Source organism: Mobula hypostoma, chromosome 8, assembly GCF_963921235.1.
Source record: "Mobula hypostoma chromosome 8, sMobHyp1.1, whole genome shotgun sequence".
Classification (NCBI taxonomy): domain Eukaryota; kingdom Metazoa; phylum Chordata; class Chondrichthyes; order Myliobatiformes; family Myliobatidae; genus Mobula; species Mobula hypostoma.
The window spans coordinates 23,945,922-24,234,279 of record NC_086104.1 but is presented as its reverse complement, the minus strand read 5'-3'; positions in this window follow the sequence as shown (position 1 = coordinate 24,234,279).

Sequence of the window (288,358 nt, the reverse complement as noted above, 5' to 3'; positions counted from 1 at the left end):
GTGGCTAGGCGTAGGTCAAATACCATCTATAAATTTGCTGGTGATACAACCATTGTTGGTAGAATCTCAGACAGTAACAAGGGGGTGTACAGGAGCAAGATATGCCAACTAGTGGAGTGGTGTAGCAGCAATAACCTGGCACTCAACGTCAGTAGGGTGAGCAGTTTCAAGTTCCTGGGTGTTAAGATCTCTGAGGACCTAACCTGGTCCCAACATATCAATACAGTTATAAAGAAGGCAAGACAGTGGCTATACTTCATTAGGAGTTTGAAGAGATGTAGTATGTCAACAAATACACTAAAAAACATCTATAGATGTACTGTGAAGAGGATTCTGACAGGTTGCATCACTGACTGGTATGGGGGTGGTGTGGGGGGCTACTGCACAGGACCGAAAGAAGCTGCAAAGGGTTATAAATTTAGTCGGCGCCACCTTGGGTACTAGCTTACAAAGCACCCAGGATATCTTCAAGGGGTGGGGGTCCATTACTGAGGCATACACACAGCGATTCGGGAACAGCTTCTTCCCCTCAGCCATCCAATTCCTGAATGGACATTGAACTCTTGGACAGTACTTCACTTTTTACAAACGTAAAAAAAAATATATTATTTCTCTTTTTTTGCGTGATCTTTAATCTATTCAATATACATATACAGTAATTGATTGATTGATTGATTTTGTTTCTTCTATATTATGTATTGCATTGAACTGCTGCTAAGTTAACAAATTTCATGACATATGCCGGTGATAATAAACCTGATTCTGATTCTGATTCTGAATCTGTTCCAGTCCAAACAAGCTCACTGCCAAATTCCAAGACCTAGGAGCCAATACTTCCCTTTGCAACTGGATCCTCAACTTCCTGGTCAACAGATCTCAATCAGTAATAATAGACAGCAACACCTCTGCCACAGATTATTTTTAACATTGGTGTTCAACAAGGTTGCATCCACAACCTCCTCCTTTACTCCCTGTATATTTATCACTACATGGCCAGATTCTGCACTAACTCCACCTACAAGTTTGGAGATGACAGCACCAAAGGGGGACACATCTCAAATAACAATGAGACAGAGAGCTTGCAGACATGGTGTCATGACAACAACCTTTCCCTCAATATCAGCAAAACAAACAACCGGTAACTGACTTCTGGAAGGGCATACAGTGCACATGCTCCTGTCTACATTCCAGTCAAGATGGCACCAGCAAACGATTCCTTGGGCGACATCTATCAATTATTTCAGTTTTTGTGCACCTTATTCTTTACATCTTAATTGCATTTCGGAAACTGTTGGAGCCTGCGACTTACAGTTTGGAGTTCGATGGCATGACCTAGCATTCTGCTGTCCCCAAGAAAATTCCAGGAGAGGACTGCAACCATGAGCTGTCTTGAGTAGAAGACGAGAGACAGGGTGCAGGGCTATGGTCAGCTCCATTTCTCACTGATCAAAGTGTTGAGCAAGATTGAATCATCAAAGTGAATGCAGAGAAGGTCAGTTCAGTGATGTTCTCCATGGAGGCTGTGGGTCGGAGGTCAGTCTCTACAGGAGGTCTGCGTTCGAGCGATCATTCTCCTCGATGCTGATGGATAATGTTTTCGAACCTCTGAGATTTATGTGATTATTGGTGTGGACTGTAGTTTATATTGGTCTCTTTCAGTGTTCTGTGTTTTATTTCTTGTTGCCGATTGGCGGGTTGGGGTTTGATAACCTTGTTGGCGATCTGTTCATTTTTGTGTGAGGGAGGGGTTGGGGATTTGGGGTCTAATGTTCTTGTTGGTGTTTTTCCATGTGGCGTATCTTTTAACCTTTTGTGTGCAAGAGAGGGGTTAGGGGCTTGACATTATTGTTGATATTTTTTTTTCCCTTGAGGACAATATTGTAGTTTTTTGTGAGGGAGCCATAGTTTTTCTGTTTTTACATTTTTTGGTGTTATTCTTCATACATACTATAATAAAATTAACCTTTGAATCTTTACATCAACTATTCTAAGGTTGAGAAGATTGAGAAGTTCAAGTTCTAACAATCAAGAATAGCCATAAGACCATAAGTCAAGTCAAGTCGTCACTTTTTATTGTCATTTCGACCATAACTGCTAGTACAGTACACTAAAAACGAGTCAACATTTTTCAGGACTATGGTGCTACATGAAACAATACAAAACTACACAGAACTACGTAAAACAACACAAAAACTACACTAGACTACAGACCAACCCAGGACTGCATAAAGTACACAGAACAGTGCAGGCGTTACAATAAATAATAAACAAGACAATAGGCACGGCAGAGGTCAGTAGGTTGGTAGTCCGATGGCTTAGGGAAAAAACTGTTACATAAATAAACAGCTGAATGCCGGCGTCCAGGATCACGTCCATTTCTGTACCGCCAAGTATTTCGGTGGAGTCGGAAGTAATCCAATTTAATGTCCATTGGAGAGCAGAATGGACGGGAGAGCCGGCCGGCTAGGGCTTGCTTATTTCCTGGCACGGACTCCTGCCCACTCGCCTCGCTTTCACTTCCCGCACACCATTTACAACGTCTCCACCTCTGGCCACTGGCATCAGGCGACTCCGAGGACTGCGGGCCCGATTCTCTCAGCAAGCCGAGGTCACCCAATTTAACCAGCAGATCTTCATGAAGGTTTGTTTTTGGGTGATCTCTGTATTGTAGCAGTATCTGGTGATGGTAGATAGTTGCTCTGTTATCCATTGCCCTAAACCCTAATTGTGCCTTAAAATTAAATTTAAAAACTAAATTAAAATAGCACCAGATCTGAAAGGCCATAGGAGCAGATTTAGGCCACCTGATCCATCGCGTCTGCTCCGCCATTCAATCATAGCTGATCCTTTTTTTTTAATCTCCTCCTCAACCCTAGTTCCTGGCCTTCTCCCCGTAACCTTTGATGCCATGTCCAATCAAGAAGCTATCAATCTCTGCCTCAAATACACCCAACAGCCTAGCCTCCACAGCTGCATGCGGTTACAAATTCCACAAATTATAAACACTTTGGCTAAAGAAATTTCTCCACACCTCTGTTTTGAAAGGGCGCCCCTCTACCCTGAGGCTGTCCTAGACTCTCCCACCATGGGAAATATCCTTTCCACATCTACTCTGCCTAGGCCTTTCAACATTTGAAAGGTTTCAATGAGATCTCCCCTCATCCTTCTGAATTCCAGCGAGTATAGATCCAGAGCCGTCAAACGTTCCTTGTATGATAACCCTTTCATTCCTGGAATCATCCCTGTGAACCTCCTCTGGACCCTCTCCAATGCCAGCTCATCTTTTCTTAGTTGAGGGACTCAAAACTGTTCACAACCCTCAAGGTGAGACCTCACCAGTGCCTCATAAAGCCTCAGCATCACATCCTTGTTCTTGTAATCTCGACCTCTTGAAATGAAATCTAACATAGCTTTTGCCTTACTCACCACAGACTTAACCTGCAAGTTAATCTTCAAGGTGTTCTTCACATGGATTCCCAAGTCCCTCTGCATCTCAGATTCCTGGATTTTCTCCCCGTTTAAAAAATAGTCCGCATATTTATTTCTACATCCACAGTGCATGACCATGCATTTTCCAACACTGTATTTCATTTGCCACTTTCTTGCCCATTCTCCCAATCTGTCTAAGTCCTTCTGCATCTTACCTGTTTCCTAAACACTACTTGCCTCTCCACCAATCTTTGTGTTATCTGTAAACTTGACAACAAAGCCATCTATTCCACCATCTAAATCACTTATATACAGCATAAAAAGAAGTGGTTCCAACACTGACCCCTGCGGAACACCACTAGTAACTGGCAGCCAACCAGAAAAGGATCCTTTTATGCCCACTCGCTACCTCCTACCAATCAGCCAATGCTCTAACCATGTTAGTAACTTTCCTGTAATACCATGGGCTCTTAATTTGGTAAGCAGCCTCATATGTGGCACCTTGCCAAAGACCTTCTGAAAGTCCAAATATATAACATCTACAGCATCCCCTTTATCTATTCTACTTGTAATCACCTCAAAGAATTCCAGCAGGTTCGTCAGGCAGGATTTTCCCTTTTGGAAGCCATGCTGATTTTGTACTATCTTGTCCTGTGTCACCAAGTACTCCATCTCCTCATCCTTAGCAATTGACTCCAACATCTTCCCAACCACTGAGGTCAGGCTAACTGGTCTATAATTTCCTTTCTGCTGCTTTTCTCCTTTCTTAAAGAGTGGAGCAACATTTGCAGCTTTCGTTCTCTGGCACCATGCCAGAGTCCAATGATTTTTGAAAGATCATTTCTAATGCTACCACAATCTCGAATGCTACCTCTTTTAGAACCTTAGGGTGCAGTTCCTTTGGTCCATGTGACTTATGTACTTTTAGGTCTTTCAGCTTTTTGAGCACCTTCTCTCTTGTAATAGTAACTGCACCCACTTCTCTCCCTTCACACACTACAATACTAGCCACACTGCTTTTGTCTTCTACAGTGAACACTGATGCAAAATACTAATTTAGTTCATCAGCCATCTCCTTGTCCCCGTTATTATTTCTCCTGCCTCATTTTCTAGCAGTCCTATATCTACTCTCATTTCTTTTATTTTTAACATATTTGAAAAAACTTTTACTATCCACTTTGATATTATTTTGCTTTCTTTCATACTTCATCTTTTCCCTTCTACTGATTTTTTTTTGTTGCTCTCTGTAGGGTTTTAAAAACTTCCCAATTCTCTACCTTCCCACTTATTTCTGCTTTGTTGTATGCCCTTTCTTTTGCTTTTTCAATAGCTTTGAGTTCCTTTGTCAGCCATGGTTGTACTATTTTACCAATTGAGTATTTCTCCTTTTTTGGAATACATTTGTCCTGCACCTTCCTCATTTTTCCCTGAAACGTACGCCATTGCTGTCATCCCTGTCAGCAGCTCCTTCCAATTTTCTTTGAACAACTCCCCTCTCATACCACTGTAATTTCCCTTACTCCACTGAAATACTGCTACATCAGACTTTACTTTCTCCCTATCAAATTTCAAGTTGAATTCAATCATATTGTGATCACTGGTTCCTAAGGGTTCTTTTACCTTAAGCTCCCTAATCGCCTCCGGTTCATTACATAACACTCAATCCAGTGTAGCTGATCCCCCTGTAGGCTCAATGACAATCTGCTCTAAAAGGCCATCTCTTAGGCATTCAACAAACTCACTCTCCTGAGATCCATTACCAACCTGATTTTCCCAATCAATCTGCATTTTAAAATCTCCCATGACTACCATAACATTGCCCTTTTGACTCACCTTTTCTATTTCCTGTTGTAAGCTGTGATCCACCTCCCAGCCACTGTTGGGGGGCCTGTATATCACTGCCATCAACGTCCTTTTACCCTTGCAGTTTCTTAACTCAACCCACAAGGATACATCTTCCAATCCTATGTCACACCTTTGTACTGATTTGATGCCATTCTTTACCAGCAGAGCCACACCACCCCTCTGCCCACCTTTCTAACTCTCCAATATAACATGTAACCTTCAACATTCATCTCCCAACTGCAACCATCCTTCAGCCACAATTCAGTGATGGCCACAACATCATACTTGGTAATGTGTAATATTGCAACAAGATCATCCATCTTATTTCTTATACTATGCACATTTAGATACAACACCTTGAATAGCGCATCTGCTATCCTATCTGATTCTGCATCCCTAATGATCTGATACTCAGCCTGTTGGCTGCAACGAAGTCCCATCAGCTGCCTGCCCTTCTTGACAATCTGACTGCACGCAAATTTTACTTGTTTACCATTCGTCCTATCCTGAGTCTCTTCACTCGGGTTCCCACCCTCCTGCCAAGTTAGTTTAAACCCTCCCCAGCTCTGGCAAACCTGCCCGCAAAAATATTGGACCCCCTCAGGTTCAGGTGCAACCCGTCAGTTTTGAACAGGTCATACCTCCCCCAGAAGAGATACCATTTATCCAAGAACCTGAAGTCCTGCCCCCTGCACCAGCTTCTCAGCCACACATTTGTCTGCCACATCATTCTATTCCTACCCTCACTGGTGCCTGGCACAGGCAGCAATCCAGAAATTACTACCCAGGAGGTCCTGTTTCTCAGCTTTCTACCTAGCTCTCTAAATTCTCTTTTCAGGACCTCATTGCTTTGCCTTCATATGTCATTGTTACCAATATGTACCATCCCTCTCCAAAATGTTGTGGACGTGATCTGAGACATTCCTGACCCTGGCACCTGGGATGCAACATACCATCCGGGTGACCTGTTCATGCCCTCAGTAATTCCTGTCTGTTTCCCTTACTATCGAGTCCCTTATCACTACCCATTCTCGTCCAAGCACAGATGTCATGACCAGGAAAGCTCATCAACACTAGAACTCTCTCAGAAGGCTGAAGAAATTTTGCATGTTCCCTTCAACACTTACCTATTTTTATTGTTGCACCATAGAACGCATTCAATCAAGATGTATCACAGCTTGATATGATAACTCCTCTGACTGTGACTCAAGAAACTGCAGAGAGTTTTCGACACATTTCAGCACATCAGGAAAAAAAACCTCCCCTCCATGGACTCTGTATTTTTTATACTACAGTAAAACAGCCAGCATAATCAAAGATGCCACCTTACTCTCTTCTATCCCCTACAATCATGCAGAAGGTACAAAAATGTGAAAGCACATATCTCAAGACTCTAGGACAGTTTCTATCCTACTATTTTAAGACTATTCAATAGTTCTCTAGTACAATAAGATAGATTATTCACCAAACAATCTACTTCCTTACAACTTCTGGTCTACCTGCACTCCACTTTTTCTAAAGCTGTTCCACTTACATACAGGAAACTTAGGTGCTATGCCACCATGTTCAGGAACAGTTATTACCTTTCAACAAACGGGCTCCAGGATGGATTATTTCAGTCACCTCAATGCTGAACTGATTCCATAACTTATCGACCAGTGGATCCAAAACTTCTTTGGGTTACCAACCCAATGGCTCCCAGACCACATCCCCAGTGCCTCTTCTCCCTTTCTAGCCATGACATAAAAACTATCAAGAACTTTGATTTACAATGCACAGTGAAAGAAAACAGGAACAGCTAGTTGAATACAGTGACAAGTAATTGCCAAAATTATTCAAATCTATTTAAAGCAACAAATAAAATTATTTTTAAATTTAATTGCAGTAAAAACAATTCCCATCAACAATTTTAGAGTGTAATTTAGTAGTCCAACTATTGACTACTTCATTGCTTTATCACATTTCAGTGAGATAGATGTCTTTGGTGCAGTGTTCTCAATGTCACTCAGGAGACTCAGATTCCCATTTTCAGTAATTTGCAGTGTGGTTCATTATTTTGAAAGAAGTTGGATGGCTGCGCTAAAACTGTGCTCCACTACGTATGTTACTGTGAAGGCAATAAAGAACACCTTCGCTTTTTTTCCCACAGTGCAGGACGGATTTCATAATTTTTTTCTGCAACCAAAAGTTTTGTTAAGATTTTTTGAAACTTGGCTTGAACTCAAAGTCATTTTGTAGTGAGATCAGTTACTGTTTCCTCCGTCCTTCCTGTTAATTCCTCATTATATGTATTCAGGAATGAATTTATTACCCATTCTGGAATCTGGATCAAGACAAGATCTGAAGTTCTCTCTGACATGTCTTTATGCAGCTCAGCCAGGTGGGCACAGTATACTTGAAGATCATCATCTGGTATTCCTAAGGTGTATAAGATGATGAGAGGCATTGATCGTAGGGATAGTCAGAGGCTTTTTCCCCAGGGCTGAAATGGCTAACATGAGAAGGCACAATTTTAAAGTGCTTGGAAGTAGGTACAGAGTAGATGTCAGGGGTAAGTTTATTACGCAGAGAGTAATGAGTGCGTGGGGTGGGCTGCCGACAACGGTGATGGAGGCAGATACGATAGGGTCTTTTAAGAGACTCCTGGATAGGGACATGGAGCTTTGAAAAATGGAGGGCTATGGGTAATCTTAGGTAATTTCTAAAGTGAGTACATGTTCAGCACAGCATTGTGTGCCGAAGGGCCTGTATTGTGCTGTAGGTTTTCAATGTTTTTGTCTATTCCAACTCAGGGAGGTTCATTAATTGGAAAAAGTTGCAACAGCCAGTGTTGCACTTAAACAGAGTGAACTTAGTCAGAAATGTGGAGATGCAGATTTGACTTTGGTAAGATTCTGTTAAGGATCCGGCCTGAACACTGGGTTGAAGGGCCTCTGCTGGTAGCTCTGGATCACGACAGTCTTTAATTTCTGTTTTCTTTCACCTGGCCATGTGGGTTCTGGCCCAGCCCCTTTCCTTTTTTGAACTTCCTCCAATTACCTGCTTGTCTCCTCATTTGTACCCACCTGTTTCTAATTTTCACTCATTACCCTGTCCATTTAAACCCCGCCTTGACTAGCATTCTCTGCCAGTTTGTCCCAGTTCTGACTTGTGTCACTCTAGCATGTCATTGCGACTTCTACCAACCGATTTTGCCTGATTCAGTGTTTTTGATTTTGCCCGTTCTTGGACCTGATTTTTGCCTGTGCACTCTGGATTGTCTGCCCTCGCCTGACTGCCTTTCCTGGTAAGACCTCTGCCTGCCATTCTGGATTCGTGCCTGCCTTCAGTTTTTGAAAGAGTGTTGCCTTTGTGCTCCCTAATAAATCCTGGTGAAAAAGTATTCATTGGTCTGCACTTGAGTCCCACTGAAACCCGACAGATTCATATCATTTGCTTCCAATTAAAGATTAATTTCATTAAACTTTGTGAATAATTCTGACAAATAAGCAATGCCATGCCTAATATTCTTAATTTTATTATTGAACGAAGCATTGAAATTCTTCGAAAATATGATCACATTTTGAAAAAGTGCTTTAAAAGCGCTTCAGGCAGTTTCCTTTTGAGAGCCATTTGACTTCTGTGTGGAACAGCGAACATTCAAAATATTCATCAGTCTCAATACAAAGTTCTTGAAAGAGACAAGAATTGAAGCATGGGACGATTTTATTTAGAACTGTGATAACAGTATTTAATGACTTGTGCAGCTGACCATTTAGGTTTATTTGCAACAAGTTGTTGTCGGTGAATGACAGTGAATGGTAAATATGCTAGGAATAGCTTTTTCTCAAGGAAATAATAATCCCACAGTGATATTTTGTCATTGATGTTGCCCTATCTACTCCACAAGCAAGAATGTTGGTGAGTGGAATATCATTCTCGTTGGAAAAATTGCTGAACAACCTGAAATATTGACTCTCACTTCATATCTGTTTCTAGTTCCCTCGCAAATAATAGTTCTTCAATCATGCTTTCATCTTTTCTGAAGCAAACATAGCGAGAAGGAAAGATTCATTACCTGGCAAAGGTAATTTTATTATCCTAAGTATGAGGGGTGACTGATATCATTTCCGCCTCCACCATCGCCGCCGGCAGCCCATTCCACGCACACACCACTCTCTGCATAAGAAATTTACTCCTGACATCTCCTCTGTACCTACTTCCAAGCACCTTAAACAAATGACCTCTTGTGCTAGCCATTTCAGCCCTGGGGAAAAGCCTCTGACTATCCACACAATCAATGCCTCTCATTATCTTGTACACCTCTATCAGGTCACCTCTCATCCTCCATCGCTCCAAGGAGAAAAGGCCACATTCACTCAATCTATTCTCACAAGGCCCTTGTAAATCTCCTCTGCACCCTTTCTATGGTTTCCACATCCTTGCTGTAGTGAGGCAACCAGAATTGAGCACAGTACTCCAAGTGGAGTCTGACCATGGTCCTATATAGCTGCAACGTTACCTCTCGGCTCTTAAACTCAATCCCACAATTGATGAAGGCCAATGCACCATATGCCTACTTAACCACAGAGTCAACCTGCGTAGCAGCTTTGAGTCTCCTATGGACTCGGACCCAAAGATTGCTCTGATCCTCCACACTGCCATGAGTCTTACCATTAATGCTATATACCTGGACATTTGATCTGCCTTATGAGAAATTTGTATGAAGATCAAGAAGCAACAGTTAGAACTGAACACGGAACAGACTGGTTCAAGATTGAGAAAGGAGTATGACAAGGCTGCACACTGTCACCTACTTATTTAATCTCTATGCTGAACACAACATGAGGAATGCTGGTTTAGAAGATTCAAATGTTGGAATCAAAATTGCTGGATGAAATATGAACAAGCTCAGATATGCAGATTATACTACTCTAATGGCTGAAAGTGAGGGGGATCTGAGGGAGCATCTAATCAAAGAAGAAATTGCAAAAGCTGGCTTGTTGCTCAATGTTAAGAAAAACAAGATTATGCCGACCAGCCCTTTTAACTCCGTGGCAATAAATGGAAAGGAAGTGGAAGCCATGATGGATTTTTTCTTCCTCAGTTCAAAGATTTCTGCAGATGGTAACTGCAGCCAAGAAACTAAACAGCACTTACTTATGGGGTGGGCCGCAATGACAAATTTAGATAAAATACTGAAGATCAGAGACATAACATTGTCTACAAAGATCCGTACAATCAAGTCTATGGTATTTCCAGTTGTGATGTATGGCTGTGAGAGCTGGACTATTAGTAAGGCTGAATACAAAAGAATCGACACCTTTGAACGTGGATGCTGGAGGAAGGTGTTAAGAGCTTGTTGAACAGCAAGAAGATCCAACAAGTCAATACTTGAAGAAATACAGCCAGACTGCTCACTAGGAGGCTTGATTATAAGACAAAAGCTCAAATATTTTGGCCATATCATGAGAAGACAAGATTATTTGGAGAAGACTCTCATGTTAGGTAAAACAGAAGGTAAAAGAAGGAGAGGACGACAGAGGCTACAATGGAAAGATAATATTGCTCAGACAATATGTATGACCTTGGGGGATCTTTGAGAGGCAGTTTCCAACAGGAAGGCTTGGTGTGTAGGAGTACATGGCATCACAAAGAGTAGACTTGACTTAGTGACTGAACAACGAAAGTTTCTTTTTCTTTATTTTTCATTCCTTGTGTCTTAGGGCACAGTTTCAGCAATGGAAATGGCTCCAGGGGCTGTGTTGTGTCCTTTGTGTGACAGGTAGGAATTCTGGGAGACCAGCCTCTCAGATAACCACTCTGCCCAGGTGCATCATGCTGCAGCACCTTAGAGAACTTGTTAAGGAACTGGACCTGCAGTTCGATGACCCTTGGCTCTTAAGGGACACCAAGGAAGACATAGACAGGAGATACAGGGAGGTAGTCACCCCGAGGATGCAGGAGGCAGGTAACTGGGTGACTGTCAGGAGAAGAAAGGGAGATAGATAGCCAGTACAGAGTTTCCCTTTGGCCATTACTCTCAATCATGAGTACACCATTTTGCATACTGTTGAGGGAGAACAACCTAACAGGGGGAACTGCAACGACCATATCTCTGGCACTGAGTCTGGCACAGTGGCTCAGAAAAGAGAGGTGAAGAGGATGGCAGAAGTGACAGGAGATTCCATAGTTAAAGAGAAAAAGTCAAGCTTCTGTGGATGCGTTAAAGACGCCACGATGGCATGTTGCCTCCGGGTGCCAGGATCAGGGATGTCCTGGATCTGGTCCACAGCACTCATCAAGAAGTGCAGCAGCCAGAAGTCTTTGTACATACTGGCACCAACGAGATAGGTAGGAAAGGTAAGGCAGTCCTGAAGGGAAATTCTGGAGAGCTCGGTAGAAGGCTGAGAATCAATTCCTCCAAAGTAGTAACCTCGGGATTGCTGCCTGTGGCATGCAGCAGTGAGGGTAAGAATAGGGGCATTTGGCAGCTGATTGTGTGGCTGAGGAACTGGTGCAGTGGGCAGGGGTTCAGAATTCTGCATCAGTGGATCTCTTCCAGGGAAGGTACAACCTGTACAAAAAGGATACGATGCACCTGAACCCGAGTGGGACAAATATCCCTGTGGGAAAATTTACTAGAGCTATTTGACAGGGGTTAAACTAATTTGGCAGAGGATAGGAATTGGATCATAGGGTTGAGGATGGAGTAGTTGGTGTTGGTATCAGTAGTATTTGAGTAATCTTGTGTACATATTGGTTGATTAAGCGTTCTTGCTTGCTTAAAATATTCATTACGAGTTATCTATAAATACATGAATTGCATTTGTCATCGCACTACCATGTGATACGGGGGCATCTCGTCTGATGTAAACCCAAAGGTGGACTGACATTTCAGACTCGCATGTCTTCCTTTGAATTAGTTTAATGTTCTGAAGTTATAAAATAAAACAAGGCTACCTGCACTGTACTTTCTCTATAGTTGTTCAACGTATGTACAGGTTGTTTAGATATCACACACCACCATGTTCAGGAACAGTTATCACCTTTCAACCATCAGGCTCCTGAACCAGAGTGGATAACGTCACTCATCTCAATGCTGAACTGATTCCACAGCGTACCAGAAGTGCACAATAAGAATCCCAGCACCGACCCATGTGACACACCATTTGCCACAGGACTCCAGTGTGAGAAACAATTTTCAGCCATCACTCTGTTTGCTACAATGACTTGATTATGAATCCAATCAGAACTCTCTCCCTGGACCCCATGATTATACTTGCCAAGACAACCCCGCCATGCAGGACCTTGCTTAAATCCAAATTGAATTATCCACCTCAATACTTCGCCAAAGACCATAAGCCAGAGGAGCAGAATTGGGCCATTCAGCCCATGGTGCCTGTTCTACTCTTCCATCATGGTTGATTTATAATTTCTCTCAACTTCATTCTCCTGCCTTCTCCCTGTAACCTTTGACACCCAAAAATCAAGAGATCATCAACCTCTGCATTAAACATACCCAATGACTTGGCATCTACGACTACCTGTGGCAACAAATTCGACAGATTCACCACCCACTGGCTGAAGAATTCATCATCTTTGTTCAAAGGAAAATCCTTTTACCCTAAGTGACTCCACCATTCTAGGAAGCATCCTCTCCATGTCTACTCTATCCGGACCTTTCAATATTCAATAGGTTTCGGTGAGATTCCCCGCCCCCCCCCCACCCCGCCACTTTTAATTTTTTTAAACTCCAGTGACTCCAGGTTCATACATTAACCCTTTTCATTCCTGAGATAATTCAGTTTTTCAAACGCTCAAGAGGTGGAGTATGTTTTATACTCTACCCCTCTCTCACTAAACCTGGAACACCCAGCAATCAAGTGTCATCCATTTTACCTGATGCAGGAATTTTCAGTCATCATTTTGACAGCGGTGTACGTTCCACCTCAGGCCTTATCAAACAGGCTCTGGTTGAACTCAACGTTGTAATCAACCGGCATGAAGCAGTGCACCTTGATGCCTTCCCCATCATTTTGGGGGATTTTAACCAGACCATCTATCCTGGACCCAACATATCAATGCAGTTACCAAGAAGGCATGACAGCAGCTGTATTTCATGAGGAGTTTGAGGAGATTTGGTATGTCACCAAAAACGCTCACAGATTTCTAAAAATGTGACATGGAGAGCACTGAACTGGCTGTATCACAATCTAGTATTGGGAGCGATGGAGGGGGGCACTGCACAAGATTGAAAGAAGCTCTAGAAAGTTGTGAACTCAGTCAACTCCATCATGGACACCAGCCTCCACGGCATCCAGGACATCTTCAAGGAGCGATGCCTCTTCAAGAAGCAAAATTGCTTACAATTCTCCAAGCCTCAGTGTTACATCCTTCCACTTATATTATAATTTGCTCAAAATGAATGCTAACCTGGCATTTTCCATTCCTTCACTGACTTAACCTGCAAGTTAATCTTGAGGGAATATTGCATGAGGACTCCCAAGTCGCTTTGCAGTTCTAATTTCTGAATTTTCTCCTTGTTGAGAAAATCATTTTCATCTTTATTCCTTCTACCAAAGTGCATGACAATACACACCCCAACATGATATTTCATCTGCCACTTCTTTGACTATTCTCCTAATCAATCTGTGTTCTTCTGCAGACTCCCTGCTTCCAGCCTCTTCAACACCAGGTGTATAAGATGATCAGAGGCATTGATCGTGTGGGTAGTCAGAGGCTTTTTCCCAGGGCTGAAATGGCTGCCATAAGAGGGCACAGGTTTAAGGTGCTGGGGAGTAGGTACAGAGGAGATGTCAGGGGTAAGTTTTTTTACACAGAGTGTGGTGAGTGCGTGGAATGGGCTGACGGCAGGGGTGGTGGAGGCGGATATGTTAGGGTCTTTTAAGAGACTTTTGGATAGGTACCTGGAGCTTAGAAAAATAGAGGGCTATGGGAAAAGGGACATGTTCGGCACAACTTTGTGGGCTGAAGAGCCTGTATTGTACTGTAGGTTTTCTCTGTTTCTATGTGCCCCAGCACCTGCCTTCATATTTTCTGAAAACTTGGCCACAAAGCCATTAGTCTCCTGTATCCAAATCAGTGCCATATATCATTGAAAGAATCAGTCCCAACATCGACTCCCTCTGGCACAAATCCCATCTGACCTCGAAAACAGCCGACAGTTGTGTCTCTGAAGCCATCCCTCCTGCACCAGCTCCTTAACCATATATTCAACAGCACAATTTTTATTTCTTGGTGAAAGTAATTGTCGTGGTCCCTCCATCTGCCCTGTCTCCTGCTGGGACTGGTGGGCAAGCTGTGGAGGGATTGTAGGGGAGGTGTTCAGGATACAAGGGGCAGAGACAGCTCTCATTATTAATCAAGGAAAGTTTCAGGCCTCTCCCCTTCATGCCCTCCCTCCCCATGACCTCACAAAGGGGATTGTGATCGCACAGAGCTGCTGGCTCTGGCAACAGCTGGAGAGGAGATGTATGGGACAGATGTTCTGGAGTGAGCCCGATGAGTGAGGAGCATCACTGAGGTGCTCTCCATCCACCCCTGATGGCAAGACAACTTCAGACATTACTTCTTCCACAGGATATCATCTTATCACTGCAAAGACCAACCACAGCCTGCCAGACAACAGAGTAAAGGTGAGAGCAAGAGACAGGTAGTTGCAGATGGAGCAAATTCTGCCAGGAGGTCAGTGGCTAGTCTTCTGCTGCAGTGATCTGTTCTGTCAGCCCAGCTCTTCGGGATTTTCATAAATGACTGCGATGAGGAACTCTGGTCAAAAGTATTTGTTCTGTTCTGGATGCCTCAGTAGAGGAAGGATGTGAAAGCTTTAGAGAGACCGTACAGGAGATTTAACAGGACGTTTTTCAGATTACAAAATACATCTTATGAGGACATGTTAAGCAAGCATGAGCTTTTCTTTTTTCAGTGGTGAAAGATGAAAGGAAACTTTATAACACTTGTGATAAGATAAGAGATAGTGTTCATAGCCAGCAACTTTTCCCTGGGTTGCAATGCAGGGGACATTGTTTAATGGGAATGTCAGAGGTAGGTGTTTACACAGAGAGCAAAGTCTCTGAAACGCACCATCGGGAATGATGGTAGTGGATGATACAATAGGGCCATAAACTCTTCAATAGGCACAAGGATGTAAGAAAAATGGAGGGTTATCGATTGTGTAGGAGGGATGGTTCAGATTGATCATGGACGTTTATAGTTGTCTACAAGGCATTGTGGCTCGAAGTGCCCGTACTGAGCTGTACTGTTCTAGGTTCTAATTCTCCCTCGGATGATATTTCATTCAACTTGCACTAAATCATTTTATTAATTGTGTTTATTGTGGTAAATATATTAAGTATAACTTTCTGTTTGTGTAATCTATGTTTTATTGTGATCGTCATGTATTGTACTGCTGCTGCAAAAAGCTCATTTTTCTGAAATATATACGCTGGTTATGTCTGCCCATGACTGTAAACCTTAATTTGAACTTGGTGTTGCAGAGATAGCAAACATATTGCAAACAATTTTCCAGGTTTCCTGTTTCAATGTTGCTGTAATGGTGAAACAGTGACCCGCTGGAAAAATTTCAGAGGGTGTTCAAGAACTGTTGGGTCCGGAGTCACATATTAGCCAAACCAAGTGGGGAGCAGGGGATCTTCTCGCCTGACAGACAAATGAACATGATCTGTTTTGACCCACTTGTTGGCTGATCACTGTTACCATGGTGACTGGTGGTTTTGCAAAATCCGGAGTGAGAACTGACCTTACATTTCTGGGGTGGTGATGTCACAAGGCATCACAATGGAAACCATGACAGTGGTGAAAAGAGGGTCAGGTGCCAGCTGGTGAAAGCCAGTGGACAAGGAAGGAGCAAGTCTAGTTCAGGCTCAGCAAAGAATCGTGAAGCAGTCAAGTCTCCTGTGAGTAAGGCAGAGGGGACAGTGGCCAGGAGCTGGAGATCACCCTCAGGGTGCCAAATTCATTAGGGTCACCAAGCAGTCAGAGGGTTAACAGAATTCATTTCTTCAAACCTCGGTAGAAGTGAAGCTGCGAGCAGTTGCTTAAGTGGCCTGGGATAGTGAGGGATTGATTGTGAAGGAAAAACAGCGAATGAAAGAATGACTAAGACAGGAAAACAACAAGGCCATGAGTGGGAAGAGGAAGTGAGAAAATGGGAGAGTAATTACAAAAATAGCTTTGTGGAAACATGTGAGTGAGTAGAGAGAAGGGATAAGACAGTAGACAGAGGACAGCTCAGTAGAGTGAGTGACCCAGAAACAAGAAGGGAATGAGAGCCAAGCCCAAGTAAGGGGAGGGATTGAATGAAATCTATACTTCATTGGGAGTTTGAAGAGATTTGGCATGTCAACAAATACACTCAAAAACTTCTATATTTGTACTGTGGAGAGCATTCTTGTCAGGTTTCATCACTGTCTGGGATGGGGGTGGGGTGGGTGGTGGGGGTTGTTACTGCACAGGACCGGAAGAAGCTGCAGAGGATTGTAAATGTAGTTGGCTCCATCTTTGGTACTAACCTACTAAGTATCCAGCCGTCTTCAGGGAGCGGTGTATCAGAAAGGCAGCGTCCGTTATTAAGGACCTCCAGCACCCAGGGCATGCCCTTTCCTCACTGTTACCATCAGCTAGGAGGTACAGAAGCTTCTTCCCCTCTGCCATCCGATTCCTAAATGGACTTTGAACCCATAAACAATACCTCACTTATTAATATGTATTATTCTTGGGGTTTTTTGCAAGATTGTTAATCTATTTAATACATGTATACTGCAATTTATTTATTTATTTGTTTGTTTATTTACTTATATTCCTCTTCTTACGTATTGCATTGAACTACTGCTGCTAAGTTAATAAATTTCACGACACATGCGGTGATAATAATCCTGATTCTGATTCCGAAATCGTGGCCCTGCATGTGCCTAGAGGACAGCTGAGGGGAGGACAAATGTTCAGACTTCTCGGGAAGAGACCAGGTCTGACCAGAAGGCAGATGTAGAAGTCCAGAGAAGCGGAGTATCACAGGATACCGTCAATAGTATAGCAGCAAATATGTACGGTGGAGGGAAAAAAGTAATGTTAAACTTAATGGCTCTTTACCTGAATGTATAAACCATTACAATCGTACAGGTAAGTTACTGGCACATGGTCAGAGTAAATGGGCCCATAAACATAATAGGTGAGGGTGTAAGGAAAACAACTAAATATCCTAGAGTGATCTGTTAGAAAAGTGAAGTGACAGCAGTGGAGGGGAATGAGGCTGGAATACAAAGGGTTTCAGGAGGTCAGAAAGTAGAATCACTTAGTAAAGGGCTGTCAGGACCATGGTTTCCCAACTTTTTTATTCCATGTACTCCTACCATTAATTGAAGCATCCGTGGTCCCCAGGTTGGGAATTCAAGACCACCCCATCACATACTCCCAGGGTTAAACACAAAGTGAATTCTCTCTATTCCTGTCCAACAGTAGAAAGCATCAGAAGAAGACACATTGGTTCAAGGGCCCAACCACCGGTCTTTCAACCACCTGAGAACGTCGCTATGCCTTTACAAGAGTTGTCTTTCGGTGAGTTCTCCACCAACACAAATCCCGTCAGAAGACAGGAGAAAACCATCCAGCCTCTCGATCTGAGCAACTCCTCTCCTCCCTGTGACTCAGACTACATTCTCTATTCATCCGAGGGTTTCTCCAAATATAATCCCATCCCCTTCACTCATCTAAAGAATTAGTTCCTCTCCATTCGGAACCACTCACTCCGCTTAGCCTGGTGAGCCTGCCTTTACTGCACGATTCCCTGAGCTCTGCATTGATACTTTCCAATACCAGGCAGTTCCTGTCACAGGAAAAGTCAACAAAGAGCTTCTGGTCAACAGCTTATTATGTTAGAAAATGCAGGTATTGGATCTTCTAGTCTGCAGCGTAATACAGAGAGATTTTGGGCTTGATACCTTGTGAGTCCCAAGAGCCCAATAGATGTTAATTTTCCAATGATTCACCACAATCTAAGGCTGGAAATTTCACCCTCTCTCCTTCAACTAGTGGGTATTGAAGCATTAAAACAGCCTGCCTTTACTGTATGATCGTCTATTTGTATGTCATTTCCTTCACTTATTTTATTTATTTTCATGTCTCTGTATCGCTGGGCACATTCATTCCAGGTGTACAGTGTATATTTCCCGCCGCTGTATCTCTGGATCAGATTCACTCCAAGTGTACAGTGTACATTTCCCGCCGCTGTATCTCTGGATCAGATTCACTCCAAGTGTACCGTGTACATTTCCCGCCTCTGTATCTCTGGATCAGATTCACTCTAAGTGTACCATGTACATTTCCTGTCTCTGTATCTCTGGGTCAGATTCACTCCAGGTGTACCGTGTACATTTCCCATCTCTGTATCTTTGCGTCAGGGGGCACAGGAGGAGAAGGTGGAAGCGTCTGTGCAGAAATGCCATGGCACAGATTTTCCATTCCCAAACACTCACCTCTTTCCCTCCATCTTCCAGGAATCCACCAGCGACTCACCACCACCACCAGCCAGACTCTGTACTGTGAGGAATCCTGCGGCGTGTTTGGATGTGGATCTGCAGATCACTGAAGTAACACCGACATGGGGCAGCCATGTTCCAGACCGCTCGGACCAAAGCCCAGAGATTAGCAGGAGCTGGAGTCACACGATGACATTGGAACTTTGCAATTTTCTTCAGTTTTTTTAAACACACACGGGAATGTGTCTGGAATGTGCTACCAAGGATTGGCAGTAGAGACTGATACGATGGAGGTGTGTAAAAGTCTCCCTGTCCCCTTCCCATTCTCACTGCACACCAGAGACTCAGTTCAATTCTCCTACCCCATTTGCCCCTTTCCTCAACCGTCTTCCTCAAACCTCCTCACACCGACAACCTCCCCATCTACCCACTCCTACCGGAAACAGGCTTCCTGACCCCGAAACATCGAGTGTCCCTCTGCCCCCACAGATGCCGCTCAGACCACAGAGTTCCCTCCACTGGGGACACGAGAGATGCTGATGCTGGAATCTAGAGCAACACGCTGATTCTGTAACCCTTCTCCGACAGGGAGGGATATAGGGGCTGGCGTAGTTTATAGAGATAAAGAGTGATGTCAAGTCGGATTTCTTTTTCTTCTTTGAACATGTGCAGCTTTCCCACTTGAAAGGGATTGAATGCGTCTACCCGAAGGTTTTTTAACTGGATTCCACTCAATGACCAAACAACTTTTTCTATTTCCTCCTTTTATTTTTCACAAGTGCGGCAGTTTGATAGTTCCATTAGTTCCATCAACTATTAGCCATTAACCTTTCGTCACCAGTCATAAGCCATTAGACATTAGTCATTAGGCAAGTTATCAGGTGAAAAAACTGGCTACCTCTCCGGACTTTGAAGACGGATTCCGACCTGCTCCCTAACAGACCGTTATGTTTTCAAACCGGGCGACCCTTCCCGAAGCTTCCGGAGCTCTTCTCAAACCTCGCGCCCTTTCCCAGAAGCGCCTGCGCGCGATGATCCCCGTGAGGCGAAGCTGGCGCTGACCCAAAGCACAGGGACAGCAGTGCGCTTCGCCATCAAACAGTCTCTCAAGTCTTTTAAAGTTCAGCATCTTACCGCAGATTCCAACGCTGCTCCCGGACCACCGCTGTGATGCTGCCGGGTCCTCCCGATGATGCGGGCAGAAGCAGCACTCAGGCAGCGGGTTCCATCCGGTCTATCAGTGGATTCTTGCTATTACTTTTAAATTTTATGTTCTTTTGCCGCAAGGTCCCAATACTTTTAGAAACTCTGGTTTGACTTGACACCTCCCACTCAATATTCCCATAGAAATACTGGGGAGATCGCCAGTTTCAAAGGCAAACTTGGTGGTCCCAGTTCGGTGTTCTTACGATATGCCTGTATTGTTGATTTTCCATCTGTTCCTCAACAGGTAGTAAGACAACCAGCCGCCTGACGTCCCTGTGAAGGATGGTGACTTGGATCCTGCCTTTTTTCCCCATCAGAGATTGGATGCCTTGTTGTTACTCTCAGAGCTTTTGTCACAGGAACACTGTAGCTTGAGAAGATCCTGACGTCCCTCACGATGCATTTGCTGTCTGGATTAGTACTGACAACTCTGCCAAGCTTGAAGTGCTGTTTAGAATCTCTCCGATCCTATTTCCAAAGTATGTTTGATAGCCATAGCTTTCTCACTGTACTGCACCAAGAACTGTTTGGCTATCAACGAAATGGTACCACCTCCCAAATTGCCAAGTTGAATGTACTCCTCAAAGAGCTTAATTGCATCCTCCCTGAGGCCATCTGAGAGTGCTATGTCCCACGTGTCTTTGGACACCTTTCGCCGTTTGCCTCTTGGAACACCGTTCGTACCATTATAGCTTCCTTCTGCTCAGCAGGAGTTACCAGGCCAGCTGGGTCAAACAGCCCTGATACTTGGCTGAGCAGTTCTCTTCGTGTCAGGGGGTTTGGCGTCTGGTCTCTGATTTGCTCTTGTAGAAGGTCTTGGCCAAGTCTCATTTTTTTCTTTCTCTTCAAGAAATCGATTGCAATCATGACACAGAGCTTGTCTTCTACTATGTAGCCCAGGCCAAGTGCCTTGTTGTTATCATCACGCATTTGATTTGGCAAGACCACGGTTTCTGCCTTGGATTTCTCCAGCTTGTCATTGCACTCTTTCCTCCCACTTTGCCCAGAAAAGACCCAAGGCTTGAGCTCGAAACCTCCGGCCTTCAGGATCTGCTCCGCATTTGCTGTGATGGATTTCAGCTGGTCAAGGTTGTTGTGGGATGTGAAAATGTCATCAACGTAGCTGTCGTGTTGGAGCACCTGCCGCTCCTCTTTGAAGTGTGTGAAAGGAGGGAGGTTAGCAGTTTCGCGCATTGCTAGCTGTGCAATGGACCCTGTTGTTTATCTCCGATGTTCACTCTTGTGATTGCAGCTCTTTGTCCTCAGAGTCTCGCCAGAGGAATCGATGCAGGTGCACTTCTCGGTCTTCCAACCAAACCGAATTGTACATCTTTTTTATGTCACCCAGAGCAGTGTATACCCCACCCCTGAATCTGAGTAGGACAGTGCAAATCTGGTTGAGGACATCTGGACCTTTCATTAGCAGGTCATTCAAGCTCACGCCTCTGAACTTCTGGCAGCTGTTCCACACGAGTCTCACTGGGGTCATGACAGAGTGCGGATTCGGAGCAATAAGGTGCCTCACGTACCAGACTGGCCCATTCCAGCTGATGACCATGTCTTTGGACAATTTCATTGCAGCCCTTCGATGGACCACGTCATGTACTTGAGCAGTGTAGGCAGCTTTCTACTCGGGTTCTTTGGCTAGTTGCTTTTCCGTTCTGAAAAATGTAGCCTCGACTGTTCTTTTATTGTTTGGCAAGAAAGCTGGATCTTCTAACCAAGGATATCTGGCATGCCAATGTGGTTCCTTGCTGTAGTGGTCACGGGTGACATAGGTAAGGCCTCTTCTTACAACTTCAAGTTCCCTCTCCTCAGCAAGAGTTATTCCTTTGCCGCCCGACTGGCAGTTTCCGCAGCAGCAACCCCTGTATTTTGGCTCGTATGCTGCGCCAATACTATCCCACTTCCACCACTTTTGGAAGTCCCGGTTGGTGCTTGAGGTACCTGACACCTGGAGTTTGAGCCATCCTGTTTGTTTGGTGGAAGTTGCTCTGGAACTCTGCTGGTGAGCTCCTTGTACTTTACAGCAGCCGCTCTCATTGACCTTGCAAAATGTGTCTTGGACTTGTGGGCCGACACAGACAGCTCCTCAAAGAGATCAGGATGTGCTCCTCCGACTGTCTTCCCCAGTGGTCCGTCCCACAGCATGAGGCCTCCAACAGCTCTGGTTCTCTGAGGCGCTAGCTGACCTTCTCTATGGCTTATGAGTAAATTTATTTCTCTGGGTCTCACAAGTTCATCGAGCAGTACGTCTGGGAAGAATTTCTGTAGATGCTTCGGTGTCACTTATTTGTGAACATTTGCAATACTGTCTAGTCCATAACAAACCAATTGGTGTGATTTGAGAGTGCCCTTGGGAGTGTTTACTCTGATTTTTAGAAGGTACCGCTTTGTCTCCACCTGAAACTTCATCCCTCCAACTCCATGGACGACGAGAGTGATTTCCTCACTTCTGAGGTTCAATCTGCTTGCAGCCTTGTGGGTTATATAATTGGTGTCTGAAGCCAAGTCAATTAATGTCCAGCATTAGCTGTGACCTCAAGAAGTATCATAATCACTGGCAGCTCTTGCAATCCACTTTCCACCAGAAGGCCCGGTTTATCTTTCTGAAGGCTCTGGATGCAGTGCTTGAAATACATCGCAACATTGTTTGGCCAATTCTGGTGAAAGTTTGCTGAAGAACTCCTCTTGATCCTCTGTATATTTCTTCCTGCTCTTATCTTCCTCTGGACCAAATCTGCTCTTTTTCTGACCTGCGCTGCTTTTCTTTATTTCAGCATTGGAGTACAGATAGTAATGATGCTCAGAAGTATGCTCATCCTTGCAGTCTTGGTTTTTACACAGACAGGCAGTTTGCAGTATGAACTGTCATCATGAACCTCGAGACACCTCTTACATGCCCCCAACTTACTTACTGCAGCTTTTTTCTCTGGTAGCTTTAGCGCTCGAAACTGTTTGCAAAAGTAGAGCTTCCTTTTGTGCTTTCCATCACCGCAGACTACACACCCTGCATGGTCGTCGCCTGACTTGGTAGACTTGGTTCTGGCATGTCTTGGCTCAGCCCTGGTTTCTCTTCTACTTGGCTCTTCATCCCTCAGTTGCTCGAGCCGCTCATATATGCTCTCTTGCCCTTTGAGGAATTCTAAGAGACTGTCAACCGATTATCTGCTGTCACAGCATTTCTCCTGTCAGCGACATAGACCAGCCATTCCTTTTTGAGAGTTTCTGGAAGTTTACTTTCAATTGATTTTGTCACCAGTGAATTTTTGATAGCACCCATGTCTCCAAGGTCACTCAAGTCTTGATGTGCCTTCTCCACAGCTTGAATTAATTCCACTATTTCTCGTGACTGATGACTTCTGACAGCTGGCATTTTCTGTAACTCTTCCACTATTTCAATAGCAATGCATGTTTGATTTCTGTAGTGGTTTTCTAGAATACGGAAGACGTTATCTGCAGTGTTATAAGTAGTGAGGCGAAGGTCTCTTCTGATTTTGTCATCAAGACTGTCCAGTCGTTGAACCTTTTTCACCTCTCTTGAACCGGTCGGCTCTCCCTGCCTCTGGAATGCTTCCCAGTCCTTTCTCCACCTGTGAAAATCACGTTTGCTGCCAGTAAACTTGGGAAGGGCCGTCAGTTTCAATCTGATAGCTGGCGTGGGAAAATTGGAGGAAAAGCCCAACGCCGTTGGCTTAGTCTTTCAGCATCCTCCTTTCTCCTTGCCTGTATGAAGTGGGCCTTCTTGGAAACCAACTTGGGGATGTGGAGTTCAAGCCCCTTTAGATGACTCTGAAGGTCCTTCTGATCCCCTGGCGGGATCCATCGATTCCACCGACCATGAACCTCCTTCGCTGTCTTTACCAGTCCTTGAAGGTGGTTAAGCATGAACTCATATGCCTCCTGGTTGCCATCAGGTTGTACAGCAGTGACATTTTTACATTCATCCTCTGCTGCTTGTAGTGCTGTGAACAATTCAACATTTCCAAAGTTGGTCCAAAGAGTCTCGTGGATTAGGCTTCTGACCTCCTTTAGTTTCAACTCACACTCATTTGCTGTCTTTGCCAGGTCGGCTTTTTGCTGTTCAGTTAACACAGCTACTTCCTCTGCGTTCAGCTCTGCCTCCAGTTCTACAATGAGTCCGGCCTCCACAAGTACATAGGGATTGGATAATTATGTCTGCGGGCAGGAACAAGCACGAACAAATTGGGATATAAACACCTACAATGGTTGGTATATAGGCTTGTATGCAACATTTTGGACCAGTGGAAATGGTCCAGAAGGGTTGTATGGAAACTATTATTACCATTTTTCTTAACAACTAATTTCATTACTTAGCCTAATAGGTTTGATTTACCACAGTACATAATTATCTATTTAAATGTTTATTTTCCTTTTATATCATCTCAATGTGTACTTAAGAATGTATAAATAATTGTAGTTTTATACATATAAAAAAATGGAAAAGGTTATATGTGTGAAAAAAGTACATGATAATTGTGAATTCCTTATCCAAATAAAAATAAAATTAAAAAAAAAGAATCTGGCCTCCACACCATCATTGGCTTCCATGACTTTCTCGGCTCCTATTGTGAGTTTATTGAAACTGACTCTGAGCTCCTCCTCAGACATGTCTTCATAGGTCCTGATAATACTGTTGACCAGACAAGAAAATAATCTCTTTGCTGTCATTCGCTTTACCTTGAGTTGCTCAGCTGATTTCCCAATAGCTTGATCAGCCATTGTTTGGTTTCCTCTGCAGGCTGTTCACAGGTGAGAAGGCAAGTACAACTTTTTAATGATGCTTTGATGTTGTTTTATCTGAACTTGATTTTCTTCCTTGTTTGTGATTCCAGGTTATTACTCCTGGTGTTCCAGCTCAAAGCTCCCAGGTTTCTGTTTCCTGGTCCTCCAGTTTCCTGGTCAACTAGTTTTTTCACTGTCAAGTCAGATTTCTTTTTCTTCGTTGAATATGTGCAGCTTCTCCATTTGAAAGAGATTGAATGCGTCTACCCGAAGATTTCTTAACCGGATTCCACTCAATGACCAAACAACTTTCCCTTTTCCCTCCTTTTATTTTTCGCAAGTGCCGCAGTTTGATAGTTCCATTAGTTCCATCAACTATTAGCCATTAGCCTTTAGTTATTAATCATCAGACATTAGTCATTAGTTATTAGGTGAAAAAACTGACTTTGTAGACGGATTCGACCTGCTCCCTCATAGGCCATTATGTTTTCAAACTGGGCGACCCTTCCCAAATGTTCCGGACCTCTTCTTAAACCTTGCGCCATTTCCCAGGAGTGTCTGCGCGTGATGATCCCCATGATGTGAAGCTAGTGCTAACCCAAAACGCACTGACAGCAGTGCTCTTTTCCATAAAACAGTCTCTCAAGTTATTTAAAGTTCAGTATGTTTGCTGGAGAGGCTCCGGTGGATTTAAACTAGATACAAGGGGGCAGGGGAACCAGAGTGTAGGAACAGATGTAGGGGAGAAGGAAGAAAAAGATAATAGTAAAGTTGTTTGCACCGTTAGTGATAAACAGAGAGTAAGAGGTGGAAAATTTCTTAAATGCATTTATTTTAATGCTAGGAGCATTATAAAAAAGGTGGATGAGCTTAAAGCATGGATTGATAACTGGACGTATGATGTGGTAGCTATTAGTGAAACAAGGTTACAGGAAGGGTGTGATTGGCAACTAAATATTCCTGGATTTAATGGCTTCAGGTGTGATAGAATCAGAGGGACAAGAGGGGGAGGTGTTGTATTGCTTGTCAGAGAAAATATTACAGTGGTGTTCTGACAGGATAGATTAGAGGGCTCGTCTAGGGAGGCTATTTGGGTGGAACTGAGGAATGGGAAACGTGTAACACTTATCGGGGTGTATTATAGACCACCAAATGGGGAGCGAAAATTGGAGGAGCAAATTTGTAAGGAGATAGCAGATATTTGTAGTAAGCACAAGGTTGTGATTGTGGGAGATTTTAATTTTCCACACAAAGACTGGGAAGCCCATACTGTAAAAGGGCTGGATTATTTGGAGTTTGTAAAATGTGTACAGGATAGCTTTTTGCAGCAATACATAGAGGTACCAACTAGAGACGAGGCAGTGTTGGATCTCCTGTTAAGGAATGAGATAGGGTCAGGTGACGGAGGTTTGTCTTGGGGAGCACTTTGGGTCCAGTGATCACAATGCTATTAGTTTCAATATAATTATGGAGAAGGAAATGTCTGGACCCAGGGTTGAGATTTTTGATTGGAGAAAGGCTAACTTTAAGGAGATGTGAAAGGATTTAGTGGATTGGAACAATTTGTTTTATGGGAAGAATGTAATAGAGAAATGGAGGTCATTAAAAGCTGAAATTTTGAGGGTACAGGATCTTTATGTTCCTGTTAGGTTGAAAGGAAAGGTTAAAAGTTTGAGAGAGCCATGCAATTAGCAATCGCCTCTGATCTGGGCCGACAATTACATGCCGGGCGGCACCTAATTAATTAGCATGTTTATTTTGGCTTTTTTCTTAAAGATGTGCTGTGTGCCTCCCGGCTACCAGTGTATCACTGCATGCTTCGCGGCAATGTATCGGTCGGCGGCCTGGAGGGTGGGAGCCACTGCACCACCCCAACCCCCGACGACTCAGCCTAACACACCATCATCAGTGTGCTCGGAGCTGTCTTCCTGATTCCCATGATACTACACTGTACATACATTATTTCTACTTTATATCAGCTGTGTATTTTTACGTGTTATTTGGTATGATTTGGCAGCTTCATAGCTTAAAGGTTACTGGAGAGAGTGTTTTTGCCAACAGCGCTTGCGTGAGATTTTCTGCTGAGAGTGCTTGCGCCGTGTTTTTGCCGACGGCGCTTGCGTGAGATTTTCGCTACGGACAACAGTGCAGCCAATGATTGTGGAAAAGTATTTCTACTTTATATAGGCTGTGTATTTATCATATCATTCCTGCTTTTACTATTTTAGGTTTTATGTGTTATTTGGCATGATTTGGTAGGTTATTTTTGTGTCTGGGAACACTTACAAAATTTTCCCATATAAATAAATGGTAATTACTTCTTCGCTTCATGACATTCCGGCTTACAAACCATTTCATAGGAACGCTCCACCTTCGGATGGCGGGGGAAGCCTGTATGCAGATGATACTAAGATAGGTGGAGTTGTGGATAATGAAGTAGGTTTTCAAAGCTTGCAGAGAGATTTAGGCCAGTTAGAAGGGTGGGCTGAAAGATGGCAGATGGAGTTTAATGCTGATAAATGAGAGGTGCTACATTTTGGTAGGACTAATCAAAATAGGACATACATAGTAAATGGTAGGGCATTGAAGAATGCAGTAGAACAGAGGGATTTAGGAATAATGGTGCATAGCTCCCTGAAGGTGGAATCTCATGTGGATAGGGTGGTGAAGAAAACTTTTAGTACGCTGACCTTTATAAATCAGAGCATTGAGTATAGGAGTTGGGATGTAATGTTGAAATTGTACAAGGCATTGGTGAGGCCAAATTTGGATTATTGTGTACAGTTTTGGTCACCGAATTACAGGAAAGATGTCAAGAAAATAGAGAGAGTACAAAGAAGATTTACTAGAATGTTACCTGGGTTTCATCACCTAAGTTACAGAGAAAGGTTGAACAAGTTGGGTCTTTATTCTTTGGAACGTAGAAGGCTGAGGGGGGACTTGACAGAGATATTTAAAATTATGAGGGGGATAGATAGACTTGACATGGATAGGCTTTTTCCATTGAGAGTGGGGGAGATTCAAACAAGAGGACATGAGTTGAGAGTTGGAGGGCAAAAGTTTAGGGGTAACATGAGGGGAAACTTCTTTACTCAGAGAGTGATATGGATTGTGTAGGAGGGATGGTTTAGATTGATCGTGGACATTTATAGTTGTCCACAAGGCATTGTGGCTCGAAGTGCCCGTACTGAGCTGTACTGTTCTAGGTTCTAATTCTCCCTCAGATGATATTTCCCTCAACTTGCACTGTCATTTTGTTAATTGTGTTTATTGCGGCAAATATATTAAGTATAACATGTTAATTTCTGTTTGCGTAATCTATGTTTTATTGTGATCGTCATGTATTGTACCGCTGCTGCAAAGAGCTCATTTTTCTGAAATATATACCCTGGTTATGTCTGCCCATGACTGTAAACCTTAATTTGAACTTGGTGCTGCAGAGATAGCAAACGTATTGCAAACAATTTTCCAGGTTTCCTGTTTCAATGTTGCTGTAATGGTGAAATATTGGCCAAACCAAGTGGGGAGCAGGGGATCTTCTCGCCTGACAGACAAATGTACATGATCTGTTTTGACCTTCTTGTTCCCTGGTCACTGTTACCATGGTGACTGGTGGTTTTGCAAAATCCGGAACGGGAACTGATCTTACATTTCTGGGGTGGTGATGTCACGAGGCATCACAATGGAAACCATGACAGTGGTGAAAAGAGGGTCAGGTGCCAGCTGGTGAAAGCCAGTGGACAAGGAAGGAGCAAGTCTAGTTCAGGCTCAGCAAAGAATCATGAAGCAGTCAAGTCTCCTGTGAGTGAAGCAGAGGGGACAGTGGCCAGGAGCTGGAGATCACCCTCAGCATGCCAAATTCATTGGGGAGACCAAGCAGTCAGAGGGTTAACAGAATTCATTTCTTCAAACCTCGGTAGAAGTGAAGCAGCGAGCAGTTGTATAAGTGGCCTGGGATAGTGAGGAATTGATTGTGAAGGAAAAACAGCGAATGAAAGAGTGACCAAGACAAGAAAACAACAAGGCCATGAGTGGGAAGAGGAAGAGAGAAAATGGGAGAGTAATTACAAAATTAGCTTTGTGGAAATATGTGAGTGAGTGGAGAGAAAGGAGAGAAGGGATAAGAGCATAGAGAGAGGACAGCTCAGTAGAGTGAGTGACCCAGAAACAAGAAGGGAATGAATGCCAAGCCCAAGTGAGGGGAGGAATTGAATGAAATGATGTGAAGAGCATTTACTGTCCCTGGGCCTGTACTCCCTGGAGTTTAGAAGAATGAGGAGAAATTTCATTGAAACGTATTGAATACTGTAATTCTGAGGTAGAGTGGATGTGGAGAGGATTTTTTAATTGTCCGAGAGTCTAAGACCAGAGAACACACCTCAAAATAGAAGGATGACTCTTTAGAACAGAGATGAGGAGGAACTGCTTCAGCCATTGGGTAACGCATCTGTGGAATTCATTGCCATAGATCGCTGTGAAGACCAAGTCATTCAGTATGTTTAAAGCTGATGTTGAGAGGCTCTCGAATAGCAAGGATTTTAACATGGGAGCTGTTGGTGGTTACAGAGACAGATTGAGGTCTAAGGACTGAAGGGGTGAATAGCTTATAGAGGCAGGAAGAAATGCAGGAGCTGGAAGGAGTCTACAGAGACAGGTTAGGGTGAGGGGGCTACAGAGAGTTAAGGTCAGACAGGGATGCTGAGGCTGGAGCTGTTTACAGAGTCTGAAATGGGTGAAGTGGTTGGAGTGTTTTACAGAGATAGATTGGTGCTTTCGGACGAGAGGGTATAACAGAGCAGGTGAGGGGTGCAAGAGCTGCAGGGCAGAGCGGGTTACAGAGCCAGCGAGAAGTGCAAAGGCTGCAGGGGTTTGGAGGGGGTTTACAGAGACAGGAAGGGGTGCAGGGGCTGGAGGGGTTTACAGAGACAGGAAGGGGTGCAGGGCTGGAGAAGTTTACAGAGACAGGAAGGTTTGCAGGGGCTGGTGGGGTTTACGGAGACTGGAAAGGGTGCAGAGGTTTACAGTGACTGGAAGGGGTGCAGAGGTTTACAGAGACTGCAAGGGTTGCAGAGGTTTACAGAGACTGCAAGGGGTGCAAGGTTTAGGGTTTCACAGAGAGGCTCACAGAGACAGGTGTGTTGGGTCCAGTGGGAGGTTATAGAAACAGGTACATAGGTAGGTCAGGGTTAGATAGGGTTGTGGAGGATAGAGAAGCACTTGGGGCCAAAGGTAGTTAGGGAAGGAGAGGATGTGACTCTGTAACCCCCTCCAGCCCCTACACCCCTCCCTGTCAGAGAAAGGTTACAGAATCTGTGTGTTGTTCCAGATCTCAGTGTCAGCTTCTCTCATGTCCCTAGTGGAGGGAATTCTGTGGTCTGAGTGACATCTGTGGGGACAGAGGGACACCCGACGTTTCAGGGTCAGGAACCTCATGTTGGGATGGAGAGGGTAGACGGTGAAGGTTGTCGGTGTGGGGAGGTGAGGGGGAAGCAGCTGAGGAAAGGGGCTGGTGGAGCAAAAGGAGGGTCGGACTGATTCTCTGGTGTACAGTGAGAATGGGAAGGGGGCAGGGAGAGGGGAATCTGGCATGTGAAAGGGGGTAGGAGGGAGAGAGGGACATCCGTCCATTCTCGGCACATTCACATGCCAATCTGAGAGAATTTTACACACCTCCATCGTAGAGTGATCTAAGTTTCTCTTTCCAATGCTACTTTATTCATTATATTTCTATACATTACTTATTTTAACATACATTAATTTTATGATATGCACTGTACTGTTGATGCAAAATTAAAACATTTTAAGGCACGTGAATGATGATAAACCTGATTCTGATATCGGTCTCTATTGTGGGCTGAGGTGGGAAGGGGGCAGGGAGAGAGGAATCATGGTTGAGAAAAGGGGATGGGGGAGGAGAGGGAGTGGGAGGCACCAGAGAGATATTCTGTATTGATCAGTAAACCAATCGTTTGGAACCAAAAGACCTTGCCTGGTGGTTCAGAGCTGGGCGCATCTGCAACATTGCCACTCTCCCATGCCCTCCTTCCCTGTCACCTGTCCGACATCCCTCCCACGGCACTCCACCCTCACCATTCCCAACATCCTCTGCTCCCGCCAGATTTACAAACTCACTCTCAGCTCCACATTGGCAAATATTTAAAATTCGTCATCAGTGAATAAACTCCCGTAAACCAGACATGAGACCCCTGGGTAAGAATGGTGACTGTGCCCTTGATCTAACAGCTCTGCAGAAAGGGGTGAAACTCCCCAGTGCTCTGGGAAGAGAAGCTCCACACAATGACTTCACAATCAAAGTTTGACCTGCTTGCCTAGTTTTGTTTGAACGTAGAACATAGAATAGTACAGTACATTAGAGGCCCTTCGGCCCACAATGTTGTGCCGACCCTCAAACCCTGCCTTCCATATAACCCCCCCACCTTAAATTCCTCCATATACCTGTCTAGTAGTCTCTTAAACTTCACTAGTGTATCTGCCTCCACCACTGACTCAGGCAGTGCATTCCATGCACCAACCACTCTCTGAGTAAAAAACCTTCATCTAATATCCCCCTTGAACTTCCCATCCCTTACCTTAAAGCCATGTCCTCTTGTATTGAGCAGTGGTGCCCTGGGGAAGAGGCGCTGGCTATCCACTCTATCTATTCCTCTTTCATGTATCCTCTCATCCTCCTTCTCTCCAAAGAGTAAAGCCCTAGCTCCCATAATCTCTGATCGTAATGCATACTCTCTAAACCAGGCAGCATCCTGGTAAATCTCCTCTGTACCCTTTCCAATGCTTCCACATCCTTCTTATAGTGAGGCGACCAGAACTGGACACAGTACTCCAAATGTGGCCTAACCAGAGTTTTATAGAGCTGCATCATTACATCGCGACTCTTAAACTCTATCCTTCGACTTATGAAAGCTAACACCCCATAAGCTTTCTCAACTACCCTATCTACCTGTGAGGCAACTTTCAGGGATCTGTGGACATGTACCCCCAGATCCCTCTGCTCCACCACACTACCAAGTATCCTGCCATTTACTTTGTACTCTGCCTTAGAGTTTGTCCTTCCAAAGTGTACCACCTCACACTTCTCTGGGTTGAACTCCATCTGTTACTTCTCAGCCCATTTCTGCAGCCTATCAGTGTCTCTCTGCAATCATTGACAATCCTCTACACTATCTACAAAACCACCAACCTTTGTGTCATCTGCAAACTTGCTACCTCCCCCCTTCTACCCCGACATCCAGGTCATTAATAAAAATCCCGAAAAGTAGAGGTCCCAGAACAGATCCTTGTGGGACACCACTAATCACAATCCTCCAATCTGAATGTACTCCCTCCACCACAACCCTCTGCCTTCTGCGGGCAAGCCAATTCTGAATCCACCTGGCCAAACTTCCCTGGATCCCATGCCTTCTGACTTTCTGAATAAGCCTACCATGTGGAACCTTGTCAAATGCCTTACTAAAATCCATATAGATCACATCCACTGCACTACCCTCATCTATATGCCTGGTCACCTCCTCAAAGAACTCTATCAGGCTTATTAGACATGATCTGCTCTTCACAAAGCCGTGCTGACTGTCCCTGATCAGACCATGATTCTCTAAATGCCCAGAGATCCTATCTCTAAGAATCTTTTCCAGCAGCTTTCCCACCACAGATGTAAGGCTCACTGGTCTATAATTACCCGGACTATCCCTACTACTTTTTTTGAACAAGGGGACAACATTCGCCTCCCTCCAATCCTCTGGTACCATTCCCGTGGACAACGAGGACATAAAGATCCTAGCCAGAGGCTCAGCAATCTCTTCCCTCGCCTCATGGAGCAGCCTGGGGAATATTCCATCAGGCCCCGGGGACTTAACAGTCCTAATGTATTTTAACAACTCCAACACCTCCTCTCCCTTAATATCAACATGCTCCAGAACATCAACCTCACTCATATTGTCCTCACCATCATCAAGTTCCCTCTCATTGGTGAATACTGAACAGAAGTATTCATTGAGGACCTCGCTTACTTCCACAGCCTCCAGGCACATCTTCCCACCTTTATCTCTAATCGGTCCTACCTTCACTCCTGTCATCCTGTTGTTTTTCACATAATTGAAGAATGCCTTGGGGTTTTCCTTTACCCTACTCGCCAAGGCCTTCTCATGCCCCCTTCTTGCTCTTCTCAGCCCCTTCTTAAGCTCCTTTCTTGCTTCCCTATTTTCCTCAATAGACCCATCTGATTCTTGCTTCCTTAACCTTATGTATGCTGCCTTCTTCCACCTGACTAGATTTTCTACCTCACTTGTCACCCATGGGTGACTGTAATCTATTGTTGTCAAGCTCCGCATCTCTACCTTTTCCCCCGCTGCATCAACACTCGTCTCAGTTCCTCAGCTTCAACTCACTTTTCCTGTTCCTCCCCGATTCAAATCTGCCACTATCATCCCTACACCGAAGAACTCTACACCTTCACACTGATGCCAGTCATGAAGTGATTTGTATGGCTGATGAAGGCACATACAAAAATTCCATTCCTTGCCACACTGGGCACTCACCATTATGCTTACTGACAGAAGCACCCTACAACAGATGTCACAGCATCGATCATGAACCTGGCCCTAAACTGTATAAAACAAGGACACATGTCAGAATGCTGTTTCTGGATTTCAGTTCAGCATTCAACACTATTGTCCCACAGATCTTGGTGAACAAACTCCACCTCCTCGGTCTGAAGACACCACTGTGCAACTGGGTGTTGCACTTCCTAACGAACAGACCTCAGATAGTGAGGATGCACAACACTTCCTCCCTCTCCATCATCCTCAACATGGGTGTCCCCCAGGGATGTGTGTTGAATCCATTGCTGTGTACACATTGCTCTGCTCACACACGACTGCACGGCCAAACACCCGAGTGATGTCATTGTCAAGTTCACTGAAAACACAACAGTGATGGGGGTCCTGACCATCAATGATGAGAAAAGATGGAGGAGCTCAACGCTTGGTGCCAGACAAATAACCACTTTCTCAATGCCAACAAGACAAATGAGATGTTTATCAAATTTAGGAGAGCTCACATCACTCACACCCCTCTTTACATCAGTAGCACAGCAATGAAAACTGTGAACAGTTTCAAACTCCAGGGACTGGACATCTCACACAAACTTTCCTGGTCTCAGAACATATTGTACACTGTCAGAAAAGCTCACAAACACTTCTACTCTCTCTGGAGTCTGAAGAGAGCTGGACTGTGAACATCTACGCTCATGTCCTTCTACAGATTCACAGCAGAGAGCATCCTAACATGCTACATCTCTGCAGAGTACAGAAACTTCTCTGTGGAGGACAACGAGTAGTTGATACTGCCCAACACGTCAGCAGTACCAGTCTACCCACCATAAAGGACATTGACACAGAAAGCTGTGTATTTGATATTGCAGTAATATTTGAGTAATCTTATAAATATATTTATTGATGAAGCATTCTTTGTTGTTTACGAAACTCTATGATTAGATGTAAAAATACATTAATTGTATGCATCATGACACCACCACATGATATGTGCACACCTCGATTAAAGTACAAAGCTAAGTCCACATATGTACCTCCGGTCTCCTTGTTTTTATTTTGATTAATTTAATGTTTTGGAGTTACAAAACAGAACAGAAAGTTGTGTAAAAGGGCCAGCAGCATCATAAAGGATCACACCACCCTACTCATGGTATGCATGTCCCACTCCCATCAGGGAGGAGGCCATGTAGCATCCATGCCAGGACTACCAGACTCAAAAACAGTTACTTTTCCCCAAGCAGTCAGTCTGATCAACACCCTTGCCCTGTAACCCAGCCCTCCAAAGCCCCAACGCCAGTACTTTATCAATTCCTGTCAGAGTTACTTTATGTACAGACAGCCCATGCCGATAACACTTTATGGACATACAATCACTATATCTATATAAGCTATCTTACGTATTTATATTTATTATGTTTTTCTTGTTTTGTTCTTTATCTTATTGGGCTTATTTTGGGCTACGTTGGATCCAGAGTAGCAATTATTAATTCTTTCCCTTTTGTGTATTGGAAATGATATTAAACCTCTGGAGCACTTTACACTGGCCACAGAGTTTTTGCAATTGTTGTGAAACAGTGCAGTTCCGACAACAGTCCTGTGGCATCTCACTGATGTCATCTTTCTGCTATGGAATCCAAACCTTGGACTCTGTCCTACCAAATACCCAGGAATTCAACTGCAGCTCTATCTTCCCCAGTCTGCACTGACTTTGATTAAAAGGTTGCAGAGTACAGGTAACATATCAGTTACTGTGTTATGGCATGGTGGTGTCATAGTTCGCACAATGCTTTACCAGTACCACTGAGCTCGGTTCAAATCCCGCTGTTGCCTGTAAGGAATTAGTACGCCCCTCCGTGACCACATGGGTTTCATCTGGGTGCTCCAGTACCACCAATCCCACCACACACTACAAATATGTACTGGTTGGGAGGTTAAACATATAAATAAATTTTAACCAAGAGCACTGCAGAATGATCTTTCTGCTCCCAACTTTCTTTGTTCAACAGCTTCCCAAAGATATCATCCCTGCACAAGATTACTGCCTTCCAATAACTAAGCAGTCTTGGCATTCTGTGGATATGTCTTCTGAACCTCAGGTTGTTTAAGTCAAATCAACAGTCTTCATTGTATTTTTTGATTAAAGAGAGATTATTCCTGCCTTCCCTTGTGAATCACCTCATTCTGCACCTAACAACTCCGAACCAAGCTAGTTGGACAGCGCTCAAGGGGGCAATCCAAGTTCCAACTCTCCCTCACAATTTCTCTACACCCTGGAGGATATTCTCCCTCACAAATGAAATTCCAAGCTTTGTGGTCAAGTTTGTGGTTGATACAAAGAAAGGTGGAGGGGCAGGTAGTGGTGAGGAAGCAGAAGGACTCGGACAGAATCGGAGAATGGGCAAAGAAGTGGCAAATGGTATACCATGTAGAGAAGTGTATGGCCATACAATTTGCTAAAAGGAAAGAAGGCAAAGAGTATTTTCTGTATCAGGAACAAATTCAAAAATCATAAGACGCAAAGGGATCCCCAAAAGTTTAATGCAGGTTGAATTGGTGGTAAGGAAGGCAATGTTAGCATTCATTTCAAGAGCTCCGGAATTTAAAAGCAAGAATGTGATGCTGAGGCTTCATAAAGCATTGGTTATACCACACTGCAAGGTTCAATAGTCTAAGTAAATTTATTAGCAAAGAACATAGTGCATATGTCAGCATATCCTATCCTGAGATTCATTTTCTTGCAGACATTTACAGTAAAAACAAAGAAACACAATGAGATCAATGAAACACTGCACATAACAAAGATGGACAAATAACCAATGTGCAAAAGACAACAAATTGGGCAAATACAAAAACAGAAAAAAAAACCTAAATAATCATAAATATTTTTATTGAGCTGTTTTGTCCACTTTATCTTAGAAGGGATGTGTTGATACTGCAGAGTGTGCAGAGGAGCTTCTCAAGAGAGACAGTTAATGTACGATGATCTCTTGATGGTTTGGGGCCTCTAATTGCTGTGGTTTAGAGGAATGGGGGCTGATCACATTGAAGCCTATTGAATTTTGCAAGTGCAAAAAAAAGGCCTCATTCTGAAAATCTTGTGGTTCCTTTTAAACATTTCCCCCTCACACTAATCTTTACTCCCTTGTTTTAGTCCCCGCTACACTGGGGAAAAGACTGACCATTCTCCTTGTCCATGCCTCTCAGCATTTTAATTATTTCCATGCTGCCAGTGCTCATTCTCCTACATTCTGAGGAATAATCATCTGGCCTGCCCAACCACTCCCTTTAACTCAGGCCTTCTCATCCCAGCAATATCCTCAAATCTTTTCTGCACTCCCCCTAGCTGAACGAGGTCTTTCCTTTTCAGAGTAACCAAAACTGTACGTGTTACTCCAAGTATAACCTCATCAGAAAATTATAAACTGCAGCATAATGTCCCAATTCCAATACTCAATGCCCTGAGTAATGAACACCAGAGCGCTAAACAACTTTATCATCCCGTCTAACCGTGATGTTACTTTTAACAAACTATGTACTTGTAACTCTATGTATCCCTGTTCCATTAATTCTCCTTCTGTCCCACCATTCACAGTATAAGTTCTGCCCTAATTAGACCTTCCAAAATTCATCACCTCACATTTATATGTATTGGAATCCATTTGCTAGTCCTTGGGCCACTCCCCTTAATTATCAAACCCCTTCACTCTCAACCCTGTAATCTACATTAAACTTCTTCACTCCTGACCGCTTATCTTAAGTTCAGACATCTGCAAATTATTGATCAAACATTGTGCCGTCATATCCAGAAAGTTTCTATGAATAATAAGTAACAAGGGTCCCAACACCGATACATGCTGAACTCCACGTGTCGCAGTGTACCCTTGAACATTTCCAAATTCAGTAAGTTTCAGTGAGAACACCCCTCATTCTTCTAAACTCCAGTGAGTGCAGGCATAAAGGCACTGGATGCCCTAATGCCAGCACATGCTTTCTTAGATATGGAGCCAAAACTGCTCACAGTACTCCAAATAAGTTCTGACTAATGTCTTATAAAACCTCAGCATTACATCTGCAATGCCCTGGTTCATATTTTTTTTCTATTATGCTGCATGTATTTCATTTAGCAGTTCTGTAAGAGCAGTCTGTTCTGCTGTCAGCCTGTTTGAGTTATTGTTGAAGGTCAGGGATGATGTGGATTGTGTGCCATCCAATTAGGGGGATGTTTTCTTGGTGAAGGACACTCCAGTTGGTCTGGAAAGCTTTATTTGGTTCAGCAGATGAAGAGAGAAGATGCTGGGGAAAACTGGTTGTCGGATACGAGATGGATTGCTAGTGACGTTCGGTAGGTGGTGTGTGCTTTCACACTGACGGAAGGCCTAGCTCATGAGTGACAGAGAAGTTCAAGATGAGCTCCAACTTGTGTACATTGGACTGTTCAATTAAAATGGGCCCTTTTCTTTTTGTTTTTCTTTAATAAGCATTTAGTTAAGTTAAGATTCAAAACTGAAATTCCTTTAATCATATGCAGTGCACTGTCTGTTATTTTGTGGCACTAATTTGCAACAGGGTGGCATATTACACAGCAGCCACACAAACCAAAGTTTGGGGCAGGACAGCCTTCTCAGTCTCACGAGTTTGGCGCGTCTGGAGAGTGTTTTTCCGAGACTTACGCAGCCAAGGAAACACTGGGGTTTCACATCCTTTCATATTCTAGTCCTCTCAAAACGAATACAAACATTGCATTTGCTTTTCTAACCAGCATCGGACTGAATTGCGCCGAATGAGTGAATGGGAGGAAGAATCAAAGTTTGAAGGTTAAAACAGCAGCACTTCACAGCAGTGTTCTGAGTTTTAACTGCACCCAATCAGTGAACAGATTTCATTAGCAATGGCGAATAAAAATAAGGCAGGGGCAAGCGGAGCGGCCATTGGTGGAGTCGGCATTCTGTGAGTAGGCCGTGTTAGAGCGGGGAGGATTTGGCTCATTGGGCTTGGGCAAGTTAAGCATCTGGTAAGTTTCTTCTACCAGTTGATGTCCTGCCTCATTCCGTACGTCAAGGCCAAAGTTGCCCATTACTCCCGGTGTTCTGTGAATGCCAAATTTTGAAATCACAGAAAACCTGGAGTAATGGGCAACTTTCGCCTTGGAGTACGGAATGAAGCAGGACATCGACTGGTAGAATTTTGCCACATTAACTCTCTGGTTATCACAAATACCCTCTTCCAACAGCCAAAGAGGCAGCTCTATACGTGGACATCACCAGATGGTCAACACCAAAACCAGATTGACTATATACTCTGCAATCAGAGATGGAAGAGCTCTACACAGTCAGCTAAAACAAGACCAGGAGCAGATTCTGGCTCAGACCATGAGCTGCTTGTTGCAATATTCAGAATGAAACTGAAGAGCATCAGCAAAGCCAACGTACCTGCAAAGTTTAAAGTTAATAGCATCCCTCAAGAATATGCCCTGGAGGTGAAGAACAGATTCAGTGGATTAAACCTGGGAGAGAGAAAGTCAGAAGAACTATGGATAGAAGTAAGGAGCATTGTACAAAAATATCGCCAACAAAAGGAAGACCAGGAAAGCAAAATGGGTTTCTGTGGAGGCTCTACATGTGGCTGAACAATGAAGAGAAGTGAAGGCCAATAGAGATTGGAACAAATACCTCCAACTGAACGCAAAATTCAAGAAGATAGCAAGGAAACATAAGGAAATGTATTTAAAGGAGTGATGCAAAGAAGCTGAGGAAGCCAACAGAATCGAATTGAATTGGCTTTATTACTTACATCCTTCATTTACATGAGTAAAAATCTTTACGTTCCAACTCCGTCTAAGTGTGCAATGTGCAATTTAGAGTAATAAATAATATGTACAAGAGGATAGTCAATATAACATAGAAATACAGTTGCAACAGCATGAATTAGGCAGTCTGATAGCCTGGTGGAAGAAGCTCTCCTGGAGGTTGATGCTCCTGGCTTTTGTGCTGTGGTACCGCTTCCCGGATGGTAGCTGAGGGAACAGTTTGTGGTTGGGGTGACTCGGGTCCCCAATGATTCTTTGTCCCTTTTTATGTACATGTCTTTGTAAATGTCTTGAATAGTGGGAAGTTCACATCTACAGATGCACTGGGCTGTCCGCACCTCTCTCTGTAGAGTCCTTCCCATACCAGGCAGTGATGCAGCCAGTCAGGATGCTCTCAAAATTGAAAAAACAAGAGATCTATTCAAAAAGATTAGTGAAGTTAAAGGAATGTGTCATGCAAAAATTAGTATAGTAGAAGACAAAGAAGGGACTGACCTTACAAAAGCAGAAGACATCAAAAAGAGATGGCAGGAATACACAGAAGAATTATTCATGAAAGATCCCAACAGTTGAGACACCTGCAATGACTCCCACATTGATCTAGAATTGACATTCTGGATAGCAAATGGGCGATAGAAAACATTGCTAATAATAAGGCTGCAGGATGTGAAAGGATTCCAGCTGAATTGTTTAAAACTGTAAGAGGCGATGCTGTAAAAGTGTTGCAAGCAATTTGCCAGCAGATCCGGGAACCCCAACGATGGCCTTCAGACTGGAAAAGATCAGTTAATATCCCAATTCCAAAGAAGGAAAATGTAAAGGAATGTTCAAATTACCAAACAATTTCACTAATTTCACATGCTAGCAAGGTAATGCTGAAGATCATGCAAGCAAGATTCCAGCAATATACGGAACGAGAATTGCTGGATGTACAAGCTGGTTTTAGAAGCGGCAGAGACACCAGAGAGCAAATTGCTAACCTACGCTGGATAATGGAGAAATCAAGGGAATTCCAGAAAAGTACTTGTCTATGTTTGACTACTCTAAAGCCTTCAACAGTCTGAACCATAATAAACTATGGCAAGTCCTTAAAGAAATAGGGATACATAGAAAAAAAGCATATAAACATAGAAAACCGACAGTACAATACAGGCCCTTCGACCCACAAAGTTGTGTCGAACATGTCCCTACCTTTCAACTACCTAGGCTTTACCCATAGCCCTCTATTTTTCTAAGCTCCATGTAGCCATCCAGGAGTCTCTTAAAAGACCTTATCATTTCTCCCTCCAGCATCGCCGCTGGCAGCCCATTCCATGCACACACCACTCTGCGTAAAAAGATTTACTCCTCACATCTCCTCCTTTTCTACTTCCAAGCACCTAAAGACTATGCCCTTTCCTGTTAGCCATTTCAGCCCTGGGAAAAAGCCTCTGACTATCCACACAATCAATGCCTCTCATCATCTTATACATCTCTATCAGGTCACCTCTCAGCCTCCATCTCTCCAAGGAAAAAAGGCCACGTTCACTCAACCCATTCTCATAAGGCATGCTCCCCAATCCAGGCAACATCCTTGTAAATCTCCTCAGCACCCTTTCTATGGTTTCTACATCCTTCCTGTAGTGAGGCGACCAGAATTGAGCACAATACTCCAAGTGGGCTCTGACCACAGTCCTATATAGCTGCAACATTACCTCTCGGCTCTTAAACTCAAACCCATGATTGATGAAGGCCAATGCACCGAATGCCTTCTTTACCACAGAGCCAACCTGCGCAGCAGCTTTGAGGGTCCTGTGGACTCGGACCCCAAGTTATCCCTGATCTTCCACACTGCCGAGAGTCTTACCATTAATGCTACATACGTGGACATTTGATCTGCCTTATGAGAAACTTGTATGAAGATCAAGAAGCTACAGTTAGAACTGAACATGGAGCAACCGACTGGTTCAAGATTGAGAAAGGAGTATGACAGGCTGCACACTGTCACTTACTTATTTAATCTCTATGCTGAACACACCATGAGCAATGCTGGTCTAGAGGACTCAAATGTTGGAATCAAAATTACTGGATGAAATATGAACAAGCTCAGATATGCAAATTATACTACTCCAATGGCTGAAAGTGAGGGGGATCTGAGGAAGCTTCTAATCAAAGAGAAAGAAGAAAGTACAATTGGCTTGTTGCTCAATATTAAGAAAAACAAGATTATGCCGACCTGCCCTTTTAACTCTGTGATAATAAATGGAAAGGAAGTAGAAACCATGACGGATTTTTTTCTTCCTCGGTTCAAAGATTTCTACAGATGGTAACTGCAGCCAAGAAATTAAACAGCACTTACTTCTGGAGCGGGCAGCAATGGCAAATTTAGATAAAATACTGAAGATCAGAGACACAACATTGTCTACAAAGATCCGTACAGTCAAGTCTATGGTATTTCCAGTTGTGATGTATGGCTGTGAGAGCTGGACTATTAGTAAGGCTGAATACAAAAGAATCGACACCTTTGAACGTGGATGCTGGAGGAAAGTGTTAAGAGCTTGTTGAACAGCAAGAAGATCCAACAAGTCAATACTTGAAGAAATACAGCCAGACTGCTCACTAGGAGGCTTGATTATAAGATAAAAGCTCAAATATTTTGGCCACCTCATGAGAAGACAGGATTACTTGGAGAAGACTCTCATGTTAGGTAAAACAGAAGGTAAAAGAAGGAGAGGATGACAGAGGCTACAATGGAAAGATAATATGGCTCAGACAATATGGATGACCTTGGTGGATCTTTGAGAGGCAGTTTCCAACAGGAAGGCTTGGTGTGTAGCAGTCCATGACATCACAAAGAGTAGACTTGACTTAGTGACTGAACAACAGAAGGTTCTTCTTCTTTATTTTTCATTCCTTCTGTCTTAGGGCACAGTTTCAGCAATGGAAATGGCTCCAGGGGCTGTGTTGTGTCCTTTGTGTGACAGGTAGGAATTCTGGGAGACCAGCCTCTCAGAAAACCACATCTGCCCAGGTGCATCATGCTGCAGCACCTTAGAGAACTTGTTAAGGAACTGGACCTGCAGTTCAATGACCCTTGGCTCTTAAGGGACACTGAGGAAGACTTAGACAGGAGATACAGGGAGGTAGTCACCCCGAGGATGCAGGAGGCAGGTAACTGGGTGACTGTCAGGAGAAGAAAGGGAAATAGATAGCCAGTACAGAGTTCCCCTTTGGCCATTACTCTCAATCATGAGTACACCATTTCGCATACTGTTGAGGGGGAACAACCTAACAGGGGGAACTGCAGCGACCAGATCTCTGGCACTGAGTCTGGCACAGTGCCTCAGAAAAGAGAGGTGAAGAGGATGGCAGAAGTGACAGGAGATTCCATAGTTAAAGAGAAAAAGTCAAGCTTCTGTGGATGCATTAAGTACGCCACGATGGCATGTTGCCTCCAGGTGCCAGGATCAGGGATGTCCTGGATCTGGTCCATAGCATTCTTCAGGAGGAGGTGAAGCAGCCAGAAGTCTTTGCACATACTGGCACCAACTAGATAGATAGGAAAGGTAAGGCAGTCCTGAAGAGAAATTTTGGAGAGCTCAGTAGAAGGCTTAGTATCAGTTCCTCCAAAGTAGTAACCTCGGGATTGCTGCCTGTGGCATGCAGCGGTGAGGGTAAGAATAGGAGCATTTGGCAGCTGATTGTGTGGCTGAGGAACTGGTGCAGGAGGCAGGGGTTCAGAATTCTGCATCAGTGGGATCTCTTCCGGGGAAGGTACAACCTGTACAAAAAGGATACGATGCACCTGAACCCGAGTGGGACAAATATCCCTGTGGAAAAATTTACTAGAGCTATTCGACAGGGTTTAAACTAATTTGGCAGAGGATAGGAATTGGATCATAGGGTTGAGGATGGAGCAGTTGGTGTTGGTATCAGTAGTATTTGAGTAAGGTTGTGTACATATTGGTTGATTAAGCATTCTTGTTTGCTTAAATAATTCATTACGAGTTGTCTACAAATACATGAATTGCATTTGTCATCGCGCTACCACGTGATACGGGTGCCTCTCGTCTGAAGCAAACCCAAAGGTGGACTGACATTTCAGACTCGCATGTCTTCCTTTGAATTAGTTTAATGTTTTGAAGTTATAAAATAAAACAAGGCTACCTGCACTGTACTTTCTCTATAGTTGTTCCACGTATGTACAGGTTGTTTAGATATCACACACCACCATGTTCAGGAACAGTTATTACCTTTCAACCATCAGGCTCCTGAACCAGAGTGGATAACGTCACTCATCTCAATGCTGAACTGATTCCACAGCGTACCAGAAGTGCACAATAAGAATCCCGGCACCGACCCATGTGACACACCATTTGCCACAGGACTCCAATGTGAGAAACAATTTTCAGCCATCACTCTGTTTGTTACAATGACCTGATTATGAATCCAATCAGAACTCTCTCTCTGGACCCCATGATTAAACTTGCCAACAAGCCCACCATGCAGGACCTTGCAGAAATCCGAATCGAATTATTCACCTCAATACTTCGCCAGAGACCATAAGCCAAAGAAGCAGAATCAGGCCATTTAGCCCATGGTGCCTGTTCTATTCTTCCATCATGGTTGATTTATAATTTCTCTCAACCTCATTCTCCTGCCTTCTCCCTGTAACCTTTGACACCCAAAAATCAAGAGACCATCAACCAATGCATTTAATATACCCAATGACTTGGCATCTACAATCACCTGTGGCAACAAATTCGACAGATTCACCACCCACTGGCTGAAGAATTCATCACCTTTGTTCAAAGGAAAATCCTTTTATCCTAAGTGACTCCACCATTCTAGGAAGCATCCTCTCCATGTCTACTCTATCCGGACCTTTCAATATTCAATAGGTTTCAGTGAGATTCCCCCACGCCACTTTTATTTTTTTAAACTCCAGTGACTCCAGGTTCATACATTAACCCTTTTCATTCCTGAGATAATTCAGTTTTTCAAACACTCAAGAGGTGGAGTATGTTTCCTACTCTACCCCTCTCTCACTAAACCTGGAATACCCAGCAATCAAGTGTCATCCATTTTATCTGATGCAGGAATTTTCAGTCATCATTTTGACAGTGGTGTACGTTCCACCTCAGGCCTTATCAAACAGGCTCTGGTTGAACTCAACGTTGTAATCAACAGGCATGAAGCAGTGCACCTTGATGCTTCCCCATCATTTTGGGGGATTTTAACCAGACCATCTATCCTGGACCCAACATATCAATGCAGTTACCAAGAAGGCATGACAGCAGCTGTATTTCATGAGGAGTTTGAGGAGATTTGGTATGTCACCAAAAACATTCATAGATTTCTAAAAATGTGACATGGAGAGCACTGAACTGGCTGCATTACAATGTGGTATTGGGAGCGATGGAGGGGGGCACTGCACAAGATTGAAAGAAGCTCTAGACAGTTGTGAACTCAGTCAACTCCATCATGGACACCAGCCTCCACGGCATCCAGGACATCTTCAAGGAGCGATGCCTCTTCATGAAGCAAAATTGCTTACAATTCTCCAAGCCTCAGTGTTACATCCTTCCACTTATATTATAATTTGCTCAAAATGAATGCTAACCTGGCATTTTCCATTCCTTCACTGACTTAACCTGCAAGTTAATCTTGAGGGAATATTGCATGAGGACTCCCAAGTCCCTCGGCAGTTCTGATTTCTGAATTTTCTCCTTGTTGAGAAAATCATTTTCATCTTTATTCCTTCTACCAAAGTGCACGACAATATACACCCCGACACAATATTCCATCTGCCACTCCTTTGATTATTCTGCTAATCTATCTGTGTTCTTCTGCAGACTCCCTGCTTCCTGCCTCTTCAACACTAGGTGTATAAAATGATGAGAGGCATTGATCGTGTGGGTAGTCAGAGGCTTTTTCCCAGGGCTGAAATGGCTGCCATAAGAGGGCACAGGTTTAAGGTGCTGGGGAGTAGGTACAGAGGAGATGTCAGGGGTAGGTTTTTTTACACAGAGTGTGGTGAGTGCGTGGAATGGGCTGACGGCAGGGGTGGTGGAGGCGGATATGTTAGGGTCTTTTAAGAGACTTTTGGATAGGTACCTGGAGCTTAGAAAAATAGAGGGCTATGGGAAAAGGGACATGTTCGGCACAACTTTGTGGGCTGAAGAGCCTGTATTGTACTGTAGGTTTTCTCTGTTTCTATGTGCCCCAGCACCTGCCTTCATATTTTCTGAAAATTTGGCCACAAAGCCATTAGTCTCCTGTATCCAAATCAGTGCCATATATCATTGAAATTGTCAGTCCCAACACCGACCCCCTCTGGCACAAGTCCCATCTGACCTCGAAAAAAGCTGCCAGTTGTGTCTCTGAAGCCATCCCTCCTGCACCAGCTCCTTAACCACATATTCAACGGCACAATTTTTATTTCTTGGTGAAAGCAATTGTCGTGGTCCCTCCATCTGCCCTGTCTCCTGCTGGGACTGGTGGGCAAGCTGTAGAGGGATTGTAGGGGAGGTGTTCAGGATACAAGGGGCAGAGACAGCTCTCATTATTAATCAAGGAAAGTTTCAGGCCTCTCCCCTTCATGCCCTCCCTCCCCACGGCCTCACAAAGGGGATTGTGATCGCACAGAGCTGCTGGCTCTGGCAACAGCTGGAGAGGAGATGTATGGGACAGATGTTCTGGAGTGAGCCCGATGAGTGAGGAGCATCACTGAGGTGCTCTCCATCCACCCCTGATGGCAAGACAACTTCAGACATTACTTCTTCCACAGGATATCATCTTATCACTGCAAAGACCAACCACAGCCTGCCAGACAACAGAGTAAAGGTGAGAGCAAGAGACAGGTAGTTGCAGATGGAGCAAATTCTGCCTGGAGGTCAGTGAGTAGTTTTCTGCTGCAGGGATCTGTTCCGGCAGCCCAGCTCTTCGGGATTTTCATAAATGACTGAGGTGAGGAAGTGGAAGGATGTGTTACTAAGTCTGCAGATGACAAACTCTGGAGGAGTGGATGGTGTAAAGGTTTGTTACAGGTTACAATTGGATAAAGACAGAATGCAGAGATGGATTGAAATGTGGCAAATGGGGTTTATTAAAGAAAAATGTTAAGTGATTCACTTTGGAAGATCAAACTTATAGGCAGGGTACAAGTTTACTGTCAAAATTGTCAGCAGTGTGGAGGAAGAGAAGGACTCTGGGGTCCAAGTCCACAGATCCCTCAGTTGACGCACAAGTTGCTAAATGTGGTTAAGAAGGCAAATGGTGTGCTGGCTGTCTTCAGTCACGTTCAAGTGTCATGGAGTAATGTTGCAACTTTATAAAACTCTGGTGAAAAGTATTTGTTCTGTTCTGGATGCCTCATTAGAGGAAGGATGTGAAAGCTTTAGAGAGTGCAGAGGAGAGTTATCAGGACGTTGTTCAGATTAGAAAATACATCTTATAAGGAAATGTTAAGCAAGCGTGACCTTTTCTTTTTTGAGCGGTGAAAGACGAGAGGAAACTTTATAACACTTGTAATACTATAAGAGATAGTGTTCATAGCCAGCAACTTTCCCCTGGGTTACAATGCAGGGGACATCGTTTAATGGGAATGTCAAAGGTAGGTGTTTACACAGAGAGCTAAGTCTCTGGACCGTACCATCGGGAATGGTGGTAGTGGATGATAAAATAGGGCCATAAACTCTTCAATAGGGGACAGAGGGTCCAGTGAGATGGAGGAACTGAGGGAAATACATGTTAGTAGGGAAGTGGTGTTAGGTAAATTGAGGGGATTAAAGGCAGATAAATCCCCAGGGCCAGATGGTCTGCATCCCAGAGTGCTTAAGGAAGTAGCCCAAGAAATAGTAGATGCATTAGTGATAATTTTTCAAAACTCTTTAGATTCTGGACTAGTTCCTGAGGATTGGAGGGTGGCTAATGTAACTCCCCTTTTTAAAAAAGGAGGGAGAGAGAAACCGGGGAATTATAGACCGGTTAGCCTGACATCGGTGGTGGGGAAAATGCTAGAGTCAGTTATCAAAGATGTGATAACAGCACATTCGGAAAGCGGTGAAATCATCAGACAAAGTCAGCATGGATTTGTGAAAGGAAAATCATGTTCGAAGAATCTCATAGAATTTTTTGAGGATGTAACTAGTAGAGTGGATAGGGGAGAACCAGTGGATGTGGTATATTTGGATTTTCAAAAGGCTTTTGACAAGGTCCCACACAGGAGATTAGGGTGCAAACTTAAAGCACACGGTATTGGGGGTAAGGTATTGGTGTGGGTGGAGAATTGGTTAGCAGACAGGAAGCAAAGAGTGGGAATAAACGGGACCTTTTCAGAATGGCAGGCGGTGACTAGTGGGGTACCGCAAGGCTCAGTGCTGGGACCCCAGTTGTTTACAATATATATTAATGACTTAGACGAGGGAATTAAATGCAGCATCTCCAAGTTTGCTGATGACACGAAGCTGGGTGGCAGTGTTAGCTGTGAGGAGGATGCTAAGAGGATGCAGGATGACTTGGATAGGTTAAGTGAGTGGGCAAATTCATGGCAGGTGCAATTTATTGTCGATAAATGTGAAGTTATCCACTTTGGTGGCAAGAACAGGAAAACAGATTATTATCTGAATGGTGGCCGATTAGGAAAAGGGGAGGTGCAACGAGACCTGGTGTCATTGTACACCAGTCATTGAAAGAGGGCATGCAGGTACAGCAGGCGGTGGAAAAGGCGAATGGTATGTTGGCATTCATAGCAAGACAATTCGAGTACAGGAGCAGGGAGCTTCTACTGCAGTTGTACAAGGCCTTGGTGAGACCACACCTGGAGTATTGTGTGCAGTTTTGGTCCCCTAATCTGAGGAAAGACACTCTTACCATAGAGGGAGTGCAAAGAAGGTTCACCAGATTGATTCCTGGGATGGCAGGACCTTCATATGATGAAAGACTGGATCAACTAGGCTTATACTCACTGGAATTTAGAAGACTGAGAGAGGATCTTATTGAAATGTATAAAATTCTAAAGGGATTGGACAGACTAGAGGCGGGAAGATTGTTCCTGATGTTGGGGAAGTCCAGAACGACGGGTCACAGTTTAAGGATAAAGGGGAAGCCTTTTAGGAACAAGATGAGGAAAAACTTCATCACACAGAGAGTGGTGAGTCTGTGGAATTCTCTGCCACAGGAAACAGTTGAGGCCAGTTCATTGGCTATATTTAAGAGGGAGTTAGATATGGCCTTTGTGGCTAAAGGGATCGGGGGTATGGAGGGAAGGCTGGTACAGGGTCCTGAGTTGGATGATCAGCCATGATCATACTGAATGGCGGTGCAGACTCGAAGGGCCGAATGGCCTACTCCTGCACCTATTTTCTATGTTTCTAATAAGCACAAGGATGTAAGAAAAATGGAGGGTTATGGATTGTGTAGGAGGGACGGTTTAGATTGATCATGGACGTTTATAGTTGTCCACAAGGCATTGTGGCTCGAAGTGCCCGTACTGAGCTGTACTGTTCTAGGTTCTAATTCTCTCTCAGATGATATTTCCCTCAACTTGCACTAAGTCATTTTGTTAATTGTGTTTATTGCGGCAAATATATTAAGTATAACTTATGTTAATTTCTGTTTGCATAATCTATGTTTTATTGTGATCGTCATGTATTGTACTGCTGCTGCAAAGAGCTCATTCTTCTGAAATATATACCCTGGTTATGTCTGCCCATGACTGTAAACCTTAATTTGAACTTGGTGCTGCAGAGATAGCAAACATATTGCAAACAATTTTCCAGGTTTCCTGTTTCAATATTGCTGTGATGGTGAAACAGAGTGACCCGCTGGAAAAATTTCAGAGGGTGTTCAAGAACTGTTGGGTCCGGAGTCACATATTGGCCAAACCAAGTGGGGAGCAGGGGATCTTCTCGCCTGAGAGACAAATGAATATGATCTGTTTTGACCCACTTGTTCCCTGGTCACTGTTACCATGGTGACTGGTGGTTTTGCAAAATCCGGAGTGAGAACTGACCTTACATTTCTGGGGTGGTGATGTCACAAGGCATCACAATGGAAACCATGACAGTGGTGAAAAGAGGGTCAGGTGCCAGCTGGTGAAAGCCAGTGGACAAGGAACGAGCAAGTCCAGTTCAGGCTCAACAAAGAATCGTGAAGCAGTCAAGTCTCCTGTGAGTGAAGCAGAGGGGACAGTGGCCAGGAGCTGGAGATCACCCTCAGGGTGCCAAATTCATTGGGGAGACCAAGCAGTCAGAGGGTTAACAGAATTCATTTCTTCAAACCTCGGTAGAAGTGAAGCAGCGAGCAGTTGTGTAAGTGGCCTGGGATAGTGAGGAATTGATTGTGAAGGAAAAACAGCGAATGAAAGAGTGACCAAGACAAGAAAACAACAAGGCCATGAGTGGGAAGAGGAAGTGAGAAAATGGGAGAGTAATTACAAAGTTAGCTTTGTGGAAACGTGAGTGAGTGGAGAGAAAGGAGAGAAGGGATAAGAGCATAGAGAGAGGACAGCTCAGTAGAGTGAGTGACCCAGAAACAAGAAGGGAATGAATGCCAAGCCCAAGTGAGGAGAGGAATTGAATGAAATGATGTGAAGAGCATTTACTGTCCCTGGGCCTGTACTCACTGGAGTTTAGAAGCATGAGGGGGAATTTCATTGAAACGTATTGAATACTGTAATTCTGAGGTAGAGTGGATGTGGAGAGGATTTTTTAATTGTCTGAGAGTCTAAGACCAGAGAACACACCTCAAAATGGAAGGATGACTCTTTAGAACAGAGATGAGGAGGAACTGCTTCAGCCATTGGGTAATGCATCTGTGGAATTCATTGCCATAGATTGCTGTGAAGACCAAGTCATTCAGTATGTTTAAAGCTGATGTTGAGAGGCTCGCGAATAGCAAGGATTTTAACATGGGAGCTGTTGGTGGTTACAGAGACAGATTGAGGTCTAAGGACTGAAGGGGTGAATAGCTTATAGAGGCAGGAAGAAATGCAGGAGCTGGAAGGAGTCTACAGAGACAGGTTAGGGTGAGGGGGCTACAGAGAGTTAAGGTCAGACAGAGATGCTGAGGCTGGAGCTGTTTACAGAGTCTGAAATGGGTGAAGTGGTTGGAGTGTTTTACAGAGATAGATTGGTGCTTTCGGACGAGAGGGTATAACAGAGCAGGTGAGGGGTGCAAGAGCTGCAGGGCAGAGGGGGTTACAGAGCCAGCGAGAAGTGCAAAGGCTGCAGGGGTTTGGAGGGGGTTTACAGAGACTGGAAGGGGTGCAGGGGCTGGAGGGGTTTACAGACACAGGAAGGGTGCAGGGGCTGGAGGGGTTTACAGATACAGGAAGGGGTGCAGGGGCTGGAGGGGTTTACAGAGACAGAAAGGGGTGCAGGGGCTGGAGGGGTTTACAGAGACAGGAAGGGGTGCAGGGGCTGGAGGGGTTTACAGAGACAGGAAGGGGTGCAGGGGCTGGAGGGGTTTTCGGAGACTGGAAAGGGTGCAGAGGTTTACAGAGACTGGAAGGGGTGCAAGGTTTAGGTTTTCACAGAGAGGCTCACAGAGACAGGTGTGTTGGGTCCAGTGGGAGGTTATAGAAACAGGTACATAGGTAGGTCAGGATTAGATAGGGTTGTGGAGGATAGAGAAGCACTTGGGGCCAAAGGTAGTTAGGGAAAGAGAGGATGTGACTCTGTAAACCCCTCCCTGTCTGAGAAATGTTACAGAATCTGTGTGTTGTTTGAGATCTCAGCGTCAGCATCTCTCGTGTCCCCAGTGGAGGGAACTCTGTGGTCTGAGTGACATCTGTAGGGGCAGAGGGACAACCCGACATTTCGGGTTCAGGAACCCCATGTTGGGATGGAGAGGGTAGACGGTGGAGGTTGTCGATGTGGGGAGGTGAGGGGGAAGCAGCTGAGGAAAGGGGCTGGTGGAGCAAAAGGAGGGTCGGACTGATTCTCTGGTGTACAGTGAGAATGGGAAGGGGGCAGGGAGAGGGGAATCTGGCATGTGAAAGGGGGTAGGAGGGAGAGAGAGACATCCCTCCATTCTCGGCACATTCACATGCCAATCTGAGAGAATTTTACACACCTCCATCGTAGAGTGATCTAAGTTTCTCTTTCCAATGCTGCTTTTTTCATTATATTTCTACACATTACTTATTTTAACATACATTAATTTTATGATATGCACTGTACTGTTGATGCAAAATTAAAACGTTTTAAGGCACATGTGAATGATGATAAACCTGATTCTGATATCGGTCTTTATTGTGGGCTGAGGTGGGAAGGGGGCAGGGAGAGGGGAATCATGGTTGAGAAAAGGGGATGTGGGGAGGAGAGGGAGTGGGAGGCACCAGAGAGATATTCTGTATTGATCAGTAAACCAATCGTTTGGAACCAAAAGACCTTGCCTGGTGGTTCAGGGCTGGGCGCATCTGCAACATTGCCACTCTCCCATGCCCTCCTTCCCTGTCACCTGTCCGACATCCCTCCCACGGCACTCCACCCTCACCATTCCCAACATCCTCTGCTCCCGCCAGATTTACAAACTCACTCTCAGCTCCACATTGGCAAATATTTAAAATTCGTCATCAGTGAATAAACTCCCGTAAACCAGACATGAGACCCCTGGGTAAGAATGGTGACTGTGCCCCTGATCTAACAACTCTGCAGAAAGGGATGAAACTCCCCAGTGCTCTGGGAAGAGAAGCTCCACACAATGACTCCACAATCAAAGTTTGACCTGCTTGCCTAGTTTTGTTTGAACGTAGAACATAGAATAGTACAGTACATTACAGGCCCTTCGGCCTACAATGTTGTGCCGACCCTCAAACCCTGCCTCCCATATAACCCCCCCACCTTAAATTCCTCCATATACCTGTCTAGTAGTCTATTAAACTTCACTTGTGTAATCTGCCTCCACCACTGACTCAGGCAGTGCATTCCACGCACCAACCACTCTCTGAGTAAAAAACCTTCCTCTAATATCCCCTTTGAACTTCCCATCTCTTACCTTAAAGCCATGTCCTCTTGTATTGAGCAGTGGTGCCCTGGGGAAGAGGCGCTGGCTATCCACTCTATCTATTCCTCTTATTATCTTGTACACCTCTTTCATGTCTCCTCTCATCCTCCTTCTCTCCAAAGAGTAAAGCCCTAGCTCCCTTAATCTCTGATCGTAATGCATACTCTCTAAACCAGGCAGGTACTCTGCCTTAGAGTTTGTCCTTCCAAAGTGTACCACCTCACACTTCTCCAGGTTGAACTCCATCTGTTACTTCTCAGCCCATTTCTGCAGCCTATCAGTGTCTCTCTGCAATCATCGACAATCCTCTACACTATCTACAAAACCACCAACCATTGTGTCATCTGCAAACTTGCTAACTCCCCCCTTCTACCCCGACATCCAGGTCATTAATAAAAATCACGAAAAGTAGAGGTCCCAGAACAGATCCTTGTGGGACACCACTAATCACAATCCTCCAATCTGAATGTACTCCCTCCACCACAACCCTCTGCCTTCTGCGGGCAAGCCAATTCTGAATCCACCTGGCCAAACTTCCCTGGATCCCATGCCTTCTGACTTTCTGAATAAGCCTACTGTGTGGAACCTTGTCAAATGCCTTACTAAAATCCATATAGATCACATCCACTGCACTACCCTCATCTATATGCCTGGTCACCTCCTCAAAGAACTCTATCAGGCTTATTAGACATGATCTGCCCTTCACAAAGCCATGCTGACTGTCTCTGATCAGACCATGATTCTCTAATTACCCAGAGATCCTATCTCTAAGAATCTTTTCCAGCAGCTTTCCCACCACAGATGTAAGGCTCACAGGTCTATAATTACCCGGACTATCCCTACTACCTTTTTTGAACAAGGGGACAACATTCGCCTCCCTCCAATCCTCCGGTACCATTCCCGTGGACAACGAGGACATAAAGATCCTAGCCAGAGGCTCAGCAATCTCTTCCCTCGCCTCATGGAGCAGCCTGGGGAATATTCCATCAGGCCCCGTGGACTTAACCATCCTAATGTATTTTAACAACTCCAACACCTCCTCTCCCTTAATATCAACATGCTCCAGAACATCAACCTCACTCATATTGTCCTCACCATCATCAAGTTCCCTCTCATTGGTGAATACTGAACAGAAGTATTCATTGAGGACCTCGCTTACTTCCACAGCCTCCAGGCACATCTTCCCAGCTTTATCTCTAATCGGTCCTACCTTCACTCCTGACATCCTGTTGTTTTTCACATAATTGAAGAATGCCTTGGGGTTTTCCTTTACCCTACTTGCCAAGGCCTTCTCATGCCCCCTTCTTGCTCTTCTCAGCCCCTTCTTAAGCTCCTTTCTTGCTTCCCTATATTCCTCAATAGACCCATCTGATCCTTGCTTCCTAAACCTTATGTATGCTGCCTTCTTCCACCTGACTAGATTTTCCACCTCACTTGTCACCCATGGGTGACTGTAATCTATTGTTGTCAAGCTCCACATCTCTACCTTTTCCCCCGCTGCATCAACACTCGTCTCAGTTCCTCAGCTTCAACTCACTTTTCCTGCTCCTCCCCGATTCAAATCAGCCACTATCATCCCTACACCGAAGAACTCTACACCTTCACACTGATGCCAGTCATGAAGTGATTTGTATGGCTGATGAAGGCACATTCAAAAATTCCACTCCTTGCCACACTGGACACTCACCATTATGCTTACTGACAGAACCACCCTACAACAGATGTCACAGCATCGATCATGAACCTGGCCCTGAACTGTATATAAAACAAGGACACATGTCAGAATGCTGTTTCTGGATTCCAGTTCAGCATTCAACACTATTGTCCCACAGAGCTTGGTGAACAAACTCCACCTCCTCGGTCTAAAGACACCATTATGCAACTGGGTGTTGCACCTCCTAACTAACAGACCTCAGATAGTGAGGATGCACAACACTTCCTCCCTCTCCATCATCCTCAACATGGGTGTCCCCCAGGGATGTGTGCTGATCCCATTGCTGTGTACACATTGCTCTGCTCACACACGACTGCACGGCCAAACACCCGAGTAATGACTTTGTCAAGTTCACTGATAATACAACAGTGAACAGTTTCAAACTCCTTTCATTGTCACAGAACACTGCACACTGTCACGAAAGCTCACAAACACCTCCACTCTCTCTGGAGTCTGAAGAGAGCTGGACTGTGAACATCTACACTCATGTACTTCTACAGATTCACAGCAGAGAGCATCCTAACATGCTACATCTCTGCAGAGTACAGAAACTTCTCTGTGGAGGACAACGAGTAGTTCATACTGCCCAACACGTCAGCAGTATCAGTCTACCCACCATAAAGGACAAAGCTACAGAAAGAGTTGTCTATTTTATATTACAGTAATATTGGAGTAATCTTGTAAATATATTGTTTAATGAAGCAGTCTTTGTTTATAAAAATTAATTATGATTACTTGTAAAAAAATACGTGAATTGCATGTCTCGTGACACCACCATGTGATATGTGCGCACCTCACATAAAGTAAAAAATCTAAGTCCACACATTTACCTCCCATCTCCTTGTTTTTATTTTGATTAATTTAATGTTTTGGAATTACAAAACAGAACAGAAAGTTGTGTAATAGGGCCAGCAGCATTATAAAGGATCACATCACCCTACTCATGGTATGCATGTCCCACTCCCATCAGGGAGGAGGCTATGTTGCATCCATGCCAGGACCACCAGACTCAAAAAGTTACTTTTCTCCAAGTAGTCAGTCTGATCAACACCTTCACCCACTAACCCAGCCCTCCACACCCCCAATGCCAGTACCTTATCTCATACTGACAGAGGTACCTTATGTACAGACAGCCCGTGCCTAGCATCACCTTACGGACATACACTCGCTATGTCTATATAAGTTATCTTATGTATTTATATTTACTGAGTTTTAATTTTTGTGTTCTCTGTCTTATTAGGTTTATTTTGTGCTGCAGTGGATCCAGAGTAACAACTATTAATTCTACTTTCCACTTGTGTACTGGAAATGGCATTCAACATCTACAGCATTTTATACTGGCCACAGAATTTGTGTGAAACAGTGCAGTCCTGACAATCGTCCTGTGGCCTTTCACTAAATATCACATTTCTGATTGAGATTCCAAACCTTGGACTGTTTGTCCTTTCAAATACACAAGAATTACACTGCATCTCAATCTTCCCCAATCTGCACTGTCTTCTATTGAAAGGCTGCTGTATGCAGTGAACAGTCAGGTTACTGCATTATTTTAACCAAGAGCAGAGCAAAGTGGTCCACCGGGTGGTCCCAGCATTTTTGCTCAAAGGCTTCCCAAAAATATCAATGCTATTCAATTTTACTGCCTTTGGAATAATTAAGCAGTCCTGGCATTCTGCGGATAGGTCTTCTAAACCTCAGGTTGTTTACTCAAATTGACTGTTTTCATTGCATTTTATGATTAAAGAGAGATTATTCCTGCCTTCCCTTGTGAATTTCCTTATTTTGCACTAAACAACTCAGAAAGAAGCCAATTGGACAGTGCTCAAGGGGACAATCCAATCAGTTCCAACTCTCCCTCACAATTGCTTTGTACTCTGGAACGTATTGTCCCTCACAAATGCCCATCAGTTCTCCTTTGGTTCTTTCTGCCATTAAACTAAACTCAGTTATGTTTTACCAACTCCGAGATTTCACTAGGATGTGGGAAGAGATGTGTGGTGGGGGACAGGTGGGGAAGAGACCTGTTCCACCATGATTTTCAAACCACCTGAAATTCTTGACCTTGATTTTCTCACTGCGGTACATCAGAATCAGATTCAGAATCAGGGGTAATCTTTCTCTGCCTTAAGAATCCCACAAAGATGAAGAAAGATGGACTTTATAGTTTGAAGAGAAGTTAACAGATGACTTCATGGAAAGATCTCAGGAGGAAAGGCTTGGGAACAGATCACTGCAAAATAACTCCAACGTCAACTGCAAAACAAATATGGGCCACATACATCACAGTTTGTTCTCTTCACTCACACAGAGTGATCAACATGTGAACAAGTGGAGTAGGATAAGGTGTTTAAAATCACTTGTGTGGTGTAACAAGTGAAGAGTCATGGAGTCACAGAGCAATGCATCAGAGAGACATGCCCTTTGACCTGACCAGTCCAGGCTAACTGCAGTGTTGACCCACCTGGTCCCAATTTCCTAATTTGGTCCATATTCCTCTAAGCAACACCTCTTCAAAGGTTCAAAGGTTGATTTATTATCAATGTATCCATATACAACTCTGAAATTTGTCTTCTCCAGGTAGCCACGAAACAAAGAAAGAGCATGAAAGTCGTTCGGAAAGGAACATCAAGCACCTCCTCCCCCGGCACAATAAACAACGGTATCCCATTCATCAACCCTCAAGCACCACCCCACCCCCGCTTTGCTGCACAAAAACATGGACCTCCAAAAAACAACCCATCCCCTGCACCAAAAAACAAACAGAGCATCGACCCCCAAAACACCCTCCCTTCACACAACGAAACGGAAAAGGAATGGGCACTAAGAACCACAAAATATAAAAGCCATAAGTCTGAAAAATTCCACAGTCCATAAGCCCAATAGTCCATTCCATAAATGCAGAACCCTGATACCATCCTCCCATATCACCAACATTCATCGAAAAAGAGGGATACCACATGAGGGAGAGGCCTACCCACCTGCCACAGTGAGCCATGTACCTGTTTGAGCACTTATTCACTGATACTCTTGTACCTGCCTCAATCACTTCCTCTGGTAGCTTGTTGCATATATCTACCACCATTTGCACGGATATGTGTTATCCCTCAAGTCCCATTTAGTTGGGACCACTTCTTTTCACAGATTATGCAAATGATTTGGTTGACAGAAATAATGGCTTTGTGTCAAGTTTGTGGTCAATAAAAAAGTTGGAGGGGCAGGTGCTGTTGAGGAAAGAAGGAGTCTGCAGAAGGTTTTAGACAGATTAAGAGAATAGACAAAGAAGTGGCAGATTCAATACAGTGTAAAGAAGTGTATGGTTATGCACATTGCAAAAAGGAATGAAGATTCAGTTGGTTCCAATTAATATCAGAGATTGTACACAGCATACAGCCTGAAGTCCTTTCTCTTTGTAGACATTCACAAATATCACCTCTCTGTCAAGGCATTAACTATTTTCTCAATCGGGAGCAAATTCAGAAATTATACAATGAAAAGTGACTTGGGAGGCCACGTGTATGATTCAATAAAGTGACTATTAGTGTTCCACAGGGCCTGATGTTGGATTTTCATATTGACCTGAATGATGGAATTGATGGTTTAGTGGCCAAGTTTGCAGATGAGACAAAGGAAAGTGGAAGGGAATGTAGTGTTGAGGAAGCAGGGAGTCTGAAGATAATCTTGGATAGATTAGGAGAATGGGCAAAGAATTGGAAATGGAATCTAGTGCAGGGAAGTGGATGGTCATGCATATTGGTAGAAGGAACAAAGGCCTAGACTATTTTCTAAAAAGGGAGAAAATTCAAAAATCAGAGGATCAAAGGGACTTGGGAGTCCTCGTGCAGGCTTACTTAAAAGTTAACTTGCAGGTTGAGTCATTCGGTTGAAAGGCATATGCAATGTTAGCATTCACTTTGAGAGGAATAGACTAAAAGCATGGATGTGATGCTAAAACTTTACAAGGCATTGGTCAGACTGCACTACAACATTCAAAGGTCAAAGTAAATTCATTATCAAAGTACATACTGTATATGTCAACATATACAACACTGAAATGCATTTTCTTGTGGGCATTCACAATAAGATCAATGAAAAATGGCACACAGCAAAGATGGGCAAACAACCAATGAAAGAAGACAACGAATTATGCAATTACAATACATAAAAAATGAATAATACTATTGGGAACAGGAGTTGTGAGCAGCTTTGGTCAACCTCTCTAAAAAAATATGTGCTAGCATTGGTGACGGTCCAGAGTAAGTTCGCAGGAATGAGTGAGTTAAGGTATGAAGAACTTTCAATGGCTCAGGCCTGTATTCACTGTAGTTTAGAAGAGTGCATGTTTGTGGGGGGGTGGGGTGGAATTTCATTAAAACCTATCGAATATTGAAAGGCCTCCATTGAGTGGACATTAAGAGCAAGTTTTCTGCAGTGGAACAATCTATGACTAGAGGGCAACATCAGAATAAAAGAAATAAATAATAGCAAGAGGATGGTGAATTTGTGGGATTCATTGCCAGAGACAGCTGTGGAGGCCAAGCCATTGGGTACATTTAAAGCAGAGGTTGATCGGTTCTTGATTGGTACCGGCTTTAAAGGTTAAGGGGAGAAGGCATAGGAATGGTGTTGAGAGGGATAATACATCAATAGCAGAGCAGACTCGATGGCTAAATGGCCTAATTCTGATATGTCTTGTGCTCCCTTTTAAATATTTTCCCCTCACCCTAAATCTATACTCCCTAGATTTTAGTCTTCCTAACACTGGAGAAAAGAATGACCATCCACATTTTTCATGCCTCAGCATTTTAAATATTTCTATAATGTCGCTCCTCATTCTCCGACAATCCGAGGAATTAACATTTAACCTGTCTATACGCTCCCTTTAACTCAGGCCTTCTAGGCCCAGCAATATTCTCACAAGTCTTTTCTGCCATCTCTCCAGTTTAACAAGGTCTTTCCTTTACAGAGTGACCAAAACATTACTCCAAGTGCAGCTCGCTAACGAATTATAAATTGCAACCTAATGTCCCAATTCCAATACTCCATTCCCTGAATGATGAAGGTCACCGTACTAAAAAACTTTATCACCACCCTGCCTACCTGCAAACCCGCTTCAAAGCATATCCACGCGCAGGAGGGCATTGTCAATCCACCGAACAATCGATTGGCAGCTATTCGTATGCTTACTGGCCATGCCATAGAGGACTGAATAACTGAGGCCCGTATTTCATGGAGTTCAGTAGAATGAAGTGACATATGAAGCCCCTGGGTAAGTTCAAACTCAAGCACTGAGATTATGGTACGATGCAATTAAATCATCCCCAATTCCTGATGTACTGGTAGAATTCCCATCAGGGTCTTCTACTCTTGCAGTTTCTTAACTATGCACACAAGAATTCTACACCTTCTGATCCTCTGTAACTTCGTTCTAAGGATTTGTTTTTATTTATTACCAACAAAGCCACCTCACCCGCTGATGCACTATCAATTACTCCAAAAGACTGGAAGTAGAGTAAATACTGAAAGGCTTTTATTGCAGTAAAATGGACTTACGTCCATGCTGAATATCTGGTCTGCACTGAGGGAGGAGCAGTGACACAATCGCCTTTATTCAGGGGTCTGTGGGAGGAGACACAGGAGCAGTCAGCAGAGGGGCGTGTCCAGGCATGTCCAGACAGGTAACCCAGTTACAACCTATATATATGGTCTACCACATTCACCCTCTCTTTTTAAAAAAAGAGAGTCCTGCGGGGTGAAGTGACTGACAGTATTTTAAAAAGTATATTTACAGGTCAAGTCTATCAGGCGGTCGAGTCCGTCGCTGTGATCTACGTAGCACCGGTGGTGATTGCACTGGTAACGGTCGTTGTGCTGGCTCCAGCCTGACTTGAGGTGTCAGCATGTTAGGCGTCGGTAATCCCTCGTGCATGTGCGACGCGCCCAGTATGGGAGCGTCGTGTGGTGGCTGTGTGGTGGCTGTGTAGGGCTTGGAGTTCGTGGTGTCTCGATATATATATATCGGTGGGTACAGGGTGTTACGTACCCCGTAACTGGGTTGCCAAACCAGCAGAAATGGACCACTTAGTTGGAGTCTGCATTACTGGAACTAAGAAAGTTTTATTAAAAAAATAAGTAACACAGTACTCGAATCAAAAGGATATAAATGCAACAGATTAGCAATGATAAAACACACATGTACACAGAACTAGGATAATAGGATCAATCAAGCTCTATTGCAGTCTAGGGGTAAAATGATCAGTCTCAAGTGACGCAGAGTTCAGTTCAGTTTAGTTCAGTTCGCAGTAAATACTGTTGTGCCATTGGGGAGAGAGAGAGAGAGCGGATGATGATATTCAAATCGGATTCAAACAGTCCTTTGATATTCCTCGCAGTTAGCTTTCGGGCGAGCCCTTTGTAATGTCTTCTGAGGTCACCGACTGTGACCCCTCCGTTCCAGATACGATCGTTCTTCCGCGGTGAACCCAGCACCCAGGCAAGGGCGGACACACACACCAGGTTCCCGCCGATCGTACCTTTCCACCCTGTGCATCTATGGTCGATCCCGCAACCAGACCTCCAAAACTTCCACCAACTTGTGGGTGGGGGGGGGCGCGCACAACGCACTCCAGGGTCTCATTATCTCGTGGTGTCGTGATGTGTCACTTGCCTTAGCGAACCTGTTCCTTTTATCCCCCTGCTGGGGTATCGCCTGTCCATCAAACTTCAAACAGTTCAGGTTCAAAGCAACCAATCCGACAAATACTCGGAACTGTGCCTCTTTTCATTAATCTCTGTCGTCGCTCTCTTATTAGCATATTGAATGTTTCCCCCATTTGTCTCTCTCTTATCTCTCTTATCGGCATCAATCTTCTGATAACTTAGTCTGCTGTCACACCCCTACCCTTCAAAGGATTTTTACCGGGGTAAAAATTATAGGCATGAATACATTATTAGATACACACACATGTTCATCAGCTATTTGGCTAATACAGAGACCTTTAAGTTGTCAACACCTTGACAGACAGTCAGCAATCACATTTTCCGTTCCTTTTATATGTGTTATTTTAATATCAAATTCCTGTAGCACCAGGCTCCAACTTAGCAATCTTTTGTTTTTATCTTTCATAGTGGCCAAAAACACTAATGGGTTGTGGTCAGTGTAAATTACCAGTGGTTTCCGTGCCAGGCAGATATAAATCTCAAAATGTTGCAATGCCAGTATGATGGCCAGTAACTCTTTCTCCACAGTGGAATAATTTCTCTGATGGATATTAAATTTCTTAGAAAAATAAGCAACGGGGTGCTCAACCCCCTCTTTGTCGGTCTGCAACAGCACCGCCCTGGCAGCTTCATCGCTAGCATCTGTTGCTAGGGAGAAGGGTTTTGAAAAATCAGACGCATTCAGCACAGGATGGTGACACAAAATCACCTTCAGACTCTCGAAGGCTTGTCGACAAAGGTCGTTCTACACACACTTCGCATTCTTTGGCAAGAGCTTAGTAAGAGGGAGGGAAATATCCGCAAAGTTTTTGCAAAACTTCCTATAGTACCCCACCATCCCCAAGAACCTTCTCAGGGCTCTCTTGTCTGTTGGGGTGGGGACTTCCGAGATAGTCCGCACCTTAGCCTGCATCGGAGCCAGCTGCCCCTGTCCTACCACAAATCCCAGATAAGTGACCTTCGCGTGGCCGAACTCACTTTTTGCGAGGTTCACTGTCAGGGTGGCTTCGGACAACCGTTTAAACAGCTCCTCTACCGCTGTAATGTGCTCCTCCCACGTGTCACTCCAGACCACTAAATCATCAATATACACTTCTGTGTTCCTTAGTCCCTTTATTACTGAATTAATCATCCTCTGGAAGGTCCCTGGGGCATTTTTCATGCCAAAAGGTAGAACATTATACTCGTATAAACCGGAGGGAGTGACAAATGCTGAGATTTCTCGAGCCTGCTCGGTTAAAGGAACACACCAGTACCCTTTCAGCAAATCGCTCTCTGTGATGTACTTAGCTCTCCCCACTTTATCGATGTAATCGTCTACCCTTGGGATGGGGTAAGCATCAGTTTTTGTGATGGCGTTCACTTTTCTGTAATCTGTACAGAATCGGATGCTCCCATCGACTTTTGGGACAACCACACAGGGGGACGCCCATTCCGACTTGGATGGCCTAATAATATCTGTGGCTAGCATGTGTTCAATCTCTTTCTCCACTAGCTTGCCTTTCTCCAAGTTCATCCTATAGGGGTGTTGTTTAATAGGCTGGTCTGAGGTGACCATAACATCATGCACCGTCCCTTTGCATCGCCTCGGGACATCGGGACATACATCTGCGTGCCGGTTAATTATCTTTATCAATGGCCTGCTTTGTTCGGGGGTTAGGTGAGAGACCTTATCAGCAAACTTAGCCAGAACAATAGAGTTCTCCAATCGGGTCGGCACCATATTCATCTTTTCGAGATGGGTTTTCCCCGTATCATTCGACACCCCAGCCTCATTAATTTCCGTGATAACACCAACCGGGTTTTCTTTCTGATCGTGGTAGGTTTTTAACATGTTAATGTGTACCAACTGTGTGGGTTTACGCCTGTCCGGCGTTTCGATAACATAATTCAAAGGGTCTATCTTTTTAACTACCTTGTACGGACCGTGGAATCTCGCCTGGAGGGGGTTGGTTACCACTGGGAACAGGACTAAGACCCGATCGCCCACTTGGAACACTTGTTCGCGGGCACGCCTATCATACCATTGTTTCATTTTAGTTTGGGAGTGTCGCAGATTTTCTTTGGCAAGGTCACAGATCCTTTCAAGCCTCTCATGAAATTTTAAAACATAATCAATCACGTTAACTTGGACTGCCGGACTGGACCATTGCTCTTTCAGTAAGATCAGGGGTCCTCTGGGCCGATGACCGAAGACAAGCTCGAATGGACTGAACCCCAATGACTCTTGAACCGTGTCCCTCACAGCAAATAACAAGAGGGGCAAAGCATCATCCCAGCTCCTAGCGTTCTCTTGACAGTAAATTTTAATCATGGTCTTTAATGTGGCGTGGAATCATTCCAACGCCCCTTGTGACTCAGGGTGGTATGCGGAGGCCAAAATCTGCTTTGCTCCCATCTCATCCAACATCCGTCGGAATGTGTGAGATGTGAAGACACTCCCCTGATCTGACTGGATTTCCCTGGGCAGCCCCACCGTAGTGAAAAATTTTACAAGTGCCTTTGCCGCTGCGGGGGCCTTGACGCTTGCCAGGGGCACCGCCTCCGGAAACCTGGTGGCAGCGCACATCATAGTCATCACATACTCTCGCCCACTTGCAGTTCTGGGCAGGGGACCGACAAAATCCACAATTATTCGGGAGAAACGTTCCCTGAAAGTGGGTATCGGTCGAAGGGGCGCTTTTGGCAGGACCTGATTTGGCTTTCCTACCACCTGACATAAATGACATTGCCTACAATATTCAACAATATCTTTCCTCATGTTCGGCCAGTAAAACTCTTTCATAATTCTGTCGACTGTTTTCCTCACCCCAAAATGTCCACCGAGGGGTACCTTGTGGGCCAGGTTAAAAATCTGGCCCCTATAAATTTTCGGCACTACCACCTGGTGTACAACTCCCCATTCCTCATTTGCGGGCACGGTACGGGGTCTCCATTTCCTCATTAGTACTCCCTCCTTCACATAATAGCCCACTAGCTCCCTTTTCAATTCTGCTTCAGAGAGAGCTGTCTCCGCCAAAACCATCAGCTCCTCGTCTCACTCCTGTGCCTGTATAAAGTCCTTCCTGGCTAATGCTAAGTCTGCCTCAACTCCCTCACTTCCTCCTGTTTCACTACGCTCCTTCTTTTCACTTTCTAACCCTCCCCCCCCCCCCCCCGTTACAAGGCTGGTAGAAACGTCTCAGCTAAATCTATATCAGCTTCGGCAGCCTTTCTGGACATACGCCGAGTCACTGCGCAAATGGGATGAACCTGTGAGTCCATGGGCGAGGCCTCAATCCTGGCAGGCTGGCTTGTCAATCTCACTGCTGGGTACACCCCTCCGCCGGCGAGGTCATTACCGAGTAAGACTTCCACGTCTTCCATCGGTAGTTCGGGCCTCACCCCAATCGTGACTGGTCCGGAGACCAAGTCGCTTTATAGGTGTATCTGGTGCAAAGGTACTGCTTCAGTCCCTTTCCCAATGCCTTTGATCACACTGACCTCCCCAGTCTGGGTCTCTGAACTAAAGTCTAAAACACTCCTTAAGATCAGTGACTGACAAGCTCCCGTGTCTCTCCAGATCCGCACTGGAACTGGGTTTAACCCCTCCTTCACCGACACCAATCCAGCCGAGATAAACCTCTCGCGCCCTTCCTGAACTTTATCAGACCTCTTCTCCCCTAACGGTTTATTTGCCGGCTCAATACAGCCAGTCGGAACCGCCGTTTTTCCTTTTCCCGTCTCCTTCTTTGGGGCAAAGCACCTGGACGCAAAGTGACCGGCTTTCCCACGATTATAGCATACGACCCCAGGGGACTTCCTATCAAACTGCTCCCGGTCTACCTTACCCTTCTCACTAGTCCCCGGCTTACTTACTGACTTTTCTGGTGGACTCTCCCCGCCGTCCTGACTACCCTTCTGGTAGCCTTTACTCAGGGCAAACTTCGTTTTATGTGTCAACGCGTACTCATCCACTAACTTAGCAGTTGCGGCTAAAGTGTCTGCCTCTTTCTCATCGAGGTAGGGTCTCATACCTTCAGGGACACAACCTTTAAACTGCTCAATCAGGATGAGCTGTAGCAGTCTGTCATAATCCCCACTGACCCCTTTCGAGGCGCACCATGCTCACAATATGTCTGCATCTCATGGGCAAACTCTAAATACGTGCGGCCCCACTACTTCCTTGCATTCCGGAACCTCTGCCGGTATGCCTCCGGGACTAACTCATAAATCCTGAGTATGGCCTCTTTCACCACCTCATACCTCTGGGCATCTTCTGCGGACAAAGCCGAGTAAGCTTGTTGGGCTTTTCCTTTAAGTACACTCTGAAGCAAAACAGCCCACTTATCCCTCGGCCAGTCCTGACTTGCAGCAACTTTTTCAAAATGGAGAGAGTACCGATCAACATCGGTCTCGTCAAATGGGAGAACCAGCTTAACCTCCTGGGTCGCCCTGAACCCAACCCTCCACCTTGGTTCGGCATGGGCCCCTGCGCTGCCATCATCTTTAACCTCTCCAGCTCAAATTCCCTTTCCCTCTGTTTCTCCAACCGCCTCTCTTCTTGCTCCAACTGCCTCTCTTGCTGTTCTAACTGTTTCTCTTCGTGTTCTAGCTGCCTTACCCGGAACTCGTGCTCGAGTCAATTTTTCAATCTGCACCTGTACTGCGTCTCCACCAGGTTTTTCAATAGATATCACCTCCAGCTCCACTTGGGGAAACACACCTTTTCATACATAATGCTCTACGATAGCTCTGTGTATCTCCTCTCTCCTCGTTGTTGACTTCCCCTTAGCAAAGTTCAACCGTTTGGCCACAGCTGCCAATTCTGCTTTCCTGGCATCCTCTAATGCCTCCAAGGTCGGCGCCTTTAGAAATTCCTCAATATCCATTTCTGCTGTTTGCCTTTTCTTTCTTTTGGGAATTTTAACCCAATCAATTTACCCCGTCCCAAATTTAGCGTTCAAAATCGTGGACGAGAACCCCACTTATGTTACGTACCCCGTAACTGGGTTGCCAAACCAGCAGAAATGGACCACTTAGTTGGAGTCTGGATTACTGGAACTAAGACAGTTTTATTAAAGAAATAAGTAAGACAGTACTCGAATCATAAGGATATAAATGCAACTGATTAGCAATGATAAAATACACGTATACAGAACTAGGATAATAGGATCAATCAAGCTCTATTGCAGTCTAGGGGTAAAATGATCAGTCTCAAGTGATGCAGAGTTCAGTTCAGTTTAGTTCAGTTCACAGTAATCACTGTTGTGCCATTGGGGAGAGAGAGAGAGAGAGCGAATGATGATATTCAAATCGGATTCAAACAGACCTTTGATATTCCTCGCAGTTAGCTTTCGGGCGAGCCCTTTGTAATGTCTTCTGAGGTCACCGACTGTGACCCCTCTGTTCCAGATACGATCGATCTTCTGCGGTGAACCTGGCACCCAGGTAAGGGCAGACACACACACCAGGTTCCCGCCAATCGTACCTTTCCACCCTGTGCGTCTATGGTCGGTCCCGCGACCAGACCTCCAAAACTTTCACCAACTTGTGGGGGGGGGGCACAACGCACTTCCAGGGTCTCATTATCTCGTGGTGTCGTGGTGTGTCGCTTGCCTTAGCGAACCTGTTCCTTTTATCCCCCTGCTGGGGTATCGCTTGTCCATCAAACTTCAAACAGTTCAGGTTCAAAGCAACTGATCTGACAATACTCGGAACTGTGTCTCTTTTCGTTAATCTCTCTCATCTCTCTCTTATTAGCATTTTGAATGTTTCCCCCATTTGTCTCTCTCTTATCTCTCTTATCGGCATCAATCTTCTGATAACTTGGTCTGTTGTCACAGCGGTTAATAGTCACCATGGAGTGTTCAGGATAGGGGCCCGGTGCTCCTGCGGGCGCCAGGTCGCGGATGGAGACCGTGTCTTCCCGCCCGTCAGGTAAAACCACATAGGCATACTGGGGGTTCGCATGAAGTAAGTGAACCCTCTCGACCATCGAGGAGTATTTATTGCTCCTCGCATGTTTCCGGAGTAGCACTGGCCCCGGGGACATTAGCCAAGTTGGTAGGGTGGTCCCGGTGGTCGACTTCCTGGGAAAAGAAAAGAGTCACTCATGAGGGGTGGCATTTGTGGATATGCATAACAGGGAGCGGATGGAGTGGAGTGCCTCGAGAAGGACCTCCTGCCAGCGAGAGACCGGCAGTCCCTTTGACCTGAGGGCTAAGAGTGTGGCCTTCCACACCATGGCATTCTCCTTCTCCACCTGTCCATTCCCCCGGGATTATAGCTTGTGGTCCTACTGGTTGCAATTCCCCTAGCCAGCAGGTATTGGTGCAGTTCGTCACTCATAAACGAGGAACCTCTGTCACTGTGGATATAGCATGGGTATCCGAACAGAGTGAAGAGCTTGCACAGTGCTTTTATGACTGACGTGGTAGTGGTATTGGGGCAGGGGATGGCGAAGGGGAACCACCAGTACTCGTCGATTCTGTTAAGAAAGTACACATTGTGGTCGGTGGAGGGAAGGGGGCCCTTAAAGTCGACACTCAGTCGCTCAAAGGGGTGGGTGGCCTTGATTAGTTGTGCCTTTTTGGGTCGGTAGAAGTGTGGTTTGCACTCTGTGCAGACTTGGCAGTCCCTGGTCATCGTCCTGATCTCCTCAAGGGAGTAAGGCATGTTCTGGGCTTTCACGAAGTGGAAAAGCCGGGTGACGCCCGGGAGGCAAAGATCTGCATGTAGGGCGTATAGCTGGTCAATCTGCGTGCTGGCGCACGTTCCCTGGGATAGGGCATCGGAGGGCTCATTGAGCTTCCCAGGCCTGTACATGATGTCATAGTTGTAGGTGGAGAGTTTAATCCTCCATCTCAGAATTTTATCATTTTTGATTTTGCCGGCGCGTTGCAGGGTCTGCGGCGTCCACGAGGCCGTTGGGAGATCGTGTGCCTGGGGAACCTCAGAGTTGTGCAGAGCGGCCTCCAGCATGTCAGCCAGTTCAATCGCCGAACGTAAGGTAAGATCGACGTGTTCCAGCAGCCGCTGGTGCACATACACTGACCTGGTCCCCGTGACGAAGGCATCTCTTACTAGAAGCTCCACATGCTGTTCGGCCATCAGCCCCCGGCAATTGCAGGCCCGCACGAGTGTCTGTAGGACCCCGACGAACTCAGCGCTCGACCCTCCGGGCCGCTGCTGCTGTGTCGCTAAGCAATGTCGCGCATAGACGGTGTTTACCGGCCACACCTTCTGAGGGCGCTTATCACGCCGTCGTAGCTCGGCTGGTCTCTAATCATTGAGTAGACCCGTGGACGGACCCTGGAGAGGAGAACTCTGCATTTCACAGCGGACTTGGTCACTTCAATCTCCTCAAGGTATGATTCGAAGCAGGCCAGCCAGAGTTCGAAAGCGTTTCCGGCTTCAGGAGTTTGAGGGTCGAGGTCCAACTTGTCGGGTCTCAGCACGTGTTCCATGCTTTAAAAATAGTGTTAATAAAATTGTTGCACTATCAATTACTCCAAAAGACTGGAAGTAGAGTAAATACTGAAAGGCTTTTATTAACAGTAAAAGGGACTTACGTCCATGCTGAGTATCTGTCCTGGACTGAGGGAGGAGCAGTGGCACAATCGCCTTTATTCAGGGGTCTGTGGGAGGAGCCACAGGAGCAGTCAGCAGAGGGGCATGTCCAGGCATGTCCAGACAGGTAGCCCAGTTACAACCTATAAATATGGTCTACTACATTCACCCCTGCTTTTTAAAAAAAATTTGGGAGTGCAGAGCTTGTATGTTCCAGTCAGGATTAAAGGCAAAGTGAATAGGAATAAGGAACCTTGGTTCTCAAGTGATATTGCAACTCTGATAAAGAAGAAGAGAGAGTTGTATGACATGTATAGGAAACAGGGAGTAAATAAGGTGCTTGAGGAGTATAAAATGCAAGAAAATACTTAAAAAGGAAATCAGGAGGGCTAAACGAAGACATGAGGTTGCCTTAGGGCAGTCAAAGTGAAGGATAATCCAAAGAGTTTTTACAGGTATATTAAGAGTAAAAGGATTGTAAGGGATAAAATTGGTCCTCTTGAAGATCAGAGTGGTCAGCTATGAGTGGAACCAAAAGAAATGGGGGAAATCTTAAACGGGTTTTTTGCATCTGTATTTACTAAGGAAACTGGCATGAAGTCTATGAAATTAAGGGAAACAAGTAGTGAGATCATGGAAACAGTACAGATTGAAAAGGAGAAGGTGCTTGCTATCCTGAGGCAAATTAAAGTGGATAAATCCCCAGGACCTGACAGGGTATTCCCTCGGACCTTGAAGGAGACTAGTGTTGAAATTGCAGGGGCGCTGACAGATATATTTAAAATGCCAGTGTCTACGGGTGAGGTGCCGGAGGATTAGAGAATGGCTCATGTTGTTCCGTTGTTTAAAAAAGGATTGAAAAGTAATCTGGGAAATTACAGGCCAGTAAGTTTGACATCGGTAGTGGGTAAGTTATTGGAGGGAGTACTAAGAGACAGAATCTACAAGCATTTCGATAGACAGGGACTTATTAGGGAGAGTCAACATGGCTTTGTGCATGGTAGGTCATGTTTGACCAATCTATTGGAGTTTTTTGAGGAGGTTACCAGGAAAGTGGATGAAGGGAAGGCAGTGGATGTTGTCTACATGGACTTCAGTAAGGCCTTTGACAAGGTCCCGCATGGGAGGTTAATTAGGAAAATTCAGTCGCTAGGTATACATGGAGAGGTGGTAAATTGGATTAGACATTGGCTGAATGGAAGAAGCCAAAGAGTGGTAGTAGAGGATAGCTTCTCAGAGTGGAGGCCTGTAACTAGTGGTGTGCCACAGGGATCAGTGCTGGGTCCATTGTTAATTGTCATCTACATCAATGATCTGGATGATAATGTGGTAAATTGAATCAGCAAATTTGCTGATGATACAAAGATTGGAGGTGTAGTGGACAGTGAGGAAGGTTTTCAGAGCCTGCAGAGGAATTTGGACCAGCTGGAAAAATGGGCTGAAAAATGGCAGATGGAGTTTCATACTGACAAGTGTGAGGTATTGCACGTTGGAAAGACAAACCAAGGTAGAACATACAGGGTAAATGGTAAGGCAGTGAGGAGTGCAGTAGAACAGAGGGATCTGGGAATACAGATACAAAATTCCCTAAAAGTGGCATCACAGGTAGATAGGGTCGTAAAGAGAGCTTTTGGTACATTGGCCTTTACTAATCAAAGTATTGAGTATAAGAGCTGGAATGTTATGATGAGGTTGTATAAGGCATTGGTGAGGCCGAATCTGGAGTATTGTGTTCAGTTTTGGTCACCAAATTACAGGAAGGATGTTAATAAGGTTGAAAGAGTGCAGAGAAGGTTTACAAGGATGTTGCCGGGACTTGAAAAACTCAGTTACAGAGAAAGGTTGAATAGGTTAGGACTTTATTCCCTGGAGTGTAGAAGAATGAGGGGAGATTTGATAGAGGTATATAAAATTATGATGGGTATAGATAGAGTGAATGCAAGCAGGCTTTTTCCACTGAGGCAAGGGGAGAAAAAAACCAGAGGACATGGGTTAAGGGTGAAGGGGGAAAAGTTTAAAGGGAACATTAGGGGGGGGTGTCTTCACACAGAGAGTGGTGGGAGTGTGGAATGAGCTGCCAGACGAGGTGGTAAATGCGGGTTCTTTTTTAACATTTAAGAATAAATTGGACAGATACATGGATGGGAGGTGTATGGAGGGATATGGTTCGTGTGCAGGTCAGTGGGACTCGGCAGAAAATGGTTCAGCACAGCCAAGAAGGGCCAAAAGGCCTGTTTCTGTGCTGTAGTTTTTCTACGGTTGCTATGGAACAGAGTTATCGCTGAGTGGATTCACATTAATGATTTGTTCTGGTGACTTATGCAAAAACATACTTAGAACCTCCCTTACTGCTGGCAGAATCAGTTTCTCCTTGAATTGTATGGGGTTTCCCAGCACCAGCAATGAGCAATGGAATGTTCTGTAAAGCATGCAAACCATCACAGCTTTGTTGTGAAGTGGTAGCATGTTTTGAAGTATTTTCCGTTTCTGAAAGTTTTCACAAAGTGATTGAAATAAGTCAAGTTCTTGTTTACTTTATCAGAGTGTACTCTTTTCACATGTTCAAGAGGCCTGGACTGTTTCATCACCTTCTTTGAAAAAGAACTTTTTCACACAACAGACACATTGGCTGTTGTTGGTTGCTTGGTGCTGGTACAAACCCATATTTCAGATACTCCACACAATACTGTCTATTCTTCATTTTCATTTGCTTCTGCCACTTTCATTATTGATTATGACCCTAGACTGCCATAGAGCTTGGTTGATTGTTATTACCCTAGTTCTGTGTACATATGTGTTTTATCATTGCTAACCTGTTGCATTTATATCCTTACGATTAGAGTACTGTGTTACTCCTACTGTGTTACTTATTTCTTTAATAAAACTTTATTAGCTTCCAGTAATCCAGACTCCAACTAGTGGTCCATTTCTGCTGGTTTGGCAACCCAGTAATGGGGTACGTAGCATCATGTGTATTAATATAAAGTGAAAACCTTGTTTATACAGATCAAATCATAGCACAGTGCACTGAGCTGGAATAAGGTAAAACAATAGTGTAAGTGCTACTGGAAGAGTGTAGTGCATTGAAATGATAAAGCACAAGATCATGGCAAGGTGGATTGCAAGGCCAAGAGTCCACCTTATCATACAAGAGGTTCATTCAAGAGTCTAATAACAGTGGGATAGCAGCTATCCTTGAGCATGGTGGTACATGCTTTTAGGCTTTTGTATAGAGTCATAGCAAAGTACAACACAAAAACAGGTCCATTGGCCCATCCGGTCCATGCAGAACCATTTAAACTGCCTACTCCCATCAACCTGACTGGGACCATAGCCCTCCATACTCCTACCATCTACGTACCTATCCAAACTTCTCTGAAATGTTGAAATCAAGGTCACATGCACCACTTGTGTGGCAGCTCATTCCACACTCTCATGACCCTCTGAGTGAAGTTTACCCTCATATTCTCCTTAAACTTCTCACCTTTGACCCTTAACCTATGACTTTTGGCTGTAGTTCCAAAGAACCCCAGAAAAAGCCTGCTCTATATACCCATCATAATTTTGTATACCTCCATCAAATCTCCCCTCAATCTTCTACATTCCAAAGAATAAAGTCCTAACCTATTTAATCTTTCTTTATATCTCAGGTCCTCTATATCTGGCAACATCCTTGCAGATTTTCTTTGTACTCTTTTAACCTTGTTTACATCTTCTGCCTGATGGAGAGGAGTGAAGAGAGAATGTCTGGAGTGGGTGAGATCTTTGATTATGCCTGCTGCCATGTTGTGCAGTGAGGTTCCAATAAGGGAGATGAAGACAACAGTTTTGCTGCATGTATAGTCTCATACACTATCTTTGCTGGGTCAAAATGGCTCCATATTTCCCAAAACAGTGGCTTATATTTGCTCCTCGACTTCTTTCCCAATGTGCTTTTTGAATCAGCTGCCATAATGCATTCCACCTGAATTTCTATTCCAGTATATTCAATAATTGATTGCTCAAATAAATGATAGGCCCTCAGCCTACATATGAGGAGTGATTGATAAGTTTGTGGCCAAAGGTAGAAGGAGTCAATTTCAGAAAACCTAGCACATTTATTTTTCAACATAGTCCACTCCTACATTTACACTCTTAGTCCGGCGGTCATGAAGCATATGGATCCCTTCTTTGTAGAAGTCGGCGTCTTGGACCTCCAGGAGTGGTCCACAGCAGGGGTGATTGATAAGTCCGTGGCCCAAGGTAGAAGGAGATGCGTTATTAACTTCAAACTTTCTGCATAATCACTCAAAGAGTTGAACGTTGAACTGCACATGCATGTAACGAGAGCTGTATAACTCATCTCTTTCTACCCTAGGTCACGAACTTATCAATCACCCCTGCTGTGGACCAGTTCTGGAGGTCCAAGTCACCGACTTCTACAAAGGAGGGATCCGTATGCTCCGCGACCGCTGGACTAAGTGCGTAAATGTAGGAGGGGACTATGTTGAAAAATAAATGTACTAGGTTTTCTAAAATTGACTCCTTCTACCTTAGGCCACAAACTTATCAATCACCCCTCGTATAATGACAATGAATATTTGCACCAATAGTATTTGTTAAAAATATCATTATTCTGCTGCTGCAAATACCACAAAGAATGGCTCATGAAAGTTGAGAATGCCTGATGGTTACCAATTTACTACACCTTAACTTCAGTCAGTGGCAGCATCCCACACAGAATAATGAGAGCTTTCCATAGTTTATGTCCAAAGGATCTGTGCACAATTCTATTAGCATTTTGCTTGTTTCAATTTCTCAGGTAATAATACAATATCAGGAAACACTCAGATTACCCATACAAGGCTGCTAAACGCAAGGAAGACAAGGACACATAATGTTACAGCTCTGATTTTGACTTAAGTCAAATTCTGAGACGTATTCAATAAGGTACTCTCTTCAGTAAATTAATTTTGGTTTGGTATCCACTATGTACTATTACTGATCAATGTAATATTATTGATCAAACCTATTCTGTTTCAGAATTTACATTTATTATGCAAGGAGACAGACTGGCAAATCATTTTTTAGTTTTGTGATCTCTGACTTGAATCATTTATTCAGCCACAGGGAACAAGCTGTTTTCCATTACAGATTTCTATCCTTCAGCTAACTCAAGCAAAGCACCAAACATAATGTATTTCCATAATATGTTACTGAGCTCATTTAAATTTCTCACTTTGTAATGTCTTGGCAGAACTCACAGACTTAATTCTGTAACTCACCATCACCAGAAATATGGCCTTGCACCGAACTAATACTATGAAAAAGTATTCATAAATTATAATTTAGTTTTGAGTCTGTTCAACTTCTACTATTATTAAAAATATTAATGGATGGTAACCCATAATATTAAATTTCTACTCAAGGCTTGAAATTGTGCATACAGCATAAGTTGCAGATAAATGAATGAAAGAAAGGCTTGCATTTATGTAGCATGCCTAATGTATCCACAACATTTTGTAGGCAATGAAGTCTTTCGGAAATATTGCCACTATTGTAACAGAGATATGTCAGGCAAGTCACACACAGCGAGCTCCCATAAATTAACGTTGCTTTAGAAATGTTGATTACAGAATAAATCCCCTGTGATCCACAGTAGTGCAGTTAGTAGAGTTGTTGCTTCACAGAGCTAGAGACCCAGTTTCAGTCTTGACCTTGGGTGCTGTCTATGTGGAATTTGTATCTCTCCTTGTGACTGCGTGGATTTCCTCCAGATGCTCCAATTTGCTACCAATTGCAGCTCGATAGGTTAATTGGCTACTGCAAATGATCCCAAAACAATTTCTTCCTTAAGTGATATAATATGAGGAGAGTGGAAAAGAGAATGTGGTTGATAGTCAGTATAGGCCAAAAAGCCTGTTTCCATGTTGCACCTCACTTTGACTGTAAGTACTCGATGAGACAGGGAAGAGACTTACAGGATCTTCTGCTCTGGATTGTGGACAATGCCTTGGTAACTTTTAATCCATCCTTTCCTGGGATGTGGATGTCACCGGCAATCCCAACATGGAATGTCCATCTGTAAAAGGCCCCAATTAAGAGGGCAATTAAGGGCTAATTGGTGGGTCAGGAGTCATATATAGATGAGATCAGAAAAAGTCAGCAGAGTATCTCCTGCTCTTCGGGTTTTTATTTTCCATTATCATCTGTTGTTTTCTGACTTCCATTTCGGGAAGATTTCCTTCCCTGAGGAGCTTCATACAACCAGACAGGTTCTTAAGATAATCCAGCAATTAAATACAAATGTTTTAAAAATCCAGTTTTACTTAGAATTTAATTCCCCAGTTGCCAAAGTACATCAGGTCTCTGAATCAATGGTCCATAACAGTGGTTAATTCGCCAGTCATTTAAGCACTTCTTTCAAAAGATCACTCGCCTAACTGCACTCTTTACTCTGCATTGTACTGCATCAAAATGTTTAGTCTAGACAATTGTTAAGTCAAGGGTTCCCAACCTGGGGTCCTCAGACTCCTTGGTTAATGGCAGGCATCCATAGCATAAAAAAGATTGGGAACCCCTGTGTTAAGGGCTCTTATACAGAATCTGTGAGATTATCACCTTGTGATTCAGTGGTAAAGAATCACAGGAAATTGACCCTTGTAAATTGTCATTTTTGATTTATAATTCTCTATGATATACAAAGAAGTAATTTCAACCCATCCAGTCAATAGTGGCTCACCCGGCAACCCTCTCCCTCACCGCTGACTGCTGATTTTCTATAACCTATTCTCCCGACATGCTCTTCAATCACCCTAAGAGTCTACCACACATCTATACACCAGGGACAATTTAGGGGCAATTGACCTCCTAACCCACACTTCAGTATGCGGGAGGAAAGCGGAGTATGTAGAAGAAACTCATGCGTGCTTTCAGGGACAGGGAGAGCGTGCAAACTGCACACAGACAGCACCAGAGTCAGAATTGAAACCAGGAGGCAGAAGTTGTGAGGCAACAGCACTACCAGCTGAAGTAATAAACATAGCTGAAATAACAAATTCAACACAAACCTGCTCACTCTCTGTGATAATTAACCCAAATTAAACTGAAAATATTAAGATAGTGTTGATCAATGGCATAAATTGAACTTAATATCCTCAGGGTTCAACAACAGAATCTTTTCCACTGCCATCAGGTTATTGAACAGACCCCAGGAAGTATAATTCTACCTCGGACTATATTTTCCTTAACATGGCCTAATATCCTTATGTCTTTATTTGCTTATTGTTATAGAATTTATGTTTCTCATATTTGTAATGTACTGTACTGCTGCTGCAAAAAGGAAATATTCATGGCAGTTATACCCTGGATATGCAGTAGTAGTAACAGTACTCACAACAATAGTAGTTGTAGTAATAATAGCAATAGTAGTAGTAATAATAGTACCAGTAATAATAGTGGTGTAAACATGAGGAAGTATTCAGATGCTGGAAACCCAAAGCAACACAGACAAAATGGCAGAGGGATTCGGCAGGTCAGGCAGCATCTATGGAAATGAACAAACATAAGACCATAAGACATAGGAGCAGAATTAGACTATTTGGCCCATCAAGTCTGCAAGGCCATTCAATCATGACTGATCTTTTTTTCCACTCCTCAGCCCCACTTCCTGACCTTTTCCCAAAACCTTTGATGCTGTGTCCAATCAAGAACGCATCAAGCTCTGCCTTAAATATACCAAACGACTTGACCTTCACAGCTGCCTGTGGCAACAAATTCCACAAATTCACCACCCTCTGGCTAAAGAAATTTCTCCGCTCCTCTGTTTTAAATGGACACCCATCTATCCTGAGGCTGTGCCCTCTTGTCCTAGAATCTCTCACCAAAGGAAACATCCTTTCCACATCTATTCTGTTTAGGCCTTTTAACATTTGAAAGGTTACAATGAGATCCCCCCTCATCCTTTTGAATTCCAGCAAGTACAGACCCAGAGCTAGCAAATCATCCTCATATGATAACCCTTTCATTCCTGGAATCATCCTTGTGAACCTCCTCTGGACCCTCTCCAATGCCAGCACATCTTTACTTAGATGAGGAGCCCAAAACTGTTCACAATGCTGAAGGTGAGGCCTCACCAGTGCCTTATAAAGCCTCAGCATCACATTCCTGCTTTTGTATTCTAGACCTCTTGAAATGAATGCTAACCTTGCATTTGCCTTCATCACCACAGACTTAACCTGCAATTTAACCTTTAGGGTGTTCTGCACAAGGATTCCCAAGACCTTTTCCATCTCAGATTTTTGGATTTTCTCCCCGTTTAGAAAATAGTCTGCACACTTATTTCTACTACCAAAGTGCATGACCATGCATTTTCCAGCATTGTATTTCATTTGACACTTTTGTGCCCATTCTCCTAATCTGTCTAAGGCCTTTTGCAGCCTACCTGTTTCCTTACCACTACCTGCCCCTCTACCAATCTTCGTATAATCCGCAAACTTAGCATCAAAGCCATCTATTCCATCATCTAAATCATTTATGTACAGCATAAAAAGAAGTGGTCCCAACACGGACCCCTGCAGAACACCACTAGTGACTGGCAGCCAACCAGAAAAGGATCCTTTTATTCCCACTCGCTGCCTCCTACCAATCAGCCAATGCTTGAACCATGCCAGTAATATTCCTGTAATAGCGTGGCCTCTTAACCTGGTAAGTTGCCTCATGTGTGGCACCTTGTCAAAGGCCTTCTGAAAGTCCATATATACAACATCCACTGCAATCTCTTTATCTGTCCTACTTGTAATCTCCTCAAAAAGTCCAACAGATTTGTCAGGTAAGATTTTCCCTTCAGGAAACCATGCTGACTTGGTCCTAACTTGTCCTGTGTCACTAAGATCTCCATAACCTCATCCTTAACAATTGACTCCAACATCTTCCCAAGCACTGAGGTCAGGCTAACTGGTCTATAATTTCCTTTCTGCTGCCTTCCTCCTTTCTGAGAGAGTAGAGTGAAATTTGCAATTGCCAGAGTCCAATGATTTTTAAAAGATCCTTACTAATGCCTCCACAGTCTCTACTGCTACCTCTTTCAGAATCCCAGGGTACAGTTCATCTGGTCCAGGTCACTGATGTACCCTTAGGTCTTTCAGTCTTCTGAGCACCTTCTCCTTTAACTGCACTCACTTCTCTTCCCTTACACTCTTCAATACCTGGCACACTTCTAGTGTCTTCCATAGGGAAGACCGATGCAAAATACTCATTTAGTTCATCTGCCATCTCCTTGTCCCTCATTATTATTTCTCTGGCCGCATTTTCTCACAATCCTATATCTGCTCTCATCTCTCTTTAATTTTTTTTTATTTTTTACATACTTAAAAAAGCTTTTACTATCCATTTTCAGTTCTTCGGGTAAAATAGGACTAATATTTTTCCTTCCAAAAGAACAACAATTAAGATAGAAAATTTACCTAATATGAAATTATCATATTTCATCCTTCATCCACTGTGACAGTACACTAACTAAACCAATTGTACAGGAAGAGTACAACCTTAATGGCAACCACGTGCAAGATAAAGGAAATCACATAGAAGTAATTGAGGCTTGGTAAAAACTCATTTTGAGTATTGAGTATGCTTTGCTGATGGTTATATTTCTGGACTTGCATCCAAAGGTTTTTTGATCTGCAGGGGGGATGACAGCTGATGAATTTATATAGAAGAAATTTGATGAATAAATAAATATGATCATCAGACTACTTGACTGTCTAAATGTGTGAGTCCCATTGCTACATGTTTTCCCATATCCTTTGCTTTCCATGTATCTGCCCAAATGTCCTCTAAATTGTTTCAACTGAACCCACCCTATCACTTCCCCTGGCAGCTCATTGCACTGCGTGGAAAAAGTTGGCCCTTTTAGAGTTTCCCCTCTCATATTAAACCATTGCCCTCTAGTTTTAAACTCCCCTCTGGGGGCAAAAAAAACTTGTTGTTTCCCTTATCTATATCCTTCATTTATTTCAGAGGCATTCCAGCAGATCTGTCCGTCTGCATCCTTAGGCCAACATCCTTATTGTCTACAACTCCACCAATCTTCAGTCATCTGCAAGCTTACTAATCAGACCAGATATCATCTCTTGCAAGTCATCTATACATTAGATTAGATTATGAGGACACTCAGTCCTCGTTGATTGTCATTTAGAAGTTCATGCATTAAAAATGATACAATGTTCCTCCAGAGTGAATATCACAGAAACACAAGACAAACTAAGATAAAACTGACAAAACCACATAATTATAACATATAGTTACAGCAGTGCAAAGCAATACCGTAATTTGATAAAGAGCAGACCATGGGCACAGTAAAAAAAAAGGTCTCAAAGTTCTGATAGCCTCATCATCTCACGCAGATGGTAGAATGGAGAAACTCTCCCTGCCATGAACCTCCAAGCGCCGCAAACTTGCCGATGCCGCACCATTGGAAGCAACCAACCGCAGCGGACTCTGAGTCCGTCCGAAAACTTCGGGCCTCCGACACAAAGCACTGAGCGCCATCCTCTGCCAAGTGCTTAGAACTCGCCCCGGCCACCAAGCAACAAGCAAAGCCGAGGACTCGGAGCCTTCCCCTCCGGAGATTCTGGATCACACAGTAGCAGCGGCAGCGAGGCAGGCATTTCAAAAGTTTCACCAGATGTTCCTCCATGCTCTCACGTCTGTCTCCATCAGATCAGAATTGTGCACGGCATCCTACTTGACAGATAACAGTTATCACCACCGGAGTGGTCACTGCGAGCTGCATCGCGCCACCATCTTCTCCATATGATAAAAAGCACTGATTTATGCAGTACCCCACAACTTACAGATTTCCCATCAGTAAAGCAACCCTCCACCATTACCCTCTGCACCTTGTCATCAAGCAAAGTCAATGTGTTTTAAAGAACAAGAAGTTGAATTTGACATATTTATTAAGTTCTTTGTGCATGCAAGTACATGTAAGGATCAAAAGTAATCAGTCTACGTGTAACAACACAGAATATGCTGGAGGAACTCAACAGGTCAGGCAGCACCTATGGAGAAGAATAATTGGTCTAGGATTTGGTCCATGGCCCTTCATCATGATGGGAGAGGAAGGTCGCAGAGGCCAGAATAAGGTGGTGAGGTGGGGGAGGGAAGGGGCAGTTGTACATGCTGACAGGTGATGGGTGAGACCAGGTGAGGGGAAATGTGGGTGGGTAGAGCCAGAGGAAACAAGGCCCTGAACAATTGCTTCACAATCTTCCCAGAAGGTTCAAGAATGCACCAGGTCAGGCCCTGGGAATTTATCCACCTTAATAAACTTTAAAGCCTCCAATATCTCCTCCTTGAAAATTCATTTATAGCCCAAGATAACACCACTTACAGTATTTCCTTAAATTACACTGTATTCCCAACACTAAAAGCAGAAGAGAAATATTAATTTAAAATCTCATGTATTTCCTGTGATTTCACACATGGACGGTCACATTTGTAGAGCCCTTTAAGGAGACCTATTCACTCCTGAGACATCCTTTAACTCTTAATATACCTACCAATCTCTTGGGATTTGGAGCATTTTGGAGATAGTGACCATAACTCCCTGATCGTTGGCATAGCCATGGACAAGTATGTTTGTAGACGATATAGGAAGTATGTAATTGGCAGAGGACTAATTACATTGGTATTAGATAGGAACAGATGTTCTCAAACAAATGCACAACAGAAATGTGCAGATTGTTTAGGGAGCACTTGCACGAGGTTCTGGAGAGCTTTGTCCCACAGACTGGAAAGGAATGGTTGAGAAAGATGAAATATTTAGTCAAGAGGAAGAAGGAAGCATTCTGGAGGTTCAGGAAGCAAAAATCACATGGGCTCAAGAGTTAATAGATTGGGCAGGAAGGAGCTTAAGATTGGACTTAGGAGGGCTTGAAGGGGACATGAGAAGGCCTTGGAGCGTGGATTAACAAAAACCCGAGGTGTTCAATGTGAAGAACAGGAGGATGACTAGAATGAGGGAAGGACCAATCATGGATAAAGGTGGAAACGTGCCTGGTGGCAGAGTAGGTAGGGGGAGCCCTTCATGACTATTTTGCTTCAGTGCTCACCAAGGGATATGGATTTTGATAAATGTAAGGTCAGTGTACAGCAGACTAATACACTCAAAAACTTATACAGATGTACGGTGGAGAGCATTCTGACAGGCTGCATCACTGTCTGGTATGGGGGGTGGGGGGGGGGCACAACTGCACAGTACCAAAAGAAGCTGCAGAGAGTTGTAAATATAGTCTGCTCTATCTTGGATACTAGCCTTAAAAGTACCCAGGGCATCCTCAAGGAGCGGTGTCTCAGAAAGGCAGCATCCATTATTAAGGACCTCCAGCACCCAGGGCATGCCCTTTTCTCACTGTTACCATTGGTTACAAGGTACAGAAGCCTGAAGGCACACACTCAGTGATTCAGAAACAGCTTCTTCTCCTCTGCCATCCGATTCCTAAATGGCCATTGAACCTTGAACACTACCTCACTCTTTCAATATATATTATTTCTGCTTTTTGCACGATTTTTAATCTATTCAATATACGCAAACTGCAATTGGTTTATTTATTTATTTATTTATTATTGATATTTTTCTTCTATATTATGTATTGCATTGAACTGCTGCCGTCAAGTTAACAAATTTCACGACAAATGCCGGTGATAATAAACCTGCTTCTGATTCTGAGCATGTCGAGATTAAGAAAGAGACAGAGTTGGAGTTTCTGAATAATATTAGGATATGTCCCAGAGCCGGACAAATATAACCCAGTCTACAACAGGAACTGAGGTGACAGATTGCCTCAGCATCGATGATGACCTTTCTCTCCTCCTTGGCCACAGGACTGGTACCAGAAGATAATGCTGACACGGTAGGAAAAGTAGCCGACATTTTCAAGGGTGATATCGTCAACTTTTATGGAGTTGAAAATGCAGAGCCCTTACCCTACCTTGGCAGCATTTGCTCCTCAAAAGCAGACATTGACTCAGAGATCAGCCACCGCCTGAGTAATGCTTGTGGAGCCTGTCCAAGATTAAGGAAAAGAGCCTTTGGAGATCGTGACCTACAAGTTCAAACAAAACTTTTGGTCTATTGAGCAGCTGTCCATCCTACATTAATGTATCATGGACTACTTACAAGTAGACATCTGAAAGTCTGGAACAATACCACCAAAACAACCTTACAAAAGATTTTGAGGATCATCTGGAAGGACAGTTACACTAACACCAGTGACTTGGAAGAAGCCTACATGAACACCATTTCCACTGTGATAAAGCAATGCCAGCTCCGATAGGTAGGTCATGTCATTCTTATGTGTAACTCACGTCTCCCCAAACAGATCCTTTACTTCCAGTTGAAGGAAGCTCAGCGAGCCCATGTTGGGCAAAGGAAGTGCTTCAAAGATAACATCAAAGACCAGCCTGAAGAAATTTAACGTTACATCTAAAAACTGAGAAGACATTGCACCTAACTGATACACTGAGAGGAAATCTGTTCAAGGGGGAGCTGTGCTACATGAGAACAACCACCGCTGTGCCGCAGAGAACACATGGCAGCTGCGAAAGGAGAGAATGAACAACCAATAGAACTAATCTCTGACTACAGCCACCATTTACTCATGTCCACCCTACACCAAAATTTGTGGATCCCAAATCGGCCTCAACAGTCACCTGACGACCCACCAATAGACAACCCTGGAAAAGAACATCTAATTAAAACTTAATTGATTGCACAACCAGAGGGTAGAATGTGACAAACATTATTCTGTTTTTCAAAAAAGCTAGTGGAAATAGTCCTGTGACTAATAGACCAGTCTAACTTCAGTGGTGGGCAAACAAATGCAGAGGATATATGAGCATTTAGAGAAGCATGGTGTTGTTAGGAACGAGTCAGCATGGATTTTTGAGAGGAAGGTCATGCCTCGCAAACCTGCTTGACTTTTATTTTGAGGAAATGACAAAACAAATTAATGAAGGTAGAGCAAAGAATATGGTGTATGTGGATTTCAGTAAAGTTTTTACAAGGTTCCCCATAGAAAGCTCATCCAGAGGTCATGATGGCATGAGCTCCATGGAAATTTGGCTGCAGGGATTCGGAACTGACCTTCCCAAAGAAAGCAGAGGGAGATAGTACATGGAGCATATTCTGTCTGGAAGTCAGTGATGAATAGTGTCCTGCAGGGATCTATTCTGAGACCCCTGACTTTTTAACTTGGATGAAGTGGAGGTAAAGTGTAGGTTATTAAATTTGCAGATGACATGAAGGTTGGTGTTGTTGCTGATAGTGTAGGAAGTTATCATAGTTTACAACAGGACATAGACAGGATGTAGACCTCGGTAGAGAAGTGGCAGATGGAGTTCAATTGAAAAAGTGTGAAGTGATACATTTTGATATTATTTTCAGCAAAGCAGAGGAACAGAGGGGTGTTGGGGTCCAAGTCGATATAGCCCTCAAAGTTGACGCACAAGTTGATAAGATGGTTAAGAAGTCACATGTCATATCAGTCTTCATTGGTCAGAGGATTGAGTTCAATAAGAGACAACTTTGATCGAGGTTGGAGGCGATATCAGATGCACAGCAACTCTGGCAGGGTCTGCAAGACATTACTTCCAACAAAGCGAAACCCAATAGTATGAATGGCAGTGATGTTTCACTACCAGATGAACTCAACGGCTTCTATGCACACTTTGAAAGGGAGAACACAACTACAGCTGTGAAGATCCCTCCTGCACCTGAGGACCCTGTGATCTCCGTCTCAGACGCCGAAGTTAGACTGCCTTTAAAGAGAGTGAAACCTCACAAGGCAGGAGGTCCAGATGGAGTACCTGGTAAGACTCTGAAAACCTGTGCTAGCCAACTAGCGGGAGTATTTAAGGACATTTTCAACCTCTCACTGCTACGGGCAGAAGTTCCCACTTGCTTCAAAAAGGCAACAATTATACCAGTGCCTAAGAAGAATAATGTGGGCTGCGTTAATGACTATCACCTGGTAGCACTCACATAGACAGGGATGAAATGCTTTGAGAGGTTGGTCATGACTAGACTGAACTCCTGCCTCAGCAAGGACCTGGACCCATTGCAATTTGCCTATTGCCACAATAGGTCAACGGCAGGCACAATTTCAATGGCTTTCCACACAGCTTTAGACCACCTAGACAACACAAACACCTACGTTAGACTGTTGTTCATTGACTATAGCTCAGCATTAATACTGTCATTCCCACAGTCCTGACTGAGAGTTGCAGAAACTGGGCCTCTGTACCTCCCTCTGCAATTGGATCCTCAACTTCCTAACCCAAAGACCACAGTCAATGCGGATTGGTGATAACATATCCTCCTCGCTGATGATCAACACTGGCACACCTCAAGGGTGTGTGCTTAGCCCACTGCTCTACTCTCTGTATGCACATATGACTGTGTGGCTAAGCATAGCTCAAATACTATCTACAAATTTGCTGATGATACAACCTTTGTTGGTAGAATCTCAGGTGGTGACGAGAGGGCGTACAGGACTGAGATATGCCAACTAGTGGAATGGTGCCACAGCAACAACCTGGCACTCAACCCAAGTAAGATGAAAGAGCTGACTGTGGACTTCAGGAAGGGTAAGACGAAGGAACACATACCAATCCTCATAGAGGGATCAGAAATGGAGAGAGTGAGCAGCTTCAAGTTCCTGCGTGTCAAGATCTCTGAGGATCTAACCTGGTCCCAACATATCGATGTTGTTATAAAGAAGGCAAGACAGCGGCTATACTTTATTAGGAGTTTGAAGTGATTTGGCATGTCAACAAATACACTCAAAAACTTCTATAGTTGTACTGTGGAGGGCATTCTGACAGGCTGCATCACTGTCTGGTATGGGGCGGGGGGAGTGGCTACTGCACAGGACTGAAAGAAGCTGCAGAAGGTTGTAAATCTTGTCAGCTCCATCTTGGGTAATAGCCTACAAAGTATCCAGGACATCGTTAAGGTTGCAGTGTCTCAGAAAGGCAGCATCCATTATTAAGGACCTCCAGCACCCAGGGCATGCCCTTTTCTCACTGTTACCATCAGGTAGGAGGTACAGAAGCCTGAAGGCACAGACTCAGTGATTCAGGAACAGCTTCTTCCCCTCTGCCATCCGATTCCTAAATGGACATTGAACCTTGAACACTAGCTCACTTTTTAAATATAGATTATTTTTGCTTTTTGCATGATTTTTAATCTATTCAATATACGTAATTGATTTACTTGTTTATCTATTATTATGTTTTATTTTACATATTATTATAATTTTTTTCTCTCTCAGCTAGATTATGTATTGCATTGAACTGCTGCTGCTAAGTTAACAAATTTCATGTCAAATGCCTGTGATAATAAACCTGATTCTGATTCTGAAGAGCTGTAATGTAATAATGCAGCTCTATAAGTTCTGTTAAGATCACAGATGAAGTATTGTGTTCATTATAGTCTGGTTGTCTCACTATAGGAAGCCTGTGGAAGCTTTGGAAAGGGTGAAGAGCGGATTTACCAGGATGCTGCCTGGGCTAGAGAACATGTCTTCTGAGGAAAGGTTGAGTGAGCTGGGGATTTTCTCTTTAGAGCAAGAACAGGAGGAGAAGCAATTTGATAAAGGTGCATATGATTATGAGAAGCATAGACAGAGTGGGCAGCCAGCACCTTATTCCTAGGACAGCAATGGTAAGTACTAAGGGTAAGTGTAGGAGCATTTATGGGAAACGTCAGAGGCAGGTTTTATTTTAATATAAATACAGTGTTTGGTATATGCCTGGTGGTAGAAACTGATAGAACAGAGACATTTAAGGGACTAGATTGCAGCAAAAATGGAGGGTTGTGTGCTATATAGAAGTGAAGGACTAGATTGATTGTGGAGTAGGTTTATAAAGGTCAGCCCATGCTGTACAGTACTGTTCTATGTTCTATAATTTTGCTTCGCCTTTCCTGCCAGATCCTTCTCATATCCTCTTTGCTGCCCCCCTAACTTCTCTATGGTGCTCCCCTACATTTCTTGTAGTCATCAAGATTTTCACTAATTCCCAGTTGCTTTCATCAACCATTGTTCCCTATACCTGATGGCCTAACCCTTCACCCTAACAGGTACACATAAGCCTTGAACTTCTGACAAAATGTAGGCCTTCCACTAAACAGACACTTCCTTCCCTGGAAACATTCTTATCTGATCAATCACTGCAAGATCTCACCCAATGGCTCCAAACTTTGCTGTCATAGTTCTGGACCTTAAACTATAAACCAGCGGTAGGCAACCTACGGCTGTAAGTTATTTTGACCGGCCTGTGAGTGATTTTTCCTTATTCTGAATGTTTCACGCGACCACACTGATGGACATACATGGCGTCTTGTTACACTGGCCCCAGGTTCCCTTTTGTTCCAAACCAAACACTGGTATATACGAATGACGGGAAGGCAGACTACCCTACTAATATGTATTAGATACTCTCCGAGAATGCGCAGGTTTTCAGATGGGATTGTTCAAATTTGTAAACAGAAACAGCGCCACTGTGTTTTAACAAGAAATCCACGCTAAATATCCAGATATTTACATGTGCTACAATACTTGTTGAATAACTTCTGTTTCAAAATAAAATCAAAGAAAAAAATTCCAATGGCAATGAATGCAAAACGCAGGAAGGTAGACGCTGAGTGCTGAAAAAGCAGTGAAAAGGAAGGAAATACATGTGCCAGCTACGAAGTCTCAAAACGTATTGCAGAAAAGATGAAGCCTTTTACAAATGGAGAGTTTGTCGAAGAATGTTTACTGGCAGTGGAGGGTATTGTTTGTCCTGAAAAGAAATCTTATTTGCATCTATCAACCTGTCAGCAAGAATGATCACACAGCGAGTTGAAGAAATGTCAGCAGATGTTAAAAGTTGTTTAAGGGATGCCTGCAACGAATTGCATTTTTTTTCAATTGCACGACGAGAGTACAGACTTGAGAGACACTGCTCAAATAGCAGTGTTTGTGCGAGGAGTGACCTCAACTTTTCAAATTTTTGAAGAGCTTATTCAATTAATTCCTATGAAGGACACGGTTACTGGAGCAGACATTTTTGAAGCTTTGCTGAAAATGATGTCAGAAATTAAACTTAATGTGTCGAAGCTAATTGGCATCACAACTGATGGGGCACCAGCAACGGTGGGACAGAAAAACTAAACTGAGTTCTTTGACTACTAATTGGCATCCTTGGTTAAGCATAAATGATTTTCTAGCATGTGTTATTCATTAATTTGAGGCAAAACATAATTAGATGTATTTAAATGGATAATTCCCATATTTCAAGTTTTCTATGGCATTTATCTGGCCCACCATCTGCTCATTAATACGCGATCCTGCCCACAGAGGCAAAAAGGTTGCTGACCCCTGCTATAAACCAACTGTATCCCTCTCCACAATTATTTTAAAACTGATAGAATTATTATCCCTGGACCTCAGGTGCTCTTGAAGTCTTTGAAAATGCACAAATCTCCACTGCATGTTTCAGGTTAAGGCCCATTTCCCTTGGCAAATGGGTTATGAGAATGTATACTATTATTTGGTGGATGGATTAGTGGAAAGTGGGAGAAAAATTATTTAACCACAGAGCAGCAAAACGGCCGAACGACTCCTTCAGGTTCCCGTCTTCACTCTCCAATACTGCTGAAAAGATACATCAACAAACCTGGCAGCAATTGGTTAAACTGCCAGCCCAACACTCTTGTACCTTACAATAGAACGTAAAACTCCGTTTTAAATCAAAACTGTGTCATAAGGCAAATGCGCAGCAGAGCAGAGTCTCTGGCTGACGTTCTAACTGGAAAACTAACTGAAAAACTAACTGGAAAACTAACTAACTCAGATTTTTCTTAAAAGAAACCATCATATTTAAAAATATATCTGGATGAGCATTTGAAAAATGATAAACTACTGGGATGTGAGAATAACTTAAAGATGTCACAGTTTGGCTAGTACAATTATAATAGGCCACCATTTTTTTCTGATTTCATGCTGTGAAACAACACTTTACAACAAAGTTTAGTGTGTGAAATAAAAACACTTGCACTGTTGCAATAGATCATAATTCTTTGTCAACTCATTCGAACAGCTCCAGGCAAAGCCAAGCACTGTTTTATTGTTTGAGTTTAGTATCATGATATTTCAAGGTTCAAGTCATTCTTATCTCCCTTCCTTAGTGAGATTAGTGCTTTATAATCAATTCACATTGTCGATTATATTGCCTTTAAGTCCTTTCCCATGACATTATACTGTGGAAACACAAGCCTTAACTCTAAAGATCTCTCTCATTTTATTTTCCCACCAATAATTGAGTGGGAGAGTCTGAGTGTGAGTAACTTTGCCCCAAAATACATAAAACCCAAACACAATTTATAAGCCTCAGGCACCAACATATTAAATAAATGTTTCAGGCCATTGTCTTTTAGCAGAATTGGAAATAGGGATTAAAGATATACTAATTAGTAGGCTAAAGGGTCATTGTAATTGTCCTTTGATTAGGCCAGTGCTACTTGGTGGGCTGCTCGGTGGCATGACTCGATGCGCTGAAATGGTCTGTTCTACATTTTATCTCTAAAGAAATAAATAACCAAAATACTGAAGGAAGATCTCGGCAATTCAGACAGCATCTATGGTGGGGAAAAATTGTCAATGCTTTGGGCCAAGACACTTCATCACAATGAAGGGACTCTGCTCAAAACAACTGCTTATGCCCTTCCATGGATGCTGCCTCAACTTGCTGAGTTCCTCCATTATTTTCTGTATGCGTTGATAAAATCCAAGGTATATACTTTTCTTCATATACTTAAATTTAAAGTGTTATTTTATTTTAAACCAGAATTTGCATTGCATTAATTGCCACCTACTGTTAAACTTGAGCCAGCTTTTACATTTCCTAAAATATACCTCTAAATTTTAAATCATTCTGCAAATATTAGAAACTCCAATCAAAATAAAAAACAAGCAAAGCAAAAATCAGTATAGTTTAGTTAATAGCCCTCAGTTCACATAAACTGCCTTAGATCTGGCAGGTTAAAAGCCAAAGAAAATGCTGGTCCATTTCTTCCAAACAGGGCTAGTTGGATTTTTTTGAAGTCATTCAGCTGCAACATTCTATATGGTAATTTATGGAAATAGGAGTCCTGTATCAAATTCCACAAAATGAACAGAAATTTTAATTCACACATGCACACAAAAATGTTTTTAATTCTAGTTTGGGAGAGATTGGAAAATAAATCCTGCAGGCTTACATTTCCCAAACAACACCCCATTCCGTAAGTTGATGCGAAAAGTAGTTTCTTATTTAAAATGAATACCCATGCAGAAATGGTCCTGTACATGATTGTGATCACTCACTTGAATCATTTATTCGGCTATAGGGAGCATTGCATTATTTTGTTCGCTGACCTGGAGTCCAGGGCAACATTCCAATTAGTCATGCATCTGCCCACAGCAGTTTGTTTGCACAATGCCAGTTTCAGACACCTAAAATCATCAAGAACTTTAACAGATAACCAAACAAGAATCCTCCGCATAAATTGCCAAGGAGATCCTTTCTTGCAGCTTGCCACAGATGCTGAGAGACAAGACAGGCTTCACAAACAGCTGCTGTTTGCACCGATTAGAGACGGAAAGCCCGCAGCTCAGTGGAAGGATCCTCCCGTTGTGCCTGAAACTTGCTGGTCTTTCATCAGAAGGAACACTGCCATCTAACACAGTTCAAACTCCATGACTATGTGCTACAAGACCCACAGAAGGGAAATGTGATCCACACCCTCCAAAACCCTGTTGCATGCATTTGTTCAAGAGGACTTATCCTTTATGATATTTTTAAAAATTGTTCCATGCACAATGACAAAAATGCAACATGCTGCCCAGGTTTGCATGAACAGGAGTTGTAGACATTATTCAATGGCATTTTGTTTTGATTAAATAAAGTTTTTAGTTTTCCAAAATTTCAAATCCAGAAATTGGGATGTTACAATTCCAACAACTGCAGATGCTTCCCAGTAGACAACACGTTCAATTCAGATTCTCAGTAGCATTTTATACTGAGAGTTGATATTCTCTGTTTGAAACAAACATTTAAACTACTAGAGTTAACATTATTCCTCAATGCAACACCTCCAAAGACAGTGAAAGAGAATTCCTCCTCCAGTGCCACAATGTTTTGAAATATTGCACTAAAAGCTTGAGAACTTCTTGTTTAAATTTGTGCTTTCATATAGACCAGCTGCAGTAACATCAAAAAGCAACGGTCCACTTACCTTCATTGATGCTGTTTGACCTATTGAATTCCTCCAGCTTTTGTGTGTGGCTGCAATCTCTTGTGCCTCCAATTGGAATGACTGCTCATTTTAGTAAGGAGTCACTGAAGGGCATAGAGGGCAAAATCGCGCCTTCAACACTGAACAAAATTCAGGGATTTCTGGTGAAAAAAATGGAATTTGTTAGGATCAGGATTGAGTGCCAAACCTATTGACATTGCTATCCACTGCTGCCCAAAGTATCTCTCTAAATATTCAATCTGGTCTGCATAACAAGGCCATGCACCATCCATCCCCTTTCCCAGTATTCAATCCCATTGATCTCAATAGGAGCTGAAAGTTAGTCAGAGTTATAATGAGCGAATTCTGCCAAGTGGCACTTTTAACAGGCAAACTGTTACCACGTGAAATACCAGATGTGTTCCTGCCTCTGCAGAATAATGTAGAAGAACCTTCACACTTTTCACTAAGAGGAAGAAGTAAAAAATGAAAAATCTTTAATATCAATCTTACATTCTTAATTGAATCTAACGTGGGTTTTATCAGTAAGCATTGCCACATCTGTACTATTCCTCTGGTGAAGATTGGTGCCTCACCTGGAAGGACTGTTTGGGGCGTTCCATAAGACATGAGCAGAATGAGGCCACTCGGCCCATCGAGTCTATTCTGCCATTCCATCACGGCTGGTTGATCATCTGCATTCTTCTGCCTTCTCACCATAACCTTTGATAGACTGACGAATCAACCTCCACTTTAAATATACTCAATAAATTGGCCTCCACAGCTATCGATAGCAAAGTAATCCATAGATTCACTACACACTGACTGAAGAAATTCCTCCTCATCTCTGTTCTAGATGGACCCCTCAATTCTAAGACAGTGCCACTGGTCCTAGATTCACCCACTACAGGAAACATTCTCTCCACATCCAGTCCATATAGGCCTTTCAGTATTCTCTAGCTTTCAATTAGATCTCCTCTCATTCTCCTGAACTCCAGCCAGTACCGGCCCAGAGCCATCAAACACTCCTCATACTGCTTATAAACCCTTTCATTCTTGGAATCATTCTTATAAACCTCTCCTGGACACTCTCCAATGCCAACATATCTTTTCTTAGATAGGGGCCCAAAACTGCTCACAATACTCCAAGAGCAATCCAACCAATGCCTTATAAAACCTCAGCATTACATCATTGCTTTTATGTTCTAGTATAAACCCCTCACTGGGGTTCTTATGCAAACTTGGCTCTTTAGCAAACTCTGTTAACAGCCACGTGTCTCAGCAGTGAGAAGGTCATCTTCCATAAGCAACACACGTCTAGGGTTAGTAAGATTTAGATTCAACCAACAGAAAAGTTGGAATGTTCCAGGAAGGAACATGATTTGTAGTTGACGCTGTCTAAAGACTGTCCCATACAAAGTTAATGTTTGCCTGAAAAATAACAGATCGTACACTGGGATATAATTTACCAATATTTCAAGTTTAACAAACAGCAGAAAAAAAGAAAAAGAAAAAGATCCATTACAGCTAAACCAGTCCAAATAAGCTTTGAATTTTTGCCCCGTTTAGAAAATAGTCTACACCTTTATTCATTCTACCAAGGTGCATGACCTTACACTTCACTGCCCTATATTCCATCTGCTATTTCTTTGCCCCTTCTCTCAGTCTGTCCAAGTCCTTTTGCAGATTACCAGCTTCCTCAACACGACCTACCTCTCCAAGGGTCCCAAAACTGCTCACAATACTCCAAGTGAGGCCTCATCAGTGCTTTATAAAGTTTCAACATTAGATCCTTGCTATTTTTATTCTAGCCCTCTTGAAATGAATGCTAGTATTGCACTTGCCTTCCTCATCACAGACTCAACCTGCAAATTAACATTTAGGGATTCCTGCACAAAGATTCCCAAGTCCCTTTGTATCTCAGTTCTGTTGTAATTTCTCTCCATTTAGAAAATACTCAACCCTTTCATTTTCCCTACCAAAGTGCATGACCATGCATGCACTTTCGGACACTATACTCCATCTGCCATTTCATTGCCCATCCTCCTAATCTGTCTAAGTCCTTCTGTAGCATCTCTACTTCCTCAAAACCACCAGCTCTTCTACCTTTCTTCATATTGTCTGCTGCGAACTTTTCAAAAATGAATTAATTCCATCATCCAAATTAATGATACGTAACGTAAAAGGAATCAGTCCCAAACGAATACCTGTGGAACACCACTGGTCATTGGTAGCCAACCAGAAAAGGTTTCCTTTATTCTCATTCTTTGCCTCCTGTCAATCAGCCACTGCTTTATCCATGCTAGAATCTTTCCTGTAATACCATGGGCTTGTTAAGCAGCATCATGTGTGGCACCTTGTCAAAGGCCTTCTGAAATTCCAAGTACACAGCATTAACCAATTCTCCTGTCTATTCTGCTTATTATTTCTTCAAAGAATTCCAACAGATTTGTCAGGCAATATTTTCCTTTGAGGAAACCATGCTTACTACCACCTATTTTATAATGTGCCTCCAAGTACCCTGAGACTTCATCCTTAATAATTGACTCCAACATCTTCCCAACCACTGAGGTCAGATTAACCAGCCTATAGTTTCCTTCCTTCTGATCTCTTCTTGAAGAGTGTAGTGACATTTGCAATTTTCCTGTCTACAAAGGACCATTCCAGAATTTAGAAATTCTTGAAAGATCATTACTAATGCCTCTACAATCTCTTCCACCACCTCTTTTTGAACTCTGGAGTGTACACCATCTGCTCCAGATGACTTATCTACCTTTTGACCTTTCAGTTTCCCAATGACCTTCTCTCTAGTAATGGTAACTTCACACACTTCAGGACCCCTGACACCTGGAACTTCCACCATACTACTAGCGTCTTCCAAGACTAATGCAAAATACTCATTCAGTTCGTCCGCCATTTCGTTGTCTCCCATTACTACCTCTCTAGCACAGTTTTCAGTGATTCGATATCCACTCTCACCTCTCTTTTACAGTTTATTCTAATTCCAATCCCCATTCCCATTCCAACAAGTTGGTCCAACGTCTCCTCTACTGCCATGATGAAGCTACTCTGAAGTTGAAGTAGCAACCCCTCTGTGTAGTTTCCAACATGATGGCATGAGCATGGATTTATCTGTTTTAATCCTCCCCTTTCCTTCTTCTTCCATTCCCCACTTGGGCTCCCTTTTTACCTCCCTCTTCTCAAAATAAAACCTTTGGTATCCTCTTTTATATTGTTGGCTAGCTTCCCTTCATATTAACTTTCAACTAATTTTTGCGAAATGATATTCCCTCCCTTGCCTTTATGCTGTGAAATCCCTTTTTACTGGGCATCTCTAGAAACACAGCTGGTTAGTCCCTTGCTAACAAGCCAATGGACTCAGTGGTGAGAAAACTAACCCTCTCAAACTTCATATGTCTAAGGTCGATCTGACTTGCATCCCACCAACCAGGGAGAGTCAGGACGTTTGGACCACCTGCACTCCAATCTGAGCAAATCCTGGGTAAATGCTGCCGAACTGCAATTACCTGCCAACATGAAATAACAGATCGTACACTGCATACAATTATAAAGAAAGTATTTACGAATTTCCACTTTGTTGAAAAGTTAGTAGGAAAAAAAAAATGCCCATTGCAGTTAACCCAGTCCAAATGTACACATAAGTTGGAGGTCATCTTGAAGTTGTCTTGAACTCGCGCACTGGAACCACGATCTGCATGAATGCACACACCACGTTCCGAATGTCACTCGAAATCCATCTCAACAAAAGACCTCTCCCACAGGAGTGTTGGTCCTTCCTCCTTGAAGCCGTTCATCTGTACAATGTATTTTGTGCAACATGGACGGCATCCTCAGCCATCTTCCCTCCTGTCTCCTCCCAGATCCCACCAAAAAGACTTCAACCCACTCCAGTGTCTGTCACAAAAAAACCTCTCCACCCAGCGTTCCCCAGAACCTTCTCCCAATTCCACCATCCGGATTGGATGACACGACATTCCTAAGCACGCACATCACAACACCCTATCTTTAGCTCAAATCCAAAATGTTTAAAGCAGAACAGACTGCTGAAGTGAAATACCTACAGCATAGTAGTAAAAATTTTAACCAGGGTGTTTCAACTGTCTTTCACTTCACTTGTTAGCTACTGTTGCCTCATCCTTCATTTAGAATACTTTTTTTTTTGGAGGGATCTATCTTCTGAACTGAACCCAGAAACTCCAGCCATTGTTTTTCTGCCATCATCCCTGTGAGTGTCTCTCTCCAATCAACTTTGGCCAGCTCCTCTCTCATGCCCCTGTAATTCCCTTTACTCCACTGTAATATTGATACATCTGACTTTAGTTTCTCCCTCTCAAACTGTAAGGCAAATTCTATCATCTTAAGATCACTGCTTCCTAAGGGTTCATTTACTTTAGGCTCCCTAATCAAATCCAATTCATTACACAACACCTAGACCAGAACAGCCTTTCCCTAGTGGGCTCAACGACAAGCTGTTCTGAAAAGCTATCTCTTCAGATTTAATATCACTGCCATGTGTCATGAAATTTGTCGAACTTCTATAGGATAGACTTCGATGGCACAAAACTATTCTGCCGCACCAATTACTTTTAAGACTGCTTAGTAAAGGAAGATATTGAAATAAAACTAGAGGAAAATAATTTTAACAAAGATGACAGTCTTGCTCTAATTAAGAACTGCAATTTGATTGTAAACAAAGCAGCAGGCTGGAAATCTGATTGGATGAGGATTAAGCAATCAGGAGAGATGGACTAAGGGGGTATAAATATCACCAGAGTACACGTGCCCAGGCATCATCCCTGATGAAGATGGCAGAGTTTGTCATTGAAACGTCGATTTTTATCGATATCTGTACTCAGCTGGAAGCACAAGATGAGTTTATTCATCATATAGGACAGGAAAGCACAAGATCCTTTTTTTCCAAAAAATATACGTGTCTATTAAACAGTTAATTTAAAATAATAAGTACAAAAAAAAGAAATAAAAAATAGCGAAGTAGTGCACATTTGAAAATCGGATGGCAGAGAGGAAGAAGCTGTTTCTGGATTCCTGAGTGAGTGCCTTCAGGGTTCTGCACCTCCCTCCTGGTGGTAACAATGAGAAGAGGCTGGTGGAAGCTCTTAACGATGGGCGCCATCTTCCAAAGGCACCACTCCTTGAAAATGTCTTTGATACTACCAATCTTTCAGGATTTTACAAATTCCCTCTCTTGCATTCCAGCACTAACCTCATTTTCCCAACCTACCTGCATATTGAAATCCCCCATGATTATCATAACTTTGACCTTATTACATGTCTTTTCTACTTCCTGTTGAAATTTATACCCTATATCCTGGCTACTGTTCAGAGGCTTGTATATAACTCCAGTCAGGGTCTTTTGAATCTTGCAGTTTCTTAACTCTGCCCAAGGATTGAACATCACATTGGTGAACCTGATGCATACTGGAAGATTGCTTTGTCCAGCACTTTCACTCCATCCACAAAAAGCTGGACTTCTCTTGGGCAAACTATTCTAATTTCACTCTCATTTCCCATATCGGCATATCTGTTATTAGCCTCCTCTACCGCCATGATGAGGTCATTCTGAGGTTGATGTAGCAATTCCTCATATATACCTCTCATTAGTTTCCAACCTGATGCATGAACACTGATTTCTCTAACTTCTTGTAATTTTTACCCTTCCCCCTTTCCTCTTCTTCCATTCCTCACTTGAACTCCCCTTTTACCTGCCTTTTCTCATCATCTGCCTATCACCACCCCCAATGCCCTTCCTCCTTCCCTTTCTCCCATAGTCCACTCTCCTCTTATATTAGAGCCCTTCTTCTCCAGCACTTTCCCTTTCCCACCTGTTACCTTCCTGCTTCTTACTTTGTCGTCCCTCCCCCGCCCACCTGGCTTCACCTATCACCTTTTATCTTGTACTTCTTCACCTTTCCTACCGTCTTATTTTGGCTTCTTCCCTCTTCCTTTCCAGTCTGGATGAAGAATCTTGGGCTGAAACAGCGACTGTTTATTCATTTCCATAGATGCTGCCTGACCTGCCGAATTCTTCCAGCATTTTGCATGTGTTGCTCTGGATTTCTAGCATCTGCAGAAACTCTTGTGTTTATGAACTTACTAATCAGCAGGTCTGTTGACTGAGAGAAAAGCAGAGCAACTGGATGAAACCCACGTGGTCACAGAGAGAAAATACAATCTCCTTGTGGAGGATGCCGGAATTAAACTCCAAACTCTGATACCCCAAGCTGTAATAGCATCACGCTAACCTCTAATCCACTGTGGCACCCTTCAGTTATTGTGTTGCATCTAACTAAAAGTTTGCTTTTGAAATGGGGGCAGAATAAGAGTGAGGGGGCAAAAGAGGATAGGATTCTGCACCTGAAGTGCAGATGGGCAAAGGTCCAGGGACACCTAAAACAGAAGGTATCTCTCTTCCACCTCCTAACTTGAAACAGACTAACATCTAATCAAGGATCTTTTCAATCATTTCAACTTTGTACGATCTCCCACCTATAGTTCCGGTGGATCAGCACCAGAACTCAGTGCCATCGGTGAGCACTGGTATTTTTCTGTTGCTACAGAACTAAGCTTTTCCTCAAGTTCTTTGGGAAGGTGCCACTTTTATGGCATTTGTTCATAGCTTACAAGTATTTTATTTATAGCAAGATACATCACTGTTTATTTTATCGTTATGCATGTGTTACATGGAAACAAATTGGAGTGTGTTTTAGCCTCTGAGCATTAACAGTCTACATTGAAACTTCGGCTCAGTAGGGTCCCCAGAATACACTAGCACTTTTACTGGCTACATGGACATTAAAACATGAATTATTTCTCTTTCTACTCTGCAAATAAGGCATATGACTAACATGGCGGCTTTTATATTACCTCTTCGGCTTATGGCCAATGAAATACAAATTTAAACTACTAAAATATGAGAAACACAGCAGGCAATTTGCATGTGGTAAGATCACAGGCACTGGTGTGAAAATGAACATTCTGTTGATTAGACAATCATTATCAGCTAGATTATTGGTGATATAATTTCAGAATATAATGTGGAAATCATGTCAAAGGACTTTCGGTTGCATCCACTCAACAGACCGGATGAAATGCACCCCAGGCTACCGAGGAAGGTGAGGGAGAAGATTGGTGAGCCTCTGCCAATGATCTTTGCATCATCAATGGGGACGGGAGAGGTTCCGGCAGATTGGAGGGTTGCAGATGTTTTTCCCTTATTCAAGAAAGGGAGTAGAGGGAGTAGCCCAGGAAACTACCGACCAGTGAGCCTTACTTCAGTGGGTGGTATGTTGATGGAAAAAATCCTGAGAGGCAGGATTTATGAACCTTTGGAGAGGCACAATATGATTGGGAATAGTCAGCATGGCTTTGTCAAAGGAAGGTCATGCCTTACAAGCTTGAATGAATTTTTTGAGAATGTGACTAAACACGTTGATGAAGGTAGAGAAGTAGATGTGGTGTATATGGATTTCAGCAAGGCATTTGATAAGGTACCCCATGCCAGGCTTATTGAGAAAGTAAGGAGGCAATTGGACTTGCTTTGTGGATCCAGAACTGACGCCCACAGAAAGCAAAAAGTGGTTGGAAACGGGATATATTCTGCATGGAGGTCAGTGACGAGTGGTGTGCCTCAGAGAACTGTTCTGGGATCCCTTACTCTTCGTAATTTTTATAAATGACCTAGATGAGGAAGTGGAGGGATGGGTTAGTAAGTTTGCTGATGAAACAAAGGTTGGGGTGTTGTGGATAGTGTAGAGGGCTGTCAGAGGTTACAGCGGGACGTTGATAGGATGCAAATCTGGGCTGAGAAGTGGCAGATGCAGTTCAACCCAGATAAGTGTAAGGTGGTTCATATTGGTAGGTCAATTATGATGGCAGAATATAGTACTAATGGTAAGACTCTTGGCAGTGTGGAGGATCAGAGGGATCTTGGAGTCCAAGTCCATAGGACACTCAAAGCAGCTGTGCAGGTTGACTCTGTGGTTTAGAAGGCATACGGTGTATTGGCCTTCATCAACTGTGGGATTGAGTTTAGGAGCCGAAAGGTAATGTTAGCTATACAGGACCTTGGTCAGACCCCACTTGGAGTACTGTACTCAGTTCTGGTCACCTCACTACAGGAAGGATGTGGAAACTATAGAAAGGGTGCAGAGGAGATTTACAAGGATGTTGCCTGGACTGGGGAGCATGCCTTATGAGAATAGGTTGAATGAACTTGGTCTTTTCTCGTTGGAGCGATGGGGGATGAAAGGTGACCTGATAGAGGTGTATAAGATGACGAGAGGCATTGATCATGTGGATAGTCAGAGGCTTTTTCCCAGGGCTGAAATGGCTATCATGAGAGGACAAAGTTTTAAGGTGCTTGGAAGTAGGTACAGAGGAGACGTCAGGGGTAAGTTTTTTTATGCAGAGAGTGGTGAGTGCGTGGAATGGGCTGCGAGCGATGGCGATGGAGACGGATACAATCAGGTCTTTTGACAGACTCCTGGATAGGTACATGGAGCTTAGAAAAATAGAGAGCTATGGGTAACCCTAGGTAATTTCTAAAGTAAGTACATGTTCAGCAGAGTATTGTGGGCTGAAGGCCTGTATTGTGCTGTAGTTTTTCTATGTTTCTATGCTTCTATCAAATGAAGGTGAAGATAGGCACCATTTTCCACCTAGCATAGAACATTCACATCAACAACCCACCTTGTCATTACTGGAACAACAATTCACATAGATTTTACAGGGGATTACTAAAGGGAAACTGTATTTGAAACATCTGCTCACTTTCTTTTTAAAAGTACAAAACTGGATTGTTGAAGGAGAACCAATACATTCACTATATTTGGACTTCCAGAAGACAATCAACAAGGTACCAAATAAAAGTCGATTGCATAGAATATGAACAGGGTTGTGGGCAACATATTGGGATAGATAGGGAAAGAGCTAAATGGCCTATGGGCGGAGCTAACGATGGTACCAGAGGACGACTCCTCCCAGCTCGTAAGCGGAACAGTTAAATTCTTCGTTTTCTAATGCCTTATTGTTCTTTTTCAGGGTGGCTTGGGGACCTGTCGGAGTCTATGATCCACAGCTACACTCAAACTGTGGTCATGTTCCCGTTCTTGAAGTTCACCGGTTGGCCATATTTTACATATCTCTATAAGTGGCCTGGAAGATGGTTGCCTTCTGGGTGTGGCCTAGTGTGGCCCTGCAGGGCCCGATTTCTCCCCTCTATGTGTATGTTTTTTATATATATATACACACACACAGATATATACATATAAATAAATGAGAAAGACACACATACAGTGTGAGAGAGAGACAGAGAGAAACAATGTTGGGATGAACAGTAGTTTTTTATGGACTGTGACTGTCGACCATGGTCTATCTTTGGGGCTTTTCTATTGCTTGTATGGTGAGTGGTGAGAGTGCTGATGCTTTCTGCTAGAATAAGTGGCAGAAAGGGGAGGAGAAGGTCAATGCTCTTTGTGCCTGGGAGGGGGAGCAGTGTGCTTTAGTGGGGTTTATTCTGTCATTCATTCTTTGGGGGTCTTCTTTTTTGAGGATGTCTGCAAAGAGTAAGAATTTCAGGTTGTATATTGTGTACATTCTCTTTTGCTAAATGGAACCATGGAACCATTGAACCAACATAAGTCAAGTAAAATGTTTCTGCCATGGGGACTAAAACTCAACAACTAGTCAGTTGCTACAAGGATCAGTGATGGAATCTCAACTATTCGGGATCAGCTACTCTGGATTGGGTGTTGTGCAATAAACCAGAATTATTCAGAGATCTTAAGGTAAAAGAACCCTCAGGGGCAAGTGATCATAATATGACTGAATTCATCCTGAAGTTTGAGAAGGAAAAGTTAAAGTCAGGTATACCAGTATTACAGTGGAGTAAAGGGAATTACAGAGGCGTGAGAGAGAAGTTGGCCAGAATTGATTGGAAAAGAACGCTAAGAGGGCAGGAATTTCCATATGCAGGTAGATAGGGAAAATTAGGTTGGTGCTTTATCCCAAGCAAGGGAATTGGTAGAATGCCTACGAGATGGCTTTTTAGAGTAGCTTGTGACTGAGCCCGTGTTGGAAACCACTGTTTTTTTTTAATAATACTTTTTAAAAGATTTGTACTTTCTCACAAACTCATGTATTTTCACACTCACAGCCAGAAAGTGGAATAGCAGCTATTCTAACTGTTTATCACCATTCTTGTTTTTCATTGCCTAAGTATGAGCATGTTACCCATGTGATGTAATTGTTTTAATTATGTAGACTATCGAATAATTTATCTCTGTCTAAGGAATTTCCCTTATCTTGTGCATGAGATGGTGATGACAGGCATTGATTGTATGGATAGACAGAGGCTTTTTCCCAGGGCTGAAATGGCATAGTTTTAAGGTGCTTGGAAGTAGGTACAAGGGGGATGTCAGGAGTAAGTTTTTCACACAGAGGGTGGTGGGTGCGTGAAATACACTGCCAGCAACGGTGGTAGAGGCAGATACAATAGGGTCTTTTAAGAGACTCCTAGATAGGCACACGGAGCTTAGAAAAATAGAGGGCTATGCAGTACAGAAATTCTAGGCAGCGTCTAGAGTAGGAACATGCTCAGCATAACATTGTGGGATGAAGGGCCTGTAATGTGCTGTAGATTTTCTATGTTCTATGTTCTATCTATAAAACTGCCAGATTTTCAGAAGCACTATCTTTATGCCTTTGTCTATCTACCTCTTAGCATCAATGCTCAGCTCTTTACTTAGTTTGCATAGCATCTGTATGTTTGCTTGTACTCTAAAATAAACTGAAATCTTGGAATTAAGACTTATTTGTCATTCCTGACTTCTGGAAGAACTCGAAGGAACAGAAAGTAAACAGAGATCCAACACCCATTAGGGGAAAGACAATTCTGGATTGGGTGTCATGTAATGGACCAAATTTGATTCGAGAGCTTCAGGTAAAGGAACCCTTAGAAGACGGTCAACATTATGTGATTGAGAGAGAGGAGGTAAAAAGTGTTTAGTTCTAAAGAGAGGGCGGAGTTTTACAGTGGAGTAAAAAGAAATACAGAGGTATGAGAGGAGCTGGCCAAGGTTGACTGGAAGGAGACACGAGCTGGGATGACAGCAGAACAGCAATGGCTGAAATTTCTGGAGGCGATATGGAAGGCACATGACAGAAATATCTAAAAGGTGAAGAAGTGTTCTAAAAGGAGAATGACACAACCGTGGCTGGCAAGGGAAGTTAGACACAGAAGTCAAAGCCAACATAAAAGAGGGCATGTAATTAGCAAAAGTTATTTTGAAGTTTGAGGATTGAGAAGATTTTAAAGATCAACAGAAGGCGACAAAAAAGTGAAAAGATGAACTATGGGGACCTTGGGGGTTAGCTTGAGTAGCAGCAGAACTCTCAATGGATACGATTAAATATTCTCCTTTCAGCCTGATACAGCTTAAAAAGCACAACAGCTTCCAAGGTCAGTACAGTCAACAAAGATGTCTTCATGCGTTTAAATTAACTATTGCTGCTTAAAACTGATGGAAACAACACTAATTGTGGATGGCTGCAACTACGTAGGATCCCACGCAGATCAGGGGTGCAAGTGCACTTAAGGAAACGGGGTTTTAAACTCCCGATACCAACCATCTTGCTGGCAAACGTGCGGTCTCTGGTGAATAAAATCGATGATCTCAGAGCCAGGGTGCTGAATCAGAGGGACATTAGGATCGCGTGTGTCCTTTGTTTCACGGAATCCTGCGATTCAGATTGATGGGTTTACTATACACTGTCAGGATAGATCTATAGAGTCTCTCAAAAGCAGAGGTGGAGGAGTATGCCTCATGATCAACTCTTCTTGGTGCACAAATATATCAGTGCTGTCCCAAATCTGCTCACCAGACCTGGAATATCTAGTCGCAAAGTTCTGTCCTTTTTACCTACCACGGGCGTTATCCAGGATTATTTTGGAAGCAGTTTACATTCCACTTCAGGACAATGTCAATCAGGCTTTAGACAACCTGAGCAATGGGATCAATATGCACGAAACAGTACATCCTAATGCCCTCATCATTATTTTAGGAGATATTAACCAGGCCAGTCTGAAAAAATCACTAAGCAATTACCATCAACAAATCACAGGCAGGTGGGAGGAGAAGATGGCGGCACGATGCAGCACGTGTAGCCTCTCCGGTGAAATTATATCATATCTATTAAATAGGGGCCATGCACAATTCTGACTTGATGGAGACAGCCGTGAGAAGCACAGAGGAACATTTGGAGAAACTTCTGAAATTCCCGGTTCGCTGTCGTTGCTACTGTGTGATCGAGAATCTCCCGAGGGAAGGCCCTAAATCCTCGGCTTTGCCTGCTGCTGGCGGCCGGGGCTGGAGTCGAAGCGCTCGGCAGAGATGGTGCTTGGTACTCGGTATCGGAGGGCTGGTCGGAAGCTCGAAATTTTCCAACAACTCAGAGTCGGACTGTGGTCGGGTATGGCAGGGAGAGTTTTCTTCCTTCTCCCGTCTGCGTGAGATGTGGGACTTCCGAGAGACTTTGAACTCTTTTTACCATGCCCATGGCCTGTTCTTTATCAAGTTACGGTATTGCTTGCACTGTTGTAACTATATGTTATAATTATGTGGTTTTTGTCAGTTTTTCAGTCTCGGTCTGTCTTGTGTTTCTGTGATATCACACCGGAGGAATATTGTATCATTTCTTAATGCATGCATTACTAAATGACAATAAAAGAGGACTGTGTGTCCTCATAATCTAATAATCTAGCTTGCAATACCAGAGAAAACAACGCACTGGACCATTGTTACACCACCATCAAGAATGCCATCCATGCTATTCTACGCCCTCACCACAGGAAGTCTAATCACCTGGCTGTACTTCTACTCCCTGAGTATAGGCAGAGACTGGAGGCTGCAGCACCAGCAGTGAGGACCAAGAAGGTTTGGACAAGGGAAGCACAGCAGTGCCTACATGACTACTTTGAATTGGTGGACTGGACTGTATTCAGGGATTCATCTTCAAACCCGGATGAGTATGCAGCAGTTGTTGCCGACTTCATTAAAACCTGTATCGATGAGTGTGTGCCTATAAAGACTTACTGTACATTCCCAAACCAAAAGCCGTGGATGAACCAGGAGGTACGTCGTCTGCTGAAGGCTGGATCTGTGGCATTCAAGTCTGGCAACTCAGGCCTGTACCAGAAAACCAGGTATGATTTGTGGAGGGCTATCTCAAGGGCGAAAAAACAATTTCAAATGTGGTTGGAGGCAACATTGGATGTATGATGTTGGCAGGGTCTGCAAGACATTACTTCCTACAAAGCAAAACCCAATAGCATGAATGGCAGCGATGCTTCACTACCAGATGAACTCAACGCTTTCTATACATGCTTTGAAAGGGAGAATATAACTACAGCTGTGAAGATGTTTGCTGCACCTGATAACGCTGTGATCTCTGTCTCAGAGGCCGATGTTAGGCTGTCTTTGAAGAGAGTGAACCCTCGCAAGGTGGAAGGTCCCGATGGAGTACCTGGTAAGGCTCTGAAAGTCTGTGCCAATTAACTAGTGGGAGTATTCAAGGACATTTTCAACCTCTCACTGCTATGGGTGGAAGCTCCCACTTGCTTCAAGAAGGCAACAATTATACCAGTGAGTAAGAAGAATAATGGGTGCTTCCTTAATAACTATTGCCCGGTAGCACTCACATCTACTGTGATGAAATGCTTTGAGAGGTTGGTCATGACTACACTGAACTCCTGCCTCAGCAAGGACCTGGACCCATTGCAATTTGCCTATCGCCACAATAGGTCAACGGCAGATGCAATCTCAAAGGCTCTCCAAAAGGCTTTCAACCACCTGGACAACACAAATACCTATATCAGGATGCTGCTCATTGACTATAGCTCAGCATTTAATACCATCATTCCCACAATCCTGACTAAGAAGTTGCAGAACCTGGGCCTTTGTACCTCCCTCTGAAATTGGATCATTGACTTCCTAACTGGAAGACCACAATCTGTGCAGATTGGTTGTAACATCTCCTCCTCATCAGTGTAATTGGTATGTCAACAAATACACTCAAGAACTTCTATAGATGTACCGTAGAGAGCACTCTGACAGGCTGCATCACTCTCTGGTATGGGGGGAGCTACTGCACAGGACCTAAGGAAGCTACAGAGAGTTGTAAATGTAGTCAGCTCCATCACGGGTACTAGCCTACAAAATACCTAGGACATCTTCAAGGAGCGGTGTCTCAGAAAGGCAGCGTCCATTTTTAATGACCTCCAGCACCCAAGGCATGTCCTTTTCTCACTGTTACAATCAGGTAGGAGGTACAGAAACCTGAAGGCACACACTCAGTGATTCAGGAACAGCTTCTCCCACTCTGCCATCCGAGTCCTAAATGGACATTGAACCCTTGGACACTACCTCACTTTTTTAATATATATTATTATGTTTTTTGCATGATTTTAATCTATTCAATATACGTATACTGTATTTTATTTATTTATTTATTTGTTTGTTTGTTTATCTTCTTTTTTTTATGTATTGCATTGAACTGCTGCTGCTAAGTTGACAAATTTCATGACACATGCTGATGATAACAAACCTGATTCTGAATTCTGATTCTGTGAAGGTAAGCTAGCCAATAATATCAAAGTGGATGGCAAAAGTTTTTAAATATTAAGAGAGAGGTGAGAGTGGATATTGGACTGTTGGTAAATAATGTTGGTGAGGTAGTAATGGGAGACAATGAAATTAGGTATGAACTTACTAAGTACTTTGTGTCAGTCTTCAGTGTGGAAGGCACTAGCAATATGCTAGAAATTCATGAGTGTCAGGGGGAAGAAGTAAGTAGAGTTGCTATAACTAAGAAGGTGGTTAGGAAGCTGAAAGGTCTGAAGATAGACAAGTTACCTGACCAGATGGACTAAACCCCAGTGTTCTGATAGAGGTAGCTGAAGAGTTTGTGGAAGCATCGTTAATGATCTTTCAAGAATTACAAGATGCTAGAATGATTTCTGAGGACTGGAAAATTGCAAATATCACTCCAGAGGTCAGTAAGCTTGACTTCTGTAGTTGGCAAGATGGAGTCCATTATTACGGATGAGGTTTGGCGGTAGTTGGAGACACGTGATAAAATATGTTAAAGTCAGCATGGTTTCCTTCAACGGACAGACAAAGGAGAATCAGTAGATGTTGTTTACTTGGATTTTCAGAAGGCCTTTGAACCATGGTATTACAGGTAATATATTAGCATGGATCAAAATTGGGTGACTGGCTGGAGGCAGAGTCAGAATAAAGGGGGCCTATCCTGGTTGGTTTCTGGTGACAAGTGGGGTCGGTATTGGAACTGTTTCTTTTCAGGTTATGTATGTCAACAATTTAGATGATGGAATTGATGGATTTGAGGCCAAGTTTGCAGATGATGTAAAGATGGCTACAGGGGAAATTAGTGTTGAGGAAGCAGAGAGTCTTCAGCGGACTTAGATTGGGAGAATGGCAAAGAAGAGGTAGATGAAATATAGCGTAGGGAATTGTTTGGTCACGCACTTTGGTAGAAGGAATAAAGGCACAGACTACTTTCTAAATAGAGATAAAATTTTAAAATGGGAGGTGCATATGGACTTTGTAGTCTTAGTGCAGGTTTTCCTAAACATTAACTTTCAGGTTGAGTCGGTGGTAAGGAAGACAAACACAATGTTAGCATTCATTTCAAGAGGACTAGAATTTCAGACCAATGATATGATGCTAAGGTAAGACAAGGCATTACTCAAACTGCATTTGGGAGTATTGTGAGCAGGTTTGGGCCTCTTAGCTAAGGCATTGTTGAGGGTCCAAAAGGTTCAAGAGAATTATTCCAGGAACGAAAGGGTTAACACACAAGGAACATTTGATAGCTCTGGGCCTGTACTCACTGGAGCTTATAGAATGAGGGAGCATCTCACTGAAGCCCATCGTTTATTGAAAGGCCTAGATAGAGTGGATATGGAAAGGATGTTTCCTTTGTGAGTGAGTCTACGACCAGATTGGAAGGTCATCCATTTCAAAAAGAGATGAGGAGGAATTTCTCTAGGAAGAGGTACAGTCAACGTTTCAGGCCAAGACGTCAACGGTACCTCTTCCTAGAGATGCTGCCTGGCCTGCTGCGTTCACCAGCAACTTTGATGTGTGTTGCTTGAATTTCCAGCATCTACAGCATTCCTCGTGTTTGCATGAGGAGGAATTTCTTTAGCCAGTGGGAGGTGGATCTGTGGATTCATCACTATAGATGGCCATGTAGGCCAAGTCATTGAGTATACTTAAAGCAGAGATTGATATGTTCTTGGTTAGTCAGAACATCAAAGGTCATGGGCGAGAAGGCAGGAGAATGATAACGAAAGGGTTAATAAATCAGCCATGATGCCAGAGCAGACTCAATGGGCTGACTGGCCAAGTTCTGCTCCGTGTCTCATGCTCCTGATGTCTATATTGGACTGATTGACCTCCAGAGTGCACCAACACAGACAAAGGACTGAGCAGCCTCCTTCGGTGTTGTATGGAGAAGTATGAAAATTTGACTTGATTACCAGGACAGGTCTTCTTTTCTATTGTGAAACCTAGCCCACGAAAAGAATATATATTTACTGGTAGTGTTAATTCCTCATCATTTATTCATAGCGTACACTCCTCTAAATCTCACAGCTGAAGGTTCTAAGCTCTGAATATGTCCTTTCACAGTAGGAGAAAATGAGAGAAGGAAATCAAGTGATAAATAGAAACAATTGTTTAATTTTCATTTCAATACAACTTCAATGGAATCAAAAACAAGAGAAAATCTGCAGGTGCTGGAAATCCAACCAACACATACAAAATGCTGGAGGAACTCAGCAGGTCAGGCAGCATCTATGGAAAAGAGAACAGTTGACATTTCGGGCCAAGATCCTTCAGCAGGACTGGAGAAAAACAGATGAGTGAAGTTAAAACAACACACATCAAAGTCGCTGGTGAACGCAGCAGGCCAGGCAGCATCTCTAGGAGGAGGTACAGTCGACGTTTCGGGCCAAGACCCTTCGTCAGGATTCCTCGTGTTTACGAGTGAAGTTAAAAGGTGGAGGGGAGGGGTGGGAGAAGCACAAGGAGATAGGTGAAACCAGGAGGAGAAGGGATGAAGTAAAGAGATGGGAAGTTGATTGGTGAAAGAGATAGAGGGCTGGAGAAGGGAGAGTCTGATAGAAGAGGTTAGAAGGCCATGGAAAAAAAGGGCGAGGAGCACCAGAGGGAAGTGGTGGGCAGACATGGAGATAAGGTGAGAGAGGGAAAAGGGGATGGGGAATAGTGAAGGGGGAAGGGGTCATATCTAGAAGTTCAAGAAATCGATGTTCATGCCATCAGGTTGGAAACTACCCGGGCGGAATACAAGGCGTTGTTACTCCAACCTGAGTGTGGCCTCATTGCGACAGTGGAGGAGGCCATGGATAGACATATCAGAATAAGAATGGGAAGTGGAATTAAAGTGGGCGGCCACTAGGAGATCCGACTTTTTCTGGCAGATGGAATGTAGGTGCTGGAAATCTTCCATCTGGGCAGCCTCCACACAGATGGCACCTGAGATCGGGGTGGACCCCAGTTCTTAATTCTGTGAGGGAGCATCTCTACTTGGAGTGATACCGTGCTGCCCATAACAAGAGTTTCAGAAATGAGGCACAAATAACGCCCCCCCTCCGTGTTCTGTTACACAGCCCCTTGCTTGTCAATCAAAATAAGGTATGGCACCCGTAGCATAAAGGACAACTGAGCATACCATGTGGTAAGTAAGGCTTTGTTTCCTTGAATTTTAATGGCAGTGCCTGTTAGAAAAGAGCTATTGATCTTTAATAAAGGTTATACTGTCCTGTTCTATCTCTGTCTTTGCCATTATATGTCCAACACCAAAAAAATCTCAAGACCCAACAAAACATTTCTCAAGAAATGCCTCAGCCAGCAACATTTTCATTGTTGTTATTTTTGAATTGATTTCTGATAGAAAAAAAACGTATTTTTAAAAATAACTACCTAGCAGTAATCAACAAGGGAGTTCTTCTGTCTTAGTGTTTTTAAAATGAAAAGAAAACACTCTGACAAGTTTCATTTCATGTTGGTCTGAACAATTTGTTGCAGTAGTTTGGACCATAAGCCAATTACTTTGGGTTCTAATTCAGTGCTGAAGGAATGATGCTCTTCATCCACCTCACTGGAGGACACGTGCAAATTTAATTCGGCCTGTGAACAGAGATTTCCTCTAATCAAACAAGAGAAAATCTGCAGATGCTGGCAATCTTCCATCTGGATTGTCTCCAACCAGATAGTATGAACGCCAATTTCTCAAACCTCCGGTAATGGCTCCCTCCCCCCCACCATTCCCCATCCCCTTTTCCCTCTCTCATCTTCTCTCCTTGCCTGCCCTCTCATGCTCCACCCCCTTTTATTTCTTCCATAGCCTTCTGTCCTCTCCTATTAGACTCCCCCTTCTCCAGCCCTGTATCTCTTTCACCAACCAATTCCCCAGTTCTTTACTTCACTCCTCCTCCTTCCAGTTTCACCCGTCACCTTGTATTTCTCCTCCCCTCCCCACCCTTAACTCTCCTCATCTGTTTTCTCCAGTCCTGCTGAAGGGTGTTGGCTCGAAATCGCGACTGTACTCTTTTCCATAGAATGCTGCCCAGCCTGCTGAGTTCCTCCAGTGTTTTGTGTGTGTTGCTTAAATAGAATCAAAATTGATTTAAATACTGTAATTTGAAAGCATTAATATACTGGTTAATTAGAACCTTCTTAATGAAAACCACTGACTCCACTCAAATGGACAGAGTTTATGCTGGTCCACCTGCCATAGCTCACATTGAGCTGCAGGACGGGATTCTGGTGCCACCGATGGATTTGGTGAGTCCAGTAGCAAAGCCGGTCAGGTACACTCCACCATCCGTGGTGCAGTGCACAGAAGAGGAAGTTGAATCCCTGGTAGATTTCAGAGGACAGAGTTGTGGCAATTCCCCACAGAAACATGCCCACTTTTTAAAAATTTATTTAGACATACAACATGGTAACGGGTACTTCTGATCCAACAGGCTCACACTGACCAATTATTTAAAAGTTCAAAGTAAAAATTATTATCAGAGAACATACATGTCACCACATACAACCCTGAGATTCTTTTACTGCGGGAATACTTTGCAAATCTATAGAATAGTAACTATAAACTGTAAACACCAGGGACTATCAACAAACTGTGTAAATGCAGATATAAATAATAATAAATTAAAAGCATGAAATAACAATATAACAGAGTCCTTAAATGAGTGAAGCTATCCAGTTTTGTTCAAGAGCCTGATGGTAGAGGGGCAGTAACTGTTCTTGAACTTGGTGGTGAGAGTCCTGAGGCACTTGGATCTTCTACAGGTGAGAAAAGAGCATGGCCTGGGTGGTGAGGATCTTTGTTGATGGATGCTGCTTTTCTATGTTTCATGTAAATGTACTCAATGGTTGGGAGGGTTTTACCCATGATATACTGGGCCGAATAATAATTATGTATTATTATTTTGCTTTTTTCTGTTCGTATTTGGACAATTTGTCTTTTGCACATTGGTTGTTTGCCTGTCTTTTTGTGTAGTTATTCATTGATTCTTGTTCTGTATCTTTGTATCTACTGTGAATGCCCATGAGAAAATAAATCTCAGGGTAGTATTTGCGAACATACAGTCTATGTACATTAATAAATTTACTTTGAACAATTAACCTACTAACCAATAAGTCCTTAAAATATGGGAGGAAACTGTAGCACCCAGAGAAAACCCACATGGTCATGGGGGAGAACGTAGAAACGCCAGTCAGCAGCAGAATTGACCCCTGGTCGGGGCGCAGTCATTGCATTACGCAAACCACTATGCCACCCAGAATATCAATTGGAATATGTTCCAACACCAATTTCCGGGGTCCAAAACTTTTCAGACTGACTATAGTTTGCATAGGCCTTGATTGGGAACTTCACCATGGTTCAGTAACATCATCTCAAGAAGGTTTTACAAAGCACAGCTTTCCAACCAACCACTTCTACAGCAGCTGCGTCCCCAACCTTAATAACCACATTATGTATTTATAAGGAACCTTTCAGGTATTAAAATGTCCCTATCACTTTACAGTAGCATTATTAAATTAAATTTCACGCCAAATCACAGGGAGAATTAGGCTGTAGTGAATATTATGTCTTTGGACGCCCCACCATGTGCAGAAAGAGAAATTAAAAGCAGAAAATTCTGGAAAATCAGGATACAAGGCATCCTGCAGTTAAACAAAAACACAATTTTAATGTTTCAGGCTCAAGCCTCTGTCAGAACATTCTCCACCTTCATAGCATTTGCTCTGGTGATGAGTCTTTCCACACGGGTGCCACTGAGATATCTTCCTTCTTCATGAACCCTGGCCTTTGCCCTTCCATAAATTACTCCTGATAAAGGGAATTAGACTTTACTGCACTTTTTCCATTCAATGAATGCTACTTATCCTGCTGAGTTCATGCAGTATTTCATGGATTTATTTCAGATTTCATGCTCCTATTTTTAAAAAAAATTTGCAATGAGGCTCCTGCTTGTTGTTGCAAAACACACAACATTCTACTTTCTTGCTGTGGCAGATCTAATAGTTGAATATCATTGGAAGTTTAAAATAACCATATGCACTATGTTGTTGTGATCTAATTACATATGGTCCTCCTTAGCCATGCAGATGGAACTGTATGTGGCTGTTAGTAATGTTAATGGCAAATACTGAGCTATGCTATTTGGATCTTCACTAAGTTTAACAATTTGTACAATACCCAAGCAAATATCAAATTCATGAAGAACCAATCAATGTATGAATGATGTCAAATAAAAGATAAGTTTGGAGCCCCTCTATCCCTTTAATCTGCAAGAGATCAATAAGGACTAACATAGGACAATAAGTCTGATCTCAATAGTGAGCGTTTCCTATAACTATGGAGAGAAATCAACAATCAGAGTTTTGGGCCTTAGACCCTGCATTAGGACCTTCCTGAGATTAAGACCTTCATGACCTTCATATTGGGGAGAGTTCAAACTAGAATTCCTGGGGGGTGGGAACCGAACTGAAGAGACAGAGGAAGGGGCGGTTGGCTCACAAATAGAGAAAGCTCATAGACAGTGTGAGAGGGAGTAAAGGCAGGCGATAGAGAAGGGATGTGCACAGACTGATGGTTTGAGAGATGTCTATTTTAATGCAAGGTGTATCATGAACAAAGCAGATGAGCTCAGAGACTGGATCAGTACCTGAAGCTATGATGTTGTGGCCATTACAGAGAGTTGGATGGCTCAGGGGCAGGAATGGCTACTTAGAGTGCCAGGCTTCAGATGCTTCAGGAAGCCCAACTGATGAGAGACATTGATCGTGTGGATAGTCAGAGGCTTTTTCCCAGGGCTGAAATGGTTGCCACAAGAGGACACAGATTAAAGGTGCCGGGGAGTAGGTACAGAGGAGATGTCAGGGGTAAGTTTTTTTTTTACTCAGAGAGTGGTGAGTGTGTGGAATGGGCTGCCAGCAACGGTGGTGGAGGCGGATACGATAGGGTCTTTTAAGAGATTTCTGGATAGGTACAAGGAGCTTAGAAAAATAGAGGACTATGGCCTAGTAATTTCTAAGGTAGGGACATGTTTGGCACAGCTTTGTGGGCCGAAGGGCCTGTATTGTGCTGTAGGTTTTCTATGTTTCTATTTCTATGACAGGGATGGAGGCAAAAGAGGCGGGGGCATGGCATTGCTGATCAGAGATAGTGTCACGACTGCAGAAAAGGAGGAAGTCATGGAGGGATTGTCCACTGGGTCTCTGTGTGTGGAAGTTAGAAACAGGAAGGGGTCAATAACTCTACTGGGTGTTATTTATTGAGCACCAATTAGTAACAGGGACATCGAGGAACAGATAGAGACAGACAGATTCTGGAACGGTGCAATAATAACAGGGTTGACATGATGGGAGATTATAATTTCCCCAATATTGATTGGAATCTCCCTAGTGCAAGGGGTATACATGGGGTGGAGTTTGTTAGGTGTGTTCAGGAATGTTTCCTGACACAGTATGTAGATAAGCCTACAAGAGGAGAGGCTGTACTTGATCTGGTATTGGGAAATGAACCTGGTCAGGTGTCAGGTCACTCAATGGGAGAGTATTTTAGAGATAGTGATCACAATTCTAGCTCCTTTACCATAGCATTGGCGAGGGATAGGAACAGACAAGTTAGGAAAACATTTAATTCGAGTAGGGGAATTATGAGGGTATCAAGCAGGAATGTGGAACCATAACTTGGGAACAGATGCTCTCAGGGAAATGTACGGCAGAAATGGGGCAAATGTTCAGGGGACATTTGTGTGGCATTCTGCATAGGTACGTTCTAATGAGACGGGAAGGATGGTAGGGTACAGAAACCATGGTGTACAAAGGCAGTTGAAAATCTAGTCAAGAAGAAAAGAAAAGCTTACAAAAGGTTCAAAATACTAGGTAATGATAGAGACCTAGAAAGAGCAAGAGAATAGAATGTGAGAGAATAGGACCAATCAACTGTGACAGTGGAAAAGTGTGTATTGAACCGGAGGAGATAGTAGAGGTACTTAATGAATACTTTGCTTCAGTATTCACTACGGAACAGGATCTTGGTGATTGTAGAGATGACTTGCAGCAGACTGAAAAGCTTGAGCATGTAGATATTAAGAGGATGTGCTGGAGCTTTCGGAAAGCATCAAGTTGGATAAGTTACAGGACCGGACGAAATGTACCCCAGGCTACTGTGGGAGGTGAAATAGGAGATTGTTGAGCCTCTGGCAATGATCTTTGCATCATCAATGGGGATGGGAGAGGTTCCGGAGGATTGGAGAGTTGCAGATGTAGTTCCCTTATTCAAGAAGGGAGTAGAGATAGCCCAGGAAATTATAGACCAGTGAGTCTTACTTCAGTGGTGGGTAAGTTCATGGAAAAGATCCTGAGAGGCAAGATTTATGAACATTTGGAGAGGTATAATATAATTAGGAATAGTCAGCATGGCTTTGTCAAAGGTAGGTCATGCCTGACTAGCCTGATTGAATTTTTTGAGCATGTGACTAAACATATTGATGAAGGTAGAGTGGTAGATGTATATGGATTTCAGCAAGGCATTCGATAAAGTACCCCATGCAAGGCTTATTGAGAAAGTAAGGAGGCATGAGGACCTTGCTTTGTGGATCCAGAATCGGCTTGCCACAGAAGGCAAAGAGTGTTTGTAGACAGGTCATATTCTGCATGGAGGTTGGTGACCAGTGGTGTGCCTCAAGGATCTGTTCTGGGATCCCTTCTCTTCATGATTTTTATAAATGATCTGGATGAGGAAGTAGAGGGATGGGTTAGTTAATTTGCTGATGACACAAAGGTTGGGGGTGTTGTGGATAGTGTGGAGAGCTGTCCGAGGTTACAGAAGGACATCAATAGGATGCAAAACTGGGCTGAGAGTTAGCAAATGAAGTTCAACCAAGACAAGTGTGAGGTGGTTCATTTTTGTAGGTCAAATATGATGTCAGAATATATTAATGCAAAGTCTCTTGGCAGTGTGGAGGATCAGAGGGATCTCGAGGCCTGTGTCCATAGGACACTAAAAGCAGCTATGCAGGTTGACTGTGTGGTTTAGAAGGCATACAGTGCAGTGGCCTTCATCAACCATGGGATTGAGTTCAAGAGCTGAGAGTTAATGGTACAGCTATATAGGACCCTGATCAGACCCCATTTGCAGTACTGTGCTCAGTTCTGGTCACCTCACCATAGGAAGGATGTGGAAACTATAGAAAGGGTGTAGAAGAGATTTACAAGGATGTTGCCTGGATTGGGGAGCATGCCTTATGAAAATAGGTTGAGTGAACTCAGCCTTTTCTTCTTTGAGTGACAGAGGATGAGAGGTGACCTGATAGAGGTTTATAAGATGATGAAAGGCATTGATTGTGTGGATAGTCAGAGGCTTTTTCTCAGGGCTGAAATGGTTAACACAAGAGGCCACAGTTTTCAGGTGCTTGAAAGTAGGTACAGAGGAAATGTCAGGGGTAAGATGTCAGATGTCGGTAGTGAAGAAGGCAAATGCAATGTTGGCATTCATTTCTAGAGGAATAGAGTATAGGAGCAGGGATGTGATGTTGAGGCTCTATAAGGCGCTGGTGAGACCTCACTTGGAGTACTGTGGGCAGTTTTGGTCTCCTTATTTAAGAAAGGATGTGCTGACGTTGGAGAGGGTACAGAGAAGATTCACTAGAATGATTTTGGGAATGAGAGGGTTAACATATGAGGAACGTTTGTCCGCTCTTGGACTGTATTCCTTGGAGTTTAGAAGAATGAGGGGAGACCTCATAGAAACATTTCGAATGTTGAAAGGCATGGACAGAGTGGATGTGACAAAGTTGTTTCCCATGATGGGGGAGTCTAGTACGAGAGGGCATGACTTAAGGATTGAAGGGCGACCACTCAGAACAGAGATGCGAAGAATTTTTTTTAGCCAGAGGGTGGTGAAACTATGGAATTTGTTGCCACGGGCAGCAGTGGAGGCCAAGTCATTGGGTGTATTTAAGGCAGAGATTGATAGGTATCTGAGTAGCCAGGGCATCAAAGGTGATGGAGAGAAGGCAGGGGAGTGGGACTAAATGGGAGAATGGATCAGCTCATGATAAAATGGCGCAGCAGACTCGATGGGCCGAATGACCGACTTCTGCTCCTTTGTCTTATGGTCTTATGGTAAGTTTTTTATGCAGAGAGTGGTGAGTGTGTGGAATGGGCTGCCAGCGACAGTAGTGGGAGTGGATACAATAGGGCCTTTTAAGAGACTCCTGGATAGGTTCATGGAGCTCAGAAAAATAGAGGGTTCAGAATTAGAATCAGAATCGGAATCAGGTTTATCATCACCGGCACGTGACGTGAAATTTGTTAACTTAACAGCAGCAGTTCAATACAATACATAATCTAGCAGTGAGAGAAAAAAATAATAAAATAAAACATAATAATAAATAATCCTCACTATAGGAAGGATATGGAAGCATTAGAAAGGGTACAGAGGAGATTTACCAGAATGCTGCCTGGTTTAGAGAGTATGCATTATGATCAAAGATTAAGGGAGCTAGGGCTTTACTCTTTGGAGAAGAGGAGGATGAGAGGAGACATGATAGAGGTGTACAAGATAATAAGAGGAATAGATAGAGTGGATAGCCAGCACCTCTTCCCCAGGGCACCACTGCTCAATACAAGAGGACATGGCTTTACGGTAAGGGGTGGGAAGTTCAAGGGGGATATTAGAGGAAGGTTTTTTTACTCAGAGAGTGGCTGGTGCGTGGAATGCACTGCCTGAGTCAGTGGTGGAGGCAGATACACTAGTGAAGTTTAAGAGACTACTAGACAGGTATATGGAGGAATTTAAGGTGGGGGCTTATATGGGAGGCAGGGTCTGAGGGTCAGCACAACATTATGGGCCGAAGGGCCTGTACTGTGATGTACTATTCTATAAACAAGTATTTCAATTACAAATATTGACTAGATTTCAAAAACATGCAAAAACAGAAATACTATATATTAAAAAAAAGTAAAGTAGTGTCCAAAGCTTCAATGTCCATTTAGGAATCGGATGGCAGAGGGGAAGCTGTTCCTGAATCACTAAGTGTGTACCTTCAGGCTTCTGTACCTCCTACATGATGGTAACAGTGAGGAAAGGGCATGCCCTGGGTGCTGGAGGTCCTTGATAATGGATGCTGCCTTTCTGAGACACTGCTCCCTAAAGATGTCCTGGCTACTTTGTAGGCCCATGCCCAAGATGGAGCTGACTAGATTTACAACCTTCTGCAGCTTCTTTCGAATCCTGTGCAGTAGCCCCTCCAAACCAGACAGTGATGCAGCCTGTCAGAATGCTCTCCATGGTACAACTACAGAAGTTTTTGAATGTCTTTGTTGACATGCCAAATCTCTTCAAACTCCTAATAAAGTATAGCCGCTGTCTTGCCTTCTTTATAACTACATCAAGATTCAAGATTCAAAAAACTTTGTCATTCTAACCATACATCAGTTCTGCAGGGCAGAATGAGACAGCATTTCTCAGGGGCAATGCAATCATAACATAACAAACGCAACACTAAATAATAAACATAACAATAAATAGTAAAACACAGCAGCCACATGTCAGTTAAATCAGTTATAAGTGTCCAGTGCAAGTTAAAAGTGTCCAAAGCAGAGTCAGGTAGAGCAGCTATTTAGCAGGCTGACTGCCTGTGGGAGGAAGCTGTTTAGTAGCCTTGTGGTTTTAGTTTTGATGCTCCTGTAACGTTTGCCTGATGGCAGAAGAACAAACAGTTCATGGAGAGGGTGAGAGGGGTCTTTAATGATGTACTGTGTTTTCTGGAAGCATCGACTCTGAAAGAGGTCTTGGACAGAAGGTAGGGAGACCCCAATAACCTTCTCTGCTCCCCTAACCACCCTCTGCAAGGCTTTTTTGTCGACAGCACTGCAGCTGGAGTACCAGGTTGTGATGCAAAAGGTCAGCACACTCTCAACCACACCACTGTAGAATGTAGTTAAGATGTTAGCAGGGAGTGATGCTTGTTTAAGCTTCCTCAGAAAGTGCAATCTCTGCTGGGCCTGTTTCACAATCCCAGTGGTGTTCCTGGACCAGGTGAGATTGTCCGAGATCTGCACTCCAAGGAACTTGATGTTTTTCACTCTCTCCACTGTGGAGCCGCTGATGCTGAGGGGTGTGTGCTCAGGCTGAGACCGTCTGAAATCGACGATCATCTCCTTGGTTTTGGTGACATTAAGCATCAAGTTGTTATCCCTGCACCAGCTCTCTAGGTGTTTGACCTCCTCCCTGTACATAGTTTCATCATTTTTGCTGATGAGCCCCACCACTGTGGTATCATCTGCAAATTTAATGATCAGGTTCTCCTTGAATCTGGCTACACAGTCATGTGTTAGCAGTGTAAACAGCAATGGGCTAAGCACACAGCCTTGTGGGGATCCAGTGCTCAGTGTGATGGAGTCAGAGATGTTCCTGCCAACACGGACTGACTGTGGTCTCTCCGTCAAGAAATCCAGAATCCAGCGACACATGGCAGTGCTAAGGCCAAGCAGCAACAGTTTCTCCACTAGTCTCTGTGGGATGATGGTATTGAACGCTGAACTGAAATCAATGTACAGGATTCTGGCATAACAATATGTTGGAACAAGGTTAAATCCTCAGAGAGCTTGACACCCAGGAACTTGAAGCTGCTCACTCTCTCCACTTCTGATCCCTCTGAGGATTGATATGTGTTCCTTCGTCTTACCCTTCCTGAAGTCCACAATTAGCTCTTTCATCTTACTGACATTGAGTGCCAGGTTTTTGCTGCGGCATCATTCCACTAATTGGCATATCTCACTCCTGTACGCCCTCTCGTCACCACCCGAGATTCTACCAACAATGGTTGTATTGTCAGCACATTTATAGATGGTATTTGAGCTACGCCTAGCCACACAGTCATGTGTATTATGGGTAACCCGAGGTAATTTCTAAAGTAAGTATGTTCGGCACAGCATTGTGGGCCGAAGGGCTTGTATTGTGCTGTAGGTTTTCTGTATTGGCCTGAAGCATCAACAGTTTATTCCTCTCCGTAGATCAGGGGTTCCCAACATTTTTCATGCCATGGATCCCTACCATTAACTGAGGGGTCCGTGGATCCCAGCTTGGGAATCCCTGGTAATCGATGCTGGTTGGCTGCTCAGTTCCTTCAACATTTTGTGTGGTGCTCTGGACTTCCAGCATCTGCTGAATCTCCACTAAAAATGCATATCATTGTTTTAGCATAAGACAAGGATGAGATTCTTTATTCCTTAGAGAATAGGTTTTCAAAACTCTCTTCCTGAACTGGCAGCGGAAACTAAATCTTTGAATGTTTATGGTTGATATTTATCTTCTTGGGCAGTCCCTTGGGATTGAAGACAATTGGCTTCTGCTCCAATTTTGTGGATATGGAGGCAAACGATCGGACCAACATGGGAACTGTGGAATTTTCCACAGTTGGTGCGTGGAGGCCAGGGGGCTGAATAGATGGATACTTTAAGGTGGTATGCTAACATGATGAATTATAAGTGAGGCTTTGGGTCTACCCTGGGTTGCTCCAGGGTTCAGATCTGAGAATTCATTCTTGGTTCAGTATGCTGTTGCTCACTTCAATTCTTTGCATGATTTGTATTTTTTCTTTTTTTTTGCACATGGAGTGTTGTTTTTTTTCCAGGTTTCTTGCTTTGTGGCTACCTGTGAGCAAGCAAATCTCAAGATTGTATATTTTATACCTTCTTTGATGATAAACATCATTGAATCCCGAATCCTCTTGTGGCCTACAAGATCCAGTATTGGCTCAGTTTTAATCCTGTTATAGCTGACACCCGTGATTTCAACAAAGACCCCGGCACTTCAATTACCCCTGTCCTCCTTTAAAACACTGAAATTTATTCCTTTGAAATGTCATCCTGTAATTCCCTTTCTTGGTAAAATATGTGCATTGGTAGAACACTTGTGATATACTTTTAGGTGCTTTTGCTAAATTAATGCCTGCTGTTTCACTTGAAAGGAGAAGAAACAATTTCCATTTTAAGAGCCAAAAAAGAGAGCAATGTTAAAACAGACTCATTGTTGGCTGTTCTTCGCTTTCATATGAAGCCAAACCAACCTAATCATTATAACTGTGACCATGCGATCCACATATACTGGGCACAAGATGAATTAAGCTAATAGCCTTCATGACAGCATTCCAAATAATCTAAAGTCAAAGCACCAAGTTCATAATTCTGAATTATATTGTGGCTGCTACTCCTGACCGTAAAAAAAATTCTGTTGTTCGCTCTTGCTAACAACAGAAGGTCCTCGAGTTCTAGCTAGGAGATAGTGCTTTCCCACAGTTCAGGTTAAAGGGAAAAAATACAATGGAAGCACAGAATTAATCAGTGGGAACAGAAATGCTTCAAATATACAACAGGTAGGCCACATCTATGGCAAGAGAGATAGTTAATGCTTCAGGTCGGAGACCCTTCAGCATATTGTCACAGAAGCTCTGCCACCACACAGCATTTCATGCACTTTACAATAGGTTTCCGACAGGAACCCAAACACAAAACATGATTGGAAATTGTAGGTGCTCACAGAGCAATTCAGGGAATTGTAGCATGGTCTTACTTCCACATGACACAGGTGGCATGTGTGTTGATGTCAATTGCTGTGCATATTTCTCCATTGGCCTTCAGAAGTCCAAGAAGCACTAACATGGTGGCAGGAAATATGCGTCTGGGTTGGACCAACAGTGAGGTGCCTAATGTGAGGTGTATTAGTTTTATGACTGAGTTCTTTCTTCACATGAAGTTAATTAGGCCTTCACTTACTTTCACCAGCTTTGTTTTTTTTTAAAAACAGAGATTGACTTAGTCCTGAATTATCTTACAAGAACATTGACAATGAGGCCTTTCAGCCATCATGTCTATTTCAGGCAAAAAGGTCAGCTAACCTAATTCCATGTTCCCTAACATCACAGTAGCCCTGTAGATTATACCTCCAACTACACATCCAGATGCTTTTTAAAACTCTTAAATAAAACAGAAAATTCTGGAAATATTCTGCAGGTCTAGCCACATCTGTGGAGAGAAACATCTAGTGTTTCAGATCAAAGGCCTTTTATTGGATTTTAAATGTGATAAAGACTTCTGCCTCTGTGATTAATTCCGTACCCTTCCACTCTTGGGTTAAAAAACGAGCCTTCCTCATTTCACCTTTCATCCTTCCACCAACTACTTTAAATCCATTCCCTCCATCTTTGACTCCTCTTCCTACTATCTCAAGTAATTTATAATATAAATAAACACTTCTTTATAGTCTTCACTCACTATCTCTTTGCCAAAGAAAACAACCTCAGCTTCTCCAAACTTCCCTCATAACTACAATCTCCAATCTTGTTAACCTCTTTGCAAATTCCCTCTGCCCACCCTATAGTGCAATTACCCCTTTTCTGTGATCTAGAGACCAGAACCACAGGCCAGACACTTGCTGTGGACAGGCAATCGTTGTGACCTGACAAGTTAGGTCAAAAGTGGTAAAATGTTTGATTTTGTGTTGTCTTGGACACTAAGGGAAAATACCTCATGTTCCCTTGTAACCATTTTGATTCCTACAAGCCTTTCCTCCACTATGATAGAGTCACCTTTTCATTAGGCACACATCCGCCCAATTTGCCGTTGCTAAAGCCTCTGAGAACCTTTGAAGTTTGTTCACTATGGACCCCTCCAGTATTAATCCTTGTCTTAGACTTTTCTCAATCTCTTCATACATGCCAGTGAGATTATATACTGAACAATCGACATGGCTGACGACGTTTCCCAAGGTTTCGAGAGTCCAAGTTAATGGTTGTGAAATGCAGCTCCCTCAGTCAAAGCCAAACAAATGACAGTTTCATTGAAACTGGGGTTAAAGATGATAACACAGCACGTTATTTGGAAATACAAGCAGATAATTATGCCTCTTGCTAGATTCAGCAACATTTAGAATACTGACCAACTCCAAGAACTTAAAGTATCTAGGTTATGAGCAAATAAATTATAAGGAGTATATTATGCTCATCTTCCCATTGAGAGAAATGTCAGAGCTAAAATGGGTTTGTGTTGGTATTTGAATACTTGTAAAATCATGATGGCTATAATTGAAGATGGTTGTGAGTTCTACACTTGATTTTATTTACGTTGTTACATTTATACTGAGAGCAAAAGGTGCAACTCTTTCCAAAACCTATATTTTTTTTTGTTACAGACATTTTCAAAACAAATATCTTGTCGCCTTCTAATATCAGCTAGGATAATTCCAGACTGTTGACGACAGACCAGTACTAATATTTGAATTGCACTTTTAAATTATTTTCCACTTTACTTATGCCAATTATCAACCAGAATATTTTCCACTTCTGATTACAACATCAGACATTGATCCAGTTCTCAGTAAGATTACAGGTTCCCTAAAGATGGCTTGCTCAGTTTATTTTGGTGCTACGAGTTTGGTGAGCTAGGATCAGTGAAAATGATCAGCATTTGAAATAGATCAGGCATATTCTATTTTGGGGGGGTCTAAGGTGCATTAGAGCATAGGACAGATTAGAACAGACACTTCAGGTTTACAGTTTAGGTTCATGAGTTAGACTTTCACCACCGCAGCGCAACACCATTTCAGTTCAGGGTATCAGAGTTGGGGGAGTTCAATTCTGGCACTGCCTGTAAGGAGTTTCTACATTGTTCCTATAACTGCATGGGTTTCCTTTGGGTGCTCACAGCACAAAGACGGGCCAGCTAGCAGGTTCATTGACCTTTGTAAATTGTTCTGTTCTTAGTCCAAGGTTAAGTAGGTAGGTTGCTGGGCAACACAGTTTTTTGGGGACCGAAGAGGCTGTTCTGTACTGTAGCTATATAAATAAAATAAATCTCCCACCACCGCGCCTCCCCCCCCACCACATCCTGGCCAGGATTTCCAGTTTTACAGTTCAGCTACTCACACTGACTGCTTTCTCTTTTGCCTTAATAGTCGCGCTATCTTTATCCCAGGGTTGAAATGTCCGATACCTCAGGGCGTACATTTCAGGTGATGTGCAGGACAAGGTTTTTTTAAAAATAAACAGAGTGGTAGGTGGCTGGAATGCTCTGCCGAGGATGGCAGTGGAGTCAAATACAGTAGAGGCATTTATGAGGCTGTAAGGTAGATGTATGAGTGTGCAGAGAATGAAGGAACAAGGATGTGCAGGTAAAAGGGACCAGTTTAGTTAGGATCTTAATTAATGGCTTAATTAGTTTGGCACAATGTCTTATCCAAATGTTTCTTAAACATTGAAATCAAGCTTGCATGCACCACTTGTGCTGGCAGCTCATTCCACACTCTCATGATCCTCTGAGTGAAGAAGATTTTCCTCATGTTCCCTTTAAACGTCTCACCCTTAACCCATAAACTCTGGTTGCAATCCCACCCAACCTCAGTGGAAAGACCTGCATTTACCCTGTCTATACCCCTCATAATTTTGTTTCTTACTATCCATCCTATCAACGCCCCTCAATTTTTATTGAAGTATCAGGTTTTCGTATTGTCATCTCTGCTCAAAAAAGCCACACCCTATGCAGTCTCTCCTCAGACAAATTTTCCAAAGTTTCCATCCCGGAAAACACCATGTTGAACCTGTTCTGCACCTTCTCCAATACAGCCACATCTTTCCTATAGTGTACTGGCCACAATATTACAGTTGTAACCTAACCAAGACCTTCTTAAAACTCTTTGGCCCATCTAGTGGCCACAAGCACTCCGTATGCCTTTTTCACCAAATAATGAGACCATAAGATCTAGGTGCAGATTTAAACCATTTTGTCCAAGTCCTTCTGCAGACTCTCATTCCTCCACACTACCTGCCCCTCCACCCATCTTTATATTATCCACAAACCCAATTCCATAATTCAATCATTTACACATAACATGAAAAGAAGAGGTCCTACCACCAATACTTGCGGAACAGCACTGGTCACCGGCAGCCAACCAGAAAAGGCCCCCTTTATTCCAACTCTTTGCCTCCCGCCAGTCAGCCAGTCTTCTATCCATGCCAGTGTCTTTCCTGTAACACCATGGCTCTTATCTAGTTGAGCGGCCTCATATGCAGCACCTTGTCAAAGGCCTTCTGAAAATCCAAGTAACAACGTCCACTGGCTCTCCTTTGCCCATCCTGCTTGTTATTTCCCCAAAGAATTCCAATGGGTTTGTCAGGCAAGACTTCCCCTGAACGAAACCAGTCTGACTGTGACCTATTTTATCATGTGCCTCTAAGCAGCCCAAAACCTCATCCTTAATAATGGACTAATATCTTCTCAGCCACTGAAGTCAGGCTAAATGGCTTTTAATTTTGTTTCTTCTGCCACCCTCCCTTTTTAAATAGTGGAATGATATTTATCTACCTGCGCTGGTTTCAGTGGGATTCTTTGGGCATGCATTATGAATGGGTAGGGGAATATTCAATGTTCATGTGCTACTGATATTTGTCCTCTTCCATTAAAAAGTGTATCAAAGTCCATTTCTCCACAGGAATTGAAAAAATGCCCCTGAAACTCACCCTGGATTCACTATCCCACTGCTTTAAAATGTCATTATCAAATAACATAAAATTACATTGGATCAGTCACAATCCAGAAATTGCCCAAAACCCAGCAGGGAATTTCAACACTTTTGTTCAAATTAGCTAGTCATATGAAACTTTTTAAAACTAGCTAGAATGTAAACTCTTTTCTTTATTGAAAAAGCCAAGTACTGGACATGGTAGAAATACTCAGCTCTCAGCAAAAACAGTGACAGGGTTTACATTTCAAATTGATGAGCTTTCATCAGAACCAGGAATGCAGAAAGACCAAATGACCTTGGATGTGCAGAAAGACAGTGGCGAAAGGAAAAAAAAACATATGGATGGTTGTGATAGGTTTGGAGCTAGGAGAAATAATGTAACAAAAAGAGGAAAGACTGCGGTAATACTGAACAAGTCTAACTAAAGAAACATGATTGCAGTATTATCAGAAATTATCAAAGAAAAGTTTTGGAATAATACTGATTATCTGGATATGATAATCCAGCTGGGTGGGATATATCCTAGGTTACTTTGCAAAGGAGGGAGATATTGCTGCGCTGTTGGTGATGTCATTACATCCTCACTGGTCACAGGAGTGGTACTAGAAATTGGTGGCTTGTAAATACTAGTCCTTTGTTCAAGAAAGGAAATAGAAATAACCGTGGGTCAACTATTGGAGATGATTCTTAGGGACAGGATTTATGAACATTTGGAGAAGCCTAGTCTGATAGGGGATAGTCAGCATCACTTTGTGATGAGAATGTAGTGACTCATGAGCCCGACTATTTTTGAGAAAATGACAAAACAAATTGATGAGGGTAGAGTGAAAGATCTTGTGTAAATGGATTTTAGTAAGATGTTTAACAAGATTCCCCAAGGCTCATCTAGAAATTCAAGAGGCATGGGATCCATAGAGACTTGGCTGCATGGATTCGGAATTGGCGTGTCCACAGAAAGTAGAGGGTGGTAGTATATGGAGCGTATTCTGCCTAGAGGTCCTTCACTTGGTCCATGAGTCGTGTTCCAGCACGCCAACTCTTTGTGCTTTTTATTAATGACTTGGATGAGGAAGTGGAAGGGTGGGCTTGGAAGATTTTAGGTGGCAAGTAGGTTATGGATAGTAGAAAAAGCTGTAATAAATTACAACAGGACATTGACAGGATACAGAGCTGACTTGAGCAGTGGCAGAGGGAGTTCAATTTGGAAAAGTGTAGAAAAAAAGTGGCCACTCTAACCTGTACTTAAAGTATTCCCTCTCATCTTAAACCTAAACCCTGTCGTCACTGATTCTGCAGTTCTGGGGTAAAGACCAGTGCATTCACTCGTTCGATGCCCCTCATGATTTTATACACCTCTCCAAAATCGCTCCACACTCTCCTCTGCTCCATGCCCTAGCCTGCCGAACCTCTCCCAATAACTCAGTCCCTCAAGTCCTAGCAACATCTTTTCTGCTTTCTTTCCAGTGTTAACATCTTTCGTTTTGCAGGATGACCAAAATTGAACACAATACTCTTAAGTGAGATCTCACCAGCATCCTGTACAATCGCATCATGACCTACCAATTTTTATACTCATTGCCCTGACTTATGAAGATCAGCATGCCAAAAGCCTTCTTCACGTGCCTGTCTACCTGTGATAGTATTTGAAGGGAACCATGTACATACTTGAACTCCAAGTTCCCTCTGTTGTAGAGCACTCCAATTGTTCAGCGAAAGTTTTGAGTTGATCTGACTTTACAAAATGAAACACTTCACACTTATCCGGAAGTTCTGTTGGTGAAGACAAAAGAATGATCCAGGGCATCCTGCTAGGATGCCCCACTAATAAAGCTGAACGGGGACGACAGCTGTATCTGATTTTGGCATCATGTGTCGCTGTCCGAAGTTACAGAGTGATGGGGCAAAATGCAAAACATTTCCATTTTTAGAGACAGGATTTAAGAGCACCAAGTATATAAAATAGAACAGAAACAGATGAAAACCCAATAAATATTATACAATCACATTTGCTGAATCTCTAACTTTCTTTCAAGTTTCATTGAGTATGATCTTCTGTTTCTGTGCAGTTTCGTGCAGATATATAACAAATGATTAATGTACATTTTAAAGCTTTGCCATTGTTCGCTGAAATATCACAACATCTCAGAAATTAAAAACAGTGCAACAAAACCAAGCTAGTAACATGCAAACAAAATATAACTGAGCCAAGCTCAAAATTAAAAAAGGTTTTTATAAACCAGCTTTTTGATGAATTTATTTCTAATAGTTGATGATAATTACTGATATAAAAGTCGCATATTTAATGCACATGAATGCAAAAGAACATTAGAGATTGTGCACATACAAGCACATGATGTTCTTCTAAAAATAGTAATACTCATACAAGTTAAAAGGTTTGAATACATTTTAAAACACACATGATGTGATATTATTTCATTACCTGCCTGGCTGCTAACAGCAAGTGCAAAGAGAAAGATAGATTTCAGTACTACTTTTGATCCTTTCCTTCCTCCCATATTCCAAAACCATACTGTTAGGGTCAGTAAATTGTGGGCATGCTGGGGTGGGGAGAAGCATTTCGACACTTCCAGATTTGAATTGACACAAACAATGCATTTCACAGTATATTTCGATGCACGTGTGACAAATAAAGCTAATCATCATCTTTTCCTTCTTGATGACATTCCATTGTCAATTCCACGTCCCTTTGTCTCTGCGGCTTCAAACATGGACTGAGTTCCAGCATTCAAAGACATCAGTCTTCCAGGGCATAGTGTGTTAATTGAGGTTAAAAACAGAAGATACTCTGAAGATGCTGTGAATCCAGAGTAACACACACACACACACACACACACACACACACACACACAAAATGCTGGAGGAACTCAGCAGTTCAGGCAACTTCCATGGAAAGGAATAAGGAGTTGACATTTTTGGGCAAGATGCTTCATCAGGACTGGAAAGGAATGGGTGGGGGTGGAAACCAGAATAAGAACGTGAGGGGAGGGGATGGAGTACAAGCTGAAAGGTGATAAGTGAAGCCAGGTGAAGGGGGCAGGTAGGTGAGTCAAGGAGGAAGGGATGATGAAGTGAGAAACTGGGAGGTGAAGGTGGAAAAGGTAAAGGGATGAGGAAGGAATATGACGGGAGAGGAGTGTGGACCATGGGAGTAAGGGGAGGAGATAGAGCCAGGGAGAGGTAATAGGCAGCCAAGAAGAGAAAAGGTAAGAGGGGAGCCAGAATGGGAGAATGGGGAATGCAAAAGGGGGGGGGGAGAAATTATTGGAAGTTGGAGAAATCGATGTTCATGCTCTCAGGTTGGAAGCTACTCAAATGGAATATGAGGCATTGCTCCTCCAACCTGAGAGTGGTTCATCATGGCAGTGAGCATTTGGGAAGCATCCAACCTGATAGAATGAACTGTTTGGATAGCCTCTAACCTAAATTTTAATTGAGTTTATTATGGTGGAAGCCACCACAAAACTTTCTTGGTGTTCCACCCCTCCCCCCCACCCCTGCATTCAGAGTGGGCAGCAGAGTGAGAGGTAGCAGAGGGCTAGGGCTTTGGCTCAATGGGCTGAGGCGGTAATGAGTCGAGGTAGGTTTACCTGTGTTAATTGCAGAAGGGAAGTAGCATGTGTGTGAGGTGGGTTTTCTGTGCTCGGTGTCAGATGTGGGAGGCCCTGGAGTCTCCCAGCCTCCAGGATGGCCATATCTGCACCTGGTGTGTCAAGCTGCAGCTCCAAAGGGACCGCGTTAGGGAACTGCAGATGCAATTCTATGACAATCGTCCGGTCAGGGACAGCGAGAAGGTGGCAGAAAGGAGTTATAGGCAGGTGGTCACACCGGGGCCACGAGAGACAGACAAGTGGGTCACAGTCAGGAGAGGGAAGGTGAAGAGTCAGGTACTAGAGAGTACCCCTGTGGCTGTACCCCTGGACAATAAGTACTCCTGTTTGGGTACTGTTGGGGGGTTGAGGGGGGAGACAGCCTACCTGGGGGAAACAACAGTGGTTGTGCCTCTGGCACAGAGTCTGGCCCTGTGACTCAGAAGGGGAAGGAAAGGAAGAGGAAGGCAGTAGTGATAGGGGACTCGATAGTTAGGGGATCAGACAGGCGATTCTGTGGACGCAGGAAAGAAACTCGGTTGGTAGTTTGCCTCCCAGGTGCCAGGGTCCGGGATGTTTCAGATCGCGTCCAAGATATCCTGCAGTGGAAGGGAGAACAGCCAGAGGTCGTGGTACATATTGGTACCAATGACATAGGTAGGAAAAGGGAAGAGGTCCTGAAAACAGACTATAGGGAGTTAGGAAGGAAGTTCAGAAGCAGGACCACAAAGGTAGTAATCTCGGGATTACTGCCTGTGCCATGCGACAGTGCATATAGGAATAGAGTGAGGTGGAGGATAAATATCTGGCTGAGGGATTTAAGCAGGGGGAAGAGTGAGGGATTTAAGCAGGGCGAAGAGACCAGATTTCTGGATCAGTGGGACCTCTTTTGGGGCAGGGGTGACCTGTACAAAAAGGATGGGTTGCACTTGAATCTCAGAGGGACCAATATCCTGGCGGAGAGGTTTGCTAAGGCTACTGGGGAGAGTTTAAACTAGAATTGTTGGGGGTTGGGAACCGAACTGAAGAGACTGGGGAAGAAGCGCTTGGCTCATAAATAGAGAAAGCTTGGAGACAGTGTGTGAGGGAGGATAGGCAGGTCATAGAGAAGGGAGGCACTCAAACCAATGGTTTGAGATGTGTCTATTTTAACACAAGGGGTATTGTGAACAAAGTGGATGAGCTTAGAGCATGGATCAGTACTTGGAGCTATGATGTGGTGGCCATTACAGAGACTTGGATGGCTCAGAGACAGGAATGGTTACTTCAAGTGCCGGGTTTTAGATGTTTCAGAAAGGACAGGGAGGGAGGTAAAAGAGGTGGGGGCATGGCACTGTTGATCAAAGATACTGTCACAGCTGCAGAAAAGGTGGACATCATGGAGGGATTGTCTACGGAGTCTCTGTGGATGGAGGTTAGGAAAAGGAAGGGGTCAATAACTTTACTGGGTGTTTTTTTATAGGTCGCCCAATAGTAACAGGAATATCAAGGAGCAGATGGGGAAACAGATCCTGGAAAGGTGTAATAATAACAGAGCTGCCGTGATGGGAGATTTTAATTTCCCAAATATCGATAGGCATCTCCCTAGAGCAAGGGGTTTAGATGGGGTGTAGTTTGTTAGGTGTGATCAGGAAGGTTCCTTAACACAATATGTAGATAAGCCTACAAGAGGAGAGACTGTACTTGATTTGGTATTGGGAAATGAACCTGGTCAGGTGTCAGATCTCTCAGTGGGAGAGCATTTTGGAGATAGTGATCATAATTCTATTTCCTTCAAAATAGCATTAGAGAGAGATAGGAACAGACAAGTTAGAAAATTGTTTAATTGGAGTAAGGGGAATTATGAGGCTATCAAGCAGGAAATTGGAAGCTTAAATTGGGAACAGGTGTTCTCAGGGAAAAGTATGGAAGAAATGTAGCAAATATTGTAAAATCATTAAAAAATAAATCAACCAGAGACATCTTAAAGGAAAACATCAAACCCAGTTTTCTTCCTTCTGTCTCTCTCAATGCTGCTAATTATTAGAGGTTCTTCAGTTACATTTCATGTTGGTGTTGGCCGCTTTTCTCACTCTCCTGAAATGGAGCTGCTCAGAAACGAGTCATCATTGCAAACCCAAAGTGCATCGAGGCATCTATTCATAAACTGGGGTCAGTTCATTTAATTACCCAGCATGAATGCTTCAGGGAGTTTGGTTTACATCAGGACCAATCTAGTGTGGGTATTGAAGACATGCTGGTAAACAGCCAAAATTTAAAGGGGTATGCATGCTTAGAAATACGATGCTGCATCTGGGATATATAATCACCAGAACAGGAGAAAGCCATTCAATACCATAAAAGAGGTTGCAAAATTTACTTAGATCAGGGCTGGTTGGTCCAGATCTCGACTCAACTCAGCAGAGGCAACTCCTTTGTCCTTTTTGTGAATCTGAACTCCCAGATATCTATCACTTCAATTTTTGCCTTCCTTACTACATTCTGGCTCTCTTATGCTCAGTATCTCTCTAATATTTTATTGAGGAATAATAGCTAATCTTTGATGCAAAAAAAATTGATTGTTAGAAATAATCAACATTTCTTCATAACTATTTTCAGATATTCTTCCAATGTCTTTGGTAATTTCCAGTTATTTGCATTTTCATTTCCTCTGGGCTTTGGCCAGTAGCCACCCTTTTACCATCTCACCTGCACCCCCACCGCACCCCAAACCCCTGCATGCACACCCTTCCACTGCCTCTCAAAGTTGGTTTTACTTTAACTTTTCAAACTCATGATGAAGTGATGTTTAACCTGAAGCATTATTTTTTTCCTCTCTCCACAGATGCAGCCTGGCTCGCAGAGCTTTTGAAGCTCTGTTTATACGTCAGGGAATCTTTCAAATTACTCAGTGTCCCAAAAAGCTCAACTCAAGTCAAGTCGAAGTCATTCAATCATATACATGTATACTGCCAAGCAGAACAACATATCTCCAGCCAAAGGTGCCCAGCACAGCACATATCTCATACACAAAACAAAGTGATAACACCACAAATAAATTTATGAATAATAAGGTGCACAAGTTAAAAAGTGAACAGTATAATGCTACTGGCACTGGGACCTGGTGGCATGTAGTTCAGCATTGTCACGGCCTGGGTGAGGAAGCTGTTGCTCGTCCTAATAGTTCTTGTCCTCATGCTATGGTGTGACCTCCTGATAGTAGTGTGTCCAAGAAATTGTTGGATGGATAGGATGGATCATTAACAATGCTAATAGTCCTGCATGCATAGCACGTCCGATAATTTTTTTTTAGATGGGTTGCAAAGAGATCTTGATGATCCCATCAGCAATCCTTGCAATCTTTGTAGGGTCTTGTGGTTAGATACTTTGCCATTCTCACACCAGACACTCCCAATGGTGTTCTTGTAAAAACTGGTTAGGATTTTCTCAGGAAGTGGAGACACTGCTGTACTTTCTTGGCTAAAGAGGTGGTGCTGAGGGACCAGGAAGAGTAGAGGTTATTATCCTAAAATCCTCTCACCTTCAGAAGGAGAGCATGTTCCAGGCTTCCACTGGCCTTAATTATGGGGAAAAAAAACATTCAAGTTTTCTCCAAACCATTTAAATGGATTAGGCTAATCTTCATTCCCTATTTTGGGTGAGGCATGTTTGACCCAACACCATATCCACCTGACCAATACAACAGTATTAGTTTGTGCAAGACATTCTTGATGCACAACAATTTTGATTGACTACCTCTCACATCAACAGATCCACACCATCTGGAGTCACCAGGTTTGCTTGTTATCATTGATAAGTATTAACACAATCTAATTATTTTAGTAAAGCTGGTTGAGGGTTTAAACCTCTGCAAAACACTGAGAAAATAGTGTCACGGAATGTTCAAGATCCACCTAAGAGAACAGAAGTCTAATTCAAATCACAGCACCTCCAGTGATGTGCACCACCCATATGAAATCAAGACAAACAGCCCTGAACATCCTCTCTAACACAGGGCTTGAACCTTCTAGCATCTGACCTATGAGACGTGCCACTATTGAGCTACAGCTGTTATCTGGGTGAAATGATGCTGACACCAGATGTTGTCAATTAGGCTAAGGATGGATAGAATTATTACAGCAATTAATACTAAACACTTTCTACAGTTAGCCTACTAATAATCACTTCATGCTAAAATTACAATGCATTTTACAAAATCTTTCATATGGTGCAAAGTTCAAAAAAGCTCCCTGCTGCTATGTGACTCTAATCCTAGTTTCACTTATAGAAACATAGAAAATAGGTGCAGGAGTAGGCCTTTCAGCCCTTCAAGCCTGCACCGCCATTCAGTATGATCATGGCTGATCATCCAACTCAGAAACCTATACCTGCCTTCTCTCCATACCCCCTGATCCCTTTAGCCACAAGGGCCTTATCTAGCTCCCTCTTAAATATAGACAATGAACTGGCCTCAACTGTTTCCTGTGGCAGAGAATTCCACAGATTCACCACTCTCTGTGTGAAGAAGTTTTTCCTCATCTCAGTCCTAAAAGGCTTCCCCTTTATCCTCAAATTGTGACCATCGTTCTGGACTTCCCCAACATCGGGAACAATCTTGCTGCATCTAGCCTGTCCAATCCCTTTAGAATTTTATACATTTCAATCGGATCCCCCCTCATTATACTAAATTCCAGAGAGTATAAGCCTAGTCAATCCAGTCTTCCATCATATGAAAGTCCTGCTATTCCAGGAATCAATCTGGTGAACCTTCTTTGTACCCCCTCTATGGCAAGAATGTCTTTCCTCAGATTAGGGGACCAAAACTGCACACAATACTGTAGGTGTGGCCTCACCAAGGCCTTGTACAACTGCAGTAGAACCTCCCTGCTCCTGTACTCGAATCCTCTTGCTAAGAATGCCAGCATACCATTTGCCTTTTTCACCACCTACTGTACCTGCATGCCAACTTTCAATGACTGGTGTACAATGACACCCAGGTCTCGTTGCACCTCCCCTTTTCCTAATCGGCCACCATTCAGATAATAATCTGTTTTCCTGTTCTTGCCCCCAAAGTGGATAACCTCACGTTTATTGACAATAAATTGCACCTGCCATGAATTTGCCCACTCACCTAACCTATCCAAGTCACCCTGCATCCTCTTAGCATTCTCCTCACAGCTAACACTGCCGCCCAGCTTCGTGTCATCCGCAAACTTGGAGATGCTGCATTTAATTCCCTCATCTAAATCATTAATATATATATTGTAAACATCTGGGGTCCCAGCACTGAGCCTTGCGGTACCCTACTAGTCACTGCCTGCCATTCTGAAAAGGCCCTGTTTATTCCCACTCTTTGCTTCCTGTCTGCCAACCAATTCTCTATCCACATCAATACCTTACCCTCAATACCCCGTGCTTTAAGTTTGCACACTAATTTCCTGTGTGGGACCTTGTCAAAAGCCTTTTGAAAATCCAAATATACCACATCCACTGGTTCTCCCCTATCCACTCTACTAGTTACATCCTCAAAAAATTCTATGAGATTCGTCAGACATGATTTTCCTTTCACAAATCCCCGCTGACTTTGTCCGATGATTTCACCGCCTTCCAAATGTGCTGTTATCACATCTTTGATAACTGACTCTAGCAGTTTCCCCACCACCGATGTCAGGCTTACGGGTCTATAATTCCCCAGTTTCTCTCTCTCTTTTTTTAAAAAGCGGGGTTACATTAGCCACCCTCCAATCCTCAGGAACTAATCCAGAATCTAAAGAGTTTTGAAAAATTATCACTAATGCATCCACTATTTCTTGAGCTACTTCCTTAAGCACTCTGGGATGCAGACCATCTGGCCCTGGGGATTTATCTGCTTTTAATCTCTTCAATTTACCTAACACCACTTCCCTACTAACATGCATTTCCCTCAGTTCCTCCATCTTACTAGACCCTCGGTCCCCTACTATTTCCAGAAGATTATTTATGTCCTCCTTAGTGAAGACAGAACCAAAGTAGTTATTCAATTGGCCAGCCATGTCCTTGTTCCCTATGATCAATTCACTTGTTTCTGGCTGTAAGGGACCTACATTTGTCTTAACCAATCTTTTTCTTTTCACATATCTATAAAAGCTTTTACAGCCAGTTTTTATGATCCCTGCCAGCTTTCTCTCATAATCTTTTTTCCCTTTCCTAATTAAGCCCTTTGTCCTCCTCTGCTGAGCTCTGAATTTCTCCCAGTCCTCAGGAGTGCCGCTGGCATTATTTATGTTAAACTGGCATTATTTATTTAAACCCCGTGATAGCCTACTACAAATGATAACCCCTTCCCAGCCAACTTGCTCACTTTGCTCTCTGATACCCCTTTTCATTCCACCTATTTCCTCCAACAGATGATGCCTGACCCCGAGTTCCTCCAGCATCTTGATCTTCTGTTTAAATACCCTTTCACGCTTAATCATTTAGTAAAACCAGCCTCTACCAAATTTTCCAGTCAGCAAAATTAATATACTTTGCAGATGGAACAGAACAAATGCTGTGTTAAACTAATGCCCAGTAGCAATGTAAAATATAACACTTTTACCATAATATTTGTTCAAACGTTCATGGTAAATCTATCAAAGTATGTATATGTTACCATATACTAATTCCGGAGATTCATGTTCTTACAGACATTTACAGGAATAAGTAAGTGGAATTTATGAAAAACTATACTGAACATAAACAAAGACAAACAACCAGTGTGCAACTGTACAAATAAAAAAATAACACTTAGGACATGAATTGTAAAGAGTCCTTGAAAATGAGTCTGTAGGTCATTGAATCAGTTCAGAATAACTGTGAACGCAGTTAACAGCGCTGGTTCAGGAGCCTAATGGTTCTAAGGAAATAAATGTTCCTGAACCTGGTGGTGTGGTACCCAAGACTTGTGTACTTCCTGCTTAATGGGAGTTGTGAGAAGAGGGTATAGCCTACATGATGGGAGGGGGAAGTGGTCTTCATTTGAAATGAAGTATCATTCAATATCATCACTGATCTGCTACATTAACTCCACCTTCTTACTCCCTTCCTCTATTCCAAAGAGCTAATTAAATGCAGGATATTATATTATCTTAAATTATTCAAATACTGAACATTTATGATGAAGGATAAGTATATCCTAACTTTTAAATATATTAAGGCAACTTCAGGCAATTGCTCTTTTATAATGTAAATATTCCAATAACTGTTTAATGGAAGCCATTTTACAAAGGTCACCTTATCACGTTCTCACACATCACTTCTATTTCAAACTGGAAATGCTGTTCACATATCAACCTAGGTATTTAATCTAGCAGGGCTAAAAGAGACCCTAAGGGCTTGGATACATCAAGAATGTGGCAAGTTGAGAAAGCAGTTGACAAGGTTCACTGTTCTGAGCTCTATCAATGGCGGGTTTGAATTCAAAAGCAGGGAAGTCATGCTGACTCTTTATAAAATGTTACTCCAGCCGAGACCTGGCCAACATATTCATTTCTGGTCACCTTACTATTGGAGGAATAAGGTGGTGTTGGAGAAGATCAAGGATGCTCCTGATATGTGAGATAATAATAGCTGATTACAGATGTGGATTCTTCTTTTAAGATGGAGATACAAATGTTAATGAAGGGTTTGGACACACAGGAGAGTGGGAGGTTGTTCCCATTGGTGGGAGGGTTAAGGATCTGAAGTCACAGAAATAAAAGGACAGGAAGTTAAGAGTGGCATGAGGATATCGTCCTTTGGATAATTCAGTCAATGGTTGAATTCTTAAATCAATTTCCTGAGTATGGGGTGGAAGCATCTTCTATTACACATTTCAAGAGGAAACTGGATAAATATCATGATGAGCAGAAAAAGTCAGATTGGGTGTGGAACTAGTGAGTACCTCTGGTAGAGAGCTGGTAAGATATAATGGCCCAAATGGTCTCCATCTGTGCTCAAACCTTCGTAGGATATTTTCACCTCAAATAGCCTCTGGCAACCAAGTGCAGCTCCTGGCTTTCACACATGGCTTAGCTACTAAGCCCAGTGGAACCGTTTCTACTGACAGGAGAAGGGACAAAGCTGGGTAACTGGCACCTTAAAACCAGTCACTTTGGGCAGATGGGGCTTGTCAGCCATGGTTGGCAGCTCATCTGGGAGAAGAAAACTCTGATCTCAAACCTCTGCTGTCTTGTGGCTATACCAACTCATGAGGAAGGCTTCCGGAGTAAAACCTACGGAAAAATCTGGAGCTGGAGTCCCTAAGGCTGACCCACACTGAAATTAATGCTGACTGGCAACTCGTGCAATGCTTTTGGTACCAAACGGCATCAGTCTCTGCCATTCCTTTGGGTTAATCAGACGCTTGGAGAGGGAGAGCTTGCTGCACGGGCAACAGCTTGCTCTCCATACCATACTGCCCAGACTTGCGTATCAAGACAGCTGGGATGCGATATCCGTGGTCAACTCTGACCGACAGAAGCCTCAGATCTGTTTTAAGATGACCACAATCATCCCAGAAAAAAAAAGGTGCCTTAATGGCTAACTGCCTCGTGACTCTGTGATCCACCATCATGAAGTGCATTGAGCGGCTGGTCAAGGCAAAAACCAAAGCTCACCTCAACTTACTGCAACTTGCCCAATGCCGAAAGAGGACTACAGCAAACACCAACTCCCTGAACATCTGGGCTGTAAGGTCACCTGGGTCAGACTAGGTTAGATAGTTTATTGACAAGCTCAGCCATAATTTCCAGCAAACTCACCACCAAACTCCATAAAGCTGTACATACAGTTTTTAATGTGAATATTAATAGTAGATACTAGCAACTCTGATTCTTTAACCATGTTGCTGATAATTGCATACATATTAACATATTATAAACATCACTGTTGGTCTGAGTAATGATTAAGTGCTCAATTAGAGAAATTAGCCTTGGAACTTCCTGGAGCACGACGAAGAGACGTATCACTCTCCAACATCAAATAGCTTTAAAAGCACTGAACGACATTCGCTATTTTCACCTTGAACAAAGGATTTTTTTTCTATTCTTTTGCAATGGAAACCTTCATGAGCCTGTGGATGAGATTTATTTTGTGTGTCCCCTGTCATGTAATTGGGAATGAACAAATGAAGTGCTAAGAGCTTGGACCAGAGCTGTTCTAAATGTACATCCCACCTGACAGGAAATGGATCTAAGAAGCACCTTTTTTTCTCTGGGATGATAGTGGTCATCTTCAAACAGATCTGAGGCCTCTGTCAGTCAGAGTTGACCAAGGATATTGCATCCTAGCAGTCTAGATACGCAAGTCTGGGCAGTACATTGCATGTTACAATGCCACAACTGTATGCCTCAGTTTTTGTTCCAATTGGCTACGACAATGCATCACCCTATTCCCATTCAATGTTGTGAAGTTATAATGCTAAATCCTGTTTTGTTTGGTTGCATTCACTGAACAACTCATATCAAAGTATTCCATTCAAACCAGAAGCCCACCTATCCTCCAACATAAAAAACCTCATACAGTTGGAAAACTGTATCCCTTTTTGGTCCATCACACCAAAATCCATTCCCCCATTTTGTGTATTTGTTATACAAATGGGCCCAAAGAGCTGAGTGCCCATTTCAAACTTAGACTGACAGCTCACTTGATCAAGCTTTATAAATATCGCAATAGCAAGTGCTAGATGCTTCACTTTGATTGACAGGGGAATGCATCAAGATTAAGAAAAGTAAGAATTAACATAAATGTTTGGTGGTTCTCAAAATGTTTAGGTATTTGCACTGTACCACTGCAGCAAAACAACTTTCACATCATACAAGAAGTGGCAATAAACAGGATACAGATTCACACAAACATCTTTTTAAACCATCTAATAAAGAGACTAAAGCATGCATAATTTATTCAAAATATTAACAATTATGCATATACACTTTTGGATATATCAATATCAAATTTGCAAAGGAAGTTAAATATTTGATTTGCAGTGCTGTATAATAAGAGAGGCTCAAGACTACCTTTCAGATTTCAGATTCCATAAAAGCAACAGATTCCAGTTTAAGATGGCCCTATTAAAGTTGGGAAACAGCTTACTGGTAGTTTAGAAGGCAAGAAATACAAATAGAAACATTATTCATAACACTTTTTTCTGAGGTAAATTGTGGTAAACTATCACCACAAACAATGAAGAGGCGAGCAAAGGTGACAAGGGTTTAGCTGTGCTGTTACGATGCAAAGTCGGTGCATAACATGTTCGAGACAGTGTCTGAGTCAGAGATGGAGTTGAAGTAAGCAATTTGGAGAGGAGATGAAGCGGAGGAGCTTCGGTACCCATCCACCTAAACCAGGAGAAAGGTCAGCATCAGAATTATTATCCCCGGCATGCGAAGTGAAGGTTAGATCAACCTAAGCACCGAACCAATTTGGAAAGGTCGCGATCGGCTTCGGGCTGGGCAGCCGGGTCAAGCCTAGGGCTGCCAACTGTCCTGTATTAGCCGGGGCCATCCCGTATATTGGGCTAAATTGGTTTGTCCCATATGGGACCGCCCTTGTCCTGTATTTCACCCGCTAAGGTAGACCGTTCCTATGAAACCGTTCGTAAGCTGAAATGAGGTAAAGCGAAGAAGCAATTACGATTAATTTATACGGGAAAAATTTTTGAGCGTTCCCAGACCCAAAAAATAACCTACTAAATCATACCAAATAACACATAAAACCTTAAATAATTCTAACATATAGTAAAAGCAGAAATGATGATGAATACACAGCCTATATAGAAATAATGTATGTACAGTGTAGTTTCACTTAACAGAATCGGGAAGATAAAGCCAAAACTGATTTGTAGGAAAAAAAACGGCACGTACACGCATGCACACGTCATGTATGTGCAGGTCACGCATGCACACACAGGTGCCCGCGCAAGGCTTCATGGTCATGGTAGTCTTTCTCTGGGTAAACACGTGTCCCATATTTGACTGCTACTTTTGTCCCTTATTTGGGAGTGAGAACGTTGGCAACCCTAGTCAAGGCCCAGAGCATAATGATCCGGCAGGGCCTGGATCCTCGTGTGCAATACAATCCAGTGTTTGGACAATTTAAATGCTGGCCAGGATAAACCGAAAAGGCAGACTGTCAGGGCTGGAAATCACTCATATTGGTTTTGTGTATTTTGTTTTATTTATTTTCATACTGCATACATATGAAAATAATTGGTGTAATCTGAAATTAAGCCAAGATTGTAACAGCATGAACTTTTTAAAAAATTTATTTTGTCATTTTTATTTTGATATGCTCCTTCTACATTAAAGCATCTAAAAAAGATAGAGGAATTAAAGACCCAAAAAAGTATTTGTTTTCCTGCATGTGTATTCTTAAATCTTTAAATGTACTTTAAATCTTTGAAGATTCTTGAACACCTCATGAGACTTTGTAACTCTTACCTAAAGTGAGCGCAGAGCAGTTGTTGAGGTGGTGCTGTTGACGATGCCTCAGACACTCACTGGCTACATTAAGAAAACAGACCTAAAATATTTTATCGTATACCTCATTAAAACCAAATTGACTAACAGTCCACAAAACAATAAACGGAACAGCTCACAGAATGACATTGATGGACTTTAGAATTAAACAGATCCTGAAGTGCACCAACAGGGGAGCACTGAGAACCCTGGCTTCCACTCAATGCAATTTCAGAGACAAGAAGCACCACAGTGAAATCATCATACAAAGCATTTAGTATCACCACCAGCAATGAATCAATGAAATAAAATTTTATTCTTTCTACAGTCTTCATAATATTGATTAATTAAAGAGGATACACTTCCTTCAGCAGAGTGACCTGAAACCACGGGGTATAAATTTAAAGGTAATGGAGAGGAGCAATAATATTTTTTTTCATTTTAAAGTATAGTAGGGTGTAGGCTTGAAGCCCCATGAATGAAGGATGTAACCCTCATTCTTCCATTTTTGTTAAAATGGAGAGTTTTTAAGCTGTGTGTTTGAAGTGGTGTGAACTGGTGTTGGAAGGTGTATTTAGGCTAAAGACCTTATTTTCAAACAGTGTAGACACAATGGGTGAAGTGGCCTCCTCATGTGTTGTAACTTCATGGATTAATGCAAGTGGAATGTGTGTTAATTTATTTAGTATTAAATGTACAATGCTGTGCAAAAGTCTTAGGTGCCCTAGTATTTTCATACAAATTTTGTTTTAGTTGTTTATTTTTTGTCTTCTGCATTAGTGTGGCAAGAGAAAAAAAACAAATTTTACATTTCCAGACATTCATTTCCCCCAAAAAATTAGTTTTTTTTCTTGTATTTTGTTAAAGTAACATATTAAGTAATAGATCACATTTCAAATAAAAACTTGATTACTTTCTAGATATATAGCCCTGTGCATGATTAAATAAAGAAAATAAACAGGATGTCAATGATCAATGACATAACGGGTTGAGTGAACAAAACTGAGGAACTGAAACGGGTGTGAAGGAATCAAACCTGGTGAAGGACAACAAAACTAAAAGGTGAGAGTGTGGTAGATGTGACAGTTTAATATTCATATCATCAATTCTTACACCATGGCAAAAGGGAGCACAGCAACAAGACACAAAGTGGTTATCCTGCATCAGGAAGGTCTCTTCCAAGCAGGATTTTTGCAGCAGATACAAGTTTCAAGTTGTGGTGTCCAAACTCTTCTGAAGAAGCACAAAGAAACAGGCAAGGCTGAGGTCCAGAAATGCAGTGGTCAGCCATGGAGACTGATTGTAGTAAACAAGAGAGACGTCAAACTAAATTCCCTTCTAAATCAGCTGATAGCCCAACACTGCTATCAGCTGAACTCTGAACCCAAGAACACCCCTCTACAGTCTGGAGATGTCTTGTCAAAAATGGTCTTCATGGAAGATGTGCTGCCAAAAGGCCATTCCTCGGCAAAGGTTTCCAATAGGTTTGAGGCTGCACTTCTGCAAATGGAATTGGTGATCTAATCAGAATTAATGGAATCCACAATGCTGAGAAGTGCGAGGAGATTCTTATCCACCATGCAATACCACCAGGGAGGCATCCGATTGGACCCAACTTCATTTTGCAATTGGACAATGTCTCCAAATACACAGCCAAGGTCATAATGAGCTAGTTTCAGTGAGAAGAAGAACAAGGAGTTCTGAAACAGATGGTATGGCCTCCAGAGAAGTCTGGTCTCAAATCTCAACATCAATGAGGCTGTCTGGGATTACCTGGAGAGACAGAAGCAAGTGAGCCAGCCAGCATCTGCTGAAGATCTGTGGCAGGCTCCACAAGATGCTTGGAACAACCTACCAGCCAGTTTTCTTTAAAAATCACATGAGTGTACAAAGAGAATGGTGCAGTTTTAAAGGCAAAGAGTAGTCACAACAAAATAGTGATTTTATTTACTTTTTTTAAAAACTGTTTACTGCTCTTTATAATAAATGGATTTGACAGCAAGGGTGCTGGGTGGGGAGAGAAAGTTTGAGGGTTCTGGGGACAAGGCAAGTGCAAGCAGGTTTATTCTTAATTGTATAATAAAATTAGATACTTCAGACAGGATGCAGGAGTGATATTGAGACCAATATTAATCCTTTACACAATACCAACATGAAGTGGGGCATCTATTGTATTGAACTTGGAGTGTACAATTCACTTTTCTTGCTACCTACATTACAACTGTGACCAAATTTCAGAAAGCAAGTTATTGCCTAAAAAGTACTGGGAGATGTCTTCTGAATAAAATCTGTCTTTTCAGATCAAATTGCCATTCATTCCCTGTACTTTTAACCATCATCTCAGCATCATCCATAGTTTAGTCCATCATTTCTAGGTTTCCTATAAAGAGCTTGGTCATAGAGACTTCTTTTAATATATAAACACAGGAATACACTTAAAGAACTTTTAAAACTATCATATGAAGTTTTATTGCCAGGAATTCATTGGCTGCTTCTCATCACATAACCCTTTCGCAGAGAGAAAAAAGAAAAGCAAACCACTGCCCTGGCACAAAAACTGGTTTAGATCTCCAATATAAACGAACGCAGAATGAATACTCAACAGTTGTTGAAATCGTTGATACCTGAAGCGGCCTCCCACAACATAATTAAGAAATATACTTGAACGAAGTAATGCAACTTAAAAGATCATAATCATAAGGTGAAGGGATACACCATGAGTACTTTGGAAAGTCTGATCAGCTGGCTGTAATTCCACTCCCTGAGTATAGGCAGAGACTGAAGACTGCAGCACCAGCCCTAAGGACCAAGGGAAGCACAGGAGCACCTACAGGACTGCTTTGAATCGGTGGACTGGACTGTATTCAGGGATTCATCTTCAAATCTGGAGCTGATACTGGCTTCATTAAAACCTGAGTGGATGAGTGTGTGCCTACAAAGACTTGCTGTACATTCCCAAACCAAAAGCAGTGGATGAACCAGCAGGTATGTCATCTGCTGAAGGCTAGATCTGTGGCATTCAAGTCTGGCGACCCAGGGCTGTAACAGAAAAACAGGTACAATTTGCTGAGGGCTATTTCATGGGCAAAGAGACAATATCCAATGGGGTTGGAGGCGACATCAGATGTGCGGCAATTCTGGCAGGTTTTGCAAGACATTACATCGTACAAAGCAAAACCCATTAGCATGAATGGCAGCGATGTTTCACTACCAGATGAACTCAAAACCTTCTATGCCCGCTTTGAAAGGGAGAATATAACTACAGCTATAAAGATCCCTGCTGCACCAAATGACCCTGAGATATCTGTCTCAGAGGCCAATGTTAGGCTGTCTTTAAAGAGAGTGAACCCTCACAAGGTGGAAGGTCCCGATGGAGTACCTGGTAAGGCTCCAAAACCCTGTGCCAACCAACTGGCAGGAGTATTCAGGGACATTTTCAACCTCTCACTGCTATGGGCAGAAGTTCCTACTTGCTTCAAAAAGGCAACAATTATACTAGTGCCTGAGAAGAATAATGTAAGCGGCCTTAATGACTATCGCCCAGTAGCACTCACATCTACAGTGATTAAATGCTTTGAGAGGTTGGTCATGACTTGAGTGAACTCCTGCCTCAGCAAGGATGTGGACCCATGCAATTTGCCTATCTCCTCAATAGGTCAACAGCAGACACAATCTCAATGGCGCATGACACGGCTTTAAACCACCTGGACATTACAAACATCTGTGTCAGGATGCTATTCCTCGACTATAGCTCAGCATTTAATACCATCATTCCCACAATCCTGATTGAGAAGTTACAGAACCTGGGCCTCTGTACCTCTCTCTGCAATAGGATCTTCAGCTTCCTAATGGGAAGACCACAGTCTGTGCGGAGTGGTGATAACATATCCTCCTCGCTGATGATCAACACCTGTGCCCCTCAGGGGTGTGTGCTTAGCCCACTGCTCTACTCTCTGTATACACATAACTGTGTGGCTAGGCATAGCTCAAATATCATCTACAAATTCGCTGATGATACAACCATTGGTGGTAGAATCTCAGATGGAGATGACAGGGAGTACAGGAGCGAGATATGCCAACTAGTGGAGTAGTGTCATAGAAACAACCTGGCACTCAACATCAGTAAGACGAAAGAGCTAATTGTGGACTTCAGGAAGGGTAAGATGAAGGAACACATACCAATCCTCATAGAGGGATAAGAAGTGGAGAGAGTGAGCAGTTTCAAGTTTCTGGATGTCAAGATCTCTGAGGACTGAACCTGGTCCCAACATATCAATGCAGTTATTAAGGCGGCAAGACAGCAGCTATATTTCATTAGGAGTTTGAAGAGATTTGGTATGTCAACAAATACACTCAAAAACTTCTATAGATGTACCGTGGAGAGCATTTTGACAGGCTGCATCACTGTCTGGTATGGGGGGGGGGGTGGTGGAGGGGGGTGCTACTGCACAGGACAGAAAGAAGCTGCAGAGGGTCGTAAATTTAGCTGGCTCCATATTGGGTACTAGCCTACAAAGTACCCAGGACATCTTCAAGGAGCGGTGTCTCAGAAAGGCAGCGTCCATTATTAAGGACCTCCAGCACCCAGGGCATGCCCTTTTCTCACTGTTACCATCAGGTAGGAGGTACAGAAGCCTGAAGGCACAGACTCAGCGACTCAGGCATAGCTTCTTCCCCTCTGCCATCCGATTCCTAAATGGACATTGAACCCGTGAACACTACCTCACTTTTTAAAAAGTATATATTATTTGTTTTTCATGAATTTTAATCTATTCAATACTGTACTTAATCTATTCAATACTGGAATTGATTTACTTTTTCTTCTTTTATACTATGTATTGCATTGAACTGCTGCTGTGAAGTTAACAAATCTCACAACACATGCCGGTGATAATAAACCTGATTCTGAAGATACTTGGGTAAAGTCCGTAAATGTTCAAACTTCAAGACCAGCACTCACTCATTCTTGAGTGCCCTTCAGTCACCGATTTCCCTACAATGCAGTTAATTATCCTTCTTCAACTTGCCCCATTATATCCTGATGGGTTTTGTGATGCATGTAGTTACATATATTTTCCATAATTGTTCACCAGTATTCAATGTTTGCAAGAAAAAGGGAGGGACAGGGCTGCATCACATCACTGCTCCAATGTCCCCAGCACACCCAGTCTTTCTTGCTGCCTTTTTGCAATTTGCTCAAACAACTTCAGGTGAGAGTTTGCTTCTACACTTCAAGTAGAAGTTTTGTCCCAAATAGATCAATTCCAAATCAAAGTTCAAAGTACAAAGTATGTATAATATATACAACCTTGAGATTCGTCTCCTTACAGGCAGCCACTAAACAACGAAACCCATTGAACCCACTAACAAAAAGCTAACCATTGTGCAGGAAAAAAAACAATCCTGCAAACAATAAAAATGAACACATAATATTCAGAACTGAAGTTCACGAGTGATTTACAGCCACAAATCAGTCAAATCCAGTCCAGGAGCCCATTAGTTGCAAGCCTCAGCCTCAGTTCAGAGCAACTAACCAAATCCAAGAAAACACAGAAAATAAAAGTTAAAATTATGATAAATATAGTAGAATCACTTGATGTTTGCGATTGTCTTGATAGGTTTATTTTACATAAGTGCACAGATCTCGACTCATTTCTGTTTCTGAACTTTCAGATGTTTTGTCAAAAATAATACACACACTAGAGTTGCACTCCCATTCAGTTACACTGCACATGCTTTATCATTGTGTTGCCTCCAGAATTCAGTTGCAGTTATTCGGAAGAATCATCTTAGGAGGCAAAGGGCAATGTGCTATTTGATACCTCCAAAGTAAGGTGCACGTCTCAGCAAATATTTTGTATCAGTTGAGAGGACAGGGAAAAAAAGTGCTTTGAAACTAGCCCTAATATATTTAAAAATTCAAATTCCTCTGTACCTTCAACCTTCTCCCAGCATCAACTGGTTGGTAGGATCAAATCGATCAGCCAGAGGCTGTTTGTCAAGCTCCACTCCAGGCACACAATCGCATGTCTTAGTTTGACTTTCCAGTGCTACCAAAAGTGTTCTCCATAGAATTAGCTTTATCCTGAAAAATCATCCTCCTTCAGAGAAAGGCACAGTAAAGTTCCTTTGCACTATGTTGAAAAAATGCAGAGTTAACTTCATGATATACAAGTCACCCAGTCCCGATGAACTGCACGCTAGGGTTCTAAAGGAGGTAGCATTAGAGACTACAGTAGCATTAGAAATGATCTCTCAAAAATCATCGGACTCTGGCATGATGCCAGAGGACTGGAAATTTGCAAATTTCTCTCCACTCTAAGAAAGGAGGAATGTAGCAGAAAGGAAACTATAGACCAGTTAGCCTGATCTCAGTGGTTGGGAAAATGTCAGAGTCAATTGTTAAGGTTGAGGTGATGGAGTACTTGGTAACACAGGACAAGATTGAACAAAGTCAGCATGGTCTCCAAAAGAGAAAATCCTGCCTGATGAACCTGTTGGCATTGAGGAGATTACAAGCAGGATAGATAAATGGGATGCAGTGGATGTTGTATATTTGAACTTTCAGAAGGCCTTTGACAAGTTGCCACACATGAGGATACTTACTATGTTAAGATTCCATGGTATTACAGGAAAGTTACTAACATAAATAGAGCATTGGTTGATTGGTAGGAGGCTGAGAGTGGGAATAAAACAACCTTTTCTGGTTGGCTGCCAGTCACTAGTGGTGTTCTGCAGGGGCTGGTGTTGGGACCCACTTCTTTTTCTGCTGTATATAAATGATATAGATGATGGAATAAATGGCTTTGTTGCCAAGTTCGCAGATAATACAAAGATTGATGGAGGGGCAGGTAGTGTTGAGGAAACAAGTAGGATGCAGAAGGACTTAGAGATTAAGGGAATGGGGAAGAAAGTGTCAAATGAAATACAGTGTTAGAAAATGCCTGGGCATTCACTTTGGTAGTAGAAATAAATGTGTGGACTATTTTCTAAACAGAGAAAGTCCAGAAATCTGAGATGCAGAGGGACTTGGGAGTCCTTGTGCAGAACAACCTCAAGGCTAACTTGCAGGTTGAGTCAGTGGTGAGGAAGGCAAATGCCATTTTAGCATTCATTTCAAGAGGTCTAGAATACAAGAGCAGGGATGTGATGCTGAGGCTTTATAAGGCACTTTTGAGGCCTCGCCCTGAGTATTGTGAATAGCTTTGGACTCATCTTGGAAAAGATGTTCTGGCATTGGAGAGGGTCCAGAGGAGGTTCACAAGGATGATTTCAGGAATGAAAGGTTTATCATACGAGGAACATTTGATGACTCTTTGTCTGTACTCGCTGGAATTCAGAAGGATGAGGGGCAATCTCATTGAAACCTTTCGAATGTTGAAAGGCCTAGACAGAGTTGATGTGGAAAGGATGTTTCTTATGTTGGGAGAGTTCAGGACAAAAGAGCACAGCCTCAGGAAAGAGGGGCACCCTTTCAAAACAGATGCAGAAAAATTTCTTTAGCCAACGAGTGGTGAATTTGTGGAATTTGTTGCCACATGCAGCTGTAGAGACCAGGTCGTTGGATGTATTTAAGGCAGAGATTGATAGGTTCTTGATTGGATATGGCATCAAAGGTTATGGGGAGAAGGCCAGCACTAGGTTTGAGGAGGGAAAAAAAAAGGATCCGCTATGATTGAATGGTAGAGCAGACTCAATGGACCCAATTCTGCCTATATTCATCCTATATTTTGCTCTATACCAGACCCTGCAATAAGTAGATGAGATTATTTACTGCCCCCAAGTGAATGAGAAACTTCAGTTATCTAGTGGTTTGCTTACTCTTGACATTGAAAGTGATTTAACAAGAATTTTAAACTTCAACAACATCGTTCATTAATTTGCTGTGGAAAAAAATTAACAAGAATCCAAAGCAAATTGTAGTGCATCTTTATGATTTTTGTTGCATGTTTTAGTATAAGGATTACTAACCAAAATAGATTTTTTTTTCCAGGGGAGCAGGAAAAACTGGATCAGAAGAGCTAGCACAAAAATAATGGGCACAATGGCCTTCTTCAAGGCTGAGTGATCCAAATATCACTTGATCCATTTTATTCATCAGCTACTCTCCTGCTTCCTCATCCCTGATCTCCCCCATCCACTTTCAGGATCTGAGGCTTCCTCAGATACGTATATTCACACACTTGTATCTGCCACTATCACACGTAACATGGGGCGTCACGCTAGTGTAGCGGTTAGCACAACACTATTACAGCTCAAGGAGTTCAGAGTTCAAACAAAGACCCTAAGCCTTATCGCATATAAATAGTCACGAGTACTCTCACTAAAGGGAGATTATACTGAAACTACCCAAACTTTAAAGACAAGTTCACTTTCCTGTTTATTCTGCATGGCGAGTTTAGCTGCCAATACTGACTATTCGAGTGGTGGGTCCCCTCTCCCTGGAGAGGAGAAGATACTTCCAGCAAACAAAGTAGTTTACAACACAGTTCAAGTACTGAGTTTGATACATGTTTAACTAACACACACACACACTTACTTTCTACCTCAAACATTATTCAAAACTACAAACCATTCCCTAAACATAGAATTCTCTAACATAAAGCATTTCTTGAACCTAAATTATGAAGGATTTCTTAAACATAAATGATTAAGCATTAAGGATGCTCATAACTTGAAGGGGATCTTACAAGTAGGACACTGGCATCCACTGCCTTTCTTGATGGTAAGTGGGAGGGTGAGTGGGGGAAATGGGAGAAAGGGGACCAAATTTCCTACCCCTGCTCTCATTCCTGTGAAAGCAAAGTGACTAAGGACATTCAGACATTATCAGATTGTTAAATTAAAGTATTTGAAGAATTTAACCTCAATGGGCTTCAGTGAAATGGAACTTAAGACAATGGAGCACAACACATGGTGCTTCAGTATTGTCTATTCAGCCCTACTGGTCAGAGATGAATTTGCACATGGACTTCTCACCATGGTACAAACACTGTTGCAATATGTAGCTTGCTGTCACTTGCAGTCAATAATGCATTTTTATAATACTGCATGGCAGCGTAGCTGTCACTGCAACTCTTTACAGTGCCAGATATCAGCAAATGATGTACATTCTTGTCACTGTAAAGAGGTCATACATTCTCCTCATAACCATGTGAGTTTCCTATGGGTGCTCTGTTTTCCTCCCACATTCCAAAAGACATACATGTTAGGGTTACAAATAAGAGAGAATCTGCAGATGCTGGAAATCCGAGCAACACACACAAATGCTGGAGGAACTCAGAAGGCCAGGCAGCATCTATGGAAAAAAAGTAGTCGATGTTTCGGGCCTAAACCCTTGCCTCCAACTTTCACCCTGCCCTCAAATTCATCTGGTCCATTTCCAACACTTGCCCTCCTCGCTCTCACTGTCTCCATCTCCGGAGATAGCTTATCCACCAATGTGTATTATAAACCAACAGACTCTCACATCTACTTTGACTATACCTCATCCTACCCAGCTGCTTGTAAAAACACCATCCCCTTCTCTCAATTTCTTAGTCTCCACCACATCTACTCTCAGGATGAGGCTTTTTATTCCAGAATGAAGATGTCCTCTTTTTTCAAAGAAAGGGTCTTTCCCTTCATCCACCATCAACGCTGCCCTCAACTGCATCTCTTCCATTTCACACACATCTGCCCTTACCCCATCCTACAACCACGCTACCATGGATACAGTTCCTCTTGTCCTCATCTACCACTCCACCAGCCTCCACATCCATATAGGTCTCCAAAACTACCACCACCTCCGACTGGATCCCACCACCAAACACAGCTTTCCCTCCAACCCCACCCCGCCCCCTGACTTTCTGCTTTCCGCAGGGATCGCTCCCTAAGTGACTCCCTTGTCCATTCATCCTTCCCCACTGATTTCCCTTCTGACTCTTATCCTTGCAAGCAGACTAAGTGCTTCACCTGCCCCTACACCACCTCCCTCACTACCACTCAGGGCCCCAAACAGATCTTCGAGGTGAGGCAACACTTCACCTGTGAGTCTGTTGGGGTCAAATACCGTGTCCAGTGCTCCCAGTGTGGCCTCTTGAGTATTGATGAGACTCAACGTAGATTGGGAGATCACTTCACCAAGCATCTACACTCCATCCGCCAGAACAAATGAACACCCATTTTAATTCCATTTCCCATTCTGATATGTCCATTCATGGCCTCCTCCACTGTCGGGATAAGGCCACACCTAGGTTGGAGGAACAACACCTTATATTCCATTTGGGTAGCCTCCAACCTGATAGCATGGACATCGATTTCTCAAACTTACAGTAATGCCTCCAACCACCCACCCTCCCCTTCACCATTTCCCATTCACTTGTCCCTCTCTCATTATCTCCTTGTCCCCCCCCCCATTTCTTTTTCCATGGCCTTCTGTCTCTTTCACCAATCAACTTCATAGCTCTTTGCTTCATCCCTCCCCCTCCAAGTTTCACCTATCGCCTGGCATTTCTCATTCCCCTCTCCTCAGCATTTTTTCCTCCAGTCCTGCTGACAGGTTTTGGCCTGAAACATTGACTGTACTTTTTTTCCATAGATGCTGCCTGGCCTGCTGAGTTTATCAGCAGTTTGTGTACATTAGGGTTGGTAAGTTGTGGGTATGCTATATTGATGCCAGAAGCATGCAGACACTTGCAGGCAACCATCAGACTGTATTGGTCATTGACATAAAAATGAATTATTTCACTGTATATTGTTTTAATGGATACATGACAACCAAAGCCAATCTTTAGATTGGAATCTCTAATTTAAGCACATCTTGCAAGATATCTTCCTCCTTACCAGCAGCTGCTCTGCCTTGTGTCAGATAATAATTTAAAATATTTGGACAGATTGTAATTATCATTTGTTATCTCTAAAGCAATTTTAATTCACAATCTCAGGCACCTAACAAGCATCATAATTTGCTTCTGGAGCAAAAAGATTGCTTCTATTCCTCAACCACCTCTCTGGGGTTGTTAAAGTCAATGAAGGAAGTTTCTTCAGATACGTAAAATGTAAAAAAAGAGGTGAGAATGGATATCAGACCACTAGAAAACAATGCTGGAGAGGTAGTAATGGTGGGACAATGAAATGGCAGACAAACTGACTAAGTATTTTTACATCAGTCTTCACTATGGAAGCGACGAGTAGTATAGTGGAAGTTCAAGGTGTCAGGGGGCAAAAATTATGTGAAATTAATATAAAAGGAGAGAAGATTCTTGGGAAACTGAAAAGATCTCAATGTAGATAAGTCATCTGACCAGATAGCGTACACCCCAGGGTTCTGAAAGAGGTGGTTGGAGAGATAACAGAGGCATTAGTAATGATCTTTCAAGGAACACTGGATTCTAGATTGGCTCCAGAGGTCTGGAAAATTGCAAATGTCATTCCACTCTTCAAGAAGGGAAAGAGGCAGAAGAAAGGAAACTAGAGGCCAGTTGGCTTGACCTCAGTGGTTGGGAAGATGTTGGAGTCAATTGTTAAGGATGTGGTTTCAGGACACTTGGGGGCAAAAGAGGCGTAGTTAGCCCGGTTTCCTCAAATCTGTTGGAATTCTTTGAAGTAGTAACAAGCAGGATAGACAAAGGAGAATCGGTTGATGTTGTGTGCTTGGATTTTCAGAAGGCCTTTGACAAGGTGCCATACATGAGGCTGCTTAACAAGCCAACAGCCTATGGTATAACAGGAAAGATTGTCAAATGTATAACGTAGTGGCAGATTGACAGGCAGCAAAGAATGGGAATATCAGGAGCTTTTTCTCGTTGGCTGCAGGTGACTAGGGGGTCTGTGTTGAGACCAAATCTTTTCATGTTATAAGTTAATGATTCGGATGATGGAATTGATGGCTTTGTTGCAAAATTTGCTGACAATACAAAGATAGATGGAGGGGCAGGTAGTTCTGAGGAAGTAGAGAGGCGACAGTAGGACAGATTAGGAGCAAAAAATGACAAACACAATGCGGTGTCAGCAAGTGCATAACTATGCAGTTTGGTGGAAGAAATGAAAGGGTTAACTTTTTTAAATGGAGAGAAAATACAAAGAAACTGAGCCACAAAGAGACTTAGGAGTTCCCGTGCAGGATTCCCTAAAAGTTAATTTGCAGGCCGAGTCTCAACTGTGATTAGCATTCATATCAAGAGGGCTGCAATATAAAAGCAAGGATGTAATTTTAAGACTTTATAAAGCACTGGTGAGGCCTCACTTGGAGTATTGTGAGCAGTTTTGGGCCCCTTATCTTAGAAAGGACATGCTGAAAGTGGAGAGAGTTCTAAAGAGGTTCATGAAAATGATTCCAGGATTGAATGACTTATCATATGAAGAGTTTTTGATGTCTAGGATTCAGAAGAATAAGCAGTGACTTCATTGAAACATATTGAATGGTGATAGGCCTTGATTGAGTGGAATTGGAGAGGATATTTCCTATGGTGGGAGAGTCTAAGACCAGAGGACACAGCCTCGGAATAGAGGGGCGTCCTTTTAGAAAGGAGATGAGGAGTAATTTCTTTAGCCAGAGAGTGGTGAATCTGTGGAATTCTTTACCACAGGCAGCTGTGGAGGTCAAGTCCTTATGTATATTTAAGGCAGAAGTTGATAGATTCTTGATTGGTCAGGGCACAAAGGGATACAGGGAGAAAGGGAGGAGATTGTGACTGAGGGGAAAATTGGATCAGCCATGATGAAATGGCACAGCAGACTCAGTGGGCCAAATGGCCTAATTCTGCTCCTATATCTTATGGTCTTAACATATTAACAGTATTGCTCCACATTTTTGATGCCATTAGACAATCTGTCACTTATTATTTTCACTTTATAATAAATCAGTAGTCATCTTTTATCTTGACAATTCTAAAGACCTGGAATTCCTCACCCTTTAGTGGATGGAGAGACTGGGTAAAAGACTGGCATACTTTCACTAGTCCTCACATGGTCTTCCATGCAATAATACACTTGTCACCCATTTCCCCTATCTGAAAAATGTTTCCTGTTTTCATCTTATCAAAATCTTACTTTAAAAAAAAGATATTAGATCGACCTCATCCTTTGAAACTCAAAGCAATTCAAGTTCTGCAATCAATCCTTGTATTTTAACCCTTAGGGTCCCAGTCTTTTCCACAAAACACCCCTTTCAAGACTAATAATAATTGAACGCAGTGCTGTTGTTGAAGTCAGTCCAAGCTATATGTAATCAATAGATATCATCCTTTTGTACTTCTGTCACGTTTAAGATAAAAAGCCAATATCCTATTCGCCTTGTTAATTGCCTTTAGTAATTGCCTTCCTACTGAGAGCAATTTGTACAAGCTATTGCATTGTCAACTAGGACAGAATTATGTCACTAAGCATTGCTCTTCCAAAGAGGGTATTTTAAAGTCTGGTCCAAAAGTGCCTTGATCATATAAACTAGTGTTCAGAAAGTAATTCAAAACCATTAATAGGCTTATTTAAGTCAACTCTGTCTTTGAATAATTGGTTTAATTGGAAGTTCACTACATGGGTGGCCATGCCTCATGGCATTACCTGGATATAACAAAAAGGGAGGTTTTTACTGAAATACAATCACATAACATCCATACAAAATACTGACTTACTACGAGTGTAAGTACTGAAGGAGCAAAATCTTTTTTGTGAATCTCTAAAATATGACTAATTCTGAAAGTTAAAAGATATCAAAAAAGTTACCTGAACTGCTGAGTTTTTTTTCCCCAACAATTCTCTATTCCTATGCAGTGTTCCACAGATTCTCCACTCTCTGGCTAAAGAAATTCCTCCTCTGAAAGGATGCTTCTCTACGCTAAGGCTCTGTCCTCTGGTCTCGGCCTCTCCCACCATAGGAAGCACCCTCTCTACATCCACTATATCAGGGCCCAGGATGAGTCTTTTCTTTCTAGGACATCTGAGATGTCCTCCTTCTTGTAATAATGGGGGTTCCTTGCATAGTAAGGGAATTAAGTATTATGGGGAAAAGGCAGGTAGGTGGAGATGAGTCCATGGCCAGATCAGCCATGATCTTATTGAATGGTGGAGCAGATGGCCAACTCCTGCTCTTACTTCTTAGGTTGCTATGCTCTTATGTACCATTGTAGCTGCCCTCATCCGCATCTCCTCCATTTCCCAGACATCCATACTCACCCCATCTTCCCGCTGCTTTAACAAGGATAGAATTCCTCTTGTCCTTACCTACCACCCCACAAACCTCCAAATCCAACCCATTATTCTCCACAACATTGCCATCTTCAGCAGGATCCTACCACCAAGCACATTTTTACCTCCCCCTCAACTCACTGCTTTCAGCAAAAATTGCTCCCTCATTGATACCCTTGTCCATTCATCTCTCCCCATTAATCTCCCTCCTGGAAAATATCCCTGCAAGCAACAGAAATGCTATACTTGCTCATTTATCTCCTCCCTTGCTTTCACTCAGGGCCCCATACAGTCCTTGCAAGTGAGACAACACTTCACCTGTAAATCCGTTGGGGATGTCTATTGTATCCAGTGATCCCGATGCAGCCTTCTCTCCATTGGCCAGACCCAACATAAATTGGGGGATGATTTGTCGAGCACCTCCGCTCCATCTGCCACAAGCAGAATTTCCCAGTGGCGAACCATTTCAATTCCTATCCCCATTTCCATTCCAACATGCTGGTCCATGGCCTCCTCTTTTTCCATGACAAGGCCACTCTCAGATTGGAGAAATAACACACAATATTCCATTTAGGTGACCTCCAACCTGATGGCATGAACATTGATTTCTCTTTCTGGTATTTTTCCCCTCCCCTTTCCCTCTTCTGCCATTTCTCACTGTCCTCTAACCTCTTCTCCTCAACCTGTCTACCACCTCCTTCTGGTGTACTTCTTCCCTATCTCTCATGGTTCACTCTCCGCTCCAATCAGATGTCTTCTTCTCCAGCTCTTTACCTTTCCCACCCACCTGGCTTCACCTATCACCCTTTTAGGCAGTCCTCCTTCCACTCCAATCACTTTTTTTTTTATTCTGGTGTCTTCCTTTCCAGTCCTAAAGAAGGGTCTCAGCTCAAAACGTCAACTGTTTATTTATTTCCACAGATGCTGCCTGACCTGTTGAGTTCCTGCAGCATTTTGTGAATGTTGAACTGAATGATAACACTGCTTCAATCATGTATTTGAGTGGATTCTTGTTCTGCATATACACTTCCCAGAAATATGTACAATAAAACCTTGACTACCTTTAGAGTTCATTTCTAATGTTCTAAGGGGAACATGAGGGGAAACAACTTCTCTCAGAGAGTTGTGAGAATGGGGGATGAGCTGCCAGCCCAAGTGGTGCGTGTGAGCTTGATGTCACTGCCAAGAAGTTTGGACAGGTATATGCATGGGCGGGTCGTGGAGGGCTATGTCTTAGTGCAGGTTGATGGGAGTAGGCAGTTTAAATGGGCCAAAGTGCCTGTTTCTGTGCTGTACTTTTTTTGCCTCAATGACTCTTTTTAAAGTTCTATTTGTTTCTCTAAAAGTTTTAAAAAATGTAAACTACATTGTCATAGGACACATCTTCTTTTCAATTGACAGTACATGGTGGTTATTGGGAACTAAAACAGGGTAAATCATTGCAGTGAATAGCTATGAAATAGGTAGCAAATTAATGATAGGTATTGGTGTTGAAGCAGCACAATTCAATCACTCCTTTGACCTCCACCTGATTGACAAACAGCACAGAGGAAAAAACAGCCATTAGCACAATTTATCCAGGGTTTGCACCAATCTTCCTTGGAAGACAGTTTAGTGACCCTGCAAAAGTGTTCCAGAACTTTCCTGGTGAACTTTCCATGACAGAAAACTTAGGTTGTAATAATTGCTCGACAAAGCATCACAAACACGGTAAGTTGAGTGAATAAATTGGGGAAATTTTCATGTAAAGGTTACCCAATATTGATAATGAAAACTGTCTACTCTCAAGCAACACACACAAAATGCTGGAGGAACTTAGCAGGCTAGGCAGCATCCATGGAAGAGAGTAGAGTCAACGGTTCAGGCTGCGACCCTTCATCAGGACTGGAAACTAAAGATGAAAAGCCAGAGTAAGAAAGTGGGAGGTTGTAGAGGAAGCAGCACAAGGTGGCAGGTGATGAGTGGCTACCAGTAGATCCCACTTTTTGTGGCTGATGGAGTGAAGGTGTCTGACAAAATGATCTTCCAGTCTATGTCAGGTCTCACCGATGTACATGAGGCTACATCGAGAGCACTGGATACAGTAAGTGAGACTGTCCTTCAGGACAGTCTGGGGCCCTGAATGGTAGTGAGGGAGGAGTTGTAAGTGCAGGTGCTGCAGTTTTTCTACTTGCAAGGCTAAGTACCAGGAGGGAGGTCAGGCTGCTTTGTCGAACACCTTCACTCCATCTACCACAAAAAAAAAGTGGTCACCCATTTTAATTTTATTTCCTATTCCCTTGTATTCCATCTGGGTAGCCTTCAACCTGATGACATGAACATTGATTTCTCAAATATCCTGTAATTGCCTTCCCCCTGCCCACCTTCATCATTCTTGCTTCTCCCTCTTTTTCTCTCTCTCTTTCTCTCTCTCTCTCCTTACATGCCTATCACCTCTCCCTGGTGCTTCTCCACCCTCCTCCTCTTCCATGGTCTTCTATCCTCTTCTATCAGACTCCCCCTTCTGTCCCTTTATCCCTTTCACCAATCAACTTCAAAGCTCTTCCTTCTCCCCCTCCTTCTCTCCCAGCTTCACCTATCTCTTGCCACTTTGTATTTCTTCCTCCCCTCCCCCACCATCTTGTCCTGACTTCTCCCTTTCCTTTCCAGTCCTGATGAAGGGTCTCAGCCCAAAACATCAACTGTTTATTCTTTTCCATAGATGCTGTCTGACCTGCTGAGTTCCTCCAGCACTTTGCGTGCGTTGCTTTGGATTCCCAGTACCTGCAAATTTTCTCAAGTTTGTGACACTGCGCTCAAGCAATTTTGCATAAGAGTTCCTCTTTGAACATTTGTTCCTCTTCCTGATTTGAGAGTTTCCTGTGCAATTTGGTTAACCCTTTACTTACCATATGGTTTATTTAAGGAAAATGGATAATATTATTAACTTTGTTACAGGGAACACAAATGGTTTGAATCATCCAATTAAATGGAAGATTTTTTTTTAAAGTTTTTCCAGAGATTGAATGCTCAGATTATTTTTGCACAGGAGACTCATGTGAGGGAGGAGGATAATCAGCGTTTTTTTTAAGGTTTTGGAAAGAACAACAGTTTCATTCAAACTCATTGACCAAAGTGAAAGGTGTTTCTATTTTTGCAAACACTTCGATCTCATTTGTGCAATATGATACAATCTCAGACCCATATGGTAGATATCTATTAATTACTGGTTTACTTTATAACCAAAGTAGATTTGGTTAATGCTTATTTAACAAATACTAATTATCCTGAATTCTTTAAACAGTTAGTTGTATCTCTTCCTAAATTAAATGAATATATGTAAATAATAGGAGGTGATTTTAATTGTTGTTTGAATCCTATGATGGATAGATCTGCACCCAATCAGGCACTCCCAAACAAATCTGCTATTTTTATTAATTCCTTTTTAGTCAACGCAGGAATTTTAGACACTTGATTTTTAATCCTAATGATAAAGAGTTCTCTTTCTTTTCTCATGTATATTATATTTACTCCAGAATCAATTACTTTTTTTTTAATTGATTCTCCATTAGTTTCATTTGTCACGACCCGTGAGTATGATACAATCGTAATTTCCGACCATGCGCCTTTGAAATTATCAATTAAATTTAGGGATACAATTTTTAGTACAAGACAATGGCGGTTCAATTCCATTTTGCTTCAAGATTTAAATTTTGATAATTTTATTAAAGAACAGATTGTATTTTTCTTTTCATCTAACTCAACGGAAGAAATTTCCAGTGGGATATTATGGGATACCTTTAAAGCATATATTCGCAGGCAAATTATTTCATACTCTGCTGGAGTGAAAAAACATTAATAGTGAAATACATAGATTGGCTGATAAGATTGAAGAAATTGATAAAAAATATTCCATTGCTCCTAATTTGGAGCTTTATAAAGAGAGAGTTGAACTTCAGATGCAACACAGTTTGTTATTAACAGCCCCGATTGAAAATCAATTACTTAAAACTAAGAGTCAATTTTACATACATGGTGAGAATTCGAGCAAATTACTGGCTAATCAATTGAAAGCTGCTTTGGTGAAACGTCAGATTAATAAAGTTCATAGACGGGATAATAAATTGACAATTGACCATGATGAAATTAATAAATCTTTTCAAGAATTTTATACCAATTTATATCAATCAGAATTTCTTGATGATTCTACCATAATGCATGAATTTTACAGAAACTAAATATTCTGAAATTACCAGTCGATGAATGTTTAACATTAGATGCACCCATTACTGAACAGGAAATAAGGAAAGCAATTTTTTCGATGAATTCTGGTAAAGCATCTGGCCCCGCTGGGTACACAGTTGAATTTTATAAATTTTTTTCAGATGTACTTTCTCCCTGGTTATGTAGAATTTTTAATATGCCTTATCTGTAGGTAAATTACCACAACCTTTTTATGGAGCATCTATCTCATTAATTCCTAAAAAAGATATAGATCCCATTGAATGTGCGTCATATAGATCTATATCCTTGTTGAATATGGATTCTAAAATTTTTCCAAAATATTATCAATTAGAATAGAGAAGGTACTACCACAAATTGTCTCCAAAGATCAGACAGGATTTATTAAAAATCGTTGCTCACATTTTAATGTTAGGAGGCTAATAAATGTAGTATACACTACTTCGGTTAAAACTCCAGAATATGTTATTTTGCTTGACGCCGAGAAGGCATTTGACAGACTTGAATGGGAATATTTATTTCATATACTTGAGAAATTTAATTTTAGCTCAGAATTTATATCCTGGATTCAAATGATATCATACACGTCTGGCTGCTGTATTTACCAATAATCAGAGATCCCCGTTTTTTTTTTAGGCTTTTTGAGGTACGAGACAGGGCTGTCCTTTAAGCCCTCTACTTTTTGATATTGCCCTGGAGCCCTTGGCAATTGCTATTCATGACTCACCTAATATATTTGGCATTATTCATGGGAATGGGACACAAAGTATTATATGCAGATGACCTGTTACTATATCTCTCTAACCCAGAGAACTCCATCCCTGCAGTGATAACACTATTTGCTCAGTTTAGTAGTTTTTCTGGTTATAAATTGAATCTTAATAAGAGTGTGCTTTCCCTATTAAATATGCAAGTTCCAATTTATAGATAATCACCATTTAGATTAGTTACTGATTATTTTACTTATTTAGGTGTTAAAATTACTAAGAAGCACAAGGATCCATTTAAAGTTAATTTTTTTTTCCCTTAATTGATCATGTTAAACAACTGTTTACTAAATGGTCCCCTTTGTCCTAATCTTTGATTGGTCAAATTAATACTATTAAGATGATTATTTTACCTAAATTTTTGTATCTATTTCAGGTGGCATCAATTTTTATCCCTAAATGTTTTTGATATTACTGATTCTAAAATTTTTTCCATATATATGGCAGAATAGAAATCCCAGGTTAAGTAAGAAATATTTACAGAAATCAAAACAGGCGGCGGTTTGGCTTTGCCGAATCTTTGATTTTACTACTGGGCAATCAACATTCGATATTTAACGTTTTGGACACAAGAATTGGATGAAACTCAGTGTCCACGATGGATGAACCTCGAGTGGGAGTCTGTACAGGGATTTTCGTTGGCTTCTACTCTGGGAGCTGCGCTTCCCTTTGCACTTACTAAATCGAATAAACAAATGATAAATCCAATAATTAAACAGACAATACGAGTATGGTTTCAATTTCGTAAATTCTTTGGATTGAACAAATTTATCCTGTCAAGTTCTATTATATCTAATTTTTTCTTTCAACCATCTAGAACTGATCAAGCTTTTCTTTTATGGAAAACAAAAGGAATAACATGTTTTTGTGATTTATTCATAGATGATTGTTTTATGTCTTTTGAACAGTTGTCTAATAAATAATTTGCCTAGATCACACTTTTTCCAGATATTTACAGATCAGAAACTTTTTGAACACTACTTTATCTACCTTTCTGATATCGCATCCAATTGAAGTTACAGAAAAAATTTTAGGTTTAAACCCCTAGCAGAAGAGTTTAATAGCAATTATTTATGATCTGATTACAAAAATACATCTAGGTACATCTGATAAAATTAAGTATGAGTGGGAAAGAAAACTTCAAATATCTATATCTACAGAGAAATGGGAAAAAAATCCTTCAATTAGTCAATACTTCCTCAATGTGTGCCAGACACGCCTTAATACAATCCGAGGTGGTTCACAGGATTCACATGTCCAAGGATAAGTTAGCTCATTTTTATTGCCACATAAATCCTGTTTGTGATCGATGTAAATCTGAGGTAGCTTCCATGACACATATGTTCTGGTCTTGTCCTCTTCTAGAAAATATTGGAAAGATATTTTTGATATTATTTCAGTAGTTCTGCATATTGATTTACAACCTCATCCTATTACTGCAACACACAAAGTTGCTGGTGAACGCAGCAGGCCAGGCAGCATCTCTAGGAAGAGGTACAGTCGACGTTTCAGGCCGAGACCCTTCGTCAGGACTAACTGAAGGAAGAGTGAGTAAGGGATTTGAAAGTTGGAGGGGGAGGGGGAGATCCAAAATGATAGAAGACAGGAGGGGGAGGGATAGAGCTGTGATAGCGAGTCTGAGTCAAAGTGTGGTCGAAAAGTTGAAGAGCCGAAGAAATTACAGATGGGGAGCAGTGAGAGATGGTTTCACTGAACTCCCGTCGAAGAGAGGATCTAAACTTCTTCGGTGTAGGCATCACCGGAAGAGGCTTCGCAGTAGTGAATTTAAACGCAAACAACAGGAATTCTATTCTATCCTATTACTGCAATTTTTGGACTACCAGTGATAGAGTCTAGTCTTTTATCCTTGTCAGCTTGTTGTCTAATTGCATTTGTTACATTAATAGCCAGAAGATCTATTTTATTTAAATGGAAAGATTCTAATCCCCGCCCCTTACATTTCAATGGTTTTCCCCAAACGATAGCATGCCTAAACTTGGAAAAAATTAGGAGTGGTACTGCAGATCCTTCGGTTAAATTTGAAGAAACTTGGAGGCCATTTATTCAATATTTTCATAGGATGTAATTTGATCCTTTCTGAATCCTTTGTAGTAATTTTTTTTCATGTATAGAGGAGCGGAGTTAACGACAAATAATCATTTTAGCCAATGTAATATGACAGCCCAAGCTTTTTTTTTTAAAAAAAAGTTTAGTTTTTCTTTAGTTTAGGGGGTTTTCTTTTTTTCCCCCCACCTCTTTATAAAATATCTTTTTCATGGTCAGTTACTTGAGATTGGGAGGCTGACTATATTTGTTACTTGAAATCTGTGCTTGTACATGTTAACTGTTATTATTGTAATCCCAATCTCTATGTATCATTACTATTAGTGTTAAGTTTCAAAATCAAACATAATAAAAAGATTGAAAAAGGAAAAAAAAATCATGGAGCAGCACAGCACAGAAGGGAGCCCTCAGACCAATTTCACCCATGCTGACCAGGATGTGTACTTACACTAATCACATTTGCCTATTTCTCTCTTCTCCTTTCCAAATACCTGCCCCATTTCCTTTTAAAATGTGTAATTGTCCTTCCATATTACCACCATCTTCAGGAAATTTCCTCAGTTCTCCTTTAAATTCCCCCCTCCAACCTTAATTAAACCTGTGTCTCCTATTTGAAGACTCTCCTACCATGGGACAAAAGATTGTCTGACTATCTACCCAATCTTTGACCATAATTTTATGAATCTCTACGCGATCACATTTCAGCTTTGTAAGCTCCAGTGAGATCAAACCCAGCCACCATTCTAGGCAACAACTTGGAAAATCTCTTCTCCAGACTTTCTAAAGCAACAACATCCTTCCTGTGGCATGGAAACCAGAACTGTATATAATACTTCAACTGCAGGATAACTGATGTTTTATACAACTGCAACACCCTGACTCTTCCCCTTAACGCCTCAGCCTACAAAGGCAAGCTTGCCTGAAGGTTTCTTCACTGCTTCACCCACCTGTGTCATACAGACTTGAGGAAATTCCAGAATGCCCATGAAATCTCATTCAGAAACCTCCAATTTCCTCTTTCAAAGGAGTTGCAATTCCACATACGATGTTCTTCCCCATGGATAATTTACTGAAAGTGTGATAAACCCCAAAGGTAGCAGAGCCATGAGCTTAGTCCATTTTGTCATTCTTTTGTTATCAATATGCTTCTGTGGATCAGAGCAGTAACCCCCCCCACCATTTGCCCTCCTGTTAGGGTGGCTAACATCATATTCCAATAATAAGAACAGTTATACTGGGAGGGGGAGGACAAGTTATGGCTAGGATTGTGTTATGGACTTATGTTATGCTCCAAAACAAAAAAAATCAAGGAACAGCATGCCAAATAGGACAAACTCTCTCATGCAATTCTAAATTCAGCATTTTCTCACCAATTAGACAAAATATTTCCATTTAAATTGAGCTATTTTACATTTTCTCACATTAGATTCCTTTTTGACAGCACTTTGCCCATACACTTTACTTAACCATTTTCCAGTGTGACCTCTCTTGTTCTCTGAGCAACCAAACCCACCCTCTTAATCCTTTTTCTATTCACAGGCCAGACAGAACACTTCTGGATTTGTTTTCACATTTTCTGCAATTTTTTCCCAGGTTTTCTCTTCAAGATTCAGGATTCGAGATGGTTTATTGTCATTCTTCAGTACACACATGTCAAGGAGAACAAATTGATTGCTATTCCAGATCAAAATGAAGCATAAAAACACAATAAGCATGAAGAACACACACGATGTACAAGTAACTGTTTGAGTGTAGTCGTATATACACACGATTAGTTTACAGTATACAGACTGATTGTATGTTCTCAAAGTGACGCTAGGTGCTGGAGCCTCTGTACATAAAGTGACATAATAGCCATTTACTTCTCTATAATCAGCCCCATTCTGAATTGTATTTACAACCAAGTACTTGGAGCTCTTTTTTTAAATTCTATTTTTCTGGTCATGCTGGAACTCTGCTTTACTTCTCCCAACCTTCCCCTCGTGGGAATGGAAGTTCAGTTACAGCTTTGCCTGCAAAGCTTTGATTCCATTGTCATCAATCGAAACTGACACTTCAACTTTTCCCCCTACTGTAGTCTGTACTTCTCCATCCCATCACAACTATTCCAAATCTGACCATGTTATGATTGCTGTTTTCAAGACCTCCTCCTAACCACCATAGAGCAATTAATACTTGCTCCATGTACTGCAGTTCGGAAAAAAAATTAGGTAAAAGGTAGCCACTGGGAGAATAAGCCACGTCTTCTTTGTTGGGGTAAAAATTTACCAATTAAGACATTTCTCCAGAATAATCTTCAGAAATCCAACCATCCTTGCCCCTTATGTTTTCACTACACAAGACCATGGCTGAAGTCTACAATGTCACCTCCTTTAGATTGTTTTAAAACTGAAATTGAGATAAAAGTTACACAGTTTCCTTCCTACCATTTGGTAGCCTATTGAACAGCCCCAGTAGTCCAGCTGCTCATCAAATACTTCTCTAACTGCATCTCATATTTCTTACTTCCAGGCAGACAAGTTCTATCCTTAATCAGTCAAAGTCATCCAGGCTCTCTAATGTATATATACTCTCCTCCATCAATATCATGATTCTGTAATGAATCATCATCCCTTCCCAGCTACCCTGTCTCCAATTTTTCTTTCACATTGTTCAGAATCAGGTTTATTATCTCCAGTTTATCTCATGAAATTTGTTAACTTAGCAGTAGCAATACATGATAATATCGGGGGAAAGTATATTACAGTAAGTATATATGCCCTCTTTAAACAGTTAAATAAAAAATAGTGCAAAAACAGAACTGGGCTTTTTCCATGGGCTCAACGTCCATTTAGGAATTGAATGGCAGAGGGGAAGCAACTGTTCCTGAGTGTGTGCTTTCTCCCTGATGACAACAATCAGAAGAGGGCAAGAGAGTGATGAAAGTCCTTAATAATGGACACTGCCTTTCTAAGACACCACTGCTTGAAGATGCCTTGGTTACTAAGGATCTAATCTCAGAACTTTCTATCGCTTCTTATGATCCTGTGCAGTAGCACCCTTCCCTCACAACAGGGAGTGATGCAGCCCATCAGAATGCTCTCTACAGTTCATCTGTAAAAGTTTGAGCATTTTCAGTGACAAAACCAAATCTCCTTAAACTTCAAATGAAATATAGCCGCTGTCTTGCCTTCTTTAGAGCTGCGATGATTTTTGGGACCAGATCAGATCTTCAGAGATATTGACACCCAGGAACTTGAAACTGCTCACTCTCTCCACTTCTGATCCCTCTATGAGGATTGCTTCATGTTTCCTCATCTTATCCTTTCTGAAGTCCACAATCAGCTCTTTCATCTTACTGACATTGAGTGCAAGGTTGTTACTGCTCTTATATCTTGCTCCTGTGCACCCTCGGGTGGGGCTCATCAGCCTTGGACAGCAGCACCCCCCCTAGAAGGAAAACTTTGATTTTAAACCACCGCTGCCTTGCAGCCGTACATGGGAAAGGCTTCGAGAGTAAACCCCAAGGAAGAAATCCGGAGCCAGGCTCCCCAAGGCAGTTTGGTGTTTACAACTTCACTCTGGCGACCTCTGCGATGACACTGATGCCAAACTGTATCAGTGCTCGCCCTTCCCTTGGACTACATCAGTGACAGAGACGGAGAGCCCCCTACATGGGTAACAGCCACTTCTTCAAATCTTCCCATCCAGGCTTTCGCTCTGGAGAGGACAATCTACCAGAGGTACGAACCCATGATCTCCTGGGATTGATGGCTGCCTACATACACCCTCTCATCTCCACTTGAGAGAGTCTGCTAACAATGGTTGTATATCAACAAATTTACAGGTGGCATTTGAGTAATGCTTAGCCACACAGTAATGGGGATAGAGAGAGTAAAGCAGTGGCCTAAACACACATCCCTGAGGTGCGCCAGTGAGGAGGAGTTATTAATAGCAATCCGCAAAGACTGTGGTCCTCCGGTTAGGAAGCTGAGGATCCAATTGCAGAGGGAGGTACAGAGACCTAGGTTCCATAGCTAATCAATCAGGACTATAGGAATGATGGTCTAAAAATGCTGAGTTATAATCAACAAACAGCATCCAGATAGAGATGTTTGTATTGCCCAGGTGATCCAAGGCTGTGTAAAGAGCCATTGAGATTGCACCTCCTATAGACCCATTACGGTGATTGGAAAATTGCAGTGGGTCCCGGTGATTGCTCAGGCAAGAGTTGATTCTAGCCATGAACAACCTCTCAAAGCATTTCATCACCATAGATGTGAGTGCCGCTGGATAATTGTGATTAAGGCAGCTCACACTACTCTTCCTGGGCAGGGGTGTAATTGTTGCCCTTTTGAAGCAGGTGGGAACTTCTAACTGTAGCAATGAGAGGCTGAAAATGTCCTTGAATACACCTGCCAGTTGTTTGGCTCCAGTTTTCAGAGCCTTACCAAGTACTCCATCAGAGCCTGTGAGTCACCTTACGAGGGTTCACCTGTCTGAGAGACTGTCTGACATCAGCCTCCGAGACAGAGATCACAGGTGCAGCAGGAATCTTCACACAGGTAGTTATATTCTCCCTTTCAAAGCCTGCATACAAGGCATTGAACTCATCTGGTAGAGAAGCATCACTCCCATTCGTGCTAACAGGAATTCTGCAGATGCTGGAAATTCAAGCAACACACAAAGTTGCTGGTGAATGCAGCAGGCCAGGCAGCATCTCTAGGAAGAGGTACAGTCGACATTTCAGGCCGAGAGCCTTCATCAGGACTAACTGAAGGAAGAGTTAGTAAGAGATTTGAAAGTGGGAGGGGGAGGGGGGAGATCCAAAATGATAAGAGAATACAGGAGGGGGAGGGATGGAGCCAAGAGCTGGACGGGTGATTGGCAAAGAGGATATGAGAGGATCATGGGACAGGAGGCCCGGGGAGAAAGACAAGTGGGGTGGGGGGGAACCCAGAGGATGGGCAAGAGGTATAGTCAGAGGGACAGAGGGAGAAAAAGGAGAGAGAGAGAAAGAATGCGTGTATATAAATAAATAACAAATGGGGTACGAGGGGGAGGTGGGGCATTAGTGGAAGTTAGAGAAGTCAATGTTCATGCCATCAGGTTGGAGGCTACCCAGACGGAATATAAGGTGTTGTTCCTCCAACCTGAATGTGGCTTCATCTTTACAGTAGAGAAGGCCGTGGATAGCCAATCACCTGTCCAGCTCTTGGCTCCATCCTTCCCCCTCCTGTCTTCTCCTATCATTTTGGATCTCCCCCTCCCACTTTCAAATCTCTTACTATGCCTTCTTTCAGTTAGTCCTGACGAAGGGTCTCAGCCTGAAATGTCGACTGTACCTCTTCCTAGAGATGCTGCCTGGCCTGCTGCGTTCACCAGCAACTTTGATGTGTGTTACTGCCATTCATGCTATTGGGTTTCGCTCTGTAGGAAGTAATAGTGTGCAAACCCTGCCAGAGTTGACGTGCATTCAATGTTCCCTCTGCCCCCACTAGAAATTATTTCTTCATTCTCAAAGTAGCCCTCCGCAAGTCATACCTGGTTTCCTCATTCAGGGTTGTGCAATATGGGTTTCCAGAAACATCTAAAATTACTCCTACCATTTGTTTACATTAGGCCTTTGCTATTGACATGACATAGAAATTGCATGTAGCTAATTGCACCTACAGTTCACCACTGTGGCTAGTGCAAACATCCCACCTTCATATCTACTGCTAAACGTAGTCCAGTCTAAAAACATTTTATTCCCAGGCATCTTGCACCACTTGCTTTCATTGACCACACTACCCGTTTCAGCCAATACTACCAAATTAGTTTAAACCTTCCAGTACCTGTCCACAATGCCCCATGATGACACACTGCCCAACTGAGATGCCATCTGTCTGACTCGGATACAATTGGCTTCAGGAATTTTCTGCTCTGGTGTTGGTGAGGTGTTTTTTTTCGCATCTTATGCTTTCAGTTAGCTCTCGATTCCAAATGGGATGAAAGAAATAGGCTGGAGAATGGCACATTTATTGAGAAAGATCAGCTTTCGATCATTTTTGTCTTCACATACTGGACCAAAGCATCACAGAAGATGGGATGTTTTTGGTCTTCTTTTCCTGGGAATCACATTCCAAACAAGATGTGGTCAGAACGCAGACTAACCTTACCAACTTGTTGCAAGTCAAATACTGCAGCTTCACCTGGTGGACACCTCAATATTTTGGTCCAACTGTGCGGCACTCAGCACGACTTTTTATAATCGTTTAAATAGAATTCATTCAATAGACAATAGATGCAGAAGTAGACCATTCGGCCCTTCGAGCCTGCACCGCCATTCTGAGATCATGGCTGATCATCTACTATCAATACCCGGTTCCTGCCTTGTCCCCTTAACCCTTGATTCCCCTATCCATAAGATACCTATCTAGCTCCTTCTTGAAAGCATCCAGAGAATTGGCCTCCACTGCCTTCTGAGGCAGCGCGTTCCACACCTCCACAACTCTCTGGGAGAAGTTGTTCCTCCTCAACTCTGTCCTAAATGACCTACCCCTTATTCTTAAAGCATGCCCTCTGGTACTGGACTCTCCCAGCATCTGGCACATATTTCCTGCCTCTATCTTGTCCAATCCCTTAATAATCTTATATGTCTCAATCAGATCCCCCCTCAATCTCCTTAATTCCAACGTGTACAAGCCCAGTCTCTCTAACCTCTCTGCGTAAGACAGTCCGGACATCTCAGGAATTAACCTAGTGAACCTACGCTGCACCTTCTCCACAGCCAGGATGTCCTTCCTTAGCCCTGGAGACCAAAACTGCACACAGTACTCCAGGTGTGGTCTCACCAGGGCCCTGTACAAATGCAAAAGGATTTCCTTGCTCTTGTACTCAATTCTCTTTGTAATAAAAGCCAACATTCCATTAGCCTTCTTCACTGCCTGCTGCACTTGCTCATTCACCTTCAGAGACTGATGAACAAGTACTCCTAGATCTCTTTGTATTTCACCCTTGCCCAACTCCACACCGTTCAGATAATCTACCTTCCTGTTCTTGCTCCCAAAGTGAATAATCTCACACTTATTCACATTAAACGACATCTGCCAAGTTTCTGCCCACTCACCCAGCCTATCCACCTTGAACTCTCCTAACATCCTCCTCACATGTCACACTGCCACCCAGCTTAGTATCATCAGCATTCACAATGCCTTCCTCCAAATCATTGACATAAATCGTAAACAGCTGTCGTCCCAATACCAAGCCCTGTGGCACCCCACTAATCACCACCTGCCATTCCGAGAAACACCCATTCACTGCTACCCTTTGCTTTCTATCTGCCAACCAGTTTTCTATCCATGTCAATATCCTCCCCCCCAATGCCATGAGCTCTGATTTTACCCACCAATCTCCTATGTGGTACCTTATCAAATGCCTTCTGAAAGTCAAGGTACACCACATCCACTGGATCTCCAGCCTCTATCTTCCTGGTTACATCCTCGAAAAACTCCAATCGATTAGTCAAGCATGATTTGCCCTTGGTAAATCCATGCTGGCTCAGCCTAATCCTATCACTGCTATCAAGATATGCCGCTATTTCATCTTTAATAATGGACTCTAGCATTCCTTGATTGTGACAACAGGACAAGGCAGATGTTGGGCAAAGCTGTTAGAGATGGCAAGTATTTCTGCTGCTACTGATGATCCACAGAGACTCAATGTTGTCCACTTCTGGGCAGCAAAGCAAGTTCCTAGTCTGTCTGTTATGCCACATCTATGGTGTGACAACATGACAGAGGGTGTGCTTGGTCATGGAGACAACATCATCTTCACTACCATGCAGTGGAGACCTTTAACACACAACTTACCAAAGATCAACTCTGGCAATTATGTCCTTCAGGCCACACCGAGCTTGGTCAGTGATGACGACCACTCAGGGTACATCCTGCTACTCTCAATGCTTCTTGCAAGCTTCATTCATTATGGAGAAGTATTTCTTCAGTGGTGAATAGTGTCCAAGACAACATCAGCAAGTGGTGAAATTTTTCAGATGTACAAACATATTTTAGTGGTCCTAATATATGTTAGTGATTTAATGTCATTGCTGTAATAGAAAACTGCTGTAAAAATTGTTAAAACAACACAACCATGAGACCATAAGACATAGAAGCAGAAATAGGCCACTCAGCCCATCTGATCTGCTGCGCTATCATGGCTGATTTATTAACCCTCTCAATCCCATTCTCCAGCTTTCATCCCATAACCTTTGACACTCACTAACCAAAAACATATCAGCCTTAAATTTAAATACACCCAATGACTTAACCTTCATAGCTGTCTTTGGCAATGAAGTACACAGATTCACCATCCTCTAACAAATTCTTCCTCATCTCTTTTCTAAATGGATGGCCCTCTATTCTGAAGCTGTGCCCTCTGGTCCTAGACTCCTCCACCCTAGGAAACATCCTCTCTATATCTACTCTATTTAGAACTTTCAATAGGTTTTAACGAGATACCACCTCATTCTATGATCATCACTCAGTACAGACCCAAAGCCATCAAACAATAATACAACATAGTAACTCCAAACTAAAACCACAAAGCCAAACAAGGCTACACAATTCAAAAATAATGCTTACTACATATTTGCTGAATATGGAGAGATAGCAGTAGACCGCAGTGTGTATATTGAAAGCAAACTGCCGAGATTCAGACAATATGTGACAACTACCAAGGAGGTGTTAATGAAGTATGGGACTTGTAAAGGCTGGACCACTGAAGTAGAGAAGACAAAGGAGTCACTGGAACAGAGGACAACACTCCTGAATAAGCAGTGTTTGCTGCAGAAATCCCGATGGTCAGTACAAGGGCACCATTTACAGAGAAGCCCAGTCTGCAAGAGTACACAAGAATGGCTCAGTCTGCAGAATAGATGGTGCTAGTAATGAATAAGCCATAAATGGAAGGAGGCAGAATAGTCCCAGAAATCGGTAGCTAGGAGGTATAAAGAGACAAAGACACGCTGCCAAAGAGACAATGTTGAGTTGCTCGCCAGTTGAACCCTAAGGGACAAGGTTTGAAAATGTCTTTATTAACCATTACATCACTCTACAATGTGCAAGAATGAATTTGATGGAATATCAGCAATACACAGAATGCAAATTATTGATTGAATTTACATTTGTAAATTTGATGGAACTTGAATTCCTCTGTCTGGATTACGAGTCCAGGCACATAGAACTGGTCTACTAAACTAATCATTGTCACCACTGTTCCCTGCATCACTGTGCATAAATTCACTTCCATATAATCATCAGATGATTCTGTCCTTCCATGCAGCAGTATGTGTAGTGATATCACATGCAGTAATGTGCCAGTACATGATTGGACTGAGCATGCGCGGGATTGCCAGAATGTTCCAGCACGTGGCTGGGTTAGGACGTTTGTTTATTACTGTACATAAAAGTTCTCCAATTCTTCCAGAATATGATTCATTACTGTTAACCCATGGTACATTTAAACAGAAGTAACAGAACATGGTGTCAGAAGTAGTTCTGGAAGAATAATACGGGAGAATCAAGAATCGAAGATAATCAGAAGAAAAAAATTCAACCTGTAAATGGTAAAATGGAAGGTTTACAACCCCCACCAAAACTTCAGCTGACTGGCAATATAGTTGAGAAATGGAGGATATTCAAGCAATGGTTTGAACTGTACTTATCAGCCATCGATTACGAAGAAAAAAAATCAGAAAAAACCAAAGCTGTGCTTTTGCTCCATGTAATCAGGAATGACGCAGTAGAGGTATATAATAATTGTCTTTGAAGATGGAGATAACTCCAATTTAAAGTTGATAAAGGACAGATTTGAAGTATTTTGTATACCTGAGCATCATTTAACGTATGAGCGATATAAATTCTTCACATGTGCACAGAGAGCCACTGAAACAATTGATCAGTATGTTACTGAGTTAAGAAAGCATAGTAGAACATGCGAGTTTGGATTTCTCATGGACTCTCTCATTAAAGATAGACTTGTTTGTGGCATTCGAGATAATGCTCTGAGAGAAAGGCTGTTGAGAGAGCAAGATTTAAATTTTGAAAAAACTTTGGCACTTTGCAAAGCTTCAGAGACCATGACATTGCAGGCCGAAGAGCTTTTTGTTGAAAACTGCAATACAAATGCTGTAAAAATAATAAATAAAAGCACAAATACATCAAGAAATATAATAATACACTGACAAAACCGACAGAGAGCAAAATGACATTGGAAAGAAAAAAATCATGTGATCGCTGCGCACGGGAACATCATCCAAATCAGTGTCCTGCATATGGCAAAATTTCCCATGGCTGCGGTAAAATTAATAATATTTCACATTGTTGTAAAAGTAGAAAGAAGGAAAATAAAATGAAACAAGTAAATGCTGTGTTTGAAGATGAATATAAAGTATTTTATATAGATGTGCTTTGTGAAAATAAACTAAGTAAGAATGACTGGACTATTCCATTGCAATTGAATCAAAACAATATACTGTTTAAACTTGATACTGGAGTGCAAGTAAATGTTCTTGCAGAATCTGAGTTTAATGCTTTAAAGCCAAGACCAAAGTTACATTAGACAAATATAAAAGTGACTGGGTATTCAGGTGCAGACATTCCAGTTAAAAGGAACATGTGTGGCAAAGGTATCACACAAAAATATTGTGCATATGCTTTCATTTGCGGTCATGCCAAAAAATGTACAGTCAATTCTGGGTTTATCTGCCTGTGAAAGACTTAATTTGGTGAAAAGAATTTTAGTCCTGGAAAGCAACACAGAGTCAGAATACAGTGACTTGATGAAAGAGTATGAAGGCTTGTTTAAAGGGCTTGGCTGTCTTCCAGGAGAGCACTCAGATAAAATTGACAATACGGTGCAACCCATTATACATCCATGCAGGAAAGTACCTTTTGCATTATGTCATCAACTGAAAACAGAGCTGGACAGAATGAAAAAAAAATTGATGAAAAAATTGACCACCAGCTCCATAGCAAGGAAAGCCCAGCAGTGTCTCTACTTTTTGCGAAGGCTGAGAAAAGTCCATCTCCCACCACCCCATCCTCACCACATTCTGCAGAGGTTGTACTGAGAGCACCCTGAGCAGCTGCATCACTGCCTGGGTCGGAAATTGTACCATCTCAGACCGCAAGACCCTGCAGCGGATAGTGAGGTCAGCTGAGAAGATCATCAGGGTCTCTCTTCCTGCCATTACAGACATGTACACCACGCGCTGCATCCGCAAAGCAAACAGCATTATGAAGGACCCCACACACCCTTCCTATAAACTCTTTGCCCTCCTGCCATCTGGCAAAAGGCACTGAAGCATTCGAGCTCTCACGACCAGACTACGTAACAGTTTCTTCCCCCAAGCCATCAGACTCCTCAATACCTAGAGCCTGACTTGACACCAGCCTACTATACCCTCTACTGTGCCTGTCTTGTTTATTATTTATGGTAATGCCTGCACTGTTTTGTGCACTTTATGCAGTCCTGGATAGGTCTGTAGTCTAGTGTAGTTTTTGTGTTTTTTCTTACGTAGTTCAGTGTAGTTTTTGTATTGTTTCATGTAGCACCATGGTCCTGGAAAACGTTGTCTCATTTTTACTATGTTCTGTACCAGCAGGTATGGTTGAAATGACAATAAAAAGTGACTTGACGAACAAACTGAATGGGTCAATTCACTTGTCATTGTTGATAAGAAAAATGGAAAACTGAGGATTTGTTTAGATCCAAGAGACTTGAATCAGGCCATTAAAAGAGAGCATTTCAAATTGCCTACTCATGAAGAAATTATGTCATAGTTTGCTAATGAAAAGTATTTTAGTAAATTAGATGCATCCTCTGGATTCTGGCAACTCAAATTAGATGAACCAAGTTCAAAATTGTGTACCTTTAACATCATCTGTCATGGCTATCCCTCAAGGTCGAGGATGATGGTCTTCGTTCTGAAGTGGCCCACAGAGCGAAGACGCTTGTGCGTGTATTTGTTTAACGTGTACTTGATGTTGCACTCCAAGAAGCACAGGATACTTCACAAATCAACCAACTGATTCCAATGGCATGGAAACCATGACGATTGGAGCTAATGGATTTGTTGCAGCCTTCATCCCCCTTCACAGCTGTTGAGTTCAAAGTAACTTCGTCTTCCTGTTCCACCGTTGAGGTCTTGGTTAGATTGTTCTTTGTCGGGGACCTCACCCTCAACCTTACCACCATGGGTAACCCTACCAGGAGCATAGCTCCAGACGGCATTGCTCTTGCGATCACAGGACCACACAAGCTTCTCCACCACGACAAGGTGACAATCCATGGAGAAGGTATCTTCAACACTCCTTTTGAAGATACTGTTTTCTTAGGCTCCCTTTTCAAATTGCATCAGCTCCTGAAGTGTACCATAAAACCATTTACATGTTATATGAGCACATTGAGGGCGTAGATACATCCATGGATGACATTATTATTTGGGGATAGACTAAACAAGAGCATGACACCAGACTCAGACGAAGTCTTTGAGGCAACACACAAGGCTAACCTGAAGTTGAATAAAGACAAATGTCAGCTAGGAGTGACTGAACTTACATTTGTGGGTGATATCATCAGCAAAGAGGGTGTGTGTCCTGATCCATTGAAGGTTTCTGCTATCAAGAACGTGCCAAGACTGCAATGTAAAGAGGATGTTTAGGTTTATGGGAATGGTTATCTATATGGGAAAACTTATACCCAATCTCTCGGAACAGCTTGCTCCATTGAGGCAGTTACCAGAAAAGAGAAATGAATGGAGCTGGAACCATGAACAGGAGAAAGCATGGCAAAATCTCAAGTACTCACAAAAGAACCAGTGTTGAAATTTTATGATGCTGAGACCCCCATCAAAATCTCATGTGATGCATCTCAAGCAGGCTTGGGGGTAGTATTACTCCAGAAACATGATCAGGAATGGCTACCATTGGTGTATGCATCTCGTTCATTATCTGATCCAGAAACAAGGTATGCCCAAATTGAAAAAGAATTGCTCAGCATTATGTTTGTTTGTGAGAGATTTCATCAGTTTGTGTCAGGGCAATCTATTGATGTTGAAACTGATCATAAGCCTTTGATTGCATTGTTTAACAAACCTTCAAACGACTGTTCTTTGCGAATTCAGTGAATGATGATCAAATTGCAAAGGTATTCACTGAATGTGCCATAAACACCTGGAAAATTCATGTACACGGCTGACACACTTTCCAGAGCTGTGGATCCAACAACAAAAGACAGTCAAGGGACGCTGTTGATGTTCAGGTATTTATTGATATGGTCATAGAAACTGTACCTGTTGCTCCCAAAAATTTGGAACAGCTGCATCTTGAGACAGAAAAGGACAAAATTCTCAATCAGGTAATACAAGTGGTGTTGGATAGATGGCCAGATATTAGGCATGACTGTACCTCAGTAGTACAAGATTATTGAAACCACAGATTAGAACTGTCTGTTGTGGATGGGACATTGTACAAAGGTAGTAGAATTGTTATACCTAAAAGTATCTGTAAAGAAATGCTAGATAAAATTCATGAAGGCCATCTAGGCATTGAAAAATGTAAGAGAAAGGCACAGGAAGTGATGTTTTGGTCCAGGATGAATTAAGAGATTGCAGGATTGGTGTCTTATCGAATATGCCTTAAATACCAACTTAGCAACCCTAAGGAGCCACTGCATCCACACTCGAATCCTCAGAGACCTAATCAGAAGGTAGGTGTTGATCTTTTTATAACTAACTAAGATTATCTATTAATAACAGATTACTACTCATTATATCCTGAAGTGTGTTATCTGGGCAGAACGACTGCAGAAAATGTAACTACATGCATGAAATCGTTTTTTTCAAAACACGGTGTACCTGAAGTTTTCACAGACAATGGTCCACAATTCAGTAGTGAATGCATGAAAGGGGCTTCGTTCATACAACATCTAGTCCATTTTTCCCTCAGTCTAATGGATTAGTTGAGAAATCGGTAGGAATAGTCAAGAAACTGATGCACAAAGCAAAAGATAGTGGCAGTGATTTTTATAAAACCTTGTTAGCCTACCGCAGTACTCCACTTGAATGTGGATTTTCACCTGATCAGCTCTTGATGGGACAACATTTGAGATCTAATCTGCCAATGGATGAGAGCCTTGAGAACAGAGGAAGGTGAACAAGTGAAAAGATGGAAAGATGAACACAAAGCAAAGCAGAAAATATACTTTGATAGACGTTCTCGTCCATTACCTGAACTGCTTCAGGGAGATGAAGTGAGGATACAAGACAAAGTGAACACATGGACACAGAAAGCTATGGTACTTGAAGTAGTACAATCCAGATCATACATGGTCCAAACAGAGGAGGGAGCAGTGGTAAGAAGACATCGCAAAGACCTCAAGAGCCAGCTTCAGAGATTCAGTTAACTGATGCAGACAAGACAAAACATGTAAATAATAACAAGGAAACACAAGATGTGTGTACCACTTAGAAGGTCTACTCGTGTTCGTAAACCCACAGAGAGACTGATAGAGACTTGCTGAATTATGTATTTGCTTTGATTAATGTTGTTAATTGTTTTTCTTTTTAAAGAAAGGAAGATGTGGTGATATCACGTGCAATGATGAGGGGGATGGCTACAGAGGTACTCTGCACAGACTCCCTAATCCCTTTCCACTTCCAGTCTGTCACCTAGCTTCCAGAATCCTACACCTTGGATATTACTACCACTCCGAACGTCCTATTTATCACCCCTTCAGCCTCCTAAATCATCCCAAGTTCATCCAGTTCCAGCTCCAACTCCTTTAACGCAGATTGTCGGAAGCTACAGCTGGATGCACTTCTCGCAGTTGTAGTGGCAAGCGTACTTACTGGCGGTCACCTTGCCTTCCCCACATCTTGCGAGGAGCATTTCACTATCCTGCCTGTCAGATATTTAAAAAAGAGTATGAAGGAAAAAAAATGGCTTTAGTTTAATTTCATTCTTCACTTGTACTTCAAGTGTATGTTTGGTGTTGGGCATTCTGCTGTTTCACACTATAGTTTCCCAGAAGCCACGTGGCTTCTGCTGGTCCCTAAACTGAGCTTATATGTTTGGGTTGGATTTATGTGCCTTTCACAGCAGAATATTCCATTTCTTTCACAATGGGGATATGTAAATGTATACATATTATTTGTGTACTATATTTAAAGTTTATTTTGTAATACTATTATAACTACGTTGTTGGAGGGGGGGCTTAAGATTACACACGACTTAGAATATGAAGTTAACTTTGTTGATAATGAAAGATGGCATGTCCTCGTGCTGAATAAAAAGGAGTTCATCACCCCAAGACAGAGAGAAGCCGCCAAGAGTTCACACTGGACAAGAATAAGTACACAGCTAGTACTGCATTTTCTTGTAGATATCAAATCATAAATATTGGCATTTTTCCTTTCACTATTGTCACAATTTTTTCCTGAGTGATTTTTGAGGCACCTAATAAACACCCTTACACTAAAGTGTAAAGCAACTCCAGCCATTTCTTTCTTTGGTCACAACCCAACATTTCTAACAAAGTGCTTATTCAGAAGCTGGCTCTTCTCATGGACAAGACCCCCAGAGACAAAAAGTCTTTTACAACAAGGGATTATTGGCAACCTGCCTCCGAAACAAATTCTGATTTCTGTGGCGCTGTTTTCACTTAACTTTGTATACGAATACATTAAGTGATAAATATTATAAAAGAACAAGCAAATCTTATGCTATCAGTTACAATTTACCTGTTAAATAGTTCTCCAAAATGAAGCCAAGTTGCCATTACTTAGACAAACTGTCTTCCTTACTAATTTCCCAAATGCTTAAAAAAGTTAAATTTTTTTTAAACCAGCTAACAGCAGATGTTTCTTTATGACTCTTCCTTTAGTTTCCATGAAGCTCAGACACATCTTAGGATGTGCTGGGATTCATCATCAATGACGTATCCAGGGGTCATCAGGTGTTTCGGGTCTTACAACATCAGACACCCTCACCCAGCCAGGGTTGATCAGCAAAATGCCTTGTGTCCCAGCAGCTCTGGCCCATGGCTCACATGCCTTGCAAATATACAACTATTACCACTCGTAACTATTTTAAAATGAGATTTAGAAATGTGAATTGTGCTGAGACCAATACTTCTTAATAAAACAACAGTAACAATGACTTCCTCTAGTAGAACACATGGATCTCAATAGCAGTTATTAACCAGAGGCAGTATATTCTTTGAATTATCCAACTTTTTGTTAATCTTTGATATTTAGCAGAAAAGACTACCTATCAAAGTTAATTCACTAGATGGAAGGGTACTCAGACAGTTTGAGGTCAACAGCCTTGTACAAATTTGAGCTTTTCATATGACTTTCCTCTTAAATTATCACAACCCTGTATATTTTCTGTTTTACCTGGCTTGTCAAATACAATTACAATACTTTCCAAATTAAAATATACATCGACAGCTACAACTCAGGCCTCCGTGAACTTTTTCCTGTGTATTTGTATGCTCACTTAAGTCAGCCTCACCTTCAAATGATGCGCACCTAGTACCGTCTTGCTCAACTTCTGTGTCCTGGAGGAATCCTTGAATAATTTTCAGGTCTCAGGGAACTCCTGCATAAAAGTTATTATATCTACAGCTCACGGTACATTAGCACAATCAGAAAGTTGTAGATATAATGATCCAAAAATAATTGTCAAGGCTCTTTTGAGTAGAAAATGAATATTTAACCAACCTTTCGTGGGGGGTAAAAATAGTTAAGCTTAGCTTACCTTACTTGAAATTAATCTTCCTTTCCCCTTCATAAATTTTAGAAATAAGACAAATATAATAAATTTCTATTAATAACTGGCTTAAACCAAAAGGGGATTAAGATAGGCTCTGTAGATTTAGTTTAAATGAAGTCTGTAAATTGATTTTAAGTAATGCTATTTACATGAACATTTATTGACAACATTGAATAGTAAAGTTAATAAACACCGTAAGCCAAAGCAAAACTGATAGAAATAGACTCAGACACAATTTTATGCAAGATTTTGAAAAAAACCATTTTCTTACTAAAAGTGACATGATCAGGTTCAAATATAGGCCTAGCATGTGAAACCTGTGCTTGCTTTTTACTGCACAAATACTCAGTTCTGTGTCAAACGTGAGACAAGCACACATGAATTTTACCTTCAACTGAAAAGAGACAATTTCTGTCCTTGCTCTTGATGCTTGTGTTATATACCCCGTAACTGGGTTGCCAAACCAGCAGAAATGGACCACTTAGTTGGAGTCTGGATTACTGGAACTAAGGAAGTTTTATTAAAGAAATAAGTAACACAGTACTCTAATCACAAGGATATAAATGCAACAAGTTAGCAATGATAAAACACACATGTACACAGAACTGGGGTAATAGGAATCAATCAAGCTCTATCGCAGTCTAGGGGTAAAATGATCAGTCTCAAGTGACGCAGAGTCCAGTTCGCAGTAATCGCTGTTGTGCCGTTGGAGAGAGAGCGCGCAAATGCAAATTCCGATTCAACAGACCTTTGATGTTCCTTGCAGTTAGCTTTTGGGCGAGCCCTTTTAATGACTTCTGAGGTCACCAACTGTGACCCCTCCGTTCCGGATACGACCGTTCTTCCGCGGTGAACCTGGCACCCAGGCAAGGGCGGACACACACACACCAGGTTCCCAGCAATCGTACACTTTTCACTCTGTGCATCTATGGTCGGTCCCACGACCAGACCTCCAAACTCCCACCAACTTCTGGGAGCACACCACTCTTCCAGAGTGTCGTTATCTCGTGATCTTGTGGTGTCTGTCATGCCTTAGCGAACCTGTTCCTTTTATCCCCCTGCTGGGGTATCGCCTGTCCATCAAACTTCAAACAGTTCAGGTTCAAAGCAACCGGTCTGTCAATACTCGAAACTGTGTCTCTTTTCATTAATCTCTTTCCTCTCTCATTGACATTTTGAACACTTCTCCCTTTGTTTCTCTTATCTCTCTCATCAGCATCAATCTTCTGATAACTTGGTTTTTCATCACACTTGTTAAACAAGAAAAAGCTTCCTCACACCTACAAGAACTGGAAAACTGCAGCAAAATGTACATTGCTTTCCTATGAATGACAGAATACTCTTACAGACTTCCAGAACTCATCCAGGGACAGGTCAGTAAATCCCATCTTGAGTGCACGATCTTACTACAGCTCGCAATGTTCTTCCTCTTCTCTCAAAGTCAAGTTCTCAGGCTGAGCAGAAGATTCAGAGAAAGGGTCTTTCATCCAGTCATACACTTGTGTTGAAAGGGAGGAAAAAATATTGTTCTATTTTGTTCAGTTCTTCCAGGTGGTTTATTGAAACTTTCTGATATCCATCCTCACTTTCAAGCCCAAGCAGCAGGGGAAACATTTCAAGATTTCCTTCTGCAACTTGATTTTTCCAAACATTCAGTCTCCTTTTAAAATTCAAGAATCTTGTCACTTGAAGTCAAAACATTTTCTCCAAAGCCTTGCAGAGACTTGTTCATCTGGTCCATGTGATGAAAACTGTCCGCTAAGTAGGCTAGTTTTTGCAGCAATTTTCATCTTCAAAGTATTCAGAAATATCTTGCCTACTCTTCTCTTGAACATACTCCTGTAATTCACCTTTCAGTTCAAACACCCTGTTGAGGACTCTTCCTCTGCTAAACCACCGGATTGCAGTATGTAGCAGGAGATTAGTGTGATCTTTGTACAGGTTTTCAGTTTTTTTTTAATTAAAACATCCTTGAGTGAACTGGACTTTGCTTAATAAAGTTATCTATTTTGTAGCATCATCCAGAACTACCCCCCCACCCACCAGAGTTTTTGACATCAGCATCTCTGTGTGAAGAAAGCAAAAAGTGTTGTGACAATCTCAGCATTTTCTTTTTTTAAAAAAAAACAAGGGAAATGAAACCCCTAATGGAGAGAACCATTGATGGGGCACCATCAGTACAGATGCCAACACAGTTCCTCACCAATTATCAACGGCCTCCCCTACCTCATGTAAAAAAACTGAGAATGGACTCAACCAAATAAACAAAGTCCTACTGTGCACTGCTATATTGGGCTGGGACATCTTTAACAAGATTGCGACTGGGGCTGCTCAGTCATTGCCCACCCACCAGTGTGAGCACCAGCATCATGTATCACACAGAGTTAAACAAAAATGGTTTATTTTTTCCCCCCTAATCATAATTTCTTGAGGAATACCTAGCAACCTCTTGTGGAACTCCAGTTACATAGAAACATAAAAAACCTACAGTACAATACTGGCCCTTCGGCCCACAAAGTTGTGCCAAACATGTCCTTATCTTAGAAATTACTAGGTTACCTATAGCCCTCTATTTTTCTAAGCTCCATGTACCTATCCAAAAGCCTCTTAAAAGACCCTATTGTATCTGCCTCCACTACCGTTACCGGCAGCCCATTCCACGCATTCACCACTGTGTAAAAAAAAACTTACCCCTGACATCTCCTCTGTACCTACTCCCAAGCACCTTAAATCTGTGTCCTCTTGGGACAACCATTTCAGCCCTGGGATAAAGCCTCTGACTATCCACACCATCAATGCCTGTCATCATCTTATACACCTCTATCAGGTCACCTCGCATCCTCCGTCGCTCCAAAGAGAAAAGGCAGAGTTCACTCAACCTATTCTCACAAGGCATGCTCCCCAGTCCAGGCAACATCCTTGTAAATCTCCCCTGAACCCTTTCTAAGGCTTCCACATCCTTCCTGCAGTGGGCTGACCAGAACTGAGCACAGTACTCCAAGTGGGGTCTGACCAGGGTCCTATATAGCTGCAGCATTGCCTCTCGGCTCCTAAATTCAATTCCACGATTGATGAAGGCCAATACACCGTATGCCTTCTTATCCACAGAGTCAACCTGCACAGCTGCGCAGCAGTTGAGAAACCCTGGTCTAGTACCTTTTCCATAATCTGCATTTGTGAAAATGTATACAAAATGATGTTAAATACCTGGCTTACTGGTTAAGAATGCCTTAATTGCCATGCACTGGAGAGGAGTGGGTCACATGTAACTCAGCATGGTAGAATAGTGGTTAGCATAATGCCATTACAGCTCCAGTGACTAGGTTCAGTTCCACTGCCGTCTCTGATGAGTTTGCACATTCTCTCTGTGACCATATGGGTTTCCTCCAGGTGCTCCGGTTTCACTTCACAGTCCAAGGACATCCAGGTTAGTAGATTAATTGGTCACAAGGGTGTAACTGGGTGACACAGGCTTGTTGGGCCAGAACAGCCCATTAATGTGCTGCTTCTCTAAATAAAACTGTCTACTCATGGCTTCTCTACAGAGCTTCCACATACACTTCAGTGTTACGAAGAGAAAGATACTTATTCAAATCAATCTGTTTCATTGTGTCAGGCACCTTCTACAAGTTTTGAAATATTACCAAAAGAACAATAGTTACCTTGCTGTATCACCCTACCAGTGATACATCAGTTTTTTTTAAATTTGATAATTAGAAATCCAAAGAGAAAAGGCAGATGAAACAATTTATCATCAAACACTGACAAGTGCAGTATGAAAACAGCCACCATAATAGGATTACAGACAGTTTAGTCAGAGAACCATGGAACACTACAGCACAGAAAAGGGCCCTTCAGCCTATCCAGTCTGTGCTAGACTATCAATCTACCTAGCCTAACTCTGGCTTAATTTACCAGGGCTAACCCAGACCATAGCCCTCTATCCAAATTTTTCTTCAATGTTGCAAATTCCACTTGCGCTGGAACCCTATTCGACACTCTCACCCCTTCCTGAAGGAGGAAGTTCTGCCTTATGTTCCCCTTAAACATTTCACCCTTAACCCATGACCTCCAGTTGCAGTCTCACCCAGTCTCAGTGGAAAAAGCCTGTATTTACCTTATCTATACCCCTAATAATATTGTATACCTCTATCAAATCAGCCCTCAGTCTTCTACATTCTGAAGAACAGTCTTAACCTATTCAATATTTCCTTACAACTCAGGTCCTGAAGTCCCTGCAACATCCTTGCAAATTTTCTCTGTACTCTTTCAAACTTATTTATATCTTTCCTGTAAGTTAGTGACCAGAAATACACACTATACTCCAAATTTGACCTGACCAACATTTTATACTTCAACATAACATCCTATCTTCTGCACTCAATATATTGATAATGAAGGTCAATGTGCAGAAATCTTTCTTTAAGACCCCATCTATTTGCAATGCCACTTTTAAGGAATTACAAATCTGTATTATCAGATCTGTTAGGTCTACCGCATTCCTCAGAGCCCTACTGTTTACCATACAAAACCTACCATGGTTGGTCTTCCCAAAGTACAACACCTTAAACTCTATCTGCTATTTATCAGCCCATTTGTCCAGCTCCCCCGCAAGCTTTGACAATCTCCCTTACTGTCCACACCCCATATTTTGGTGTCATCTGCAAATTTGCTGATCCAGTTTACTACGTCATCATCCAGATCATTGATAGAGATGACAGCATCTATCTCTGCAGCACACCTCCAGTCAGAGAGGTAGCTATTTACAACCACTCCCTGGCTTCTTCCATGAAGCAATGTCTAATCCAATTTACTACCTCATTTTGAATGCCAAGCAACTGAAACTTCTTGACCAAGCTCCCATGTGGGACCTTGTCAAAGTCCTTGATAAAGTCCATGCAGACAACATTCACTGCCTTGTCTTCATCAACCTTTCTGTTAACTTCCTTGAAAAAGTCTCCAAGATTGATTAGACCTGACCTACCACACACAAAGCCATGTTGACTATTACTAATCAGTCCACATATCTATCCAAATACTCATGTATCTGGTCTCATTGAATACCTTCCAATAACTTTGCCATGACTGATGTCAGGCTCACTAGCCAATAATTTCCTAGCTTTTTCATTAAAAGGAACAACATTAGCTATCCTCCAATCCTCCAGCACCTTACCCAAGGTGAAAGACATGTTAAATATCTCTTCTCAGGCCTTGCAATTTCTGCACTAGCCTCACACAGGCTCTGAGGGAATATCATCAGGCCCTGACAATTTATCCACCCTAATTTGCCTCAAGACAGCAACTATGTCTCCTTTGTATATGTGCAGAGTCTACAACCTCGCTGCTGCATGACTTCACATTTATAGACTCTGTTTCTCTCGAGTAAGAACAGATGAAAAAACTCCATTTAAGAACTCCACTATCTCTCTCACCTCCATGCCTAGATTTCTAGTGATCTTCCAAAGGACAAAACTTTTTTTTTTTTTTTACTTCCTATCCTTTAGCTCTTAACATATCTGTAAAAGCTCTTAGAATTCTCCTTCACCTTGTCTGCTTGGGCAACCTCATGTCTTCTTTTCGCCCTCCTTATTCTTTAAGTATTTTCTTGCATTTCTTATATCCCTCAAGTACCACATTTGTTCCTACCTGCCTATATCTGCTGTGCACCTCCTTCTGATTTCTTAACCAGGGCCTCAGTATCTCTTGAAAAATCAAGATTCTCTAAACCTGTTATCTTTACATTTTACTCTGATAGACGCATACAAGCTGAATACTCACAAAATTTCACTATTAAAGGCCTCCCACTTACCAAGTACACCTTTACCAGGAAAGAACCTATCCCAATGCACACTTGCCAGAACCTTTCTGGTATCATCAAAATTGGCCTTTCTCCAATTTAAAAATCTCAACCAGAGGACCAGATCTATCCTTTTCCATAATTACCTTGAAACTAATGGCATTATCACGAGATGCAAAGTGTTCCCCTACAGAAAGTATTGTCGCCTGCTCTGTCTCATACCCTAATAGGAGATCTAATATTGCACTCCTCCAAGATAGAGCTTCCATGTATTGAATAAGGAAACTCTTTCCCATCCAGCCCTTTTATAGTATGAAAATCCCAGTCAATGAGGAAAGCAAAAAATCACCTACCATCACAACTGTGCATCTTTCAACAGTCTGCAATCTTCCTAAAAATTTGTTCCTCTATTGGGTAGTCTACAATATAATCCCATTAAATTTTATTACATCTTTCTTATTCCTCACTTCTACCCATAAAGCCTCACTAGATAAGCTTTCCAATGTCCTGACTGAACGAGGGGCCACGACACTATTCCTGCCTAGTGATCTATCCCTCCCCCTTTAAGCCTTCCCACTCCATCACATCTAAAACAATGGAACCCTGGAACATTGAGATACCACTCCTGCCCCTCCTGCAACCAAGTCTCATTAATGGCTACAATGTCATAATTCCTCATGCTGATCCGTGCCCCAAGCACATCTGCTTTTCCTATAATACTCTTTGCATTGAAATAAATGCAGCTCCAGACATTAATCCTACCATGTTCAACCTTGCGATTCCATAACAGCATCTTTCTAGATGCTAGACTCTGCTCTGGTTCCCATACCCTTGCAACTCTAGTTTAAACACCCCCATGCAACACTAGCAAACCTTCTCACAAGGATATTAGTTCCCCTCCAGTTCAGGTGCAAACCTCCCCTTCTGGGCAGATCCCACCTTCCCTAGAGAGCCCAATGATCCAAAATTCTAAAGCCCTCCCTCCTGCACCAACGTCTTAGCCACATCTTAAAACTATATGATCTTCCTACTTCTGGCCTCACTAGCATGTGGCACATTAAGAAATCCTGTAATCACAACCCTGGAGGTCCTGTCCTTCAAATTAGCACCAAACTCCCTGAAATCATTTTGCAGGACCTCGTCACCCATCTTACCCATGTCATCAGTACCAACATAGACCACAACTTCTGACTGCTCACCCTCCCACTTAAGAATGCTGTGGACTCAGATGATGCTGACCCTGCTACCCATGAGGCAACAAACCATCCAGAAATCTCATTCTTGTCCACAGAACATCCTTCCGTTCCCCGAGCCAACAACTTCCATATCACGACAGCTCGTTTCTTCTCCCCTCTTCCATTCAGAGCCACAGAGCCAGAGTCAGTGCCAGATACCTGACCACTATGGTTTTCTTCTGCTAAGTCATTTCTCCAAAAGTATTCGGAGCTGTATAACTGTTGAGGGGAACAGCCACAGCGGTACTCTGCATCATCTGCCTACCCCCTTCCCCCTCCTGACAGACACCCAGTTACCTGACCCTTTCACCTTATGTGTAATCATCTCCCTGTATGTCCTGACCATCAACCCTACAGCCTTCCAAATGATCTGAAGTTCACCCTGTTCTAGCTCCAATTCCTTAACCCAGTCTGTTAGAAGCTGCAATTGAATTTACATCTTGCAGTTTTGCAGGTGTCGTCATTGGCAGTCTCCCTGCCTTCCCACATCATACAAAAGGAGCATTGCAGTATCCTGTCTGGCATTCTCCTTGTTCTAAAAATGTGCAATAGAAAAAGAAAAATAACAGGGGGAAAAAAAATCTACTTACGACCTATGCGTCTCCTCACAGAAGCTGCAACGAGCCAAAACTTCAACTCCCGACTCCAAAGTTGGCACACTCACACTATGACCACTTTCATAATGGTCGCTCAACTTAAACCAAACTTCTTTTTATTGGTCCTTGCCAAGTGCCTAATCAAGCAAAATCCAATGTCTCCTCAGAACTGCGGCACTTGTCCCAGGCAATGTCATGATCTCTGGTCTGGAGTTTGCTGGTAGCTAAGCACGCTGGCCTTCCTTGTTATGAAGCACAGCGAATTTCAAGATTTCCTCAATGTTCAAGCCCCAAATTGATTGGCTGAACTTTGTAAACTGCTACCCAGCAATGCTCTACTTTGTTTCTGTCAAGACACCACAATATTTGTCTTAGGCTATTTTTTGCCCTGTTTCTGCAACAGAGTTGGCAGAAATACAAAAACGCAAGTTATCAACTAAGAGCATTCACATGATTTCTTTTCTACAGATGCTGATGGATTTGTGGAAGATTAAGCAGTTTTCTTTTGAATCTTTTTCCTCCATGAAAAAATATTTCCAAATGAGAAAGCTTAGCTGCAGTACAGTGGTAGAATTTAACAAAGTTAAATTTGCAACATAGCAGACATCAGAGCTTTGCTCCAGATCAGCACGATGCCTTCCATGCTTGCTTTGATCACCAGAACAAGAAGCCATAGCGTACCCCCAGGTCTCCCAATGATCTTTTGGTCTCAGTATCTGAAGATGTGCAGGCTGCCTTCTAGAGGGTGAAGGCAAGGAAACCATCCAGCCTGGATGGAGTACATAGCTGAGTACCAAAGCCCTGTGCTGACTAACTGTCTGGCATACGCATGGATATCTCCAACCTCTCAGTCTGGCAGATGTGATACCCACCTGCTTCAAGCAGGCTTCAATCATACCACTGCCCAAAATGAGTATTGCAAGCTGTCTAAATGACTATTTCCCAGTGGCACTTACATCCACAGTGATGAAACATTTTCCAAGGCTGGTGTTGAAGCAAATCAGCTCCTGTCTGAGTGGCAGCTTGGATCCATTCCAATTTGCCTACTGAAGCGACAAGTCTACAGCAGATACTATTGTGTTGGCTTTTCACACAACCCGAGAACATCTGGACAGTAAAGATGCATACATAAGGATGCTCTTTATCGATTACAACTCAGCATTTAACACCATCATCCCTCAAAACTGATCTCCAAGACCTGGGTCTCAATACCCCTCATGCAATTAGATCCTGGATTTCCTCACTTGTAGTTCCAGTCAGTCTGGTTTGGCAAAAACATCTCCTCTATAATCTTCATCAGCACAGGAGCACCGTAGGGATATGAACAGCCCCCTGCTCTACTCGCGTTACACCCATGACTGTGTGATGAAGTGCAGCCCCAACACTATTATTGTGGGCCATATCAAAGGTGGTGATGAATCAGCATGCAGGAGGAAGTATGAAAATTTGGCTGAGTGGTGCAATCCAACAATCTCTCACTCAATATTAATAAGACCAAGGAACTGATTATAGAGGGAAACCAGAGGTCCAAATGAGCCATTAATCATCGGAGGATCAGAGGTGGAGGGGGTCAGTACATTTAAATTCCTGGGTGTCAAGATCTCAGAGGAACTGTCCTGGACCCATCATATAAATATAATTGCGAAGAAAGCACGACAGCACCTCTACTTCCTCAGGAGTCTGCAGAGATTCAGCATGTCATCAGAAACCTTGGCTAACTTCTATAGATGCGTGGTGGAAAGTGTGTCGACTGGCTGCATTACGGCATGGTATGGGAACACCAATGCTTTTGAGTGGTTGTGGATTCAGCCCATTACATCATGGGTAAAAGTCTCCCAACCATTGAGCACATCTGCATGAAATGATGCCATAGCAAAGCATCATCCATTATAAAAGATCCTCACCACCCAGGCCATACTCTTTTCTCACTGCTACCTTCGGGTAGAGGGTACGAGTGCCTCAGGACTCACACTATCAGGTTCAAGAACAGTTCCTACCCCTCAATCATCAGGCTTATGACAAAAGAGCTCAACACTACAATCATTTAAGGACTTATCTTGTTATTTCGTACTCATTTATTGCTATTTATTTATATCTGCATTTGCACAGTTTGCTGTCTACTGATCCTGTTTTGTTACTGTTCTGTAGATTTGTTAAGTGTGTCTGCAGAAAAATATTCTCAGGGTTGTATGTGATGACATGTGTGTACTCTGACAGTAAATTTTACTTTGACTTGGTTCCTCCAGCATTTTGTATATGTGTTGCCTTGGATTTCCAGCATCTGCAGAATTCTCATTTATGATTGACTTCAACTGTTTTTCACAATGGCTTTCTTATTTTTAACCATCTATCTGCTGAAGCCAAAAGGAGGCTGCAATGCCTCACATGGACAAACCGTCAAAATTCAATCTGAATACAATGTTAGTTTCTAGAGAGTTCCAGTGTCACACTCGTTGTTGGATGTAGATCCCATATTGGATCCCACATTAGATCCCACGTTGGACCCAATGCTACAACATCCTTGCTCTTAGTTCAGTTCCAACTCTACATCAGAATATAGTCCCAGGCGACTCAATCTCCCCTCATAGGTTAACCCTTTCATCCCTGGAATCAACCTGGTGAACCATCTCTGTATTTAGAATACCTAACACTCCTTACACTCAAGGAGTTAGAAACATAGAAAATAGGTGCAGGAGTAGGCCATTCGGCCCTTCGAGCCTACACCACCATTCAGTATGATCATGGTTGATCATCCAACTCAGAACCCTGTACCAGCCTTCCCCCCATACCCCCTGATCCCTTTAGCCACAAGGGCCATATCTATAGAGAGTTAAAACAGTTTCCTTACCATCTCAGTATTTAACACCACACAATACAAAAATGTTCTCAGCGTGTAGCTCTCAATACCTACAAGTTTTTTTAAAATAAGTGAATTTAAGTCTTCTGCTACACAACACTGTCCATTGTTATAAAATGACATACAGATTTATTACTGCTAACTTCAGATTAGTTTACATGCTAATATAAACATAGAAATAGAAAAGCAGATTATTATTTAAATGGTGAAAGATTGCAGCATGCTGTTGTGCAGAGGGACTTGCGAGTGCTTATGCATGAATCGCAAAAAGTTGGCTTGCAGGTACAACAGGTTATTAAGAAGGCAAACAGAATGTTGGCCTTCATTGCTGGAGGGATTGAATTCAAGAGCAGGGAGGTCATGCTGCAGCTATACAGGGTACTGTTGAGGCTGCACCTGGAGTACTGTGTGCAGTTCTGGTCTCCATACTTGAGAAAGGATATACTGGCTTTGGAGGCAGTACAGAGGAGGTTCACCAGGTTGATTCAGGGATAAAAGGGTTAACCTATGAGGGGAGATTGAGTCGCCTGGGACTATACTCTGGAGTTCAGAAGAATGAGGGGATCTTATAGAAATACAAAATTTTGAAAGGGATAGATAAGATAGAAGTAGGAAAGTTGTCTCCAATGGTAGGTGAGACTAGAACTAGGGGACATTGCCTCAAGATTTAAGGGAGAAGATTTCAGGCGGAGATGAGGAGAAACTGTTTTTCCCCCAGAGAGTGGTGGATCTGTGGAATTCACTGCCCAGGGAAGCAGTTGAGGCTTCTTTACTAAATGTATTTAAGATACAGTTAGATTTTTACATAGTAGGGGAATTAAGGGTTATGGCGAAAAAGGCAGGTAGATGGAGTCGAGTTTACAGACAGATCAGCCACGTTCTAACATGGGGAGATTTGACAGGTATACAAAATTATGAGGGGTATAGATAGGGCAAAAGTAAGCAGGCTATTCTAACTGAGGTTGGGTGGGCTGCAACTAGAGACCATGGGTTAAGGGTGAAAGGTGAAAAGTTTAAGAGGAACTTGAGGAGAAACCTTTTCATTAAGTTGGTGATGAGAGTGTGGAATGAGCTGCCAGCACAAGTGGTGCATGCAAGCTCGATTTCCATATTTAAGAGAAGTTTGGATAGGTACATGGTTGGTAGAGGTATGGAGGGCTATGGTCCCAGTGTAGGTCAATGGGAATAGGCTGTTTAAATGTTTCAGTGTGGACTGGATGGGCCAAAGGACCTGATTTTGTGCTGCACTTTATGATCTTATTGAATGGCGGAGCAGACTCAATGGGCCGGATGGGCTATTCCTGCTCCCATTTCTTATGTTCTTAAAAGATTAAATTCATAAAATCATTAAAATATACATTAATTTCATTGTATTTGAACCACACAGTTGTAAGGTTATCATATACCAATGTTTATTGCATTATTGTAGGAATGACCTGGACATCATTCATCAGTTAGCGAGGCCCCTGGGGTTCAACCTGATCAGACAAGCAGCAATGTACTGATTTTCCACTCATTAAAAGGACTCATCCACTTCAACAGCTCTGGCCAAATGCCCATTCTGACAGTAAATAAGAGACCGTAATTTCTGAACCCCAACATACCAGACCGAGTCCTTACGATGGGGCCGGGAAAGTAGCCAGCAGAAATCAGTTACACAATGGAAACTAGAACCAATTTCTCTGGGAGAGCTTCTGGATGGCTGTGATCGACATTACTTCTTCTCTCTGGGGATTCTCAGAAAATAATTCTTCTTGCGTCAAAAGAGTCTGTGAGGCAGTTGACACAGGAGGCGACATGTGTAGAGCGCTTCATTGCTGGCTTTTCCCATCAGCACAGCAGATGGGACAGAGATTTAAATTGATGGGTACATAAATACATTGGGGATAAGGGCCTTATTATACGCAGAAAGTGATTATGATCTCATTGGTTTGAAAGGTGGTGCAAAATAAAATCAGATTCTGAACCAGAAAGGTAATGAAGGGAAAATAAATATTGAAACTGAGGAAAAGAGCAGGGAATGGGACTGGCATTGATTCTATAGAAGCCTATATTGACTCATTGGTGGTGGGGTGGAGTACACCTCTACCAAAGGAGATGCAAGGTGCTCCTTGCCTCTGTTAGCCTGCAGCTCACCCTTAGCCAAGGTATAGCACCTGCCTAGTCCCCTGACCAGGGTCACGTGCAGCCATGGGAGCAAGTGGTGAATGCTCGTATGAGCAGCTGGTGCACATCACAAGTCCTGGTTATGCGACTAACTACACCAGGCAGACAAAACTCTGAAGAGTATTGATATTGGCTGGGATCACCCATCTTGTAAAGACACCACCCAGAAGGCAGCAATAGCAAACCACTTCTGTAGAAATGTTTGCCTAGAGCAATCGTAGTTATGGAAAGACCATGATCACCCATGTCATAGACCATCCTTAAACCTGCACAGCACAGAGTTTCCACCAGCTCTGAACAAGTCCGTAAATTGTAAGTATTCAAATTCCATATTAAAGCAGGCCTATCAGCTTGCCAAAATGGACCCATCCATATTTGTAGTGTTACTGATGCAGATAAGGCTTCAAAATAATGTCAGTTTTAAATCCAGGAATTGCTCTCCTTACAATAATATAGGAGCACCTTTACCTGCCAAGCTACTGCGGATCAAGGTCAATTAGTGATAGATAACAAATACTCTTGAAAAGACCATTCCACAATAAACTTTCAACCTCAATCTACCGTTTAATGTCCGTTGCATTTTATTGTCTACCTGCCCTGCTCTTGCTCCATCCCTACATCACTATTCTGCATTGTTATTGCTTTTTCCCTTTGTACTATCTCAATATGCTGATGTTCTGAGATAATCTGTATGGTTGACATGTAAAACAGTAACAAACCACTTACAATCGATTTTCATTTTCTGCTGGGATGAATGTGTTACATACTAATTCTTAGACCACCCCTACTCTATAACAAATGTCAACAGAGAGAAAAAAATAGTTCAGCCCATTGTATAACTCTCAGTTAAACACTGATTATAGAAATCTGAAAACAAGAAAATATTGGACACACTCAGCATTTCTGATGAAGGGTCTCTGACCCAAAATATCAATTTTGTTTCACTTTCCACAGATGCTACCTGACCCACCAAGTGTTGTAAAATTAGGCATCTCCATTATGGGTACTAGCATCTGGGGTATCAAAGACATCATTACGGAGCACAGCCTTAATAAGGTGGTGTTCATCATTAATGACCCCCACCACCCAGGGCATGCCCTCCTCTCAATGTTACCATCAGGTAGGAGGTACAAAAGCCTAAAGGCACACATTCAGCAATTCAGGAACAGCTTCTTCCCCTCTGTCATCCAATTTCTAAATAGACATTTGAGTCCATGAACACTACCTTATTACTTTACTTTAAAATTTCTGCTTTTGCACTACTTTAATTTAGCTATTTAATATACAAAATACACTTTGTACATTTACTGCAAGTTTTTTTTCTATATTTATCACTTATTGCAATGCACTACAGGTGTCCCCCGCTTTTCGAACGTTCGCTTTACGAAACCTCACTGGTACGAAAGATCTATATTAGTTACCTGTTTTTGCTAACAGAAGGTGTTTTCACTGTTACGAAAAAAGCAGGCGCAGAAAAAGCAGCGCACGCCCCGTGCAGCCACTCTCCCCCGGATTCGGAACGGCATTCTCACCCGCATTGCTTAAACACGCACCTGTGAGCGGCCATTAGCAAGATGAGTTCCAAGGTATCAGAAAAGTCTGAAAGAGCTCGTAAGGGTGTTACACTTAGCGTAAAACTAGACATAATTAAGCGTTTCGATCATGGTGAACGAAGTAAGGACAACGCGAGTTTGGCTTGTGGAAGTTGACGAAGATGATATTGAAGCGGTTTTGGCATCCTATGACCAAGAACTGATAGATGAAGAGCTGATGCAATTGGAAGAGGAAAGGATAACAATCGAAACCAAATGCAGTAGCAAATGGACTGAAGGTGAAGTCGTCCAGGAACTGAACGTGAAGCAACTGCGTGAGATTTTCACTGCAATGATAAAGTACGACTTTAATTTTGAAAGGGTACGTCGGTTTAGGGCATATTTGCAGCATGGTTTGAGTGCTTACAAACAACTGTATGATAGAAAAATGTGCGAGGCTCAGCAGTCAAGCAAGCCTTCCGCATCAGCTACAGCAGATGACAAACCTCGACCTTCGACATCGAGACAGGCAGTCATAGGAGAAGATGAGCTGCCTGCCTGATCGACGATCAGATGACACCCCAGTGTCCCACCACCCCAACCCCCAGACCACAGACAGATAACCGATTCGCGGAGAATGCAGCGGTAGCCGGGAGGCACCCAGCACATCTTTAAGAAAAAAGCCGAAATAAACAAGCTAATTAATTAGGTGCCGCCCGGCATGTAATTAATTAGCATGTTTATTTCTGCTTTTTTCTTAAAGATTTGCTGGGTGCCCCCCCGGCTACCACTGTACCCCTGCATTCTTCATGGATCAGTATCGGGTCACTGCCCAGAGGGTGGGGGCTACTGCACCACCCCAACCTCCGACAGCTCAGCCTAACACACCAGTGTGCTCAGTCTTCCCGATTCCCGTAAGTGATACTACACTGTACATACATTATTTCTACATTATATTGGCTGTGTATTTTTACGTGTTATTTGGTATGATTTGGCAGCTTCATAGTTAAAGGTTACTGGAGAGTGTTTTTTTGCCAACAGCGCTTGCGTGAGATTTGCGCTATGGAGATCTGTGCCGGCAATGATTGTGGAAAAGTATTTCTACTTTATATAGGCTGTGTATTTATCATATCATTCCTGCTTTTACTATACGTTACTGTTATTTTAGGTTTTGTTAGTTATTTAGCATGATTTGGTAGGTTATTTTTGGGTCTGCGAACACTCACAAATTTTTCCCATATAAATTAATGGTAATTGCTTCTTCACTTTATGACATTCCGGCTTACGAACCGTTTCTTAGGAACGCTCTACCTTCGGATGGCGGGGAAAACCTGTACTGCCATAAAGTTAACAGATTTCATGACAAATGCCAGTGATCCTGTTTTCAGATTTTGCAATTTATATCTTCTTAATATCAACGTTCTTTTTGTGGTCTGTGCCCATTTTCTCCTTTATCCTTTTGGTGGCAAGCTTGGAGAGTCAGGGCTCAGTTAATAGCAACCATGTCCCAGTCAGAGACTTGCAGGTTCAAACCCCACTCCAAAATTTAATACAAGAACTTAGACTGATAGGTTCCTGTAGTTACAGTACTACAGTTACAGTAGTCAGGAAGTGATACCTTCATGAAGAAAAAGATGAAATAGCAAACTGATCTCTCAAGAGGACACAAAAGATTCCACAGCAGTGATCTGAAGAGAAGCAGGGGAGTTAACACCAGTATCTGGGCCAATATTTACTTCTCAACTATCATCATACAGAGGTTACCAGGTCACCGTCATACTTCTGCCTGTGACAGCTTGCTACATGCACAATGGTTGCCGCACTCCATAGAACATACTCCACCTGACTACACTTGAAATGCACTTCAAATTGAACATTTTTGTAGCTTCTTGAGAGCATAGTGGAAGTATTTTTTGTCCAAGATGTAAAAGAAACATCATTTTCACGAATAAAAAGACATTGCTTTCAGCTCGGATAGACTTCCCAAGTGAACACTCCAGCTCTCATTTCAACAACAACGTCAAAATGAAGAATCCTTTTAGTTTCTAATCTAGTCAAGAAGTCTGCTTAATACTCGGCATTAATGTTAAAGTTGTATCACATAGAAATGCACCATTGTGGCCCAACTCATCCATGGCAACAGTGATACTTTAGTATACTAATGTATTTCAAAGCTCAAAGCTACATTTATTATCAAGGTATGCATGCATTAGACAACCTTGAAGTTCATCTCCTGACAGGCAACCCCAAAACAAAGAAACCCGAAAGAACCTACATTTTAGAAGCCCATTGAACACCCAATGTGCAAAGAATAAAAACACATTATGCCCATAAAAAAATAAAATCTATATAAAAAACTGCCGAATACCCAATGTGCAGAGAAATAAAACATATCATGCAAACAATAACCACAAGCAAATAGCATTCTGAATTAAAGTCTGCAAAGAGAAGCCCATTGTTCAGTATCGTTCAGCACAGAGCCAAGTTGTGGAGTAGTGATCTGAATCGGGCCATCTCTCATCTCAGTCACCTCCCACACTCCCCCACCCGCCAACCAACATTTCTAATTAGCCTGCTTTAGTGCTACATCTCTGTACTCCTCTCTTATGTACCTACCCAGATGCTTCTCACCACCTCCTCTAACAGTTCATTCCACATAACCACCATCCTCTGTGAAAACTTTACCCTCATATTTTCTTTAAATTTGTCATCTCTCACTTTAAACCTTTTAGACTCCCCCCTGCTCTGGGAAAAAGATTCTTATCAACTTCATCTTCTTAAATATAAGAAAAATACACCTAATGTTATACAATTTGAAAAGTTCATACCTTAGTATTCTAACTACAAATTTCCCAAAGACATATTTCATCTATATTACTTGCTTTCTTCAAAATTGACTCAAGTTTCTGTCCAAATAGCATTTTGCTCTTTGATAAAGTTTTATCACATTGTGACCTTCAGTAAGCTCAATGAGAGGATTAGAGGACCTCTCTCTAGGCCCAAAACTGTCAAATCCTTGTTATGTTTTAATATATTGCTCCAGGAAACCTCTCCAAGTGTAATTGTGCAAATCCACTCCCCAAATTAAGCCAATTTTCTTTCACTGCTCTACATAAAGATTACATTTACCTGAGAACTACGCGTTACCTTAGATCTTATTACTTAATTGACAATCTAACACTGTCATTACTGCTAGAGGGCTCATTAAGTATGAGCATGTTTCTGTGTCTCATTTTAAGAAATAACTTCACTAATCTAAAATCAAGAATTTTAAAAATTCTCCAGATGCTGGAAACCCTGTCTTCAAGAGTCTCAGCCTGAAACATCGACTGTTTATTCACCCCACAGACGCTGCCTGACCTGAGTTCCTCCAGCATTTTGAGTGTTACTAATCTAAATCAAGGCTAGTTTCCAGTTCTGCTCTGACATTATTATTAGGCAACCTATCCATTCAACATTCCGGACACTTCATTCATATCCATGGAATGCAGGAGGAATTCAGCAGGCCAGGTAGTATCTATGGAAAACGAGTGACCATCGACTATTTACTCTTTCATAGATGCTGCCTGACCTTCTGAGTTCCTCCAGCATTTTGTGTTTTGCTTTGGATATCCATCTTCTGCAGATTTTCTCTTGTTTGTCATTCATATCCATTAAGTTTGTCACCAAAAAGACATTTTGAAAAAAGTTTGATTTACAACATTTCTTTGATGGGACTTTATTCACTAATGACAACAAAAACCATGCAGTTTTTACACATCACCTCCAGGGTACCTGCTATTTGAATAACAACAAGGCAGAACTTGCAGTCGTCTCTACTGCATTGAGAGTAAACTACATTACACTGAGCTAGGGTTTAAGAGCTTAAATTTATTTGTCATATTTACATCCAAATATATGGTGAAATGTGACATTTGCATCAATCAGCTCAGCAAGGATTGTGCTGAGCACTGCCCAAAATTGCCAGCACACTTACACTGCCAACTAACACATCCACAACTTACTAACTGAAGTCACATGTACATCTTTGGAATGTGGGCAGGAACCAGGTTACACAGAGGAAACCCACACGGTCACGGGGAGAATGTTCAAACTCCTTACAGACAGCGACGGGAATTGAATCCCAATCAGTGATCACTGGTGCTGTAAATTGATTGGGATAACCACTACACTACCATGTAATATTGTGGTAGGTCTCCAGATTAACATTAAGGGAATACAATTTTGGAAGTTGAGTATTAGATATTGTGACTAAATTACTCCTTCAGCACAAGTTCATAATTTACCTGGAGGGCATTTTTATTCACAAGCTGCTCATACAGTAGCACATGTAAGATTATTTTAGCAGCTGTACTGGATTTTCTTTGACAGGTCTACTAAATTTAGCAATTTCTTTTGTATAATAGATTTCAAAGATTTTGAGAAAACATGTTTTATATTCAGCACCAAAGAACTGTGTAACTGGATCAGTTACACAGCAACAGAGCAATCCCAGTGGAACTCAAAGATCAAAGTACATGTATGACACTATATACAACCCTGAGATTCATTTTCTTTGAGGTATACTCAGTAAATCCAATAATCTTACCAACCAACGTGCAAATGACAACACACTACGCAAATACAGAAAAAAGACAAAAAACAATAATAAATAAATAAGCAATAGATATCAAGAACATGAGGTGAAGAGTCCTTGAAAGTGAGTCCATAGGTTGTGGGAACAGTTCAGTGATGGGGCAAGTGAAGTCATCTCCTCTGGGGCAAGTGAAGTCATCTCCTCTGGTTCAAGAGCCCAATGGTTAGGGGTAATACCTGTTCCTGAACCTGGTAGTGTGAGACCTGGGGCTCCTGTACCTTCTTCATGATGGCAGCAGTGAGAAGAGACCATGACCCAGGTGGTGGAGGTCCCTGATCATAGATGCTCCTTTCCTGCGAAATTACTCTGTTTCAATGTGCTCAATGGTGATTTTTACTCATGACTGACTAGGCCATATTCACTACTTTTTGTAGGATTTTCTGTTTAAGGGCATTGGTGTTTCCATACCAGGCTGTGATGCAACCAGTCAATATACTCTCCTCCACACATTTATAGAAGTTTGTCAAAGTTTTAGATGTCATGCCAAGTCTTGGCAAACTCCAAGAAAGCAGAGGCACTGTCGTGCTTTCTTTGTAATTGCATTTATGGGCTGGGCCCAAGACAGGTCCTCTGAAATGATAACTGCAAGGAATTGAAGAGTTGCTGACCCTCTCCACCTCTGATGAGGACCGGCTCTGGGCCTCCGGTTCCCTCCTCCTCACGCCAATAATCAGCTGACATTGAGTAACAGGATGTTGTGGCACCACTCAGAAAGATTTTCAATCTCCCTCCTCTATGCTGATTCATCACCACCTTCGATTCGGCAACAAACTTGAAGACGGCATTGGAGCAGCACTTAGAAACACAGTCAGGTGTCAGGTGTAAAGTGAGCAGGGGGCTAAGTATGCACCCAAGCTGATGGAGATTGCGGAGGAGGTGCACCTGAGCCGATGGGGTCTGCAAGCCCATGAAACTGTCCGTGATTCACATATAGCGTTGACCTTCGATGGTGAAGAACACATTTTGAAATCAAAGTGTGGTGTCCGCATTACAAGCTTTAGCAAAAAAAAAAAATTTTTGATCACTTACATTCCTATCAATCTACTCGAACACACTCAAACAAAATTAACCACATCTGAAATAGGTTAAAATATGCTGATCCTGAAACATGCTGATGCCTTCATATTTGAATAATTCCTGCTTTCATTTCACCACCACAAAGTATCAGGTAGCAATGAATCATTGGCCAGGATGGCCCCTGCCAGCATCCTTCAAGGTAGGTATCTGCAGAACAAGCCGAAAAGATGCATCAAATATTCAAACGGGACTTTCAAGATTTACATTGGAAGTGTTTCAAAGAAAAATTACATATATTACAAAATCTTGTGCATTTTAATATGTGATACTGAGGTATAGTACAGATCTCTAATTTGTTGATTAAAATTGCCATGTCTATAGCATCTGTAGATTAAAAAGCAAGTCAACAAGTCTTGTAGCTGACAGGAGGAAAGAAGATAATTTTAGGTAGAAGTTGTAATTAAAGCTAATAGCAAACAGTCAGTCATGGGCCTAAAGTCAACAACCGATTGGTGGACTTTGTATATAATGAGCGTCAATCACTACCTGATGATCTCTGTTACGAACTACTGAGTGTACACAACTTTATTTCAGTCGCACCATTCGGCAAGAGGAGAATTTAACACCCTACTGCAGGCAAAGATGTGCAGCCTGACTGGTGTTCAATTGGTATATCCACCAACAGCATCAGCAAACCAACATGAACAACCTTCCCGAGACAACACCTCCAGTGCTGAAACACTAATTAACACCCAGGTTGGTTTCAATGACAGGACACATCACTTGCAAGTGAACACCAAAGTCCTGAAGCAATATGGGCATTAAATTATACTCTACACAGCTCCAGCTAGCAAGCAACATTGTATACAGATCAGGCAGCCAAAGGAAACACTGAAGAATAAAACCTCTCGATTGAAACCATAGCCCATGAATGCCCATTGAGCTCTGGGATCTCAGGCTGATGTCTGGAACATACAGAAGGGTAGACACTGGACAGAATGAACAACCTGCCATCCCATCGAGTGCCTTTTCTCTCAGCTGTGGCAATGTTTAATCAGTTCCCACATTAGCCTTTGCCACCGTAGAAGTACACAGAGCACAAGAGAAAGCACCTCTAAGAGGATGACAACCTTGTCGTAGCATTTGGAGGCTTGCATGCCACAATGGCCCAGAGAGTGAATTTGGCTGGAGTCAGGTCCTGTGCTTTGATTCTTGGTAAGGTCACCCACACCAAACAGGTCAACTGCTGGAGGCCAGACTAAGGTCCACCAGTCCTCCAGGTTCAGGGGTTCAGCTCAGGACTAACAACCCTGACTAGTCAAAAAAAGTTACAGAAATAACAATGAAGAATCCTTCCTTCTGTGTGTAACAGTACAGACAGATAGAGATAGAGGACTTTCATTGTTGCCCCAAGCACAATGAGCAGTAAGTACAAGGAAACCAAATAATAACACCAAGGAGCTACTTAAGAAATGGAAGAAAAATTGTGTGCAGTGTTTGTCAAACATTGTACCTTGCTTGATTGTAAAAATGTCAACCACTTAAAAAAACTCAAAACTTGGATAGCCCAGTCTTTAAGTGCAGTTGAAACATTGTCCATGGAAATCTGCAAACTCTTGACATAAATTAGTTACAAGTCAATTAGTGCAAACATATTTCTATCTTTGAAACTATTTTTTATAGATTAGTTGATTTTGCTGGTAAATAGTGATTACATCCTTGCTGGACCTGCCCAGAACCAAATAAAGAGCTTTACTGAATTCATGGACAAGAAATATAGTCAATTCTGTAGGAAGAGGCAGAACGATCATATCAAGCTCTCCATGAAATGTCGTCTCCCAGTGGGTCATGAGATCACATTCATGCTTCGGGGGTCATGTTTAACATCAGACTGGTTTCTAAGTGAGCAAACAGCAGCTACAGCTCTGATGGGTTCCTTTGCAGTTGGGCTCAGCACCAGTACTCTGAAAGAGCAGGATATGCAGCTGGTGTGGGCACTGTCTAGAACTTCAGCAGAGAATACTTCTCAGAGGTATTCCAGCTATGCTCTGCCACTTGCTTTCAAAGTTGAAGGCAGAAATAATTATGGCAGAAAATTTGGAAAGGAAGGTTTGTAGAAGTTGGGGTCTAACAATTGATACTAGTGGGAGATATTCAAACATATGCGCAAGATGCATCTGGTACTAACAAAAGCCTAGAATGGCTGCTGCTAGTACCCTTCAAGGCAGGTACCTGCAGAACAAGCTGAAAAGCTTCAATCTTTCAAAATGGAAGTGCCTCAAAGAGATTCATATTTTGCCATATACTACAAAGTGTTGTGTATTTTAATATGTGCTGCTGAAATGTTGTGCAGTTCTCTAATCTATGGATTATTAAAAAATGCTATGCCTGATAATGTTAAGCAAGTGCCTTAAATAAGTGCACTTAAAAGGTTAAAACATTGACGCTTGTTTCTAGCATGGGTAAAAGCAGCCTATTACATGTCCTTTCCCACTTCCAACCAGTTATATACTGTACATGCCATTCCTACAGAACACACTGGTGCATGGCAAGCACTTTAATACCAAAAAAAAAGCCACAAATTGAATTTATAGACCAACGCCTGTTTTAAATAATAATTTAAAACTTTCCTCACACGGAAAATGAGCACTGTAGGAAGCAAAAGCAATCAGAGCTAAAAGCACAATAGATATCAATTATAAGAGTTCTGCCGATATTCTGGACTCTCAGTAATGCAATGAGCTGAAATGGTAGATTTATGAACTAGTTTTCACTGCTCTCTAGTTTCAGGAATGATAATGGAGAGGTCAACAAGCCCTGTAGGAATTTCTGTCCATCAATTTTATGCCTGAGGCCTACTCTGCCAATTTTTGTTTTCCCAATTTCTGTTCTGCCTTTACAGTACCAGTACAGATGAGCCAAACAGCTTAAATGACTTTGATCTTGCTTCAAAGCAATAATTCTTATCTCTTGATGTTGTTTTACAGCCAGCTGCAATATTTTGGGGATTCAGACCTCGAGTAAATGGTTCATTTCAAATATCCTGCTGGATTATGACTCTTTGGACAAGGCATAAAAATTTACACATCTGCATTCCCTCTGCATCTTCCAGCCACTAACAAATATGCCCATAATTGGGGCTGTTCTCGGATTCCCTGATTCCATTATTTCCACATCGGGAATTATAACACAGAATATTTGAGCGAGAGAACTGAAGGTGTTCAACAAGGTACTTAAAAAATAAGAGCAGGAGTAGGCCATCCGGCCCATCAAGCCTGCCCCGCCATACAATAAGATCATGGCTGATCTGTCCGTAAACTCAGCTCCATCTACCTGCCTTTTCCCCATAACCCTTAATTCCCTTACTATGTAAAAACCTATCTAACTGTTTCTTAAATATATTTAGCGAAGAAGCCTCAACTGCTTCCCCAGGCAGAGAATTCCACAGATTCACCACTCTCTGGAAAAAACAGTTTCTCCTCATCTCCATCCTAAATCTTCTCCCCCAAATCTTGAGGCAATGTCCCCTAGTTCTAGTCTTATCTACCAATGGAAACAACTTTCCTACTTCTCTCTTATTAATCCCTTTCAAAATTTTATATGTTTCTATAAGATCCCCTCTCATTCTTCTGAACTCCAGAGAGTATAGTCCCAGGCGACTCAATGTTCCCTCATAGGTTAACCCCTTCATCCCTGGAATCAACCTGGTGAACCTCCTCAGCACTGCCTCCAAAGCCAGAATATCCTTCAAGTACGGAGACCAGAACTGCACACAGAACTCCAGGTGCGGCCTCACCAGTACCCTGTATAGCTGCAGCATGACCTCCTTGCTCTTGAATTCAATCCCTCCAGCAATAAAGGCCAACATTCTGTTTGCCTTCTTAATAACCTGTTGTACCTGCAAGCCAACTTTTTGTGATTCATGCACAAGCACTCCCAAGTCCCTCTGCACAACAGCATGCTGCAATCTTTCACCATTTAAATAATAATCTGCTCTTCCATTATTCCTTCCAAAGTGGATGATTTTGCATTTACCAACGTTGTATTCCATCTGCCAGACCTTGGCCCACTCACTTAACCTATCTATATCCCTCTGCACACTCTCCACAACCTCTGTACAATTTGCTTTTCCACTCAGTTTAGTGCCATCAGTGAATTTTGCTACGCTGCACTCAGTCCCCTCTTCCAAATCATCAATGTAAATGGTAAACAGCTGCAGCCCAGCAACAACCCCTGTTATGTATTTATATTTTGATAACATTTGAGTAATCTTGTACATGTATTGTTTAATTCAGCATTCTTGGCTGTTTAATGAGTTATATATAAAAATACATTAACTGAATATGCCATCCCGTTACGCGATTGAGACATACCTTGTTTGAAGTAGACGTGAAGATAAACTCACATTATCTTCCTTTGAATTAGTTTAATCTTTTGATGTTACAAAACATAACAGAAGGCATTGTACAAACCAAAGGGAATGGAAAAGGTAGGGATGATTGATGACAGATTGCATTCAGTCTGCCTCAGTTTGATGACTGATAGGATCCTGGCACAAAGTGGATCTTGCATCAAATATAGAATATCTTAAAACAGCTTTGTATAATCATTGGAATCATGACTTATTGTTTAAATAGGTCTTCAACTGTAACCAACAACCCCAATATTGTGGGAACTTTTGCATTTAACAGGCCACATTTAGTATTGAAAGTGTTGCCACCTGGGTCACTTTTGTGAAATTAAACAAATTAAAATTGTATACATTTTCAAAACTGGTGATACCATTTTAAACAAGAAATTTAAAAGTTTGGACAGTTCACAGAATGGATGAGCAATACCTTGTATTCCAACCTGATGGCATGAATATTGATTTCTCCTTCAAGTAAACAAATTCCTCCCCCCCCCCCCCCACATTCCAACATGTTACCTCTTCTCACCTGCCAAATGCTTCCACCGGGCCTCCTCCTCCTTCCTTTCCTCCTATTATCCACTCTTCTCTCCTATCAGATTAATTCTCTCCTCTCCAGTCCTTGACCTTTCCCACTCACCTGGTTTTACCCATCACCGACAAGTTAGTCTCCTTCCCATCCTCCCACCTTTCTATTCTGGCATCTTCCCCCTTCTTTTTCACTCCTGAACAAGGATCTCGGCCTGATACATCGACTGTTTATTCCTTTCCATAGATGCTACCTGGTCTGCTGAGTTCTTCCACTATTTTGTATGTCTTGCTTGGATTTCCAGCATCTGTAGATTTTCTCTTGTTTGATCTGCAGACTTTCTTGTGTTTATGATATGTATGGCAACATCCTATTAAAAATTGTTCAGTTGTAGCTTACTTTCCTACTGTTGATCTAGATTTTAAATATTAGACTAAAACAATTCAGCATGCTGCCAAACATATTCAGATCACAGTTCCTGCTGCCCTGGACAGAATTGGAGAATTGGCAGATGGAATACATTGAAGGAAAAGCTTCTGATCACGCACTTTGGAAGAAAGAATAAAGGCATTGATATCTAAATGGGGAGAAAATTCAGAAATCCAGAGTGTAAAGGGACTTGGGAGTTCCAGCACAAACAAGAGAAAATCTGCAGGTGCTGGAAATCCAAGCAACACACACACAAAAAGCTGCTGGAGGAACTCAGCAGCCCAGGTAGCATCTATGGAAAAGAGAACAGTTGATGTTTCTGGCCGAAACCATGCCAAAGGTTCTCAGCCCGAAACGTTGACCGTACTCTTTTCCATAGATGCTGCCTGGTCTGCTGAGTTCCTCCAGCATTTTGTGTGTGTTGTTTGGAGTCCTGGAGCAGGATTCCCCAAGGGTTAATTTGCTGGTTGAGTCAGTAGTAAGGGAGGCAAATGCAATGTTAGTATTCATTTTGAGAGGACTAGAATATAAATGTAAGGATGTAATGCTGAGTCTTTATAAGGCATTGGTCAGACCACACCCCTCAAGTAATGTGTGCAGTTCTGGGCCTCCTATTCAAGTTGTGCTGGCATTGGAGAGGGTCCAGAGAAGTATTACAGAATTATCCTGAAAATTAAATAGTTAACTTATGAGGAGCATTTGCTGGGTCTGCCTGTTCAGAAAATAAATTAGTGAGGATCTTATTGAAAGATCAAATATTGAATTCTTAGAGTGGATGCAGAAAGGATGTTTCCGAGGGAGAAAGTGTCTAGGACCAGACGACACAGCCCCAAAATAGAAGGGCATACCTTCTGAACTGAGATGAGGAGGAAATTTTTAGCTAGAGGATGGCGAATCTGGGGAATCTATTGCCACATACGGCTGTGAAGGTTCTTGATTAGCAAGGGTGTCAAAAGTTATGGGGAGAAGGCAGCAGAATGTGATCAAAGGGGAAGATAAATAAGCCACGATCAAATGGCAGAGCAAACTATGGGCTGAATGGCCTAATTCTACTCCAATATCTATCTTATGGTCTTAAAAGGGGTAGGAAATCTTTCACTTCACCATCTCCTTCTGTATTCTGTCTGCAAAACCTGGCTCTACACTTGATAGGTTCTTCATTGGTAAGGGTGTCAAGCTCCCCTTTAAATATACTCAATGACTTTACCTCCACAGCTGTCTGAGACAATATCTTTCACACTTTCACATCCTCGGGATATATAAATTCCTCCTCATCTCAGCTCAAAAGGATATCCTTTTAATCTGTGGCTGTGTCATTTGGTTTTAGGAATTAAAAGCTTTGTGGCCAAAGTCTGTAGACTACACAAAGATAGGTGGAGGAGCAGGTAGTGTTGAGGAAGGACTTGGACAGACCAGGAGAATAGGCAATGAAGTGGCAGATGGAGTATAGTGTAGGGAATTGGATGGTCATGCATTTTGGCAGAAGGAATAAAGGTGCAGAGTATTTTCTAAATGGGGAGAAAATTGAGAAAAGACTTAAGGAGTCCTCATGCAGGATTCCCTAAAGGTTGAGTCAGTGGTAAGGAAAGCAACTGCAGTGTTAGCTTGCATTTTGAGAGGACTAGAATACAAAGCTTTATAAGCTGTTGGTCAGACCACATTTGGAGTATTGTGAGCAGTTTGGGGTCCCTTATCTAAGGAAGGATGTTCTGTCATTGGAGAGGGTCCAGAGGAGGTTCACAAGGATGACTCAGGGAATGAAGGGATTAATGTATGAGTGTTTGATGGCTCTCTGGGCCTGTACTCAGTGGAGTTTAGAAGACAGAGGTGGGGGATTTTACTGTAACCTAACAAATACTGAATGGCCTAGATAGAGTTGATGTAGAGAGGAAGTTTCCTGTAGTGGAGGGGAGGGGTAAGACAAGAGGGCACAGCCTCAGAATAGAGGGAACATTCATTTAGAACAGATGGAGGAATTTCTTAAGCTGGAGGGTGGTGAATCTGTGGAATTCATTGCCACGGATGGCTGTGGAGGACAAGTCATGGGATAGAGGAGGTTGATATCTTCTTGATCAGCAAGGGCATCAAAGGTTATGAAGGGAAGGCAGGAGAATGGGGTTGAGAAGAATAATAAAACAGCCATGATTTCCATCTTGACTCAATCACTTTTTACTTCCCCCTTTGCTTTTTCTGCTCTTTTCTATTTCTAACTCGGACTTCTTTCAGAAGCCAAAAAAGCTCCCATGGATAAAAATTAATCCCATCAGACCATCAAATATGGCTTATTTCATGTCATCTGCTGTTCATTATTGGCAACAGCTGTTACAGTTTCAAAAATTTTTCAATGGATCTAATAGTTAAAAACTGTCTAAAATGTGATCCCTTTTTGTGTATGTACCCATTTTATTATTTATAAAGTTATGCAATATTCCATCTCCATTTTGGGAGATATAATCCAAGGAGCTGGGAAATAGACCCATGAGCAGCCTTCAGTCACAACTTCACACTGTTGAAGCTTCTGATAATATTTGTATGGCTGCAGATACATTAGCTGTTGAACTCTGTGACTCAGTTTGATCTAGAGATGCAAAAACATTTGCTCGTACTTCAGAACAATTTCAGCTGAGAATGTTCTGACTTCCTTTAATTATTTAAATCCCATTATCACCATTTCATCAACTAAATTGAGGTCATTCAACTTGTAGATCTACACACCACAATCCCATTATCACCATTTCATCAATTAAAGAATTGAGGTCATTTATTCAACTTGTAGATCTACACACCACAGAAAAGCTTGGAGAAAGTTGAACAGTTCAGATTATTGCACACAATATCTATGTATTCATAGGACCTTGAAGTCAGACTAGAATTTAAATACCAGATCCTCTGAACTCCTTCTCCATAACAAACTGCAAAATAAATGTTGTTTTAGCCTGGTGGAAATGGACATCGCAAAAGGAACATAGTGCTGGAGGAACTCAAAACTGATGAGCGGTCTTGCCCCAGAACTGTTTATTCCCCTCCCCAGATACCACCTAATGTGCTGAGTTCCTTCAGTATTGTGTGCGCGCTGCTGAGAATTTCCAGCACCTACAGAACCTCTCAGGATCACAGAGGAATAGGTTCAATAGTTAATAAGCAACACAATGGCACAGCCAAGAGATTCTTCCCATCAGTCAGGTTTATCCCAATTGTGTAGAATTTGTATGTTCTCCCTGTGACTGCATGGGATTTCACCCCCCCCCCCAGGTTTCCTATCACATCCCAACACTCTGCAAGTTAGTACATTAAATATTAACCAAAGTGCACTTGATGTTTAGGCACAAGGTACAACATGGGGGGGGGCGAGGGGAGAAAAGTTGGAAAATGGACTACATGGAGGTTCTTGCAGTGCAATGGTATTACAGTGCCAGCAACCCAGGTTCAATTCCCGCTAGTGTCACCAAGGAGTCTGCCCATTCTCCCCATGACTGTGACACTCCAAAGTAGGTCAATTGGTCACATTGGTGTAACTGGGCAGTGAAGGCTCGTTGGGCCGGAAAGGCCTGTTATCATACTGTATCTCTAATAGAAATGGGATATCTCTGCAGGCTGGCAGAGGCTTTATAGATTGAAGTGGCCTCTGTCTCAAGGAGATATGTCAGTATTTCAATTTTTACTGAATGTTGCTATATTTATAAAGTTAATACTGTTCATATCACTGAACACTACACAGGAAGCGCTTTTTTTAAAATCAAAAACACAATTGTGGCTTGACTTTAAGGTTAGCACTCCATGTCCATGGCTTCAGGTGAGGCAGTGAGAATGCTTAGGATGCCACCAGACAGCATGCTCACAGAACAGCACATGAGGTGGTGGGGGATGGTCAGACTTGGATGGACTGAGTCACAAGACAAGTTGTTCTGTTTGTAGTACAGGAGGTCACAGCTGCCCCAGCCTGTCCTCACATAATTGATGATTGTCCATATTTTCCTTGCAAGATTATTGTCTGGTACTTCATTGATTGGATGAGTTAAGAGCCCACAGCTGGTGAAATTTATGGTCATTTAAAGTGTGTTCCATCAGACGTGGGACCACCATTGACTAGTAGGGTCTAGAGCATGCTCCTAGGGCTTGCATGACTTCTGGCACATGCTAGAGGCATGACTAAGTGTGAAGAAAAGTTTCCTTGCAAACATCAGGAAGTTTAGTATGGTCCAGGAACAAAAGCTCATTGTTTCAGTTCTCCAGAAGTGATTTTCTATTACACTAGATAGACATTCCTGATAAGCATTGAACAAACAATATTCTACACAAACAAGGGGAAAAGTCTGCAGATGCTGGAAATCTGAGTAACACATGCAAAATGCTGAAGGAACTCAGCAGGCCAGGCATCATCCATGGAAAAAAAATTATAGTCGACGTTTCGGACCGAAACCCTTCGGCAGAACTGGAGAAAAAAAGGTGACGAGTAGATTTGAAAGGTGGGGGGGGGGGGAGGAGAGAAAGACCAGATGATAGGTGAAACTTGGAGGAAGAGGGATGAAGCAAAGAGCTAGGAAGTTGATAGCCTAATATTCTACAGCTGCCCAGGTGAAACAGTGCACAGATGATGACTGCCACCCCTGGTAAACACACCATTTCCCTATTGAGAATCATTCATCTTAACACCAACCCTGATATTCTGCAAAATATGTCAGTAAGTTGGTCAGGGGATCAAGGTACTTGTTGGGATGTCGATGAGTGGTCAGTAACAGAACTGGACATTAATTTCTGCCTTGGCTTACATATTGTTCAGATGGAAGACACTCACATGACTGAACTATTTCCCAGAAGTGTGAACTATTGAATCAGGGACACGAGTAAGAATCCCACCTTGGTAGCTAAAGAATTTCAATTTATCTACCAGAATGCACCTGGAATAATGTGCTTATGCGAGTCATAGATGTTGTACATGTAAGGGTTTTTTTTATGTTACTGCTAAGGCTAATAAAATTAAAATTAGCAAATTTCTTTATGTTATAATAAAATGGCTTCTCTAATGTTAACTGCTAAGTTAACAGTAGTAGCTTGTTTGGGTTATAATTACAGATAGAGAATTGTATTCATTTGCTAACTAATTGGGATAGACGTTATTCTTTCTTGTGTGTCTGTAAACTATTGTTTTTGTGGGCTTTGGGGAGAAGGCGCGATGCTGTAAGCTGGGCGACGGAATGGACCCCGAGTGGGAGTCCGAAGCCCAGGGTCTTCGGCGAGGAGAGGAGACGAGACAAGGAAAGGACAGACTCGTGTGGAGCATTTGGTCGACCACCAAGGGTAGCCCTATTCGAGGGTCGGTGGAGTTCGGAGGACATTGACTGGAGGAAAGGGTGACCCCATTAATTGAGCTTCAATGGTTGTGCAGAAAGTGGTTGAAATTCGATAAGTCTGGCACCTTTACCTTTCTTTTCTGTTGTATCTCTATTAATTACAGTTCCAGTAAGATCTATAGTGTAATCATTTAATCACATATGGTGTACTGTTATTTGGCAGGGTAGGGTTCATCGCATAGCATCTACACAAATTTGATTACCCAGTTTGGTGGGGCTGAATGCTGCTCCCCCTAAACGGAAGCGAGCTGAGCGAGCCTGTGGCTTACCAGGGGGCTACATATATTTAATATTTCTGTACTAAGACCACAGGATATAGGAGAAGAATTAGGACATTTGGCCCATCACATCTGCTCTGCCATTTCATCATGGCTGATCCAAATTTCCATGCATCCCCAATCCCCTGCCTTCTCCCCATATCCTTCCATGCCCTGATCAATCAAGAATCTATCGACCTCTGACTCAAATATACATAAAGCTTCAGCCTCCACAGCTGCCGATAGCAAAGAATTCCACAGATTTACTACTCTGTCTAAAGAAATTCCTCCTCATTGCATTCTAAAAGGATGCCACTCTATTCTGAGGCTATGTCCTCTGGTCTTCGACTTTCCCACCACTGGTCCTGCACAGTTCTCCTACACAACCTTTTGTTTCATTCCCCAATACCAGATCCAGTATCTTACACTCTTTTGTTGGGATCTGTATATACTGAAGGAAACTTTCCTGATCACATATGACAATCTAACCTATCTAGTTTTGTTTTGTTTTTTTTTAAAAGCAGTATGGGATTGTCAGTCAATAGGTGGAAAGTTAAAATCACCTACTATAACAGCCTTGTGTTTCTTGCAACAGTCTGTGATCTCCTTACAAATTTGTTCCTCTATATCCCTAGGAATGTGAGGTGGTCTGTAACATAGCCTCATTAATGTGGTCATAGCTTTCTTATTCCTCAGTTCCACCCATCAAGCCTCTCTGGATGAGTTCTCCAGTCTGTCCTGACAGAGCACTGCTGTGACATTTTCCCTGACTACTAACACCACCCCTCCTCCTCCTTTAATCCGCCCCACTCTGTCACGTCCAAAACAATGGAACCTCAGGGTATTGAGCTGCCAGTCCTGCCCCTCCTGCAACCAAGTCTCACTTACAGCCACGATATCATAATTCCAGGTGTTGATCTCTGCCCCGAGCTCATCCATTCCCATGATACTTCTTGCATTGAAATATATGCACCTCATGATATTAGTTGCATCGTACGCAACCTTTTGATTCCTCTGGCCTTACCAACATCAGTCTTCACAACATCTCCACTAACTGTTCTGGCACTCTGGTTCCCATCCCCCTGCAACTCTAGTTTGAACCCCACCGTACAGCACTATCAAACCAGCCCACCAGGGTATTAGCACCCCTCCAGTACAGGTACAAGCCAACTCTTCTGTACAGGTCCCACCTTCCCTGATGAGAGCCCAATGATCCAAAAATCTTATGTCCTCCCTCCTACATCAACTCCTGGGCCATGTATTACACTCTATAATGTTCCTTGTTCTGGCCTCACCAGCATGTGGCACGAGTAGCAATCCTGAGACAATAACCCTGGAGATCCTGCCCTTTAACTTAGCACCCAACCCCCTTTGCAGAACTTTGTCACTCTTCCTAACCACGTCATTGGTACCTATGTGGACCACAACCTCTAGCTATTCACCCTTCCACTAAAGAATGCCGAGGACGTGATCTGAAATGTCCAAGACCCCACATCCAGGAGGCAAGACACTATCCGGGAATCTTGTTCTTGTCCACAGAACCTCGTTTCTGTTCCCCTATCACCACAGCGTGCCTCTTCTTCCCTCTTCCCTTCAGGAGTCACAAACTCAGTGCCAGATTCCTAACCACTGAGACTTTCCTCTGACAGGTCTCTCCCTCTCCGTACCGCCCCCCCCCCCCCCACAATAGCATCCAAAGAGATATAAAGTGTTGTTAAGGGGGATGGCCACAGGAGTACTCTGCACTGGGTCCTTACCCCCTTTCCCCTTCCTGACTGTCATCCAGTCTCCTGTGCCCTGCACCTTGGGTGTAACTATCTCTCTGTATGTCTCTTTATTTCTGTATGAACCTCTCTTTATTTCAGATTTTCTGTCTTTCCACAGCCCGTACACCACACTCCCCAATCTCACCGAAAACATTTCAAAGAATTTCTTCACCAACTTAGTCTCCCTTGTTCAACAATGACTTGTTTCCACTCTATTTCTGTGGATTGCGAGATGCCTGAGGGGGGCTAATATGGGAACTGCAGGTTCTGTTGGTTTGTGAGGTGGTGTACTCCTTTATCCATCTGACTCGACATGAATTTGAGTCAGTGCCACACTGAATGTTCCTTTTCCATTTTGAGTGGTCATGGAGACAGTTTCCAGGAATCAGCGTCGTGTTCCATTAGTTGGCCAAAACACCTCCACTTAACAGAAAGCAAGTACCATTTTTCATACTCTTCCATCCAACCAATCCTTTATCTGCAAAGGTTAAACTGACACCTTTCAAGCTGACAGCAGATGATGAATTATTAGCAGCTTGACATTTCAGGCAAAAATATTCTACAACAAAGTTCAACAAGGATTCTAATCATGGCCAAGAAGATGACTCAGTGTGCACAAAGCCAAAAGGAGCGACAACTGTCGCAAGAAAAAAAAATCAATTGCATAACCTTTATCATATCAACCATACAAAGATCTGAGTCATACAGTGCCAAAGTGTTCTTTTAGACAAAAAAAAATTAACAATTCACCTTTTCAACAAATGTGTTCTTAATTCAGTCCAACATCAAGGGTCAATGGTACCAGCTTGAATTGAATAGTGACTGATAGGTTTTCCCTCATTTACTGATGGATTCATGGACAAGATCTAAAAAGGATGCAGAAAAGTTCTACCTTCTAATCTGGGCAGCCTCCTGGCATGAGCTACAAGCAGAAATTGAATAAATCAGGATTTTTTTTTTTCCCTCTTGAGCGAAGGCCAAGAAAGAGACCATATAGAATTTCATAAAATGAGGGATATGGATACAGTACACTGTGAAAATCTCTTTTTTACCCCCCAAACTTAGGAATGTCAGATCCTAGGGTTTATGTGAGACAGCTTGAAGATGATGTGCAGGGCAAATTTTGTTTGCCTCCGCCAGTGTTAGGTGCCTGGATAATGATGGAGGCATACAAAGTTCAAAGTACAATTGTTATCAAATTATGAATACATTATACAACCTTGAGATCTGTCTCCTTACAGGCAGCCATAAAACAAGAAACCCAAAAGAACCCATTAAAAAAATCCAAACAACCAATGTGCAGAGAGAGAGAAAAATTGTGCAAACAATAAAAGCAAGCCCACAGACTCAGTTCATCACACAGTGGAGCAAAACATCATGGAGCTGGGAGCCACTGGAACAATGTAGTGAAGAGTGGAACAATGAGCAGAACCAGCCTGACACTTACCTCTCTCTTGGCACCCTGCCTTTTCAATCCACCTGGCTCAATATTTAAATCATCCAAACATCAGGTCATTCCTTGCTCAAAGGCCTGGACCCTGTTCCATTTAGTGGCATTTAAGAAGCTTTTAGATAGATTCATGAATATTCAGGAAATGGAGTGATTTATAAGTAGAAGTTTAGTTTCATTTGTAATTATTCTCAACTCCAACATCACGGGCATGTTCTTGAGCTATACTGTTACCTGATTATAAATTTATTTGGTCTTTGCAAACTATAGAAAGAAAATCAAAGGGAGACAATCTAAAAAAGAATGGAAACACTATCAATTTTCTGTCCTTTGGAATTGGAAAGGAAGTGAATCAAAGTGAAGATCAAATATCTTGATACATTCTTGACACCACATTACAATCAGTATTCCTTTCTCCAGCTTATACTATATCTGCTGCTTCATCCCATTAAGATATTTCACACTTCTAATCATTGCTGCATTGGCTACCAGAGCAAAGTGCAATTTCACACATACACACATATAAGGTTTCCAGGGCACAGGCCTGGACAAGGTTGTATGGAAGACCGGCAGTTGCCCATGCTACAAGTCTCCCCTCTCCACGCCACCGATGTTGTCCAAGCGAAGAGCACTAGGACCCATACAGCTTGGCACCAGTGTCATTGCAGAGCAATGTGTGATTAAGTGCCTTGCTCAAGGACACAGCACATTGCCTCAGCTGAGGCTCGAACTAGCAACCTTCAGATCACTAGACTGACGCCTTAACAACTTGGCCACGCGCCAACACAATAGGGAAAACTTTTCTGCATCCTTTTTAGATCTTTTCAGATCTTGTCCATGAACCCATCAGTAAATGAGGGAAAACCTATCAGTCACTATTCACACAATGCAGTCGTATATGTTCGACAGTTTCAATTTTCTACCACAGATGAGTGTTTATATCAGGCACCCAAGCAGTATGCAGCAAATGCAGTCATCCACAGCAGTGGTATCAGAAACATCAGAAATTCTGCAGATGCTGGACGGACAGGGACACACACACAAGGTCAGGCAACATCCATGGAAGCGAATAAATGGTTGATGTTTCAGGCCAAAACCCTTCTTCAGGGCTAGAAAGGTGGGGGGGGGGGGGGGAGGGAAAGAGGAGATGCCACAATGGTGCCAGAAATCAACTTCAATGAGCCCAAGGAAGAAAGTGCAGAAGATTATGCTTTACATTTCAACAAACACCAGATATCACTGCAGTGCACATGAATTGGCTGACTGTGCTTGTTCTTGATAGAGCAGTTAGGACCAGAAATTTGAAACATGACAGCCAACATTTCTTGTAATAGAAAAAATTTGATTTAACTCTAATTTTGCATTATCAAACTCTTCAATTGTTTTCCTAATTGCATTCCATTTCTTAACTTGACAGCATCTTGTTAGTGCAGAGTGGAGAAAAATAGAACTTACTGTAAATAGAGGATGCCAAATGCTTCCCAACAGCAAAGGAAATTACTTCACTCTTGAATAAGTCTACAATACTTATACCAGGCCAAGGTTGTTGAAATCATCCCCCTAGAGCTTGGCTAAACTTCCTGAGCTATTAATCACTGTCTATTTAATACTGGTAAACCACCACGCCCAACACTGTGATATTGATTTGCATCAAACTTCGGAGATTTTAATTTACGAGTTTGAGGTGATATCGTAGTCCACAGGACTGAGAGTGTCAATGGATTGGTCATTTCAAAATGTGATCAGCTACCACTTTGCTTTACAAAAATCACCTTTCATCTCATTTTTGAGGAGAAAAAAAAAAGTTGATCCAGGTTATTAGAAATCCAAATTAAGAAAACAGAATTCATTAATTTGCAAATGTCACTCCACTCTTCAAGAAGGGAGAGAGAGGCAAAGAAAGGAAACTACAGGCCAGTTAGTCTGACCTCAGTGGTTGGGAAGATATTGGAGCTGATAATTAAGTATGAGGTCCCTGGGTACTTGGAGGAACTGGAAAAAAAAAATTTAGGCCATAGTCACCATGATTTCCTCAAGGAAAAATTTTGCCAGACAACTCTGTTGGAATGTTTTTGAGGAAATAACAATAATAGACAAAGGAGAACCAGTTGATGTTATAAACTTGGATTTTCAGAAGGCCTTTGACAGGATACCACACAAGGCTGCTTAACAAGCTATGATTCCATGGTTATTACAGTAAAAATTCAAGCATGGACAAAGCAGTGGATGATTGGCAGCAGGCAAAGAGCTGAATAAAAGGGAGCCTTTTCTGGCTAGTTGCTGTTTCGCAGGGGTCTGTGTTTTATGACCAATTCTTCTTACATTATACATCAATGATTTGGATGATGTAATTGATGGCTTTGATGCAAAATTTGCAGATGATATGGAAATAGGTGGAGGAGCAGGTAGTTTTGAGGAAGTACAGAAGCTACAAAAGGATTTCAATTAAGAAAATGGGTAATGGACTGGCAGATGGAATACAATATTGGGAAGTGTATAGTCATGCACTTTGCTAGAAGAATTGAAAGGATTGACTATTTTCTAAATGAAGATACAAAACCTGTGATGCAAAGGGACATGGGAGTCACTGTGCAGGATTCCCTAAATGTTAATTTGCAGGTTGAGTCTGTGGTGAGGAAGGCAAGTGCAATGTTAGCATTCATTTCAAGAGGACTAAAATATACAAGCAAGGATATTATGTTGAACGCTTATAAAGCACTGGTGAGGCTTCACGTGGAGTATTATGAGCAGGTTCAGGTCCCTTACCTTAGAAAGGATATCCTGAAATTGGAGAGTTCAAAGGAGATTCATGAAGATGATTCCAGGATTGAATGGCTTGTCATATGAAGAGCATTTGACGGCTCTGAGCCTGTACTCACTAGAATTTAGAAGAACGAGGGGTGACTTCATTGACACCTATTGAATGGCCAAAGGCTTTGATGGAGTAGATGTGGAGAGATTGCTTCTTATGGTGGGAGAGTCTAAGACTGGAGGACACAGCCTCAGAACAGAGTGGTGTCCTTTTAGAATGGAGATGAGGAGGAATTTCTTTAGCCAGAGAGTGGTGAATCTGTGGAATTTTTTTGCCATAGGCAGCTGTGGAGGCAAAGTCTTTAGGTATATTTAAGCAAAGGTGATAGATTCTTGATTGGTCAGAGCATGAAGGGATATGGGGAGAAGGCAGGAGATTGAGGCTGAGAGGAAAGTTGGATCAGCCATGATGACTTGAGCAGACTTGATAGGCCAAATGGCCCAGTTCTATTTCTATACCTTATGGTCATATGGTCTAAATTCAAGAAGCAGAATACAGGGGGCGGGGAAAGAGTGGTTATGGCAGGATTCTTAGTGTTAAGTTACAGAGGGTTCCATGGACAGAGATCCCTCAAAGTTTCTGCACAAGTTGATAAGGTGGTTAAAAAGCTGTGTGATTTGTTGGCCTTCATTAGTCAAGGGACTGAATTCAAGAGCTGCAAGATGTTACATTTAGAGAAAACCCTAGTAAGATCACACAGAATATTGTGCTCAATTCTGGTCCCCTCATTAAAGGAAGCATGTGGAAACCTCAGAGGATATAGAGGAGCTGTACCAAAATACTGCCTGGACTTGAAAACATGTCTTATGAGGATAAGTTGTGCTAAGAAGGATGAGAGGTGACTTCATAGAAATGTACAAGATAATAAAAGGCATTGATCAAGTGGATAGCCTGAGACCTTTGTCCAAGGGCAGAAATGGCTAATACAAGGGTGCATAATTTTAAGGTTATTGGAGGAAATTATAAGGGGAATGTCAGTGCTTTCATTTTTTCCCTTTTATAGAAAGTCATTCTAGAGGCAGACACATTGGGAACATTTAAGAAACTCTTAGATACGCACATGGATGACAGAAAGATGGAGGAAGGTTTAGATTGATCTTGGAGTAGGTTAAAAGCTCACACAGCATCGTGGGCCGAAGAGGCTGTACTTTGCTGTAATGTTCTATGTTCTAAGAAATTGCTGGACACTTCTCCCATGTTAATCTTAAAACAGTGCAAAACCAACATTTCTCAAGATTTCAAATGATGAACTGGAGCAATAGGAAAGACCAGACACCAGTACACATGACGAAGCCCAGAGGGATGGCACATCCTGTTTCAAAGACTTTATTATTTATACAATGATGGATTAATGACACATATCCCTACAAATCTTCTGCATATCTATTAAAGATTCATAAGCATTTTACCCATGATAGTACTATCTACCATGATTAGATGGTAAGCAAAAATAGTAGCCAAACAATATTGTTAAGTCCTGCAAAAAGCAATTAGCAGAGTGGAAAATATAAGACATTTAATTTCAAATCATTTGAGATGCAGTTGTAAGAAAAACTGTGAATGCAAAACAAAATGAGGAGAGTCATAGAACACTATAGCACAGAATGATTGATGAAAGTACAGACCAGATTAAAGAATAAATTGCAGAGGGCTGCACAGTTGCAATTCACTGGAGTCCCAACACATTAACAAAACAAAGCTCATTACCCTTTGTATACAGATGTTAAAAAAAGTGCTCGAAACTCTCAGCAGGTCTGAAAGGCTCTATGGAAAGAGAAACAGAGTTAACGGATTGTATTCCTAGTTCTTTAATCTACTTTATCTAGTGAGTCAGTTCAGACTGGCAAAAACATGTCCTTCACAATCTCCATCAGCACAGGAGCACCACAGGGCTGTGTGCTTAGCCCTCTGCCCTACCTGCTTTACACCTGTGACTGTGTGGCTAAGTGCAGTTCCAACACCATATCCGAGTTTGCTGACGACACCACTGTTGTGGTCTGTATCGACGGGGGTGATGAATCAGTATACAGGAGGCAGATTGAAACTTTGGCTGAGTGGTGTAATTACAACAACCTCTCACTCAATGTTAATAAGACCAAGGAACTATTTGTAGACTTCAGGAGGGGGAAACCAGAGGTCCACGAGATGTAATCATTGGAGGATCAGAGGTGGAGACGGTCAGTAACTTTAAATTTTGGGTTGTCACCATCACAGAGGACCCAGTATATAAATACTATTGCCAAGAAAGCACGACAGCACCTACACTTCCTCAGGCATCTGCAGAGTTTTAGCACGTCATGGAAAACCTTGGCAAACCTTTATAGAAGTGTGGTAGAAAGTGTGCTGACCGGCTACATCACAGCCTGCTATGGAAACAACAACGCCTTTGAGCGGAATATTCTACAAAGGGTAGTGGATTCGACCTATTGCAACATAGGTTAAAAACTTTCCAACCATCGATCACATCAACATGATACGTTGTTGTAGGAAAGCGGCACCCATCATCGAAGATGCTCACCTGTCATCAGGTAGACGGTACAGGTGCCTCAGAACTCACACTACCAGGTTCAAGATCAGTTACTACTCCCTCAACCATCAGGCTCTTCAACAAAAGGGAATAGCTACACTCATTTAAGGACTCTGTTATATTGTTATTTCATGCTCATTTATTTTTATATTTGCATTTGCAGTTTGTTTACAGTTATCAGTTCCTGTTCTATAGATTTGCCAAGTATGCCCACAGTAAAGAATCTCAGGGTTGTATGTGGTGACATGCATGTACTCTGATAATAGATTTTACTTTGAACTTCGAGTGTCTTCAACTGCTTCCAGCATTTTTAAAAATCTAAATTTTCAGACTTTATAGTTGTTTCTAAAGCTTTTATCTGTCATGATTAAGAATAATTTCTCCACTTCATAGTGTGTGTTCTGTATCTAGAGTCTGTAGTCTTGCATTTTCCTTTAAAATACTCTGTAGCCTTGAGACATTTATATAAACTGATACAAGCTTGTCTTTGCACCATTGAATAATGTAATAATGAAAATCAATTCAGGGAAAATATCAGCTGGAGAACAAGAGGAAAAAAGGACAAGGGTATGAAATTAATTCGTTAATACTTTCAAACTATGTATGGCACAGTTCTGTCGCGTCTCCACAGATAACTTCGTAGTTTTCTGACAAATTAAGGACGAAAACGCCGTTTTACCGCTATTCTTCAACACTTACTAACGAAGTCGTTTCCTGCTTTTCAGTGACTGGAGAGCTTGATATCTTAAACACAGGCATTTCAAAAGCTGCGAGTGTTGTGATGGTAATTTTTTACAGAAGTATCTTGCATTGATTTTAGGAGATTCCCAATCAATTCTCCCCCCCGCCCACCCCGCACCCCCACCAAATCTACTTCAGGGACTGCTAAAGACTGAAGGGTCCCAGCCCGAAACGCCGACGATATTCTTTTTCCACAGATACTGCCTGGCCTGCTGAGTTCCTCCAGTATTTTATGTGTGTTGTCAGGAACCTCACTCATTAAATATTTTTTTAAAAAACTAAATAACAGCGCCCTCAACAACAATCAAATATTACACGAGTACTGTGGCAAATTTACACTTGCGACAATAACAGCAAGTTATCACATGGGCGGGTAACAAGCAAGCACGTCCGCATCTTCGTGAAATGATTACTGGCCTCTGCTATTAACAGCAGCAGTGGGAGCTGTAATAACACATCACCACTTTGAATCACTTTGTGCGGGGGTGCGGATCTGCAAACTATTCTCAGCTCGCCGAAGTCCGACTTCATCAACGGTTAGACAGCAGGCAACGGCTCACCCAGGCGCACTCTATTTCACGGCGCCACGCAAGACGCGAGCAGTAAAGAGTTTATTGACTCACCTCAAGGTCAGCCTCGAGTTCTCCACATTACTTAAACTTTTCTTCTTTTTCCTTTGCTCCTGCTGCTCTTGGTGTTTCCTTTTAAGACTCCCCCGGCCATCATCCGTGACTCCGCAATTACAGATCTGGCAGTTATTTTTCCCTTGGCTTGAATCTTATTTTATCGACGGTTCACGCTGAAAGGTTTTCTTTTGCATATAAAATAAATCTCAGCGCACTCCTGCTATGTGAAAACAGACTAGGTTGCTTAATAAGTCCCAGATTCCCCGATGAACAGCTGACAGCGATGATATATGGAGAAAACGCTTATAATTCACCTGAAGCTTTCTTGGCGAATTTTCACCCTGGTGGAATCAATTTACTCAGAAAGCAATAGGGATGAACACTCATCTGGATCGTTTTCTGCGAAGCCATTAAATGGCCAACGTTTTACCTTCACGGTGCACTCACTTTAAGCTTTACAGATCAATTCTCCTTCCTAATGTGTAGTAGCAATAAAGTCCAATTAAGAACTACATTTAAAGTGCTGCCGTGTGGCACCTTATCATGAGGAGCGGGCATTCTCTTTGAGTTATGATTGGTTATCTTTTCTGCCGCCAAATTCCAGGGAGAAAGATTACCACCTGAAGCATTGAGGCGCAAGAGATTGCAGCTGGTGGAATCTGGGGCAAACAAAAAATCTGCTGGAGGAACTCAGCAGGTTGAGAAGCATTTGAGGGAGAGTGAATCTTGATGTAGGGATTCCACCCAAACTGTTGACCATTCCTTTCCCTCCACAGAACATTGCAACATAATTTTAGGTAACTTTAAGATTTTTCTGTGACCTGACAGAGAATGCTGAAAATTATATGTTTCGTTTCCTTGGAAATGAGCCTTTCCACACAATGTAATCAAAGGTTAAAGATTAGTTTTATTTGTAACATGCACACCAAAACATACAGTTCCATTTTCAAGTTGAGGATATTGTCATTCAATGTTGACAACATAGGTGCACAAGGTGCACAACACAGTCCATATAACTTGCACACAACACATAAAGTGATATTACCACAAACAAGTTAATAAATAATAAGGTGCATTTAAACACAAGTTTAAAAAATAAACGGTATAATGCAACTGGCACTTCATATGTGATGAGACCTGGGTGGTGGCAGAGAGGTCAGTAATCTTACAGCCTGGGGGAACAAACTGTTTCACATCCTAACAGTTCTTGTCTTAAAGCTATGGTATCACCTTCCTGGTGGTATTTGTTAAAGAGATTGTTGAATGGATAGGAGGGATCAATGTTGATGCTAAGGGCACTGCACTCTCCTGATAAATATCTCTGATGAGTGGAAGAGAGATCCTGATTCTCTCAGCAGGCTTCGCAATCCTTTGCAGGGACTTGCAGTCAGATGCCTTGCGATTTCCATACTGGATGATGCAACCGCTCTCAATGATGCACCTGTAAAAAAAAATTAAGGGGCAGAGAGCCTAGCTTGCCGCAATCTCCGCGGAAAGTGGAGACGCTGCTGTGCCTTCTTGACTAAAGAGGTAGCGTTAAAGGGCGAGCTGAAATCACCCATTACGTGCATTCGCAGGAAGCTGGTGCTCCAAACTCTTCCCCCCAGAGGAGTCGCATATGTGCAGGGACGAGTGGTCAATCTGCAGCTTCCTAAAGTCCACAATCATCTCTATACCCTTGTCCACACTGTTGTGCTTGCACCATTCTACCAGCTGCTCAACCTCCTCTCTGTAAACCATCTCATCATTGTTTTTGATGGGGCCAACCACTGTTGTAGCATCAGTAAACTTGATTCAGTTTGAACTGGATCGTGCCGTACATTCATGTGTCAGGAGCATGAACAGCAGTGGACGGAGGATGCAGTCCTGGGGGGTGCTGGTGCTTAGTGTGGTGGACCAAACGATGGTGTTACCAATATGGACTGACTATCGTCTTTCTGTCAAGAAGTTCAGGATCCAGACTGAAAGGCAGAGAGAAAGAGAGAGACAGGGAGTGGGAGAGAGAGACAGAGAGAGAGACCTTGTGCAGATGGATCTTCGATTTCCTCACTTGCAGATTCCAGTCAAGTGTGATTAGCAACAACATCTCCTCCACAATTGTTATCAGCACAGAGACACCAAAAGCTTTGTGTTTAGCCCCTGCTCGGCTTGCTTTACACCTATGATTGTGTGGCTAAGCATGACTCCAATTGCATGTTTAAGTTTGACGACAACACTACCATCATTGGCCAAATCAAAGGGGGTGACAAATCAGCATATAGGAAACAGGATGAAAATCTGGCTCAGTAGTGACACAAGAACAACCTCTCACTCAATGTCAGCAAGACCAAGGAGCTGGTTATTGACTGCAGGAGTAAGAAACTAAGGGTCCGTGAGCAGTTCCTCATTAGGGATCAGAGGTGAAGAGAGTCAGCAACTTCAAATTCCTCAGAGTTATCATTTCAACGGATCTGTCCTGGGCCCAGCACTTAAGTGCCATTATGAAGAAAGCAAAGTATCACCTCTGCTTTCTTAGCAGTTTGCAAAGACTTGACACGTCATCTAAGACATTGACAAACTTCTATTAGAGGTGCAGTGGGGAGTATATTGATTGGTTACAATTATGAAGAAAGCACGGAAGCACCTCTACTTCCATAGCTTGGTATGGAAACACTTAATGTCCTTGAACAAAAAAGCCTACAAAAAGTAGTGGATACGTCCCAGTCCATCACAGGTGAAGCCCCCCACACCACTGAGCACATATACATGGAACACTGTCACAGAAAAGCATCATCCAGCATCAAGGACCCCCACCATCCAACCGTGCTCTATTCTGACCGCTGCCGTCAGGAACAGGAGTTGTAGGATCCAGACCACAAGGTTCAGGAACCATTATTACCCCTTAACCATCAGGCTCTAGAAACAGAGGGGATAACTTCACTCACCCCAACACTGAACTGTCCCCCTAACCTATGGACTCACTTTCAAGGGCTCTTCATCTCATGTTCTTGATATTTATTGCTTAATTTATTATTATTATTATTTTAGATTATGAGGACACGCAGTCCTCTGTTATTGTCATTGAGCAATGCATGCATTAAGAAATGATACAAAGTTCCTCCAGTGTGATATCACAGAAACACAAGACAGACCAAAACTGAAAAACTGACAAAACTCACATAAATATATAGTTACAACAGTGCAAGCAATACCATAATTTGATGGAAGAACAGACCATGGGCACAGTAAAAAAAAAAGGCTCAAAGTCTCTCGAAAGTCCCAACATCTCACGCAGATGGTAGAAGGAAGAAAACTCTCCCTCCCATGAGCTTCCAGCGCCACAAACTTGCCGATGCAGCATCCTGGAAGCACCCAACCACAGTCCGACTCTCAGTCCATCCGAAAACTTCGAGCCTCCGACACCGGACACTGAGCACCGTCTCTGCCGAGCACTTCAACCACGGCCCCAGCTGCCAGCAACAGGGAAAGCCGAGGATTTGGGGCCTTCCCCTCCGAAGATTCCCGATCGCATAGTAGCAGCGGCAGCGAACCAGGCATTTCAGAAGTTTCTCCAAATGTTCCTCCGTGCTTCTCACGTCTGTCTCCATCAAATCAGAACTGTGCATGGCATCCTACTCACAAATACGACATAATTTCACCGGAGAGGCCGTGCATGCTGCGTCGCACCGCCATCTTCTCCTCCCTCCTATTTATTTGTATTTAATGTGAATGCCCATAAGAAAATGAATCTTAGGGTTGTATGTGGTGACATATATGTACTTTGACAAAAAATTTACCTTGAACTTTGAACTAGGTACAGCACAGGAACATGCCCTTCAGAACATGATGCCTATGGCACTCATGATGCCAGTCCAAACTAATCCCATCTGACTGCACGTGGTCGGTTTTTTTTATTCACTGCATGTTCATGTTCTTGTCAGAATCAGATTTATTTATCATTGACATGCTGCATGTTGTTTTGTGACAGCTCTGCAGTGCAAATACATAAATCTATCAATTTCAAAGAAAGGAGTAACAAGGTGGTGTATGGACTTCGAGGGGAAGAACCTGTTCCTAAGTTGTTGAGTGTGGGACTTCAGGCTACTGTAACTCCACTCCGATGGAAGTAATGGGAAGAGGGTGCGTCCCGGACGGTGAGAGTCCTTAATGATGGATGCTGCCTTTTTGAGGCATTGCTTTATTGAAGATGTCCTCAGTGGTGGAGAGGGTTGTGCCCGTGATGGAGCAAGTTGAGTCCATAACCCCCTGTGGCCTCTTGCGACCCTGTACGTGAATATTTCCACCTTGGTTAAAAGGCAGTGAGTGACTCTCTACCCTGAAATTTGATTTTCTACCCTGAACTCTGATTATCTAACTAACGTTGCAGAAAATGTTCCTTTTGCATAAAAATCTTCCAAAGTTATTTTTTTTTGCCAGCATGAAATAAAAGGACATGTCATCACAGATAATATCAGTTACTTGCAATGCCCTTACATTAAATTAATAATGAATCACAACCATGTCTTGATTTATATTTCAATCAACCTGTGTCTTTGCAAAATGTTTAAGTGGATTTTCTTTCTTAAGTGAAGCTGAAATATTCCATTTCCTATTTTGAATTTCAAAGCAGTAACATTAACAAAAATTTTGAATAGGCAGAATTTGCAGTGAAACATTATCCACTTTATTTAATGACCCATGCAAACAATGATAAAGTGCTGTATAGATTTTTGGTGACCATAAAAGGAACAATGATATCAATCAAATAATAAAGTTCCAACCATTGAGGTCTGCATATTTGGATTCCAGGATAATCTTTCTATGACATTATCCGTGTAGCCTACTTCCACAGAATACATAATTATCCATGTAAAACTTCCTTCATCACCAGCCCCAATCTCAAAATTTGCAGTCTTTTCATCTGATATGTAGTCTGGATGAACAGATATTTTCTTCAACTAAATATGACAAAGAACAAAACCCTGGTTTGTGATCCCTGAAACAATTTGTTTTTCCTTGCCAGCTTCTCTCTGGAATTTGTTTGAGGCCAAACCAGTCAGTTGATAATCTTGTTGTCATATGTCATGGAGTCATAGCATACTACAGCACAAAAACAGGCCCTTTTGGCCCATCTAGTTCATGCCAGGTTGTTATTCTGCCGAGTCTCTTCAGACCACATATAGCACACTCACAGGCAGAACCTATTTCCAACTGGGCAACATGCCTGACTCAGTTACTGACTTACCTCTTTCCTTGCTGAAAGGCTCATGGCTTCATTTAAGCTTGACAATCCCAGTGCTGGCCCTCCTCATCCCAATTTCCATAGGAGGTCATTCTAAATCCTAGCTACCCATGTTCTAATCCATATTATCGCATTTATCTTTTGCAGTGCTTGCTGACTTATCTGGCTTCCCAGTTAATAAACATCTTTATTTTAAAACTTTTTACATCATTTTCAACTCACACCATGATGCCGAGTGCAAGGAAAAACAATTACAGAATGCAGAATAAAGCATTGCAGTTGCAGAGAATGTGTACCACAGGCCGACAAAAAGGTCTTTTATCCAGTGTGGTGAAGGGGAACTGACAGGAAAGGTGATTGCCTAAGCTAGGCTGAGTCTATGATTATGTTGGCTTCTTTACTGAGGCAGCAAGAAATGTATACAGAGATCATGGGAGGCTGGTTTTCGTGATGTGCTGAGCTATTCCACATCTCTCTGCAGTTCCTTGCACTCTCTGCTCTCCTCCAACTTTGGAGTTTGGATCATCACTGAATGTAAACACTCCAACATTATTGATCAGACCTGACAGGACACGACAATTGTTGATCATACCTGCCAAGATCCTAACCAATAGATTTTTCAACCTGAACCACTCTGGCTCTCTTTTACATATCCTACCTAACTACACTTCTTCATATTTCTCTTCTGCTGAACTTTTTGCTTGTTTATTCAAAGAGAACATGAAAGTGCAGATAGTAGAGCTGCTGCCTCATAGCTCCAGTTACCTGGGCTTAATTCTGATCTCCGAGCTCTCTGGGTTGGATTTGCTTGTTCTCCTGTGATCACGTGGTGTTCTCCAGCACCCCAATCTTGACTTTATAGGTTGGTTGGTAGGTTAATCAGCCACTGTAAATTTGCCCTAATACATTCGAATTACCATCAGTCACCAGTTTATTGGATGACTCCTGTGTCTAATAAAGTGGCCACATGGTGTATGTTCGTGGTCTTCTGCTAATTTAGCCCATCCATATCAAACGTTGAAATGCCGTGCATTCAAAGATGTTCTTCTGTATATCGCTGTTGCAAAGCTTGGTTATCTGAGTTACTGTCACCTTCCTGTTAGCTTGAAACAGTTTGGCTATTCTCCTTTGACCTCTCTCATTAAAAAGACATTGTCACCCATACAACTACAGCTCACTGGATGCATTTTTGTGTTTTGCACCATTCTCTGTAAACTCCAGAGGCTGTTGTGTGTGAAAATTCAAGGAGACCAGCAGCTTCTGAGATACTCAAACCACCTCTTTTGGAACCAACAAACATTCCATATCAAAGTCACTTAGACCACATTTCTTCTCCATTCTGATGTTTGGTCTGAACAACAATTGAACCTCTTGACCATGTCCACATGCTTTTATGCATTGAGTTGCTGCCACATGATTGGCTGATTAGACATTTGCATTGACAAACAGGTGTAGTCAATAAAGTGGCCACTGAGTGTTGTTACATTGTCGATTCTGGCAGCAAGATTCTGAGGAGAACAAAATAGGATTAGTGTAAGATTAGTGTCAGTCAGTGGATAATTGATGGTCAGTGGGGGCTCAGTAGCGTTGTTTCCATGCTGATTGACTTTACTAATCAATAAATGCAATCAGCAATTCCCAATAAATCTCTTCCTCCAGAGAGTGGTGAGGGTGTAGAACTTGCTACTGCACTCAGTAGTTAAGGCAGGTATGTGGAATCTGGATATTACAGAATGAGGATGGAGAGGAGATATGAGCAGAGGAAAGTGGGTTGGATGGGGGGCTCATGCCAATGAATGCAGTCACTTAGTCTGACTTGCCTAATCAGTGCTGCAATTTACTTGTATTCTTGTTCAAAAAACATTTGGAATTTGAATCAGAAAGGGCACTGTGTCCATTTCACTGTGGTCTCACTATTTTAAGACACAGTGGTATAGTTTTTGAACCTTGGCTACGTTTTAGTTCATTTCAAAGATAATGTAATGGCGTTTGGCTCTCATTATTTTGACTGAGATTATATCTAATACTCCAAGGCCCAGAAAATAAGAGAGATTTAAAATTTAACCAGTCGATAATATCCAGGCAAGGGGGCAATTAAAATCAGAAGACAAATATAACTACCCACACCACTCGCTCTTCTGTCAACCTTTTTATTTTAAACTGCTCTGCTGTCCTATGATCAGAGTATTCTTCTGAATTAACCACTCAGTAGAGAGGTCTCAGTACAGTAGAGAATAATCGGAAAATGGGAAATCAAAGGATGTCAACCATGATTCATGGACAGCACTCACTCCGCAGCATCTGAAGTCCTTGGGTTCATAGTCATAGCCACAGTCATAGTCATACTTCATTGATCCCGGGGGAAAGTGGTTAAATTCTCGTCCCACTACCGGCTGAGACTGCAAAAGCATTGCGGGAGTTCTGTAATGATGGAGGTGCCAACTTTTGAATGAGTTATTGAAACAAGATCCCTCCTGATCTTCTCAGGAGGGTGTCACAGAATATGAAAAAAAGAGTACAGGTCTACTCACTGGTAGCATGACCAGAATTAATCCATATTGTTACATGAAGTTGATCCTATCATTGAAATCGTTGCAGATTATGAAAGCTTAATGTGGGCAGTCGACGTTTCGGGCCAAGACACTTCGGCAGGATGTACCCGACCTGCTGAGTTCCTCCAGCATTTTGTGTGTTGCTCGGATTTCTGATAAAGTATGTAAAGGGTTAACACAGTCAGTTAAACAATGGCAGCCTGTTTTTCTGTAAGAAACCACTGATGATCAACAGGTGTACGATGCCATGCAGAGCCATATTTCTTCTTGGAGTTAGACAGTGTTTCAAGGTCTTTGTCTCCTTGTGCAGTCATGCACAAAGATAAGACTGCTCCAGCCTGTTCTGTGTATGTGAGCCATTATATCTATTCTGTATTTTGTCTCTTGGCACGGTCATGCACATAGATAAGTCTGGCTCCAGCCTGTCTTGTGTGGGGGTATCGGAACAACTATATCTATTCTGTAAGAGGAACTGCCAGTTAGTTGGTGGACCGAGCTCTCTATGACTGTTCCTGTTTGATCGACTAACTGGAGTGTCCTGGAGGCTTTGAATAAAGGGTTTATGCTTATACAGTCTCTGACTGAGTTTATCCGGATCCGACTTCCACATTTCCAGCACCTGCAGGTTTGCTTGTGTTTGTTAATGTGTGCAGGACAGTTGTTGTGGTTCCTAGCTTATCACACTGATGACCTTTTTAAAATTGTTTCAAAACATTTGAATAATACACTAAAACCACTCAAAGCAGTGAATCAACTGGAAGTCTTTCCTTTTGTAAGTTGAACTAAGCTTTAATTCAAATTTAATGAAAAATGACGATATTAAGACCTTAAGACCATAAGATGTTGGAGCAGAATTAGATCATTTCACCCATTGTTTGCTCCGCTATTTCATTATAGCTGATCCATTTTTTCCTCTCAACCCCAATCTCCTGCCTTCACCCCGTATCTCTTCATGCCCTGATCACTCAAGAACCTATCAAACTCTGCCTTAAATATATATAAAGACATGGTCTCCACGGCTGCCTATGGCAATGGATTCTGTTTAAAGGAATTCCTCCTCACCTCCGTTCTAAAAGGACACCCCTCTATTCTGAGGCTGAGTCCTCTGGTCTTAGCATCTCCCACCACAGTAAGCATCCTCTCCACATCCACTCTATAAAGGCCTTTCACATTCAATAGGTTTCAATTAGGATTCATTCTTCTGAATTCTAGTAAATACAGCTCAGAGCCATCAAATGTCCTTCATATGACAAGCCATTTAATCCTGGAATCATTTTTGTGAACTTCCTTTGAATGATCTCCTGTTTCAGCACATTCTTTCTATATAAGGGTACCAAAACTGCTCACAAATGAAATGAATGCATTTGACTTCTTCACCACAGACTAAACCTGTAAATTAACCTTCAGGGAATCCTGCACAAGGACTCCCAAATCCCTTCGCACCTCAGTTTATTGTAGTTTCAATCCATTTAGAAAATAATTAACCCTTTCATTTCTTCTACCAAAGTGCATGACCATACACTTCCCGACACTGTATTCCATCTGCCACTTCTTTGTCTGTTCTCCTCATCTGTCTAAATCCATCTGTAGCCTTTCTACTTCCTCAAAACTACCAGCCCTGCCACCTACCTTTGTATCATCTGCAAACTTTGCAGCAAAGGATTAATTCAATCATCAAAATCATTGACATATAATGGAAATAGAATTGGACCCAACACAGACCCCTGTGGAACATCACTAGTCACTGGCTGCCAAACAGAAAAGGCTCCCTTTATTCCCACTCTTGGCCTCCTGCCAGTCAGCCATTGCTTTATCCATGCTAGAATATTTCCTGTAGTACCATGGCTCATAGCTTGTTAAACAGCATCATGTGTGGCGCCTTGTCAAAGGCCTTATGAAATTCCAAGTCCACAACATCAATCCAAGCTCCTTTGTCTATCCTGCTTTTTATTTCTTCAAAGATTTCCAACAGGTCTGTCAGGCAAGATTATCCCTTGAGGAAACGATGCTGATTACGGCCCGTTTTTTATCATGTGCCTTCAAGTACCCTAAGGCCTCATCTTTAACAATTGAATCCAACATCTTCCCAACTACTTAGTTCAAATTAACTGGTCAAAAGTTTCCTTTCTTCTGCCTCTCTCCCTTCTTGACAAGTGGAGTGACGTATGCAATTTTCCAGTCTTCCAGAACCATTCCATAATCTAGTGATTCTTGAAAGATCACTACTATTAGCTCCACAATCTCTTCAGCCACATCTTTCAGGACTCTGAGATGTACACCATATGGTCCTAGTGATTTATCTATCTTCAGACCTTTCATTTTCCCAAGAACCTTCTCTCTATTAATGACCCCTGACACCTGGAACTTCCACCATATTGCTAGTGTCTTCTACAGTGAAGGCTGATATAAGATACTTATTAGTTCTTCTGCATTTCATTATCCCCCATTACTACTTCTCCAGCATCATTTTCTAGCAGTCCAATACCTACACTCACCTCTCTTTTACTTTGTATGTATCTGAAGAAATGTTTGGTATCCTCTTTAATATTATTGACTAGCTTACTTTTGCATTCCAGCATTACCTTCCTAATATCTTTTTTAGTTGCCTTCTCTTGGTTTTTAAAATCTTCCCAATCCTCTGTCTTCCAATTTTTGCTCAATTATAAGACGATAAGACATAGGAACACAATTAGGCCATTTGGCCCACCGAGTCTGCTCCGCCATTCAATCGTGGCTGATCCTTTTTTTCTCCTCCTCAACCCCATTTCCTGGCCTTCTTCCTATAATCTTTGATGCCATGTCCAATCAAGAACCTGCCAACCTCTGCCTTAAATACACCCAATGACCTGGCCGCCAAGCTGCACATGGCAACAAATTACACAAATTCAGCACCACCTGGATAAAGAAATTTCTCCACTTCTCTGTTTTGAAGAGACCCCCCTCTATCCTGAGGCTGTGACCTCTTATCCTAGACTGTCCCACCATGGAAAACATCTACTCTGTCTAAGCCTTTCAACATTCGAAAGGTTTCAATGAGATTCCCACTCATCCTTCTAAATTCCAGCGAGTACACTACCAGAGCCATCAAACGTTCACTGTATAACACTGTATTTGCCTACGTCACCACCAACTCAACCTTCAATTTAACCTTTAGGATGTTCCTCACAAGGACTCCCAAGTCCCTTTGTATCTCAGATTTTTAGATTTTCTCCCTGTTCAGAAAATAGTCTGCACATTTATTTTTACTACCGAAATGAATGACCATGCATTTTCCAATATTGTATTTCATTTGCCACTTTCTTGCCTATTTTCCTAATCTGTCAAAGTTTTTCTGTATCTTACCTGTTTCCTCAGTACTACCCGCCCTTCCACCTATCTTCGTATCATCTGCAAACTTGGCAACAAAGCCATCTATTCCATCATTTAAATCATTTAATTACAACATAAAAAGAAGTGGTCCCAAAACCAACCCCTGCAAAGGACCACTAGTCACTAGCCCACCAACCAGAGAACTACCCATTTATTCCTACTCGATGCCGTCTTCCAATCATCCATTGCTCTAAGTGTAGTAATTTTCCTGTAATACGATGGGCTCTTAAGCAGCCTCATGTGTGGCACCTTGTCAAAGGCCTTCTGAAAGTCCAAATATGCAACATCCACTGCATCCCCTTTATCTATCCTACTTGTAATCTCCTCAAAGAATTCCAACAGGTTCGTCAGGCAGGACTTTGTACCAGCTTGTCCTGTGTCATCAAGTACTCCGTCACCTCGTCCTTGACAATTGACTCCAACATCTTCCCAACCACTGAGGTCAGGCTAACTGGCCTATAATTTCCTTTCTGCTGCCTTCCTCCTTTCTTAAAGAGTGGAGTGACATTCGCAGTTTTCTAGTCCTTTGACACCATGCCAGAGTCCAAAGGTTTTTGAAAGATCATTTCTAATACTGCTACAATCTCTTTCAGAACCCTAGGGTGCAATTTATCTGGTCCAGGTGACTTACATACTTTTAGATCTTTCAGCTTTTTGAACATCTTCTCCCTTGTAATAGTAACTGCACCCACTCCTCTTCTTTCACACACTACAACATCTGGCAAACTACTAGTGTCTTTCACTGTGAAGACTGTTGCAAAATACTCATTTAGTTCATCTTCCATCTCCTTGTTCTCTGTAATTATTTCTCCTGCCTCATTTTCTAGCAGCCTTATATTCACTCTTTTATCTTTTACATACTTGAAAAAGCTTTTACTATACACTTTGATAATTATTTGCTAGATTGCTTTCATATTTCATCTTTTCCTTTCAAATGATTTTTTTAGTTGCTCTCTGTAGGTTTTCAAAAACTTCCCAATCCTCTATCTTCCACTAATTTTTGCTTTGTTGTATGCCCTCTCTTTTGTTTTTACATTAGCTTTGACTTCCCTTGTCAGCCACGGTTGTACTATTTTGCCATTTGAGTATTTCTTCACTTTTGGAATACACATGTTCTGCACCTTCCTCACTTTTCCCAGAAATGCATGTCATTGCTGCTCTGCTGTCATCCCTGCCAGCAGCTCCTTCCAATTTACTTTGGCCAACTCCCCTCTCATACCACTGTAATTTCCCTTACTCCACTGAAATACTGCTACATCAGACTTTACTTTCTCTCTATCAAATTTCAAGTTAAACTCAATCATATTATGATCACTGGTTCCTAAGGATTCTTTTACCTTGAGCTCCCTAATTGCCTCCAGTTCATTACATAACACCCAATCCAGTGTAGCTGATCCCCTAGTAGGCTCAACGACAAACTGCTCTAAAAGCCATCTCCTGGACATTCAGCAAACTTACTCTGTTAAGATCCATTACCAACCTAATTTTACCAAACGACATGCATGTTAAAATCTTCCATGACTATCATAACATTGTCCTTTTGCCATGCCTTTTCTATTTCCTGTTGAAATCTGTGGTTCACCTCCCAGCCACAGTTGGGAGGCCTGTATATAACTGCCAAAAGGGTCCTTTTACCCTTGCAATTTCTTAACTCAATCTACAGGGATTCAACATCTTCCGATCCTATGTCATATCTTTCTACTGATTTGATGCTATTCTTTACCAGTAAAACCATGCCTCCCCCTCTGCCTACCTTCCCATTCCTCCAATACAACATGTAACCTGGACATTCAATTCCCAACGACAATCATCCTTCAGCCACGATTCAGTGGTGGACACAACATCATACCTGACAATCTGTAATAGTGAAACAAGATCATCCACTTTATTTCTTATACTCAGTGCAATGAGATACAACACCTTGAGTACCGTCTTTGCTATCCTTTTTGATTTTGCATCCCTAATGTACTGATACTCACCCTGTTGGCTGTGACTATGTCCCATCACCTGCTTGCCCTTTCTGACAGTATGATTGCACACTATCTTTATTTTTTACCATCTGTCCTATCCTGAGTCCCTTCACTCCGGCTCCCACCCCTTGCCAAATTAGTTTAAACCCTCCACAACAGCTCTAACAAACCTGCCTGCGAGAACATTGGTCCCCCTTGAGCTCAGGTGCAACCCCTCACTTTTGAACAGATCCCCCAGAAGAGATCACAAAAAGCCAAGAATCTGAAGCCCTGCCCCCTGCACCATCTTCTCAGCCATGCATTTATCTGCCAAATCATCCTGCTTCTACCCTCACTGGCACATGGCACAGGCAAAAATCCAGAAATTACTAACCGGGAGGTCCTGCTTTTTTGCTTTCTACCTAGCTCTCTAAAATCTCTTTTCAGGACCTCATTGCTTTTCCTTCCTATGTCATTAGTACCAATATGTACCGAAACATCTGCTGCTCTCCCTCCCTCTCCAAAATATTGTGGACGCGATTTGAGACTGGCACCTGAGAGGCAACATACCATCTGGGTGTCTGTTCACTTCCACAGAATCTCCTGTCTGTTCCCCTCACTATTGAGTCCCCTATCACTACCACTCCCCTCTTCTCTCTCTTTCCCCTCTGTACCACAGACCCATGCACAGTGCTTGTAACCTGGTTGCTGTGGCATTCTCCTGGGAGTACCCAAGGTGATATACTTACTTTTGAGGGGAATGACTACAGGTGTGCTCTGCTCTAACTGCCTATTTATATTTCCATTCCTCCTGACAGTCACCCAGCTACTCGCCTCCTGCAACTTCGAGGTGACTACTTCCCTGTAACTCTGATCAATTATCTCCTCGCTCTCCCGTACAAGCCGGAGGTCATCCAGCTGTTGCTCCAGATCCCTAATACAGTCTTCAAGGAGCAGCAGCCGGATACACTTCATGCAGATGTAGTTCCCTGTGAGACCCTGGGTCTCCCAGGACTCCAGCATCTGACATGAAGAACACACAACCGCCATTTACTATACCAGGTACAGTAAGAGAATTATTGTGTCATATGCATCATGTTTATGGGTTATGAATGATTCCAAATGTCAGAGACATTTTGAAGGTGTACAAAAGTTTAACAGTCAACATAACCGCAAACATGGTTTTGGCAATGTATCCTCAATGTGAACTCTTTGCACATTTGCAGAGTTCCAGCATCTGCATTTTTTGTTTTTTCTTGAACAGGTCTTTACCATTGACAAAGGGTTCCAGAAGGACCTGGCTGGGTTTGTTCTGGCTCACCCATATCACGGCACTGTGACATACATTCCCTGCTGGCTCTCAAAGCTTTTCTACTCAACTGTAGGGTTGCCTGATCAGTCAAATTCAGGACAAGGGACATTTCAGGTGATTAGTACAGGAAGCCCAAGATCAGAGAGATCTGGGCTGAATTGCTTTTGAACTACTTTATTCAAATGGATTAAGCTGAACCAGAAACACAAATATCATTCAATGCTCAGACTACTTTAACTTCGAGGCAGGTAAGTGATCAAATTGAATGTGTCATGTCCCATAAATGTCACTCGTGTATTGCAATTCCAAGTCAATAAAGCGTCACCAGGAATGCTTGCAAAGGAAATTGCTTACACTACAACACACAAGACAAAACAACATCAGTGCCAGCTGATGAAGTCTGAATCGTAGAGTCATAGAGCATGGAAAAAAAGCAGACAAAAAGCAAATAGGGCTTACATAGACCACAGATCAATACAGCACAGAAACAAGCCTTCCAGCCCACATGTCTGCACATTAGAACATTAGAAAGTCTTTGCCAAAAAAGTTTGCCAAGTTCCAATTCACAATGTGTGTTGAAATAACTACAGAGTTTAGATCTGAAAGTCTCTCAGGCACGACTCTCAACTACAAATCTAGGTAGTTTGTTCCAGGTCCCCACAAGCCACTTTGTAAAGAAATGCTTCCTGATGTTCGTCTGAAATCTCCGTTTAACCAGTCTCCACCTTTGGCCCCCTGTCCTTGATGACGGATTAATTTTGAAATAGCTCCTGACATCCACTTTACTTATACCCTTCATGATTTTGAAAACATCTATCATGTCTCCTCTCATTTTACATCTACTTAGGCTAAAGAAATGTAATTATTTCTATCTTTATTCATATCTCATACCTTGCAGACTTGGAATGAGTCTGGTCACCTTTCTGTGGACCCTGTACTGTGCCTGCACATTCCTCACACAATATGGAGACCAAATTGTACACAATGTTCAAGACGTGGCCTCACACGCACATTATACAGCTTAAGAAGAATGTCTCTAGACTTGAACTACACTGAGCGCATTATATAGCCCAACGTTCTATTAGCTTTCCCCATCGCTTCTGTGCATTGTCTAGATGTTGATAGTGATGAGTCCTCCAGGATGCGGAAATGCTTCTCACACAGTGCACTTTCAACGCAAGACCTGACCTTCCCCATTTTATATTTAGATCTAATACTCTCATGTCTTCTATGTAATATTTACATGTACTTACATTAAATTTCATCTGCCATTTATCTTTTTTTTTTGGTTTGGATCTAACTATTTTGATTCTGCTGCCTGAACGTTATCAGCAAACTTTACTCGTTTTATTTGTTATGTGCTTCCACAAATCATTAACGTAAATTAGAAACAACAGTGGCTCAAGAGCTGATCTCTGTGGAACCCCATTTTAACCTCTTCTAGGTTCACTGATCCTCTCACCACGACATGTTGTTTTCTGTTTTTAGGGCAGTTCCACATCCATTGACACACCTTACCCGGAATCCCTACCTCCTGTAATTTGATTATTATCCTCTCGTGGGCACCTTGTCAAAAGCCTTCTGAAAGTCCAGATAAATTATATCAACCGCTCTCTTGTTATCATAAACTTTAGTTGCCTCTTCATAGAACTCCAGCATATTGGTAAAACATGATTTCCCCTTTCTCAACCCATGCTGGCTTTCTGTTAACATGCCTGTTCTTATAAGCTGCTTTTCTATCTCATTCTTTATTAATGTTTCCGTTATCTTACCTACGATACACGTTAAGCTTTCTGGTCTATAGTTACCAGTGTCAGTACGGCCACCCGTCTTATATACTAGGACAGTATATCCCAGTGCTTAGGGATTTCACCTGTCTTCAATGACTTTTGAAAAATACATGGTAGGGGTACTGACAATTATATCAAATTAAACTCATGGTGTTTTCTTACTCTTCCCGCGTCTCATCATCTCCACCCAGATTGCTTGTCTCCCCTCCATGGACTCTGACTACAGTTCTCACTGCCCTGGTGAAGCAGCCACCATCCTCTCTTCTCCACTCCCCACTGGGCAGTAGATACGAAAGCCTGAAAGGACATATCACCAGGCACAAGAACCGATTTTGTCTTGTTGTTATAAGATTATTGAACAGTACTTTAGGACAAAAAAAATGGACTCTTGACCTCATAATCTACCATGTTAAGATCTTGGACCTCATTGTCTGCCTAAAATGCATTTTCTCTGTAATTGTAACAAGTTTTTCAAAGCTGTTTTACCTTGTGTTGCCTCAATGCACAGTTGTAATGAATTGATCTGCAGGAACAGAATGCAAAACAAGTTTTTCATTGTGCTGTGGAACATGTGACAATATTATACCAATTTACCAATTCTACCACTCACCAACACACTGGAAGAAGTTTACACTGGGAAAAAGATCTATCAATCAACATATACACAGAATAAGGTACATAATTTTGCAGCACAGTTAGAATTGGCAGGTACGAAATTTTGGGATTATTGAGATATAGCAGAAAGAAGATCCTAGTTGGGAGCTTAACATCCAAATATCCACATTGTATCGGAAGGGAAGGCAGATAAGCAGAGGAGATGGGGTGGCTGTGTTGGTAAAAATAAAATCAAATCCTTAGAAAGGAGAGCCATGGGTTTGGAAAATGTAGAATTCTTGTGGGCAGAGTTAAGAAACTGAAAAGCTAATAAGACCCTGAAGGGAATTATTTCCAGTAGCCCCAACAGTAGTCAGGATGTGGGATATAAATTTCAATGGGAAGTAGAAAAAGCATGTAATAAGGGCAATGTTACAATAGTGATGGGGGATTTCAATATGCCAGTAGTTTGGGAACATCAGGTTGGTGCTGGATCCCAAGGGAGGGAATTTGTCGAATGCATATGTGATGGCTTATTAGAGCAGCTTGTGGCTGAGTCCACTAGGGGAAAGGCAATTCTGGATTGGGTGTTGTGTAATGAACTGAATTTGATTAAGAAATGGGAACCCTTGGGAGGCAAGGATATTAAAGATGGAATTCACCCCATGGTTTGAGAGGGAGAAGATTAAGTCAGATGTATCAGTATTACTGTAAAATAAAGGAAATTACAGAGGCATTAGAGAAGCACTATCAGGGATAATGGTAGGACATCAAAGTCTGGAGTCTCTGGAGGCAATTCAGAAGACACAGGATAGATTCATCCCAACGATGAAGAAGTGTTCTAAAGTGAGGACTAGGGAACTATGCGTGACAAGGAAATTGAAGGCGGAATAACAGCAAAAAATATAGTATATGATATAGCAAAAAATAGTGGGAAGTTAGTGGATTGGGAAGCTTTTAAAAACCAACAGAAGGCAACTAAAAAAAACATAAGTGGAGAAAAGATTAAATATGAAGGTAAAGTATCCAATAATATAAAAGAAGATACCAAAACATTTTCCAGATATATAAAGAGTAAAAGAGTGGATATCAGAAAATGATACCAGACAGCTAATAATGGAGGACAAAGAAATAGCAAGCGAATGTAATAAGTATTTTGCGTCAGTCTTCACTTGGAAGACACCAGCGGTATGCCAGAAATTTTAGAGTGTCGGGGGCAGAAGTGAATGTAGTTGCTATTGCTAAAGAGAAGGTGCTTGGGAAGCTGAAAACGTCTGAAAGTAGATAAAGCACCTGGACCAGATGGACTACATGTTTCCAAGAGAGGTAGCTGAAGAGATTGTGGAAGCATTAGTAATGATCTTTCAAAAATCACCAGATTCTGGAATGTTTCCAGAGGAATGGAACATTGCAAATGTCACTCCAGTCTTTAAGAAGGGAGGAAGGCAGAAGAAAGGAAATTATAGGCCAGTTAGCCTGACTTCAGTGGTTGGGAAGATGTTAGAGTCCATTATTAAGGATGAGGTTTCAGGGTACTTGGAGGTGCAGGATAAAGTAGGCCATCAGCATGGTTTCCTTATGAAGTAATATTGCCGAATAAATCTTTTGAAATTCTTTGAGGAAATAACAGGGAAGGTAGATAAGGAGAGCCAGTGGATGTTATTTACTTGAATTTTCAGAAGGCCTTTAACAAGGTGCCACACATGGGGCTGCTTAACAAGATAAGAGCCCATGGTGTTACAGGAAAGATACTGGCCTGGATAGAAGATTGGCTGACTGGCAGGATATAAAGTATCGGAATAAAGGAGGCCTTTTCTGGTTGGATGCTTGTGACATATGGTGTTCCCCAAGGGTCCATATTGGGAAGGTTTCTTTTCAAATTAGATGTCAAAGATTTGGATGACAGAATTGATTGCTTTGTAGCCAGGTTTGCAGACTATATAGGTGGGTGGGCAGGTAATCTTGAGGAAACAGGGAGTCTGCAGAAGGATTTGGACAGATTGAGAGAATGGGCAAGGAAGTGACAGATAGAGTGTAAAGTAGGGAAGTGTATGGTCATGTACTTTGGTCGAAGGGAAAAAAAGGTGTAGACTATTTTCTAAAGGGGGGGGAATTTCAAAAATCAGAGGTGTAAAGGGACTTAGGAGTCATTGTGCAAGATTCCCTAAAGGTTAACTTGCAGGTTGAGTCGGTGGTGAGGAGAGGACCAGAATATAAGAGCAATTATGTGAACAGTTTTAAGCCCCTTGTATAAGAATATATATGTTGGCATTGGAGAGGGCCCAGAGGATGTTCACTAGAATGATTCTGGTAATGAAAGGGTTAATGTATGAGGAACATTTGATGTCTTTTGGCCTGCACTTACTGGAGTTTAGAAAAATGGTGGTGGTGGGGGGGATTCTCATTGAAACCAATCACATATTGAAAGGCCTAGACAGTGTGGATGTGGAGAGGATGCTTCCTATGTCGGGTGAATATTAGGCCAGAAAGCATAGCCTCAAAATAGAGGGATGTCTATTTAGAACAGAGATAAGGAGGAATTTTTTGAGACAAAGGATGGTGAATCTGTGGAATTCATTGCCACAGATGGGTGTGGAGACTAAGTCATTGAGTATATTTAAAGCAGAGGTTAATACAGTAGGTTTTAAAACGCAAACTACAGGAATTCTGCAGATGCTGGAAAATCAAGCAACACACATCAAAGTTGCTGGTGAACGCAGCAGGCCAGGCAGCATCTCTAGGAAGAGGTACAGTCGACGTTTCAGGCCGAGACCCTTCGTCAGGACTAACTGAAGGAAGAGTTAGTAAGAGATTTGAAAGTGGGAGGGGGAGGGGGAGATCCAAAATGATAGGAGGAAGGGGAGGGCTGGAGCCAAGAGCTGGACAGGTGATTGGCAAAAGGGGTACGAGAGGATCATGGGTCAGGAGGTCTGAGGAGAAAGACGGGGGGGGGGGACCCAGAGGATGGGCAAGGGGTATAGTCAGAGGGGCAGAGGGAGAAAAAGGAGAGTGAGAGAAAGAATGTGTGTACGAAAATAAATAACGGATGGGGTACGAAGGGGAGGTGGGGCATTAGCGGAAGTTAGAGAAGTCAATGTTCATGCCATCAGGTTGGAGGCTACCCAGATGGAATATAAGGTGTTATTCCTCCAACCTGAGTGTGGCTTCATCTTTACAGTAGAGGAGGCCGTGGATAGACATGTCAGAATGGGAATGGGATGTGGAATTAAAATGTGTGGCCACTGGGAGATCCTGCTTTCTCTGGCAGACAGAGCGTAGGTGTTCAGCAAAGCGGTCTCCCAGTCTGCGTCGGGTCTCGCCAATATATAGAAAGCCACATCGGGAGCACCGGACACAGTATATCACCCCAGCCGACCCACAGGTGAAGTGTCGCCTCACCTGGAAGGACTGTCTGGGGCCCTGAATGGTGGTAAGGGAGGAAGTGTAAGGGCATGTTTAGCACTTGTTCCGTTTACAAGGATAAGTACCAGGAGGGAGATCAGTGGGGAGGGATGGGGGTGGACGAATGGACAAGGGAGTCGCGTAGGGAGCAAAGCACGGCCTCCTCTACTGTAAAGATGAAGCCACACTCAGGTTGGAGGAACAACACCTTATATTCCATCTGGGTAGCCTCCAACCTGATGGCATGAACATTGACTTCTCTAACTTCCGCTGATGCCCCATCTCCCCATCGTACCCCATCCGTTATTTATTTTTATACACACATTCTTTCTCTCACTCTCCTTCTTCTCCCTCTGTCCCTCTGACTATACCCCCTGCCCATCCTCTGGGTTCCGCCCCCCTTGTCTTTCTCCCCGGACCTCCTGTCCCATGATCCTTTCGTATCCCCTTTGCCAATCACCTGTCCAGCTCTTGGCTCCATCCCTCCCCCTCCTGTCTTCTCCTATCATTTTGGATCTCCCCCTCCCCCTCCAACTTTCAAATCCCTTACTAACTCTTCCTTCAGTTAGTCCTGACGAAGGGTCTCGGCCTGAAACGTCGACTGTACCTCTTCCTAGAGATGCTGCCTGGCCTGCTGCGTTCACCAGCAACTTTGATGTGTGTTGCTTAATGCAATAGGTTCTTGGTTAGTAATGGGATTGAGAGGGATAATAAATTAGACATGATAGAATGGTGGTGCAGACGCGACAGGCTGAGAGGCCTAATTCTGCTCCTATGTCTTATGATCTTATGTCCTTGGGAAGTGCAAGGAAACTGGTGCACATAAAGGAAACCCACACAGTCACAGTGAGAGAGAGCATGCAAACTCCTCACAGACAGTACATTATTAAAGCTGGCTGACTGAAGCTGTAAGGCAGCACTTCTGAGTTGTGCCACTGTGTCACTTCCAAAACTCCCCCCTCTCCCCCTGCCGTAAGTGAAATTCTTATTGGTGTGATACAACAGAAAGGTATTCAATTCCCAGTAACTCGAAATAAAACAGAGAAGTCTGCAAAGGAGCTGGTGGTAGACCTGAGGAGAGCTAAGGTACCAGTGACCCCTGTTTCCATCCAGGGGGTCAGTGTGGACATGGTGGAGGATTACAAATACCTGGGGATACGAATTGACAATAAACTGGACTGGTCAAAGAACACTGAGGCTGTCTACAAGAAGGGTCAGAGCCGTCTCTATTTCCTGAGGAGACTGAGGTCCTTTAACATCTGCCGGACGATGCTGAGGATGTTCTACGAGTCTGTGGTGGCCAGTGCTATCATGTTTGCTGTTGTGTGCTGGGGCAGCAGGCTGAGGGTGGCAGACACCAACAGAATCAACAATCTCATTCGTAAGGCCAGTGATGTTGTGGGGATGGAACTGGACTCTCTCACGGTGGTGTCTGAAAAGAGGATGCTGTCTAAGTCGCATGACATCTTGGTCAATGTCTCCCATCCACTACATAATGTACTGGTTGGGCACAGGAGTACATTCAGCCAGAGACTCATTCCACCGAGATGCAGCACAGAGCGTCATAGGAAGTCATTCCTGCCTGTGGCTATCAAACTTTACAACTCCTCCCTTGGAGGGCCAAACACCCTGAGCCGATAGGCTGGTCCTGGACTTATTTCATAATTTACTGGCATAATTTACATATTAAGTAGTAATATTTATGGTTCTATTACTATTTATTATTTATGGTGCAACTGTAACGAAAACCAATTTCTCCCGGGATCAATAAAGTATGACTATGACTATGACTATGAAATACACAGTGGACCAGCAGTGTCTGTAGAGGTGAAAGTGGAGTTGCAGTTTCCCATTGACGTTCTCTCATCAGAACTGGTAAAGTTAACTATGAGCAAGATTTAAGATTTAGAGAAATGAAGACGAGGAGTGCATAACACGGAAGGTCTCTGACAGACTAAAGGGTGGAAAAGATGAATTAATAATGGTGCCAGGTGAAAAAAAGGTGATATTGTGACAATGTACGGGTTTATAATTGTCACACATACCAAGTTACGCTGAAAAACCTGTCTTTCATTCTGTTTATACAGATCAAACACAGTGCTTTGAGATAAAACAAGGTAAAACAATAACAATACAGAACAAAGTGTAAAAGCTACTGAGGAAGTGTAGTGAATGAAACAGTAAAGTGCAAGAATATAAGAGGTCAAGAGTTCATCTTATTGTACAATGAGTTCACTCAATAGGATAACAATGGGACAGAAGACGTTCTTGATCCTAGTGATACAATAAGGACAAGGATATAGGAGATGGTCTAGGAGAAGTACAGATGAGAAGAGCAGAGAAGCCTGCAATTGTTGACCTCAAGTGTTGTCAGCAAGGGTGTAATATGTCCAATTGAAATATATGTGTATCTCCATGAGATGTCAACAAACTTTATTGGACCAGTGAAGTAATAGGGACAGATAATGAGGGAGGGCAGTTCAATTGGCAAACTAAAACAGTCAGATAAATGAAGTCTTTCTTTAAAGCAGGGAGGAGAAGATGGCGGCTCGACGCAGCGCGCGCAGCCGTTACGAATGATATCGTATTTGTGAAGTAGGATGCCTTGCACAATCCTGATTTGATGGAGACAGCCGTGAGAAGCATGGAGAAACACCTGGAGAAACTCCTGAAATGCCCGCTTCGCTGCCGCTGCTACTGTGTGGTCGAGAATCTTCTGGAGAGGAAAGCCCCAAATCCTCTGCTTTGCCTATTGCCTGTTGCCGGGGCCGGGGTCGAAATGCTTAGCAGAGATGGTGCTCGGTGCTCGGTGTCGGAGAGCTGGTCGGAGGCTCGGAGTTTTCGGACGGACTCGGAGTCGGACTGTGGTCGGATGCTTCCAGGATGCTGCATCGGCAAGTTTGCGGCTGGAGGTTCACCGTCTGTGTGAGATGATGGGACTTTCGAGAGACTTTGAGACTTTTACCGTGCCCATGGTCTGTTCTTATCAAATTACGGTATTGCTTTGCACTGTTGTGACTATATGTTATAATTATGTGGTTTTTGTCAGTTTTAATTTGGTTTGTCATGTGTTTCTGTGATATCATTCTGGAAAAACATTGTATCATTTCTTAATCCATGCATTAAAAAAATGACAATAAAAGAGGACTGCATGTCCTCATAATCTAAAAAAAAAGCAGCTATGTTTGATTCCTGTTGGGTCATAATCAGAATATTGTTGTTTTTTCTCCCACTATCACAACAGCACATAAAACAATTTGATTCAAAATCACATTAAACAAATTAATTTTACCAATAGGGCATTAAATTGTACATTCTGAATATGTTCTGGCACTACTTAAGGAAGACTGCTGAGTTCACCTGAGGCTTCAGATAAGGAAGATAGCAGAGTCTGTGTTACTCATTTCTAAACAAGAGATGAAGTCTGCTGTAAAAGCTCACCTAGTTTGCTCCAATATTTATGTCGTTTATATATGTGCAAAAGCATTTGAATCTTTATTGTTTGCTTGGAAAAAATTTGTGAAAGACCATAAGACCACAGGACGTTGTAGCAGAATTAGAACATTAAACCCATTGAGTCAAATCAAATCAAGTTTAATCATCATTCAACTATTCATGGATACAGCCAAAGAAACAGCGTTCCTCTGGGACCAAGATGTAAAACATGCATAGCACATTTAAAATGGTGAGCAAAAAAAAAACATAGACACGCAAAAAACACACATATTTAGTCCAAGACCCTGAGTGACAAATCCTGAAAATCTATGGTATAGTCTCCTGGCAGTGTGCAGATGCACACAATCCAGCCTGTCATTTCACCGATTGAACACTGGAGGGCAGCACCAACAGAAGAGGCCAGCCCCCAACCAAGCACAGACACCATGCTGCACCGCCTCTGGCGTGTCCTCACCTGGACTACAGAAGGCAAGCCCGCAGCTTGAGGCCTAGACAACATTACGTCAGAGGCTATGCAGCTCCCACGCCACGTGTCTCACCACCAAACAAGGGAAACAGGCCTGCGGCATCTTACGTTATCAATGTCCAACAGGGTCTTGTGATTGCTAGAGAACCGTCCGAGATAATCACCCACTGTTACACTGCACATCGCCTTCGTGCACCAACTCTGATGCCTTTCAGTAGCAGGTAGCTCCTCTGAACCCTATATGGCTATTCCAGTGACATGCCGGTTGCCTCCTCCACTGACATGGAGTCCACCCTACCAGTGAATTATGAATGATTTTCCTCTCAACCACATTCTCTTGCCTTCTCCATGTAATCTTTGATACCATTACTCATCAAGAACCTATCAACCTCCATTTTAAATGTACCCAATGGCTTGACCTCTATGGCAATGAATTCTACAGATTTACCACTCTCCGGCTAAAACAATTCTTCCTCATCTCTGTTCTAAAGGGATGTCCTTCCATTTGAGCTCAGCCCTCTGGTCCTAGACCGCCCCCCCCCCCTCCTGCCACCACCAGAGTTAGGAACTTCCTCTCCTTGTCCACTCTATCTAAGCCTTTCAATATTTGGTAAGTTTCATTGTGATTCCTCCATCCCCCATTGGTCTAAACTCCAGTGAGAACAGGCCCAGAGCCATTAAATGCTTCTCATGCATTAACCCTTTCCTTCCTGGGATTCCTCTGGACCCCTGCAATGCCAGCACATCCCTTCTTCAATATGGGGCTCAAAACTGCGCATAATACTCCAAGAGCCGTACAAAGCCTCAGCCTTACATCCTTGCTTTTATGTTCTAGTCCTCTTAAAATGATAACATTGCATTGGCCATCCTTACCACAGACTCCATCTACAAGTTAACCTTTTAAGGGTTTCTGCACTAGGATTCCCAATTCCTTTTGCACCTCTGATTTCTGAATTCACTCCCCTTTCAGAAGGTAGTCAACATCTTTATTCCTTCTGCCTAAGTGCATGACCATATACTCCCTACACTGTATCACATCTGCCACTTCTTTGCCCATTCTCCTAATCTCTTCAGACTCCCTGTTTTCTCACACTCCATCTATTTCTGTACCCTCTGCAAATTTGGCCGTATAGCCATCAATTCCATCATTAACATATAACATGAAAAGTAACAGACACAACTCTGACCTCTCTGGAGCACCTCCTATCACCGGCAGCCAACCTCAAAGGCTGCCCTTATTCCCATTCTTTGCCTTCTGCTAGTCAGCCAGTCTTCTCTCCATGCTAATGTCATTCTTGTTATATTTCCTCAAAGAATTCCAACAAATTTGACAGACAAGGTTGCTCCTTAATGAAACCGTGCTGACTTCCACTTGTTCTATCATGAGCCTCTGAAACCTCATCCTTAATTTAAATTAAAGGCATCCGTTAGTCTTGCGAGACCATGGATCTACGCCTGGAAAGTCTTCACTCTCCAGGGCACAGGCCTGGGCAAGGTTGTATGGAAGACCAGCAGTTGCTCATGCTGCAAGTCTCCCCTCTCCACGACACCAATGTTGTCCAAGGGAAGGGCATTAGGACCCATACAGCTTGGCACCAGTGTCGTCGCAGAGCAATGTGTGATTAAGTGTCTTGCTCAAGGACACAACATGTTCCCTCGGCTGGGGCTCGAACTCACGACCTTCAGGTCACTAGTCCAATGCCTTAACCACCTGGCCACGTGCCCACAAATCTTTGATAATGGACTCTAATATCTTGCTGACCACTGAAGTCAGGCTAACTGGCCAATAATTTCCTGTATAGTGTGCATGGATTTCCACTGCTTCCCTGGCTTCTGATTCCACTGAGAACGGCAAGCTGCTGTGATTCTCAGCTGTTCAGCATCTCCAGCTTTCCTGGTTCAGTTTCTCTGCAACCTTGCCTCCAACTTCTGAGCCCTCATCTTTTCTCTTCTGATCTCCCTATTTCTCCAGAATCAGAATCAGAATCAGGTTTATTATCAACAGCAAGGTTGTTAACCTAGCAGCCACAGCTTAATGCAATGCATAATATAGAAGAAAAAAATAATAAGTAAATCAATTACAGTATATTAATATTGGAGATTAAAAATCGTTCAAAAACAGAAATAATATATATTGGAAAAGTGAGGTACAATTCACAGGTTCAATGACCATTTAGGAATCGGCTGACAGAGGGCAAGAAGCTGTTCCTGAATCGCTGAGTGTGTGCCTTCAGGCTTCTGTATCTCCTCCTTGATGGTAACAGTGAGAAAAGGGCATGCCCTGGGCGCTGGAGGTCCTTAATAATGGACGCTGCCTTTCCGAGACACCGCTCCCTAAAGATGTCCTGGGTATTTTATTACCAAAGATGGAGCTGACTAAATTTACAACCCTCTGCAGCTTCTTTCAGTCCTATGCAGTAGCCACACCCCACCACCGCCCACCCCCCCATACCAGACAGTGATGCAGACTGTCAGAATGCTCTCCACGGTACATCTATAGAAGTTTTTGAGTGCATTTGTTGACATACCAAATCTCTTCAAACTCCTAATGAAGTATAGATGCTGCCTTGCCTTCTTTATAACTGCATTGATATGTTGGGACCAGGTTAGGTCCTCAGAGATCTTGACATCCAGGAACTTGAAACTGCTCACTCTCTCCACTTCTGATCCTTCTGTGAGGATTGGTATGTGTTCCTTCGTCTTACCCTTCCTGAAGTCCATAATCAGCTCTTTCATCTTACTGACATTGAGTGCAAGGTTTCTGCTGTGACACCACTCCACTAGTTGGTATATCTCGCTCCTGTACACCCTCTCGTCTGCATCTGAAATTCTACCAACAATGGTTGTATCATCAGTAAATTTATAGATGGTATTTGAGCTATGCCTAGCCACACAGTCATGGATATAGAACATAGAATAGTACTGCACAGTACAGGCCCTTCGGTCCACAATGTTGTGCCGACCCTCAAACCCTGCCTCCCATATAAGCCCCCACCTTAGATTCCTCCATATACCTGTCTAGTAGTCTCTTAAACTTCACTAGTGTATCTGCCTCCACCACTGACTCAGGCAGTGCATTCCACGCACCAACCACTCTCTGAGTAAAAAACCTTCCTCTAATATCCCCCTTGAACTTCCCACCCCTTATCTTAAAGCCATGTCCTCTTGTATTGAGCAGTGGTGCCCTGGGGAAGAGGCGCTGGCTATCCACTCTATCTATTCCTCTTATTATCTTGTACACCTCTATCATGTCTCCTCTCATCTTCCTTCTCTCCAAAGAGTAAAGCCCTAGCTCCCTTAATGTCTGATCATAATGCATACTTTCTAAACCAGGCAGCATCCTGGTAAATCTCTTCTGTACCCTTTCCAATGCTTCCACATCCTTCCTATAGTGAGGTGACCAGAACTGGACGCAGTACTCCAAGTGTGGCCTAACCAGGGTTTTATAGAGCTGCATCATTACATCGCGACTCTTAAACTCTATCCCTCGACTTATGAAAGCTAACACCCCATAAGCTTTCTTAACTACCCTATCCACCTGTGAGGCAACTTTCAGGGATCTGTGGACATGTACCCCGAGATCGCTCTGCTCCCCCACACTACCAAGTATCCTGCCATTTACTTTGTACTCTGCCTTGGAGTTTGTCCTTCCAAAGTGTACCACCTCACACTTCTCCAGGTTGAACTCCATCTGCCACTTGTCAGCCCACTTCTGCATCCTATCAATGTCTCTCTGCAATCTTTGACAATCCTCTACACTATCTACAACACCACCAACCTTTGTGTCATCTGCAAACTTGCCAATCCACCCTTCTACCCCCACATCCAGGTCGTTAATAAAAATCACGAAAAGTAGAGGTCCCAGAACAGATCCTTGTGGGACACCACTAGTCACAATCCTCCAATCTGAATGTACTCCCTCCACCACCACCCTCTGCCCTCTGCAGGCAAGCCAATTCTGAATCCACCTGGCCAAACTTCCCTGGATCCCATGCCTTCTAACTTTCTGAATAAGCCTACCATGTGGAACCTTGTCAAATGCCTCACTAAAATCCATATAGATCACATCCACTGCACTACCCTCATCTATATGCCTGGTCACCTCCTCAAAGAACTCTATCAGGCTTGTTAGACACGATCTGCCCTTCACAAAGCCATGCTGACTGTCCTTGATCAGACCATCATTCTCTAAATGCCCATAGATCCTATCTCTAAGAATCTTTTCCAACAGCCTTCCCACCACGGATGTAAGGCTCACTGGTCTATAATTACCTGGACTATCCCTACTACCTTTTTTGAACAAGGGAACAACATTCGCCTCCCTCCAATCCTCCGGTATCATTCCCGTGGACAACGAGGACATAAAGATCCTAGCCAGAGGCTCAGCAATCTCTTCCTTCGCCTCATAGAGCAGCCTGGGGAATATTCCGTCAGGCCCCGGGGACTTATCTGTCCTAATGTATTTTAACAATTCAAACACCTCCTCTCCCTTAATATCAACATGCTCCAGAGCATAACCTCACTCATATTGTCCTCGCCATGATCAAGTTCCCTCTCATTGGTGAATACCAAAGAGAAGTATTCATTGAGGACCTTGCTCACTTCCACAGCCTCCAGGCACATCTTCCCACCTTTATCTCTAATCGGTCATACCTTCACTCCTGTCATCCTTTTTTTCTTCACATAATTGAAGAATGCCTTGGGGTTTTCCTTTACCCTTCTCATGCCCCCTTCTTGCTCTTCTCAGCCCCTTCTTAAGCTTCTTTCTTGCTTCCCTATATTCCTCAATAGACCCATCTGATCCTTGCTTCCTAAACCTCATGTATACTGCCTTCTTCCACCTGACTAGATTTTCCACCTCACTTGTCACCCATGGTTCCTTCACCCTACCATTCTTTATCTTCCTCACCGGGACAAATTTATCCCTTAAAGAGAGAGCAGAGCTAAGCACACACTCCTGAGGTGCACCAGTATTGATTGTCAGTGAGGAGGAAATTTTATCACCAATCCGCACACATTGTGGTCTTCCGGTTAGGAAGTCGAGGATCCAGTTGCAAAGGGAGGTGCAGAGGCCCAAAACCTGTCCAAAGTTTTGATCTCCTTCTATAACCCATCATCAGATTTTGTTTGCCTTCACTGCTGTAAACTGCCTTGAGAAGTCTTCACAATGTTAAAGGAGGCATGGCATTGAAAGTTCTTATTCTCAGGTGTAGGAGTGAAAGGTGAGTTTAGCATTGCTTGTTTAATCCTCATCTGCTGCTTCCATTTCCAAGAAAAAAATTCAGTTGTGATGCAAAATCATGGAAAGTACCAGGAGGATACAATGCAATATTCTAATGCCCCCTTTAACAATGTGAAAACATAAACATATGAATTTCTTGATAAAGCAGTTTCAATGCTTATTTATTGTATGACTGCCTCGGCCCAGCTCAGATGGAAAACTCCTTCTAAACAATTGGCATCTGTGCTTTGTGAGAGGCAGTCTTCCCGATCCAAATATTCCTCTGTTATAAGTCCAATATCAAGGCCTCCAACTTGTCCTCATCAGAGCCCCATCTCTCTGCTGTGATATTCCAAACAATGTAGCAGCTTCCTATTACATCAGAAATTCTCCTTTTATGTCAAGCTGTAGAATTACTTATTTCTGAAACTTCAAGTATTCTATTTACCAGGCAGTCTCATCAAACTCCCCGCAGACTTTTCAAAACAGAGAGGGGGGTTTTGCAAAATTTAGTCTCACCACAAATCTCCTGGTTGTCTGAGTGTCAAATAACACTGGACAACAAAGATTTTGCTTCCTGAATATTTTGGTGTATCTTATGGATTTTCAGCCGCTGATCATGAAAATCACCATGGAATTTCCTCATCATGCACCATTCTTTTTAAATTTTGTTATTTTAATTCATAGTCTGTCAATTAAAATATTGCCCACAGTGTAAGCTGAAACCATGAAGTGCAACATGTCACTATAGATTTGTTTTCTGCATTCCTATTTAGAATTCTTCCCTGCAAATCTTGATGCTGTCAGTGACAAGCATGGTGAAAGGTTTTGCCAAAACATTGTGGTCATGGGGAAATAGTATCAGGGCAAATGGAATCCATCAATGCTGGCTGATTATTGTTGAACATTTGAGTAAGAAGCCTCAGAGACTGAGTGCAAATTAATATCATCAACAAAACATTTTTAGATTTGTTGAACCATTGCGAAGTGTCAGAACCATTATGCAACTAAATGCATTATATTCAATAAAAGTTAGTTTCTTGTTTCTCCAAATTCCTACATGATACAAGTAGACTGAAATTATATTTGTGTTCAGCTTCAAGCGGTCTATCATAAACAAGAAAAAAATTGAGACGCAACACTTCTGAAGAAATGTGTTGTCCTGTGTAATATTCCAATCTCATCCTAAACATATACATTGATCATGCATTCACAGCCCTTGAGAGTAGACAAATGCAAGATTCTCAGTGCAATGAATGAAGAATTAGTTTAACATCTGCAGCTGGGAAAACACTTGAAGCCATCATTAAAGATGAAACAGCAAGGCATTTGGAAAGAAGTGGATCCTTCATGTAGACGCAGCAGGGATTCAGCAAAGGCAGGCCCTGTTTGTCAAATTTACAGGAGTTCTTTGAGGATATAACAAGTGCAGTGGATAGAGGGAAACAGATGGACATTATTTACTTGGATTTACAAAAGGTTTTGGATAAGGTGCCATGAAAAAGACATCCAAAAGATAAGGATGCATAGGGTTGGGGGTGATGTATCAGCGTGGATAGAGAATAGGTAACCAATGGAAAGCAGAGAGTTGGGATACATTTCTTCAGTCCTTCCGAAGGACTTCGGCCCAAAACATTGACTGTACTCTTTTCCTAGATGCTGCCTGGCCTGCTGAGTTCCTCTCGCATTTTGTGTGTGTTGAGTTGGGACACACGGATGTTTCCCCGGTTGGCAATCAGTGGTAAGTGGTGTGCCATAGAGTTTGGTGCTGGGCCCACAACTGTTCACGACCTACATTGACGATCAGATCGTGTAGTGTATCTAAGTTTGCTGAGGATACTAAATTGAGTGTAGATAGGTTCAGAGAGTGGACAAAGGTCTGGCAGATTGAGTACAATGTTGGCAAATGTGAGGTCAAGCAACACACATCAAAGTTGCTGGTGAACGCAACAGGCCAGGCAGCATCTCTAACTCTTCCTTCAGTTAGTCCTGACAAAGGGTCTCGGCCTGAAACGTCGACTGTACCTCTTCCTAGAGATGCTGCCTGGCCTGCTGCATTCACCAGCAACTTTGATGTGTGTTACTTGAATTTCCAGCATCTGCAGAATTCCTCTTAAATGTGAGGTCATCCCATTTGGAAGGAAAGTGGAAAATCAGATTATTATTTTGATGTTAAAAGAATGCAACATGCTGCAGTGTAGAGGGACTTGGGAGTACTTGTGCATGAATCACAAAAGGTTGGTTTGCAGGTGCAGCGGGCTATGAAGGAGGCAAGTGGGATGTTGGCCTTAATGGCGCAAATGATTGAATTTAAGTGCAGGGAGGTTATGATGCAACTACATAGGGTACTGGTGAGGCCACATCTGGAGTACTGTGCACAGTTCTGGTCTCCCTACTTGAGAAAAGATATACTGGCTTTGGAGACGGTGCAGAGTTGGTTCACCAGGTTGATTCCGGAGATGAGAGGGTTAGACGATGAAGGGAGTTTGAGTCGCCTGGGACTTTACTCGTTGAATTCAAAAGGATGAGAGGAGATCTTATAGAAACATATAAAATTATGAAAGGGACAGAAAAGATAGAGGCAGGAAAGTTGTTTCCACTGGTATGTGAGGCTAGAATGAGGGGACATAACCTCAAAATTTGAGGGAGTAGATTTAGGATGGAGATGAGGAGGAGCTTTTCCCAGAGAGTGGTGAATCTGTGGAATTCTCTGCCCAATGAAGCAGTGGAGGCTACCTCAGTAAATATATTTATGACAAGGTTGAATGGATTTTTGCATAGTAGGGGAATTTAGGTTATGCGGTAGATGGAGATGAGTCCATAGTCAGATCAGCCATGATCTTATTGAATGGTGGAGCAGGCTTGATGGGTCAGATGGCCTACTCCTGCTTCTATTTCTTATGTTCTTTTATTCTTAAATTATACAGCAGTTTTTAATGGCCAATCTCACCTTTAGAACTTCTCTAGAATTTCTTCCTCATCGTTTGAATGTAAGGACTCTGTCAGCGACACTTACATATTTTATAGAAGATTGCCGACAATCAGGAATTTGATTTTCTCTTCTGAATTATGACATTCATTCTAATATAGCCTTGCATGTGGGGACTTGATGGCCAAAGGTTTCTTCAGTGGAGATGGGAAGATTATTAGAAGAAGATGGGAAAGGTAAAAGAAGGCTGAATACAGAAAGAAAGAACAGATAGGAGGAAAAGAATGAAGGAAAAATTGGTATTGCAGCATATCAGGGAGGCCCATACAGTATTGTGTGGCTAACAAAGGGTTGATTCACCAGTCTTACTCCACAAATTAAAAAAAAGGAATTTCTATTTATTAGGGATAACAGAAGTATTTACTAATTCCCCACATAGAAGTAAAAATCTGATATGTCGCCTTCCGCCAATTTTTACTCATTCGTAAGATTGAGAGACACTCCCTCCTTCAGGACAGTCGCCGACATGCAGCCGGCATATGAGCACTGTTTGTTAACCTCCTTCAGTCACCTGAAGCATTAATCCCGATTCTCTCTTCACACATGCTCCCTGACTTGCGGAGTCCTTCAGCATTTCCCATCCTTGCTTCTCAAACATTGTGATTTCAGCTTCGGTGCTTATGTTCAGAAACCTTAAAGTGGACACATTCCTGATATTCTCCTATGACAGATGACCAAGCTTAAAAGCAGAAATTTCCCCTCCCACTTTGCCGATCATTGCTCTTTGTAGAACATGCTGGTACAATTAAGGCTGAAGTGCATACATGATAATCTGATGGTGTGGGAGCAGCTTGAGTGAGTGTGTGAATACTGGGCAAATGAAAAGAAGCAGATAAAAGCATTTTCAAATAACTGTCTTGTGAAATCTGGCAGGTGTTCTCTGTAGACTAGCAGTGCTCTGCTTTGAATATTATGTAGCAAAAAAGCTGAAATGCATTGGGTTTTATCAAGAAGAAAATTAACCTTTGCTTGTGTGATTCCCCAAATGCTTCCTTTCGATTCTGCATGCTGGATTTCACAAACAGATGTACACATTATCTTTATTTTTTGCTTTTATATCTAGGATTGACATTTACGTCTTATTATATCGCACTTATATAAATATTAGCTTTTGATGGTGAATAATTGGATTAAAGTTTTCTGAGTTTTTCAAACAAGCTTTGCAAGTCATATGAAAGAAATGGTCTTCATTATCCCTGCAGCCCTTGAACTTGGATGTACTTACAAATTTAAAAGGGTGAATGAGTTCAAATTATATAATTTGGGCTATGTTATTGGGACAGACATGCATGGCTGAGCGAAGCTTTGGAATTAAGGAGATGCAGAATGCCAGGAATATTTCATTTTCTAACCTTATATAGAATCATACAGTAATGGAGTTCTACAGCATGGAACAACCTTCAGCCAACTTCTTCCATGACGACCAAGATGTCCACCTAAATTAGTTACATTTGCCTGCATTTCATCCACATCCCTCTAAACCGGGCGTTCCCGACCTTTTTTTTATGCCCTGAAATCTTACCATTAACCAAGGGCTCTGTGGACCTCAATTTGGGAACCCCAGCTCTAAATCTTTCCTATCCATGTGATTATCTTAATGTCTTTTAAATATTGTTATTATATCTGTCTCAACCACTTTCTCTGGTAACTTATCCATATGTACACCACCCTCTCTGTATGAAGAAGTTGCCCATTAAGTTCCCCTTTAAATCTTAGAAGGCGGGAGGAAAAGATGGCAGTGCAACACAGCGCGCGCAGCTCTCCGGTGAAATGATATCGTATCTGTTAAATAGGGGCCGTGGACAATTCTGATTTGATGAAGACAGACATGAGAAGCAGAGAACATCTGGAGAAATTTCTGAAATGCCTGGTTTCACTGCCGTTGTTTCTGTGCGATGGAGAATCTCCGGAGGGAAGATCCCAAAATGCCCAGCTTTGCCTGCTGCTGGCGACCAAAGCTGAGGTTGAAGCGTTCGGATAGAGATGGTGCTCGGTACTCGGTGTCGGAGGGCTGATCAGAACTCGAAATTTTCGGACAACTCAGAGTCGGACTGTGGTCGGGCATGGCAGGGAGAGTTTTCTTCCTTCTCCCGTCTGCGTGAGATGTGGGACTTTCAAGAGACTTTGAACTTTTTGACTGTGCCATGGACTGTTCTTCATCAAAATTATGGTATTGTTGCACTGTTGTAACTATATGTTATAATTATGTGGTTTTGTCAGTTTTTCAGTCTTGGTCTGTCCTCTGTTTCTGTGATATCACACCGGAGGAATATTGTATCATTTCTTAATGCATGCATTACTAAATGACAATAAAAGAGGACTATGTGTCCTCATAATCTAATCTAAACTATATCCTGTAGTTTTTTGTTCCCTTTCCCTGGGAAAAAGATTGCATGCATTAACGCGAGATGCATCTCCGCAAGATTGTGCCCTCGGTCTCCTACATTCCAAGATTTAAAATCCTAGCTTGCCCACTTCTCCTACCCAGCTGAGGACCGCGAGTCCTGACAACATTCTCATAACTTTTCGTTTCTAGCTTTGTTCTTTGGATTTCTCTTTTCTTTGACAAAATTGGCTTATTGCTACTGAGTCTATATTGGATAAGAATCTTTGGAAACTAAGAGAAGTGAAGCATTCCACAAAATGGTGGCACAGAGATTATTTAGCTCACCTGAGATTATTTGGTCAATGACTAAGAGATGAGCATTGCTATATAAAGATATGTTATTTCCTTCTGAAAATGAGTAAAGCATAGTGTTTCAAGACAACCATTGTGTGGAAGAATAAAGAATTATTTATCTGATAGCACCAGAGTTTCTAGTGCTTTTCCATTATGACCCTCAAAGTTACAAAAATATAAAACTTCCACATTCTTCCATTGTTGCTGAACTTTGGACATAGTCAGCTGTAAAATAAGTAAAATCAGTAAGATCAGTCCAGACTAACTGGCTGAAGGGTCAGCAAAAGGATTAATGAACTAAGTAGCGAGCTTGCATTTTTCTATTTGAACTTGGTAACCTAATGAACTTTTGTAACCCAAATTCCAAAGCTTAGACCTATAGCAGACAATCTTTCATAAGCAGGATGCAACACTGAGTGCAAAAAAGAGGAACCTACATCCATATGACTAAGTTACTGTCTGTTCTTTGATTAAAAATACATTGCGCTACAGATGTACCTATCTGCTCCTATGTTTTTCTTTTGTGTGGTTAAGACTAAAATTCTGAACATGGTGTTACTGTATTGTATATAAGAAGGAAATTTCCACTGCTTATTTGGATTGCGAGGTTGTGAGGTGGACACCCCATGACATATCTTGTAACTAAAGCGAGTTTGATCCTAGTCTTCTCTGAGTCCATGTTTATTTATCATCTCAAGATTATTCACTCACACGTTGTGTCACAATTTCTAGCCATCTTTTCAGAACAATTTGGAGTCGGTGTGGTTTTCAATTCAATCAATAGAGTTCAGACTGGGTTTGAGTGTCTGAACAGGATTCATTGGGGTTTACTGGAAAGCAAAGTAGGATGTCAAGACAATTGGTTACCCTTACTGTATTGTTCTTTCATTATCTGCTGTGCCGTATGATATAGGTGATCATGGTCTTCCTGACAACATAACATTCTCATTTACCAATTGTTTTAATATCAAACATATTCTGCAAAGCAGGAAAGGCAATTTATACCTTGGCCAGATGTCAAGTGCTCATTCTAATGAAGACTTGAAAGTGGGACATCATTTAAATCAACATAAATATTGGACTGGAGATTAGTAGTGGGAAAAGAGAAAAGTATGCATAAGTAAACTACTCGACATATGAGTTTCACATAATTATGCCACAGAAAACCTTGAAGATAATAAACAATTTAATGTTGGGTCAACTGTTGTTGTACAACTGGGTCATTTCAGAACAACTGAAGCATTTTGATATCATGCTAAGAAAATTTGTGAATAAACCAAGTTCTCATTGCTAGTCAAATTAATCCAGAGCTTCTCACTGCACATAGAGGATCACTTTACATTGAAACTTTAGAAAATTAATGCTTGATCTGATTGCTTTAAAAAAAATAACAATGGAAAATGCATGAATGATTCAGCAGGTAAGATGGTATTTCTGGAGAGAGATGTAATGGCCTGGATTCAGCCTTCAAACCACAGTTTCCTTAGTTATGGCTCAATCCTACCATCAGTCAACACAATTTCTACTATTGTGGGCCTGGACAAAACACGCAGGTGGTTGCCCCCGCCAATCAAATCATTGAGAACAAAAAACAGGGCTTACATTTTATCATCATGCAGATCACAATACAATTTCCTGTTAGTCTCTACAACAGAGGCTGAAATATAACATAGAAGTTTGCAGCACATTACAGGTCCTTCGGCCCACAATGTTGTGCTGACCATGTAACCTACTCTAGAATGCCTAGAACTTCCCTAGCACATAGCCCCCTATTTTTCTAAGCTCCATGTACCCATCTAAGAGGCTCTTAAAAGACCCTATTGTATCCGCTTCCACCACCGTTGCCAGCAGTGCATTCCACACAGCCACCACTCTGTGTGTGAAAAACTTACCCCTGACATCCCCTCGGTACCTATTTCCAAGCACCTTAAAACCACGCCCACTCGTGTTAGCTTTTTCAGTCCTGGGAAACAGCCTCTGTCTACCCACACAATCAATGCCCCTCATCATCTTTTAAACCTCTATCAGGTCACCTCTCATCCTGTATTTTGTTTAATTTTCCATATTTTTGAGTAGATACTAATAAATATAGTGTTTTAACATTAAAACCTGACTCAATTTGTGATTTATTGCTGTTGGTACGTAACAAAAGCTCCAGCACAACCTCTTTCTTAATGTCTATATGCTCAAGCATTTCAGTCTGCTGTAAGTCATCCCAACAATTGCCAAGGTCTTTTTCCCTGGTAAATACTGAAGCAAAGTATTCATTAAGTACTTCCACTACCACCTCCAACTCGATACACACATTTCCACTAACATACCTGATTGGTCCTATTCTCACACGGCTCATCCTCTTGCTCTTCACATACTTGTAGAATGGTTTGGGGTTTTCCATAATCCTGCTCACCAAGGCCTTCTCATGGCCCCTTCTAGCTCTCCTAATTCCATTCTTAAGCTCCTTCCTAGTAAGCTTGTAATTTTCTAGAGCTCTAACCGTACCTAGTTTCTTGAATCTTTTGTAAGCTTTTCTTTCCTTCTTAACTAGATTTTCTACATCCTTTGCACACCATAGTTCTTTAACCCTACCATCCTTGCCCTGCATCCATGGAACAAAACTGTGCAGAATGCAATGCACATGTTCCCAGAACATTTGCCACATTTCTACATGCATTTCCCTGACAACATCTCTTCCCAATTTATGCTCCCAAGTTCCTGCTTAATAGCATCATATTTCCCCCAGCCCAATTCAATGTTTTGCCAGGCTGCCTACTCCCATCCTTTGCCAGTGCTATGGTGAAGGAGAGAGAATTGTGGTCACTACCTCCAAAATGCTCTCCCATCGAGAGATCTGACACCTGACCAGGTTCATTTCCCAATACCAGATCAAGTACAGCCTCTCCTAATGTTGGCTTATTGCATCAGGAAACCTTCCTGAACACACCTAACAAACTCCACCCCATCTAAACCCTCTGTGCTAAGGAGATGCCAATCAATATTAGGAAATGTAAAATTACTTGCTAAAAAAGGAGAAGGAGTCACAACTATTGATGATCAACACTGGCGCACCTCAGGGGTGTGTGCTTAGCCCACTGCTCTACTCTCTATATACACATAACTGTGTGGCTAGTGTTACATATCCCATGAGCATGATGTGAGCTTAATGTAATAATCTTGTGAGCATTATGTCATTATCTCGTGATGGGCATGATGTAAGTGTCTCATGACTGTGGGATGATGTTATGTCACGTGATGGCATGTTCCAAATGGTATTTAAACAAAGCCCACCACTGTGATGCAGTTCTCATTTTTATTTTTGTGCAAGGTTGTTGTTGCCGGTCAGATGTTTGGAGACACCACCGGTTTTGGTTGTTGCACGTTTATTTTTCCCTTGCAGTCCAGTATCGGGGAGCGATAGCATTGCCAGAGTTATCCGAGTTCAAAGGATTGGGTAAAGTTAATGTTTTGGGAATGACAGACCTTTTTCATCTTCGTTCGGGAATTGTGGCATGCACATTTGAGTGAAACCCCTGCAAGGTCGGGAAGGTTTGTGCAGTGACCACCCTCCAGTCAAAAGGTCAGTTCCTTTACTTTGGACAAGGCATCTCTCGGCTGTGATTGACACATTCGTCATTACATTGAAGGAATCATTGTTTCGGGGAATTCTCTCCTTAATGACTGTATAAATCACACAGACTTTTGAATGTACCACATTAAGTCTGTGCTTGGATGAGAACTCGCTGAGAACAGTTTATAAGTTTGACTGTTTGTTCGATATAGTCACCTAACTGTTAACTTCTGGTTAAGTTAGTCATTCGTCTACTTTTCGATGTTTTGAGCAGAGGTTAATAAATCTCGTGGATTGTTTATAAACCCTGTCTCAGTTTCATATCTGTTGCTGCTGGTTCATAACACTAGGCATAGCTCAAATATCATCTATAACTTTGCTGACGATACAACTATTATTGGTAGAATGCAATCACGAGGAAATCTGCAGATGCTGGAGTTTCAAGCAAATGCAGCAGGCCAGGCAGCATCTATAGGAAGAGGTACAGTCGATGTTTCGGGCCGGAACCCTTCGTCAGGACTAACTGAAAGAAGAGATAGTAAGAGATTTTTAAGTGGGGGGGGGGGAGATCCGAAATGATAGGAGAAGACAGGAGGGGGAGGGATGAAGCTAAGAGCTGGAAAGTTGATTGGCAAAAGGGATATGAGAGGATCATGGGACGGGAGGCCTAGGGAGAAAGAAAGAGGGAGGGGGGAAGCCCAGTGGATGGGCAAGTAGTATAGTGAGAGGGACAGAGGGAGAAAAATGAGAGAGAGAGAGAGAGAGAGAGAGAAAAAAATAAAAAAATAAATAAATAAATAGCTAGATAGATAGATAAATAGATAGGTAGACAGATAAATAAATAAATAAATAAATAGATTGATAGGTAGATAGGTAAATAAATAAATAAATAGATCGATAGATAAATAGATAGATAGATAGATAAATAAATAAATAAATAAATAACATATGGGGTACGAAGGGGAGGTGGGGCATTAACGGAAGTTAGAGAAGTCAGTATTCATACCATCAGGTTGGAGGCTACCCAGATGGAATATAAGGTGTTGTTCCACCAACCTGAGTGTGGTTTCATCTTGACAGTAGAGGAGGCTGTGGATAGACATATCAGAATGGGAATGGGACGTGGAATTAAAATGTGTGGCCACTGGGAGATCCTGCTTTCTCTGGCACACCTTATATATGTTGCTCATGATTTTATAAACCCCTTTAAGGTCACTCCTTAGCCTCCTACACTCAAGGGAAAAATACCCTAAACTATCCAGCCTCTCTTTATAACTCACCTGCATTTAAGATAACAATAGAGTAATATGATATCATTTACCTGGACTTTCAGAAGGCTTTTGACAAGGTATCCCACTGAGGTTCAGAATCAAATTACAGAAGGAAGGAATTCATGTTAAGGTGTGGAAGTGTGTGCATAATTTGGCTCAAAAACAGATAATAATGGATTTTGGTGAGAGGATCATTTTCACACCGAGAAGATGTTAAAAGTGGGGTTCCACAGGGAGTGGGACTGCTGCTGTTTTAAATTTACATTAATGATTTATGTAAGCATATAAGAAATAAAACTAGTAAAGTTTGCCGACGACACAAAATTAGGGCAATGGGCTGATAACATTCAGGCAGTGGAATCAATACGGTTAGATCTAAGCAAAATCCAGATGTGGGTAGATAAATGGCTGATGAAACTTAATGTAAGTACAGGTTTTCCCTGCCATCCGAAGGTAGAGCATTCCTATGAAATGGTTCATAAGCCGAAATGTCGTAAAGTGAAGAAGCAATTACCATTTATTTATATGGGAAAATTTTGTGAGCGTTCACAGACCCAAAAATAACCTACCAAATCATGCCAAATAACACATAAAACCTAAAATAACAGTAACATATAGTAAAAGCAGGAATGATATGATAAATACACAGCCCATATAAAGTAGAAATACTTTTCCACAATCATTACTGAACTGCTCTCCGTAGCGAAAATCTCACACAAGCGCCGTCGGCAGAAAATCTCACGCAAGCGCTGTTGGCAAAAACACTCTCTCCAGTAACATTTAAGCTATGAAGCTGCCAAATCATACCAAATAACATGTAAAAATACACAGCCTATATAAAGTAGAAATAATGTATATACAGTGTAGTATCACTTACGGGAATTGGGAAGACAGCGCCGAGCACACTGATGATGGTGTGTTCGACTGAGTCGTCGCAGTTTGGGTGCTGCAGTGGCCCCCACCCTCCAGGCCGCCGACAGATACTGAACTGCGAAGCACGCAGGGGTCCAGCGGTAGCCAGGAGGCACACAGCACATCTTCAAGAAAAAAGCCAAAATAAACAAGCTAATTAATTAGGTGCCGCCCGACACATAATTGTCCGCCCAGATCAGTGCCGATTTCCAATTGCGTCGTCTCTGATCTGGGGCCGACAATTACGTGTCCGTGGCACCTAATTAATTAGCATGTTTATTTCAGCTTTTTTCTTAAAGATGTGCTGTGTGAGTCCCGGCTACTGTTGCATTTTCCACAAATCGGTATCTGTCCGTGGCCTGGGGGTTGGGGTGGTGGGACATTGGGGTGTCATCTCGTCGTCTATTTCCATTAGAACAGGCAGCTCATCTTCTTCTATCTCTGCCCGCCTCGTTGTCGAAGGTCGAGGTTCGTCGTCTGCTGTGGCTGATGTGGAAGGCTTGCTTGACCGCTGAGCCACGTGCATTTTTCTATCACACAGTTCTTTGTAAGGACTCAAACCATCCTGCAAATATCCCCTAAACAGACGTACCCTTTCAAAATTAAAGTCGTACTTTATCATTACTCATTCGGTTTCGATTGTTATCCTTTTTTCTTCCAATTGCATCAGCTCTTCATCTGTCAGCTCTTGGTGATGGGATGCCAAATCCTCTTCAACATCATCTTCGTCAGCTTCCACAAGCCAAACTCACTTTGTTCTTACTTCGTTCACCACGATCAAAACGTTTAATTATGTCTAGTTTCACCGTAAGTGTAACACCCTTACGAGCTCTTTCAGGCTTTTCCGATACCATAGAACTCATCTTGCAAACGGCTGCTCACAGGCATGTGTTAAAGCAAGCAGTTCTGAATCCGGGGAGAGCAGCTGCTCAGGGCGCGCTGCCTTTTATCACGCGCTGAATTTTTTTTCGTAACAGTGAAACACTTTCTGAAAGCGAAAATAGGGTACTAATTTAGGTCTTTCGTAACAGTGAGGTTTCGTAAAGCGAACATTCGAAAAGCGGGGGACACCTATACTTGTAAAGTTTTACATATAGGAAATAGAGATGTTAGATATAAACATACAGTGAGGGGTCTTAAATAGAGGGCTATGGGTAACCCTAAGTAATTTCTAAAGTAAATACATATTTGGCACAGCATTGTGGGGCAAAGGACCTGTATTGTGTTGTAGGCTTTCTACGTTTCTATGTCTCTATGTCTTGAGTTAAAGAGTGCATCGTGTGAGAAGGATTTGGGCATCCTGGTGGACTCCTCACTATGAACATCTGGTTAATGCACCGAAGTGACTGGGAAGGCTAATAGAATGTTGGACTATATAATGCATTCAGTGGAGTTCAAGTCTAGAGACGTTCTCCCTCAGCTGTATAATGTGCGTGTGAGGCCACATCTTGAACACTGTGTACAGTTTTGATCTCCATATTGTGTGAGGGATGTGAAAGCACTGGAAAGAGTCCAGAGAAGGGCAACTAGGCTCATTCCAGGTCTGCAGGGTATGAGCTATGAATAAAGATAGAAATAATTACATTTCTTTGGCCTAAGTAGATGTAGAATGAGAGGAGACGTGATAGAAGTGTTCAAAATCATGAAGGGTATAAATAAGGTGGATGCCAGGTGCTACTTCAAAATTAATCCATTATCAAGGACAGGGGGACATAGGTAGAGATTGTTTAAAGGGAGATTTCAGACTAACATCAGGAAGCATTTCTTTACAAAGCAAGTTGAAAACATATGGAACAAACTACCTAGTTGTGTAGTTGAGAGTAGTAGCTGAGACTTTCAAATCTAAACTCGACAGTTATTTCAACACACTATGTGAACAGGAATTTGGCAAATTTGTCGGGCTAAATGGCCCGTACTTGTCAAAAACTTTCTCAACTTTCTAACGTTCTTGTCCTGGTAACAACCATGTCCATCTTTTTGGCACCCTTTCAATGACATGAACTCTGTGACAATGAGAAATTAACCAGAATGGTTTTCACAAGAACAGAAACAGACCCATGAAGAGAATAGAACATTCAAAGATCAAGGAAGAAGTTAGTTGCAATAAAGACTGAAGATTAGCTTTATTTCTCACATGTACATTGAAACATCAAAGCATACAGTGAAATGCATTATCTGCATCAACAAATAACACAGCCCAAAGTTACAATGGGTTGCCCACAAGTGTTCCCATGCTTCCGTTGCCAATATAGTTAGCACACAACTTATTGTCCCGAACCTGTACATCTTTTTTTGGAACATAGGAAGCAAACTGGAGCACCCAGAGGAAATCCAAGCAGTCACGGGAAGAACATTTGAGCTCCTTACAGACAGCAATGGGAATCAAAATCTAATCTTCCAGTGCTCCCGATGTGGCCTTTTATATATTGGTGAGACCCGACGCAGACTGGGAGACCGCTTTGCTGAACATCTACGCTCTGTCCGCCAGAGAAAGCAGGATCTCCCAGTGGCCACACATTTTAATTCCACATCCCATTCCCATTCTGACATGTCTATCCACGGCCTCCTCTACTGTAAAGATGAAGCCACACTCAGGTTGGAGGAACAACACCTTATATTCCGTCTGGGTAGCCTCCAACCTGATGGCATGAACATCAACTTCTCTGACTTCCGCTAGGGCCCCACCTCCCCCTCGTACCCCATCTGTTACTTATTTTTATGCACACATTCTTTCTCTCACTCTCCTTTTTCTCCCTCTGTCCCTCTGAATATGCCTCTTGCCCATCCTCTGGGTCCCCCCCACTCCTTGTCTTTCTTCCCGGACCTCCTGTCCCATGATCCTTTCGTATCCCCTTTTGCCTATCACCTGTCCAGCTCTTGGCTCTATCCCTCCCCCTCCTGTCTTCTCCTATCATTTTGGATCTCCCCCTCCCCCTCCATCTTTCAAATCCCTTACTCACTCTTCCTTCAGTTAGTCCTGACGAAGGGTCTCGCCTGTAACGTCGACTGCACCTCTTCCTACAGATGCTGCCTGGCCTGCTGCGTTCACCAACAACTTTGATGTGTGTTGCTCTAATCTTCCGAATGCTGGTGTGTAAAGCATCATACTTTGTTACTACACTGTCCATAGACAGGGCTGGAAATACTCAGTGGATGAGGCTGTCATGTGCAGCATTTCCAGCACTGGCCATTTTTATTTCACATTTCCTCAGCTGCAGTTTGTTTGCTGTTTGGAAACTTGTTTCAGTTTGGAACGAGCACTGAGATGAGTGTGATGGAAGGTGTTGTAGCATGGATGAAATTACCGGAGAGACAGAGTCACTGGTAGATACAAAGCAGCTTCCTTATTCGACACAACGAGGTACCGTAGGCTTCTTACGGATGGAGACACTTTCCGCAGAAAGGTCTGTTAGCTCAATGTGGACTCAATATTTATATGCTAAACACAAAGGCAATCGCTACTTAAAAGTTATAGACAATGCTTAGACAATGCTTCCTTTTGAAACTACATGCAAACATCACACCTTCGGATTTCATCCTTTCCTTCTGACGCCAACATGTCTGGGTTGGTATCCACAGCCTTTAGTTCAATCCACAATACATTTATTTGGCATTTTACGTGCTAACATAGAAGACAATTAATATTTATAATGTATAGATAATACTGTCTTCGAAACTACAGCATCAGGCCAAACTACCAGAAGCATCTGGTATTCACACCTTTTAGGAAGCCCATTGTGGTGGACTCAATCCACAGTCCTTTGTTAAACAGTTAAAATAGAAGTCTGGTGGCCAAAGTCATTTAAGTGTAAACAAATCATCTACCCAAAAAGAAATCCACTCTAACAGAAGGAATGTCCTCTTATCGTACGGACACAGTTCTGATGCAGTGATGACTTGACAACAACAGGACCAATGATCCAGTGGCCAAGTCTCAAACCCTACAACTCCACAGATGCAGCCTAAGCTGCTGAATTAATCCAGTGTTCTGACTATTATTCCAGACTCCAACATCTGCAGTCTCTTTTGCCCTCTCAAGGATATCGCGGGCAGGCGAGGTGGTGAGAAAGCCAACACAACATAGGGAACTTGGCGTACATGCTGAAGGATCCCTGAAAATATCATTGAGGCCACAGCTGGATACCACTGTTGTGATGGTGATCAAAGACACCCGAGAGACACTGGAGCTGGTGATATAAAAGTCTTCATTCATCACAACAAGGAGCAGAGTAAGCTGAGGGGAGAGGGTGGCATGATATGATGGAGGGATACAAAACTGTGAATGGCTTAGGTAGGATACTTGGTGGTAAACTGCTCCTCCGGGCAGAAGCAGCATCCAGATTTGCTGATGATACAACCATGTTGGCAGAATTTCAGATGGTGACAAAGGGGCATACAGGGGCAAGGTATATCAGTTAGTTTAGTGGTGTCGCAGCAACAACCTTGACTCAACGTCAGCAAGACCAAAAAGCTGATTGTGGACTTCAGGAAGGTTAGAACGAGGGAACACAAACCAATCCTCCTTGAGGGATCAGTAGTGGAGAGAGTGATCAAGTTCAAGTTCCTGGGTGACAATACCTCTGAGGACTTAACCTAGAAGCAACATATTGATGCAGCTATAACGAAGGCAAGACAGCAGCTATATTTCATTAGGAGTTCGAGGAGATTTGGTTTGTCAACTAAAACACTTGAAAACTTCTACAAATGTACCGTGGAGAGCATTCTGACTGGCTACATCACCATGTGGTATGGGGGGGGCGGGGAGTGGTGCTACCACACAAGATGCAAATAAATTTGTAGAAACTTGTAAAATTGGCCAGCTGCATCATGGATACCAGCCTCCCTCGTATCCAAGACATCTTCAAGGAGCAGTGAGCGGTGAGCGGAGCCTTTGGAAGGCAGCTTCCATCATTAAGGATCTTCACCACCCAGGCCGTGCCCTCTTCATACTGTTACTGTCGGGAAGGAAGTACGGAAGTCTGAAGGCACACACACAGTGATTCAGGGACAGCCTCTTCCTCTCTGCCATCTGTTTTCTAAACGGACATTTGCGCTACTTATTTTAACTCAACTATTTAATGGACGTACATATGTAAATCAGTTTATTTTCTCTATATTTATTTATCATGTATTTTATTGTACTGCTGCCATTAAGTGAACAAATTTCACGATATTTGCTGGTGACATTAAACCTCATTCTGATTGTTATGACACGGCAAAGAACATTTAAAATGTGTTCAGACTTGAAACATAGGAGTTTACAGGCCACACACTGAGAAATAGTATTAATAGATACTTAGTGCTGGCACTTTACAGCTTCTTGTGTACCTTATGGCTTTATAACAAGAGAAAAATATTAAACGCTTTATACGCATATCACCAATTCTTCCTACAGATGTATTTTTTCTAATTTATCCATCCACAGTTTTTGCATGTGGCTGAGAAGGCCAACACATGTATTTTTCATAACTAGTTGTCTCCTGCACCGAGGGGCAGTTAAAGTCAACCACAACATGTGGTTCTGAGGTCACATGAAGCCAGTCAAGATAAAGGCAGAAGTAAGATAGAAATCAGCCAACTGTAATTTGGCTGCACTGGACATCAAGGAGGTCAAAAACGCTGTGGTTCAGATCTACTGTAAACTACTGCATAGGCGAAGAAAATAAAATACAGATGCCTCAGACCCAACTGCAGTGACACCTCTCCACTCCCTCCATGCACCTTAAAAGAATCAATCAGTTTGTTCCCAAGGAAACCCTTTTTTCTCCAATTAGTTTCAATTCAATCGACTGGGTGCTTTTAAAAGAACACTAACAATATTTCAAATACTGCAAACATAGAGATTTTAAAGTGACAAAAACAAGGAGGTAGATGAGACTGGGCAGAAGACTAGGCTGGCCTGGACTAGATGTACAGAAGGGCCTGTTTCTTCTTCTTCTGAGGTTTTCTGGTGGTTGGCAAGCAGCTTTAAGGTGCATAACCACCACCTTCTGAACTGTATCAAATTCTATATAAAAAAAAGTCCTGTATTCTTAAGGAACTGCACTATAGATTTAAAGCAATAATCCTGTGATCCTTTCTGCAAAATATTGTTAATGTCAAACTGTATTTTTTTCTGTGATAACTTTAAAATCAACCATCTACTTTCTTGATTGTACCTTAGACAAGTCCTGATTCTGTGTGCTCCATGATTCTATGACTTTACAAAATCACAGAAGGGCCTGGTTTTTTGCTGTAGTGCTCTGTGATGTTATAAAATCAGAGAAGTTGTGTATTTATTATTTTAGTGATATTGTAAATATTTATCAGGATAACCAACGAAGTTCTACAGGAAAACGAAAACAAAACTTACATTACTTCAAAAAATCAGAAAACAGCAATCAAAATTCTTTGGACACATCATGCGAAGAGAGACATTAGAACATTTAGTTACAACTGGAAAGCTGGAAGGACAAAGAAGCAGAGGCAGACAGAGAATGAAAATGATAGATGGAATAACATTATGGTTAGAAACAGGGGAGGCAACAACTACAATTCAGAGGGCCAGGGACCATGATGGATGGAGAGACATGATCGCCCACGCCGAACAGCAAGGCACCTGAATGAATGAAATATATTGTTTGATTAAGCAGTATTATTTGTTTAAATAATTCACTATGGGTTATTTGTAAAAGTAAGTGAATTCCATTCATTATGACACTCCATGTGATACATGCGCACCTCACTTAAAGTAAAAAACAAACTAAGACTCATATCTCTTGGCTCTCTTGTTTTCCTTTGAATTAAGTTAATGTTTTGGAGTTAGAAAACAGAACAGAGACTGTTTAAAAGTCCATATATTTTTAGAACGCTTTGATTCTCTTCATGCAGGCATGAAGAGGGTCAAAACCTTGCTGAAAATTTCCGTTTATGCTATTACATAACCAGTAGATAAGTGCTGCAGTGTAATAAATTATTTCTCGTCATGCTTTTCAAACACCAATGATAAAGCACTTACTTGTATTTTTCCTTGTTCACAAGTCAAAATGTAAGGAATTCTTTACAAGAACCTCTTGCTGCATATTACCATCTTTTATTTACTCGTTGACAAACAGTAACCTCCTGTGGTCTATTAACTCTGTTCGCTATTAATTGGTGTCTTTCAGCGTTTGCCCACGAGAAGCTGCATTGATCGATCCAAATCAATACTTAAACCTTAAACCCTCAACATTACTGTCATCAGACTAAATTACTTCCCACCCCGGTCATTGCTTTCTGTCTTCAGGGACTCATTACTTTCAATTATCTCAAACCATTTTGCAAAACAAGCTGGTGTGAAGTTTGAGAGATGGTAGGAGATGAAAAGAAATGAAAATATGTTTAATATTAACACAAGATGCTGGAAGGGGAAATTTCACAGGTACTTCTTAAAACTAATAAATGTGCTCACTTTCAGGTCATGAATTGAGGAATTATATGCAGCTCTTAAAGAATGATTGAACAAATTAGACTCTAGTGTCACCTCAAAACTATTTTGATCTGTGCTCTTAATTTGCCGTGGTTCAGTAAGCATTTTATTTGTTACTTACTACTTGTGAACTTGCAACAGATATGCTCACATTTTTGACTCTGTTCCTTTGTTCTCCTATGTTCATAAATAAAGTTCCATATCTGGCACTTTATATCTTGAGAATGCTGATAATTTAAACATATGGGAGAACAGATGGGATTGATATTGGAGTAGTTTTAGCACAATGTCCTTTCACAATTAATTTGAACGTAACCAGATTGATGGAATGTTATCTAACTGAAATTTCTGACACAGAGTGAACTTAGGCTGTCTTAGCCCACTTCAGCATTGAATCAGAATCAGGTTTATTATCTCCGATGTATGTCATGAAATACAAACACAAGAATCTGCAAATGTTGCAGCACACACAGATTGCTGGAGGAACTCAGCAGGTCAGACTGCATCCGTGGAAATGAATAAACAATCGATGTTTCAGGCCAAGACCCTTCATCAGAATTGGAAAGGAAGGGGGAAGACGCAAGAGTAAAAACGTGGGGGGAAGGGGAAGCGGACTAGCTAGAAGATGAAAATGAAGCCAGATGGGTGGGAAAGGTGAAGGACTGGATGGGAAGGAACAAATCGGAAAGGAGAGTGGACCATAGGAGAAAGGAAGGGAGGAAGGGCACCAGTGGGTGGTGATAGACAGGTGAGGAGAAGAACTAAGAAGCCAAAGTGGGGAACAGAAGAAGAGGGAAAGGGTGATGGAAATTTTTACTGGAAGGAGAAGTGGATGTTCATGCCTTCAGGCTGGAAGCTACCGAGACGGAATTTGAAGAGTTGCTCCTTCACCGTGAAAGTGGCTTCATCATGTCAAAAGAGGAGGCTGTGGACTTGCATGTCAGAAGGGAGAATGGGGATAGGAATTATAATGGTTGGACAGCAGGAAATTCTGCTCTTGGCAGATGGGGCAGATGTGCTCGATAAAGTGATCCCCCAATTTCCATCGAGTTTCACAGTGCAGAGGAGGCCTCATCAGGAGCACTGTATGCAGTAAATGACTCCAACAGATTTGCAACTGAAGTATTGCCTCACCTGGAGGGACTGTTTGGGGCCCCGTACAGAGGCAAGGGAGGAAGTAAATAGGCAGGTGTAGCATTTTGGTCACTAGAAAATGGGAGGGGGAAGGACAAATGGACAGGAGAATCATGGAGGAAGCAATCCTCATGGAAAGTGGAGGGTGGGGTGGGCAAAGGTAAAGATGAGATTGGTGGTAGGATCCCATTGAAGATGACTGTAGTTGCAGAGAAAGATGTGTTGAATGTGAAGGTTCATGAGCTGGCAGGTGAGGACAAAAGGAACTCTATCCTTGTTAAGGAGGTGGGAACATGGGGCACGCGCGGATGTCTGGGAAATGGAGGAGATACAGGTGAGGGCAGCGTCAGTGCTGGTGACATGTTGTTTTGCGATAGCAGTACAGTGCAATACGCAAAATTACCATAAATTACAAGAAGAAACATAGATATAAAAATTAAATAAGTAAAGCAAAAGAGAACAAAAATATTTAAGTATCATTATGGGTTGGTTCAATGTCTGTTCAGAAATCTGACGGCAGAGAGGAAGAAGCTGTTCCTAAAATACTGAGTGTACTGTAAGTCTACAGACCACTGTAGCCCCTTTCTGTTGGTAGTAATGAGAAGAGAAGAGAGTATGTCCTGGGCAATGGGGGATGCCGTCACTTTGAGGCATTGTCTTTTGAAGGTGTCCTCGATGCTGGGGAGACTGTTGGAGCTGGCCAAGTTCATACTACTCTTTGTAGTTTTTACTGATCCTGTGCAATGGCCTCTCCATACCAGGCGGTAACTCTCTCTGCCATGGGAACACTGGATACTCACACAAAATAGCAGGTGTAGTAAAGTGGTCCATAGCCCAGAAAAACATAAGTGATGCCTGAGTTCTTATTAGCTCTTTGGAGGTGTTATATTATTTCACCTAGAACAAAGCACCACAGGTACTTCAATAAAATCAGAAAATATTGGAGCAGCATTTTCTGTTTCAAGTACATGATGAAACTGATGAAAAAGAAGATTAAAATGAAATCTTTGAGGTTATTAGCAACAACATCAGACCCAGGCAATGAACAAACGATGAGGAAGCAGTGTGCATGTGGCAAAATCTGCAAGAACGATCGTGGCTTGAAGATCCACCAAGCGAGGATGAAGTGTTTGGTGGGAGCAGGAGCAGAACAACGCGCAGGTGTCCAACCTGGTGAGACAAAGGAGGGCCAGGCCTGGAGTCACCCCATAGTGCCCGGAACCTCCAAGTGTTGCAAACTAATCCCTCTAACACGAAGTCTAACAGGAGGCGGATCAAATGGCCTGCAGCTAACATGACTTCACTGTGGAAGTGGTTTGATGAAGATGTTAACCAAATTCTGGAGGCAACGGCGAAAGGAGGGGTTGATAGGAAGCTGCAAGCCATGACAACAATTATTGTCAGTATCACAGCTGAACGGTTCGGAGAAGAGGAGAAGGAAGGCTCCAAAACATCCAACTCCCCAAATGGACACCAGAGGGAAGGAAAAGCGTCATCTAGTTCAGGAGGTGGTGAGAGCAGTAGTGGAGGAGACGAGAGCCTGCAAGGCGGTTGGAATGAAGCAACAGGGAGCTTGGAGAAGATGGGAGAATGCGGTTGAGAAGAAAGAGACCTGGGCTGATCTTTGGAAAGCCGAACCACACCGCATCCAATTTCTCATCCAGGCAGTGTATGATGTGCTTCCAAGCCCATCAAACCTGCACACATGGGCAAGGCAGAGTCATCTGCGTGCCCACTGTGCTCCAAGCGAGGAACCCTGGAGCACATCCTCAGCAGCTGCGCAAGGACACTTGGTGAGGGACGGTACAGGTGAAGGCATAATCAGGTCCTGAAGACCATCGCTGAAGCCGTCAGCGCAGGAGTTGAGCGGGCGAAGCAGTCCCGACCCTCCAAGCAGACCATTGCCTTCGTCAAAGCTGGGGAGCAGCCAATACCTGCCAAAAGAACATCTGCAGGCATTCTGACCTCTGCAAGGGACTGGCAGCTGTTGGTGGACCTCGAAGGGCAGCTGAAGTTCCCCAACCATATCGCAGCCACCACCCTGCGACCAGACATTGTCCTAGTGTCTGAGTCTACTAAGCAAGTGGTGCTGCTGGAGCTGACAGTCCCATGGGAAGATAGCTTGGAAGAGGCCTTTGAAAGGAAGCTCTCCAAGTACGCAGGACTGGTCAGCAACTGTCAGCAGGCTGGATGGAGAGCGAGGTGTCTCCCAGTGGAGGTTGGTTGTAGGGGATTCACAGCCCGTTCCTCAGTTAGAGCCTTCAGCATTTTGGGCATCGAGGGAGAGAGGAAGAGGAGAGCCATCCACAGTACCACCAACGCGGCAAAGAGGGCCTCAAGATGACTGTGGCTCAGAAGAGGGGAGCCATGGAGTCATAAGTAGCTAGCCATCTGGACACAAGCTGGGTTCTGATCAGCCCCGGCTGGGTCACCTGGAGGAGGGTGTATGATGTTGAAAGACCCGAAACACCCGATAATTCCAGGAACATCACTGAAGATGTGTCCAGAAGTATCAATAGATGTATGTACACAGCTGATGAATTTGAATATATTTGCTCTTTGTCAGAACTTTAGCCATCAGTGGGAGTTGGGCACATTGACTTCATCTTCCAGATCTTCTAACATCCATGAATGATTTCTGCTTGTGATTAGTTTTAACACTTTACAATCACATTTTAAAAACTAACTGCAATAAGTATGTTTGTAAATACTGTAAATTATGACAATATTTGGAAAACTCTCATTTAAAGAGTGTTTATTGCCTTATTTTTCTTTTTTATAAATCTTCACATCCCCCAAACAGTAATAAAAGCACACATTGTGAAATAATCATATATAGTTTTATTGCTCCCATAGTACTAGAAAAGATTCTTTTGATCCATCTGCTCCACTCTTGCATTTATATTTTGCAACCTGGGGAAAAATACACACGCAGGACAACAGATACATTTTCGGGTCTAAAATTCCTTTATCTGTCTGAGATGTTTTATTTCAGAAAGAGGGTATCAAAATAAAAACAACAAAATAAATTTTAAAAAACAGTTCCCGCTATTACAATCTCATCTTAACTTCAGACCACACCCTTGTTAAGTATATAGTATGAAAATAACTAAATCAAAATATACAAAACCAATACAGTAGTGGCAATACTAAAAGGAAACAATACAATGTTAGAATCTCACCAACCCTGTACTTTATACACAACATTGAAAATATGTATAAATACATTTCATCTTAACTAAGAGACATACTCACATTTGGCACGCGCGTGCTTAACTTCCAAATACATATAAGCTAGACCTTGAAATGAGTTCTCTTCGCTCATGCTACGTGAACAGAGAATTCTCTGTTCCATTCACATTCGGTCATGAAACAATAAAGGAAGACAAATAAACTTTTACAATATATTGCCTTGTAGTTGAATTACTAAAAAGACTAGCCTAGTAGACCGATAAGGAACATCACCCAATCACATAATCCAGCACTGATCAATCTATTCGTGAAAATCTAAACAATCCACATGTAAAACATGCCAGATTATCGATATTCTAGATTTACAAACAAGTATAAATGAATTTACATGGATATTATCAAATATTATTCACCTTTCCTCACCAAACCTGGGAAAAGCATTCAAATGTCATCCTTTCTAGAACATGCCAACTCTTCGTTCTACTCCACCCAAACAAAATGACATCACCATTTTCTCTTAAAGACACAGGCAGCTATTTTTTAGCAATTAAAACATAATATTCAACAGTCACCTGGTAAATATATCCTATTAAAGCTTCCTCAAACTCTCTCCTTCATTTAAAGTTCCATACTTTTCACCTTTCAATGCTCAATAATAGATTCTATATACTCTCTTTCAAATTTTCCTATAGCATGAAGTCCAAGATGAAATCAACACTCGGTTAAAAACATATTATTCGGAATTGCCTGTTGGAATTACAGTCCTGATAACTGATTTCAACCCAAATCATTAACAATCCACTTCCCTCACAGATGCTGCTCGATTTGCTGTGTTCTGCAAGCAGGATTGTCTGTTGCACCAGGTTTCAGCAGCTGTAATTCCTTGTGTCTCATTATTGGATTTATGATGTCTGTTTTATATTTAGAATGCTGATTTTGGTGTGCCTTCCACTTCAGATATTTTTTCTGCATCTGCCTCATCAAGGCTGTTATCTGTCTTAAAGATTTCCCTCAAGTCATTTTTCATACTTATTAATCTACAAAACAGAACTTTAGCCTGTTCAATCTTTCATGAAATGATCAAAATGTCAGTGTCTGGCAGAAACCCTATGTTAAAATCCCCAATGATTGTCCATCATCCTAATTAGTCCATGTGTGGGCATGTGGCCAAGTGGTTAAGGCATTGGACTAGCTACCTGAAGGTCATGAGTTCGAGCCCCAGCCGAGGAAATATGTTGTGTCCTTGAGCAAGGCACTTAATCACACGTTGCTCTGCGACGACGCTGGTGCCAAGCTGTATGGGTCCTAATGCCCTTCCCGTGGACAACATTGGTGTCGTGGAGAGGGGAGACTTGCATCATGGGCAACTGCTGATCTTCAATACAACCTTGCCCAGGCCTGCGCCCTGGAGAGTGAAGACTTTCCAGGCGTAGATCCATGGTCTCGCAAGACTAGCAGATGCCTTTACTTAAATTAAATTAGTCCATATGATCATATTCCAGTAGATGGGTAACTTAAAGGTGTAAGTAGACTGGCTATTCTGGGTGCGGCCATAATGTGAGTGGGCCAGTGTTAGAATGACCAGGCTTTGGCTTAGGCAAGAACAGGCGAAGGCTCTAAGTAAGTTTCTAGTAAGTTTTTGTTCCTCATTCTCTGTTAATTAGTAAATAACTAGTGTGGTAAGAATGGATCCAGTTGTAGTGGTACATTCTTCATGCAAGATGTGGGTACTCTGGGAGAACTCCACTCTCCCTAACTAAATCTGCGTGAAGTTGATTAAGCTGCAGCTCCTTAGAGATCACGTTAAGGAGCTAGAGCTGCAACAGGATGAACATCAGCTCATACAGAAGAACCAGGAAATGATAGATAGGAATTACAAGGAGGTAGACTCTCCTAAATTGTAGGAGGCAGCAACCTGGATGACTGTCAAAAGAGGGAAGGGAAATTGACAGCCAGTGCAGAGTACTCTTGTGGCTATTTCCCTCAATAATAAGCAGACAATTTTGGATACTGTTGTTAGGAGGGGGTGATTGACCTCTCAAGGTGAAGCCACAGCTCAGAAGGGAAGAGAAGGGAAGAGGAGTGCAGTAGCAATAGGGATGACGTAGTTAGAGGAGCAGAAAGGAGATTTCTTGGACGTGAGTGAGACACTGGGATAGTATGTTGCCCCCCAGGTGCCTGGGTCAGGGATGTCTCAGATCAAGTCCACAGCATTCTAAAGGCAGAGCGTGAACAGCCAGAAGACATGGTACTGTACATATTGGTACTAAAGACATAGTTAGGACAAGGAATGAGGTCCTGATGAGAGAATTTAGGGAGCTGGGTAGAAAACTGAAAAGCAGGACCTCAAGGGTAGTAATCTCTGGATTGCCGCCTGTGCCACACACTAGTGAGAGTAAAAATAGGATGATTTGGCAGATTGTGTGGCTGAGAAATTGGTGCAGGGAGCAGGGTTTTAGATTTCTGGGTCATTGGGATCTCTTCTGGGGAAGCTCTGACCTGAACAAAAAGGATGGGTTACAGCTGAAGGAGAACAGTCAGACCAGTATCCATGTGGGGAGGATTGCTAGAGCTGTAGGGGAGGGTATAAATGAATTTGGCAGGAGGGTGGGGACCTGAGTGACAGGACTGAGGATACCGTGTGCAGTGAGGTTGTGAGAAAGGACAAGCAGACGACAGGGCAAAATTGCACTCAGTGGAATGAGCTGAAGTGTAACATGGGAGCAAAATCAGAAAGGGTAATGAAATCAGGACTGAAGATGTTATATTTGACTACAGACAGTTTACAGAATAAGGTAGATACTCTTGAAGTGCAGTTAGAGATTGTCAGGAAGAGCATCGCTCAGCCATGACTGTAAGAAGATCATAATTGGAAGCGTAACAGCCAAGGATACACACTGTATACTGACTGACTGGCTGCAGCACAAGCTGGTATGGAAGCACCAATGCCCTTGAATGGAAAAAACTACAAAAAATAGTCAATACAGCCCAGTCCATCGAGGGTAAAGCCTTCCCCAACATTGAAAACATCTACAAGTAGTGCTGTCACAGGAAAGCAACGTCTACCATCAAGAACTCATGGCTCCATGGCCAAGCCCCATTCTCACTCCTGCCATCAGGAGGAAGATACAAGAACCTCAGGTCCCACACCACCAGGATCAGGAACAGTTATTACCCCTCGACCATCAGTCTCTTGAACATCACTCACCCTAACACTGAACTGATTCCATAACCTATCGGCTTACAATCTCAAGTTCTCAATATTTATTGAGATATTTATTTCTTATTGTTCTTTTTGTATTTGCATAGTTTGTTGTCGTTTGCACATTAGTTGATTGTCGGTCTTTGTTGTGTGCGGTTTTCATTGATTCTTTTGTGTTTCTTTGTATTTACTGTAAATGCCCACAAGAAAATTAATCTCAGGCTACTATGTGGAGTAATGGGAATGATGGAGGTTTGAGAGAAGAGCGGTCCAAAGTTGATTGGAAGGGGAAGGAAACTAGCAGGGGTGATGGAGCAACAGAAATGCCTGGAGTTCCTGCAAGCAATTCGCAAGGCGCAGGATAGATATATCCCAAAGATGAAGAGGTATTCTGAAGGGAGGATTGCACAACCATGACTGACAACGAAAGGTCAAAGACAACATAAAAGCAAAAGAGTGGGCATATAATAGAGCAACAATTAGTGAGAAGTTAGAGGATTGGGAAGCTTTTAAAAAAAGCAGAAGGCAACTAAAAAGGCAACAAGGAGAGAAAAGATTAAATAGTCAATAATGTAAAAGAGGACACAAAAAGGTTTTTCAGATATATGAAGAATATAAGAGAGTTGAGAGTGGATATCAGACCGCTAGAGTATGACGAAGAAATGGTAATGTGGGCAAAGAAATAGCAGGCCAACTTATTAAGTATTTTGCATGTCTTCACCGTGAAAGACACTAGCAGTATGCAAGAAATTCAAGAGTATCAGGGGACAGAAGTGAGTGTAGTTACTATTACTAAAGAAAGGATGCTTGAGAAGCTGAAAGGTTTGAAAATATATGGCACCTGGGCCAGATGGAGTCACTACAGGGTTCTGAAGGAGGTAGCTGAAGAAATTGTGGAGGCCTTCGTAGTGATCTTTCAAAAACCAACTACGACTCTTCCCCAATTCTCTCACCATGCAGCTAAATAAGAGGAGTCTTGCGGTAGCCAGTTAAGTTACCAACTAGCAAATCTTTGGTCTAGAAGGATGCTGGGACATCCAGGTGGAAATCCATGTATTCATTGGGAGAACGTACACACTTCACACTAACAGCAGCCGGGGTCAGGACTGAAACTGAGACACTCTGCTGCACCATATTATATTTGCTGGGCTTCCTGAGCCAGAGAGGGAGGTAGAGCCCTGGTGCCTTTGTCCTGGACACAAGTCAGTGTATACAATGATCCCATTCTCTGTCACTTTACAAGGATTTCAACTGAACTCTCCAAATGAACATGTTTGCCTGATCTTCAAAACAGTGACACAACACATCTACCGCTGGAGAACAAAGAGGACACCTGCGATCATCGGTGACTTTCTATGGAGTTGCAGTGCCGCAGGAAAATGAATCTTAGGATTGTATATGGTGACATAAATATATTTTGAAAATAAATTTACTCTGAACTTTGAACTTTAAAGCAACATCAAATTTGCACCTCACATTCTTTCCAACATTACGACTGGATTTAAAAGGTAATGAAATAAAATGCCATAATTTTGGAATACTTGACATTCCTTTTGTTCAACAGCTTAGACTGAGGGAAAGTCAGAGCAAAAGATAACAAGTTTCATGTGAACCTTTGGGTATGAGGCTTTTATTTACTGATTTAAATTAAAGTTAAAGATTGCATAAAGAAAAAAAGCTTTGGTGATAGGCCAGCTAAAACAGGCACAAATTATACCTCACTGAATGTCCACTGTTTTCCAGATACCAAATTTCTGTTTTTGGAAATAGTAGTTCGACGTAGCACTGACTTGGGTATGTGTGTGCTACATAACAGCAAGGTCCCTATGGTTCAATTACATGTGACAGGCATGGATATTTCTGATGATGGATTACTTGAATTACAAAATAGCACAGCAAAATTCAAAAATAATAGATTATTACAGATAGTAAAGTTATTAAAAAGTAGCAAGATCAAAAGGAATTAGTCAGGGGGAAAAAGTGACATTTATATGGTGCCTTTCAGTTACTAATTAATTACAACACAATTTAAAACTTTGTGAAATGGAATTAGTATAAACAGCGGTGATTCTGGGAAAGAAGTAATTTTGGACAATTTTCCTGCCATAGTGCCACATATTCTTCTGTAAGGACTAGTCAGTGATTGGTTTTGTTTCCCATGCAGACAGTGCCATGGTTCTTCTGCTCTAGAACAACAATCTGATCTTTGAGCTCATGCCAGAGTAGGTTTTGAACAGGTAACATTATGATTTCCAGGGGGGAGAGCGGTTAACAGACGTAAAGCTAGTGGCTCTAAGCTTGACCACAGCATTAAAATTATGATCTGCTTTCAACTGTGTGTGTAGTTATGCACACACACGGCACGATAACATAGTGGTTAGTGTAACACTCTTACAGTGCTGGCATTAAGCAATTGGAGTTCAATTCCAGCTGCTGTCTGTAAGAAGTTAATACGTTTTCCCTTGACCATCTGGGTTTCCTTCAGTTACTCTGGATTCCTCCCACATTCCAAAGATGTATAGGTTAGGGTTAATAAGTTGTGGGCACGCCAGAAGCACAATGAAAATTGTGGGCTGTCCCCAATATATATTTAGACTGCGTTGGTCGTTGATGCAAATAATGCATTTCACCGTATGTTTCAATGTACCTGTGATAAACAAATCTAATCTTTATGCCATGGTTTATGCTTGTATGTATATACACATTTAGGTCAACTGTTGAGGCCAGTTCATTGGCTATATTTAAGAGGGAGTTAGATATGGCCCTTGTGGCTACGGGGATCAGGGGGTATGGAGGGAAGGCTGGGGCGGGGTTCTGAGTTGGATGATCAGCCATGATCATAATAAATGGCGGTGCAGGCTCGAAGGGCCGAATGGCCTACTCCTGCACCTATTTTCTATGTTTCTATGTTTCTATCTTAATATAGATTGAAACTGCTGATTGACTCAAAGCAAAACAAAATAAGTCTCAATTCTTGTTCTTTATCATAATGGGAGTTTTGCAGAAGGTTGGTAGATGTGGCTGTTGGATGAGAGCATCACATCCACAACCTGCAGTGACTTCCACTGTTGAACTATCAGCTGACACTGTCCTGTGAGCACAAAGAATAAACATTTGGGACTGAAGACGCACTTGGGAATACTCAGAATTAGTATATCCGAATGCTATTCATCCACTTCAATACAGTCAGCACTTAAATAGAGTCATCTTCCATCAAAGGCTCCAGTGAGGCATAGTCCCTTCAAAACTAGCAACTAGAGGATTATTATAAAAGTGCAGAAAAGATAGAGGTGTTGTTAGCATTTGATAATCATTGGGTTTTGTTTGTTCATTATAAAGATGATAATTCAATCCACTCATTAATGTTCCACCTCTGCACACATAATAGAAATAGCTGAGGCATTGTTCTTATTTCTGATGTTATGTTTAATTATTCGATGGTCCTGTTGTGTTATATATACATAAAAACAAATTTAGGTCAACAGTCGCAGTGGAGTTTAGATTTTTAGATTGAATTCCACCACCATCTCCCCTAACTTGAACAATCCCCAACACCACAGTGCTGTGGTCAGTTTGTTCACCCACTCTGCAGTCTCTTTTCTCGTCCCCTCCTGCTGTAAGAACCTTATACTTCTTTTAACGTACAAGAACTGAGACTACAACAACTCTACCTTCTGAATTCCCTGACCAACTTCATTATTAGTCACACTGAATTGAATTGAATTGACTTTATTTCTTACATCCTTCACAGACATGGGGAGTAAAAATCTTTATGCTATGTCTCTGCCTAAATGTGCAATGTGCAATTTATAGTAATTTATAATAAATAGTATGTACAACAGGACAGTCAATATAACATGGAAATACAACTGTATCAGCATGAACTAATCAGTCTGATGGCCTGGTGGAAGAAGCTGTCCCGGAGCCTGTTGGTCCTGGCTTTTATGCTGCTGAACCGTTTCCCAGATGGTAACAGCAGGAACAGTTTGTGATTGGGGTGACTCAGGTCCCCAATCATTCTTCGGGCCCTTTTTACGCACCTATCTCTGTAAATGTCCTGAATAGTGGGAAGTTCACATCTACAGATGTGCTGGGCTGTCCGCACTACTCTCTGCAGAATCCTGTGATTAAGGCAGATACAGTTCCCGTACCAGGCAGTGGTGTAGCCAGTCAGGATGCTCTCAATTGTGCCCCTGTAGAAAGTCCTTAGGATCTGGGGACTCATATCAAACTTCTTCAACCCTCTGAGGTGAAAGAGGTGCTGTTGTGCTTTTTTCACCACACAGCCAGTATGTACAGACCACATGAGATCCTCGGTAACATGTATGCCGAGGAACTTAACGCTGTTCACCCTCTCAACCCCAGATCCATTGATGTCAATAGGAGTTAGCCTGTCTGCATTCCTCCTGTAGTCCACATCCAGCTCTTTCGTTTTAGCAACATTGAGGGAGAGGCTGTTTTCTTAACACTATTGCATCAGGGTGAAGACTTATTCTCTGTAGGCTGCCTTGTTATTATTTGAGATAAGGCCAATCAATGTAGTATCGTCAGCAAATTTAATTAGCAGATTGGAGCTGTGAGTGACAACATAGTCATGGGAATGGAGAGAGTAAAGCAAGGGACTCAGTACACAGCCCTGAGGGGCACCTGTGCTGAGAGTCAGAGGGGCAGAGGTGAGGGAGCCCACTCTTACCACCTGCTGGTGATCTGACAGGAAGACCAGGATCCAGCTGCACAAGGCAGGGTGAAGGCCAAGGCCCCTAAGCTTCTTGTCGAGCCTGGATGGCATTATGATGTTGAATGCTGAACTGTAGTCCAAGAACAGCATTCTCACATAAGCATCCTTCTTCTCCAGATGTGTAAGGACGGTATGTAGAGCAGTGGCTATTACGTTGTCTGTCGATCAGTTCTGTCGGTTGGTGAATTGTCGGGGGTCCAGTTTGGGTGGCAGCATGCTGCAGATGTAGTCCCTGACCAGCCTCTCTAAGCATTTGCTTATTATTGAGGTGAGTGCGACGGGACACCAGTCGTTCAGGCATGTCTTTTGAGGTCCAGGAACAATGGTGGATGTTTTGAAGCAGGAGGGCACTCTACCCTGGGAAAGGGAGAGATTAAAAATGTCTGTAAATTCACCTGCCAGTTGTGCTGGTGCACATCCTGAGTACCCGCCCTGGGATGCTATCCAGTCCCATGGCCTCGCGACTGTCCCCTCATTGGAAATACCTGCTTACTTCAGCCTCAGAGCTGACCAAGGTTCAGGTTACTTCAGTAGCTCTCCTCAGGGGCTCAGTATTGGCAACATCGAATCAAGCGTAAAAAACAATTTAGCTCATTTGGGAGCGAGGCAGCGATGTTGGAAACTCCACGGCATTTAGCATTGAAGTCTGCGATGGTGTGCAGACCTTGCCATAAGTTGCACATGTTGTGGGTGGAAAGTTGAGTCTGGATCTTGTCCCTGTATTGTTGTTTTGCTGCCTTGGTGACTCTGCGTAGATCGTAGCTGCATTTCTTGAGCTCCGGTTGGTCACCGGCAACGTAAGCTCTGTGTCGCGTGGCAAGTGCTGCTCACGCGGAACTGTTGATCCAAGGTTTCTGGTTTGGATAGACCCTGACTGACTTTTGAGTGACAACATCCTCGATACATTTCTGGATGAAACTCGTGCTCCCATCCGTGAACTCGGAGACATCCACATCACGAAGGACATTCCAGATGAGGTCATCAAAGTGGTCCTGTAGCATGGCGACCGATTGGTCCCACCAGCAGTGGACGGCTTCAACTATGGCCGCCTCCTGTTTCAGCTTCTGCCTGTACATCGGCAGAAGAAAGATGGAGGAGTGATCCGACTACCCAAACGGTGGATAGAGCAGCACTTTGTAAGTGTTGCAGAAGGGAGAGTAGCAGTGGTTGAGTATGCTATCCCCCGTGTGCTCACCTGGATGTGTTGACAAAACTTCGGAGATTTTAGAGAGCAACACTCTATTAACGTCTCCAGCAACGATGAAAGTAGCCTCTGGATGTGCAGTCTCCAGGATGCTGATGGTCTCGTACAGTTCCTTGAGAGCCAGGCCAGTATCAGCCTGCGGCGGAATATACACAGCTGTGCTAGTAACAGCCGTGAACTAGGCAGCCAGAAAGGTCTACACAGCAATACCAAGTACTTCAGATCTGAGGAACAAAATTATTTGAGAGCATGCACGTTCCGGGAAGTTACACCAGGCATTATTGACCATGAAGCATATCCCACCTCCTTTACTCTTCCCAGAGAAGTTTTTACACCTGTCCTGCCGGGACAGGGAGAACCCAGAGGCTCGATGGCGTGATCCGGTATCTCCTCTGTCAAACAAGTCTTCACAAAGCACAAAGCATTGCATTCCTTTGTTTCCCGCTGATAGGAGATCCTGGCTCTCAGTTCACACAGCTTGTTGTCCAGGGACCGAACGTTAGCCAGGAGTATGTTAGGGTGCGGCATCTGATTAGCATGCTGTCTCAGCCTCACCAAGGCACCTGCCCTTCTCCTTTGCCTCTGGCGCCACTACCGAGGTAGCGGCGGCGTAATAAATGAACCTCCCATGGATCACGTAAGCAGTAATTCCCAGTGTAGAAAAGATGGCATGTTGTGGGCAAATGCCATCTTCCCAATGTTCGGAAGAGTCAGTCTATCATATCTGATGTGGCTATCAGCTTCTTGAACAAGAAATGCGAAGGAAATTGCAGAAATTAGCAGTACACTGTAAAGTTGGTATGGAGCTTGCAACATGACCACCATGCGCGGCGCCATTTTGAGTATTTATCCTCCCTCTCTGGCATTATTAAAGTTACTTTATCAAAATAGTTTCTTCTTGAAGGAATTAGTATGACATGAGCTAAGCAATTAGCCGGAGGGTAGTGAATCTGTGGGATTTGTTGCCACGGGCGGCAGTGGAGGCCAAGTCATTGGGTGTATTTAAGGCAGAGATTGATAGGTATCTGAGTAGCCAGGGCATCAAAGGCTATGGTGAGAAGGCGGGGGAGTGGGACTAAATGGGAGAATGGATCAGCTCATGATAAAATGGCAGACCAGACTCGATGGGCCAAACAGCCAACTTCTGCTCCTTTGTCTTATGGTCTTATGCAATCCTTATTATAAAGCCTTGAAATTATTTTTCACTGTCTAACATACAATTTCCCATGAATTTTTGGTCATTTTCTGGCTGCATTAAATCGGAAAATATTTTGGAAAGAGGTGATTGTGGGAGAAATGAGTTGTGTCCATTTTATGTGAGAAAATCTGATGGAAATCCATAGCAACACAAAGATAATAGTAGAGGAACTTAGCAAGTCAGGCAGCATCTATGCTAGAGAGTAAACAGTCAACATTTCGGACTGAGACCATTCATCAGGACAGTCCTGAGTGAAGGGACATGACCCGAAAGGTTGACTGTTTACTCTTTTCCATAGATGCTGCCTGATATGCTGTGTGCTGCTTATTTTCAATTCTACTCTCCATTTCCACACAATATTAATTTTAAAGCAGAATTGCACAAGGATAACACATTACATTTACAATTTGCAGCAGGTTGCCATTTAATTCAAGAACTCGAGGGAAATAACTTGAAGGGCTACAGGTCTAGTGTTGGGGAATGAACACAGGACATAGAACATAGAACAGTGCAGGCTCTTGGGCCTATGATGCTGTGCTGACTTTTTAACCTACTTCAAGATCAATCTAGTCTTTCCTTCCTACATAACCCTCCATTTTCCATGTGCTAACAAGAGTTTCTTAACATGCTCCTAATGAAGGAGGATAAGAGGCGACCTGATAGAGGTGTATAAGATGATGAGAGGCATTGATCATGTGGATAGCCAGAGGCTTTTTCCCAGGGCTGAAATGGTTGCCACAAGAGGACACAGGTTTAAGGTGCTGGGGAGTAGGTACAGAGGAGATGTCAGGGGTACGTTTTTCACTCAGAGAGTGGTGAGTACGTGGAATGGGCTGCCGGCAACGGTGATGGAGGGGGATATGATAGGGTCTTTTAAGAGACTTTTGGATAGGTACATGGAGCTTAGGAAAATAGAGGGCTATGGGTAAGCCTAGTAATTTCTAAGGTAGGGACATGTTCGGCACAACTTTGAGGGCTGAAGGGCCTGTATTGTGCTGTAGGTTTCTATGTATCTGCCACTGGCACCACTGCTAGCAGGGCGTTCCACACAAGAGCGTAAATAAATTGTTTACAAGGAGTCAGCTGAATGGCCCTTTTCTGGGACTGCACAGTGGTGAAGTTAGTAGTGCTGCTGTCTCACAGTTCCACTGACTTAGGTTCAATCCTGTTCCCTGCTGCTGTCTGTGTAACTGTTGATTTGATCTCCCTGTGACCCTGGCAGGTTCCTTCAGCTATATTGTTGTCCTCTTACATCCTAGGAATGTGCACATTGGTAAGTTAATTGGTCACACACCAAGTTGCCTTCAATGTACAAAGTAGATGGGAGAATCTGGAACAAGTTAACAGAACTGTAGGGAGACCAAAATGCAATTGGCCTATATTTGTGTAAGAGTGTGTCTGATGGGTCAAAGAGCCTGTTTTTATACTCATTTAACAATTATATGGTTATTGATTAACAACAGCTACTGCTGAGTTACAAGTCACATTGTGCTGGACACCCAAGGATAGGTGTGAAATTTTTATGTACAGTATTGTTTTGTATCATTTGTTTTGAGCACTGGAGCAAGATCAATCAAGAAATTTAGCTCTTAATGAGCAGCCCAGGTTCCAAACACAAATAAATTATTTAATGGATCCTTGCAGTCTAGATCTTAAGAGTTAACAGCCTTAATAACATTGTTAATCATGAGGAAGTCTTCAATTATAGCTTTCAATTACCAGAACTCAAGCTGCAAGCTAAAAAGGCAGCACTAAGACCGTGCTGACTATCAATCACACATTTTACACTGATTCTACAGTAATCCCATTTTATTCTCCCCACTTGGGAAGTTAAACCAGGGCACAACTTACACAAGTTGTTACTCAACTTAAATGACGGAGCTTTGGGGAACATCGTAAAACAGCGCCCCAGAGCCGCATAAGTATAAAGTCTGCTGAAAATGGCAATACAGGTCGACAAAAGTGGTGAAGAAGGTTCATAGCGCATTCACCTTAATCAGATAGGGCACTGGGTACAAGGTTTGGGATGTCATGTTACAGCTGTGTGGTCTGTTGGTTAGATGACATCTGGAATATTGTGTGCCATCCTCATCACCAAACTATAGGAAACTATAGAACTATATATAAGCTAGAGGGAGTACAGAAACGATTCTCAAAGATGTCGCCTTGCCTAGTGAACTTGAGTTATCAGGAGAGAAAACTCAACTAGAGGGAGCAACAAACAATGTGCTAGAGGACCACAGACGGCCAAGGGAGGAGAATATGGGAGGAGAGATATTGTTAATATTTCCGTCGAACTCTGCATCAAGATAATCAAACCTGCTGGCAGAAGTGGTGAAACAGGTGCAATTAAAATGCTTGAACAATATTTCGGCAAAATGGAAAGGTTAAAGAGGCGTGTGCTAAATGTTCAGATAGATGTCTTGAACAAACATGGGCAAGTTGGACCAAAGTTCAAAGTACTGTACATATATGTCACCATATATACCCTTGAGATTCATTTTCTTGCAGGCAATCACAGTAAATACAGAAATACAATAGAGTCAATGAAAGACCACACCCAACAGGGCAGACAACAACCAATACGCATGCAAAAAAATTGAAAGACAATGAACAGTATAAGTACAAAAAGGAAGAGAAGAAATAATAAATTAATAAACAATAAATATCAAGAATATCAGATGAAGGGTCCTTGAAAGTGAGTTCATCGGCTGTGGGAACAGTTCAGTGGTGGGGCGAGTGAAGTATCTCCTCTGGTTCAAGAGGCTGATGGTTGAGGAGTAATAATTGTTCCTAAACCTGGTAGTGTGGGACCTGAGGCTCCTGTAACTTCTTCCTGATGGCAACAGTGAGAAGTTAACATCGACTGGATGGTGGGGGTCCTTGACGATGGATGTTACTTCCCTGCAACAGTGCTCTGTGCAGACGTGCTCAATAATGGGGAGTGCTTTACCCATGATGAACTGGGCTATACCGACTACTCCTTGTAGATTTTTCCATTTAAAGGGCATTGGTATTTCCATACCAGTCTGTGATGCCAGCTGTCAATATACTCTTCACCACACATATATAGAAGTTTCTCAAAATCTTAGATGACATACAGAGACATTTCTTCATAATGGCACTTGTGTGTTGGACCCAGGACAGATCATCTGAAATTATAAAACTGAGGAATTTGAAGTTGTTGACTCTCTCCATCTTTGATTTCCTAATGGGAGCTGGCACATGAACCTGTAATTTCCTCCTCCTGAAGTCAATAATCATCTCCTTGATGTTGCTGACATTGAGTGAGAGGTTGTTGTTATGGAAGCAATAAGCCAGATTTTCAGTTTCCTTCCTATATTCTGATTGTCAGCACCTTTGCTTCGGCCAACAACAGTGGTGTCATCTGCAAACTTAAATATGGTTTTGGAGCTGTGCTTAGCCTCACAGTCATAAGTGCAAAGCAAGTTGTACAGGGGGGCTAAGCAAACAGCCTTGTGGTGCATCTATGCTGATATCATCATGAAGTGTTTCGAGAGGCTCATCATGAGGCACATCAAGACCCTACTGCCCCTTCACTGGACCCCCTGCAGTTCGCATACCGTCCCAACCGTTCAACAGACGACACCATTGCCATCACCCTCCACCTGGCCCTAACCCACCTGGACAAAAAAGACACGTACGTTGGAATGCTGTTCATAGACTTCAGTTCAGCATTCAACACAATCATTCCTCAGAAACTGAGTGGAAAGCTGAGCCTACTGGGCCTGAACACCTCCCTCTGCAACTGGATCCTAGACTTCCTAAGTCTAAGTTTGAGGATAAAGGGGAAGCCTTTTAGGACCGAGATTAGTAAAAACTTCTTCACACAGAGAGTGGTGAATCTGTGGAATTCTCTGCCACAGGAAACAGTTGAGGCCAGTTCATTGGCTATATTTAAGAGGGAGTTAGATATGGCCCTTGTGGCTAAAGGGATCAGGGGGTATGGAGGGAAGGCTGGTACAGAGTTCTGAGTTGGATGATCAGCCGTGATCATACTGAATGGCGGTGCAGGCTCGAAGGGCCGAATGGCCTACTCCTGCACCTATTTTCTATGTTTATATGTTTCCTGACTGGGAGAAATCAGTCAGTCTGGATCGGAAGCAGCATCTCCAACACCATCACACTGGACACGGAGGCCCCCCAGGGCTGTGTGCTCAGTCCACTGCTGTTCACTCTGCTGACCCACAGCTGTGCTGCAACACACAGCTCGAACCACATCATCAAGTTCACCGATGACACGACCGTGGTGGGTCTCATCAGCAAGAACAACGAGTCAGCATACAGAGAGGAGGTGCAGCGGCTAATGGACTGGTGCAGAGCCAACAACCTGTCTCTGATTGTGAACAAAACAAAAAAGATGGTTGTTGACTTCAGGAGGACACGGAGCGACAACACTCCGCTGAACATTGACGACTCCTCTGTAGAGATCGTTAGGAGCACTAAATTTCTTGGTGTTCACCTGGCGGAGAATCTCACCTGGTCCCTCAACACCAGTTCCATAGCAAAGAAAGCCCAACAGCGTCTCTACTTTCTGCGAAGGCTGAGAAAAGTCCATCTCCCACCCCCAATCCTCACCACATTCTACAGAGGTTGTATTGAGAGCATCCTGAGCAGCTGCATCACTGCCTGGTTGGGAAATTGCACCATCTCAGATTGCAAGACCCTGCAGCCGATAGTGAGGTCAGCTGAGAAGATCATCGGGGTCTCTCTTCCCGCCATTACAGACATTTACACCACAGGCTGCATCCGCAAAGCAAACAGCATTATGAAGGACCCCACACACCCCTCATATAAACTCTTCTCCCTCCTGCCATCTGACAAAAGGCACTGAAGTATTCAGGCTCTCATGACCAGACTATGTAACAGTTTCTTCCCCCAAGTCATCAGACTCCTCAATACCCAGAGCCTGGACTGACACCAACCTACTGCCCTCTACTGTGCCTATTGTCTTGTTTATTATTTATTGTAGTGCCTGCACTGTTTTGTGCACTTTATGCAGTCCTGGGTAGGTCTGTAGTCTAGTGTAGTTGTTGTGTTGTTTTACGTAGTTCAGTGTAGTTATTGTATTGCTTCATATAGCACCATGGTCCTGAAATACGTTGTCTCGTTTTTACTATGTACTGTACCAGCAGTTATGGTTGAAATGACAATAAAAAGTGACTTGATTTGACTTGATATTGATTGTGGGGGAGATGGTGTTGCCAATCTGAACCGACTGGGGTTTGCAAGTGAGGAAATTGAGGATCCAGGTGCACACGGCAGTATTGAGGCCACGGACTTAGACTAGGTTATGAGGACACTCAGTCCTCGTTTATTGTCATTTAGAAATGCATGCATTAAAAAATGATACAACATTCCTCCAGAATGATATCACAAGAAAACACAGGACGAACCAAAACTAGAACCAATAAAACCACATAATTATACCATATAGTTACAACAGTGCAAAGCAATACCATAATTTGATAAAGAGCAGACCACGGGCACGGTAAAAAAAAAAGTCTCAAAGTCCCGATAGACTCATCATTTCACGCAGGCTGTAGAAGAGAGAAACTCTCCCTGCCATGAACCTTCAAGCGCCGCAAACATGCTGATGCAGCACCTTTGGAAGCACCCGATTGCAGTGGACTCTGAGTCTGTCCGAAAACTTGGAGCCTCTGACGCAGCCTCTCCGAGCACCATCCTCTGCCGAGCGCTTCGACCCCACTCTGGCCGCTGAGCAACAAGCAAAGCCGAGGACTCAGGGTCTTCCCCTCCAGAGATTCTGGATCACACAGTAGCAGCGGTAGCGAAGCAGGCATTTCAGAAGTTTCACCAGATGTTCCTCTGTGCTCTCACGTCCGTCTCCATCAAATCAGGATTGTGCACGGCACCCTACTTGACAAATAACAGACATCACCACTGGAGTGGCCACTGCGAGCTGCGTCGCGCCGCCAGCTTTGCAAGAGTTTATTATAAACTTGAAGTTTTTTGATTAGTTATGAGGGATGATAGTAGTGAATGTCAATGAAGAGCATCCTGAAGAATGGATGTTGCAGGATTGAGTGAAGAGCCAATGAAATGGTATCTGCTTTTGATCTGTAGTAACAATAGGCAAATTAGAGCGGATCCAAGTCACTTCTCAGGCAGGAGTTGATATGTTTCATCACTAACCTCTCAAAAGAATTCATCACTGTGGAAGTAAGTGCTACTGGATGATAATCATTGAGACAGGTTACCAAATTCTTCTTGGTCACCAGTATAATTGAAGTCTGCTTGAAATTTAAAGATCTCAATGAACACTCCAGCCATTTGATCAGTGCAGTTATTTAGTACTCGACCACGTACCCTGTCTGGGTTTGATGCTTTCTGTGGGTTCACTCTCCTAAAGGATGTGCTCGCACTGGCTTCAGAGACTGAAATCACAGGTCATCGGGGGCTGTGGGAGTTTGCAAAAGTGCCTCCATTTTTTTTGATCAAAGGGCATTGAGTCATTGAGTAGTGTGGTGGAACAAAGAGATTTGCGAATACAGGTCCATAATCCGTGTGGTGGAACAAAGAGGTTTGCGAATACAGGTCCATAATCCGTTGAAAGTGGTGTCACAGGTAGACTGGGTTTCAAGAAAGCTTTTGGCACATTGGCCTTCATAAATGAATGTATTGAGTTCAGCAGGTGGGATGTTATATTGAAATTGTATAAGAGGTTGGTGAGCAACACACACAGAAAATGCTGGTGAACGCAGCAGGCCAGGCAGCATCTATAGGAAGAGGTACGGTCGACTTTTCGGGCTGAGACCCTTCGTCAGGACTGACCCTTCATCTTCCTATAGATGCTGCCTGGCCTGCTGCATTCACTAGCATTTTTTGTGCGTGTTGCTCGAATTTCCGGCATCTGCAGATTTTCTCGTGTTTGCGTTTTTAAAGAAGTTGGTGAGGCCTGTTTTGGAGTATTGTGTGCCTACCTACAGGAAAGATGCAAACAAGGTTGAAAGAGTACAGAGAAATTTTACAAGGATATTGCTGGGTCTGGAGAACTTGAGTTATAAGGAAATATTGAATAGGTTAGGACTATGTTCTTCAGAATGTAGAAGACTGAGGGCAGATTTGATAAAGGTAAACAAAATTATGAGGGGTATAGATAGGGACTACAACTAGAAGTCATAGGTTGAGGGTAAAAGGTGAGAAGTTTAAGGGGATCATGAGGGGAAACTTCTTAACTCAGAGGGTTGTGAGACTGTGGAATGAGCTTCCAGCACAAGTGGCGAATGCAAGCTCAATTTCAACACCTAAGAAAAGTTTGGATAGGTACATGGATGGTAGGGATATGGAGGGCTATGATCCCAGTGCAGATCGATGAGAGTAGGCAGTTTTAAATGGTTTTGTCATAGACTAGATGGGCTGAAGGGCCTGTTTCTGTACTGTACTTCTCTATGACTCTATTATCTGCTGCTGCAAAACAATAAATTTCGCAACCTACGTCAGAGATAATAATCCTGATTCTGATTCTGACTTAATTTCATTTATTGTTGTTCAGCAACTCTGTGGTAGGCAGCCGTCAATTGCTAACAGTGGAAAATGCATTTAAACATTAAAGTATATTCTGAATAAATATTTCACTGTCTTGGTTGTCTACATCACCTGCAACTTGCTTACCAGAGGGTCGTGCAGCATGCAGACAGGTCCTTCTGTCCAGAATGTCCATGGTAACCATTCCACTTCTCAGCACTTAAGCTATAGTCTTCCCTATCACAACATTTGTATTCAGCAGTATGCAACTCTTGTGCAAACACTGTAGTCTTTTTTTACCTTCCATCTGTCTCCATTAACTTGCTAAAAATTAAATCATTCCATGTTATTCACTCAGCAGACTATTCTTTTTTAAGTAATCTGAAAGGTTTAAGTGATGGCTGACAGAAGTACCATCTGTATTTACTTTGCCTGAAGGTTGCCACATATGCTGAAGGGCTGTGATCCAAGTCAGCAACTGTTTTGTTACAATGATGTTTACATTTCCTACAGCCCTAGAGCCTTACTTAGTGATGCCTAACTACATCTTGTTAGCAGGTGTTTGCCAAGCATTCGAGAACTTGGTTTAAGAGAGCAATTAGTGTAACATTTAAAAGAAAACTTAAATTCTATCTGTTGACGACAACTGCTTCAATAACTTGTTGTTATCATATCTTAAATGGCTGATTAGCTCTTTCTCACCATACTCAGCTTAGTTAACATACGGTACCATTTAAATTACTAAACCATACTGTTCACATGCTCTGTAACTCCCATTAAGGGAACTTACTCTTGCTAAAAGCAACTTAAATTTAGATACTGTATTTACATAGTAACTGTACCGGTAAACCTATCAAATCAAATTAAAAGATGTTAGAACGGATGGCCAGGAAGTTGATCAAGGACAGTTAGATCACTTTGTTTTAATGACCAGCAAAGTAGGAGAAAGAGAAGCAGGGAGGCTTAGTGAATGGATCCCACTGCTGAGGAGACTCTAAGCATTAGTGGAGTTGAGTACGATGAAGACATCTCAGTGTCAGACCAGCACAGGTAGGAACACCCAGTCTCCACCCAGTTAACAGGAGGCACCTGCCACTCATTTCCGTCTCATCACCGGCAACCTATTTAAACCCAGCTCTCATCCACGATCCTCTTTCACCCATCGAACCAGCCAGCCTTAACCAGTTGCTCCTAGCCTTCAGTTATCTTTTTGCCATGCTAGGCTGTGTATACATTCTCTCTTGTTTTGTGGCCCCTGAAGACTTACTATCTTGCAGTTTATTATTAAAGTGATCACTCTCCGTTACATTGTCCCTGCTGCTCTGTGTTTGGTTCTAGACTCCTCTACATTTCCTTACACCAAGAGGAATGTAGGATGGTTATACGGCAAGATAGTGAAACAGAGACAGTGTCAGGTTTTTATCATTGACATGCAGTATGATGTGAAATTTGTTGTTTTGTGAGTGTTTTTGTACAGTATACAATATTTAAAAAAATTACTGTAAGTGTCACAGTGTGCATTGGCAAAGACTGAACCCAATTGCAGAGGAAAGATAGACTCCCATGTGGAGACAGCAACCAGAGTTTGCTCATAAGAGTTCCAACAAAGTTCAGTGGCTCAGCAAAATGT